Genomic DNA, 288,358 nt, shown 5'->3' with positions numbered 1-288,358 from the left:
TGTTTTGTTATGACTGAGCATACATAAGACCAAAGAAAAGGTACCTTCATTCCTGCTATCCATTATTAAAGCAACAGTTCACCCAAAATGACAATGCTGTCATCATTTATTCACCATCATGTCATTCTAAATCTGCCTGCTTTTCTTTCATAAAACACAAAATGAGATTTTAGACAGGCATGCACCATAAAACAGTCAATAATACCCATGCACAGTATTTCAAGTCTTCTGAAGTCATATAAAAGATCAATTATGCTGTAATTCACCAAATATATTGCCTTTTTTATTGTTGTTTTTGACATTAATCACCGTTCATTTCTAAAAAGAGCATCTTAGACATTCAGTCAAACATCATCTTTTGTGTTCTCTGGAAGAAAGATTTTGTGACATGAGTTAGTTATTAAATGAGCACTAGATGGTTAGGTGTATGTTAGTCATATATAATCTCTGGGTCAGTTTAATTAAGACTTGGAAACTGAATAAAAGAGAGTCACAGGATAGACTATAATATAGACTTCTTGACTGGGCGAGTCAACATTAATCAATGACTGTCAGTGTCACGATAGGTTGTGCATATCTAATTAAAAGCTAAAATAAACTCTCATTAGTAAACAGGAGGCACTGCTTTGACGTTGCTTGTGAAAACACACCTGGTGGCTCAGATAATCAGCCTCCTCATTGCTTTGCTTGTTGGGATTGAATTCTTTGACATTTTAATTCATCTTCAGTGTAATTCTACTGGGCTTATCAGTGTGCTTATTTCCCCATTGTCCTAAAGCAGGGCTGCTGTAGTAGCCACTGCATCATGTTCAAACCTCATGATATTTTCATCCAAATACCCAACTATGACAAATATATCTGAGAGATTATGATTATATGAAGTGGTATTATCTGATCGGCAGAGTACGCACATAAACTAAACCCTGGACGCACTTCAGCAAACACTATGCGCCAACTCTTTATGACAGTATGAAGCACTGTTATTATTATCATTAGCCTATTGAGGCGTAAGAACTGCAAAAACAATTAAAAGAGCTACAGTAAAACCTGAGTAACATTGTTGTTGTAATGAAGGCAATTTGAATTAGAGAACCAATGTGCAGTTTATTTAATGAATGTGATCCATATACAAAACAACTGAATTCTCAACATGAACTAAACAGACTTGAACATGGTAACATAAAGTAAACAGACTTGACATGCGGGTTACATGAACAAAGCTAGACTAGAGACAATGGGAACATGAGTGCTATATATACACGCATGTATACAATATAATGACTAATAAGATACACCTGTGAATAATCAAGATGATAAACCAATGATAAGACAGAACTGAGAATCACCTGTCAAGAACAAACCAATGAAAACATAACACATGAACAAAAGGAACCACATGACCAGATCACATGAGGGAACAGGGAATCACATGACAAAACAGGAAAGAATGACTGTGACAAATATCAAAACAAAAGACATGAAAGCATAAACAACCAAGACCTAACATACCGCCCCTCTATGGGTGGCTTTCAAAGTCCAAACACAACACCAAAACAAAAGTTCAAGAGGGTGGTGGAGCGGAGGCAAACAAGTGGGGGAGGGATGGAGGGCCAGGCCCATGATGTTGAAGTGGGCCTGGACCATGGCATGGTGGGCCTGGACCGCGGAGCGAAGGCAGGCCAGAGCTATGGAGCAGTGTACGAGGTCATTGAGAATCAGGTGGCCATGGAGGCGCCAATGGAGATGGAGAGCACCAAGGCGAAGCTGGCGGAAGAGAGGACCTCCACAGCAGAGCAGAAGACCACTGGAGATCGGGAGGCCATGGTGATGCAGAGACATGGACAGCCCTCCTGACCGTGACAGAGCAGATGGCCTCCATGGCCGTGACATGAAGCACAGAAAATTCGTAGGCAGCCTCCGTGGCATAGTTAGTTTGTAGATAGCCTCCGTGGCCGTGGCATGGCAAGCAGGGAGCTGTGGGGGAAGGCACCACCACCTCTAGGGAAGTGTGTGTGGCTCACAAACAGAATAGCAGTGGCCACTACCAGAAGCATCATGGACAGTGGGATGACCTCCGGGACCATTGGACTTGAGACCACTGAACTTAGAAGCTCTGAAACCAAAGGACTTGGGACCACTAGACTTGAGACCACCAGACATGAAGGAGCTGAGACCACCAGACTTGGGACTACCGAACTTGGGACCACAACGGCCATGGCTTGGGACGTGTAGTGGTCATCTACCAGAGCTTGGGACATATAGCCATGATGCGAGGAGACTCTGGTATGGCAGTCATGAAGTGACGAGATTTTGGTGTGGCGGCCATGACGTAACAAGGCACTGGCGTGAGGAGTACTGTGAAGTTGCGAGGTTCCTCATCCACAATTCCCACAGTGAAATTAGAACACCGAAGCCAATTTGAAGTATTGGGCATGTGAGGGGTATGGCGAGGCAACAAATTTGTAATGTCTTCCTCCAAACCAAAACAAAAAATGTCTTGAAGTGCTGAATTGTAAAAACTTACCTGGCTGAAAATGGAGACATGAAGTCGGACACTTTCTGCTTCCCAAAGTGATGCTCGTGCTGTGTATCCATACTTTATCACAGCTGAAGTAAAATAAATGCAATATTTGTCAAATACACAGATGTTTCAGAGACATTTTTCATTCAATACTATATGTACTGCTTAATACAGCGTCTTTTTGTACATGAATAAAGTTCAACAACATAAGCTTATACTATTTAACTACCAATGAAGTGGGGTCTACGTTTTTTTATCAGTTTCATATTGATAAACATGACACAACATAACATTGCGACTACACGAAAAGAGGTTTTACTGTTGACTCTGCCGACTTGAAATTATGCTTTATTAACAAAATTCGGGAGGAGCATGTTCAGATAGCTCGGAGCCCTCCCCTCGGACAGCACGCCAAATATGCATAACCTTTACTCTATTTAATTATATATAAGTGTGAACTCGTGAATCGCTCTCACGGTACTTTGAAGCCATACGTTACAGTCACATGCCGTTGGCGCTGTCTCAGGATGGACAAAATTTCTAACTGGCATGCACTGCTTCAAGTCAGATGCCGATCAGTCTGTGCAGCAGGGTTGCCAGGTTTTCAAAACAAAACCCACCCAATTGCTAAAATTGCTAAATTGCTAAAAATCTGCGTGTTTGGCGGGGTTCCCCTTGTAAAATTCGCATTCCAGGGGCTAAATATAATGTTATTTGGGGTCACTTCAACCTGTGGACATTAAAAAACAACCCACGGCAACAGTGTTAAAGAAGCTCAATTTGGCAGGAAAACCATGGAATTGAGAACTGCGCAGTGCTGCATGAAGTCGAACACACCTAATGACAAGACAGAACTAAGAATCACCAGACAAGAACAAACCAATGAAAACATAGAAACTATATGACCAGATCACATGAGGGAACAGGGAATCACATGACAAAACAGGAAACATAACTGTGACAAATACCAAAATAAAAGACATAAAAGCCAAAAACCTAAAACAGACATGACAATTGTTATTTAATGCAGTTAATTTCCACAGGTCACTTGTTGTTTAAAAATATTAAGTTAACTTTCATTAAATTTCATTAAAGAGGCCAAATTATGTCCTTTTTTAAAGTCTTGATTTTGTTTTTGGGGTCTACTAGTCTCTGTAGGCTTTCATGCTTAAATGTTGCAGCACCTCTCTTCCCAGTTTGTCAGTAACGCTTTGTTTAGTTCCTGTCTCTATGAAGCACAATGTGCTCTGATTGGTTGGCTGGATCCATGTGTTGTGATTGGTTAACCGCTTTGAGCGTGTTTTGGAAATGTCTCGCCCCTTACCATAACCGTGAGTTTTAACACAGTTCTAATGCCTTGTCTCTCCGCCCGCCCAGCCTTTTTGTATGTATACTTTGAGCGGGGATTATTTAAATGAGGAATAATGTAAAATGTATGACAACTGGAGGATCCTTGGAAGGCAGCCTTCCAATTTATGAACTAAAGAGGCAGAAAATGAGTCATCAATAAACTCACCCGGGTTCATTATAACATGCAAGGCAAGAAATGTTTTCAGAGACGAAGTCTTTCATTTTGTTTTGTTGTAAATTAATCACATAATGCTAAACTGCCTGCATTGCATTAATGGAAAGTCAGTTAATATTATTATAATTATATTATAATATTCTATAATATTTCTAAAATTACACCTATAATTACACTGTTGATCTTTCCTTTAACCCTTACGTTCATAAATCCTCTCCTATGGCCTCATGGGATAGTAAAGTTTCCATCGAATGTGCATCTTGAGGGGAGTAGTAGGTCAACCAGGTACTTTTCACCTACTGTTTTTCGAATGCTGTGTATTCGGACATACTACTCTGTTGGCGTACTGTTTTCCCACTTACTATATAATAGGGAAGTATTCAATTTCAGATGCAGTCTTCTGTTTGAGAAGCACCCAACGTTGCTGCTGTTGGATGGTCAGGATGCAACAAACAGAACAAAAAGAGCAATATTTTAATAGCACCACAGAGACACAGTGTTTACACTTTTCAAATCAATGTACAATATGAATATTGTCCCTAAATATTAAGCTGGAGAAAGCATTTTTATATCAAGAAAACACTTCTAACAAATCTATTCAGTGTTTTCTTTTGTTTGTCAAATGTTTTAAAATGACTTTCATTAGGTTTGTTTTTACTTTTTTCCAGCAGCTGAAACAATGAATTGATTTTCCAACGTCCAAAGAATTCTTTATATCAAAAACACTCAAACCATATTGCAGAGACTGCGTGCCGTCAGGAGGACAGTTTCTCAGCATATGCTCACAGACAAAATGTGTCCATTGTTCAGAGTTTGCATGATTTGCATGTATCTACTGCACTATGCAACAGTTCCCGAATAGTTTTTACAAAACTAAAGGCTTAGCAAAGATGAAAGGACCAACTTCAGAGGGAGAAAGTATTCCCCGAACTCTGGATCTGAAAATGCCTCAATACCTGACAAAAACAGTAAGGGAAAGAGAGATGATCAAAACGTATCTGCGGCTGGCTGCATAACACATGTTTCTGTATGAGCACTTGAATTTATTGAGACAGAGCCACCAGCAGGTGGCTTAAACATAGAAGAAACCCCCTTGATCAAAAACAGCCTGTTTTGTTGCAATATTATTAATTGAATTCAACAAATAGAATTGACTTAGAATTAATCAAATTAATTCCTTAAATGTCAACCATTTATAACGAGTACAATTTAAGTAAAATATAAACAAAAATATCTGAATAACAGACAGACGTCAAAGATGATTTAAGAACTCTTTATTTTTTATTGTCAACATTGAAGACACCTAATGATAACAAGCAGAATCACTGAACGAAAGAGAAACACAAAAATTAACAGAGGTTTTGATGCTGATGTTGATTTTATTGAAAATGTTTGGTCACCAGTATGGTGATCAGTGTTGCATTTAGTTTTGGTAGTTTGACTCTGCTTTTTATGTCAGTTTGTGGTTTTTGAAATGATGTTTGCTAATTTTAAACATTTCAAATGGTTGACTTTTAAGGAACTAATCTGATTAATTCTAACTCAATTCTTATATGTTGAATTTAATTCATAATATTGATTGTAATCTGTTGCCACAATTTTATCGAGTAGATAGAGCGTATTACTTTTGACAGTGTATAGGCCTACCTAATATGTTGAAAAGAACTATTCTGGTGTCATCACATTCAGTTATTAATGAATCACATAAATTATAGTCTATATTTTTAGTTCAAAACAATAGTAGTTTGCATCACTGGATTTTACTGCTGGTCATTTAATAGTTATATCATAAAACAGTCAAATATGAAATGTTTAGCTACTTACATCTTTCACCATTAAAGGATTAGTTCACTTTCAAAGGAAAATTAGCCCAAGCATCATTTCGCTTCAGAAGGCTGCACTATGCACTTTATTAACCCCCGGAGCCACGTGGAGTACATTTATGATGGATGGATGTGGATGGAGGCACTTTCTTCACCTCATACTCATTGGTATCGCTTACTGCCATTATAAAGCTTGGATGTGTCAGGATATTTATTAATATATCTCCAATTGTGTTCATCAGAAAGAAGAAAGTCATATACACCTGATGGCTTGAGGGTGAGTAAAGCTTGGGGTAATTTTCATTTGAAACTGAACTAATCCTTTAAAGCTGAAGTGCCCCGCTGGAATTCAGTGTTGTAGTGAGCTTGCATTAGAGTTGAGTATAGAGCAAAGGACAAACGATCATGGAGATGGCTGGGAACGCTAACTCAGGGAGACAAGGAGAGTGATTCTTTGGATGCTTTTGGAAGCTGCCCATTTAATTGGAGACATTTTACAGTTTACCACAAGCTAAAGAGGAGGATGAGACCAATTTACTCATGAAAAGGGCTTTACTGTTGCATGCAAAAAGAAAGTCAAAGGCCACTGACAGTGACAGTCTGACCTTTTCAGCATCTACTGCTCCACTAATTAAATTCCCAAACCTTCATTTTTTGCTTTTTCTCCATTTTCTAAAAGACACCTTGGCTGTTGAAACATGCTGCTTCTAGTTTACTCACATACTGTTTTCTATATACTCTAGTGGATGGAAACATATGCAATATATGTGCATATGTGAAAAGGAACTGTATTACTATGCATCATGCAAACCTTGCAAGTAAATTACAGCTCCTTTCATTGAAACACTTTCTTTTAACTGTTGTATTAAAAAATAAGTCACGTAACTATGGGAAACTAATGCACTTTATCCAGAAGCCACAAAGGCAACACACATGCATTTTTAAATATTAAATCATTCATTTAATTTCAAAGCATTCAATATAGAGGCAAACTTATCTTAACTTAAATAAAAAAAGTGATATCATGAGGGATTAATTTTTCCTTCATCTTTTGACATAAAAACCCCTTTTGTACTTTGGAAACACATTGTAACTTTCGGAACTCTTTAAATACAGAAACTTCTGGGAAAAAAAAAAAAAAAAAAAAACAGAAAAAATGATGACAAAATGTCCTCACAAGGATGGCAATATCAGAAATCTTTGGTCCCCTTGAGGAAAACAGCTTATAAAAATGCCCCTGTAAATAGAAGTATTTACAGTGAAGCTTACACTGGTGATGTGCTTGAAAGAAAATGGATTTCACTGTAAATGATCTAATATTCAGCAGTAAGAAAAAAAAGTGTTTTAAAGCTTGTTGTTTTGTAGAACATCACAGTTATATATGATATGAAAATAGTAAGGCCTGTAGATAGGGAGTATGTGTTATTTAAGGAAAATGTAATTATATTTTCAGAATGACATTTTTTTTTTTTTCAAACATAGTCTGTGGGGTAAAACACCCCCTTCCCACAATCATAATTACTGTCAAATCCTTTGTTTTTTTCAATCAAATGTAATCTAACTAGGTGGTTGAATAAAAATTTGGACTCTATATTTAAAAATTACCTCAAGTTAGCATCAGGTGGCTAGTTAGCTAGCCAGTTAGCATCAGCTAACAATATGTTTCAAATAAGATATTATAATTTTGTAAATCATAATTACGGATTATATTCTTTTCAAGTTTAAGCCAAAACTGTTTGTACTCTGATTTTGCTGTAAATGTATAAAGCAACTTGCTTGTCATGACTGGCGGCATTTTACCCCACCTGTGGTACCCCCTAATTTTTGTTAAAAATCTAATAACATGAAAACTCTGGACATTTTTCATACTTGGTTTATAATTTGCGTCACTGTCACTAAAACGGTGATAGCTATTCTGGACACATTTAACTTTTGTTTCACAGAAAAAAATGACACAGTTCTTAAGGGGGGCGTTTTCCCCCAGCCTACCCTAATAATAATGTGTGTGAATGTTTATACAATATTAAATTTTTTTTTTTTTTTTTTTTAAAGCACATACTATAGCAATTACCAATAAAGCCACATTGAATACTGAGAGAGAGAGAGAGAGAGAGAGAGAGAGAGAGCGCTTACATATGGTGTAATTGATGCATAATAGATCGCGATTACTAGATGACATGTATCAAGCACTCAGTCTTGCATCTCATTTACACAACTGTCCACGTGCATCGGAGATTGCGCGCACACGGAGCCTAGTCAATCCTGGTTCAATGTCAGTATGAGCACGAGTGCGCACCTGTGAAAGACATTCATCTGTCTCATGAAGAGAAACATCACATTCCAGCGCGAGCCTTCTTGTGGAATGCCTTCGTCTCAACACATCACAGTGTAAGCCATTATTTAATTTTATACTATTTTGGTGCTTAAACAAAAGGTTTATGGAAGTTGCTCTGATATTACGATGGTTTATTTGTGCGTTTAAAGTTACATCAAGTTTGCACTGTCGCCTGGTAATGGCTTGTTGCCAAGTGAGCAATGCTAGAATAAACTAGATTGTTGAGGCATGGTAGTTTTCGAACTCAAAATGGGCAAAAACGATGTGGTTAAAAACGATGTGGTTAACAGTGCTGATCATTTATCTTGCGGTAGCCTGTCATTTTTGTTTTTAGTCTCTGTCTCGTGTGAAAGGAAGAGTTTTATAAGACATGATTTTATCAGTTTAAATCAGACATTTACTAAATTCTTCATTTGAGTCATTGGAGTTTTTACAGTTTAAAGCATACATTACACACACGTGTGTGAAGGTGAATCTGTAATGAACAGGAGTGTGATGGTTATTATGAATGAATGATGTGTGGTCAACAGATACACAGAGAATTCCTATATGAATCTACACTGGACTACACTGCATTATTGATGCATTATTTGACCCTATAATTGTTTCAGCCTTATTCAAACTGATACTAACCTACATGTGGATGGCAACATAAAGCACTGATTACAGAAAAGGTGTCATTAGCAGTCTAGGTGCACAGAAAAAGAGACATATTAATTTAATTCATATAAAAATTAAGCTGTAAAAAGATTCACTATACTGCAACATGTATGTGTGCATATATACAATGATCAGTTTTATATCACTAATATTATTTCCACCCCTTTGCTGCATACTGTACATAACTGAAATGATTCTGACTGATGAGAGACAATAACAACACTAGACTGTGTAGTGAATAAAGAACATTGAGATCCATATTTGTGTGTTTTTGTGATCACGTGAGCATGTGTTATTTATAATCATGTCTAATTTTTACACAATATGTTTCATTAGCATATTGGCCGGTTATGGGCAAATATTGTTTGCATTCATTAGCATACTGGATGATCACTCGTACACATTGGTCTTAATGATACTTTTTTCCCTTTCCAAGACATGCAAATGATCAATGAAGATCAGAATCCAGAAGAACAGATAAGATCACAGTGTGCATCATTAGCATATTACCTGCTTACTTGATACTTTCGTTCTTTGTTCTTCCATGACATGCAAACGACTGATGAAATGCTACCTGAGAATCCTTTCTCACAGTTGTTTTGGAGAAATGTTAAAATCCTGGACTTCATCCAGTGACAGTGAGGCACAATAACATATGTTGTGCAAGAGTCATTTGTCAACAATAACAGGTACTGTGTAATGCACTGGCAACTTTCCACTCAGGAACATTTGTCAGCATAGGTTTAGAGTGTGAGAAACTTATAGACTTTGTCTTGTCATTTCACACACGTCTGAGTTTCTGTATTGAGAAGACTTGGATGCAGTCATGTGTTTAGACTACAGAAGTGTGTGGTGGACCATGGAATCATCTTGGCGTGTTTGTGTTTTGTTTTTCACATTGAACAATTTTGAAATTATCCATATAAATATTGCAGTTCTGAATTGAAGATCGGGTGCAGAAAAGAGTAAATGGGCTATAGGGGTTATACAGTATCTCCAAAGGGTTTTAAAGGATCCATAAATATAGGGGTTTTGCAGTGATCTTATAGAAGAACCATTTTGGGTTCCCAAAGAACCTTTCAGTCAACAGTTAAAAGAACCATTTTTTCTTAGTGTGAAGAACATTTTAATAATTGAAGAACATTTTGTGGAATGGAAAGGTTCCATGGATGTTAAAGGTTCTTCATGGAACCAAAGATGGCAACAAAGAACCTTTATTTTTAAGAGTACACACACACATAAGGACTATATAACTGTATAACTGAAGGTTTGGACGGTGTTCTCAGGATAATGGTTTTTTTTTTTCATACATGCCAGTTCAGGGCAAGTTGGCACATGTGTTTAAATATGTATACAATATATTACAAAGAATATCAAATAATGATTTGAAATCTTTGTACGTTATCTTTCAGATTTTTTCTTACCCCATATAGTGGGGCACGTTGTGACAAAAGGTGACAACTGAACATGTTTAGAACTGTATCTCTTTTTTTCCCTGAGCAATAATGGAGGAAACGTTCCAAAGCTTTCTTTTTGTTGTTGTTGTTTGGAATAGTTGAACCAAAAATGAAAATTTCATGTTTATGTACTCACCCCCAGGCCATCCAAGACATATGTGACTTTCTTTGTTCAGTCGACGAGAAATAAATGTTTTTGAGGAAAATATTCCAGGATATTTCCTCCATCTAATGCAAGTCAAATTTTTGATAGTCCAAAATCCATATTTAGGCAGCTTCAAAGGGCTCGACACGACCCCAGCCGATAAATAAGGGTCTTCGCTTGCGGAACGATCAGTCATTTGGCTAAAGAAAGAAAGTCATATACATCTTGGATGGCCCGTGGGTGAGTAAATAATCGGGACATTTTTATTTTTGCGTGGACTATTCCTTTTGTCATTAAGTTAAGTGACTGTAAAGACTTTTTAAACATAAATATTCACCATTTTAACATTCTAAATCAAAGTTTATAAAGGTTTAGTTAATTCATTCTCTATTGAAGAATTTTTAAATGCCAGTGAAGAAAATAAATGGGAAAATACTTTCAAGGCCAGTGAAAATATGGGTGCCCACTGTTGAACTCTAACGGAAATAAGATGAGACTAGAAATCGCTAACATTTCCTAAAGCCTTCACGTCAGCAAATACTTCTAATGTTAGGGTGTTATCTGATCTCATGGAATCTTATCCAATGTTATCTGATCTTTGAGAAGATAAAGATTGAACATCAGCAGGGATTAATGGCACTTTTGTCACGCTGCTCTGAGATGTTTCTGGGTTATGTGGTTTCACATCTCTAGGTGTAGGAATAAAATCAATGATGTGACTCCCCAGAGACATCTTGGAAACTGTGCTTTTATGTGTGCAACAGGACAAATTGTAGGCTGTGTTCTTAGATACAGTACCAAAGGTATTCCTGAAACAGCCATTGTGACAAGAGCGGGTAACAGCCATGTCCATTCTCTTAGTGCAAGGCATGTTTGCATAGAAAATGTAATGCCCTCTACCTGCTTTGCATCACTTTGATCCACATAAATGGGCCTGTTTAATATCTTTGTTATTGTCCGAGTACCTTCCCCATGGCTGGCATCATAAATGACAACAGGAAGCATATTTTTTTTCCATGAAGAGTCTTCTGAGAAACACAACGGATGTAACAGAAATAGCATACAATCTCCAGGCATCTCTTTGAGTAATGTTAATTGCGTTTTCAAGTGCCTCAGCTCAAGTTTTGACATCATACTAGTAAAGAAACAGGGACTTCTTTCAAGAAGAGACCCTTTAATGGTAATTTCTTTGACACAAAGAATGGCAGGTCTGCTATGCTGCATACCAGGGTAATGCAATCACTTCAATCAAAACACTGCTGAAGATGTGCAGCAGTCATTTAAAGGATGGTTCATCCAGAATGAAAATACTGTCATTTACTCACCCTCATGTCATTACAAACACTTATGACTTTCTTTTGTGCATCACAAAAGGAGAATATGTACAATATGCATATACCGCTGTATAATTATAATTATCATTTCACCCTTTCCCCAAACTAATCATAAACACTTTTCAACAATATAAAAAACAAAACAGAGAAATATACAATGACAATAATTTTAGTTACTATATACCATAAAATCCCTCAACTTTACCTAACCCAAACAATTTCTTAAAAATACATACAGCATAAAAAAAAGTTTAACAGACAGAGAAGTGTAATCTAAATCATTTATTCCAAAAATGGCAAAAAGCAGTACCAAAGTAGTCCAATTTGGTGGTTTATAATAGTTTTGTGTGAGGTACAGAGTAAAAAAAAAAAGCGCATACATCTCTTGAATGTCACACCGCATGTCACACTCTGTTTGTGTTTTGCACTGTTTCCCTTTCCTTGTTAGTTGTCATGGTTATACATTTGATTTCATCATTATGTTCAGGTGTGTGTGTCTCAGTATCTCCTCTATTTAAATTCAGTTCAGTTTGTGTGTCTTTGTCAGGTCTTGTCTCTGTGTAGTTGTGCTGGATGTAACGTTGGAATTACTCTGTGGATTAGAGCTGCACGATTCTGGATAAAATGAGAATCACGATTTTTTGGTTTCAAATAGAGATCACGATTCTCTCACGATTCTGAATATACAACCAAACAAAATAACATCTAATTTACTAGAGGTTCTGACAAAATATAAATTGCTGGCTGTAATTGCTGGAAAATGTTTGAATTAATTATTTAAAACATGGTTTTGATTTAATTCAATGACCCATTAATAAATACTTGTTTCATTACTGAATGAATCAGTGTTTTTGAACGAATCTTTTGAATGAATGATTCAATGACAAATAAATTTTTTTAACAGTCACTTGTCGCCACCTAGTGGAATAAGATGTAATTGATACAACTGTTATTTGACGTGCCAAGTTTGTTTCAAAAGGTAGTTTGCTCTATTTTGATCGCTATTGTAGACATCAGTGTTTAAAAACTAACTTAAAACTTATATCTACTTCTGTGATCATTTTAATATTTGTAACACAGAAATAACTAATGTGTGGTTCAAAACGGCTCTCTCTTGCTCTGGCAGCACAAACACATATTTGAATGTTCCGGTATGATTTTGTCAAAGGTTTAAAAGACGCGGGAAAATCGTTGTCATTGATAAAGTAAGATCGCGTGGGTGCTTGAATCGAGATCGCGATCTTTTTACGATTAATCATGCAGCTCTACTGTGGATTATTATTAATGCCTGTTTATCTTCATCTTCTTCGCACATTTTGTCTCTCACCTCACAATCTGTGACAGAAGACCCGACCTAAAAGTACAAATAAAACAATGAATCATATGTTTGTTTTTTTATATTCGCCCCTTCATCTCCAGTTCGTGTTTTGGTTTGATTCTTTTTTGTTATTCACGGACTCCCCTGCTGTAAAGCTGCTATGCCTTGAGCAGGGAGAACACTTCCTTGATCCACCTGGAGGAATTCTTGGATCTAGCTCATCAGACCACTTTCCCAGACGACTACCTCCGCATGTTTCTTTGCGTTGGCCTCAATACCACCACATGAGCGCAGTTGTCCAGGGAGCCTCCTCAAGGGAGCTTCTCCGTCTTTGTGGAGTGGGTTGCTGGCATCCTGTGGATCTTCCTTCACCATTGATGACCTCACCAGCCCCACTCCAAACCCAGTGCCCAGCCAGAACCCATTGATTGTGATAAAACAGTTTGAGCCCGCCACAGACGTCAAGCCCAACATCACCGAGGAGCCTGTGATTCGCGAGACTGACCAGGTACAGTACGCGTGCCGGCTGCACCATCCACCGCTGCCAACGTGGAATTGGAGGGCAAGGAGGAGAGCCCCGCCCACCCTCACGCCACTGAGAGCGAGACTCTGGCAGCACCAAGGACCTTCATTTAAGACAATCTTCATGTGTCCCGTCAGTCCCACCGAGCCTCCCTCTCCCACCACCTCTTCTAACCACCATAGAGGACTTATCCTTTATCATCTGACTATTTTTCATTCAGCCTTCCTCCTCCGGAACCTCCTCCAGTTTCCTCAACCGGCGTGCCTACCCTTTGCTATCCCTACACCATCCTTTCGCCATCTCCTGGCTCCTTGCCTGCGGTATTGTCTCGGCGACCTCCAAAGCCTCCTCCATCCCTCCCTGACTTCTTCTGTTACGGCGCGAGGATGCACCTTCCAGGAGGGGGCGTTCTGTCACACCGCATGGACTCTTTGTTTTGCACTGTTTCCCGCTCCTTGTTAGTCGCCATGGTTATTCATTTGATTTCATCTTTATGTTCAGGTGTGTGTGTGTCTCATATCTTCTCTATTTAAGTTCAGTTCAGTTTGTGTCTTTGTCGGGTCTCGTCTCTGTGTAGTTGTGTTGGATGTACCGTTGGAATTACCCTGTGGATTATTAAAGCCTGTTTACCTTTGTCTTCTTTGTGCGTTTTGTCTCTCACCTCACAACCCATGACACTGAAGCTATTGAGGCGGCAAATTTTGGATATTTAATGAGTACAGGATTTGATACAGTCACCACTGAGAATGGAGACAAAGATTGTTGAATAAAGACTTAAAAAATTTATATGGGTTCTGAATATTTAGATTATAATGCAAGAATAAAAAGGATCATTTTATGGTGTGTATAGGGTGTATTTTATAGTCGTATAGTCTGCTTTGTTCAATGGAAAACAAAATGAATATTACATGATAAGTGAGAGAAGGTTAGAGAATTTTAAAGTGTAGTTGTCACAATGATCTGCAGATGGTCCAAACAAAGATGATGCATGACGCAGAATGAACGAATAGAATACTTTTAATGAACATAAAGATTTATTAAACACACTACACATCATATAACATTAATGCGGAAATCAGAACTGAGAAAACTGGCTTAAATACACAGAGGGAATGATCAACAGAACAAGAAACAGGTGTGTAACTAATCAGAAACTGCAACTAATGAAGAACTAGAACACAGGCAAAACAGTGACAAAGAAAACCATGGCTGTGTTTGAAATTGGGCACTATTTGATGGAACAGCTATTTTTAGTGGTTTTTGAAAACAGTGGATGTTATTGAGTGCACTCATTCAATCCCAGAATGCACCGCAATAATGAGTGTACAACTGATGTTCACTCTGCAGCAAGAGAACACCCATAATGCACTGTGAGGGTCACACTGAATGAATTCCCGTGTCTCACCAGAAGATGGCGACCGCAGCTGAATCATCCATCTAGTAATTTTGGTCCAATGTGGGAACAGTGTAATATTATACAGGTAAAAATTAATTTTTAATTGATTATTACATTATTTAATTAAGGTTTATTCATAGTTTCCATGACAGAGTTCAAGATAAATCTTTTCATTACTACTGGAGCTGCCAGTTTCAGTGACAGTGCTTCCAACACACTGAGTGTTCGAATTCGCTCACTCGCTTTCATGCACTCCTATAATTGGACTATATTAGTGGAGTAATGTAGGGATATAGTGAATGAGAGAATAAGGAGCGATTTCAAGCACAGCCCATGACTAGAAATTAAAAAGAATAAGACAATGAAACTAAACATCACATGACTGTGACAGTAGTCTTGTATAAAATTATGTAATCCTTTGAAACCAGTTTGCACCGTAAATCACATGGAACAGAATTAAATGTTAAAATTTCAAAGTAAGTACAACCCGAATTCCGGAAAAGTTGGGACGTTTTTTAAAATTGAATAAAATGAAAACTAAAAGACTTTCAAATCACATGGGCCAATATTTTATTCACAGTAGAACATAGATAACAAATGTTTAAACTGAGAAATTTTACAATTTTATGCACAAAATGAGCTCATTTCAAATTTGATGCCTGCTACAGGTCTCAAAATAGATGGGACGGGGGCATGTTTACCATGGTGTAGCATCTCCTCTTCTTTTCAAAACAGTTTAAAGATGTCTGGGCATCGAGGTTATGAGTTTCTGGAGTTTTGGTGTTGGAATTTGGTCCCATTCTTGCCTGATATAGGTTTCCTATAGCTGCTGAAGAGTTTGTGGTTGTCTTTGACATATTTTTCATTTAATGTTGCTCTAAAAACGTTATATACCTTTCAGCATTCATAGTGCCTTCCAAAGCATTCAAGCTGCCCATACCGTATGCACTTATGCACTTTTGAACTGAACGCTGGAAGGTCTCCCTCCTCTTTAGCCCGGAGGACGTGGCGTCCGTGATTTCCAACAAGAATGTCAAATTTGGACTCATCTGACCATAGAACACTTTTCCACTTTGAAACAGTCCATTTTAAATGAGCCTTGGTCCACAGGACACGACTGCACTTCTGGACCATGTTCACATATGGCTTCCTTTTTGCATGATAGAGCTTTAGTTGGCATCTGCAGATGGCACGGCGGATTGTGTTTACCGACAGTGGTTTCTGGAAGTATTCCTGGGCCCATTTAGTAATGTCACTGACACAGTCATGCCGATAAGTGATGCAGTGTCGTCTGAGGGCCCAAAGACCACGGGCATCCAATAAAGGTCTTCGGCCTTGTCCCTTAAGCACAGAGATATCCCCAGTTTCTCTGAATCTTTTGATTATATTATGCACTATAGATGAGATTTGCTAAGCCTTTGCAATTTGACGTTGAGGAAAATTGTTTTTACAGTATTCCACAATCTTTTTACACTCTTTCGCAGCTCTGCCCATCTTTACTTCTGAGAAACTCTGCCTCTCTAAAGCCCGGGACACAGTGCATGATTTTTGGCTGTCCCAGACGAAAGATTGCCATCGTGAAACAATCGTGGCGATTTCTGTGATGGTGGCTCTTAATCGGTGGGAACTGATTGTCGTACAGTGAGAGAGGTTTAAAGACGGCCGTTTTCCTGGTCTTGCGACTAAAGGTAGCCTACGATCATTTTCTGACAGTGTCAGTAATTCAGCATGTTCATCACACAGTGTATCTGCTGCTACGACCTACGTCTACTGACCAGCCAATAAAAATGCGATATGAAATCAGCCAGCTAAAATTTAAAGCTGCTTACCTCAAGCTCTTTTCCCTTCTTCTTTCGCTGCTTCCTTTTTTTTCAGCACACATAAAAACTACAACTGCCAAAGTGTGATTCAGCATGGTCTTTTTGTTTACCACTTGCACATGCTGATGACGTTTTATTCTTCTATAGAAACTTGCATCTTAGCCTACGAGTCAACAGGTGTCATCATCGTACAGTCTACATGCATATCGTACCCAAGTTTAATAGATCCATGTTGCACAGTGTGATTTGTATTGATCTTATAGGAGTGCTAAAATCCTGCAGTGTATCCCGGGCTTAAGACATCCCTTTTATAGCTAATCATGTTACAGACCTGATATCAATTAACTTAAGTAGTTGCTACATGTTCTCCCAGCTGAATCTTTCCAAAATTTCTTGCTTTTTCAGCCATTTGTTGTCCCCGTGCCAACTTTTTTTAAGACCTGTACAGCTGGCATCAAATTTGAAATGAGCTCATTTTGTGCATAAAATTGTAAAATGTCTCCGTTTAAACATTTGTTATGTTATCTATGTTCTATTGTGAATAAAATATTGACTCATGTGATTTGAAAGTCTTTTTAGTTTTAATTTTATTCAAATTTAAAAAACGTCTTTTCTGGAATTCAGATTGTAAATGAGCCAACTGCACTAAATAAATGCTATTGAAAACATAATCTCAAAGATTATAAATACAAAAGAATTAACTGATTAATTCCATAGATTTAATATTCACATATTGAATAACTATTCGTAAACATTTGTACATCTGAAAAGTTGTTCATACGTAAATGATTTACATTTTAGGTGCTGTAAATATGCCAATATTGTGCATTTTAGTGTCTATACAAACGTAATGCGTGTATGCGTTGTGGAACCACTTTTTACATAAAATACAAATGAATACTCATTAAATAACTTGGCTTTCCACATACAGCCAAATACGGTACCTTGATATGCAACAAATGAGATTTGACATCAGCAGTGTAATGACCAGTGTTGGGGGTATTACAAGTAACAGGAGTTACGTAATCAGATTACTTTTTTCAAGTAACTAGTAAAGTAATGCATTACTTTTAAATTTATAACAAAATATCTGAGTTAATTTTTCAAATTAGTAACGCAAGTTTTTTTTTTTGACTGAGACCTTTCCTGTCCCCATGTTGAGAGAATTTGGCAGTAAATCGGGAGTAATGTTAAAAGTAATAATCATCATCATTGACGATTGTAGTGTCGCGATGCGATAATTTTGAACAAGTAGAGGTGTGAATGAGAGCTACATTTTGGTCTGTTCCTCACAGAAATCTATCATATGACTTCAGAAGTATTATACAGTGTTATTTATAGTACATGAGTCGTATAGACTGTTTATGATACTTTATTAGATTCTCATTTAATTGCGTTATATGGAAATGAGAGGCGAGTACATTATTCAGCATTTCAGTTCCACAGAAAAAAAAAAGTCATACAGGTTTGAGTAAATAATGACAGAATTATCTTTTTAATGAAGGACATGCTACTTTATCTCCCACAACAAAGTTATTCAAGAAAGAAAGTGCATGTTGTGAAGCAGCATTTTGTTCCCCTCAAGTGGTGGAGAAAATTATATAGCAACAGTACAATGCTCAGGGTTCTTCATATTTGTGCTGCTTCATACAGTATTTGTCCTTGAAACGCCTGGATCTTTGTGCTTGTAGAACAGTGTCAGTGGCATAATTCCCTTTTCATTCGAATAGATGACACATTCAGTTATCATCATGACTGCTGATTTTTGCCGTGCTCGTCATAGCAAGATATGCAGAATGTAGCTTGTAACTGAAAGCAGAAATGAAGCATGCAGTTGCTGGTATCCTAGCTTTCAAATCGTCTTTATAAGTTTCTTAGTTCATCATTCTCACATACACCCCTATTTTCTCACTCATCATTCATACACTTTAGGTAAGTATAATTATTCTCAATTCTGTCAGATTTGATACCGCCCTGGTTCTGATGACATCACTCGTTATCAAGCCAAGTGGCTCTGTTATCTTTTTTCATTAGTACCTGCTGTGAAGAGGAAGTATGTATTAAGCACTCTCATCAAGCATGTCATTTTGAAACCCAGTGCTGAGAGGCTCCTCACTCAAAATGCAATTAGAGCTCTTTCTGGATTGCTTAGACATCGACAGGTGCATCGTGTCATAGTGAGTTTCATTCATAGTTTAACATCTTTAGAGTTTAGAGTTTATACAGTTCATATCAAATATTGACGTATGTTGCATAAAAGTACTGCTTTGCTGAATCACTCAGAATAATACTAGACTGATTTGCCTGTGGGTATCGCCAGCTGTTTGTCATTGAAGCAGATATGATAAATATGTTTTTCAATTCTGTTTTCAAGTCTTCTGTTGCTATTTATCAGTTTTTTCCACCAAGTGACAGTTAGAGTGTTTGATATAAAGCCAGCTGAAAATTGTCATTTTATATTATTGGCAAACATTTTAACAATAAACTGTGCGTATTTTTTTTCTGTATTCCTTGTAGAATATTAGCAATAGATTTTTTTAAATTCATTCAACAGCTGTCAATGTCATTTTTAGAGGATGTATGAAGTCATTTCTCGTTATCACATTAACTATGGAAATGATCCACTAATATTTGACTGCCAGAAGCTTTCACAATAGCCTACTTTTATCTTCATTTTGAAGTGTATCTACTGATGTATAATTTAAAACTCTAAACTCTTAGTGAAATGTTTTGCTTGTGCTGTCTTTATTTGAAATAAATGACATTTAGTTTGATAGGCTGTAATCTAATGCAATGGCATCAGTGTTATTTTAGCATTATTTATAGTATTTAATAAATAGCTTCATTTTAATTTTAGTTTAAGTTTTAGTAATTTTATTTTATTTTTGTAATTTTTAATAGATTTTGTCTTTTTTTATATCTCTTTAATTTATTTTTATTTCAGTTTACTTTTAGTCATTTTAGTACTTCAACTCAATTATTTCAGTTAGCTGCCAAGGCAGCATTTCTGATTTTTGTCTATGTTTTTAAGTTTTAAGTTTTTCATTTAATATTTATATTTTATTTCTGCTTTATTACAACAAGTTTGAACAAGTTTTCTTAGTTTTAGTTTTAGTTAAAGTCCCCCTGTGGTGAAAATCAAGTTTTTAATGTTGTTCATATGTCTATGTGGTATTTTTAATGTTTTAACCCTTTAAGACCGGATGGAGCGCCCGCGCTCCCATTTGCGTGTCTCTCTTTAAGAGCCAATAAAAACTGAACCCATATAGGTAGCACAAAAATTCTTTTTGCATACAAAACCAGAGACTTTACTCGTTCAGATGAAGCCTCCCACATGCTCCTGTTGCATTGTTTTCACCCTCTAATGAGTCTGAGTAATATGCGTTTAAAACAAAAACAGCATAGCCGCTGAATACAAATATGTAGATTTCACGTGCTCATAACTTCATGAAAAATGCACAGATGAAAACTGCACTGTAGAAAATGGCACATCATTATTTAAAGCAAAATGAACCCAAAATCAACATAATATATTGTGTTGATCACAAGATATTACTCACAGAACGATGTAACATACTTGGCTAAAGACATGTCTCTCATTTTTCCGGTATGCAGTGTGTATCCAATGTTCCCAGACTCATCCATGTTCGTTTTCCAACGTGGAACAACACAAAATAGATATCATTTTAAAACTTAGAAACTCAGCTTTTTAATGCATCTAATCATTTTGAAAAACTCCTAACGAGTGCTGAGAAGTGCCTCTAAACCGGAGTTTACCGCCTGTGGGCGCCATCTGTCTGCGAAAAAATGAATAACACTTTATTTAACTATACTTAATGCTATCACCAACAGCTCACATATAGGAGAGCATCACCAAAAAAAATGTTTTTCTCCGATCTTATTGCCTTCCTGAGTTATTCCATGTCAAATAAAAAAAAAAAAAATTATAGATATTTTTTGTCTTTTATCAGCGGTTTCTCAGCATGAAAATGTCCAAATATAATGTAATTTATATTTTCTAAAAATTTAAAAAGTGTTCTATCAAATGATACCTACCTTTTGGCTCTCCTTGCTACAGTTTTGGAGTTATGAGTCTTTACTTTTGTGTATGTCGCTCAGAAAAAAAAGAAAAAAAAAACTCTAAAAAAGCCTTCAGGTCTTAAAGGGTTAAGACAAACCATGTGCAAATTCATAAGTCAACACCATTGCTGAGTATTTTCTCTTTAAAACTGCAGTGATTTAAAGACCGTTTAAAAAACGTTGTTTGAAATCACTGGTGTTTCTGACGTCACAAACTACCTTGTAACCAATCACGTCAACATGCTGGCGGGCTTTAGCATATCATTAACCATGACCGCTCTAAAGCAGGAGAGTCTCTAGTCTAGAGAATATATCCCGATATATTTTTCTGTTGATATAAAAAATCGGGTAGATTTGGAAATATAGTGGGTGTATGAAGTATAACGATGATATGATGAACTATATGTCTTTCTCCACTGATGTTAAAGTGTTCAAAGCATTTCTAAGGTTACTGATTGTTAGAAGACAGCTGTCTAACTTGTGATTGTGAACATGGTTTGTGTAGCATTAGCAACACATTATTAGCTGTTTGATAAGCATGATTTTTTTTCTCCAAACCAGTTCAGCGGAAATCCCACCCTGGAGCCGATTCTAAACATTGTATTGGCCATGTCAATCACAGTAACGATTGTCTACACCCAACCCTGATCCCTAAACCTACCCATCACTGTAACCTCAGCCAATGAAATTGGTTGGGAAAATAATGTAGTCAAGAAAAGGCTAATCATATTAATTACCATTATGTGTCTGGCATTGTAAAAAGCAATACCATTGTGCAGCGTTTACCTCAGTAAGTTGACCGAGTGGATCTCTTGAGCTCATGCGAGTGAGTGTAGGCGGGGCTAATTAGCATATTCATAGATCCGCGTATACTAAATGAAGCAAGGGTGAAGAGTTACATTCAAGCTATTTTAAGGCATGAAGAAATTTTTTTTCACAGGAAAAAATGTTTAAATATGTCATTTTGGTGATCAAAGATGAGTTTTAAGGCATAAAATTATTGACTACAGGGGGACTTTAATAAAAACACAATGACATATATTGTAGAAAATGGTTTGAGTTTGAAAAGCTGATAAATATGATAGACAAAAATTGCATTGGTTATATTTAATGAAAAAATCTAAAAGGCTATCCTAATATTCACAGACTGCAAATATTAGGCTAAATACAGTTGCAAGAAAAAGTATGTGAACCACTTGCAGAATTTGTGAAAATGTGAAAAATTTTAACAAAATAAGAGAGATCATACAAAATGCATGTTATTTTTCATTTAGTACTGTCCCGAGTAAGATATTTTACATAAAAGATGTTTACATATAATCCATAAGACAAAAAAAATAGCTGAATTTATTAAAATTACCCCATTCAAAAGTTTGCGAACCATTGATTCTTAATACTGTGTGTGGTTACCTGGATGATCTACGACTGTTTTTTTGTTTTGTGATGGTTGTTCATGAGTCCCTTGTTTGTTCTGAGCAGTTAAACTAAGCTCTGTTCTTCAGAAAAAATCCTCCAGGTCCTGCAGATTCTTCAGTTTTCGAAGATTTTTTGCATATTTGAACCCTTTCCAGCAGTGACTGTATGATTTTGAGATCCATCTTTTCACACTGAGGACAACTGAGGGACTCAAACACAACTAATAAAAAAGGTTCAGACATTCACTGATGCTCCAGAAGGAAACACAATGCATTAAGAGCCAGGGGTGAAAACTTTTTGAATTTGAAGATCAAGGTAAATTTTACTTAATTTGTCTTCTGGGAAACATGTAAGTATCTTCTGTTGCTTCCGAAGGGCAGTACTAAATAAAAAAAAAATTGATATTTAAACAAAATAAGAAAAATTTGGACCTCTTCATCCTGTTCAAAAGTTTTCACCCCCTGACTCTTAATGCATCGTGTTTCCTTCTGAAGCATCAGTGAATGTTTGAACCTTTTTTTATTAGTTGTGTTTGAGTCCCTCAGTCGTCCTCAGTGTGAAAAGATGGATCTCAAAATCATTCAGTCACTGCTGTAAAGGGTTCAAATATGCAAAAAATCCTTGAAAACTGAAGAATCTGCAGGACCTGGAGGATTTTTCTGAAGAACAGAGCTCAGTTTAACTGCTCAGAACAAACAAGGGACTCATGAACAACCATCACAAAACAAAAAAACAGTCGTGGATCATCCAGGTAACAACACAGTATTAAGAATCAATGGTTCACACACTTTTGAACTGGGTCATTTTAATAAATTCAGCTATTTTTTTGTCTTGTTGATTATATGTGAACATCTTTTATGTAAAATATCTTACTCAGGACAGTACTAATTAAAAAATAACATGCATTTTGTATGATCTCTCTTATTTTGTTAAAATTATTCACATTTTCACAGATTCTGCAAGTGGTTCACATACTTTTTCTTGCAACTGTATGTGTTCAGAAGAACTTACCTTCAAAGTCCAATGTTCCAATGTCTGTTACATTTAAATAAATTACATCCTGTTCACATTTTCTTATTACATTATTTGAGACAAAGTCTTTGTTAATCTTTTTTTGTGTTTTTATTATTCATACTCATGTGTGATTCTAACTAATCAAATGCTTTTTAATTCACATGCTCTCTTATCTAAAGATTTGTGCACTTGTTTCATAGCAATTAACAAGTGCTCCTCGATGAATATCTCTCTAGTACATCTTCTAAATAATCATGACAAGGCCACTGAGCAGTGTTTATTGAAAAAATGCCTCAGTAGATGGTAATGTTTCTAAGAACTTTGCTCTCAATATTAAAAGCGCTAAATGTTTGTGACCTGGTGCATCAAGTCTGATAATTGAATTAGAAATCTACGCAGTAAAAACTGCGGCAGTAAAAATGTATTAGATTTAACAGCACAATAAATGATTCAGCATGTCAAAAATGCTCATTTTGTGAATGAGATACACATTTCGTCCATGAAATGAGTTGAACGACTTGCATCTGCATCTGCATTTTGTGTATTTTGTGTAACTGCATTTTGGGTCACACAGTTCCTGAAATGAAGTTGTCAGTTTACACTCGGCAGCCCATAAAAGACACGGTGATAGTGTTTCGTGTTTGTGTGGGTGAAACTGTTGCTGTTTATACATTTTATTAGTCATGGAAAAACATATTATGATGAACTTTTGTTTTACCATCAGTATTATTATGATCATTAGCAGTGCATTTTAAAGTACAAAACAGACTTTAGTTTGTGTTAACATTATATGAACACTGAATTGCCATGCCATAATACATGAAACACTGTCACTGTACTTTTTTAAAGTGAATATTTGGTAACCACAGCTGCCAGGTTTTTTTTTTTTTCATCAGGAGTTTTTACAGTGCATCAGTTGATTTCAGGAATAAAATGCAAAATGTAAAAGTTATTTTCAGGAAGTTCCTCTACATTAATATTGCAACATTCTTCAATAAAGTTCTTATGTCTTTTTGTATTTTTCTGACAATGTCGGCGTACCCAAGAGAATCTCTAGAGAAGCGCGAGCAGAGCATGTGGGGTGAGACAGTGAACAGCAGACTGTAAAAGGAAGTCTGTTCTATAGAGAAACAACTACTGAAGTTAGAAAGCACAAAAGCAGAGATTTGCATTCATACAGATGAGGTAAAAATGCTTGAAGAGTTAGTTGGAATGGATTAAATTCTCAAAATGTTACCAAAAATATATAGACCTTCAGTATATATGAAAACAAATCTTTGCTTTGTATTTGTATACAATTCATATCGCCATCAAAAGTTTTTAGTCTTTATCTATTTGTTTTGACATCATCTATATACAGTAGTCAACATTTGAAGTGGATCAAAAACCTTTTTGATCCACTTCAAATGTTGACTACTATAGTAATGTTAGTGTTCATATGCACATTTACATTTTGCAGTCATTTTCTTTTGAGAAAGTCAAAAAGATGAATGACGCATCTTGCATTCAGAGGCGTTTTGTCAAATAAAATGCTGTTTAGTATGAGCATGTCTCTTCGTCTTATAGCTGGGGAAAATAGCTGGAGAGAGCAAACATTAGCATTCCCATTCATCTCAATGGCAGTTGCTTGGCTGGCACATGCACCACTCAGGAGTATATGAACTGAATTCATCTGCGTAAATATCAGGTGAATAATTACCTAGATGTGCCCAAATGTTTCAACAGGAAATGCTGTCCTTGAGCTGTGAACTGTGAAACAGAAAACTGTGCTTGCTTGGTGATGCCATGAGGTCTTTAAAGACTCAGTCAAACTTTTCTCATCAGTGAAGAATGTCATCTGATCAATATAAGCAATTTAACAATGTGGCAGTGTGTCAATGCGTTAAATAACTCCATTAGCCGGTAGAATCAACAAAATCCTTTTGTTGAGAGCCTGATGTGTGGTGCTTTAATACAGGGGTTTTCAATCTTTGAGATGCCACGGACCCCCAAGTATGATCATCCTTGTGCATTGGACCCCCATCCTAAAATTTAAAAGGCATCTATCTTTTTATAAACACCCAATTTATACACTAAAAAGACTGATATTATAAATCTAAAATTAGTTTCTATTAAGTTTCATTATTATATATTATTTTTACTATAGTAACGTGCAGTTAAATATATTATTTATTTATGTTTATTTAATTTTAATGTAATTTTTATTTAAATTAATCAAAATGTTTAATTGTTTGCTTTGGATTGAATTTGGAATTACTTTTTTTTATTTTAATCACATTTTTTTAATTTTAATCTAATTTATTTATTTAGGACAATTCTCTGGACCCCAGTTTAAAAACCACCGCTTTAAAAAATAATACAGGGGTTGAACAATGAAACTGAAACACTAGTCAATATAGTATTAGAGGTTTCACGCCTATATATGCGCGGCCTGGTAGCCAGTCTTCACTGATTTTACATTCCATCAGTAAGAGCAGAGTGTGAAGGTTGAATTAGCAGAGCAAAAGCACAGCTGTACATAAAATATTGCAATCCACACAACATAATGAGAGACATATCAGAGTTCAAAAGAGGACAAAATGTTGGTCTGTGACATCTGTGACCAGGACAGCAAGTCTTTGTGGTGTATTGAGAGCTATGGTATCCAGGGTAATGTCAGCATACCACCACATAGGATGAACCACATCCAACAGTAACTGTTGACACAAAAGGAAGCTGTCTGAAAGGGATGTCCAGGTACTATCCTTGCTGCAGAATTAAATGCGCACCTCGACTTTCCTGTTTCCACCAAAACTGTTCGTCAGGAGCTCCGCAGGGTCAATATTTATGGTTGGGCTGCTATAGCCAAAAGTTTGGTTACTCGTTTCAATGCCAAATGTTGGTTTCATTGGTGCCAACAATGCAAATCTTGGCCTGTGGACAATGTGAAACATGTATTGTTCTCTGATGAGTCCATCTTCACTGTCTTTCCCACATTCGTGGGAGTTACGGTGTGGAGAAGCCCCAAAGACACTTAGCACCCAGATTGTTGCTGCCCAGGGGTAGGTGGATCAGTGATGGTCTGGGCTGCAGTATCATGGCATTCCCTACTGTGCTTGATGGCCGCGTCACTGCCAAGGACTACTGAACCATTCTGGAGGACCATGTGCACCTAATGATTCAAACATTGTACTCTGAAGGGGGTGCCGTGTGTCAGCATGATAATGCACCAGTATACACAGCAAGACTTGTGCCAGAATGGTTTGATGAACATGAAAGTGAAGTTGAAGTGAAAATATCCTCCATACATTACACCTCCAGCAGCCTGAACTGTTGATACAAGGCAGGATGGATCCATGCTTTCATGTTGTTTATGCCAAAATTTTGACCCTACCATCTGAATGTCGCAGCAGAAATCAAGACTCATCGGACCAGGCAACATTTTTCCAATCTTATATTGTCCAATTTTGGTCAGCCGGTGTGAATTGTAGCCTCAGTTTCCTGTTCTTAGCTGACAGGTGTGGCACTGGTGTGATCTTCTGCTGCTGTAGCCCATCTGCTTCAAGGTTCGACATGTGCGTTCAAAGATGCTCTTCTGCAGACTTCAGTTGTAACGAGTGCTTATTTAAGTTACTGTTGTCTTTCTATCAGCTCAAACCAGTCTGGCCATTCTCTTCTGACCTCAACAAGGCATTTTCGCCCACAGAACTGCTGCTCACTGAAAATATTCTCTTTTTCAGACCATTCTCTGCAAACCCTAGAGATGGTTGTGCATGAAAATCCCAGTAGATCAGCAGTTTCTGAAATACTCAGACCAGCCCGTGTGGCACCAACAACCATGCCACGTTCAAAGTCACTTAAAAGGGAACCTATTATGCCCCTTTTTACAAGATATAATATAAGTTTACAAGATGTACAAGATGTAATATAAGTCTCAGGTGTCTCCAGAATGTGCCTGTGAAATTTCACAATTCTCTAAATGCCCCTATTTGGGTGGGAGCAAAAACATGCTGTTTACGTGTGTGTATCTTTAAATGCAAATGAGCTACTGCTCCCGGCCCCCTTTCCAGAAGAGGGCTGTGCCTTAGATTATTATCGGATTCGAAAGAAAGCACGTAGAGAACGCTGCTTTTGTTGTTGTTTTGATATGAGTCATTTGCTGTGATCCTGAAAAAAATCTTCAGTGAGCGACGACATCTGTTTTGTCATCAGTAACATTACAAGTTTCATTTTATTTAAAAACAACAATGCAAATGACAATGTATATACATTTTTCACATTTTTTTGAAAAGGATGAACTATAACTGTGGTAACTCCAAGTTCTTAAAATTTATTTGCCACAACCAAGACTTAAAACATATGTAACATGCATAAATGTTTCACATTGTTGGCAAAAGTTTTAAATATGCAAAAAGATATTTTTCAACATAGGAATTTTGGGGACGTTGAAAATTATTTTAATATGCAAAACTGTTACCCAGTCATAGCTGTGGGCATTTACTTCCAAGTCTTGAATGCAGCACACCCATCAAAACAGTGTGTTTCAAAGAGAGACTCAAAAACAGCATATAAAATGTGTGATACTTATATTGATCCATCTTTGAGAATCAACTTTTATAAAAAAACAAAAAAAAAAAACATTTGCAGAGCAGTCCGGTGTAAAATGATTTGCACAGCTATACACAAATTTACCCATTTTCTTGGGCTCATTCCCTTCTTAAATAAAAATTAATCTACTGCGTCCTCAGTGGCTCAGATGCTGGGAGTTTATGGAGATTCATTATTACAACCAACAACAGAACAGTTATAATGTGTTCGTAGCTGAGATCTTATATCACTTGCTGCTCTAGCAGGATATAAACATCTCATTTTGAGATACTTTTTCTGATTTATGGGGATTATAAAAAAAAGGAGTAGGTGGATTTTTACCATTATAGGGTGGTTGTTTACACACTGTTGGACAGACATTGTTCAAACACCATGTAAAAGTGAATTTTGCATAATAGGCCCCCTTTAAATTACCTTTCTTCCTCATTCTGATGCTCAATTTGAACTTCAGTAGATCGTCTTGACTATGTCTACGTGCCTAAATGCATTGAGTTGCTGCTATGTGATTGGCTGATTAGATATTTGCATTATTGAACAGGTGTATCTAATAAAGTTGCTGGTGAATGTATGAATAATTTATCTAACTTTTTCCTAATGAACCTACTTCGTTTTAGATTATGGGAGGCACTTCCTGTTTGGGGAAGTTCCACTCAAAAAGACTGAAACATATCATTTCAAATCATAGGGATGCGCTAGTAATCCTTATACGTCAGTTTGAGTAAATGAGCTGTATAATTTTCTTTATGTTATCTTGCGTTCTTTTCCTCCTGATTATTTTCTTTTATTTCCCTTTGTATTCCACTTTAACAGTATATGAAAAAAGACAAAATATACTGCGCATTTGTGGTCTGCTCCCCAGAGTTACTTTACGTTATATCCCATGAATAAATTACTGGAATGCACTAAGAATCTTGCATTTTTCTCCCCAGATCTTCACATCTCTTTCCAGGTTTGTTTTACATGGATGCTGTAAAATGTAATTGTCTCCCCTTTTCACTTATCACTTACGTCTGTTAGCAGTGTTTACTGGAATGCTTCTAAAACAGGTACATTCAATATGTATTGTCTGTCAAAATGGTGGAAAGCACTTTGAAATGTTGTCACTCAATGTTCCGGTTAGTGAACATTTTTGATTAAGGCAACATATACAGGCGCTGGTCATATAATTAGAATATCATCAAAAAGTTGATTTATTTCACTAATTCCATTCAAAAAGTGAAACTTGTATATTATATTCATTCATTACACACAGACTGATAAATTTCAAATGTTTATTTCTTTTAATTTTGATGATTATAACTGACAACTAAGGAAAATCCCAAATTCAGTATCTCAGAAAATTAGAATATTGTGAAAAGGTTCAATATTGAAGACACCTGGTGCCACACTCTAATCAGCTAATTAACTCAAAACACCTGCAAAGGCCTTTAAATGGTCTCTCAGTCTAGTTCTGTAGGCTACACAATCATGGGGAAGACTGCTGACTTGACAGTTGTCCAAAAGACGACCATTGACACCTTGCACAAGGAGGGCAAGACACAAAAGGTCATTGCAAAAGAGGCTGGCTGTTCACAGAGCTCTGTGTCCAAGCACATTAATAGAGAGGTGAAGGGAAGGAAAAGATGTGGTAGAAAAAAAGTGTACAAGCAATAGGGATAACCGCACCCTTGTGAAACAAAACCCATTCAAAAATGGAGATTCACAAAGAGTGGACTGCAGCTGGAGTCAGTGCTTCAAGAACCACTACGCACAGACATATGCAAGACATGGGTTTCAGCTGTCGCATTCCTTTTGTCAAGCCACTCTTGAACAACAGACAGCGTCAGAAGCGTCTCGCCTGGGCTAAAGACAAAAAGGACTGGACTGCTTTTGAGTGGTCCAAAGTTATGTTCTCTGATGAAAGTAAATTTTGCATTTCCTTTGGAAATCAGGGTCCCAGAGTCTGGAGGAAGAGAGGAGAGGCACACAATCCACGTTGCTTGAGGTCCAGTGTAAAGTTTCCACAGTCAGTGATGGTTTGGGGTGCCATGTCATCTGCTGGTGTTGGTCCACTGTGTTTTCTGAGGTCCAAGGTCAACGCAGCCGTATACCAGCAAGATTTAGAGCACTTCATGCTTCCTGCTGCTGACCAGCTTTATGGAGATGCAGATTTCATTTTCCAACAGGACTTGGCACCTGCACACAGTGCCAAAGCTACCAGTACCTGGTTTAAGGACCATGGTATCCCTGTTCTTAATTGGCCAGCAAACTCGCCTGACCTTAACCCCATAGAAAATCTATGGGGTATTGTGAAGAGGAAGATGCGATATGCCAGACCCAACAATGCAGAAGAGCTGAAGGCCACTATCAGAGCAACCTGGGCTCTTATAACACCTGAGCAGTGCCACAGACTGATCGACTCCATGCCACGCCGCATTGCTGCAGTAATTCAGGCAAAAGGAGCCCCAACTAAGTATTGAGTGCTGTACATGCTCATACTTTTCATGTTCATACTTTTCAGTTGGCCAAGATTTCTAAAAATCCTTTCTTTGTATTGGTCTTAAGTAATATTCTAATTTTCTGAGATACTGAATTTGGGATTTTCCTTAGTTGTCAGTTATAATCCTCAAAATTAAAAGAAATAAACATTTGAATGTGTGTAATGAATGAATATAATATACAAGTTTCACTTTTTGAATAGAATTAGTGAAATAAATCAACTTTTTGATGATATTCTAATTATATGACCAGCACCTGTATATGTTACATAATACAGACATATATTACAGTGCACGTCTCTAATTTTGCTGGGAAATAATCAAGCTATTGGGGTTATTCCTGGTCTGCTGTATAAATTTGTTAATGCTTTTACACTTTTAAATTTCCTTTTAATGTTTGATGGTTGAAGGTTGAGTAGAATAATGTCATCTCATTGTACCCAGATTTTGAAAATGCTTATTATTGCGTTCATAGAGCGAATCTTTCGCTGATTACAGTTTAACGGAAGTTACTCCCATAATTCGTACAAAGCATCATGGGGCGTAGGAAAAAGGTGGATACATTTTATACTATACAACCTACTAGACTAACATCATTGCGCTGACAGAGAAAGAGCTTGTAGAGCATTTAAAATCAATTTTTGTTCTATAGCTCTGGCCTTTCCTTCAGAAAGCCTGTCCCCTTGAGTCTCTATGACAACCATATTCTCACAGCCAGTGCTAATACACACGCAGACACACTGTGAGCATGTAATTAACTATGCTTTAGTAAGATCATTTTTATTACTCACTCTCACTCTTTTATCCTCATTGTATATATATCAGAATGTTAAAAAGACGTCAAACCCAACACAGGTTCAAAGGAGACATAAATATCTGATATCTATAATGAAAATGAGCTGGCAGGTCAAATTCTGGAGGAAAAAAAACATCCTGTGAGCTCTTTTGTCTGGGCTATGTGGCTTCTTCTCTAGCCCAATTTCTTTTAAAAAGAGAGTGCTTCAGATCTGCTTTAGAGAAAATTATATCCATCTTTTATCAATGGTCTCAGCGGCAGTCACAGCGCACCGTCTATTTCCTCCCCTGCTCTGCAAGGACAATCTGACAAACTTCTATTTGACATTAACACTCTTTTTGATCTTCATCCCTTTCAGATGCTTTGTGGAAAATGCTGGCATGTACCACCATGGTCAAGATCTCCAAACACAATGCTGTGATGACGTGCAGCTCCTTTAATGCACATAGATAGAAGCCGTCAGATGAATAAGAAGCACTTCTACAGGTAAGAACAGTGATGCATGATATTTCAATAGAGCAAACCGAGTGAATTCGATAGTGTTCCCCAGTGAAAAAAAAAAATGAACGTAAGAGGCCACAATCAGGAGATGTCCACTAGATTAAATGTTTCTTGTTATATGAGTCTCATAGCACTGTAACAGTTCTCAATTCATTTCTGATGACTTGGTGGTTCAATAAGTGAGTCAGACATTTGCTAAAATGATTCATAGGAGCTGGTGGGACATTAAAAGTCATTTGTTTGTGATTGCATGCAGAGCGAACACAATGCAAAAGAAAGATGTTGTCTTATTTCATGCTATCTGCCCCTCAATGCATTTGATTGCAAGCTTACAACATATAACAAAATATATTGTAAAATAAGGTAAAGCTACATCAATGCATTTCAAACTTGACAATTAGTTTGAAACCAACTCTGTACTAATTCGTTTAGTTGTCCCATTAGTTCATAATCATAAGGCAAGTTTTATCTAAACAGTTGTAAACCTGTAAAGTAATGTGATCTGTAAAGAAATCCTCCTTCATTGATCCAATAAGAGGCTTTCGTATTCACTAAAGGGTTAGTTCACCCAAAAATGAATTAATTACTCACACTCATGTCGTTCCACACCCGTAAGACCTTTGTTCATCTTCGGAACACAAATTAAGATATTTTTGATGAAATCTGAGTGTTTTTTTTTTTTTTTTTATCTCCCATAGAAAGCAATGAAATGACTATTTTCAAGGTCCAGAAAGATACTAAAGACATTGTTAAAATAGTCCATGTGACTACAGTGGTTCATCCTTAATGTTATGAAGCAACGAGAATATTTTTTGTGCGCAAAAACAAAACAAAAATAGCAATTTTTTTCAACAATTTCTTCTCTTCCCTGTCATTCTCCTACACTGTTTACACTGCTTCCGGGTGTTACGTCTGAACGCCGGCTCAGTATTGGCCGACGCTGTTCACGTGAGCACCACAACGCATGTGCGTGATGCTGATGCAGGAGTCGGCCAATACAGAGTCGGCATTCTGACGTAAATCACGGAAGCACTGCATTGTCATGACAAATTTCATTTTTGGGTAAACTAACCCTTTAACAGAAGTAGTTTTGAAAAGCAGTGCATGTCAGTTTATCTTGTTACAGTTTGTTTAAATGTTTCTTTGTTAACAGATAAAAATGTACATTTTATATATTACACATAAATCATGCAATCTAAACTCTCTAAAAACACAAATACAATCTAATAATTTATTATCAACATAAATCTAAATCATCAAATGTAAATACAAAATATTTAAAAATGGTGTCTAGTCAGGGAATAATTATTAATACACTCTACTTTTACACAATGTTATATTATATTAGTAATAAATTAATATTAACCCTCTACAGCACAGTGTTGCCCTCAGACAACAGAATATTTTCTTAAGCCCTATGTTTAGTAAATTTTTCTTTAAATGATTACAACCAATTAGAAATGTCGAGAAAGTACCAAAGAACAGTCCAGTAAGGTGTGGGAGTCACTATCAAGCACCATTTAAAGGATGGACATCCTGTTCTGTCACATGGTCACAGGAGCACATGGTGTGGGAAGAAGGCAAGATTATTTGCTTTAGTAATCTTATTTAAAATGACATGAACTGCACATAAAAAATGTGTGTGTGTGTGTGTGTGTGTGTGTGTGTGTGTGTGTGTGTGTATGAAAGTGTAGAGAAGACTTTTGTCAGGTTTTATGAATTTTTTTTATTTTGCATGTTCAGAAATTCAGTTTTTTTTTTCGTTGCCTCAGGGCAATGTTGTGTGATAAGGGGTACTTTTCAAGGATGTTTTGGACAATACCTCACATTGGCCATAATGTGTTAAAAGAAGTGAAGATGCAAGGTTCCTGGGTGTACAGGAACACCCAAAGTGATGTGCAAAAATTGTAACATACACCACTATTTCACAGCAAAGAACTGCTTTTTGAAGTTTTGTACGGAGTGAAATCTTATTACATGAAGTACATTATATGGCATGACACATTACATGATACAGACCTATGCATGTATCAAATTCAATATATATATGTCTTTGTGTTTTTCTCTTTTTATTTAATGATTTCTTGACATTTTTTTAAAAAAATTTGATTTTGATGATAATTTTCTCTATGATTCTGTACCATTGTTGCACAACGTTGAGGGAGGAGGACATTTTTATAATTTTTGCCCAGTGTAAAAACTAGTGTATAGTAAATTTCAACTTCACCTTATACACTACTTTACAAAAGTTTGGGGTCATCAGTTTTGTTTTTTGTTTTGTTTTTTTGGAAAGAAAATAATTTTATTCAGCAAGGATGCATTAAATCGATCCGAAGTGACAGTAAAGACATTTACATTGTTACAACAACATTTGCAACAATGACACTGTTATTGAACTTAATTTTTAATTAACACTGAACTAAATTGATTTGAATAATTACATTATTGTCGACACTATCTGAAATTGAAGTTGATTCATAAATGAAATGTTTTCACAATTAGTAATAATAATAAATGTTTCTTAAGCAGCAAATCAGCATATTAGAATGATTTCTGAAGGATCATGTGACACTGAAGACTGGAGTAATGATGCTGAAAATTCAGCTTTGATCACAGTAATAAATTAAAATAGAAAACAGTTATTTTAATTTGTAATAATATTTCACAATATCACTATCTACTGTTTTTTTTAGTCCAATAAAAGCAGCCATGACATAAGAGACTTCTTTTAAAACCATTAAAAAAAATGTACCTCAAACTTTTGAACGGTTGTGTAAGGGCATTTTTTTTAGACCTGTAGATTGTTTGCTTTGTTCTGAAACAGGGACTTGATTTGCTATTTTATTCTTGGTTCGGTTCGCTATGTTCACAAGGCAACATTTTAAAGTGTCCCTATTATGGCATTTGAAAGGTTCCTATTTTTGTTTTGGAAGTCCCCAACAACAGGTTTAAAAGCATGCAAGGTCAAAAAACACTTTCATTGTCTTATAATATGCATTTAATTTTTACCTTATTTGTGCCCAAACATTTCGCTCAACGATTCATTTTTCCGAACCCCTTGTTTGCGTGATGCTAATCTGAGGTGATTGGTCAGATGACTTCTGCTGGTTAACACGTAGTACAGTATATAGTGCTTGCATCACTTACATTGTATTATAATAATAATGGTGCTCCGCTCTGTTCTAAAAATAAAGACTCAGAGAGGAATTAAGTTGTTTCGTGTTTATGTTAGCGAACCTAGCCCAAAGCTCGGTGGTAAACACCCAAACAGTCATGGTATATGCGCTAGCACAACACAGAAACGTATTGATAAAGCACTGCAGTTGTACACCAACGGTTGTGATTCGGAGGAGGAAGAAGCTGGTCCAAATAAACTGGGTACTGACCCATCCTTCAATAACAACCAGCCTGCGAATCCCTCGTTGAACGCATTTAAGTTGAAGAAGCAGTCGTCAGTAAAATAACGGGAACACACAGCACAAGGTTCGGGTTTTAGGTTTTCCCTGGCGCCTGCGTGCGCAATAAGTGGGCGGGCAATATGCTAATGTTTCGTTGTGACGTCACAACGAAACGGCTTAAGATTCGTTTTACAAACGACTCTTACTTTTGAGAGACAATAACCTAATATACGGAGCACTTTCAGATTTAAAACTTTGCAGGATGATTTAATTCGCTTAGAGCTACTGTATGTTACACACTACATGAAAGGTAATTTTCAAAAATCCATAAAAGGGGCACTTTAAAGCTTACCAAAACGTGTTTATGCAAGTATGAGTAAAGCTGTCCTCTTATTGGTCAGAGTTTCCTCTACGTCATCCATCAAGATAGAGTGACACGTTCGCTCCACAAGCTTATTGTGGCTTTATTGCTTGACCGAATACATGCAAACGTTCCAGGTTGGAGACTTCCGCAAATATTTAGTTTATACATTGGATAATGTTTCATCTAAGAGTTATATATTTAGTAGTGCACAAGTAAGTTAGCACTCATTTATGCTACAACTATGCTAGCATACACACAGCTGGTGCAACCGGCCCCATGTGAACACATCAGCAGATGTTTTGTCCTGTCTGAGTGATTCTGCCTGTATTCTGTCCTAGGCATGGATACAAACCACACATATGGATCTACCCCTGCAGATGGGAACAGCAAAAACACATGGGACATGATTCTTCTCTCCCTCACGCTTTCGTTTCTGGCCATACTGACTACGGCGATGAACTGCTTGGTCATCACAGCCATCATCGTCACACGCAAGCTGCACCACCCCGCAAACTATCTCATCTGCTCTTTAGCTGTGACAGACCTTTTGGTGGCCATTTTAGTCATGCCCTTTAGCATTGTCTACATAGTAAAGGAGACGTGGGAAATCGGTCAAGTCATGTGCAACATCTGGTTAAGCGTGGACATAACCTGCTGCACATGCTCCATTCTGCACCTGGCAGCCATCGCTGTGGACCGTTACCGCTCCATCACAGACGCCGTGGAGTACTCGAGAAAGAGGACATCTCTACGGGCCTGCCATCATGATCAGCATAGTGTGGCTCCTCGCTATAGTCGTCTCTCTGCCGCCAATGCTGTTGAGACAACAAGACGAGGAAAATCACTGCATCATTAAGCACGACATCGTCTTTACGATTTACTCCACATTTGGGGCTTTTTACATCCCGCTAACACTCATTCTCATTCTCTACTACAAGATCTACCAAGCAGCAAAGACTCTTTACCAAAGGAGAGAGGCCAGTTGCCTCAAGCCAGAGATGAACGGACAAACGCTTCCCAAGTGCAGCGACAGGGAGCCGACAACCCCGGACACCCTGAGCCCTCCAGAGAAATCAGTGTCTGAACCCTCCACCGAAGGTGACAGAGTGCGCATTGCCACAAAAAGTCCAAAGTCTCAGTCTTGCAGACAGCGGTCTGTCAGGAGGCATCGCATCTCGAGTACGCGTGAAAAGAAGGCCGCCACCACTCTCGGACTCATTCTAGGGGCTTTTGTCATCTGCTGGCTGCCGTTCTTTATCCATGAGGTGATTGTTAATGTCTGTAAGTCCTGCGCTCGCTCTCTTGAAATGACCAACTTTCTGACTTGGCTGGGATATCTGAACTCTCTCATCAACCCCCTGATTTACACCATCTTTAATGAAGATTTCAAAAGGGCTTTTCAGAAGTTAATCAAGTGCAAGAATTGTTTCTAACACCAATGAAGGATTTACGTCAAGTGAGCTCAAACTATTACACTCAAAAAATAACTGAATTAAATTGAGGAATTTTTATGTGCAATTAAATTTTGTCTTTTAAATTAAATATATTTTGTTTGTTGTTGTTGAGACAATGAGGCCTTGTTTACACCTGGTATTAAGATGCATGTTTTGGTCAATCGGATCACAAGTGGACGGCGCTAAATACAGGTGTAAACGGGGTGTAAAACATTTTGAGCTTGTCCACTTTCGACCATTTCCAGAGGTAGTCGAAAACGCTTTAGACCGGATTGCTTTCATAGTGGAAACTCTCATGTGGTCGAATGTGTTTCGAACAGCCGCAAAAGACCGCCTACTGACCTAATGCGTAAACATTATGGGAAGCACGCTAGCCAGATGAGATTTAAACTTTGTCAGCTAAAAACCCAAGTTTGGTTTAAAGACAAAAAAATGTACCAAGCACAATGTTCTCTCAGCATTCCTGATTTCTAACACGCACTCAGAGCGTTCGGTGTGGTGTTGCGGCTGTCAGAGCAGAAAGGAAAGCTGATGCTCTCCATATGTTTTTCCGTCGTCTTCGTATCGGTTCATATGTGAATTCGAAATATCTGAAAAACCCATACATTTACCTGCCCATATACCCTCCCCTCGAAGAAATTAGGAAAGAAGTGGTTGAAAGTGGACAAAAGAGACGGATTAAAATACCAGGTGGAAATGGCTCTCACATCCACTTGTGATTCGACCAAAACACATCTTAATACCACAGGGCAACAGGGCCTCATATTAAGTCTCCAACAATAACAACGAAAAAATAGTTTGAATGAATTTGTTCTACACAGCAAAATCCCCAGAGTTAAATCAACTCTGCTCAGAGAACATATGGTCCTTCTCTACATAGAGTTAAAATAACACTGAAGCAGAGTTAAAGTTAATGAGATAATATGCTGTTTGTGGAGTTGTTTAATCAGATCTTGAGAGATTTAATCTTTTATCTTCAGTTGAGTTCATCTTAGGCTGTGGCTGGAAGTCAGTTGTAGTTCTTGTGTTTCTCTTCAGTGATTCTGCTTGTTAACAGCAGGTGTTCATCACTAATGCTCAATAATCACTTAATTATCTCAGTAACTCTGCTTCAGTGTTACTTTAACACTATATAGAGAGGGACCATATATACTCTGAGCAAAGCTGATTTAACTCTGGGGATTTTGCTGTTTAGTCTTGTCATACAAGTCATTTTGTTACTAGATGCAATGAAAATGAACATGCCTGGGGTGCATTTCTCAAAATCACTGTTAGCCAACTATGGTTGCAAGTTCTGTCGTTACCAACATAGTTGAATGATTTGGCTTTTCCCGAAACCATAGTTCCAACAAACATTCGCAAACAGCATTGCAAACTTAAGTGGTTGGAGCTACAGCTCTCAAGCTGTGGTTAGAAGCATAAGCCACCTTTCCACTGTCGGGCCAAACCGTTGCTTAACCATTCTATTCCGTGCCGATCCGGCTCAGCTGTTATAGATATGGTTTCATTTTCCACTGTGGGGCTGATAACAGAGCTTCTTTGGAATGTAATACAAATGTGTCAGTCGTTGCCTTGTTAAAGCAAGAGTTTACAAACAGTATGTGATCTAAATAGCAACCGCATTATGGAGGATAGTCAGATATTTCTTTTTAGTTTTATTAAACTTGTGTCTACTTCATTCAAATAGCGAGCTTGGCCAGCTACAGAGAAGCTGGCAATCAGTCAACGGACAAGTGGCCAATCCTGAGTGGCAACATCACTACACGCACTCTGCTAGCACGGTTAGCCAACCATGCTGAGAACTCCAGGCCAAGAATGGTTTGTAATCATGCTGTGCCAAAACCAAGCTCAAGTGGAAATATAACTAGAACCATTCCTTAACAATTCAGTTTCTTAGAACCGATTAAAAATGAATGGCTTTAATTCTGTCGTTTGTGTAAATTAACTATAATATAACATTAATTCCGATCTCGAATCGATTAATCAGCAGAAGTTATTACTCCACCACCTGCACGTGACGTCATAAACGACAGTCCTATATTGCTGAACCAACGTGGTTCAAACGACAGACGTGAGACTATGTTACTATGGTTTCAGGAAACAGTCGTGACTAGTTGGTTAGTTTCTCCAACGATGCATCGTACTATGGTGGTTAACCAGAGAGTTACGCCACTGTACGGGAAACCCCCGAGTGGGATTCAAATCTGGGTCGCTTACCATGCAACAAGTCAGAGCACATTCATTGTCTGAAGAATTAAAGGGTTAGTTCACCCAAAAATGAAATTTCTGTCATTATTTACTCACCCTCATATCACATCCATAAGACCTTTGTTCATCTTCGAAACACAAATTAAGATATTTTTCATGAAATCCGAGAGGTTTTTTATCACCCATAGAAAGCAACAAAATTACCACATTCAAGGTCCAGAAAAGTAGTAAAGACATCGTTAAAATAGTCAACGAGACTACAGTGGTTCAACCTTAATGTTATGAAGCGACGAGAATACTTTTTGTGTGCAAAAACAAAACAAACGACTTTATTCAACATTTTCTTCTCTACCCTGTCATTCTCTTACGCAGTTTAGATTGAAGACACATTGCAGAGCTTCCAGGTTCTACGTCAGAACGCCGGCTCATTATTGGGTGAACTAACCCCTTTAATACAATTTTACAAATATTACTGGTGTTATATTAATGCATTATAAAGTTACATTTTTACATTTTTTTAAAATATTTTTTTAAATATTCATCTTATCGAACATTGGCCATTGATTAATATCAGTAAACAATATCATTTATCTATTTTGATTTTTTGAGGGTTTTTTTTCCTAGCATAAAACAAGGAATAAAATATTCATATTTTATTTAATAGAGTATTGAACTACATGAACAGAGAGATTACAGATTAAAAAAAAAAGCCTAATTAGAATTATTCATGTAGTCCCAATTCAAATGGATTCCATTTAGCAAATTTAAATCGACTGAATAAAATTTGCACAAGACAGTTGAAATTAAATAATAATAATAGAAGTATTGAAGAATTGTGTTATATTAACTGATTTGAATTAACTAAATTTGAACAAAAGTAAAAAAATCATTTTTCAAGTGTAATATAAAATACCTTCAATAATTCTGTTGCGGCAGAAATTTGACTGTCACTTTTCGTACATTTTCACGAATGTCTTATATTTAGATAGAAATCTATATATGCAACTAGACTGAACTATATTTTTGTGGGTTTTAACATTATAGATTTCAACCAAACCTTAAAGTTGGTGTGTTAAAATCATGCTATTTTTCATACGAGGAATAAATGAAGGGTAATGCTTTACAATAATGTCCCATAGTTAACGTTAGTTAATGCTTTAACATTACCAAACAATGAGCATTTCATCTGTTACAAAATTTACTTTAATGTTAATAAAACTATTCATTGTTAGTTCATGCTAGCTCTTTAAATAATTTATGAACATGAAAGGTTAATAAATGCTTCAGAAGCATTTTAATTGTTAGTTCATGTTAACTAATAATACAGTTAACTACTGTTAACAAATGGACCCTTATTGTAAAAATGTTACCAAATTCAGTTTACAGTCCATCAACATAAATATTGAGCCATGAATTTGTGAAATGTAGCAAGGACAAAGTTTAGATAATAAATATGACATGTAATATATGTAGATGGGAATATAGCACATGCATACAATTAGAATTATACTACCAGCAAAACGTTTGGACACATTTGACTAAATTTATGCTTCTCACGATCTAAGAAAAACCCATGATATCATAGTTTTGATGACTTGAGAATGAGAATGTGTCCAGACTTTTCACTGGTACTGTACATTACACAAACAATGGAGTTGTTTATTATTAGACACTTTATGCGTTTGGGCATCTGCTGAGGTGAATTTGTTAGGCAAATATGTTGTGCATTTGTTTATTCTTTGTTAAGAATGTTACTGTATGTTTTATCTGATGAGACTTATGCGTGTTTCCAGAAGTTAGTGAGACCAAAGATGTGAACAGAGAACTTAGTTTCACTTAAGTAATTCATATATAATCTTATAGAAACTGATGATCTCATAAGGGCCCATGAGGTACTAAATATTTGTACTGATACTCATAGTGTACCTATCTGTTGTTCATGTTAATAAATGTTTTGCACAATATACAACATATGTTGATTGTACTGATTATTATATAATGCGACACAGCAGATCCTGAATTATAACAAATTATAATTATAAAAAAGCACAAATTGTAGCTCTTTATTTTAAGGTGACGCTGTTACAGTGTAATTACACAATAAGTACTGAGTAATATTAATTAACTACATGGGGTTAGTTACTTGTAATTATGCATCATTTACTGTTATTACTATAGTAAGTATATGTAACAGGTATGTCACCTTAAAAATGTGTTACCTTTGAGCCTAAAAATGGTTGACTCAAAACTTTAAACAAATGACAGGAAGTCGAAGAAGATTTTCAGCAAATGTTGTAGCATGAAATGTAAAATGATTTTATACATGTTTTTATACTCATATTTTTCTTGGATTCAATTAAATCTGATGCCATAACATCGTGTTGTCCTTTTTACCTCTGGATCTTCATGAAATCTTTATTTTTAAGAGCCATTTCATCTCAATGTAATAATTCCATTAAACATATAACACAATGCAAAGTACGCACATATAGTGCATTATATTCAGATCATGTTCAGAAATATTCAGAATCTAAATTGCTGTTTTTATGTCACACCAAATGACACCAATTCACTGCGAAGAGCTGCAAGTCAGAATCATTTTAGAGAATCGCTTTGTTTAGACAGTTAATTTCAACTGGTTCATTAAACTGATTCACTGTTTAGTTTGAGTCATCACTCAAAAATATTCCCAGAAGTCCTCACATCACATTTGACACCCTTATTTACATCCTAATTGTGTTTGTGCTTGTCAAACACCACTCTGTTTTGTTGGTGTTTTAATGTTTTCTAATAATAATGAAGTAAAAAAAAAAAAAAAAAACCTCTACAGTAAGTGCATCTAGCTACTTTATCAAAAAGCATTTTATGAAATACAGAACAGGGTTATTATCATTAACAAACTACAGCTAAAAACATTTTGGTTAACTGGCAAAGCTAAAATAAAATATAAATATTAGTTAAAAATTAAACTAGAGGAAAATGACAAATGTTGCTTTGGCAATAAACTTAAATTGAAGCACTAAAATTATTAACTGGAAATAAATAAACTATAACTAAAACTAACTAAAACTAGATGAGTAAAGTGTTACTTAGTTGATGACAAACTTTGATGATGGCTTGACAGTCTTATCTGAAAGTTTGAAATAAATTTGAAAAGCTTGAGGTTTGAAGATTTTACTCAGAGAAGTCGAATAAAATGTTAAGATGTCCTAACACATTGCTAACATGTTTTAGCAAGTTGCTAGCATAATTTGACGCATTGATAACATGTTTTAAGCTGCTAGCATGTTTTAACACATTGTTACCATGTTTTAGCAAGTTGCTAGCGTAACGTAACAAACATGATTTACTTTAGTACATTCAAAGTCCCTTTAAGACAAGTCATTTCACTCGGCGGCCATCTTGGAATCGCCTCTTGGGCATTCAAGTGCAGCTCCTATCTCTCTGAATGGGGAAACATCAAATTCTCCAAAGCTGTTTGCCAAGCTTTCGAATAAATTTCACATTTGAAATCACCAATGAAATCTGACAACAACTGTCTCATAAATTTTGTTTCTAAACGTTCGAATCATGACAAAAAAAACTGTATTTTTCAGGCTAGATCACGCGTCTCTTGTGCGTCATTTCAATTTAACATGTTTCTAACATGATTTATCATATTGCAAGCATGTTTCTATTATGATTTAACATGAATTAACACATTGCTAGCATGTTTTAACATGTTACTAACATGATTAAACACGTTGCATAATTTAACACATTGATAACATGTTCTAACATGTTGCTAGCATGATTTAAAACATGCTAGCATGTTTTAACATGTTGCTAACATGTTTCTAATAAAAGTTTTAGCATGCTTCTAACATCAATTACCATATTACTAGCATGTTTTAACATGTCGCTATTTAACACATTGCTAGCATGTGTCTTTTTAGCAAATTGCTAACATGTTTTAGCATGTTTGCTAACATGTTTCTACCATGGATTAACAACATTTTTTAATATTTTGCTATAACTTGATCTAACAATATATAAAACAATTCAAAATATTAATAAAACTCTAATAAAACTAAAATAACACAGAGTATCACTGAGTTCAAATTGTTTGTCACTTTCAAATAGTGCTCCAGTTCATCATTAAAACTGACATTTCCATTGCAGAACATCTGTTTGATCTCAAGCTACTCTAGTGCTCATTTCGTGTTCAGAACCAGTGTCTTGCTAAACAACTTCTTCATAAGCTTTGGTTTTCAGCAGAGTTCCTCTTGCAGCATTTCACTGTATTTTGCACCATCCATTTCCCTTGTATTTTAACAAGATGCCCAGTCCCTACTGATGAAAAGCAGCCCCACAGCATGACGCTGCCACCACCATACTTCACAATGAACTATGAGCTTTTTGAGGTGTAGGAAGTGTCAGATTTGCACATATGACTTTGAATTCGGGATTAACAAGCTCTATCTCAGTCACATCTGACCGTATATCTTTTCCCACATTGCACCTAGGTCACTATTAGTGTTTGTTCCACTTGGTTCTGTCAGAGAAATGGCTTTTTTTTGTGCCGCCCTCCCTTATAGCCCAGTGTTATTCAAAGCTCTTAATGTGCTCAGGCAGTTTTGATGTCCTTATAACTCCTGATAATAATACTGCCCACTGCGACATTCAGACATTAGGATATTGTTTTGTTGGCTACCTTGTCCAAAAATATATCAATTTTATTTGATTTTTTACGAGGAATGCTCTTCATTTTTATATTTTCATCCCTGAAAATATAATGAGCCCTTATCTGTGTGGTTTTTACGTAGAAACATGGTAGTTATTTTAATTATTCACAGGAGAGGAAAGTGTAAGGCAGCTGTGTCCTCATTAGGGCCATTTATTTTTCATATGTGTATGTGTGTGTGTGTGGAGCTGCTGTAACACTGGAATTGAATATTTTAACACTTCAAGTTTTTTTTTTTTTTTTTTTTTTTTAAGAAAAAAATGTTCTCCAATAAAACATCACATTGCAATAATTTGTGTTTCAGGGCTTAGAAATAACATCAGAGAGAGCTACAGGGTTTGTAATTGTATAACCTGATATGATTGGAGAATTGGAGAAAATATTGCAATATTTTATTGTGCACCAACCTGATCTCAGAGGAAAACATATTGTATGAATTTTGTATGATGTGAATTGCATGAAGGTCCACCCCTGAACATAACCGTCACTGGGGCGTAAGCAGATTGTACGAAAAACATACAAATGAGAATGTGTGAATTTATACCAATTAGCCAGCAATTCGGTAAAACGTAAAATACTTACGAATCGCCATGAGATTATGTTGGCACAGCACACATTCAACATGCATTACTGAGAATCCCTGCAGTACTTCTCAGAAAATGGAGACCTTGGTTCTTTGTTAACAAAAGACATAAACTTCATGACAATGAGCTGCTGATTCTCTATCACACCTCAGCATTCATTTTAAAACTTTTATATTTCTGAATTTTTGTTCTAATTTTTTGAAAATCAGCTCAAATAGGACAACAGCAATCACCCAGTCAAAATGCACTTACATTCAGGATTATTATAGTTAACTGAAACTATATCTATTGAACTATTGAAGAGCAAAGCCCCCAAGAAGAAAGAGTGCCCCAAGAAGGAATAGAAGCGACAGAGCAACAAACTTCTTTTACCCCTTCCTTGACCATGTTACTGAAACCCAAATGTGAGACATTCAAACTGGCCAATCAGAAGATTACAACTTCCCCTGCCAAACTAAAGGTGTGAATATTAGCAGACCCCCGATGTGGACACATCTTGGCCTACAGGCCTTGATCACAACACCTCTTGTGCCTTTAGGAATTCTAAATGGCCCTTGGAGGGGGTTTGAACAGGAAAGGAAATGTCTTTGTTTATTTTCATCCTTACAAGTAATTATTTTTAGTTTTATAAAACAAAATTACTGAAACTACACCTAAAAAAACTATACCTAAACCTAAAAACTATAGTAGTCTCAATATAATACAAAATTGTGGAAGCTTTATTTCACATTTTTTTTCTTGCAATTGCGAATTTACGTATTTTAAATCGCAGAATTGCATGATATAAACTCGCAATTCTATGGGAAAAAAAAGTTAAGTTTTTTTTTTCCCTCAGAATTGGACTTTATAACTCACAATTACAAGTTTATCTCATAATTCTGAGAAAAGAAGTCAGAATTGCAAGAACAAAAAAGCATTGCAAGATATAAACTTGTAACTGAGAAAATATCAGAATTGACATATAAACTCACAATTGCGAGAAAAAAAGTCAGAATAAAAAGATATAATAGATATAAAGATACAAACTCACAATTCTGAAAAAAAAGTCTCACAAGTCTCGATATATAAACTCGCAATTACGAGAAATAGTCAGAATTGTGATATAAACTCGCAATTCTGAGAAATAAAGCCAAAATTGTGAGATATAAACTTGCATTTGCAAGAAAAAAAAGTCATTATTGTGATATAAACTCGCAATTACGAGAAATAGTCAGAATTGTGAGATACAAACTCGCAATTGCAAGAAAAGTCAGAATTGTGATATAAACTCGCAATTCTGAGAAATAAAGCCAAAATTGTGAGATATAAACTTGCATTTGCAAGAAAAAAAAAGTCATTATTGTGATATAAACTCGCAATTGCAAGAAAAAGTCAGAACTGTGAGATAAAAACTTGCATTTGCAAGAAAAAAGTAATTATTGTGATATAAACTCGCAATTGCAAGAAAAAGTCAGAACTGTGAGATAAAAACTTGCATTTGCAAGAAAAAAGTAATTGTGATATAAACTTGCATTGCAAGAAAAAAGTCAGAATTGTAAGACAAACTTGCAATTGCGAGAAAAAAGTCAGAATTGTGAGATATAAACTCGCAATTGCAAGAAATAAAGTCAGAATTGCGAGATATAAACAATTCTGACTTTTTTCTCACAATTGCGAGTTTATATCACAATTCGGGGAAAAAAGTCAGAATTGTGTGATAAAAAGTTACAATTATCTATTATATAGTTTTATTCCATGGTGGAAACAAGCTTCCATATAAAATAACACTGATTATATTGTGAAAACGTTTTCATCAAGCTAGTCTGCTCTAAATGCAAATAGATATGCAAAGTCCAAGAACATAGTGCCACCTTTGTTTTTCTCAGATGGAGGTTAAACATAAATTGTGGCAACATAAATGGCATTTTACATTTTCAGATAGCTGTTCTCTACCCTCCTCCTCTCTCTTTGTGACACATCATACATTTCTTAACCCAAATACGGTTGAGCCTACTAAAAAAAAAAAAAAAAAAATCACCAGGGGAACTTCTGTTGAATGCAGATAAAAGCAAATATGTTTTTCTATAAGAACCAAAATAGTTGTTGTACACGTCTTGTTGTGCCTCAGGTCCGTCCACGTTGAACCGAATGACTTCCCAGTGTTAGACTCTTGGCATTTGGAAGAATGACATTTTGAGTGGTGCCTTTTTTGACTGAAAAGACAAAAGGTAAAGCTAAAAAGGTAAAGACAAAAAAAAAAGAGCATGCAATATATACGTATATACTATAGTTGTTTAGTTGAACATCACCTGAAATTACACTGGTTTAACATGCATTAATTGTAAAATTTTAATCCTATGTGGCTTTTAAAAGGCTTCCTTTATCTTCAGTATCTTGTTTAACATCACATTGCGCATCATGTCTGTGCACAATGTGGCAAGGCGAGCTCACCAACTGCGGTTAATAAGTTGTGCAATTGGACACATATCGTGAGAAACAGTGCTGCGGTTGGTGGGCTAAAGAATTAGCTTCTTGCTACTCTCACATTCATGAACCCAAATGATGCTCAAAGCAACAGTGTTGCAAAAAGCTTCTCAACAGGCTTATGATGTTCAAATCTACGACTGCAACATGGTGTAACAGTGGCATTTTCATTTCAGGCAGACTGTCTGAACTACTGCGTATGCATGACAGTCATGACTAATAACCAGAATAAAAAAAAAAAAAAAAAAAAAAAAAAACTTACGAGTATAAAAGTGCACTAAAAGTCACTAATCAAATCTGACTATGTGACTCTTGTACAGATGGACAGAAGTTCTTGCTTCCATTGAAGCTCAAGATGTTCTCTGGATCATCTCAAATCATGATGGAGAACATAATCATCAGGTTTTACACAAACTTGTGGAGTTCATGCAGTTTAAGTGTTGCTAATAAGAAAAAGAGGGACAAACTAAATACTAAGAAATTCATTTTTTCCAATTCTACTCTTTACTTGGTCTAGTGACGTTGAGCATAAAGCAACACTGCCTCCCTCTGAATATTACACACACTGCAACAGGTCTATTAGACCAGTCAGTGACTTTCAACTGGGTTTGCTTCAGAACCCAGATTGTACATTTGGAAATCAAGTGGAGACTCAAAATTATTTACTGTACAAAGTAAACAAACTAAATGTATTAATATTACCATGAACTGCATAGGAAAAATTGTTTTGCATATTGTTTGTTTTTAAAATGTCTTACATTTTAATAATTTCATGCTCTCGGCAGTCAATAATTTATTGCATAAAATGTGTGTATGGCACAATTTGTGTCAACACAATCTCTCCGTGTTGGCATCTGTCTAATTTGGCTGCTTCTACCAAGTGACAGATGAATTTGCAGCAAAATGCTGTACAGCTTCAAAGGACACGCAGTTTTTTTTCTTTCAAAAATGTCTCCTTCATTTAAAGATTGTTCTGCCTATTACTGTTAATATTTAAGTAAGTTCTTAAGCATCTTATTTACATTACTTACAACAACAAATCTGACATCAGTGTTGGGGAAAGTTACTTAAAAGCAATGCATTACTATATCCCGTTACTCCCTAAAAAAGTAACTAATTTCATTACTCAGGCCCTGTTTACACCAGGTATTAAGATGGGTTTTGGTGTAAACGGGGTGTAAAACGTTTAGAACTTGTCCACTTTCGACCACTTCCAGAGGTAGTCGAAAACACATTTGACCGGATTGCTTTCGTAGTGAAAACGCTCATGTGGTCGAATGTGTTCCAACAGCTAAAGACCGCCAACTCTCCGCCCATTGACACAATAAACATTATGGGAAGCGCGCTAGCCAGACGGGATTAAAACTTTGTAAGCTGAAAACCCAAGTTTGATTTGAAGACGAAAAATGTAACAAGTACAATGTTCTCTAAACATTTCTGTTTTCTATCATGCACTTACCGTGTTCAGCGTGGTCTCGCGGCTGTCAGAGCAGAAACGAAAGCTGCTCTCTGTATGTTTTCCTGTTGTCTCCGGTCACGTTCATATGTGGGTATTTCGCATATTAAATCAAAACTTCTGAAGAAGGCCATATATTTACTCGCTCACAGACCCTCCCCTCAAAGAAATCCGGACAGAGATGGTCGAAAGTGGACAAAAGAGACTCCCTCGTCTACTTGTGATCTGATCGACCAAAACGCATCTAGATACCAGGTGTAAACAGGGCCTTAGTTACATTGCATTTGCGTTATTTTTCATCACCTGGGCTGGGCTGCTTGTTTGTTTTTGTTTTTTTTATAACAGATTTTAGCACAAATAAATAAATAAACAAATGTGATGTTTATCTAAAGTCATAGTTAAATCTTATTAGCAATTTGATCAAATGTCAGCAGCAAAGACATTGGTTAATAAAGTGATATTAAATACATAAAGTATATTTGAGTTATTTAACATTTAATTATTGTAGTTTTGCATTTCACTGTTTTTATTCATTTTGAGGTATACTGAATCTGTTTTTATGCAAGTGAGATGACTAAATGTTCACATTTAGTCTAGAACTACAATAACCATCATGTTCACACAGCGCACACAACGCCTCTGTACTTACAATTTCTCTCAACATGGGGACAGGAGAGCTGTCAGTCAATAAATAGGAAAACAAAGTAACTTGCGTTACTTATTTGAAAAAGTAACTCAGATATTTCGTTATAAATTTAAAAGTAATGCTTTACTTTACTAGTTACCTGAAAAAACTAATCCGATTACGCAACTCGCGTTACTTGTAAACACTGCCTGCCATCTACTTTTCATTTCAACAAAAATAAGGGCACATGAAATGTCTATTGAATATACTTTATTTTATCATTGTAATTTATTTATAAAAGACAGTATTGCAGTATTGCTCTGGATTCAAATATAGAAGTCATTTCCATGCATATGAATGAGTCTAATCTTGACATTTTGTTCAGTGTAATTGCATTGCACTGATATCCTTCCTTACAGTGAAAGAGATAAGGATGAGGTAACTCTGGGACTTTTTCAGGGGTGAGCTATGATTCACCAATCTCTGCTTGCAGATGAAAGTTTCAAATGAACTGATTTCCTGAAGCAATGGGATGTGCAGTCAAGTGGAGTAATATGAGTATATCAGTCTCATGCAGAGGTGAAAAGGCACTGGCTGAACCTCATTTTACTCGTGCATCTGATAGTATCAGCCCTTGCAATACTATTCTATAGTATCACATGCAGTAAAGGATAAATCACATGCTTATAGTGCATCACAGTAAATCAACATCTATTAAAATGGCATTTTTCTATGTTGCTCACGGACTCAAAAAAAGCTTCCAACTTCAAGAGGATTTTCACTGCCTTAAGCAAGACAGATGGGGAATCGATTTTCAGAAAGTTTCAGTCTGGATCTCATTTTCTATAAAAATATTATGGGAATTCTTGTTAACCCTTGATCAAATCAGGCACTGAATCTCATCATACGAAACAGGCTCTGTTTATGAGAAACCAGTTATGAGATTCTATCAGCCCTGATGCCCTTTCAATAATTGATCAAATAACACATCATGCATTAGAAAAAGTACTCAATGCTACTGGCTGGTATCATTCTGATAAACTGATATGTGTGCGGCTCGTTCCTCTGCTGAAGACATCCATCATTTAGACAGAGTCAAAAGTACAACAAACAGCATGAAAGATTCAAAAACGAATCCATGCCTCAAAATCTTCCATGTCCTATGCATTTCCCTTCAGGTCTTTCAAGAAGAAACATATCCAGATATAAAACAGTGAACACTGAAACAGTGAACAGCACTCAATGTACAATAAATTAAAAATGCCAGTAAATAATTTTGATTTGATCATCATACAAATATCATATGGCTTTTTGAAAACTTGGAATATAGCTTACAATTCATATTGAACACTTTTATGATGTTTTTTTCCCTTTGTGATGTAGTATAAATCAAATTGCCATTCACTTTCCCTTTTGTTTCATAGAAAGAAAAGAAAATATGTTCTTTTCTGGGTGAAATTATTGGGGAAATTACTTGGTAAATATTTATATTTATTTGTGAATTTAGAGAGAAAACATTCCTAAAAGTATCCGTGCAAATCTTTCATACATTGAAATGTTTTTCGTAAAAATTGATGTAGGTAAATATTGCCGTTTCTTACTGTGTATTGTTAAATTGATGCATGTTTATAAAAATGATTAAATATTGTTCCTTGAGGTCATTTAGTGAAAAATTTGTATATTATAAGCAATGTGCACCATTTCTCAGTCTGTGCAAAGTTCTTTTATGTTTCATTATGATTCATGAGTTCTTTTTTACTTTTCATAGTGTTGCTAGAAACTCTAAATTAAATTAATATAAAAAATAAAATAAAAAATGTACATAGATGCAATTCATATGATAATATAGATAAATTAAATTAAATTATATTTGTTTAAAAATACATCCTTGTAGGAGAATATATAAAACATGTAACTGCATAATAATCAGTGCAAAATGCTGCAATACAATTTGGAAAATTATAGGTACAAAATTTTGTTAGAAATATTCGGCTACAGTAACGCATTGCCCTTTGGGAGGTGAAAGAACAAGGTAAAGGGATCTTAATGCATAGTTGTCATTTCAGGGTACAGTTTTGTTCTGAATCGTTCGTCTCCGCTGCCTGTGTTCAACAGAAACACAGTGCCCACAATGAGTCAGTGATAGAGTGATCATGTGCATGAGAATGTGGTTTAGTTCAGTCTGTGCTGTTTATAGACCAGTCATAGGGCAGATAGCTCACTTTGACCTTTCCTGCTGACAGCAGAGACTGTAGATTCTTCTTCTTCTCTGATGCTCCCATATGATCAAACACCCAGTTCAGCAGCTGAAAAGAAAAAACATCACAAGCTTATCTAGTGCATCTTTAAACAAGACCTATTAAGCTATTACATTTACATTAACCTATTTTACATTTTCTTTAGCGAGTAATGTTGCTGCTTGAGCATGAAAAAGGTCATGCTCTACAAAGCACAACAAAGGTCTACAAAGCACAATGTCACCCCAAAGGAAGTTATTCTCTATAGCTGTGTTTCCACTACAGGAACTTTCCACAGGAACAAGGGGCTTTGGGGTGGTACTCTGTGTGTTTTGACCGCAGGAGCCAGGGTCTAATTGAAGTTCTGAGTAAAAATTTTCCCCTCAGAAAGTCCCTGCTCACGAGGTAGTACTTTTTTAAAATTCAGTAACTTTTGGGGGTGAGACTTGGGTGCTGAACATGCTAATTGGTTACATTCACGCAGCATTTTATTTCAACCACCATTTTTAAGTCTGTTGCGGTGCATGCAGAAAGTTTGGTATTCAAATCAACAATGGAGTTTAAAAAATACGACCAATGAACCGACAACGAGGTTCAGGCTTTATTAAGCTTAAAGGGTTAGTTCACCCAAAAATTTAAATAATGTCATTTATTACTCACCCTCATGTTGTTCCACACCCGTAAGACCTTCATTCATCTTCGGAACACAAATTAAAATATTTTTGATTAAATCGGATGGCTCAGTGAGGCCTGCATTCACAGCAATGACATTTCCTCTCTCAAGATCCATAAAGGTACTAAAAACATATTTAAAACAGTTCATGCAAGTTTAGTAGTTCTACCTTAATATTATAAAGCGACAAGAATATTTTTGGTGCGCGAAAAAAAAAAAATAACGACTTTTCAACAATATAGTGATGGGCCGATTTCAAAACACTGCTTCGGAGCTTTGCGAATCGAATCAGTGACTCGGAGCGCCAAAGTCAGTAAGCCACGTGATTTCAGCAGTTTAGCCGTTTGATAGGAGATCCGAGTCACTGATTCGATTCGTAAAGCTCCGAAGCAGTGTTTTGAAATCGGCCCATCACTATATTGTTGAAAAGTCGTTATTTTGTTTTTTTGGCGCACAAAAATATTCTCATCGCTTTATAATATTAGGTAGAACTACTGAACTTGCATGAACTGTTTTAAATATGTTTTTAGTACCTTTATGGATCTTGAGAGAGGAAATGTCATTGCTTTGAATGCAGGCCTCACTGAGCCATTGGATTTCATCAAAAATATCTTAATTTGTGTTCTGAAGATGAAGGAAGGCCTTACGGATGTGGAATGACATGAGGGTGAGTAATAAATGACATTATTTTCATTTTTGGGTGAACTAACCATTTAAATGCAGAGGACGAAATCCAGTGGGAACTGGAAAGTCACATGCAATTCTACGTCACCGGACTTAATCTTCACCGTACTTTAGACCGCGATTGAAATGCAGACAACATCAGGTCTGGGGAAAAAATTTGCCTGGGACAAACTGTTCCAGGTAATTTCGGTGGAAAAGCAGCTTATATAAGTAAACACTGTTTCTTAAGTCCTTGAACACCTCGACATCTTGAGTTTTATTCTGGAAACTTAACGTATTTACTGAATCACAGTATTCCTCATTTAAATAATTCCCACTTAAGGTATGCACAAAAAAAGGTGAGGCCTGGTTGAGTTGCGTTAGTAGTGTGTTGAAACTCGTGGTTATTTTAAGGGGCGTGACATTTCCAAAACAGTCTTAATGTGGTTGACCAATCACAACACACTGTCCAGCCAACCAATCAGAGCGCATTGCGGTGGAACGAGGGGCTTCATAGAGACAGGAAATAAACAGAGCATTAGGCCGTGTGTCTACCAAAGCGTTTTTCCGAGGCTAGCGTATTTTTCCAATTATTTTCAATGCGAGCGCTAGGGGTTGCACAAACTAAACGACTAGTCGACTTTAATGAGTCGTCACCTATAGAGGGCACAACAGGTAAGAAATCTTTGAAGTCCACATTCACGCTCTGTATCCAACAGTAAATGACAAATAAATGCATACACCGAGAGCATCCCACAAGATATGTTTGATTATACCATCTGGATGCTCAATATTGATTGGGGAACGCATGTTTTAAACAGCTTATTGTACACGCGAGTTAAATGCCATTCTAAACTAATGTGCCCTGCATTACACACACACACACAGACAGTAGCGCGCACATCACAAGCAGACTGCACGCAAACAGAATCACAGGAGCGCAGAAATGTATTGTCAACACTGTTCTGTGATTTATCAATAAAAAGCTCAGAAAATGAAAAGTTCTAGCTTAGTAACTAAAGCCCACAGCTTCACCATTAATAGAGAGACGCTGGCAGGAATTAATTCACATGCATGCAATCGCTCTCTCACTATTGCATGCATATAAATGTTATCTTTACTGTGCTACTTTATCTGTATCTGATTTAGAACGAGCAGAAATCTGTGAGAAATATAACGACCCAAAGACAAAAGAACTGATAAAAATAAGCCGTTAACACTATGCTGCTTGTACAATGTCAACAGATGACAACAGCATAAAAATGGAACAAAATAATTTAAAACAAGTGCCAGAGCAAATAATTTTGTATCAACATTTTTATATAGAAACAATACAGAAACCACCTATCTGTGAAATGAGATACTAGTAGCACTCCCGCGGATAATCTGCATCATAGCAAGCAAAGCGTCTCAACTGAAAAAAAACAAAAACAAAAACACTGTGCTGCCGAAGTGCTCTCAAGCGCACACAGCTAGGCATTTTCAGCAGAGCGCCTGGCGTTTGTCAGCTGGCTAAAATCGCTTTGGTGGACACACAGCCTTACTGACAAACTGGGAAGACAGATGCTGCAACAATGTAAAATATGTGAAAAATAATGCTTTTGAACATTCAAGCACGAAAACTTATTATAGCAGACCCCAAAAACAAAGTTAAGACTTTATAAAAGGGCATAATTTGTCCTCTTTAAAGTATTAGTTCACTTTCAAATGAAAGCTTTACTCACCCTCAAGCTATCCTAGGTGTATATGACTTTCTTCTTTCTGATGAACACAATCGATGACATATTAATAAATATCCTGACACATCCGAGCTTTATAACGGCAGTGAGCGGCGAGTATGAGCTGAAGAAAGTGCATCCATCCATCATAGACATACTCCACATGGCTCCGGGGGGTTAATAAAGGCCTTCTGAAGCAAAGTGATGCATTTGTGTAAAAAAAATATCCATGTTTAACAAGTTATGAAGTAAAATATCTAGCTTCCGTCAGACTGCCTTCCATATTCAAGTTACGAAGAAAGTGTAATCTGGCGTCGGGTCAGTTAAGCATTTTCTGTAAGTTGAATAGGGAAGGTGTAGGACATAGTATAAGCTTTTTGAACTTCAAGAGTTTTACACTTTTTTTGTAAGTTGAGGTGACATTTTACGTCATAACTTGTTAAATATGGATATTTTTTTTGTACACAATCGCATCGCTTCACTTCAGAAGGCCTTTATTAAACCCCCGGAGCCGTGTGGAGTACGTTTATGATGGATGGATGCACTTTCTTCAGCTCATACTCATTGATCCTGCTCACTGCCATTATAAAGCTCGGATGCATCAGGATATTTATTAATATATCTCTGATTGTGTTCATCAGAAAGAAGAAAGTCATATACACCTAGCATGGCTTGAGGGTGAGTAAAGCTTGGTGTAATTTTCATTTGAAAGTGAACAAATCCTTTAAAGACAGACCCAAAATAACCCCTGCTCCCCAACCACTTGCATTGTATGGAAAAGAAAAGCTTGGAAATTATGCTAAATATCTCCTTTAGTGCTACACAGAAGAAAGAAAGTCATAACATTATGTGAGTAAAAGATTTATTTCCGTGTCAGTTATCGCTTTAGATGAAAAAACAGCATCATCTTCCATGTACATGAATTGAGAGTGATGATATATTTTAGTAATACCTTCTCATCAGTGCCTCCAAAGTCTGCCTTGTACCACTTAAAGATCTGGCTGAGTTTCACTTCCCGTCCCACGCTGTCAATCACGCAGCTGTCGTCATTCTCCAAGAACGCTTCTGCTGCAGCACGCAACTGACCATCAATGTCCTTATGTGAGACATGCATGGAAATTTAAACACAATATGCTTTTTACACCGTCAGAAAGAATGTGTAGACATTTATAGACCGTATTGTAAATGAGAATACTTTGGGTATTAACCTGTGCTGTGTATGTCTTAATTGGAGGGCAGCCCTTTGCACCACAGTTCAGTGCAAAATGAATGAGAGGCTCAACTTCAGGAAGCGCCACCTAAAGGATGAAGACACACATTACTACTGTTAATAACATTCACAGATATCTTTTACTCCAGTGTTTGCCAACAGTTTTTGTTTTAATGCTGCCTTCATGTACGGAATTATAGTAAATACAAGTTTTCTAGTTAAAATCTGGACATTAATGCCCTCTCAAGTCACATTTACCACTGGGAAGCTTGGGGATAATTTTGATACCCAAGTTCCTGAGTTGGGATTGTCTTATATTTTAAACATGGCGGAGGGGAGAACAATTGCTGCTGTGACTCTATTAGTTTTTTCCACAACAGCTACATCGTCTTGTCTTGTCGTTTAAAGAAGTGCATATTTACATATATGAATAATCATTTGAAGCATATTGTATGTTTTATACACAGCGAAAACAGCCCGTATTTGACCAAAATTCAAGAAATTTTAGCAAGCTGACTATCTAGATAGTGCAGTGAATATAAATAAAAATAAAAAAAGTCTCTTATGCTCACCAAGTCTACATTTATTTGATCAAAAATAGTGTGAAAACAGCAATATTGTGATATATTTATACAATTTACAATAACTGTTATCAATGTTAAAACAGTTGTGATACATTTTTCAGGATTTTTTGATGATTAGAAAGTTCAAAAGAACAGCATTTATTTGAATCTTTTGTAACATTATAAATGTCTTTACTGTCACTTTTGATCAATTTTATGCATCCTTGCTGAATAAAAATATTCATTTTTTTCATAAATAAATAAATAAAAATCTTACTGACACTTACTGAACATTTGAACTGTATGTATATACTAGTACCACTCACATAAATTAACAGGGTTAGACTTAAACTTCAAACACACATGGATGTGCAGAAGTCCGCAGCAGTTGTGTGCGGAGTCGCAAAAGAAAAATGAGCCAATGGCATTTGGCTGTGGTTTTGGGTGCAGACGTGGTCAGTATGGTGAGATTACAACAGGAGTTAGAGGTGAGTGGCGTTGTTTTATCGATGCTGATGAGTCAAATACTGAGGCTAATTTGTCACACGTGTTCTGTTAATTTACTTTTGTATTGTTATTGTATTTGTACTGTATTTTATTGCAACACTGGTAGATAGAGGCCAGCTTCGGTTTCAGTAGCGACGTGTCATACACTACGATATGTGTTCTAAAATCATCTCAAAATATCAAACATGTTTTGATATCCTCTGGCAGGATGGAATCATAGTCTGTGCCCATTATACACTACGTGATTTTCTGTGAAATTTGTCAACTCCGACTGCCCAAAATCTGCAGACTGGCGCAGACTTTTGGCAACTATTGTTGACTCATCCAGACTGCAAATCAGGGCAAAAATCAAAGCAAAAGTCGTGTAGTGTACTGCAGTCTTTACCAATGAGAATTTCATCATATTAAAAGTAATATTATATTGAGGAATGAGCTTATACTGAACAAACCGCTCATCCTCTTCCTGGGTTACCTGCAGTCGAGGGTCGTTCCTGGAAAAGGGCTTCAGGATTTGTGCCACACCTTTTCGATTTCCTCGAAGCACTCCATTTTCAATATCCTGCAGTGTGAACACCTCACCACCAATGAGGTAGCTCACATAGTTGAAGAACTGGAAAACAAGAGACCAAATGTTCAAGCACTGAAAGCATTTCATTTTTTTCCACTTCACAATCCAAATGTTCTCCACTTCTCTTACCCGATACCTTTGCCATATGTTTTTGGGAAAGCCCAGACGCAGGTTCCCATGGATGACGAGGGCGTTGTAGACGTTGATAAAGAAGGCCAGTTTCTCTTCACGACTCAAGGACAGCAGCTCCACGCGCTGAAGCTGGACAGCTAGATCACAGTACCGCTCGAAGTACGGGCTCCGGGACATGGTCTTGTAATCAACTGTCTGGTCAAAAGCAGAGACCCAGACGGTCACAAAGACATGTACCTTTCTTATTTAAAATATAATGTGGTGGAACACTCCTTAGGTTATTCATTCGCCACAAACATCAAATGTCTGACTGTTCATGTCTGTGGCGAATCCATTGAACACGGTCTTGCATCTATTTGATATGCAGCCTGTGATGAGATGGTGAAACGGTGTGTTACCTTGCCATCTTCAGAGAGGTGATCAGAGTAGAGTTTCAGGATCAGATTCCTCAGTGCCTCCGAGAGCTCCCACGCTGTTTAGGGCAAGTGGCACAAAAAATGAGAATAAAAATGACTGAAACAATCAAACACAAAAGGCCATAGGCCATAGCAAACTGGCTTTGATGCTGCATTTCATTTAGAATAAAACCTAAAGTTACCTACAGCTTTAACACTGTTCTTTTTGCTGCCTTACAAGCTCTGGTATTTCTTTCACACCGTTACATAATGTACAAAAAATAAAGTATACATTTACTATTGTGGCGGCACTCTGCGTGTGGTTAAATGATAAAAATATGCAAGAAAAACAAGACTAATCAATAAAAGTATGCAAATAGGATTTAAAAAAAGAGGACCTATTGAAATTCAGTATGCAAATATTACGAAGACGTCATTGCTCTCAGTGAAAGCTGAACATTAGGTCATAATCTGATTTCAAAGACTATTATTTCAATTGTAGATTTCTAAAAACATTTTATAAATGAAAACATTTTATAAATAGGGCTACACAATTATGACAAATCAATTTTTCAACAAGTTTAAGAAATTAAAAAGCTCAAAATATATTCAATAGAAAACAGTTATTTTTAAATTGTAATAATATTGATTCACACAAATCTGATTCACATTGTGTTTGTGCAGCAGGCATGTTAAAATGCTCAGCATCTGCAAAAATTATGTTCCACATTAAATTAGTTTCACATTTTGATTCCTTGTGCGTAAACTTAAATGGAACGCTGTAATTGACACTTGACATGATTAATTCATCGCCACACCTGTAACCGTAATCTTGATGATTCAATTTAAATAATCAAGGCCTAATTACAAAAACTAAAAATAGATAGCACACCTAAGACAGAGAGTATCAAATAATAATCGATAAATAATATTTTATCATATTTATAAATAATATTATTATAATATTAAAAATAATAAATAATAATGGAGTCTGTTAAAGGCTTAATTGACTGCAGTTTAATACTGAGTTGCTGAAATCAAACTGAAGGATTGAGGAACATCAATACACTTACAAACACTTTAATAATAACAAGCAGGCAACTAACATTCAACCAATGTCAAAAACAGTTCAGATGTTGCTAGACTGGAAATTAACAATACTCAGAAATGATTAAAGAATTACGGAGCTTCATGCTTTAGAAACCCATGCAGAACTTAAAATAGCACATTTTTAAGAGTACAGAAAGATAGCGTTCCCAAAGAGAAAGATGAAACCCTAGCAGCTAGAATAAGCTAAAAAAAAAAAAAAGCCTACGTATATGAGAGAAGGCACCATGCACCAGACTATAGATTGTGAGCCAGTGGCAACTGGCATCCCCTCATGGGGCCGAATGCTGCAGTTTCTCCAGTGCTGAGTGATGTGCTGGGAGCATGCCAGTCACAGAGTTCAAATGCTTCCTCATCATTAAACTCTGGGCAATTTTAGCTGTTTCCTTCCTGTCTACGAAGGTGACAAGTGCAAGTGAGTCGTGACAGAACATTCTAGGAGAGCCAACACCAATGGCAAACATGGTATAATAAACCATCCTTTCACTGTTTTTTACAGTATGTAAACACAAAAACATCTTTGTGTATGGGAACTCGCCATTACTATAAGAATAGACTAAGGCTGTGTCTGAAAGCTGAAAAATCCATGAACGTAAGCAAGGCATGTCTAAATCCGAGGTTTGACTAACATCCTGTCTACTAAGATTACAAAATGTCCATTTAAATTTTTTCCCCCTTTATACTAAGAAAAAAAAGCACTGTAGTCATTAGATAGAAGTGTTTTTAAGTATTATTTATATACTATTATAGGATTTTTTAATATTTTTCATTAGCTTTTATTTTTGGATTTGAGTTTAAGTTTTAGTAATTCTGATAGGTGCTGTTTTTATATTATTATTTAAATATTTATTTATATCTTTAAATTTTAATTTTAGTACTTAAACTTAGACCAAAATTAAAAAATGTTGCTTTGGCAACAAACTGAAATAAATAAGTTTAAGTTTTCGTCTAATATTTATATTTTATTTCATTAGCTTTATTTCAATTACTAAAAATTAGTTTTAATAGTGTTAGTTTTAGTTAGAAATAACACTGCTAGATAATAGCTTGGTTATCTCTATAGTTCACTTAAAATCCTTTGATGACATTATTGTGCCTCCGAAGCAAGTCACTCTACCAGTTTCTGTTTTCTACAGACATGCAATGCTGCCTGTTCAGTTAGCATTGACAGGGCAGCGAGGATTTACAGGTTCCACAGAAAGTCACAACTAGTCCCACACAGATGTGCTTCTGACATGTCCTAGTTATAACTAACCTGTTTGTGGCATGACAACAATTATTGTTACACCCACATAAATGAAACGTTGTTCTGAAAGGGCCTGTGCAATGTGACGTCAGAATCTGCCCAGAATCTGCAAACAGTTTGTTCTGAGATACTGCTTATGATTTATGGGGATTAAAAAGTGTGTGGATTTTTATCATTATAGGGTGGTCGTGTACACACAATGCCAACACACATTTATGTCCAAACACCGTTTAAAAGTGAATTTTTCACAATAGGTGCCTTTAAAATGAACACTAAAAGGTTTGTTTAGAAAAAGAATCAAAAAGGATATTGAGTTCCCATTAAGTCAGTCACGTTCAATACTCTGTCGATATTGACTTATTGGGGTCTCACCTGGGAGACATCAATTTTAATTGCTAAAAGAGTTTGCTTCTGAGGAGATCTCTACTGCCCCTTTGAGGGCGCATACAGCGGTGATTCACTTCCTGTAAGGGCTGTGCACAGTAAAGAGCATTTCACCCCTCGGAGCGTAAGAGCAGATTACCTAAAAGAGCAAGCAGAGGCGGTGAGCGTCTTTTTAAAGATGTCTTTCCGTCCGTGAGTTTCTGGATGCGGTAGTTTCCTGACTTCATCTGATGGCCACGATCGCGGTCTCACATGCTCTGCTATGAAAAGCAGTGGCGAGCTGGGTAACAGCAGAGGGGACTCGTACCTTTGTGAAGGAGAGTCGGGACTGCAATGCCATTATGGTCATGCAATGTCACTGCGAGAGCATGACCATATTGGCACTACAGTCGAGACTCTCCTTCTTCACAAAGGTACGAGTCCGGTACGAGTCACGGGTCTGGTTAACACTTTAGGATACCTGAGGGTTATAGTGGGAGCCATGGCCACTCCCACTCTTCTAGCATGCCATGTGCCATTGAGATTCCGAATGATGGCACGAGTCTCTCTCGTGGGCGACCCAGTGTGTGATTCAGCGCTACGGATGAAGATCAGATATCAATAGCTGCATCAGAGAATAGGCTACTGTCCTCTGGAGAGGAAGATTAAACTGAGCTTCCCCCCCCCACTCTGGGCGGGATGCTTGCGCTGAATCAGATTCAGAGTTGATGGCCATGCTTGCCAGGGTCTCCGTGGGCGTTGGACTCGAATGGAACCCTCCACCTTGTTCACAGCTGCATTCCACCTCAGTGCCTTTCTTCCCAGAAGTCGTGTAAGGCACCTTTTACTGCCCGAAGGTGCTTCGCAGCCTTCTCCACTCTCACTGCCCTCGATGGTGGGGCTCGCCAAGGGTTACGTGGAGATTCCCCAGGTAAAGCGTGCAATTGCGGTGCACTTGTGCCCGCAAAGTGCCGCCACCTGGAGGAATCGTCCCACGAAGCTCTGTGAAGCTCCCGTCCAGCACCTGTAAGATGACGGCAGCTCTGGCCCCACTGAGTTCCTCACTCGGCAAAACCTGAATCCAGTTCCTCCAGCATCCTTCGGCAGTCAGACGCGGCTGAGGCATCCAACGCTATGCCCAATACTCGTGTGCATGCTGGGCTGGGCTAGATGCCCATATGCTGTGATTCCCCCTTGGTAATCCCATATGTTTACTTCCACGGTACAGTTTCACTGTCGGTAAACCCATATCTTTCCCTTGGCAGATTCTGCTCTGCCCAATCTCTGCGTTTGTAGTAGTTCCATCCCTTCTTAGACAGGACCTACAGCAGAGATCTTCTATACATAGCACTGCCCCAGGGGTCAGTACATGTGTGTATCCACCACACGTTACCTCCCTTTCAGCAGGGTGTGGCCTCTGTAGCGTCCCTCTCCATCGGACTAGGCACACTTCCCGAGCGTTAACAACACTGGTCATGGCTGAAAAATATGGGAATTAAGAACTGAAGCACTCTTCCCCATGAAATATCATGATAAGAAGAACAGCAGCTATGAGTGTCTCAATGTAAGCCCTATCCCTTTCATCCCGGTGGTATGGAGGACTATTTTCTATGGGCTTACTTGGGGCACTGGGTAGGTTATGACTGTGTTGGCAGTTGCCAAAAGGGCACTCTACAGCTTTCCAGCATCTGCCATCTACCACTTGGAGGTGATTGGCCTCCCAGACAAGACCCCATTACGTCAGTATCGACATAACGTCTCGGTTCTCTCCTTCAGGGAATGAGGGTTACATCAGTAACTGAGACGATATCTTTAATGCTTCTCGAGTTACAGGCACACAAACTTTGGAAAAAAAACAATATTTTTGAAACTCAGACAGGTATGTTCTATGGCAATAATTTTCAACTCCAGTCCTCAGTACCCACTGCTCTGCACATTTTGTATGTCTCTCTCATGGTGCGTTCACACCAGACGCGAATGAAGCGTTAAGCGCGAGTGATTTACATGTTAAGTCAATGCAAAAACGCGAATAGACATCCTGCGGCGCGAATAGAGCTTTTCGGGCGTTTGACGCACATGACGTGTGATTCACGCGAATCGCGCAAGTTGAAAAATCTGAACTTCGGCGAAAATTTGCGCCGCGTTAACCAATCAGGAGCTTGCTCTAGTAGTGACGTGATTACGACATAGCGAGAGGAGGCAGAAATCCGAAACAACAATGGAGGACAAACTCATTGTCACTGTATGATACTTTTATAGAAACAGGAATAAAAAGGATCTTGCTTGGAAGAAGGTGAATGAGGAGGTCGGACAATCTGGTAAGTTGTAAAAAAAACGCTCTTTACTCAATGCAATGCAATGAGCTATATATATATATATATATATATATATATATATATATATATATATATATATATACACACATATACACACACACACACGTATATACATATTGAGACTACAAGCTAGCTAAAGCCGGCAAATTGAGCTTATTCGCCATATTTTACAACTACTTTCCTGCTGACGAGTTGATGTGTTTATTCAGAGGAAGTGTGCAGAAGCGAGACTGGAGCCGCCTGGCAGAAGCCCCTCTCATGACGCGAATTTGCGTGAATTTCACGCGTGAATGAAGCGAGTAAACTCAAAATGTTCAAGCGTCCAACTACACGTGAATAGCACGATTTGTTCGCGCAAGTCGCGTCTGGTGTGAACGTCCCATTAGGCCTGGGACACACTAGACAATTTTCAAATCTTAACCGATTTTAAAACTGTGGGAGACCACAGACATAATGACAGATTCAACTGATTTTTAGCATTATAATCCTCTGAATGCACACACTAGATGATTCGACCGGACTGCGAGACCACACACCTGTTGATTGCAGGAACAATTTCACAGTGATACTAGATCTCAGAGACTCGCAAGATCAAACGTGACTTGAGAAAAAAATGGAGGACAATCAACGTTGTCAGCAGGCTCTCCTGCCACGTTTTATGCTTTACAGTTAAAAACAAAATAGAAAAAAAAAGAATATGAGTGATCTTCTTTCTCAATACTCCTCTTTCGTGGCATGTTTGTGGCTGCCAAGTTTCAGCTAAAGAAGCACGTAACACCCAGCAGGTGACGCTTGCTCACTCTCATTGGCTATCGTGGGTATCACGTCAGAGGGAGCCCGTTCAAGAGTCATAAATATCAAACATGTTTTGATATTTATGAAACATGTTTGATGTTTGATATTTATTATTTTGATATTCATGTTTGATATTTACGATTTGAGATCGGGGAGATCTGGATGTTGTACGCTCCATCTCGATCGGCAGCAGTTTAATAATCATAATGACACCACACAATAGCTACACACCCCGATCGGTCGGGGGTGCAAATCGGGCTTAAAATCTGGCTTAAAATCTTCAAGTGTGTGGCCAGCCTTATCTGACACATTCAGTTTAGTTCATAGAGCTCTCCTAACAAGCTGATGATCTGAATCAGGTGCGTTATACAAAATGTGCAGAGCAGTGGGTCCTGAGGACTGTTGAGAACCACTATTCTATGCAATTGTTTGATAGAAGGAATCAAGATACATTTCTAGTTTCAACATTATTTGTTCTTCAGATATTCCTCTTTAAAAGAAAAATTTATCAGCTGTATGCGAAGTGACCCACATTTATTTTCTGACCACTGCAAATGTGTACAATTTAACAATTTACTCATGGAGCCAGATTGAGATCCCCATATCTCTGGCACTGAACCATACAGAGCTTTAAAAATAAAGATACAAAAAGATAGGTTTGTTAAGAATCAAAATCTGAAAGGATATTAAGATACCTGTAATTCTTCTTGAGCTACAGGCATGCAAACTTTTGACCCCCTCCACAAAATAGTAGATTACTCAGTTAATATTTATTTATCCATGGCATTTAATATTTTGGATTTCATCACTATTAATGTTTGTCTTTTTTCAGAAAAAATAGTAACAAAATTAAACATTTTAGCCAGGGAAGTTTTCAAAATTTGGTTGATTTTGACCCAATAATAAATGAACAACACAAATAGCAATCATTCCTTCAACACTCCAGCAACAAATATAAGGAAGTACTATAGAAAACCCTGGGGTAAACAGAATCCCACAGTTTTCCTATCAAACGCTGAAACGACAGTTTACATACAACATGTGGTGTTTCCATGACCGTAAAAAGCATGTGAATATGAGGCACACGATTGGTTGTCTGTCGCTAAGCATCTAGTCATAACATTCTAACACCACATCGTTTCACACTGCACACGTTTGGCACCACAATGCAGGGTTAAAAGTGGGTTTAGAACGACGATCACAAAGGGTCAAGCGCAGTGTGAAAAGCCCAATTCAGTACTAACCTCCATCAATCTCAGTGCCATTTTCCACAGGCACAGGTGGAGCGTCCAGCGGCACAGGTTCCTCTCTTAACGATAGGACAAGACGTTTCAGCTGCTCAGGATTCTAAGAACACACACAAAAACATATTTTTGTGAGGTTCAGTCTCATTTCCTATAGGCAAATATCAAGCCAGAGGTTAGTCAATAGTGAAATCACACATCAGTTACTGTTTCTTATCTCACCAGGTTCTGGAGGTCCTCATTGTTTCCAACATAAAGGTTATTGAAGAATATCTGGGGGACGGTACTGTGACCTGTGAGCTCCTTCACTCGCGCTCTTATTTCTCTATGTTTGTTCAAATCTACGTCACACACAGGCACACCTAATGTACGCAGAGTAGCTTTGGCCTGTATGCAGTGTGGACAGCCTGGCACTGAGTACACTGTTACCCGTCCCTTCATGATGGGCCTGTTCTCCACCATCACAGCACCTGAAAGGTCAGAGTAAAAGCAATGATCCCAAAATTTGAAAATTGTCACATATGACTTCCCTGAACATATCTAAAAAAAAAAAAAAAAAGAGTTGTTGTCTTTCTCACTTACATGATTAATTGCAAGTTGTAAATGACATTTTTTTTAAAGCATTATAGGCCAAAAAAGACAAACTATTATATAAAAAGAATTAGCCTAAATTTAATTGCAAAAATGTCACATTTGGCTGTCCATATTTTGTGTACATAGTTGCTAGAAAATTGTAAATTCACAAAAAGCAAGGTTTCAAGTGGTAATTTAATATATTTTTTTATGCTATTATAGTATTTAATCATACTTTGAATTACCTTTTATTTTTATAATTTCATATTGTGGACCTACTCAGGTTGACAGATATATTCTGAATAAGCCTATCCGTTTACTGCTTGTTTGTCGAAAAAAGAGAGACATTTAGTACCCAAATTGTAAAAAGTGGCAAAACGATCTTTATTTTACAAAAAATGACCATATTAAGCTTGCTTTCCACCTAAATACCTTAATGTCCCTCATTTATATAATAAATACACTTAATTTTTTTATTGAATTCCACGTACTTTTAAAATATTTCAACTTGACGACAGTGGTGGCTAATACCAACTATCACAAGCTGTGCATTTTGAACTGTGGTTAAACGTTTATACAGGAATGTAAAAACTGGAAATATCTAAGCATCACTAGCAATAACACCCAGCAGTTTAGTGCAGGAAGCGAATTCTGCACTGTCCCAGAACTAATAAGGGCCGACAATAATATTGCTAAAGCTAAAAATACAAACCTAACCACCCAGTGTAAACGGTTTTCTGGACGCGACGTACCTTTTCTATTCAGCCGCTTTTACTCGTGTCGGCCACCGTCAAGACTTTGACTTTGTACACAGCTTACAGGTAACCGGGTTTGCTGAGTAGGCTAATTTTGACTCGCTGTAGGAAGAAAACGGTTGAACATTGTTGCAATGTCGCTGCGCACTTCAATGCTATTCATAATGACCCACACAAATATATTCACCTACAGCTGCATGATTCTCAAATAACTGAGTAGAGAAGAAGATAACAGGAGGACAGCAGAGGGAGTATCATCCTTACAGCAATGTGAAGTCAGCAAACACAAGCCACAGAGCCTATCAACGAGTCTAATAATCATAATAATAATAGTTATTATTTTATTATTAATACTATTATTATTATTATTATTATTATTATTATTATTATTATTATACACACAATAATAGATTGTGTCCACTCTGAAATACATTTTCTTCTTTTCATTTTTTTTATTTATATTCATTAGCATTGGCTCATTATAGCTTGTAATGAACTTACGGACTCATTCAAAAAAAAAAAAAAAAATGTATTTAATTTTTAAAGTAACAAAATAAATGTAAATGTTTGACTTGTACTGCATGGATAGCGTCTTTTATTTTGAAATATTTTAGTTCCCTAAATCTAGACGTAAGACCGTCTCTCGTTATTTCGTTTTTCACGCTGATCATGTTGGCGTCATCAACGCACCGGACTGAACGAGGAAGTGAAAGAGACGGTCGCTAAAGACACCGCTGAACGGAGAGTCGGTTGATCGGTAAGACCTCCAGGGCTGTTTTAAATTAAATCAGTTATACGTGCTTTTATATCTTTGACAAATGGTCTCTCGGCATGTTATCCATCACATCCAATTAATAAAAGTGTACGAGCTATAGAGAATGTGAGGGATCACACGAAATTATAATGATAGTACATTTATTCAGACTCTTATTTGAATGTTATTGAATGTTTATGAGCTTGTTATAGTTCTAGTTTAGCACAGTATCAGACTGGCCCGGGAGGGTTTGTGCGGTCTCTCATAGACGCTGGTTCTGGTTGTACAGTAGCAACCACGTTATGAGTCATGTCACTTATGAGCTTTGACAGTTCAGACACTGTCATTTTCTAAAAGTTGATAAAAGGGCTGATAATGTGCTGTGACTGAGCAGTAGAATGAACATGTTATTGATTTACGAAGTGATCGTTTGTTCATTTCCCTTTCGGGAAAACTATTACAGTCTTTCATTCTTTCTTCATTTTTTTTTTAGGATATAAAGCTACGGACGCGACTCTTCATAATGGGCTCTTGTGACTTTCTGATCACATCACAAGGTCCTCTTGCTCAGAGATGGATCTTGTGACCATATATCTACAGGCTTTCTGCCTAACATCTTTATGAGATTTACTAAGCAGCTGTATTACACTCATACACACACATATACACAAGGATGGCACCAGTCCCACCTGGCATCCGCTTCCTGGCTTCCTTCAATAGGGACCAGTGGTGAGTTTGTCTCTTTTATCAATATTTGCATGTGTTTGGGATTGATGATCAACAGGGCCAATTTTTCTATAATTCTACACACGTTCCAGTCTTTGTGTGTTTTTATATTACACATGAAATGTAAGTTGCGATAGTCTTTTCTTCCCTATTGTGATGTATATCCGAGTGAAACGGCTTCTTGAACAAGACAAAATGTTTGGCTGGACTTGATTTTGTTCATTGGCAATTGATTGGATGGTTGAGGTTTGCTATTGGTCGATTTTTGTGTGAGTGACAGGTTCTCCCACCCTCACGCCTGTAAACTCGTCATCAGAGAAGAGATGTCAATAATCATCATAATAATAATCATTGATAATAAATAAGAATAGTCTAATTTGATTTCACGATGACTAAATATTTTGGCAAATTTGACTGATTTCATCTGTAAATAAAAGTATTTAAGTTTAACATGTTTTAGTATCCATTCTGCACATTTTTCCACAAAAATGTGAGAAGAATCTGTAGATCCTCTCTGGGCCTGCTAAGCAGACATTAATATAGCTGAAATGTGCTGGAGAATACAATAGAATAGAAAAGAACGTTAATGTATCCTGTATTTAATTATAATATATGTACATATATACATGCCTGTATTTGATCATGTCTTATCTGTGTTGTTCCATTGCATACCTGCGTCATCAACACCATTTCAGGATTGATTGTGAAAAATCCGGTTTAGTGAGTTCCATAAAAAGGGCCACACTAGGTGTGTTTAAATTCCTGTGTACTGTTTGTAATACTGTTTGTAAACTTATTAAAAAAGATCGAGATTATATTAACCTCATAGGGAAAGAGGGCCGCCAGGTTCATTAACAAGTAGAATTACAGGAAATTCAATTCAAACCAGATGGACTAAAACATGTTTGTATTTTATTACAGTAAAAACCTGTTAATAAAAGTTATGGTAAAAAAAACTTTAAGTGGTTTAATGTGGCATTATATGTCTTTTTACTGTAAAATACTGTCAAATGTATGGTTTTTGCAAGAAAAAAAACTGAATTACCATATAATTTACAGTGACAAAAAGTAAAAGGGCATTCAAAAAACTCCCTGCATGGCACATATGTTTATATTTTATATAAATAGTGCTGTTTCTTCTTGTTTTTGTTTTATCATGGTGATTATCAGTACATTTCAAGGTAAAAATAAGCTGATTTTGGTATAGGTAGATAGGTGTATTAATATTACATCATTTTAATATAATATATGGTTATATGTTTTAAAATATACAGGCATCCCCTAAAAACAGAAACATTGTCACAGTATTTTTTATGGTGAATATCTGACAATCACATCTGCCAGGTTTTTCTTTTTCTTTTTTTTATTTAGCAGGATATTTTTTACATTGTGTATTTAAAGTTCTAATTATCATCAAACCATTTTTATACCAGATATTCCACTAGATAGTCCACTTTAGACATTCTACTGACTATAAGTAACTTTGCAACTATATGTCAACTAACTCTCATTAGAGTATTAGTAGACTGCCTGCTTAATATCTGTCTGACTGTAAGTAACTTTGCAACTACATGTCAACTTATTCTACTAACCCTAATACCTAACAGTCTACTGATACTCTAATAAGAGTTAGTTGACATGTAGATGGGTCAATGACATGACAGGTAATTTTTTTCGTCCGAAGGCCTTAATAATAATAATAAAAAACAAAGATATGATCATCCAAAGTATGTAAGGCAGTACAACTAGATCTCTTGTATTGAATCCAAAAGGTTTTAATTATATTTTGCTACATATAAAGGTATTTTAAAGATTTTGAAGTGTCAAAAGGTCATTCGGTTTAACCATCCAAAGGCCAATACAGCCATTTCATTTGTGATTAAAATATCTTAAAATGTAATAAATGTAAATATTTTTTACTCTGGCATGATTTTATAATATCATTCATCAACATAGTGCAAAAAGGTTTTAAGATTATGTGTAGAAGTCGTCGCTTTATGAGAAAGAATGTCCGGAAAAATGAATTTCATTGATGTCATTTGGAGTAACCAATATAAAGGGACTATTTTGGATCAAGTCATGCGGTCAGTATCATGTGACAGAATGTGACATCATTCAGACACCTGCAAAGGACCACATGGTCATGAAGCAAAGTAACTAACTCTCTCTTAACTATTTGAAAAATTCATGTTTTCACTTGCTCATACGCATGTCCCAAAACATCAGGTCATTCGGTACAACCGCTATAAAACATGGAAAATGTTGTAATATTTTAAAAGCTTGTACTAAATATAAAATGTTTGATTGTCCTTTTGTTAGCTAGCTAGATATCAGCATGTTAGCATTGTTTGAAAATATCGTCATTCGGTATAACCAAAAGTGTCATTCGGTAAAACCAAAATTTTGGTTAAACCGAATGACTTTTTTGGTGACAAACTTTGTCCATCTTGTAAAAAATTACAAAAGCAGTGTTAATTGATTATAAAGCAACATAATCTCTTTCTTAACATGTAGTAAAACTTCAAAATTAATTATATCTCCATTTATGTTTTTTTACACTTTTAAAAACCTTATTCGTCAATGACCCAGTTGCAAATGAATGAGTTAGTTGACATATATTTGTAAAGTTACTTATAGTAGAATTAATGTCTAAAGCAGACTATTGAATTGAATTGTAACTGAAGAATCTCTTTTCCATACAACAACAGTTTATATATAACCACATCTGTCAAGGTCCAAAAATGACCAAAAAGCAAAATAAAAGCACCATATTTTGTGCTTTGAATCCATACAGTAGGCTTTCGTGATAAAAAGATCAATGAATAAAAGACTTCAGCTGCTGTAATTGTCTAAACCTGATCTAAGCAAATATTAATGTAGTTCCATCTGATAAAAGCCTTAGTTGCTTTGCCCCTCTTAGTTTGACATTAAGCAACAGTAAGACGGTCTCCCTTTAACTTCTGATTTGTTTGCTAGTTTAACAAAGTTGTTTGCGTAACTGAACAGTGGGTGGGAATGTCATTAGTCACTCACACAATTTAATGCTAGCTGCATGCGATCTGAATTCGTATGTCTGCTTGTTTTGGGATGCAGCCAGTCTCTTAAAAGGATGGTTCACCCAAAACTAAAAATTCTTCTAAAAAAGTTGTTCCAAACCTGTATGAATTTCTTTCTTCTGCTGAACACAAAAGAAGATATTTTGAAGAATGTTGGTAACCAAACAGTTGATGGACACCACTGGCTTTCATAGTATGAAAAAAAAATACTATGGAGTCAGTGGGGCCCATCAACTGTTTGGTTACCGACATTCTTCAAAATATCTTTTTAACAGAAGAAAGAAATTCATACAGGTTTGGAACAACTTGAGGGTGTGTAAATGATGACAGAATTTTCATTTTTGGGTGAACTATCCCTTTTAATCATCTGTGCTGTTACAGTGCACAACAAAGGGACATTTTACAGTGAAATTTCCTTCACCTTATTGACCTTTGCTGTGTTTGCTATACGCAGGTACAAGGCCTTCACGTTTGCTCTCACTTTCCTGCTCTATACAAGCTTTCATCTATCCAGGAAACCCATCAGCATTGTCAAGGTAGCACAACCCCTATCACATTGAACAAACCCTTTAAAAGAACACATACAATCATTTCCAGGAAATTAAATGTGAATCAAAACCAATGTGTTGTAAGCTTGCATTTTGAATTTGAATGCGAGAAGACAGAAAGACTAAGTGGTGCGAAATAATACAAAGGCAATGAATTGACATTTTTAAATTGCAACAAATAAAAACAAATAATTATATTATCGCCTGCCCCTTTTATATGTAAAGTTGGATGTATAAGTATGCCCAACGTTTTATATATATATATATATATATATATATATATATATATAACTATAGTGTATAGAATGAACAGAACTGGAATAACAACCAGAATTTTTTTTTTTTTTTTTTTTCGATTCCCATCTTTTATCATCTCTGCATAAGATAATATTCAGAGTTCAGATAATATTATATTGCTCAGAGGTGGCATAATCAAAATTTGGACAAGCTGTTATCGGCAGTCCTTGTGCTTACTGGAATTCAAAGGGCTTTTTTTGCCATTTGCCATTTTCTGTCACATATTAACTAATTTATCTGAGTGTAATACAGACGTGTATGGCACACAGCCATCTAACCGTATCGAACTTTCTGTAGTCAGCCTTAATAATATGCAGGCATGTCCTGTGTCAACTGAATGCACTGTCAGAGATGAGTTCATATTGTGTTGTGTATGTGTCTGTATAGAGTGAGCTGCATAAGAACTGCTCTCATGTCATGGAGGTTCCTACAGAGGGCAGCCAGCAGCCTAGACTTCACCCAGAACTAGACTGCAGCTGGAAACCATTCGGTAAGATTATATTAGATTATATATAAGCAGTATCATTTTCAGTCAGTGCATTAAATGTTTGGCATCTCTGTGTTTCTATAACTATAGACCGAAACAACTATAAGCAGTTGCTTGGAGCGATGGATTACTCTTTCCTGTGTGCTTATGCCATAGGCATGTATCTCAGGTAAGAACAGATACAAAACACTCAAATATTTATGTATTTGCACTAAAATGGCTTAAAAGGGGTTTTCCCCCTTCATTATGATATGTTCTTTTCATCTATCCACCTTATTCCTACGCCCCATGACGCTTTACGTAAATTATGGGTGTAACTTCCGTTAAGCTGTAAACAGTCAGTGAAAGTTTCGCTCTATGAACGTAATAATACTTTTTTTTTTTTTTAAAACTGGGTACAATGAGATGACATTATTCTACTCACCCTTTAACCAACGAACATTAAAAGGGCATTTAAAAGTGTAAAAGCATCAACAAGGTATTTTCAACAGACCACGAATAACACCAGAAGCGCGATTCTTTCCACAGCAATAACGGACGGGTTAAATATAAGTATAGTGATATATATCTGTATTATGTAATATATGTTGCCTTAATAAAAAATGTTCATGAACTTCAGCATTGCGTGATACTATTTCAGTATTCACTAGTTTTTTCGAACTAGTGATTTCCATCATTTTTACAGATAATACATTTTATTTACCTGTGAAAACAAACCTGGAAAGAGACGTGAGGATTTGAAGAGAAAAACGAGAGATTCTTCCTTCATTCCAGTGAATTATTAATGGGATATATCGTAAATTATATCAGGAGAACAGACCACAAAAGTGCAGTATATGTTGTCCTTTTTCATACTATTACAGCGGTATGCAAAGGGACAAAATTGCCAAAATTTTCACTGGCCCCACAATAAAAATTAATAAAAGAAAAGAAAAGAAAATGGGCCTATAAAATAAGCCGTTATTTTTTTTTGATACATGTAACCTTAATAAAAAAGGTTATGACACCAAAAGCTACTAGATTAACTCACTTAAATTTTAAATATTGTTAGACAAGTAAACAGTAAGTAATAAAATAGGAACAAATAATCTAATTACAAGTAATAGCACAAATAAATACAACAGAATAAACATAAATGAAATAAATGGTGCTTTTCAGGTTGTTTATGTAGGCTTATACAGGAGATTTACAGAAATTGTAATCTAATGTATAACTATAGATTAAACTTTATTAAAGTTAATCAGTCAAGAGTAGTTACAGATGCATAATGTTTTGAAATGTTGAAAATGTAAAACATTAAATACTGTTATTTGAAATTATTTATAAAATGAAAAGATACTGTAAATGTGAAATTAAACCCGTCAGGAGGTGGCAGTAAGTCCCTGTTAATAAGCGAGTCATTGAAATACAACCGATTCATTCAAACAGCTGATTCATTCAGGAAGTGTTGCTCAGAGATGCAAAACAATGCCGTGGACTTTGGAACTATTTTCGTTGGCGAAATAGAGCAAAACAGGCGATTTGGTGTCTAAAATGTAAGTCAATTAATATAAACTGTTTGTTTATTAAACTGTACGTTGTATAAAATCAGTATCACATTTGTAATCATGCTGATATTTTGAGAAAAATGGTGCTCTTCGTGTAAAATTGGTTAACTATTTTAAATTATATACATATAAAAGGCATACAGGGGCATTTTTGCCACTTATCTTGAATTGTAGGGCCATTCTAAATGCATTTTAATAGACTAAATCACACAGTGAAATTGTGCACTCTAAATATGCATGCGCACTAGTCTAACCTACTAGACCACGTCACGTAGTGCATACGTGCACTCAATGTGTGTATTTTTGTTTGGTTTTTGTAAAGTGGGGGACATACTCGATTATGTCAGATCGTTAAATCAACAATTACGATATCATAGATGATATATAACACACATCCCTACAACAGTGGCCCGATCGGGCAAGTGACAGTTCTGTCAAATCTAAAGATGCTATTATTTAAACATCTGACCTAATGCTCTTAACAGTTCTAATGATATTGGTCGTTGGTCTTGTCTTGAAGCATTTGAACTCATCTGACAACAGTGATATGTTTATTGTTTGCTGCTAACATTCTGTCTGCAATGACACTTAATACAATCTTTTCAGTGGAATCATTGGAGAGCGTTTGCCCATTCGTCTGTACCTGACTGTGGGCATGTTGACCAGTGGTCTTTTCACCTGTCTGTTTGGACTGGGGTATATCTATGACATCCATAGCCTTGGCTTCTATATATTTGTTCAGGTGGGTGTCATACATGAGAAGTCTCTTATGCTCACCAACGCTACATTTATTTGGTCAAAAATACAGTAAAAACAGTAATATTGTGATAATATTGTGTTTTATATTTTAACATATTTTAAAATGTTATTTATGCCTGTGACCAAAGCTGAATTTTCAGCATCATTACTCCAGTCTTCAGTGTCACATGAACCTTCAGAAATCATTCTAATATGCTGATTCACTGCTCAAAAAACATTTCTGTTTATTATAAATAATGAAAACAACTACTTGATATATTTGTGGAACTGTGATAAATTTTTTCAGGATTTTCTGATGAATAGAAAGTTCAAACGAACAGCATTTGTTTGAAATAGAAATATTTGTAACATTATAAATGTCTTTACGGTCACTTTTGATCAAATGAATGTGTCCTTGCTGAGTAAAAGTATTAATTTCTTTGAAAAAACAAAACAAAACAAATCTGACCCCAGACTTTGAATGGTAGTGTACGTAAACAACAAAATGACACTTAATTATTTATGTACGGATTCGTTCAGTTTTTATTCAGCATTCTCTCCTATTTTGTTTTGTCTCTAGGTGGCCAATGGATTGGTTCAGACCACTGGTTGGCCAAGTGTCGTGACTTGCATTGGTAACTGGTTTGGCAAGGGCAGGTAAGAGGCACTACTTTTTCCACTAACATAGCATTATAAACTCGATAAATCTGTCTAAACATGAGCATGCAGTGTTGTCATTTATCTCAGACTCTCGAGATGAGGAATGCTTATCCTCTTATCTGCTCTTTACACACTCTAAATTGTAAAAGATCTCGTGTTTGATTTTGTTGTGATATCAGGAGAGGCCTCATCATGGGTCTGTGGAACTCTCACACATCGGTGGGCAACATTCTGGGCTCTTTGATTGCTGGATATTATGTCTCCTCTAACTGGGGTCTGTCCTTCATCGTCCCTGGAGTTATCATCGCGGTCATGGGGGTCATCTGCTTCTTCTTTCTAATAGAGCGTAAGTGAATATGACCTCTATTTATGACCTCTATTTACCTCTTATTTATTTGTGAATGTGTGTCTGGGTGCAAATTTGACACAAAGCGCTGTTCGAGATGGTTGATGGGTTTTTGATGCGAACGCTTCTGTATCTCCAGACCCTAATGATCTGAAGACCGCCAGTGCCCAGAACTCAGCTCCAAGCAATCAGGTTAGTCCAACGTTTATTTAGTCATATTGCTCTTTGTGAATGTACTGTATGTACTGTATAACCATCGCAAAGTTTGGGGTCAGTGCGATTTATTTATTTATTTATTTATTTATTTATTTATTTATTTTTGATAGAAATTAAATACTTTTATTCAGCAGGGATGCATTAAACTGGTCAAAAATGACAATACAGACATTTTTATAATGTTACAGGAAATTTCTATTTCAAATACACGCTGTTCTTTTGAACTTTCTATTCATCAAACAATCCTGAAAAAAACATGATTTTCCACAAAAATATGAAGCAACACAACTGTTTTCAACATTGAGCATCAAATCATCATATTAGAATGATTTCTGAAGGATCATGTGACACTGAAGACTGGAGTAATGATGCTAAAAATTCAGCTTTGCATCACAGGAATAAATTACATTTTAAAATGTATTAAAATAGAAAACAGTTATTTTAAATAGTAATAATGTTTCACAGTATTAGACTTCTTACAAAAACATTAAATCTTACCAACCCCAAACTTTTAAACAGTAGTTTACTTCAAGGCTTTGTTCAAACAGTACTCAAATCCAATGTGGGTTTAAAATCCGGTCTCTCAGAGTCAGGAATTACAATTCCGCACTGTAATTTTGCAGGCAAGGGAATCTGTTCTGTTTTTTTGCAGTTTTATCAATATCTGGTGACTCATTCCAAAAAATCAGTGGATGTGGTTTGTATTGGGCTTGTAAATATCAGGTTCTGTATGTTTGTTGCGGTTCAGTTGACAGAAAATTTAATTTAAGTCTCAAAAATCAGATTTTTGCTACTGGTCTGAACAAAGCCTGACAGAGAATCAAACAGACAATGTCTGTGTCATCTTCCCATAAGTTAATGTCTTTTCCCAGCAGTCTGAGGTAGGGTTGGTTAGATAACATGACTCATTCATGCTCTACAGCAGTCACTATGGCAACGGCCCTGTGATGCGTACACCTGCGAGTCTCAGTAGAGCGTGAGGTGCTCTTCGACCATCGGAGAGTTCACATTTCTGAAATGCTTCATTAGATTGATTTTGATTCAGGAGGAGTGGCTAATCAGGAGTAACAGAGACATTAGGGTTAAAGGAAGGGGGTGACCGCAAAAGGAAATGTAGATTGACGCCTCTTTTCCTCAATTTGTCTGTGGAGGAGGAATTAATCAAATTCAAGAGCAACTTCAAACACTTTACAGCTTGCAGCTGCATAATTCTTGATTCTGTGTCATTGTTTACACTAATGCCTCTTGGATTCTTAAATATTCATAGCGATTAATTAATTGCAATTTAGGAGGTGTTAAACCAGAGTATCTTTCTCTAGCCCTCTAGAGTGGACAAAAACAAGAGGAAACATGCTGCAAGAGGGAATAATACTTACAGCAGATGTACTGAATGGAAATATATTCAAATGTTTAGCCTTTTGATATGCAGTATGTTGGTAGTTGACAAATGGAAACCTTTTTTTCAACATCAAGGTTTTAGGTGAAAACTGTTTGTGTAAGGAAAGTAAATGTGTTGTTTTTTTCATTCTGTAACTTGTCATCATTTCAGTTTTTTTAATCAACTTTGTGATTTCACTTTTTTTCAGGGTGTGACAAAAGTAAAAAGTAGAAATATTCATATTCTTCTATATATTAGGAACTTATCTATCAATATGCCTAATCAAATGTATAAATATCTTTATATTTAGACTCATATAACTACATTTTTGGAATTACATTTATATTTTAGACCTTACTTTCTAACTTTATATTCAGCATTTTTATATATTCAGATTTCATACAATTATTTCCTGTTGGGTCCTTTATAATCTATTTATATATATTTCATATTTTCATCCAAAAAAAAAAAAAAAAAATTAAAGGGATAGTTCACCCCAAAATTAAAATTCTGTCAACATTTACTCTCCCTCGTGTCGTTTCCAGCTTGTATGACTTACTTTATTCTGTGAAACATAGAAGATAATCTGAGAAATGTCTTAGTATTTTGTTTTTTTCCATACAGTGGAACTCAGTGGTAACCAAAACAGTTTGGTTGCCAACATTCTTCAAAATATCAAAATATACTTCAAAATAACATTTTTGGGGTGAACTGTCCCTTTAATCCCCATTTAAAACTCTAATTATGCAATTGTAATTGCAGTGTAAATGCATTCATGCCATCTCTGAGCTGCAATAAACGGTCTGTAAATATGTCTAAATAACAATTCAGATGCAGCATCTGGAAAAAAAATCATGGCCATTGTAGCCTAAAAAGTTTGTGTAATAAATTCTATGTTGAATAAAATAATATAATTCATTTTAAAGCTGCTTTTGTAATGTCTGTTTGATGCTTTTCTCATTTAGCACAATAATGACTTTAAAAGATCTTTTGGTGGGAATTTCTCAGCCAAATTTGTTGTGCAGTTAATTTGAGATTAATTAATTGGCACATTTAATAACATTTTAAGTGGTCCGCAAAATTCAACTACCCATGTGTCTTGCGTTATTATATAACACAAAATAATTAATATAATGAATATATTCTGAATACACCCAGTCTAGGTGTTGTTCCCTTTGTTGTGATTAGGTGTTGTTCTGTTTGTAAATATGACACTGAACTCATATTATTTTCGCTCAGAAGCCTCATAAAAGCTGGAATGGTGTTAACGGACATAAAGACCTTTACTTGCAGTACAAGCCAGGAGCTAAAGCACAGGTTAGTCCACCTCATTGTCTCAATGTATATTTTACTGTGCCAATCCTTTAGAAGTATTACTTGTGATATTTCATTGTCCGCTCCTCCTGTTTGTTAGAGCTGGGACACAGAGCTTCTGCTGGGACAGGAGAGCATTGGCGTGTGTGTCCCCGTGCAGCAGGTGGTGGTGGTGAAGAGTGAGGCAGAACCGTCAGCCATCAGCTTCATGGGAGCTTTACGCATTCCTGTGAGTGCTGCCCATTCGTCTGTCCATCAGTCAACGTGTGTTACAGCATCACTAAAGTTTCTCCTGCTGTGTGTTTGCAGGGAGTTGTGGAGTTCTCTCTTTGTCTGCTGTTTGCCAAGTTGGTCAGTTATACCTTCCTCTTCTGGCTGCCCCTCTACATCACTAAAGCAGGTAACTCACACTGACTTACAGCCATTGGATTCTTCTGTTGTGTTATATTTATTTATGTGGTTATGTGATGCCTTTTGTGTATATATTTGCACATTTTGAGATGGTGGTTAATAGAGTGCTGTAGTGATGACGTATTTTGGTGTGATGATGTTTAATGTCCCCGACAATCTCTGTATTTCCATTTAGCCACTTGTTAGTAACCACCTTTTTCAAGACAAGTAAAATATCTTGTGTTAATCACAGACCCTATTTCCAGCATTGATGGAATTGTAAGTGCTAAGATGCTAACTCATTTCCATGTTTTGGCACACTAATCATCCCTGCAGCACTCTCTATGGCACAGTGACTACAGTGTATTTCCTGTTTTTCAGCTCACCTAGATGCCAAGAAAGCTGGAGACCTTTCGACTCTATTTGATGTGGGTGGCATTGTTGGTAAGTAGAGTTGTTAGTCATTTTTTATGATTTGTATTTGGAGTGGGCATTAGTAGCAGATTTCACATCTGTGAGCACTCATCAGTTGCTTTCTTTATTCATGCAACAAATTGTGATGTGTCTAACAACACCCATAACAGACCTAACAAGGTCTTGCTCATCTTGACTAGTTTGGGACACATCCCGCTTTGTATTTTTGTTATTTCTTCATCACTCAAATATTTAAATGACGTGAAACAGTCCTGTTAACCATTCAAAAACTGCTAACCATTCAAATAAATCTACCATTATCAACGCTACCATTCAAAGGTTTGGGGTCAGTAAGAATTTTAACAATATTAATGTCTTTATAAAGTAATCAAAAGTGACAGTAAAGACATTTATAATGTTCCACAAGTTTTCTCTTTCAAATAAATGTTTTTGAACTTTCTATTCATCAAAGAATCCTGAAAAAATTTATCATGGTTTCCTCAAAAATATTAGAAATCACAACTGTTTTCTACATTAATAAAAAAAAGAATGTTTCTTGAGCAGTAAATCAGCATATTAGAATGATTTCTGAAGGATCATGTGACACTCAATACTGGAGTAATGATGCTGAAAATTCAGCTTTGCCATCACAGGAATAAATTACATTTTATAATATATTCAAATAGAAAACAGTTGTTTTAAATTGTAATAATATTTCACATTATTCCTGTTGACTGTATTTTTGATAATATACAGTATCTCACAGAAGTGAGTACACCCCTCACATTTTTGTAAATATTTTATTATATCTTTTCATGTGACAACACTGAAGAAATGACACTTTGCTACAATGTAAAGTAGTGAGTGTACAGCTTGTATAACAGTGCAAATTTGCTGTCCCCTCAAAATAACTCAACACACAGCCATTAATGTCTAAACCGCTGGCCACAAAAGTGAGTACACCCCTAAGTGAAAATGTCCAAATTGGGCCCAGTTAGCCATTTTCTCTCCCCGGTGTCATGTGACTCGTTAGTGTTACAAGGTCTCAGGTGTGAATGGGGAGCAGGTGTGTTAAATTTGGTGTTATCGCTCTCACTCTCTCATACTGGTCACTGGAAGTTCAACATGGCACCTCATGGCAAAGAACTCTCTGAGGATCTGAAAAAAAGAATTGTTGCTCTACATAAAGATGGCGTAGGCTACAAGAAGATTGCCAAGACCCTGAAACTGAGCTGCAGCACGGTGACCAAGACCATACAGTGGTTTAACAGGACAGGTTCCACTCAGAACAGGCCTCGCCATGGTCGACCAAAGAAGTTGAGTGCACGTGCTCAGCGTCATATCCAGAGGTTTAGTTTGGGAAATAGACGTATGAGTGCTGCCAGCATTGCTGCAGAGGTTGAAGGGGTGGGGGGTCAGCCTGTCAGTGCTCATACCATACGCCGCACACTGCATCAAATTGGTCTGCATGCCTGTTGTCCCAGAAGGAAGCCTCTTCTAAAGATGATGCACAAGAAAGCCCGCAAACAGTTTGCTGAAGACAAGCAGACAAAGGACATGGATTACTGGAACCATGTCCTGTGGTCTGATGAGACCAAGATAAACTTATTTGGTTCAGATGGTGTCAAGCGTGTGTGGCGGCAACCAGGTGAGGAGTACAAAGACAAGTGTGTCTTGCCTACAGTCAAGCATGGTGGTGGGAGTGTCATGGTCTGGGGCTGCATGAGTGCTGCCGGCACTGGGGAGCTACAGTTCATTGAGGGAACCATGAATGCCAACATGTACTGGACATACTGAAGCAGAGCATGATCCCCTCCGTTTGGGGACTGGGCCGCAGGGCAGTATTCCAACATGATAACGACCCCAAACACACCTCCAAGATGACCACTGCCTTGCTAAAGAAGCTGAGGGTAAAGGTGATGGACTGGCCAAGCATGTCTCCAGACCTAAACCCTATTGGAGGAGCGCAAGGTCTCTAACATCCACCAGCTCCGTGATGTCGTCATGGAGGATTGGAAGAGGACTCCAGTGGCAACCTGTGAAGCTCTGGTGAACTCCATGCCCAAGAGGGTTAAGGCAGTGCTGGAAAATAATGGTGGCCACACAAAATATTGACAATTTGGGCCCAATTTGGACATTTTCACTTAGGGGTGTACTCACTTTTGTGGCCAGCGGTTTAGACATTAATGGCTGTGTGTTGAGTTATTTTGAGGGGACAGCAAATTTACACTGTTATACAAGCTGTACACTCACTACTTTACATTGTAGCAAAGTGTCATTTCTTCAGTGTTGTCACATGAAAAGATATAATAAAATATTTACAAAAATGTGAGGGGTGTACTCACTTCTGTGAGATACTGTAAATGAAGCCTTGGTGAGCATAAGAGTCTTCTTTCAAAACATTTAAAAATATTCCCGACCCCAAACTTTTGCCATTGGCTATTCTCAACAAAGGTTAGTGAAATAAAAAAAAAAAAAATTTGTAGAAAAAAAAAAAAGAAAAAGTTTAATGGTGCAATTTTTTAACGTTGTGTCAGACGCTTTCGCAACAGTCAAATTCATTTCTCTACCTCAAGTTTACTCAGAAAAACTATGGAAAAGCAGTGCATAGGAATGCAAAAACATGTTGTGTATGAACAGCCCCTAAGTGTTTGTGTGTGTGTGTGTATAGGAGGGATCCTGGCTGGAGTGATCTCGGATAAGATGGAAAAGAGGGCCACCACTTGCGCTGTGATGCTTCTGCTGGCAGCGCCCACAGTATGTCATTCTGTTGATCAAATGCAGGGGAGCCTGTGTATTTAAAGCCTCTTTGTTGTATCACATTTCTCTCACCATTGACAGTGGTTTGTGTTTTTTTTTTTTTTTTTTTTTTTTTTTTTTTTTTTAAATTAGCTCTACGGCTTCTCTATGATCAGTCAGTTTGGCTTGGGACCCACTATTGGTAAGACATTAAATCCTTCAGAGTTACATAAGAGCATTTGGCCCCTGTTGCTTTGATTCAAATTAGAGAATTAATGAGTTTAACAGATGATACCTGATGCCAGCTTTGCTATGTGTTGTTATATTATATGAAGTAGTAAATATAAAACATTTCGATAAATGTGTTAAAAATGTTTTTGGAAGTCTCTTATGCTCACCAATGCTGCATTTATTTGATCAAAAATACAATGAAAATTGTAATATTCTGATATATTATTATGCTGGCTTGACAAAATGTAAAATAATGTTAAAACATGCTAGCAGCATGTTAAATCATGTCAGTAATGAACTAAAACATGTTAAACATGCTAAAACTGATAAAACTTGCTAACAACATGATAAAACATGCTAATAAGCTTATAAAACATTCCAACTTTCAGACAAGGCTTTGTCCCGATGAACTTTACTTTCTAGTTACAATTTAAAGTAACTTTTTTCTATTGTAATATATTTTAAAATGTAGTTTATTCCTGTGATGGCAAAAGTGTACTTTCAGCATCATTACTCCAGTCTTCAGTCACATGATCCTTCAGAAATCATTCTAATATGCTGATTTACTGCTCAAGAAACATTTCTGATTATAAGTATTGAACACTGAATAAAAAAAATTGTGGACATTTTATCAGGATTCTTTAATGAATAAAAAAGTGCAGAAAGAACAGCATTTATTTGAAATAGAAATCTTTTGTAACATAATAAATGCCTTAACTGTCACTTTTGATCAATTGCATCATTGCTGAATAAGTGTTAATTTCTTAAAAGAAAGTACTGACCCCGAAATTTTGAACAGTAGTATAAGTAAATAAAATACACAATAGTTTTATACATGACATTATGTAGTATTAAAAAGACAAAGTTATGCTTCCAGGTTTTGCACCAACTCTTTTGCCATCATTTACATATACTTTTATTCATTGGTTTATAATAACGTTAAAAATGTCAAAAACGTTTTTTTCAAAAAATCAGCAATAAATTCTCTTTTAACAAGCATGACCTTGAGCAGAAGCCTTATGTAATGATGCCTTAATGTAAACCCTGTTACTTTTATGAAAGCAGTTATATTCCAACATATATTAAAATGGATACACAATAAAAATTGTGAAATGTAATTTAAATGCATCTTTTCAAAATAAAAAAGCCATTTGCTCTGTAAAATGACTTTTTCTGGTGTGTTATTGCATGGTTTAGTGGTCTGATGTTTGAATGTTATTGGATATGGCAGGTATGCTGCTGGTGTGTGGTGGTTTAGTCAACGGACCGTACGCTCTCATCACAACAGCCGTCTCTGCTGACTTGGTGAGTGTGTGTGTAGATGGGAAATGCCTTTTATCACTTACATAATCTTGTGTTTATTCATGTGTCAGATGCTGTTTTTCATTGATGGATTGGTTTATTGGTTTATGGATTATGTGGATTAATTCTATAGGGAACACACAAGAGTCTGAAGGGCAATGCCAGGGCTCTCTCTACAGTTACAGCTATTATAGACGGCACTGGATCTGTTGGTAAGAGCCTTATAACTATCATATCTCCAGCTACTCAGTCCATATTCATGATTTATTGTGAAGCTGTGTCATGTAGGGCAGAGAGAGGTCACTCTTGCACCTTTCATCTTCTGCAGGTGCTGCTGTGGGCCCTTTGTTGGCAGGGCTGTTATCAGCACAAGGCTGGGATCAGGTCTTTTACATGCTCATGACCGCAGACTTTCTTGCACTTTTGGTGAGTCTAAATAAAAGCTAACTACATCTGCCAAATTTGTAAAAAGCATAGTTCTTTCATTGCTGATTTTTAGAGCAAAAGTTTTGAAGATCTCCATCCTGCATATTCAAATGACTTACATTTTGGTCAGTTTCTCACATAAAGTTATTATATGGTTTCAGAAGACTTTTAGGCCAGTGGTTCTTAACCATGGGACCTGAGGCCCACTAGGGCAGTGGTTCTCACCCTTTTTAAATCCAAGGCCCCCTCTTTATCCAAGACCATATTCAAAGGCCCTTCTATCTAAGATGATATGCATGTCATAAAAATAAATAAACTCAAAAATATGTCTAATTTTTTGCATCTATTTTATTTTATTTATTTATGTTAGCATTTTAATTAAAATTAAGTTATAACTAAATTTAACTAATTTTATTATTTACAGAGTCCCCCCTGGAAGTGTGTTTAGGCCCCCTGGTTCAGAACCACTGCACTAGGGAACCTTGGCAAACTTCCAAGGGGGACTCTTCCAAGATGGCTTAAAATGATTTAAAATAACACAAAACAAGCTTTAAAATAAGCTAAAATAGCTAAACATGTAGATGTAAGCTGACATATTACATATTTTAAAGGGGGTGGGGGTGGGGTATCACACACAGTTTCTGCCAATCTCATGTTAATCTTGAGAGTATCAAGATTAACATATCTCCGAAAAGTCTTTAGTTTTATCATATTTATAAAAGATGCATACGCTGTACTGAGTCTTTCCGAAAACAGCCGAGCACCTGGAGGTGTGCCGTGTGAGCGGAGCTAAAGAGTGACGAGCGCGCGCAGCTTTTGCGTAGCAAGCTATCAATGGTCTGCTAAACAAATGTATTTAAACACACACAATACACCATCGCATTATCCCTGGATAACTTTTGAATCACTATAATGAAAATAGCGTATAGTGAATGATGAATAATGAATTTATGAATTCACTACGTTCGTGTTGTTTACATTATATGCCTATTGCCAACAAAACAAACATTTGAAGCAGTTTTACTCACCATTATCATTATCGCTGTGACCGCTCCATCTTTCAGTTTCAAACGATCTGTAAATCCAGCGTGGAACTGGGCCTTGTTTATAAAACCATAAGCACCAATCCTGAGGGCTCGAGCAGCCACGGAAAACTCAAGATATTCTCCATTCATTTTAACCAATAAAAAAGTGATTGCAACTATCAGTTTCTATAGTTATTTTAATAACAAATATCGAGAGCGCATCAATGTAATGCGTGAGCACAAAACTCTCGGCTCTATTTAACGCTGGGTTCTTTGGGAAGCAAGGTTATCTTTCCCTCACAACCAAAAACACTCTTCTTTGGTGACATTGTTAATTTCGTGAAGTCCTGTGACCTGTGCAGCGCTACCGATGACTTCCGTAAAGCCGAACGCGCGTTGATGAGCGTGCTCTTGCTCTCTTGGTCTGGTCGACGTGTACGCGCACGCTCTTCTGGGAGAAGTGCCCGTACAAGGAATTCCGACCTTTATGATGTTACAAAGGCCCATACTCGGAAAAAAAGATTGCAAAGTTTATAAGGATTTGGAAGAGTATTTTTGGCACAGAAATACTCCGTCATACGTCCAACTCGTGTTTTGAAACTTTGGCCATGTTTAGCATGAGAATCCAACTCTTTAACAGTGTAAATAAGTCAGAATACATGAAATAGCTTTATACCCCCCCTTTAATCTCTTCATATATAAATTTTCTAATTATGTCAGGCTCTAAAATATTTTATCGGGTACAAATTGATATTTGTGAATTCAAATAAATTTTAAAAACCCACAAATCACTAACTACAAGGAAAGTCATATACATTCATTAATAATAAAACATGCAGCCTGAAGAACATTCAGGGATTTATTACTGCATTAAATTATATTAATTAATTATAATTATTTTATTGAATTCTTTTAATATATTGCAACTCCTACTTTCTGTAAATTTAAAAAAAACAAAACAAAACAAAAAAAAAAACATTTGAAAATGTGCAGCTTTGTCAATACAAGAGAAGTACCTGAAATATCTTAAATATCTTTAAAAAAAATCTCATTTTTTATATCAAATATATATTTTCCAAAACATGTTTTACTCTAAAACTGTGAGGAAAATCAAAGCAAGTTATATTCCAAATTTGAGGTTGATATCTCAAAAAATGAGCTTTCAGTAAGATTTTGTTTGGCCGCAATACCAAGCGCTTCCACTAGTAGAAATTTGTTTCCCATTCATTTTCGGCCATTTTTTTTTTACCAAGAGGAGCAAAAGTGTGTCTATTTTTTTCAGGACCATTTAACTTGTTTGAATCATGTTCATGAGCACCAGAGGGTTAAGACAAGTGATACATTAATCAAAGAATTCACACACAGTACTTTTAACAACCCTAATTGTTTGTATGTTTTTCAGCTTTTGCTGAGACTTGTGATGAAGGAGCTTCGCTCTCATAGGAGCCGGCCAGGAGTCGCTGTCGAGTGAGTGCTGTTTTGTGCTTGTTCTTTACAGTTACAGTGGCAAATCAATGACCAAAACAGACAGAGGACTTCCTATCTTTGATCATTTCAGTTTTGATAATACGTCTTATTTTTTCCTCCTGTGTATTTTAGACTGAAGGAACATTGAGTACTTTGCACTAACTGAGCGAGAGAGAGAGAAAGGCAGCACTGGATACAAATGTTCATCTCTCACCAGTTGTTATCTGACCACTTCCTACCCTGGACCAAAACTTGATTGAAACCTGTGCTCAGTCCTCTGTTTTAGAAAATGGACTATACAAAGTGACATTTTATAACCTTTTTAAGAAGAAAAATCATCGGTTTAGGGTGACAGCAAAGCAACTTTGAGGAAATATTTTCTTATAGAATATTTTCCCCTGTGGAGATCATCATGGCCATGCAGTCTGGACCTGCAGCTCTGCTTGCATTTGTCCCCAAACAAATGAACATGACTCAACGTGAAATCAAGCCTAAATATCCCTCCAGTCAAATAATGCACAATTGCACAACCAAAAGTAGCCTCTCTTTGTTGCTAACAAGGGGATTTTTTTTAAATAAATGCAGTATAATTTCTTCCTCTAGACCACTGCCGGGCACACAGCGCCTTCATTAAACACACACAACAAATGTCCCTGTAAACAGTTCATAAATCCATTCTTGCATGAATTGTCACATTGAATTGAACACGACAATTTATGTAAGAATGGTTTAAGAAATATTTACACCGAAATTTGTTTCATAAACTAGGCCCACAGAGCGTATAGCTGATCAGTTTATGTATGTGTGAAAGTGTGTATATATATGTATGCTAAATCGATAATATATTATTATTCTCATCTGCCTTTCTATGAACCAAAGCCAATCTTGTTAGTCATTGAAAAAAATTTTGTATTTGGACTGTTTTCTTCGGATCCCCTAAAATTACATGGTAGTGGAAAAAATATGGGATTGGAGGAAAAAAAATATTTCAATGCTTTTGCGTTCTCTCACAAAAGTTTTGCCTTCCTTCAAAAAAACTTTGCGTTCCCTCACAAAGAACTTTTGTGATGGTGAATGCAAAGTTTCTCGGAGGGGAACACAAAACATTTGTGAGAGAACGCAAAAACATTAACATAATTTTTCCTCCCATCTCATTTTTTTCATCATGTCCCTTAAGGGGGTTCTGTAGTTTTCTGTGTCTTACTGTGGTGACGTTAAGTTCTTCCTGTGTTTGTATATAGGGGACCCACTAGGTGATTCAGCCATATGACTAATTGTTTTCCTTTTATTTATTTTAAATTATTTATTTTTTGGTATTAGAGACTTCCACTGCTGGCCTGTGACTTAATGAATAATCATGTTTTGAATCATTATGAAGGAAGGTTAGCAATTATTTTTTATCTGACCGCTGATTACTATACATTCATATACAAACAAAATTCAAGCTGTTCTATATTAATAATACAGGATATATCAACATTTTGATTTGTTTTCTCTGTAGGATACAGTATTAGATTTTTAAAAAGCGTTTCTGTTGCCAGGTTCAAAATGTTCACATCAAGCTCAGTCTGTATGATATAAATCAGTGCGAGCGAATCAAGAGTCTCCTTGACTGTAATTGTATGTGCGCATTTAGGACCTGCACCTGCCTCTGCAGCTATAAATATTTAAAGTGTCTATTTGAATGTTCAGGTTACTGTGGGATTGTGTCGTTCTGCAGAGCTAGAGGCACATGTAGATGTTTGTTATAAAACTTGGACCTCTTACATAATCATGCGTTTAGCACGTGTGCATTTGCCCTTATAGGACGACATACTCTAGGTGATTGAATGTATCTGTATAATTTATGGGTAGAACATTGGTGTAATGAGATAAAAATACATTGTGCCTTTTTTCTATTTGCTTTTTTGTATAGAGATATGTCTTTGGAGTGTTCATTTTTAAGTTATTGTCAGCTGCTTTACAGAATCCTGTGGAACTAATAGAGATTTGGGAATTATCTGTATATGTTGCTGTGTGTACAAATAGGACATTTTGAATAAAGGAGACACAAAATGCAATAAATCTTTCTTTCTTTTTGACAGTGCAAAAAATACACCGACACTATATAGACACACACACACTCTGGCTGCGTCCGAAATCTTAGGCAGCTGACTTGTTGCCTTGTTTTCCTATCAGGCAATGACTTTGCAGGCAGCATTTGCTAATGTTCAAGATGTTGCTGAGGCACATGATGTGTAAAAGTCGCCTACTCTGCTGATTCCATAGCTGAAGAGTTCCAAACTTCCACTGGCGTTAATATCAGCACATAAACTGTGCGGCGGGAGCTTCATGGAATGGGTTTCTGTGGCCAAGCAGCTGCATGCGAGCTTCACATCACCAAGTACAATGCCAAGCGTCGGATGGAGTGGTGTAAAGCACACCGCCACTGGACTCTGGAGCAGTGGAAACGTGTTCTGTGGAGTGACGAATCACGCTTCTCTGATTGGCAGTCTGATGGGCAAGTCTCGGTTTGGCAGATACCAGTTGAACATGACCTGCCTGACTGCATTGTGCCAACTGTAAAGTTTGGTGGAGGAGAAATAATGGTTTGGGGCTGTTTTTCAGGGGTTGGGCTAGACCCCTTTCTTCCAGTGAAGGTAAATCTTCATCTTCTTCAGCATGCCAAGATGCTTACTTTGTGGGAACAGTTTGGGGAAGGCCTTTTTCTATTCCAAAAGGACTGTGCCCGAGTGCACAAAGCAAGGTAGTGTTGTCAAAAGTACCGACTTGATCGTCGGTACTGAAATTTTAAAAATATTATACTTTGAGTGCTGGTGAGCGGATTTGTAAACACCTCTGATTGGCCTTTGTGTTCATGCACTCATCAGATATGTCTGTGATTGGCTACAATGATCAACGCTTCAAAAACTTGTAAATAGACATCAATGATGCTCTTCACCGATCTCTTACACAGATACACACGGGAGCGTTTGAAAGCAGGCATCTATCCGCTATGGAAGGCTAAAAGGTTCAAAAGCATGTGAATTTTATCACGTCAACAACATGTAAAATGTGTATTTCACGGGTTAAATACGCGTTGTTTGCACATGAAAAATCAGCACGTTACATACGCGTATTCAACACGTATTTAAGACGTGAAATACGCATTAAATACAGGTGACATACACATATTTTACGTGTTTCTGATGTGTTAAAATTCACATGTTTTTGAACCTTTTGGCCTTCGATAATCAGCGAACCGGTCCGCTGAGAGACGCCTGCTTTCAAACGCTCCCGCTTTCAAATTCAAACACTTCCGTGAGCTTACCAATGACAACATTAAAGCGAGGTCCATAAAGTCATGGTTTGGATGAGTTTGGTGTGGAAGAACTTTACTGTTCGTTACAGAGCCCTGACTTCAACCCCATCGAACACCTTTGGAACGAACTGGAGACTATGAGCCAGGCCTTCTCGTCCAACATCAATGCCTAACCTCACAAATTCTCTTCTGAATGAATGGGCAAAAATTCACAGAGAAACACTCCAAAATCTTGTGGAAACACTTCCCAGAAGAGTGGAAGCTAGATAATAAGATATTATACAGACACCGGTCTCATCTTAAGTGGTCAGTGTGAGTCATCGAGTGCTTTGAGTGTCCATATGCAGGTGACACGTCATCAGTGCACACATACACAGACAGGTGGCAGTCAGTCAATGAAAACAAAACAGATACAGAGTCTATGTTGAAAGGATAAGTGTTCCATGGTGTGTGAATTCATACATGCATATAACTGAGAATAATGAGCGTGTTTCAGTGCTCGGGTCATTACAATGTAACAGATGATTCATTTGATTTGCCACAGGGAATCACACGCTTCCCCTGAATGACTCCAGAGCTGAACCCCGTCTGTTCATTTTGCCACCTCACCGCCCACATCCCAGACTCACCTTCATGAATTCATTATTCTGCCATCACGTGTATCGTAGTTCTCACATTATGTTAGGGTTATTCCTGTTATACCTTTTAAACTTAATAAAAAATGTATTGAGGACATAATTCATTTTGTGCTGTTTTTTTTTAAACTACAAATGATGTCACTTCCCGGAGGATGATGTCATTGAAGGTATAGTTAATAAAGAAAAACATATTTCTTCAGTAAAACACAAAATCGTACAATAAAGGGAAGGACTAACATGTTGGAAAGTTATACTGAGTACACAGAAATAAATCTGATTAATTGTTTTTTTTTTTTAAACATGTTTTGTTTGAAACAGATTACAGCTGCACTATATGCAACTTTTAGCACTCTTCTGTTGGAAAAAGAAAACTGCATGCATATTGCGGAAGAGCATTGTTTTGGTTGCGCTTGTATCCTCTGCTGATGAATGGTTTGTGGCAACGGTGAAGACGTATAGGTTACAGGACATCTTATCAGAGCAGATGGATATGTTTTGTTTTTACAAGGCGATTCCACGGATGCTTGGCGTTTTGAATGATCCAATGTCCGTTTTCTCGTTTGTTATTTATGACCAAAAGTTTCAGCAACCCACAGCCAGAGATACTTTTCGCACAGCAAATGACGTGGCTATGTATGCAATTTCCCGCGAAATCCGACCCGACAGAAAGTGCATTTTGTTAAAAGGCACATTTGGAAATTTATTTTTTTTGCACTCTCTCATTAAAATGTTAATTTAATAAATATTGTGGCAAAGTCTGCTAAAAGAAAAGAAGTGGAATTACTTTCACTATTAGAAAACGAACTAACATGACATCCTTTGCAATAAAAATTGCGAGTTTAATATTTCACCCAATTTAATAGGCACTGGAAAATGTATACTGCTGCATGACCCTTTTGGTTTCACACACTGCATCCTCGGGCGTCCTTGTAGGTCTCGGTTACTATGGAGATCATAAGGAGAGCGCGTGCGTTTCTTCTCTTCTCGCGCGTGCACTAGTGGGAGTGAAGGGGGGGCGATGAGTTGAGAGATCAGTGGCAATGAGCAACACAGTCTCTACGTTATTAAATCTGTTCCATTTCATAGAAACAGTCAGAACTTTACATTAGGTCGGTCACGGAAGCCGGTAGTCCAGGGCAGCGTACGGAGCGAGAGTGGAACGAGATGGGCAGCGCGTCTTCGGCGTATCGGATGATATACCTGGACGTGGATGGACGGATCCAGAAGGTAAAATGCTCGAGTGGCGCGCAAACTCTCACTACATACATCGCACTGTGTTGGGGAAAAGACAGCACAAATTAACGAATGAACTGTTTTCGGAAAGTTAAAAGCCTTTTTATTATCTGATCATGTTTATTATGGCTCTTTTTTGGTAACTGAATGATATACAAACAATAATTGCTTTAAAATCGGTTTGTTGTGTTAAGAATTTAGTTTTTGTTTTTTGTTTTGTTTTTTTGATATAGGGCCTATTATACATTAAGTTTTGTGCAGTTATTATAGGCCTACTATAATATCTATCTATCTATATATATATATATATATATATATAGAGAGAGAGAGAGAGAGAGAGTGTCTATATATAGTTATACATATATAAAACTATATATAGACACTCTCTGTCCTGTTATTAAAGTTATCTACAATTTCATAAAAAGTCAGAAAACAAATAGAATATATTTACGACACCACTTAATATAAACCTTTTAAGGTCAAATGTCTCTTTTTAATCACTTTATTTTTTATTTTGTTAGATTTAAATATTGAACTGTTACCATGATTTTTTACAGGGAACAACTGATTGTTGAAAATGGATATTTGAGAACTAGAGAAAATTAAATTTGAATTTAAAGAAGAATGTTAAATTCTCTTTTTAATTAACTTTTAGTGCCATGACCTTGAGGAGAAAGCTAAATGAACTGTGAAACTGTCAATGCTGTTATTTTAAAGTATCCTTACATATAATAAAATATTTACATTTAGCTTGAGAGGGCACGGTGCAATTTATTAGAGCTTAAAGACATTTGCTTTGTTTAAAATCTTTTAAAACTCACCTTTTCAAAATGGAAAACCCAGAATTTTGCAGATTGATTAGACTATATGGCTCTTACATTATAAGTTTTCTGTTTTTGTATTTACTGTCCATCTATACTAGAGTTTGAAGAGTTATAGAGTATATGAAAATTTTCACTCACTTCACTGATCTGCATTTGTGAACTGTACATTTCTTCTTCCACTGTTACTCACACCCTCTTTTTAATGTCTCCTGTTTGCCTTCATAAAACATTTTATTAGTTTTTACACGCCGAGTACATATGATGCTTAATTCCTCGCATTATAAAACTCAGCCAGTATATCATGTTTTCAGGAGTCTGTCTAAATTCTGTCGAGAGGTTGTAAGTGTCATCTTCTGACTGCTGTATGTTTGTTTCTCACACTTTATATTAAGTGTCTTAACTACTATTCGGTGTGCAATTGCACTATAAATTATCCAGTTAAAATAATGATAAATTGCTGTAGGTTGCCAGAAATTCACTGTAAAAATACAGTGACAATGTTTCATGTATTACAGGATGGCATATTGGCGCCTTTATATTTTTCTACAACGTATAACCGCATGTTTCATCAAGTCATGTAATGTACCAGTCTACTTGAACAATGGCTTTTTACCTTAAAATGTACTGATAACCACCAAACTCGGTCCTGAGGGCAGCTGTCCTGCAGAGTTTAGGCTCCAACTTGCCTCAACCCTCCTGCCTAGAAGTTTCTAGTATGCCAAATTAGACCTTGATTAGCTGGTTCAGGTGTGTTTAATTTGGGTTTGAGCTGAACTCTGCGGGAAAGTAGCCCTCCAGGAGCAGGACTGGACATTTTGATCAGTTAGGTGAAAAAAGGTAAGTACATAGAAGTTCAAAAAAATTAAAACAAACTTTGACCAAATAATTAATTGCAACAAATTAGTCTGTTTTGCATACATTAGCGTAATATCAGGCTTTTGTTCTATTAGTTACAAATGTGCATCTGCTTGCCATTGTTCAGCTTTGGCAATGGGACAAAAACAAAATAATCAGCATATAAAAGCCTAGAACACAATGAAAAACAAAAAGGACATTTTAATGAGCAGATCTGTGTGTATCCATACACTCACACCTTCTGCACACACACACTGTGTATATTACAGGAGAAACGGCAAAATATCATGTATTTTGTTTTAGTCTAGTGCAACCATATGTCTTCAGGCCTTTTTCTAAAATCTCACAAAGTCCCACGAAGGTACTAGAAACTTCTCTCCACTGCTGAAATTAAGCTGATTTATTTTTGCTCTATGGTTGGTGGTACATCATTTTATTGCGTCTATTCTCCAAGGCTGTTAGTTGTAGGTTTTATGTTTCATCATTGACAAAGTGCTCCATAAGAAGCTCTTTTTTAGACACTAATAAGCATTTTTCATATCTTTGAACTCAGAACCTGCAATTGTATTAGGGAACAATTCCCTTTTCTCTCTCTTTCTCCCACTCCTTTGCTCATTCTCATCTGTCTTTCGAGCTCTAATTCTTATTATCGTTCTCTCTCTCTTTTTTCCTCTTCTTTCTTTCGTCTGTCAGCTGCACCCCCCCCTCATTGTCTTTTTTTGTGTTTGTCACCTGTTTTTGCTGTCTTGTTGTGTCTGCTGCATGTGTTGTAAGTGGGTCAGAGTGCTCAGGGTCAGGACTGACACTACATGCAAATGATGGATGACAGCACTTGGCCTTGGCTTTGTGCAGAGTCTCAAATAATCAATAAACATTCATCTGTAATGGTCAGCATCATATATAGAAACCAGGAAGATAATCATAGTCACATTGATTCTGGCCCGTATAGGGTGATTTTAAAGAAAAAGGTGTTTAAAAAAAAAAAGGAATCAATGTAGTTTTTAAAAAAGAGATTACAAAAAAAGTGTTAAACTCTATAATTATTATTTGATGGAACGACAATGAAAAGTAACAAGGCAGCATTTTTCCGCCTGGTCAGCAGAGAGACCGTTTGAAAATAAGGAATGTTATTAATTTTATAATTTTGACATCACGGTCTGAAAATAGCTTTATTAGGTGTCATTACCGAACTATTCAGTATTTGATCATTTTAATTCAGAAACAAATTAGTTTTTAAATTCCATTTGAATTGACATGTAACTTGTGTTGGAAATCCAAAGGCTCCAAATTTTTCTCCAAAAAGTGAAAAATGTCAAACAATATACTGTATAAAAATCCACACCATCATACCAGATAAAGTCAAGTCACATTTACTTATATAGTGCTATATCAAGTTATCAAGTTAACAAACATAAAAATAACTGTTGATGATCAAATATGAAGTCAGTTCAGTGTTGATTCATTTCAGTACAGTAAAGGCATTTTACACAGAAAAAGCAGCATAGAACTATGAAAATGTGCATTTACACAGACTGTTTAATCCTTTTCTGAACCGGCATAAATGCATTTACACAGGAATTAAACTTGTGTGGAAAGTAACATTTGAAAATAACAACAAATTTACAATTTTATACGAAATTTAAAATTAATTTTTGAGGTAACAGGCGTGATTTTGGTTGGCCTTTGATACTATGGGCTGAGGTGGGTCAGACGCGGTATATTTTAGGTCTTCTTTTATGCGGCATTGCATATTTACACAGAATTTTGAGCAGGCACAGAGCCAGCTTAACTCGGCTGTGTAAAGATGCCTTAACAATATCAATTTTGCAGTGTTGAAGTTAGTGTCATTGTCTATCTCAATTAAGTCAAATTTTGTTCTCATCCCATCAAAATTGCAGTGTCAGTGCAGTTAAATCGATAATATTACTGAATATTCATTCAAACCCCATGATCAGATCTTTTTATCTTTAACGTAGCATGAAGAAGTTTAATTTTTCAAGATTTTAAGTAGTCAAAAGTGGCCCTAACTGAAGATGATCAGTTTGTTTTAGAGACACTGAACAGGCTTTGTGTTTCTTTTAGGTGGTTTTCAGCCGTTTTTGCAGCCCATGTGATATAAAGGAGTTATTCTGCACTGCCACAGGGCTCTCCAGGTACAGTATGATGTGTGTGTGTGTGTGTGTGTGTGTATGTGTGTGTGTGTGTGCAGTTAAAGTGTTTCCACTTTTGAAGTGCTCCCATATTTAGAGAATATGTCTGCTGCTGACAGGAACACAACCATTTCCCTTCTGGACTCAACAGGAGCAATGGTCTCCATCGACCCCACAATGCCAAACAACTCAGAGAGGTAATTTAGTCCTCCATCCCATTTGTAAACATAAATTCAATACTTTTTAACTTTAAAAGTGGCTTAAACACATGCAGTTGACTTCTGAATCAGTTTGACACACAAATGTCTAGGCCTAAACAACATTTCAATTAGTCAAAATCTCTTCAGACCTGATTTAAAGGATTTGTTCACTTCACAATTAAAATTTCCTGATAATTTACTCACCCCCATGTCATCCAAGATGTGTATGTCTTTCTTTCTTCAGTCGAAAAGAAATTAAGGTTTTTGAGGAAAACATTCCAGGATTTTTCTCCATATAGTGGACTTCAACAGGGTTCAACGGGTTGAAGGTCCAAATTGCAGTTTCAGTGCAGCTTCAAAGGGCTCTACACGATCCCAGCCAAGAATCAGTGTACGGAAACGATCGGTCATTTTCTAAGAAAAAAAAAAAAAATTATATACTTTTAAGCACAAATGGTTGTCTTGCACTAGCTCTGCGATTCACCACGGATGACATAATCACGTTGGAAAGGTCCGTGTGATGTAGGCGGAAGGGCGAAAAACTCTCCTCCAACTTAAAAATTGTCCAACATTGTTTTTTTGTAAAGGCCGTTTGACTTAGTCTTCGCACATTCGCTTTGTAGACACTAGATCGGTACTTTCACTTACGTCACGCGTGACCTTTCCAACGTGATTACGTCATGCGTGGCGCATCGCAGAGCAGTGCAAGACAACCATTTGTGGTTAAAAAGTATATAATTTATTTATTTTTTTTAGAAAATGACCGATCGTTTCCGTAGATAAGTTATTCCTCGGCAGGGATCATGTAGAGCCCTTTGAAGCTGCATTGAAACTGCAATTTGGACCTTCAACCCATTGAACCCTGTTGAAGTCCACTATATGGAGAAAAATCCTGGAATGTTTTCCTTACAAACCTTTATTTCTTTTCTACTGAAGAAAGAAAGACATAAACATATTGGATGACATGGGGGTGAGTAAATTATCAGGAAATTTTAATTCTGAAGGGAACTAATTCTTTAATAGCAAAGGGTCCACCATTTGGTTCATTTTATTTTCTGTACTTTCTACCTGTTTTTCTACAGGTTAGTAGGTTACAGGTTACAGGCCATACTTTTGGCAGTATTTGAACTGTCTTAGCATGCAGTCCCTTTTTTTGTTAACAGCAAATACCAAATGTTTGAGATTGTATAATTTGAAACCAATGATCCAGTCTAACACCAATTTGCAGACATACTCAGGGAAAAAATGGACACGCATAAAAAATAAAGACAACATTTAGAGGTGAGACGCTCAGAAAAGTAGCCTACTGTCTGTGCCTTATCTGTTGGTTATATGGAGATCTGCCCTACATGCTAGACAAACAATGGATAGCGGCCAGATAAAGATAAAGGGGAAGTTACTCTTTGAGAGTCTAAGTGTGTCCATTCACCAGTCACAATCACAATCGACTGCCAGGGGAGTAGACATCTTGGATAGTAATGCTACAGAAAACGGCATCTATTATGAGGAGATGACTGTCATTTAGGCAGAGGGGACGTGTTTTAGTGTGGCGCCAACCGCTTTGTAACTGCGTTTGTGTGTCCTGGTGTTTTTGAAGGTCGCCGTACAAAGTGGTGCCCATAACTGGCGGACAACTTGCAGGTAAATGTCAGATGTTCTGCATGTTATGTCATTTCACATACCCTAAATGTTTATGTATGTTTGAATCACGTTCAACACTGTGCTTTCACTGATAGTGTTTACATTCCGACTGAAATGGGAAAATGGAGTTTGTTTTATTATGAAGACTGAAAGAGCTCTAGAGTGATCACTCATATGTTCTCAAATCTCCATAAATGGAGTGTGTGGAAAGCTGCGTGTGAGCACAAGAGCGACTCCATTTATCATTGTGGGAACACTCCTGCAGCGGGGGTGGACTGCAGTCTTTTCAATCTATCTGTGTTATCATGAGCAGAGAAATTATTATAACTTTATATTGATTTCAAAGCAAACTCAGATATACAAATTCCTTTTTTTTTTTTGGACAGATTCTCTGATTCTTCTGCATTCCAAGGCTATTTCTTAGTAGATTTATTGTCAACATCATGTAGTTTTTCTGCTTTGTTTTTCAATATCCCATCAGTTATGCACAAATACTGTGGGTACTTTTTAAATAACATACTACTGTGATACTGTTTCTGCAGTATATGCATATTAGTATGCACATTTTCTATATGCATAGGCTATTTTGCGAAATTCTGCAGTATCAGAGCACACTTTTTCAAATGTCTATTATTGGTGAAGAAAAAACACATGAAAATAATATACTTAAGTGCAAACTGAATGTAATGTTTTTGGACACTTAATTGCATGTTAAATGCAATTTTGTTAAAGTCCCCCTGAAATCAAAATTTTATTGTTTTTAGCTTTTAGTATGAATATGTTAGCCTTAATGTTATGAATAAGCTGGTGTGTTCCAAAACAATGACAAAATTCACATTTAGGAAATATAAGCATTCAAAACTTAGTCTCTCACTTTCGCTGAAATGGATCACGGATTTTGATGACATCACCGTGGACTTCAGCTTCTCATCAAATCTTCTGTCCAATCAGATGCTCTCTAGAATCTGAAGTCCCGCCCCCTCCTACACTATAAACAGACACTGAAGCTGCGGCTAAAATCAGTCATTTGTTCACACGTTTACTAGTTTCTATATGGTGAATGGAACATAGTGCTCTATATAGGGGATAGGGAATGAAACAGAAGTCGTTTTTGCGTTAGTGTCATGTGAACCGCCGCAGCGCGAGCACAGTCTGCTCCGGTCCAAAAACATGAGAGCACAGAGCAGATCATACGATCGAGTCAGCACAGACCACAAAACGTTTGGACACATTTGAATTCTACAAACAATGCTATATTTTAAAGCAATATCGAGGAGAAACGGTTAGAGAATATGAAGGAAATTGGGATTTACGAGCTCAACGGCTCTGTGATCTATTGGCTATTTTGATAAAAGGGGAGAAGCTTCTATATATGTCCCACCCTGTCTTCCAGTTTCATTGGAAATTACGTCAACACGGTAAATAAAGCTGCACGTTCCAAGGCACTTTAATATGATGCATGTGTGCCGCACACACTTTCGATTGCCTCCTGGTGGCTGGCTGCAGTATAGGTCATAAACCCTGCCCTCTCAATGTAATCGAATGGGACGTGAGCCAAACTAAAAAATCCAATTACACTTAAAAAAAATTTTTTTTTTCCATAGATGGCTTCTGTCATATTAGTGCAAAAGAGAGAAAGAAATATGAAATTGCACATTTAATTCTGACCAAAATCACCCGAACACATCAAATCATAATTATGACTTCCAAGCATGCAAGTAGGAACTGTACTGGAGGACTTGAAGGCAGTAATAGCCTGTACATACTTGCTGTGAGCAGAGCTTATGCTAATGTGACCTCTGACCTCTGTAAAGTGATTTGAAGTTGGAAATGAGAGAGAGAGTGTGTGAAATGACAAAGATCTAACAACTTGAGAAAGCTATCTGTTAATCTCATAACCATTAAAGGGTTAGTTCACCCAAAAAATGAAAATATTGTCATTTATTACTCACCCTCATGTCGTTCCACACCCGTAAGACCTTTGTTCATCTTCAGTACACAAATTAAGATATTTTTGATTAAATCCGATGGCTCAGTGCGGCCTGTACTAAAAACATATTTAAATCAGTTCATGTGAGTACAGTGGTTCTACCTTAATATTATAAAGCGATGAGAATATTTTTTGTGCACCAAAAAAAACTAAATAACGACTTTTTAACAATATCTAGTGATGGCTGATTTCATAACACTGCTTCTTGAAGCTTCTTGAAGCTTGGAGCTTTACGAATCAAATCAGTGAATCGGAGCGCCAAAGTCACGTGATTTCAGCAGTTTGGCGGTTTGATATGCGATCTGAATCACTGATTCGACTCAAAAGATTCATAACGCTCTGAAGCAGCGTTATATTATAAGCTTAATATTATAAGGTAGAACCACTGAACTCACATGAACTGATTTAAATATGTTTTTAGTACCTTTATGGATCTTGAGAGAGGAAGTACCATTGCTGTCTGTGCAGGCCTCACTGAGCCATCAGATTTCATCAAAAATATCTTAATTTGTGTTCCAAAGATGAACGAAGGTCTTATGGGTGTTGAATGACATGAGCGTGAGTAATAAATGACATTATTTTCATTTTTGGGTGAACTAACCCTTTAATCTCAAAGGCTGTGGCTTGGCTGGTGTGAGACACTGAAAAACATACTGCAATAAGTCCATTTCATACATTTGAGAGCCCTCCAGAAAATAAATATCCAGACACTTGCAAAACATCTACTATAATCAGTATTGGGTTTTAGTTTACTCTAAAAAAAAAAAAAGTAATTCATTGCTAGCTATTAATTACATCTTCAACAGTGTAATTATATTGCTGTACTAATTACTCTCTCTAAAAAGTATTGCATTTCTCATTACTAATTACTTTCTAAATCCGATAAACTTAACCAGATGAACAATAGACATGAAACTTTTTTTTTTATTTCTTTCAAATAAATAATATAAAATTGCATAAATTGTTCTTGAAATTATTCTTCTGTCTTATTAAAGGGAGAATGTTATTAAAACATACATTTTAACATTAGACATTACATTTTTAATGTTAAATCCACACTTGTTTTTATATAGAATTGTTCTATGGTCTATACATAAAGGTAATATTGTGGAATATTATTACAATTTAATTTAATTTCTATTTTGATATAATTTAAAATGTAATTTATCCCTGTGATGGCAAATCTGAATTTTCAGCATCATTACTCTAGTGTCACTTCAGTGAGGAAGTCTTCAGTGTCACATGATCCTTCAGAAATCATTCTAATGAAATAATGAAAGAAAAACAACCAAGAGATCTGAACTACAAGTGTGAACACACCCTTAGTCTACAAGCAGCAGTTAACAGGCCATGCCAACCAGCCAAACCTTGAGCCCTTGGCAATGACAGCCAGCCAATAGGAAGTTTACCAGGTTCTTTTATTACTTGGCCCAGACAAAGAGTGGAGCTACATATGAAAGTGTGTATGTTTATCAAGTCTCACTCTGTATAATTGTAAGTGTCCAGCGTTGTGTAAGAAGTCACAGTTTCTCTGATACAAAAGCAGGTGAGATTGCCAGGACTGTTCTGACTATTTACTGTTACTATTTACTGAGCATTTACTGTTTGTTGCAGAATGCTTCATTCATTGTACATTTATTGCTTATTTTATTTAGGCTGACAGGAGGAAACAGATATATCAAACTGTGAAATACATCATACATCAGTGTTTGGCCATGATTATGGATATGGATTGTTTTCTCATCTCTCAGATAAAGAGGAGCTTTTCCAGAATGTTCTGACCCAGGTGGCAGAGCAGTTCTCCAGGTATTTTCACCATCTCTGCTTCTGTATTTTATGTTCAATTTCTCATCAAATTCATAATGACCTTCCTTTGATTGAATTTTGAATCGTTTTGGTATTTCAAGGATGAATGATCTTTGTATATTTCTCTCCATCTGGACCGGTCTGCCTCGCCATTCTCCCCAAGGGCATTTAAAATCAACGAACTGAAGACTGAGGTGACAAATCGCCTAGCCATGCTGGAGAAGAGAGTGGAGTGTGAGTTTTAAACCGTTTTCATCCAATATCTTGTCCAGTGTTTTGCTAATGGACAGAGGACATGCTAGAATGGAAGAGCTAAACCTGACAAACATGATAAAATCTGCTCACAGTCGTTATGTAGTGCTTTCAACAACAGCGGTGCATTATAGGTAATGTTCTGGTGTACCTAATGCAGGTATGAGGAAGTAGATATGTTTTTTGTTTGATTTATGTAAGAAGCCTTCCATACCACAACTGATATATAACTCAAATAGCCAATGATGGCTATTTATTGTGCACTATATCCTATAGATTAGGGTGACCATGTGTGCCATTTTCCCAGGACGCGTCCTGTCCAGGATTTCTAAGTTGCATAAAATGTCCCAGTTTTGGTTTTGCTTTCATATTTGCAGAAGGTAATGACTGAAAAATAATTTAACCAATAGTGTGCATTATACATAATCGACCAGTTGTGGCTTGGGAGAAGGCTGGATCTACAGAGAACGGTCAAAGCATTGCAAATACAACAACATTTTAATGCATTGCATGAAGACTGTCAATAAGAACAGTGGCTTGCACAGACCTCCGTGTAGTAATCGCGTTCCGGGGGCACATCGATATGACCACTTTCACGATTAAAGAGGCAAGGGCTCAAGCCATTTTAGGCAATTTAGAAATCCTGGACAGGACGTGTCCTGGGAAAATGGCACATATGGTCACCCTACTATAGATGTAACACTAGCAGATGATGCTCTAGTTGACACAGTTCACTTTCTATGCCATGAACTTGTCATTAACAGATGAACATGTTGTGTCTAGTGTTTTTGCTACATTATTGTCATTGTTGTTAATGGAGAACTTCAAGAAAGTCAACAGAATCCAGAACACTCTCTGCATCCGAAAACGCATACGAGTAGGTGGATTGTATGGAGCCCCGCACATGACATGCAAGAAAAAAAATTAAATTGTGCGCACAATTTACTAATTCGTTCCCTCGATTTGCTAAATCGTACGCACGATTTACTAAAACGTGCACACGATTTACTATTTTGTTCCCTCGATTTATAAATCATGCGCATGATTTATAAAAATCGAGGGAACGGAATAGTAAATCGTGCGCACGTTTTAGTATATCGAGGGAACGAATTAGTAAAACGTGCGCACGATTTAGCCTACTATTTTTTTTCCTGCATGTCATGTCCGGGGCTCCGTAGGATTGAAACTAACTTCACGACCGTTTACAACCCGAGTTCCGGAAATGTTGGGACGTTTTTTAAATTTGAATAAAATGAAAACTAAAAGACTTTCAAATCACATGAGCCAATATTTTATTCACAATAGAACATAGATAACATAACAAATGTTTAAACTGGGAAATTTTACAGTTTTATGCACAAAATGAGCTCATTTCAAATTTGATGCCTGATGGACATGTTCTTTACAGGTTTCATGAGATCCATCTCTTGGATTTTCTGTTAATGTGTTTTGTATCTCTAGCTCATCTGAAGTTTTCATTACACTACACTTACTTTTGTGGCAAACTCTTTTCATCCAAAGTGAGTGACCTGGGGTTAAAGCCTTGAAGAAGGCTAATAATTGTGATAGCACTGTATGGATATTATGGGACCTCTCCAGCTCATAGGTTACTTCTTCTGTTTCCAGCCCAATCATTTGCTTAGTTCTATTTAGTCACTTTGATAAGATTATATGTGGACAATATTTATTACTTTATATTATTTGGTGTAGATTTAATTTTATATTTTTGGTCACTCGCATATCTCACATTTACAAGGCACTTCTAGTTTCTTTACAACTGTATTTGGAAAGGAAAGTTATTCATTAGCCTTTCACACTGTAAATTTTAGAAGGCTCTGTACCCAGCTGAAGTGTCACGTGCAGAGAGCCGTGTACCATTAGACTATCAACAGAGCCTGTAAATTAACATATAAAACCAGGTCACAGTTTGTTATTCAGCTAACTGTTTGTTTGCTCCTTTTGTTCCTATAAGCACCCTTAGGTGCAAGGACGCTTATTTTTCTAAACAAAAAGATTTTCATAAAATTACTTGAGTTGATCGTTGTATTGATTTTATGATGACATCCATATTAATATACCACCATTCAAAGGTTTGGGGTCGTAAGATTTTTAAATGAATGAAGATTTTTATGCTGATTTGATCCTCAAGAAACATTTCTGATTTTTATCAATGCTGAAAACAGTATAAATGTCTTTACTCTCACTTTTGATTAATTTAATGCATTCTTTTTTAATTTAATTATTTCCTGATTACAAGCGGCAGTATTGTCCAGCACATGAAAAGCAAACATACTCCCTGTCATGAGTTCAAATTTGTTTAAACATTTGCATGTCTCCATGCATTTCTGTACAAAGCAAGTGGAGCTATTTTTTCCCCCCCAGTTTTCCTTTTCTTTCTTTCAGATGTTATATTTTGCTGCCTGTGCTAGATTTAAATCTAGAGGAAGGAGTGAAGGAGCTAATTTGCTAATAGCATCACTAAACTGAATTGCAACAATGCTGATTGTTTTTAAACGCTACCACTGGTTAGTAAAACAGCTACAAACTCACGCCATTGATTAAGTCAGTGTTGCTGTGTTGGGCTGAATGAAGTGATCAATCAAACAGCGCTGTTTCAATAATGCACGATTAACATTTCTACAAATGTAGAGTGTCTGTACATTGTGCTGGGACAGGAGAAAGTACTTTAACATTGAAAAAAATGTTACATTTTCATTTGGCAGATGCTTTTATCCAAAGTGACTTGCATTGTATTCAAGGTATACGTTATATCAGTTCTTGCTCATTGGTGTTGGTAGCGCCATGCTACTGTTTGAGCTACAATAAGGTTTTTGACCTGTAATCCAATAGACTGCTGCAGTAATGACATATTTTTGTAGGTCAGCCCGGAATTTAGCATTGGTTACAGACTGCTCTGAGACTTGGGTTGAAGATCCAAATACAGCTTTATTGGGACAATCCAGAATCGTAATCCATATATCGAGCAAAGGGTCAAACACACGGGCAAACAACTGAAATAAGCAGAAAAGACAGGCAAAAAGGGTAATCCAGAATACGGGCAGAGAATCGTCACACACACACACACAAAAAAAAAAAAAGGGAAACCAGGATAACTCAGAAATGCAGTGTAACAACATACAAGACTTTGCAAAGACTGACAGAAAACACAGGGCTTATATAGGCAGGGTTAACAAGGCTAATGAGACACATCTGAATGTAATGAAGCATAACTTCAGACAAAGGGTTATAGGAAGTGTAGTTCATGATGGGAAAGCAAAAGAGATGGGAGGAGTGCCCTCTGGTGGAGATTAAGGGCACTCCAGCTGGCGGATGTGACAGCTGCACACTGGTTCCCTCGACAAAAAAACAACAGGATTTTTCAATTGGCTTTTGGATTATTGCAGGAAATAAGGTGTGTGACTAACAAAAGCTTATGATTCGTACACGGTTTGTTCATTGTGATAATCTTTACAAATGATCACAACTTTTATGAATTTTGAAGCATAATTACAAAGTCAAAAGCTAAATGTAGGTAATAAACAAACTACACCATGATCGCATGACTTCAACATCACCATCATTTAGCTTCCAACAACTCTTTCAGTCTTTGTTTAAAAACATTTTCCCTGAAAGTTGAGCATGATTATAAACACAACGAGGTTGTGAAAGTGTAGATGAGTAGATGAGTTTACCAGTTCAATGTCCTCGACAAGCTCTGTAGTCCCATTTAGCCACTTGTTAGTAACCACTTTTTACAAGACAAATAAAAGCTTAAAAAAAAAAAATCACAAGAGGGGATCAATTATGTATTTTATGTCGTAGAATAAATAGTGAAAATATATTGAGCTTGTGTTCACCATAGACATTATTACAGGCAAAAACCCTTTCAAAAAACCCATTGACATCAGGACAATGGAACTGGAAGTGCTAACTACAAAAAATATGTCATCCCTCACCACTCTATTGTGGAATATGTACCCATGTTGAACAATGATTCAAAACAAAAGAGCACAGTGCATCATCTTTGACCGTGACGGTCTTTGCGCACTAGTTGTTTCAGTAATGATGCTCCATGTAACATCACCAGAGACCAGGACTCATTCCATTGCAGCACAGCTGTGTGTCCATAGAAATCCAAATACAGCCATGATGTAATGAGTCACCAAGGCGATGGACCCTGACCTCTTCATCAGTTTGAACACTTCACCGGCCTCATATAATTTGAGGTGATTTATTACTGTGCGCTTTCTATAAACAGAATAGTAGCAGGAAGTCCAGAGATTATATGATGTGTATGATTACACTAATTAAATTATACAATGTAAGTCCAGAGGTCGTGCATCTAATCAAACTGTACAGTACTTTTGCTGCAAATTGGTAGAAGCAACCAAATTAGACAGATGCCAACATGTTGTGTGGCATGTATGCTCATTCTCAAACCAAGGTTGTGATGAGTAAATAAAAACAGCTGTCAAATAGATGGCAAAGGTGAACTGCTTGTACTCTAGACCAGCGGCATTATTTTGGACAATGGAGGGAAACGTGCCAGACAGTGACAGGTGTCAGAAGCCCTTTTTATGTCTCAGCCGTCTGTGTATATGTAGGAAAAGCCCTGCCGTGCAGGCCATGACCATGTTCACTAGCTCATTTCCATATTTTCTCTGTTTGGCTCACTTTAAATATGTAAAACCATAATTTTCCTCTGTCTCTTCAGTGGAAGGAATGAAGGTGGTGGAGATCGAGAAATGTCGCAGTGACATCAAGAAGCTGCGGGAGGAGATGGCCTCCAGGAACAATAGGTTAGTGACCTTACTCCTTTTTCTGGAGATGATTACACGTCATTTCTGAACTGAACTGAAACGCTCGGATTAAACAGAAATATTAGTTGTGCTTTGTAACTAAATCGTACTTCATTACAAATGTGTAATTATAAATGTATTTAAAAAAATGACATACAAGTGATTGACATTAAAGTATATTTTAGTTTAACATAAATGCTTGTCAGTACTTTCAGTAGTACACTTAAACCATATTTCAAAGACAATAGAAACTACATCTGTAATTTGATGTTGTAAGTAAAATAGGATATTTAATAAGAAAAAAATGTAGGTTGAGACTGGACTTTCAGGAATTGAAATGATCGTGACGAAATGAAATCGGGTGGTTGGAAGGGTGACGGTGAAAAGATATCAGCCAAGCATGAAATAATTTTCTTCATAAATGGTGCACAATAAGACCAGGAACATGCATTAAAGGGGTCATGAACTGCATTGTTTTATTGTTTTAGAATGTTTTCTGTGGTGCACTTACACTGCTAGTATGATTTTTACATCAAAAATTGTCATAATTTAGAAATAAAATGCAATTTTCCTACCCTGATTTTAGCCCTCTGATTTGAACGCTCTGTTTTAAGGGGCTTGTCTGCTGTGAGATTTGCCAAGTTTTACATGTTTAACTCTCTCGAAAATTTTAGCACGTTTTTACTATTACAGCTCTCAAGGTTAACTAATCATGTAAAGTGTTGATTATATTTAGATCTATGGCATTATATTTAGATCGTGGCATGCAAGGTTGCAGTGATGAGCATGTAGCCGATCACAGACATGTTGTTCAGCACACAAATGCATCATTGCAACTCAATTTATGCACACTAACGAATGCTTTCATAACTAACAGTGCAAATACGCTGTAAATAAGAGATTCGTTGATTATTACGGGAGTTTTGGAGTGTGTCCAGAACTCAGTCACCGATAAACTCGCGCTGTTTGATTGACAGCTCCAGCGATTGCAAAGGGAGCGTTCTTTGATCGCTTAAATAACAGATTATTTTCATCCTACTAAGAGAAAAAATGTGAAGTTGACCGTTTAGTCTCTGGTTTGATTTAGTCACTTAGGGCCTGTTTACACCTAGTCTTTTCATGCGTTTTCTCTGATCGGATAGTTATCTGATTTATCAAAACAATTCCATTTACACTTGGCCACATAAATGTGTCTCCACAAAACGGATATAAATCCGATCTTTAATTCCTGCGCTATATGCAGATTTAATAGAGTTCACATCACCAAAAGCAACAGATATGAGCTGTATTTTATTGATCAAAAGCTAATTTCAAAATCAAAGACCGCAATGGGAGAGAGCGCCGCAACAGCACTGGTAGATCATTTAGTCTCATTACTTTTAATGAAGATAATTGTGTTTTGAGCGTCTGCGACTTACTTTCACTTTCATTAGTGGCAGTTTGTGCGTCTGCTTGCTGAAGAGATACTCAACTGCTCATATGCGGTGATGCATGATGCAGTAGCGACGGCAAATCTGGCTTTAACACGTTATTTAGCCTATAACATGCTCTCGCACGTTTATTTTTTAGCATTTTTGGGAGGAGTAAAATTTACATATGTGGTTTCAACAACCAGATGCATTTAGATTTGTCCAGTTTCTTCTGGAATGCGTCCCAGACCACCTCCTGAAGTGATTTGAGCGATCGGATTTAAATCCATCTCAAATGCGTTTTGAAGGGCATTTAGACCTGGTGTTTTCGCGATCGGTGACCAGGTGTAAACAGGCCCTTGATGAATCATTACATATCGGAAATCACTAGTCACAGATCAGGCATTAGAATTAACACAGTTACTTACATGTTGTCGCATTACTGTCGAGTCCATATCGTAAACGTCTGTTTGCAAAGCCTCATCCAAAATTGTGACTGATTTACCAAAGAATCCACAGTGAAATGTACCACATAAAAAATAAATAATTCCCAACTGAGACATTCACATTGTTGAAAATAAATAAAATAACCAAGTACAATGTGGAAGGTTTATTTTTAGTCCAGTGAGTGATCCTGTGCTCTTCTCTCTTCCTCATCTCACTAACGTCAGTGGGTGGGGCCAAAGTTGCAATGGTGAAGTGGGTGTTGATTTTCTTCTGCAGAGGCGGTGTTTCAACTATCTATTACGTCATATAGGCACATTCCAGGACGAGTCGTTCGCAGGGCTTGTTAACATTAAAAGCTGTTTTTGGACTAACAAAGAAGTTTTCAGTTCTGAAAGTTACAGGACCTCTTATATATCAAAAAATTTGATTTCTCAGTTCATGACCCCTTTAAAAAAATACGGTCAGTTTTGATTTTATGTTGAAGTGGACCAAATTCATTGCTTATAAAAAAGAAGTGCTCTAAATTGTATTGAATGTGCACTTCAAATCTTAAAAATATATTTTTAAATATTGCAGATAATATAATATTAATTACATAACAGGCACTTTAAGTGTACTTTAAGAGAGTACACTTTCATGACTGTTTCTTAACATACTTTTAACAAGTGCACTTTGTAATAATGTCAATTACTTTGAAGTACTTAATTAAATAATGTTTTAATAATCTTGTGTTGTGCTCTAAATACTAAAGTACAGAGTAACATACTAACATACTAAAGCACATGTAAAGAACTTGATTATAATTTTAACTGTAGTTTGTAATTCAATATAACACTAAAGTGAATCAAACATATTTTAAATGTAATAAATTGAAACTTCATCATTACAAATGTGTAATTACAAATACATTTAAAAGTATGACATACAAATTTCCACAGAAATTACTTAAATGTGTCAGAGTTTAGCTAATTGCATTTAATATAAATTTAAACCATAATATGTTTTCATTCAATTGCAATTAACATGCAATTAAGTGTCTGAAAACTTTACACTATATTATTACCATATTAACATATGCTCTTTTTAAAAGTATCCTAAAGTGTACTTGTTCACGAGGGTGTATATCTATAGCAGGCTATTCATAGCACTGTCCATACTGCTAACTTTAATGAAAGGAGAATTAAGAAGCAGCCCAGGAGTTGTCTTAGTCAGCTCTTGTTACTAACAGACGGGATCATGCCTATTCCCTTTTGAGTCTTAATGAGCTGACATGGCTCTCACGTGCTCTCTTATTAGTGAAGGATCAGATTCTAGGTGAATCAAAGACAGCTGTATATTCTCAAGATACTCCCTTTGAGAGATGTTGGCATGGTTGTTAAAAGTGAAAAACACAGCACGTTCTGGGGTGAGGTTCCCAAAGCGAACTATGGTCGCAAGTTCCATCGCTATCAATAGAGTTCAATGGGACTTACAACCATAGTTGACTAACGATGCTTTTGGGAAACACACCCCTGGTCTAAAGCAACTGAGCCCCTGTCTGCTTTTTTAACTTTACAGCAGTTTCCTAGATGACAACAAGAAGTTAACTCCTCGCAGAGATGTGCCTTCATACCCAAAGGTAAAATGGCAGATGTGAGCAAATATAAAAAAATATATATAAAAAGAAAATATATTATATAGCTGAATTTGCAGCATCATTACTCCAGTCTTCAGTGTCACATGATCCTTCAGAAATCATTTCTAATATGCCTAATATTTTTGTCAGTGATAAATTTTTTCAGGATTCATTGATGAATAGAAGTTGAAAAGAACAGCATTTATTTGAAATATAAATATTTTATAACAATGTAAATGTCTTTACTGTTAATCAGTTTAATGCACCCTTGCTAAATAAAGGTATTAACGTCTTTCAAAAAGCAAATAAATTTAACTGAACCCAAACTTTTGAATGGTAGTGTATATTTTTGAAAATATTAAAATATGTTTTAAAATTTGACAAGAATCTTCACATATCTCTTATCATAGTGACTATGTCTGGCAGACTTGATAACAACAACAACAACAAAAACAAAGAACTGTAAATATAGTCATTATTGAAATCTCACCAAATCTTATACGCATTTACTTATAGTTTTTTAATGTCATTATTATTGGGATATTACGGAGCCCTGCACATGGCATGCAGGCAAAAATATATATCGTGGCTACGAATTAAGAATTTGTTCTCTCATTTTACTAAATCGTGCACACAATATAATAATTTGTGCCCTCAATTTAGTAAATTGTGGCCATGTACTAATTCTAACCTCATTTTGATTTAACTAAAACAAGGGAATGAATTACAACGTGACCACAAGGGAATGAATTATTATTTTGTGCACATGATTTAGTAAAACGAGGGAAGGAATTATTATATTGTGCACATGATTTAGTAAAACAAGGGAACGAATTATATCATGCGCACGACTTAGCAAAATGAGGGAACGAATTATTATATTGTGCGCACAATTTAGTAAAACGAGGGAACGAATTATGTCATGCGCACGATTTAGTAAACCGAGGGAACGAATTATTATATTGTGCGCACAATTTAGTAAAACGAGGGAACGAATTATTATATTGTGCGCACAATTTAGTAAAACGAGGGAACGAATTATGTCATGCGCACGATTTAGTAAAACGAAGGAACGAATTATGTCATGCGCACGATTTAGTAAAACGAGGGAACGAATTATTATACTGTGCGCACAATTTAGTAAAACGAGGGAACGAATTATGTCATGCGCACAATTTAGTAAAACGAGGGAACGAATTATGTCATGCGCACAATTTAGTAAAACGAGGGAACGAATTATGTCCTGAGCATGATTTAGTAAATCGAGGGAACAAATTATTATATTGTGCACATGATTTAGTAAAATGAGGGAACGAATTATATCATGCGCACGACTTAGCAAAAAGAGGGAACGGATTATTATGTCATTGTGCACAATTTAGTAAAACGAGGGAACGAATTATGTCATGCGCACGATTTAGTAAACCGAGGGAACGAATTATTATATTGTGCGCACAATTTAGTAAAACGAGGGAATGAATTATGTCATGCGCACGATTTAGTAAAACGAGGGAACGAATTATTATACTGTGCGCACAATTTAGTAAAACGAGGGAACGAGTTATTATATTGTGCACACAATTTAGTAAAACGAGGGAACGAATTGTGTCATGCGCACAATTTAGTAAAACGAGGGAACGAATTATGTCCTGAGCACGATTTAGTAAATCGAGGGAACAAATTATTATATTGTGCACATGATTTAGTAAAACGAGGGAATGAATTATATCATGCGCACGACTTAGCAAAAAGAGGGAATGGATTATTATGTCATTGCACACAATTTAGTAAAACGAGGGAACGAATTATGTCATGCGCACGATTTAGTAAAACGAGGGAACGAATTATGTCCTGAGCATGATTTAGTAAAACGAGGGAACGAATTGTTATATTGTGCGCACAATTTAGTATAACGAGGGAAGGAATTATGTCATGCGCACGATTTAGTAAAACGAGGGAACGAATTATTATATTGTGCGCACAATTTAGTAAAACGAGGGAACGAATTATGTCCTGCGCCCGATTTAGTAAAACGAGGGAACAAATTAGTAAAACATGCTGACATATTAATAAATCGTGGAACTGAATTGTTAATTCATGGCCACGATATACATATTTTTTTGCGCATGTCATGTGCATGGCTCCATAGGATATGGAGGTTTCATGAGAAAAGAGCAGACAGGTTTGTAATGACATGAGAGTGAGTAAGTAATGACAGACTTTACATTTACATAAAGAATTCTTATTTGAGGTAAACAAGTATGATGTAAACAGATGTGAATATAATGTACGCAATGGCCACAGCCAGGCGTTGGTTATCGGGGGTTAACTGGGAGCTCTGTCGCCTGCAGTACATGCTCTCCCAGCAAACCATAGATGCCCTCAGAAAACCCGCCTTCGACGTCTGGCTGTGGGAGTCCAACGAGGTAAGAGTCTAACACTCCACTGTTCTGTCTTTCTCCTCTTTTCTCTCCCCCTGTTTCCTCTCTTCTGTGTCTGTTGCTTGTGTTTGTGTTTGTGGGGCTTGTGTAGTACCACCTCTCACAGGAGACAGTAGAAGCTTTGAGGCAGCCGGTCTTCGATGTGTGGCAATGGGAAGCTAACGAGGTGAGGATCGGCCAAATGAAAGATGCAGAGTATCGAAATTCCACAGAAGTTGGTGTACCAATGACAATGCACACAATGTATGATAGACGCATAGTCAAGATGACTGATATGCCAAACCTGTGACAGCCATATTTTTTGTACTGCAGAAGATGCTATCATCAGTGTTTTGTGCTTTAAGATGCTGAGTTGTCTGGAGCATATGTACCATGACCTCGGGCTGGTAAAGGACTTTAATATTAACCCCATCACGCTGAAAAGATGGCTGGTAAGAAGACTATACAGTGGAACAATTATAATTATTATATCTTTTTATCTGGAGTACTATTTCATATGTCTTTTTCCAAAGAAAATGTGATTTGTGGTCAAAAAAGCTCCTTCAATATACATTTATGGGATTTGTACAATATAATTCAAGTATAATTTATTTATATAGAGCTTTCAACAATACATATTGTTTCAAAGTTGCTTTACAGAAAATGTTATCTTCTTTGGATAATGTGTAATAATGAAAATAATAAAATAAAATAAGTTGTCTCTTTCCACTTTCAGCTTTGCATCCATGACAATTACAGGAACAATCCTTTTCATAATTTCCGCCACTGCTTCTGTGTCACTCAGATGATGTACAGCATGATCTACCTCTGCGACTTACAGGTATAGACAATTTGTAATTTTACATTATACAGGCATCTTATAATATATATTTTTGTAGTAATTGTCTAACTGTTTTGAAGACATCTTTTATGCTCCAGAGCCACCTGTTTCTTTTGCTCAGGAAAGTTCGGGCAGCAGATTAAAGAGAAGTAGGAGGTGAATGAAAGAGACTGAAAGATAAATGAGTGATGTATGGGGGTGTAAAAGCAATTCTGCTGCTATAAAGATGTTTTCAGCCTCTCACTCTTCTCTCTGTGCTGCTGTTGCCATGGATGTGTTTTAAGAGGCCATTGGATTAATTATCCAAGCTATTACAGGCTGAGCTATTAGAGGGCAAATTACTTACTCTAGTTTATGAGTGTAGGAGAGCTGGGATATATGTGCAGACCCGGCCTCATGAATCCTGATCACTGCCAGTCTTAGTCTGCTGTGGTTCTGTGTTTTTCAGGAAAAGTTCACACAAGTAGATATTCTTATTTTGATGACAGCAGCTGTGTGTCACGACCTGGATCATCCTGGGTACAACAACACGTAAGAGCCTCCATCATTTATAACTAATGACATTTGTTTAACCGTCCTAAAACATTTTTACCAGCCATGAAAATTAATACTTTTCTTCAGCAAGAATGCATTAAATTGATCAAAAGTGACAGTAAAGACATTTATAATGTTACAAAGATTTATATTTCAAATAATTGCTGTTCTTTGAAACTTTATATTCATCAAAGATTACTGAAAAAAAATGTTTACACAAAAATCTTAAGCAGCACAGCTGTTTTCAACATTAATAATAATAAATGTTTCTTGAGCAGCAAATCAGCATATTTGAAAAAAAAAAAACTGTACTTGATCAAATAAATGCTGCCTTGATGAGCATAAAGCAAAAACATTTATAAATCAATTCAAATTCAAATTTAAAGGGCTAAGTGAATAGCGAACAGCATAATGCTTTTTAAAAAGATGCGAGATGCAGAATGGTCCCATGTGACACATGTTGTATATTCTAAGTGTTCTGGGGGCATACAATATGGTTTGGTGAAAACAAACCAAAATTTAATGATTTAACGAAAGTCCTGACCTTGGCCGTTGGTCTTCTGTGCACAGCTGCACATTTGTGAGACTCTATTAGCGCTGAAGTTCACTCCAACTCGCCCAGAAAAAGCAAACAATTTTTGAGAAATCAATATTAATAAAAACATGAAAATACAATCCATGTACTTTCTACTCTGAGGTGAATATATCCATTGTGTTCGTCATAACAACAAGTTAGAGTTCTGGTCCCGAGATTAAAGAACTCATTAAACAAAGTACACGGATACTTTTTTTGGAATTTCTAGGCGTAACATGACATTCATGTCATGTTTTTATTAATCTTGATTTCTCAAAACTTGTTTTTTTTCTGGGTGAGTCGGAGTGAACTGCGGTGCTAATAGAATCTCAGGAACGCGCAGCTGTGCACAGACCACCAACAGCCAAGGTCAGGACTTTATTAATACATTAAATTTCAGTTTATTTTCTTACGGAATCGAATCGAATACTATCCTACTATATAGAATGCTAAAAAAACATTATGGAAAAATAGTAGTATATCCGAAAACATAGTATTTAAAAAAAAAAAGCAGGCGAAAAGTCCCCGGATGACCAGTGAGATCTGAAGTGCTCATGATGGACACTTTACTGTCCGTGAGGCCACGGGAGAGGATTTGTGAATGTAAGTTATTTTTGATGCTGGTAGGTCACATGACAGTAACAACATGGCAGATGGAGTATGTCCAAATTTCATTCATACATACTAGTACCCAGGGCTTGAGATTAACTTTTGTGCTCAGCAGCCACTGTGGCTAGTGGTTTTTCAAAGTTACTAGCCACTCAGCATTTTCACTGGCCACAATTTTGACATCAATACCATAGGGAAAGACTGCAATATAGATATTTTTAAAATTATCTCATAATTTGGCAGCAGGTATATTAGGCTGCTGTCACTTTAAGACCTAAAGCACGGACCCATTATACTATTATCCTGTTATACATGCGTTTTCTTTCTTAATCTTAACTGTTTACGTTCACTTAAAACACAACTGACTGTGTTTACAAGAATACTCACCAAGATCGTCATTTTGACATTATTTTGTGTGTATTTGAATGTTTAAGCGCAGTAAGCAGCGAAAAAACTCAATTTAGTACTGAGATGCGCCTTTATGTGCGCGCACTTTGGGTGTGAGCACAAAATCTGTGGAAATGAGTAAAATTATGCCCAATCCTACGCCAAAATTCAAGCCCTGTAACACCAACAATAGTCATCCAGAGCAAATGAAACAAGTGAGGGGAGGCGTGTTTGTGTGTCAGCTCGCTGTCGGAGAGATTGAGAGAGTGAGAAAGAGCAGCTGGTATTGGATCTATTCTGCAGAAAATGAGTAATGAGAAGCCTTTCAGATATTTCAGTATCAATATGTATTGAAAAATCAATATTTTTGACAACACTACATTGCACTTAGTTTATTATTTCAGATGCCTTTTTAAAAGACTACAATTGAAAATTGTATATATTATATTTAAAATTCAACCAGCCAAAGTGGCTAGTAGGAGTGACTGTGTTACACGCCACTGCTGAAATCCACCCGCATTTGTCGGGTTGGCGGTGTTAATGTCAAGCCCTGCTAGTACTCATTCATACTATATAGAGTGTACCTTTTTAACGGTTGCAAAGTAAATTCAAATTTAAATGTAGTACCTACTCAGACAGTACGCGATTTTGGACGCAGCGATGGAATATACGACACGTTTATTTTAGGGTGAACTGTCTCTTTAAGATATAAATCATTGTGTTCCACATTTTCCACATATGTGCTGCCACTTGGACACCAAATGCAGGTATAATTTGTGTTTGCATTTGGCACCTATCGAGTGTTTTTGGACCCTGTACATAACACCATCCTTTCTCTTTTCCAGATATCAGATTAATGCGCGCACAGAGCTGGCCGTGAGGTACAATGACATCTCTCCTCTGGAGAACCATCACTGCGCTGTGGCCTTCCAAATATTCTCTCAGCCAGACTGCAACATCTTTGCCAACTTTGATCCTGAAGCCTTCAAACAGATTCGTCAGGTGTGCCTCGGGGCCTTCAAACTGAGCTTTCAGCACACACATATGGTAATGCATTTGCCTTTGAGCAATTAATAATGATTTGGTATGTCATTTAATCTCTGACAGGGAACCATCACCCTGATACTGGCCACAGACATGGCCCGACATGGAGAGATTCTGGACTCTTTCAAACAGAAAGTGGATAACTTTGACTTCGCTAATGAGGAGCATGTTACTTGTGTGAGCTTTCTTAACCCACTTTACAGTATCATTGTTCATCTACAAAAAAATTCTGTGATGATCTTATTAATCTCTCTGACAGCTAAAGATGGTGCTGATCAAGTGCTGTGACATCTCTAATGAGGTCCGGCCGATGGAGGTCGCTGAGCCATGGGTGGACTGTTTGCTGGAGGAGTACTTCATGCAGGTAGATAAGCTAGCATTACAATAGGCTACAATAAAACAATAATAATAAAACATTTACTTTAAATCAGTATGTTGTATGTGACCCACTTTATATTAAGTATCTTTAACTACTATGTACCTACATAAAAGTAATCCTTTTATACAATGCACTTGTTTTTTGCATTGTACCTTTGGGTTACACTTTATTTTAAGGTGTCTTTGTTACACTATAATTATACATTTAAGTACTGAGTAATATTAATTAACTACATGTAGTTATTGTAGGGTTTGGATTGGTTTAGGGTTAGTTGCATGTAATTATGCATAATTTATAGTTATTACTATAGTAACTGCATGTAACATATGTAACAATGACACTGTAAAATAAAGTGTTACCTACTTTTGTTTACAAAAGGTTTATTATAAAAAAATATAAACGATAAAAAAATGAGGAGAATCAATGAATTGTGAACAACTTACTGCCATTGTGTAAATAATATGTAATCATGTAATCCATAAAAAAAACTAGTCTGATTACGAGTATTTTAAAAAGCAGTTTACTCTAATTACAAGTACTTGATATTTGGAATCTGATTACATAATCCAGATTACATGTAATCCATTACTACCCAGCTCTGCCTGTATCCCACCTCAATAGCAGCACAAGTGTTTTGCAATATAACATGAACACAATAAATACATTGTACCAATCCATTTTTTTTATGCAATAGTAGTAAAAGATACTTAATATAAAGTGTGACCTTAAAATCTTTATTTTGTAATTATTATTATTATTTTTTGCAAGAAAAAAATACTTTTATTCAGCAAGGATGCATTAAATTGATCAAAAGAGACAGGCTGTGTGTCCATCGAAGCGTTTTTTTTTTTTTTTTTTTTTCTGTTGGGACGCTTTGGTTGCTATGATATGGAATATCTGCGTAAGTGTTACTTGTATCTGATTTCACAGTTGGTTCGGAATATAAACTGTCGATAGAATGTAAAGTTTTTGCTCTGGCACTTGTTTTAAATGATTTTGTTCTTTTGTTGTGCTTGTTGTCGTCTGTTGCTGTTGTATAAGCAGGATGTGGCGGTTGGTCAGTGTGATATTTGGCCCGTCCTTCTTCCATTGTGATTGGATGGCTGGTTAAAATGTGACAGTGATAAGCTCTGCATTTTGCACAAAGTTGACCATTTTTTAACTCTTGGCATCCAGAAAAAAATGCTCAGCATGAAATAGACACTCCGTGCCAGGGTTGCCAGGTTTGCGTAACAAAACCCGCCCAATCATGGGCAAAACTAGCCTAATCATGTTCAGACGGGTTCGCTTCAACCCATGGACTAAATTTACATTTATTCATTTTGCAGATGCTTTTATCCAAAGCGACTTACAAGTGAGGGATACAGCAAGTGATTCATTGTGAAGAGGCAAATAAACACAATAAGTGTTCACAATACAAAGTTTCAGACATTGCTTAGAGTAGCATAAGCTAGAATAGGGAGGGATTAAAGGAAGTGAAAGCAAGAGCTCACGAAAGAGATGAGTTTTCAGCTGTCTTTTGAATGTTGCCAGGGATTCTGCATTCCGGATGAAGGTGGGGAGATCATTCCACCAGCAAGGTGCACATGATGGAAGTCCAGCCAGAAGAGCATTGCAGTAATCAAGCCTAGAAATGACCTGGATGAGAAGTTGTGTTGCATGCTTTGTTAGACAAGGCCTGATCGTCCTGATGCTGTGTAGTGCAAATCTGCATGACCGAGCTGTCTTTGCAATGTGGTCTTTGAAGGTCAGTTGGTCCTCAAAGATTACTCCCAGATTTCTGGCCAACCTTGATAGGGTAATTGATGATGTACCTAGCTGGATGGTGAAATCGTGCTGTAGAGTCGGTTTGGCAGGGAAGACCAGAAGCTCAGTCTTTGCCAGGTTGAGCTGCAGGTGATGTACTTTCATCCATGCTGAGATGTCTGCCAGACAGCTTGAGGTTCCTGCAGCTACTGTAGGATCATCTGGATGACATGAAAGGTAGAGCTGTGTGTCATCAGCATAGCAATGGTAGGAGAAACCATGTGCCTGTATGATGGGACCCAGTGATGTAGTGTATATGGAGAAGAGGACGGGTCCAAGCACTGAACCCTGAGGAATCCCCGTGATCAGTTGATGTGCTTTGGATACCTCCCCTCTCCATGCAATCCTGAAAGACCTACGTGTGAGATAGGATTCAAGCCAGTGAAGTGGAGTTCCTGTGATGAGAGGGTGGACAGAAGGATCTGATGATTCACAGTGTTGAAGGCAGCAGATAGATGCAAGAGAATGAGAACTGATGATTTGGAATCAGCTTTCCACAGGGCTTCAGTGACCGACAGCAATGCCGTCTCGGTTGAATGGCCATTCTTGAAACCAGATTGGTTGACGTCCAGCTGGTTATTCTGTGAGAGGAAAGATGATACCTGGTTGAAAACAACTCATTCAAGTGTTTTCACTATGAATGGTTGGAGAGAGACAGGTCTGTGACTGTCGTGACGTGTTTAATGTGTTTTTTTTTTTAAGCAGTGGGGCTATCTGAGCCTGGCAACAGTGTAAATGTTGCCCAATTCCACGGGAAAACCGCAGACTTCGCAACACTGCTCAGCTCATCACGCTCATACACGGCACTCCCATTGTAAACAATTGAAAAATACACTAGCCTCAAGGGAAAAAAAAAATGCTTTGGTGGACACATGGCCTAAAGATATTTAATATTTTTATTTCATATAAATTATTTATAAATACATTTGAACTTTCTATTCATAAAAGTCCTGAAAAATGTATCAATTTCCACACAAATATTGAGCAACAAAAGCATTGATAATAAGAAATGTTTCTTGAGCAGTAAATCAGCATATTAGAATGATTTCTGAAGGATCATGTGACACTGAAGACTGAATAATGCTGAAAATTCAGTTTTGATCACTTGAATTACATTAAAACATATTAAAATAGAAAACAGTTTAAGTTGTAATAATATTTAACAATATTACTGTTTTTGTTTTGCTGTATTTTTGATCAAATAAATGCAGCCTTGATGAGCATAAGAGACTTTTTAAAATGTTCATCAAAATTATCTTTTATAGACCATTTGTTTCTTCATCTGAATTATTCTCTCTCAAACAGAGTGATCGAGAGAAGGCAGAGGGTTTACCAGTCGCTCCTTTCATGGACAGAGAAAAAGTGACTAAGCCCACTGCTCAGATCGGCTTCATCAAGTTTGTCCTGATCCCCATGTTCGAGTCAGTGATGAAGGTGAATTGGTTAGGACCAGAAAATACAATGCGAGGCCTGCAGGCTGAAATCAAACTCCGGCTCAGATCAAACCAAGTGTGAAAACATCCTGAGATACTTAGTTGTGATATTGTTTGTCCTCTATGTGTTCCAGTTGTTTCCTCAGATTGAGGAGGTAATGGTACAGCCCTTACGCGAATCCCGGGACAGATATGAGGAGCTTAAACAGATAGATGACGCCATGAATGAGGTCAACAGTGAACATGATTACTCTGTGTGTGTGTGTTTTAAACTGGCATTAGCTATTTATATCTTATCATCCCTGTTTTTCTCCTTAGGTGCAGAAAAAGAAAAGTGAAAATTTAACAATGGGAGGAAAAAAGAAATGAGGAAGGTCAATGTCGAAATGTACCGCATGCTACCTAAATGTATCATTTATATTTGTTATTTGTGTTATCATTACAGCAAAACCTACCTTGTCTTTGTTTGTTTCAGCTGGAATCTTCCTCAGAGGCAGTAAAATGTGGGAAACGAGTGAAATCTTGGCCATCTGCTCAGAAAATCCAAAGCATTTTTCAGGGAATTGAATCGTGTACAGCTCAGCTATGAACTATGTGTTGTTTTTATTTGGTTTTGTAAAAGTATAAACATTATACAGGATGTACAGATTTTTAGTCACTTTTACTCAAAAAAATAAAAGTCTAACTTTTAAAAAACTGAAGCCACAAATCTCATTTCTGTTATAACAGTATGTTCATTCCTGTCCTCCTATGAAATTATACCAGGACCAGTGTGACAAGCGTAACTGAAAGTATAGTGCACTCTAGTGGACAAAGCATAACACAGCAACTTACCCTTCAGATAGAGACCAAGACTGAAAGGCTTTACTGAATGAATGAATGAATAAAAAAAAAAAAAGCATATAGTCATTGCGAATTAACAAAATGAACCTTTTATAATCACAAAAAGCACAAATTAAAAAAGAGGTTCTCTCAGCTGGTGTTTTGAGGCACAGCGTCGCTCTCAGTTTTACTTCTTTTATTGGGTTTAGAGCCGTTTGCTGCTGCTCTCTTCTTAGTCTCCTGTTCCAGCCTTTCCTGTTTCTTTTGCAAATATGACGCCATGTTGTCAAAGTTCACCTTATACAGATGCTTAAACTGACTCTCCAGTCCCACAGAACCTGTGAAGAGAGGATGAAGGAAAAAGATACATTAAACCTATAAAGCCTACTCCATCTTATTTGATGCTGAAAACCCTGTTGTACACAATCTACTACATGGCTTCTGTCGTGACTCGTGATTGATAGTTTATACTTTTTAGGCCTTTTTTTTGTAAAAATGTCCACCTTCAGGTTGTAGTACATGTTTCTTTTTGCTGTGAAATCTTTACTGATTTTTATAAAGTAAACAAAACTAAATTTTATACTATTAGTAATATTTCAAAATGAATACTTACTGGACTGGAGCAACTTAGGTTTACTTCATACATCACATTTTTTTAGAGAAATCATAAAATGTGCATCACAGCAGGCATTTGAGGAATGTTTATTTGTTCTCAATCATCATTGCATTATATGTTCTGAGCTTAAACATATAAATATAATCTTAAGACATTATTTGGAGATTTAGAGTGACAACTGATATTTATATGCATTTTATGCTAATGAAATATATATATATATATATATATATTAAAAAAAAAAAAATCATTTATTTGCATTACAAGCATTTAATATTACTTTTTGGCAATATAAATAACATCTGCACCAGATTGCATATTTTTGAACAACAGGAAAAAGTTTTTTCCTTCTTGATTATGAACTCCATATACATTTATTCACTATATAGTATCATATTATTTGGGCCATAAAATCCTGATGTATCAAATATGATATAAAACTCATACCAACTTTTTAAAAATATATTTTTAAAACTGTCTAAAGGTTCAAAAAGCTATTCAATTTAAAAAAAAAATAGATTTTTCTATTATTTGATTATTTCATTTTTCCGCCTAAGATCCACTTTGAGGAACTTTTACATATTTTACCCTTTATCAATCACCCTTCTGCTGTTAGAATAATAGCACTCATCTTCTTTCGTATGACTGACAGGACTTGTCAAGTTTATGAAAACCGAACTGGTGTCTATGAGACCATGTTTTTGCAGCTTCATTTCAAGAGACTTTTGATATTTGAAAGCTTGTCTTAATAGTTCTCAACTCTTGAACCTGAAAATATTAAGGATAAGGGTACGTTTACACGACAACAATGTACTAAAAACAAAAAAATTATTTGCGTACAGACGACAACGTTGTCAAAACAATCCCCCGTTCACACAGATCCATGAAAATGACTAAAACACTGTATTATTCATGCCAGGCCATTAGTTGGCGATGTCAAATTGTAAAGAAACACTACACGCCTATAGACTGAACACTTAATATGCATATGCATGCATGACTTCACCGTTTTCACAAATTCGTGTTTTTGTAGTTTACATGGAGACGATAACGGCCCCTAAAACGTAAACGAAAAACATTTTCCGTTTTTAGTTGAAATCGGTGTTGTGTAAATGGCCCCTGAATTTGCTTTCTCATGATATGACCCCTTCATTATGGATGGTAGTTTGTTTTATTTTTCATGATTATATTTGCTGGATTCCTACCTTGAAAGTCATTCCACTGAGTCTGCAATGCTTCAGTGACCCTCCTCAATTCAGGCGTCTCTGAGTGACACAGCTATAAACAAGCACAACCAGTTAGTAAGAGCAGAGTTAACTTCAGTACATGGACAGACAGTCACAGTAGAGCATGTGTGTACCTTCCAGTGCTGCTCTGAGTATCGATACAGCAGTACATTCAAGTCTTCACTCTCCAGTAAGACCCACAGCTGGCTTTGTGAATCAAAGGTCATGTCCCAGGGGGCAAGAGGAAGAGCGAGAGTCTCAGCAGGGTTCAAGCAGCCCTCTGTCCCAGAATCCACCATGAAGAGCTGAACTGAGGCGAATCTACACAGATGGATATGATATAACACCCGTTAGATGTATAATGTGTGTATAAAATGCATCTTAAGACCTGTGTGTTTCTATTTTTAAAAAGGAATACTGTTGTTGTCACTGAGTCTCTCCCAGAATCCAGTTAGAGAGATGATCACCACAGAAATCTGATTAAATAAAATGAACACACCTCTCACACTGGACAGCTACATGTTGCCCATCTGGTGAGCTGATGATTCTGCTGACAGCAAACCTCTAAAGACACAAAAATATACAGTACACATAGTCACAATGCCATTAGCTCTCTTTAAAAGAGATTGGCGACATTTACAAAATACACACCCCTGGATTTGAATGGAAATAAACACTTTATACCAGTGACTCTAAACCCGTTGAACTCAAATTGTCCCAAAAATCGAAGGCCCCCCATATTATAATATAGTTCTAAAATAGATCTAAAATACTTCTTCCAGTATTTTTGCAATTCAAATTTTTCATTACATTTTTAGCATTTTAATTCAGATTATTTTAATACATACAAAATGTAATTAATTAATTAATTCTAGGGTTTTATGGATGGCAATAAACAGGTCAAATTTAATTAACAAAAACATATTCAAATCATATCATTAACAAATATTATTACATTACAATGCTTTACATTGTTAATGTATCTTCATGTAGTTAAAATATCATAATTTAATTTATATATTTTCAAATATAAATGAATATATGATGCAATATTAATTAAATGACTAATTAAATTAGGATTTGTTTATGCATTTTCACTAAGTATAAAAGAATTTATAATAAATGTTTGCATCCCTTGAAAAATATGCAATGTGTCCTGCAAACACTTTTCTTTTCTTCAAACTTTATCCTACATATTGCTGTGATCCAGCATGTCACATCCATATTTGAATAAACTTTGCAATATTTCCCTGAATTTTTCTTTTACCTTGAGAATTCACCCCCTCGATTTTTAGCGCTGATTTAGCACCTTTAATTAATATAGCCATAACAATATTGTGAACTTTGCACATTAAAAAGTCAAGCTTTGTTAAATTTTGTAAATTATGTTTTTTTTTTTTTTTACAATAAAAACCAAATAAAGTTCTAGATTAGACCCCAGATTTCCATACACCAGTCAATATATAATGTGATTATTAACATGGGATTATAGTACACATTATGTGTGGCTTGAGTGTGATGCGTGTACGAATGGCTGATTGAAAACAAATAGATTGCACCTTTTCTGTGTCTGAGTTTTCTGAGTCAAGGCCGAGTTGCCTCAGGTCAACACTGTGTAACCGCCGGCCAGTCTCGTAATGCCAAACCTTCACTGTGCCATCCTGTGAATACAAACATGTCAGTCCTACTGTATTAAAACACTTATATCACCCTTACAATCACTATCCCAACAAAATATTACAGTAGAACAGTAAAGAAAAAGTAAACTGGAAACACCTACTCCTGAACCAGAGAGAAGCCAGTCAGGATGCCCTGCAGGCACAAGCAATGCACTCACAAATCTGCATGAGAAAACAAACATGTTCGAACAAGTGCGAACAACACATGAGGTGTAATATCACTTGCATCCCACGGTCCACACTTACTCTCTGTGCCCTAGACAGAAAGCCTGAATGTTGTAGGGTGACCGCCGGAAGCTCACTCTGATCTTCTCATCTCGGTCTGCTGTTATGATATATTTATCATCTGGAGAAAGAGTCTGTAGATGAATATACAAAAGGATAAAATATTAAACCCATAATTCTTTAGAGTTGGAAATCATATTAGTTAAAGGGTTAGTTCCCCCAAAAATGAAAATAATGTCATTAATTACTCACCCTCATGCCGTTCCACACCTGTAAGACCTTCGTTCATCTTCAGAACACAAATTAAGATATTTTTGTTGAAATCCGATGGCTCAGTGAGGCCTGCATAGCCAGCAATGACATTTCCTCTCTCAAGATCCATTAATGTACTAAAAACATATTTACATAGCGTTATGAATCAGTGTGTCGAATCATGATTCAGATCGCGTGTCAAACCGCCAAACTGCTGAAATCACATGACTTTGGCGCTCCAAACCGCTGATTCGACATGTTGATTCATAACGCTCCGAAGCTTCATGAAGCAGTGTTTTGAAATCGGCCATCACTAAATAAGTCGTTATTTTGTTTTTCTGGAGCACCAAAAATATTCTTGTCGCTTTATAATATTAATATTGAACCACTGTACTCACATTAACTGATTTAAATATGTTTTTAGTACATTAATGGATCTTAAGAGAGGAAATGTCATTGCTGGCTATGCAGGCTTCACTGAGCCATCGGATTTCAACAAAAATATCTTAATTTGCTTTCCAAAGTTTAACGAAGGTCTTACGGGTGTGGAACGGCATGAGGGTGAGTAATAAATGACATTATTTTAATTTTTGGGTGAACTAACCCTTTAATAAGATAACTTTATAATTAAGTGAAAAGAAAGGTGAATTTTAAATTTTTTGTTTGGGTGCTGCATAAACTGGCACTTTATTCAAGAAATATTTCAGGCATTAAATAGTTTTGCCTTCTGTGCAAAATGAATAAATTCACATTTTTAAAACCTGGGGATCACATTAGTTAATTAATTAAATAACATCACAATTAAGTAAAAATAAAAGTATTTTTTTAATATATATTTTTGTTTGGGAGTAAATGTAAGTGCATGAGGTAAAATATTTAAACTCACAATTTTTTACTTTTAAATAACATCACAATTATGTGAAAATATTTGTTTGGGTGCTCCACTAACTTCAGCAAATAAACTGGCACTTTATTAAAGAAATATTTCAGCCATTTAATATTTTCCCTTCTCTGATTGAACTGTTCTTATACCCGCTTGTAATAACTGTTGTGTTTGTGTACAGCATACCACATCCAGTAACATGGAGAGATGTCCCAGCTTCAGCTCTCCTGGTTTTTGTGGCTCCAGAACAGAGAATGAATATACATCCCCAGACTTATCAGCCACAAAGACTTCATCCTCAGCCTGAGTAAATACAAGAGACGTGCATCGCCGCACAACCCACCTACAATAAAACAATCATAAACTTACGTACATAGAGCCTTATAAAGAAACTAGCATTAAAGGAACAGTTCACCAAAAAAAAAAACCATTCCGTCATCATCCACTCATCCTCATGTTAGGGATGTGCGATATGTATCGTCTATGATAATATTGTAATTGTTGTTTTAACAATGTGGAAGCTGACATTATCGAGTATGTCACTCACTTTGCAAAATACAAGCATTGAGAGTGCAAGAATTCAATAAGCCTGTCTATCTCTCATTCATGAAACTTTTGTAAATTCGGAATAATTTGCGCATAAAATGGACATTCCCGAAAACTCTCCTCCAGATTCACAAATGCATCAGATTTGAACTTGTGTATGTTAATTAATTCCAATCATTCGTAAATAGAGCGTGCTTAGTCGCTCATTCACAATTGGGTCATTCCGTGTCAAATCAACCAAATTTTTGATTTTGTTAATTTTTTTTTCATCACATAAATAGTGATGAAAGCCAAAATATTAAATGTCACAGATGATTATTTACTGAGTAATCCACTATTTTGTAGAGGGGGTTCACTTGAGATTCGGAGCCAATTTACAGGGGTGTAAAAATTACTTTAGAAAGATGGCAGCATCATTATTTTCTTTTTACACAGAGATTGGTAGGTCTATTAGTAAAATCTTTAGCAATCTTTGTTTCATTATATGCCAACAGTGACAGTTTAAAAATGAAGTGCTTTTTGCCTCAAGTAACAAGAAGTATTAAAGATATCTTAAATTATTCATTTACCACCTCTAGAATGAGTGTGTGCTGTTACCGTGTACTAATGCACTGCCACGATGGCTCAGTACAGAAGAGAACAAGACGTTTGTGGTCATCTGTGAGCGCTACATGCTTCCCAGAGGCTGAGACAGCAAATGCAAGAATCCTGTCACTGTCCTTCTCCTCTGGCCCATCTCCGGCACTGCAATACACATATTCTGATAATGCAAAAATATCTTATATATATATATATATATATATATGAAGCTCAATAATGAACTTGCATAAAAAAAACATTACAGTTACCTTTTATCATCACCATCAGCTTCCTTTGGTTTTTTCTCAGCTTTGGCACAGTCAAACACAAACAGCTCTCTATAAGAAAAAAGTAAAAAGAAAACTAACATTACTATTATTATTAAAAATAAAACAAAAACAAGTACAAGGAGCAAATACACAATATAGATATAATAAAATATCAATAATGACGACGTCTTATATGATTAATATAAACATTTTATGATTTTTAATAGCACATAATCATGCTGCAGTACTGATATCAGTATGACTGTGATCACCTGATTAATTATATATTTTCTGATATGTATGGACTTTGAAAAAGTAACAAGATATCAGGCATTTGTAAATGTATTGTGACAGGTCTTCTATATCTTCAATTGAAGTATAACAGAATGATTTGAATTAAATATTAAGATAAGGGTATCTAAAAATATGTGAACACAAATATGATTATGCATACAAAATCCATAAAAATAGTGCAATATGATGATGCAAAACAGAATAAGAGACATCTTGGGAAAACTTTGCAGCACATTACTGATATATGCTAAATCAATCAATCATGTAATCATTTAGTGATGGTTTTTCTGAGTGTTTCAAATCTCAGAGTCTGACACTCCAGTTTTCACCATATCCAAAATAAAGAGCTGGAAATGAGTAGATAGCTGACATTCTGAAATACAGCTACTCACCTAGACTCTTTAAGGTTTATAGCAACTAAAGTAGAGGAACAGCTTGAAACAAACCAGTCTGCCTTTGAACACACTACGGCCATGATTGTCGCTCACGTGCGAAATGACAGTCGCGCGTTTAATACGTCATTAACACAAACGTGGCACGAAGAAACCGCCATTAAGAGTGTACCGTAAGAGAATTAATGTTAATGATACTTTCACTACTAATAATTCTTCTGTGTTATTCAAAATATAGTTATTAGTATTCTATTTTGCTTAACATTTCACATAGTTAGATTAAAAAAACAACACCTCTTTTGCACTTGACATTATTATAATAATTTTATTGGTAAGGTTTAAGAGGGGGTGTGTTTGTGGTATGCAAGGGCGGTACTTTAGTGTGCTTCAGTACATGCAGCATACTTCTTGTACTTAACTCTTTTTTACTTTACAGCGATATTTGAGTTAGTTGCTGTCGTTTGTGGAGATTCCTTAAACTGGAGCTTTGATTTGAATTTCTGTCACAGTCAGGTAACTTATATAGGATCCAGTGCCGCACTGACCTGCACAAAATACACAAAACATCTCATCTTAGTCATTCTCATGAATATCTTTTGTTTGTTGGGTAATCTGTTTATGATGTGCATAGCAAATATCGATCAATGTGAATGTGTGCATTTTCTATATCTGTGCTGTCTGCTCTATAAATAATTTCGTGCAAATTTTGAAGTAGCAATTTAATTTTTCTAAACAGCAGTTGACAGAACTTTAAATTAGCGATGTTAAATATTTACAATCACACGTTGTCAACATTACTGATTCATGCAGCTGTTTTTCTTCATAGGGTTTCTGCAGTAAAGATGGCAGCCTCTTTGCTTAGGGTAGGACGACTCGGATCTCTCAGGGTAACGTACCGTTTTTCGACACTTATTAAGAAATATGCATGTGTGTTTTAGTGCATTTACACATATCATAACCTGTATTTGTATGTGAAATTGTGAGAAATGTGCGGAGTTGGAGTCCTCTTGTGAATACAAGCTGATGCAGCTCGAATGTTAAATCACTGAAGCATTTAATCCACTCAGACTCGACGCATGAATGCTTTCTATTGTCCTTTATTTACATGCACGACGATATTTACACGAAGATATCCCTAGTATTAAAAAGTGCATTTACACGGTGTTGATTAAGATATAATGTATCAGAACCCTGCATCTAAAATAGTGTGAAATTTAGGGGTTTCAAATAATTGACGATTATTTTACGTCTCTTTTTGTATATTTTCGTTTTTAGAAAATTGCCAACATGTATTTGTTTGAATATCCGTTGGAAAAACTTAAGAGTGTTGGGCAACTTCACAGACTTTCCTTGAGAACACTATGTACTTTTTGCTGGCACATGTACTTTGACACTAAAGCAAAGATTTGTGAAAACGACGTACAGTTGTATGAATATAACTACAAAATAGTGGTTGTGATTATTCATAGGGAATCTCTTTGTGTTTTGAAATCTATGTTGTGTTTGTGTGTGTCTTGTTTCTAGTGTCTGCAGACGGAGGGCTGGAGTTCCATCAGAAGAGCTCCTGCTGTAACTCTTAGCTCAAAATCTGGGGACGGCAAGAAGTCCAAAAGGTCCAACAAAGGTAAATCTTTCTTAAATTTATGTGTCATCAGTTTTGTATATATCATTTTCCATTTATTTGGGGAAGGAGCGCTCTCTATTTCAGATCTCGATGCCATACATAGGAGAATTTGAGGTTCAAATGGCTCAGGGGACGTGTCCTCTGACCTCAGCTGTTGTTTCTGAACCTGCTGGAGTGTGTTTTGTTCCCCTCTCTAACCGTGTCATGTAGGACAAATACCATGCAAATACTTAAAAACATATGCGTATTAAAGTCATCGACAAAAGTGTTCAAACTCTTTGACATTGATATAATATTATTGTCCATACTCATTATTATTATTATTATTATTATTATTATTATTACTTCTGCACATTTTCTAATTTAAACAATTTGACTTTATTATCATACTTTATTATGCTACTTTATTATCAAGTTTCTGCATAATTCACAGTCTATTATCAGTTTAAAATTCACATAATAGTCACCCATTGCAAAATAAACCCTACCACAGGGTGATCAGGCCCAATGCAAATCTTGCTATTATGATGGATTAAATGCATAAACGGAAATTAATTATTCATTTGAAATCTTATTTGTTATAGGAGAAGAAAAAGAATGTAAATGACAGTCATTTATGCAGTTTAGTGGTCATTGTACAAAAATGTGTGACTGCAGAATGCAGTGACTGACCCATCCATATCAGATAGTTCGGAAAGACATGTAGTAAGCTTATATAATATTAATATGTTTGTCCAGAATACAGATATATAATAGTGTATTTGGAAAAGATGTTATTTAACCCTAATACCAAATAATATGTGACTAATTAAAATTTATATAATATATATATATATATATATATATATATATATATAAATAAACAGTATGTCATGTGTTTGTAAACTTGTTGTTTAATAAAATTTCGCTGTCATATCCAATTTGAAGTGTATCCAAGAAGGAAAAGGGATAATGACAATATTTCAGAAACGGATGTATTTGTTTTTACAGGATAAAAGTTACAGTTTACAGGATCAGCAACATCAACATTTAAGGTGTTTGTGAACTTTTGACTATATTTTCAAATAGCAAAGATGGACCAGAATATCCTATAAATCAGTCACAGATCAAAATGTGGTACCAGCATCATATTTTTTGTGCAAGCAGCACATATGTTTAGTACATACATGATTGGAGGCTTGAACTGACACCAGAAAATAAATGAATTTGACAGTGGGTTTGAAATGGAAATGAATTTGCATAGGCAGTGACAAATAGGTCTGCTGAAGACTGTTTTATGCAACTTCAGTTTGTTGAATGTGTGAGCTTTGCCATTAAACTGTTGCATGTCATTTCAAGTCTTATATTACCTGAAAACCTACAGACCCACAGCTATATTGTTAATAAACTTGTAGATATATTACACTTAAGAAAACACATATGATTTTGCAAGGCAGGGATTGTGATTATAATTTAAAGGAAACTCCTGGTCGTTCTCTTGCTTTGTTTTCTCTGTGGGCATTTTTAAACAAGTAAAACTGGTCACATGGAGTTCTTAAAGATAACCTTATGACCTATGATCCATAATTGTTACTGTACTCTATGTTCCTCTGACATTAGAGGTGGCAAAAGGCTTGAGAAAGGGCTTGCCATGTGTTGTACTGGCAGATATTCACATGCTATATGTGGACGTCCTAACTTCCTATAGAGTCACCTTGACATTTGAGGTAAAGAATGCACTGCATGAAAGCATTAATGAAGCCACTCCCTCTGAGCCACTCCCACTTCAGAGAATCTGGTGAAGCCAAAAATCCAACAAGTGATTTCTTGTTGGGGAAAAAAGCTTACAAAGCATGTTCTGTAATGAACATTGCATAAATAAAAAAAAAAAGCCTCTTTGAAAAAAGAAAAAAAAACCCTCAAATAACATTAATACTATTTTATTAATAGTATTTTATTATCATTAATTATTATTATGTGCTGGTACCATTATGTTTGACTACAAATTCCTATATATTTTATTAACAGTTATTTAATCTGATTCAGAACTGTTGCTTGGCGCTACTTTAAATAACGGTTACATGAGAATATTATGAATTTCATAATAATTATAATTGAAATTATTATTACCAGGATTTTCACACACATTTTATTAAGGGTTCTTTCACACTTGGTTCGATTGCCTGGTCCGAACCCGAGTTCGATTGCTCCTCCCTCCCCCCGCCCCCGCTGGATTGTGTTGACATCATATTATTTGGGTCCGATCCGTGGTGTGTTTGTGTCATCAAAGCAGCAGCTGTTTGCACAATGCGGGAGTCCACTTCTGCTGAAGGCGAGCAGAAATGAGATATTCTTTCTACTTGCAGTGCGTCAGTCACGCTTGTCAGGCTTGTGAGACGCACATAAACACACAGTTTCATCGAATCATGCATCATCAATAGCGGTTCACATCTGTGATTTAGTACGATTGCGTTCATATCAGCAGCAAACCATACCCCAGACCACCCTTTTTATGCAGACTTGGGTACAGTTCGCGGGTGCACACCGCAGTTCGGAAAACAGCGTTCACATCATCCAAAGTAACCGAACTGATGTCAGTCGAACCCGGGTCTGCACCGAAAGTGCTAGTGTGAAAGCATCCTGAAAGGTTTAATGAATATTTATTTACTGGCTTGTGAAACTGAATGTGAAATATTTAGGTTTCTTTTTCCATCAAAGGTCCCTTTTTTATTAGCCGTAGTTCAGATTTGATATATGAGTCGGGTTATAAGGTGTTCAAAGCTCCACCACCTCAGTGGATGCTCATCTGCCTCTATTGTTGAAAAAACTGGGTAAGTTATTTTGCTGAATGAATTTAGCGGTCTCCATTCATCCTGATAATGCACATGATGAATCAAATTATTACATTTTTATGTTTGCCCTCCTTCCCCCTCCATCCTAGAAAAATCAGCACCAAAAACGTACTTCGATATAGAAAAACTCGTCCAGCACAGATCATATGTGGAATTCCCCAAGAAGGAAGTTGCAGCTTCAGTTGCTGCTGCCTCTACAGAAGCTGCATCTACTGCTGCTGTTGCACCTGCAGCTGAAGCCTCTGCAGTTGACGCCGCTGCCTATGCAGCTGAAACAGTTGTACCTGTAGTTGAAGCCGCTGCCCCTGCAGCTGAAATGGTTACACCTGTAGTTGAAGCCGCTGCCCCTGCCACTGAAACGGTTGCACCTGTAGTTGAAGCCACTGCCCCTGCAGCTGAAACGGTTGCACCTGTAGTTGAAGCCACTGCCCCTGCAGCTGAAACGGTTACACCTGTAGTTGAAGCCGCTGCCCCTGCAGCTGAAACGGTTGCACCTGTAGTTGAAGTCACTGCCCCTGCAGCTGAAACGGTTACACCTGTAGTTGAAGCCGCTGCCCGTGTAGTTGAATCCGCTGCCTCTGCAGCTGAAACGGTTGCACCTGTAGTTGAAGCCGCTGCCCCTGCAGCTGAAACGGTTGCACCTGTAGTTGAAGCCGCTGCCTCTGCAGCTGAAGATGTTGCACCTGCTGAAGCCCCTGTAGTTGAAGCCGCTGCCCCTGCAGTTGAAGCCGCTGCCCCTGCAGTTGAAGCCGCTGCCCCTGCAGTTGAAGCCGCTGCCCCTGCAGTTGAAGCCGCTGCCCCTGCAGTTGAAGCCGCTGCCCCTGCAGTTGAAGCCGCTGCCCCTGCAGTTGAAGCCGCTGCCCCTGCAGTTGAAGCCGCTGCCCCTGCAGTTGAAGCCGCTGCTCCTGTAGCTGATGCCGCTGCCTCTGAAGTTGAAGCCGCTGCCCCTGTAGTTGAAGCCGTTGCCCCTGCAGCTGAAACCGTTGCACCTGCTGAAGACGTTGCCCCTGCAGCTGAAACCGTTGCACCTGCTGAAGACGCTGCTCCTGCAGCTGAAACCACTGCCTCTACAGTTGAAGCCGCTGCCCCTGCAGCTGAAGCTCCTGCTGCACCAGTATCTGAAGCTGCACCCACAGAAGAAGCCCCTGCCCAAGAAGCAATTGCTGAAGTTGTAGAAACAGTCAATGAAGTAGTTGCAGAAGCTGCCCCTATTGAGCCAGTTGCAGAGGCAGCTCCTGCTGAAGAGCTGGTAGATTCTGCCCCTGTGATCACAGATGCTACTGAAGTTCCAGCAGAAGTTGTGGAGACGCCTGAGGGTACACACCATATCCCCTTAACCCCCTTTCATATATTGGGATACAGCAATTTTTTACAGCAGTTTTCTTTTCTCAATTTTCGGTTATGGGCTTTACAAGTACACATTTGTAATGTTAATGGTAAAGATGTACAAAGATCACAATACAGTTTTTTACCTTTTTATTACAGTTACAATTAGATTACAGGTGTGTCATCATCTGTATTTGCATATGTGTTAGTGCATAGCATACATGCAAAGAGCATTTAGGGGTGAAACGGTTCATAAAACTCCTACAGTTCAGTATACATTTTGAATATTTTTGTATACATTACTCTTACCTGAAAATATAAACAATATATGTGAAATGCAATTAGGATTTACTTTACTTAAGATCCTATGGGGTAAGCAAATCATTGATTTGAATAATGAAATCTTGTACTGGATAATTAAACCTTCGTGGTATAGTACATGCTGTAGTACTTTGTGTGACACTAATACTAGTGTAGTAGTGTCATAGTCATTAGGAAACAAACTGTACCTTTAGAAACCGTTGCACCCCTAATGGCAACAACATCACAGCAGAAACATAGACTCAAGTTACTCATTCAGGGCTATATTCATTTGCTAAGCTGGGGCAGAGACAGCACACCATTTGTCCTGAAGACTTTTGATGGTGTATTTTAAGTCTATGCCCTGGTTTTCAGTTCATGAACATAGCCAGTCTCCCCATCCGTCATCCGTCTTTGCGCATGTATTCATTATATATGTTTGTTTGTAACTTTTTGCATCTTCGTGTTATGCAGTGCATGCTCTTCACTGCATAATTTCACTTATTGTTCCACGTTTTGACCTCTTGTTTCCTGCTCCTGTCTTCCATTGCTTCTCTCTTTGATATCTTTTGTCTTCATTTAGTCCTTGTATTTTAATTCCTTGTGTTTTTGACCTACTGCTCCTCAGAGATTAACTGTATTTACTAGGGCTAAATTTAACAGAAATTTAGTACATTTATTTGTAAAAAAACATGTGACATATTACATTTAATCAAGCCAGCTATCAATTTAACATTAATCTAGTACATTTAATACAGTTTTACTTGTGGAATAATAAATTTAAGTTGAAGACACTCATGGCGTAAGGTGCTAAAGAACAGCGAGACACGGCACAAGACACATCTGATTAGCACATTAACATAGACCAACAATTTAAAAAATGGCACATATGGTCCTGTGTTAATGGCCACCAAGTCTACAACAGGCAAACAGACAAAATAGATTGCTGCTGAATATAGGTTTAAGTTTAATTATATAGAAATTAACCAATATATTGACTTCTAAAGCCACATTATTCAGTACATAGTCTTACACAGTAATGTCATTAACTTGTTCATTAATCAGTGTATCATGCAATTCAATTAAAATGTTAATTGATGATTTAATTGACAGCCCTATTATTTACAAATAAATATTACCATTTTTTTTCTCATCTGTGCCCCATCCTAACCCCCCATCTGTAAAGATAAAGCTACATTTGTCATGCTTTATTAGTGTTAATGGAAAATGTCGCTTTGTCAAAACAAATGTTGTGTTTTTTCTTGTTAATGGTTCAAGTTATGTTAATGTTAAAGTTACCACAGCGGCACTGTCACCACATATGATGCACTTCTATGTTTTTGACTAGTTTTGGTTCTTTAACAGTTCGAGTATGGTAACATGTAAATGTACTTTGACCTCATCTTTCTTTCCCGTTGCTCTCTCCTCACCCAAACGCACTTTCTTTGTCAATGTCTCACTTTTCTTCCCAGGGGGTCGCATGATATCAGTAATCGGTTAATTGTCCTCTTATCTTTTCCTTGTACTGTGGTTTATATGTCAAAGTTAAATATGAAATGCCCACTGTTCCTTACCCACTTTCCCAATGTGGTGTATGGTGCATTGATTGAGTTTGCACTGTTTGCTGTATGTGGAATGGAAGCAACAGTTTATTACGAGATGCAAAATTAAGAATGTATGACAACTGTTTGAATTAATCAGTCTGTTTGATGGGCATTTGTTTATGGTTATTACACATTACTCATTACTCTTATGAGATGAAATGCTTCCGTTTCATTTCAGTAGATGCAACCTCTGTCCTAGTTATTCACCGCCTGACCTGCTCCTTCTATTGGTTCTCTTTAGTTCACTAGATCTAGCCTCCACACCGGGCACTCTTCTCATGCATGAGGGTTAAAGACTTATTTCTTCTTTAGTGTACAAGATATCAAGGATTCTGGCATCCATATACATGTCTGTAATTTTCAGATATAAGCATTCATTAATTGATGTGTTTCCTGTGATTGTCAGCTGGATTGGACCCCATTCAGAAACTTTTCCTAGATTCAATTCGTGCATACTCCACAAAAAGCGGGTACATGGTGTTTTACTATCATACTCTCTTGTTCGTCTTTTAAGAGTATTTTGCTGCTCTGATATTGTGGTTAATTTTACATTTATAATTAAGTGTATAATTACTTTTCTTGTTTTCTCAGTGCCGCTGGTGGTCTAGTTGATGCCGGTCCAGAGTATCAGAAGGCTCTTGCTGAGGAAATAGCCAAACTGCAGCGGTTGTATGGTGGTGGTGATCTGACTTCCTTCCCAGAATTCAAATTCCCAGGTGTGTTAACATTAAATCTATTTGCTTTAGAAATTGTGTCAATTTCAATACTCCATTAGAGTGGTTCACGCAATGCTATTTCATGACAGTTTGTAGTTGTAGCATTTGTTTTAGGTCTGAAATTTAGTTTTGTTTGATTACTACATTTGTCCTAAAGTTGAATTTTCTACAATGCATTTAACTAACATTATGCCTTTTTGTATTTATAGAGCCTAAATTTGATGAAGTGTCCTCCAAGTAAACGTCTGTTTTCCTCTCCTGTGCCTCAGCCCAATTTTGTGAAAGAGGTCTTTAAATGACTTGTCTTTCATCTGTGAAAGTGAACATTTCGTGAGATTTTTAATTTTGTGAGACTCTAAATACTAAATAACTATTTTTCAAAAATTCTTATGTCTAATGGAAAAAGCTACCTGTTACAGTACATGAAACGCACATGTGGAAGAGAACATTGCTTAGCTGTTAAATAAATGCTTGTTGCTTTCCATAATGTTTGTCAGTGAGTTTAAGTATTTGGGGAAAGAGCTGAATAAACTGAGCCAACACATGTTCTGTCTGGTCTGCATGTTTTTTTTGTTTGTTTATTTATTTTTTTGTTTGTTTGTTTGTTTTTTTTTTTTTTAAATTATTGGAATAATGTAAAATTGTGTGCAGGTATGAAATATGGTATATTTCATCATAGTTCTTGGATTCTTAATTTAAGTTACAATTATGTTACATTTACTGTAAAATGGTAAGTGGGGGGATAGGCCTACTGAATTAATTTGTAAGGCCCAAAATGGTGTATTTTAAGGAGGGATGCAATGGCTGTACAATAAAACGTGACAATTGTGACATGCGCTTAAAATCTAAATCAGTTTTGTACTTTTAAAATCTGTGAAGAGTACAGTTTATTTGTTTGCTTGCAAATGCTGTATGACAATATTCAGCAAACCATTTTAAGAAGGAAATGATGCACATATTTGGGTAATTCCTGGGATTTGGTGCCTTTTGTGTCCCCATTAAAGATCATGATCTTAGTGCTTTAAATTGTTGAACAATATCCATTTTAAAGCTGTCTTAATCAATAACACAATTTGAAAATTTGAACTCTTAGCATATTGAAGTTGATTAAAAAAAAATTGAAGTTGATTCAAAAAAAATAATTTGAGACATTTTACAGCATTTTAAACAACCAAATCACACCATGTCTCAAGGCTTGCGTATCCCATTTACACTTACTGTACATCGTTAGGTATATCAGTAATGATTCTCTCAAATATATTGTTTTTTGTTTTTTTTTCAATTATTACATATTTTTATTAATTTTTAAAATTGGTCTGTATAACAACATAAACCATATTTGTCATAATTTTGGCATATAATTATTCAAGAATAAAACATTAGAAGAACATGAAAATCACCACAGTGGTTCTTGGGGAGATGTAGAACAAGAATCAGGTGGAGTTTGCAGAAAACAATTTGATTTCATTTTTTTTTATTAATTTTTAAAATATGTCTGTATAGAGAGGTAAATAGTGTATGACTTTGACATATAATTATTAAAGAATAAAACAGTAAAACAACATGATAGTAGTTGGGAACATGTATAACAAGAATCAGGTGAAGTTTGCAGTAAACAGTTTGATTTTATTTATTTTTTAATGAATTTAAAAAAAAAATTCTACCGACACTAAACACCTACCACGCAACCGAGTAGACGCGCAATACATTTTAAGCATAGATGGCGTGACCGCGCTTCTTCTTTGGAGGGAAAACTTGGGCAAGTGAGTAAGATCCTCTATTATTTTAAATGTCTATTTTGACAAATTTTATCTTTCAAATTTGATGTGGTCAACCTCAACACGTCCAATCTGTTAAGGGAAATATGACAGAAGTTAGTAGGAAATTTTTAAAATTACAATTTAAAAACCGTGCAATTCTTTATTTGATAAACCTGTTATGTTAGCTTCTCACCGTATCATGATTGCTCAAAAATATTATTTTAAAAACTGAATTTGATTTTCTAAATTTTATGATGTAAAGGCACCGAATACCAGGAATGACCCATTAATGACAAAAGTACGCTAAATATTTTGTTAAAAGTATGAAATACTTTTATTATTATCACGCCTTTAAAATAAAAAGTAAGTCTCGTTTTGAAGAAACTATCGATGACGACCGAATCGTGAGTTTCATTTTCCACACGGACAATAATAACAGGAGAACAAAGATGGCGACGTCCCTGCTCAGGTTAGGTCGACTTGGATCTGTCAAGGTAATAATAGACTAATCTTACTGATATTTACGGAGATGATCTAGAGATACTATGTAATTGTGTTATTGTTCACGTGCCTTTCGAATAAGATTTTGATGAAGACACGATAAAAAGGGACTTATGTCCGTTTTAACCTCAGTAGTGAAATGCTATGCTGATGGATAGCTAAAATAGTCGTATATATAGTGCATTAAATTTCTACTCTTTCAGAATAAAATGTCTTTCTGTGTTCACACAGTGTCTCCTGCGTGAAGGCTGGACACCTAGGACCCCATTTGTTGCAGCACTGTGCACTAAAGGGGATGTCACACCCAAAACAGCAAAAAAGTCAAAGGCTTCAAGTAAGAGTAAGGGCATGCTTTCTCTTTCCATAAATCTCCCATCTCAAGTTTGAATCCTGAATGTCCTGTTTGTTTTCATGTTCACTTACGTTTGAACATGTGTTATATTATAATCCAGTCTCATACTATATGTCTACAGCATGATTATATGTGTTAAATCGCTATTTGCGCTTAGAGGTGCTGTAGGTGATTTTAGCTATTTTGCATCTTCCATAATTAGGGTCCGTACCAATACCCACACCTGCAGTCTTTACACTTGACCACTTGTCTACTTCCACTATGTATTTCCTGTATTATAAGTGTTCATGTGGGCATCAAGACTTCAAGACTGCCATGTCTTAGAACTTTTGATTAGCCGATGGGACACACTACATAATAGTGTTGTAAGGATACATTTTCAACATTTTAAAAAAGCTTTATTTACACATTTAGATTTTCAATATTTGCACTTTAAAATAAGCTTCTAAATGTCTGACAGTAGATACTATGTAACAGATGTAACAGTATTTAATTTATTAATTGTGATTCTTCTATTTAAGTGATAAAAATCAGAGCCTCATTTCATTTCAGTGATATATTAGTGATATATGATATATTATATGTGTGGTAATTAAAAAAAAAAAAAAAAAAAAAAAACTTGCAGCACCTTTAAGCACGTTATACAGCATCTGCCATGTCATTTTCATGTTCATTGCTGTGGAAGAGAATCAAAAGCACCATTTACTTTTGGCTGAACTGGTTGAGGACGTACAATTGTAAGCCCATGCAGTTATACTAACTGGTTTAAAAGTGTACACTATTTTATCCTAAAGATGTCTGCATGATTATCATTTGTCAAGGGATTCCTCAATTTTTTACTATTGAAGGTGACATTATTTCAATTTGTAATGTTTTTAATATTTTCAATTTGTACTTTTACTGTGCAAAGTAATGGTTTTAATGACATTGGGGCAGGACATATTTAAGGGCTTGGCCTGTTTTTTGTTTGGTTGTTATATATATATATATATCACACCCATGAGCCAAGATTTGTTGCTAGTATTTATAATTTAGGGAAGGGAACATTCTCATTCAGGAGAGCATTGTATCAGACATGCAAAATTTGGTTATGCCCTTGAAGATAATGTATCAGTATATTTCATGGGACAGAATTATTTGTACATTTCAAATGTGTATATTTGGTAAAAGATTTGTCATCTTTTAGTAGTACACTAGCATATACACTACTACCGTTAAAAAGTTTGGGGTCAGTAAGATTTAATGTTTTTGAAAAGAGTCTCTTATGCTCAACAAGGCTACATTTATTTGATCAAAAATACAGTATAAACAGTAATATTGTTGTGAAATATTATTACAATAATATTAAACTTTTTATTTTGAAATGTAATTTATTTCTGTGATCAAAGCTGTATTTTCAGCATCATTACTCCAGTCTTCAGTGTCACATGATCTTTCAAAAATCATTCTAATATGCTGATTGATCAATGTTGAAAACAGTTGTACTGCTTAATAATTTTGTAGAAACTGATACAATTTTTCATGATAATTTTTCATCATAAAAGAACAACATTTATTTGAAATTAAGAGTGCTACGATCAGGAATTTTGGGGCCTGTGGTATTATTTATTTATTTAGCTATTCTTGACAACAATGCATATTAAGCATTAAAATTAAGAGATGAGAAAGTATCATGAATTGACAATTCTTGGCAAGCAACATGTGCAACATATTCCATTCTGTCTTTTAGAGTGATTAAGAACAGCTTAGACCTTAACAAATATAGCATTCCTGTGAAATAAATAAATAATAATAAGTAATCAAACATTAATAACACAGAGAGCAGCAGGTTTATTAGGCTACTGTCACTTTAAGAGCTAATGCACGGGTCCAATATACTGAAACGCATTATTGTCCTTTTCAGACACCTGGTAGAACTGCCAGACCGGTCAATTTAGTGAAGCAATTTTAGCTCTGTGTAGAAAAACTGTCTAGCGAGTTTTGCGTCATCTGATTGGCTCTTCTGATCGACCTTTATAGAGACCACCGATCAAACTATATAAAAAAATTATCCACCGATACGATCAATGCACTATTGATTGGAACACCCTTAATAGAAATCTTTTGTAACATTATAAATGTCTTTTCTGTCACCTTCAATCAGTTTAATCAATTTTATACATCCCTGCTGAATAAACATGCTCATTTCTTAAAAAAAAAAAATAAATTACTGACCTCAGACTTTGAAAGGTAGAGTAGATGGCTTCAAGAATTACAGACATGGAGTTAAAGGCACAAATTTGGATTTCATGTGGTTTTTAAATTAAATTATTGCTCCAGAATGTGAATGCTCATTATCTAAACCCACCTGAAAATGCAGTTTTTAGCCTGATTTCAGCTAAAGAGACTCGGTTTGCATTTTGGTAAACCTTTTTTGGTGATTTGAACTAGTTTATTGAAGCTTAACAAACAGACTTTGGTCTTTCCACATTCAAATAGAGCTGTACTTGTATGCATGTTGCCTAGATAGAAAATAGTTACCTGGAAGGCGTTACCAAGATGGCTGCTGAGTGGACTTTCTTCACAAAGGCACTTTAATATGTTTTTTTTTTTTTTTTTTTTTTTTTAATATGTTTTTTTTAGGGTGTTTGCTGGGTTTAATATATACGTTGAACTAGAGGGTTTCTCAAATTAAATAAAAAAAAAAAAAGCAATCTGATATATTTTATCCCATTTGCCATTTCCTCAGCCATAGAGGCCGATGAGAGAGCCTCTCTTCTAGCCTACAAGCCCGCTGTGGCCTTCCCTTCTAAGCTGTCTGCCACAGGATTTCTTCTCAAAGACGTAGCTTTAGGTGAGTCTGAAACTGCTGAGGTGGTTTCCACAGCTGCTGCAAGCGAGACGACAACTGACAGTCCTGTTGCTGATACGGCAGCAGCTGACATTGCTGTAGAAGAGGCAAAGATCACTGAAGTCCCACCTACTGATGGAGCCACTACAGAAAGTGAAGGAAGTAAGACCTCAGATGTTAAGGCAGAAGTACAGAAAGATCAAGACGTTACCTCTTCCTCATCCTCCAGTGATTCTGATTCAGACTCTGATTCTGATGATGAGAAACCAAAGACTGAAACCCCGGTGCAGTCTGGAGACAAAGCAGCAGAGGAGAAGAAAGCTCCTAGTCTGACAATTGAAGAAGTAGGTGTTCCAGATAAAGAAGCAACGTCTGAAACTGCCTCATTTGAAGAAGCTCAAGAAAGTAATGAAACTGTGACTAAAGCAACACCAGAAGAGGTTCCTGTGCCAAGTGCTAAACCAGTTGGATCAGCGGAGACCCTTATTGATCCTGCCCCTGTAATATCCTCCACGACTGAAGCAATTCCTGAAGTTTCCGGTGAATCCATTACAGTTGCCACTCCTGACAAGATAGTGGACACTGCAACAGAAATTAAAACGGCTCCTACAGAGGAGATTGCTGTTGAAAAGGAACTGGAAATTAAAGTTGAAGAGGAACCAGAAATTAAAGTTGAAGATAAACCAGAAATTAAAGTTGAAGATAAACCAGAAATTAAAGTTGAAGAGGCTGCAAAAGTTTCTGCAGAAGTTGTCCCAAAAGTCACTACAGAAGCCGGGTCTGAAGAAGTAGCTGACACCGCTTTCGAATCTAGTCCTGAAGCATCTCCTGAGGCTCCTGGAGATGTTGCTGCACCAAAAGCAGAGGCAGGAACGCTGGCAGCCGTTTCAGAAGAGCTGGTAGACACTGCACCTGTGACCGCTGATGCTGTAGAGGCTCTGGCTGAGACGGACGTTGTGGAAACACCTGAGGGTACACCACACATCCTTACTCAGTTTCTTTTTCTGGATCGGTTACATCACAGAAACACATTTCTCTTACCATTTATTCAACACTAATATCTTTTCATGGCTACAGTGGGATTGCTATTACACTAAAGCTTTTGCTCAAATGGCTTTGCAACTTTTTGATCTTCATTGTGCTTTAATTAGTTATATAGGGCTGCACGATATATCGTTTTAGCATCAAAATCGCAATGTGAGCATCTTGACACATACATGCCAAAAAATTGTCAAAATGTATGGTCAAACATCAAAAAAACATCAAGTATGGTCGTAAACACAGTTGCTCATGGCTTAGGTGAAATAAACAATTGAGAAAGAAAACGGGATGTGTAACAATATTTTGGATCCATGCTGCGCATTTCGTCTTAAAGTGACAGAAGCCCCTGCTGTTTCTGTGTCATGAATGTTAATCAAACAACAAAAGACAAAGTTAGTTTTAACCTAGATTTAATTATATTTAATTTATACAGTGAAGACTGTGCAGTGTTATTTTACATTTGATGATTCAATTTCTGTAACTGAATACTGTTAGACTTACCGGAAAAATATGAAGCACTATTTAAATGTTTTTTTCTATTATATTTATCTATGCTTGTAATTTGTTCATTATTTTCTATGCGCATTCACTCACCTACAAAATCGCCCCAATCATTCTAGTATGATTAATTCTTTACTAATAGAGCTATTCAAATCATCTGGTGAATTTTTTTTCGTATCGCAATATATATCGCAGAAAAACAAAATATCGCAATGTCAGTTTTTTTCCAGTATCATGCAGCCCTAATTAGTTATTTTATTAACATTTGCATGACTTTGCATGACTTCTTTAGCAATTATTATTTCTACCTAAACTGAATGTTCCTATGTTGACGTTTGAAGTGGCTTCTATTTATAATTCACTACTCACTACTACTCTGTCTGCATTGTGAAAGTTCAATTAGTCATTTAGTCTAGCAGATCTAGAGCGAAATTAACTGAACATGTTTTCCAAAATTACCATGTCACTTATTGAAGCTGTGCTTTTCTGCATATAACTCTAGGGAGCCGTTCACACATACAGCAGTATTCAGCGACAAAGTAACCATTCATTGTTATTTTTTTGTTGATTAATTGTGAATCAATCTATCTATCGTCATTCATTATGTTGATGTTAAGATGCATTATCCATATGACCAGTTTTTCTAAAGAAATGACTCTTCAGTAACAGTAGGACTGTAGGAACACCTGCTTGAACCAACAAAACTAACAGCAGTGATAAAATTGCTGTATGTGTGAACACCATTTAAGGACACTGGAGGGGTAGAATAGTTGTGGCTCTCGGACTCTTTTGCTGTAATTTTTTTCCATTAAAAATACGCTACGCAACTCAACTCAATTAACAAATCAGTACCCAATAATTCATATGATCAACACCTTATTTACTTGTGTCCACTGGCACGGATTGACAAGAGCTAAATGGTTGAAGTTTTCAATGCGTTCTCTATGGAAACTGAGGTTCACATGGGGGATTGTGGGTTGGATATTAGAGCAAAGCTTTTGCTTCTGGTAGATTCAGTAGTTAATTCAGATTTGGCTGGGTTAATAAATGTTTATTAAGTTAAAACCTCATGTATACTAGTTTAGGCATTCAAAAACAAAGTTAGCATTCATAGATCATATTGATGACCACACTGCTGCATATATTACCAAAGCAGCGTATATACACCGATCAGGCATAACATTATGACCACATTCCTAATATTGTGTTGGTCCCTTTTTTGCTGCCAAAACAGCCCTGACCCGCCGAGGCATGGACTCCACTAGACCCCTGAAGGTGTGCTGTGGTATCTGGCACCAAGATGTTCGCAGCAGATCCTTTAAGTCCTGTAAGTTGCGAGGTGGGGCCTCCATGGATCGGACTTGTTTGTTCAGCACATCCCACAGATGCTCGATCGGATTGAGGTCTGGGGAATTTGGAGGCCAAGTCAACACCTCAAACTCGTTGTTGTGCTCCTCAAACCATTCCTGAACCATTTTTGCTTTGTGACAGGGTGCATTATCCTGCTAAAAGAGGCCACAGCCACCAGGGAATACTGTTTCCATGAATGGGTGTACATGGCCTTAGGTAGGTGGTACATGTCAAAGTAACATCCACATGGATGGCAGGACCCAAGGTTTCCCAGCACAACATTGCCCAAAGCACCACACTGCCTCCGCTGGCTTCCCTTCTTCCCATAGTGCATCCTGGTGCCATGTGTTCCCTAGGTAAGTGACGCACGTGCACCCGGCCATCCACGTGATGTAAAAGAAAACGTGATTCATCAGACCAGGCCTTCTTCCATTGCTCCGTGGTCCAGTTCTGATGCTCACGTGCCCAATGTTGGTGCTTTCGGCGGTGAACAGGGGTCAGCATGGGCACCCTGACTGGTCTGCGGATATGCAGCCCCATACGCAACTGCGATACACTGTGTATTCTGACACCTTTCTATCAGAACCAGCATTAACTTCTTGAGCAATTTGAGCTACAGTAGCTCGTCTGTTGGATCGCACCACACGGGCCAGCCTTCGCTCCCCACGTGAATCAATGAGCCTTTGGCCGCCCGTGACCCTGTCGCCGGTTCACCATTGTTCCTTCCTTGGACCACTTTTGATAGATACTGACCACTGCAGACCGGGAACACTCAAATCCTTATGCTTGCCCATTTCTCCTGCTTCTAACACAAACTTTGAGGACAAAATATTCACTTGCTGACTAATATATCCCACCCACTAACAGGTGCCGTGATGAAGAGATAATCAGTGTTATTCACTTCACCTGTCAGTGCTCATAATGTTATGCCTGATCGGTGTGTATATACACATATATAAACTGTAGTGTTTTGAGTGCTGTTGAACAGGTTTCTTCTGCACCAGTGGACATGTAAGGTAAAGCCAACTTTACACAATTTTACACTTTTCTTAAAACTTTTACTCCTCCATAAGTGTCAGATTAACTTTTGCTTTTTTTTTTTGTGCCCCTCTATTGTTTTATGTACATTTTATGAGCAATGCAAAGCACTATTTTCTCTCTCCTGTTTCTTTCACTCTTTCTGCCCCCATATGTATGAATATCTCCACTCCCAGATCTGATGTATATTTTGTGCCTGATGTACACACTTTCTTGTTTTTTGAATTAAATATTGTTTATGTGATTATGTTACGCTAAAGATAATATTAATGATTTTTACCATGTGAAGACTGAAATCCACTAATTCCCTATCGGTGTTTTTAAGCTGAGAGTGATTGAGATGAGACTGACACCATCAGTCATAACTTAATCTTGGATACTTTAAATGCATTGTTCTCTAAGTACTACAGAGCCCCGCACATGACATGTGGGGCACATATGTATATGTATATATAATATAGTGACCATTCTCTTGTTTTAATAAATTGTGGCCACATTGTAATAATTAATTCCCTTGATTTAATTAAATCAAAACAAGGGAACAAATGAGTTCAACGTGGCCACGATTTGCTAAAATGAGAGAATGAATTCTTAATTCATGGCCACGGCATGTGCGGGGCTCCATAAATGACAAATAAGTGGATATGTTGAGATTCATGAATGTGGGATGTTTTTATCAGTTTGTGCAGGTATGCTTTAGCTTGGTTGTTTATATAATATTGATGTTTCTGAGCACAATAACAGAGTAATGTGGAAAGATCCTCTCTTTATAAGCATCTGGTTTACTGTTCTTGTTGTTAAAGTTTGATTGAGCTGTAGTATGTGAAATGGAAAACTACAAAGTAATTAAGGTTATCGTGAGAGAAACTGTCAGACGCCCGTAGTGTAGGTAAAAAGCTAGAGGCCCCTCGCACCTTTTTGTGTAAAGGACCACCTGGGGATTGGAAGTGATTACTGTAACACCGTGAAAGGTGTGAGGATTCCACTCAGACATGCTTTTGAAGAGTAACAGGAATGCTCTTCCGTGATTTTTTTTTTTTTTTTTTTAGATGTAATTCCTTCTATGATCAGTTAAAATCTTTATTTAGCATGTTTAATTTTTACTTTGATTCATCCTTGTGCGAATATTTTCATTCAAGATTATCTTCTAATCTAAAACAAATGTTCAGTCAAACAAAATCATGGTTTTACTTGTTGTTCTTTGGGCTCGGTACTTACTATATGGGCTTTTCTTTCTAAAATGACTTTCCATTGCTGTCAGATGCACTTTTTGTGGTTGTTTTTTTTTTTTTTTTTTTTTTTTTTTTTCAGTTCCACTTGTCTTACATTTTATTCTCTTGCATTATTAATTTCCTCAGAAAAAGCCCCAGAGAAAGCCCCGGAGCCAGAGCCGGAGCCTGAACCCTTTGACAACACCACGTACAAGAACCTGCAACACCACCACTACAACACGTACACCTTTGCTGATATGGATGTAGAGATGTCGAAACACCGTCTGCCCCAGCCTTCCGCAGGCAGGCACTGAGTCTTCATCGCGTGGCCTGTATTATTGTCCACAACCCTGTTTCTTCCCCATGTTCCTTTGTTCTTCAGATAGTTTGCTGACAAATAGCAAGCTTTATGCTATAATTCTGAAATTAAAAAAAAGATGATTTAACTTAATCAAGTTGTTTTGATTGTTTTGTTGCCTTCTGTGTAGTATTTGAATAGTGTTTAGCTCACTTTACACATTCTAATGAGACTGAATGCTTTCACTTCATTACATTATTGAATAACTTTAAATTGGCAAATGGTTGATTCTATCTATCGCCTAATAGGCTTGCAAAGAAATTCCTTCAATTTATTCATTTATTTTGGAATTTATAGACATTTTTAGGCAGAACATCAAACACCTAAACTGCACAATGATGGCAGATTTTAAAACAAAATGTCCCGATCCTGGTACTCCCATAACGGGGAGTGTTTAAAATATTCGCTGAGGGCGAGAACTTCGCCTTGCCTCACGTAACTTCTCCTCCCTCTGCGTAAATATTCATGAGCTGAATGCCCTGCGTCCCCTTGCGTGATGACGTAGCGCGACAAATGCGGATCCCGATTGCTGCAGCCGCTTGTCAGTGTGACGAAGATTGGCACCCAGGTAAGCTGTCACTCAAACTCGTCTTTTTCCGTTCCCTATCAATCAAACAATCTGAGCTACACACAAAAATGCCCGGGGCTGAGTGAAAGAGAGGATATGCTGTTAGGGGCTCATGGGAGTTGCATGGGACAGTCGAGCCAATCTTGTCCAAAAAATCTCTAGAAGTAAAAAAAAAAAAAAAAAAAAAATGTCGGCTTTTTAAGGGACCGGAGGTTTCATTCTAGCAAGGGCGAGCGCTGAGTGAAGGCCCGTGTTTAGCAGCTCTGCGGCTCTCTGTCAGGCCAGATGAGCGCGAGACAACAGTCTCTGGCCTAGATTCATGCGCTTATAGTTAAACAGTAATTAAAATCGCATGTTAACGGCCTTTAAATTGCGTTCACATCGAAGACAGCGCTCATGTGCGAGAAACGTGAGGCAGTAGAATTAGGTGGCGTTGCGGACGGTTTGGCGCTCGCGGCACGCGACTCGCTCCCAGTGTTTGCTAGCGTGCTAATGCACGAGCTAACCGCTCTGTTCGTTTGTTACAGAGGAACACGGCGTTTTCTACTTTAGCGCCCGCTGCTACGTTTTCTAATGAGCCCAAACAATGTGAACGTTTATGCTAGACTGACGAGGGTTTTCTTGTTCCCTAAAGTTTGGTCAAGAGTCAGTGGCTAAACGAACAAGACCACCGCTGACTCAGTTTAGTGCTTCACGTCTCGTTTTTTACACCAACAAAGCTTTAGCTTGTTAGACTTGTTTATACACGAAATCCTCAAATGTATTCTGGTTAAGATTGATTCACATATCCTTGCCAATATATGAATTGAGCATAGTTTTGCACGGTATTGTGCTGGGAAATGGATATCATATGTAACGTTATATTGGTAAAGGGATTCCTTGAAAACACGCCAACTCAATGTCGCAAGACGTGAGATAAACAAAGTATTCGCGCCCATCAGAGCAGATGTGCTAGTGGGTGTGTGAATGTGTGTTGTAAAGCATGGAAATGTCGCTCTACAGCAGGGTTTTTCAATCTTGTAGAGATGCTACCAAATATGATCATTCTCATGTGAGGGGACCCCCATCCTAAAATTTAAAATGCAGCTACTGTATGTATTTTCATATATACAGACCTAGTTTACACTGTGAAAAATTTGTATTATAATAAATATGTAGAAAATATTTATTTTCTATTACATTATTTTGTCTTACTACAACACTGTTCGTTCTGTTAGGTTTATTTATTTAAATGTATTTTCATCTTTTTATTATCTTTATTTTGATTAATTTTATTATTATAGTGTTAGGTAAAGTTACTTTTAAAGTATTGCATTACAATATTGTGTTACTCTCTAAAAAGTAACTAATTGCATTACTTAGTTACATTCTATAGAAAGTAATGTGTTACATTACTTTTGCATTACTTTTTCTCATCTGGGCTAGGCTTGCTTGTTTGTTTTTAATAACTTAAAATATATATATATATTTATTTATTTATTTTTATTTTTTCTAAACCTTTCAGCTGTACTGCCATTCTGCATTGCATAAGAATAGGACACGGGAGAAGAAAGTTCAATATTTTTACTTACTTTAAATAAAAATTTTTTTTGAGTTGGTTACAATACTGCAATATCCATCATATTTACACAGTGCACATAACACCTCTGCCCTCATATATTCTTCGCTTTGGGATAAAAAGAACTGAAATATGTGAGCAGCAGTATACCATTAGCGAATGTGTTACTTGTAATGTGTTGCCCCCGACACTGATTATTTATTTTTACATTTTTTTTTTTTTTTTTTTTACAACTTAATCCACAGACCCCCTAGCACTCGTTTGTTGGCCCCTTTAAAAACCCTTGCTCTACAGTACAAAACATTGCGTTTCAGTATCAACTCATTTTGCAAGTTTTAGTTATGCATTCATGTTTAAATTAGCTGCATATAATAAGAAAGAAGAAAACACCTCGGTCAAATGTTTAAATAAACCAGTATTGGATTCCGATCAAAATTGTTTTACATATTCATTAACTACTCTAATGTTGTTTGTGTCTAGAACCTTTTTTAAAAGGTTGCATGTGGTTACTTTCAGGTTCTTTCCTGCTGCCCGCCCGTATAATGCCCCAGTGTTGGCAGTGGCCACTTTGAATATGATGGCTGCCCAGTCTGTGTCCATAGACAAATATCAAGAGGGAGACCAGCAGGTAAACAGCATGTATTCAAGTGTAAATCTAATGTTTTACTGTTTGGTGATTTCCATATGTACCATATACTTTGGTGTCCAGTTTTATTTTTTTAATTTTGACAATATTTGCACTCTTTCTACAGCATAACAGAAAAAATCGCAGCCCATTTTCTTTTTTCTTTTTTTCTCCCTCTTTTTTTTTTTTTCTTTTTTTTTTTTTTTTTACATAATATAGTCTTGACTAAGTTCAACCATTCAGCCAAAAAATATTTTATTTATATTTTATACATTTAATATTTAGTTGATTATTTTTTTCTAAAACATAAATTAGTCAAAAGCAGGGTTTTAATCTGTACAAAGGGTTTTAAATCTGTATAAAATTGCAAATCTCATATAAAGTTAATAGAAATTTAAATGTTTAGTTTGACATCCTGAGGTTGACAATCAACAAATCAGGGTTTTTAAACTCATAAAATTAATAGAAATTAAAGGACTATTATAATACTTAATTTGACCTGAAACTGGCAATCGACATTTAAAATAAATGTTGTTTTTTTTTAAATTCATTGCTGTCTGTGTCATTATTGGTACAAGTTTAACTGTTAAAGTGTACATCATCAAGCATTATAAAGTCATTGAGCTACAAATGCTAAAATACAACTGTCAAGCATATAGTTAGACCCAGTATATGAAATGAAATCATTATTTTGTGTTTCTCCTGGATTAGATGCAGGTAATGGAGCAGTCGGAAAGTGACCTTGAAAAGGGCTTTGCCAATGGAAACACCGGAAGCTCCAGCAGCCCTGTATCCACTGAACCACAAACACAAATGGATGTTGACAAAGCCTGTATATATAGGTGACATGATTATCCGAATTTCAAGTCAATTCTCAATTCACATCTTGTATATTCTATAAATATACACTAGCCTTAAAAATATATATTTTTGTAAAGAAATTAATACTTTTAATCAGCAAGGATGCATTAAATTGATCAAAAGAGACAGTAAAGATATAATGTTACAAAAAATGTTTCTTGAGCATCAATCAGCATATTAGATGTGACACTGAAGACTGGAGTAATGATGCTGAAAATTCAGCTTTGCATCACAGGATTAAATTACATTTTAAAATATATTAAAACAGAAAACAGTTATTTTAAATTGTAATAATATTTCACAATATTACAGTTTTTATTGTATGTGTTTTCAAAAAAAAAATGCAGCCTTGGTGAGCATAAGACTTATTTCAAACACATTCAAAATCTTGCCGACCCCAAACTTTTGAACAGTGTCGTCTCTTACACGTGATTCTTCTCAACTACAGACATCCCCTTTTCCCTCTCTTGGCTCTGCTGTTTGAGAAGTGTGAGCATTCGACTCAGGGCTCTGACTGTGTAACATCTGCCAGTTTTGATGTTGACATTGAGAACTTTGTACGCAGTCAGGAGAAAGAGGGCAAAGCCTTCTTTAGTGAAGACCCTGACCTCGACAACCTGGTAAGAGACAGATGGTGTCAAAATTGCTAATATTACTGTATACATTATAGATTTGATCTTGACTTCAAACACTGACAAGTGTTTCTTTGCTATCAGATGGTCAAGGCCATCCAGGTGCTGAGGATTCATCTGTTAGAGCTAGAGAAAGTTAGTGATCTGTGCAAGGACTTCTGCAGCCGTTACATTTCCTGCCTCAAGACCAAGATGAACAGTGAGACACTACTGAGTGGAGAACCAGGCAGCCCATACTCTCCAGTCCATGATCAGGTAAATGCCTTTCCCCTCTTATTTTAGACTCTCACACTAAAAACAAAGACATTGAGAAGATTTTTTTGTTGTTTTATTTATTTTATTTATTCTTTTGCAGTTGGCCAACTCTTTCTCAGGTGCCCTCAGCCCCCAGGGCATTGTGGTGCCCTCACCAGGTCTTCAACAAGGCAATGTTACAGTGACAGCAGTCAATCCATCACAAGTCGTCACAGGTACATAGTTCATTTGTTACAAACTTCAGTAGGAAAGCTACTTTTTCACTGTCTGTACATTCCACAGATCATTTGTTTCCAATGGAAAACAGTAAGGGAGCTGCACAGTGTTAAGATCATATGCATATGCAGCATTTGCAGATCCAAATTGACCTTTGGTTTACGTTAAAATATTTGAAGTTTTGTAGATAGATTGAAAGCAACCGCCTGACCGGATGTGATGTATTCTAAACAAACAATGAGCCCTAGGTGAAAATTATCAGTATTTCTACACTAAAATGATGTTCTTTAAACACTATTTTTGGGAAACGTTATGAATTATTGTCTGAAATAATTATTTTATAATTGTTGCAGTTTATTACAGTCATTTAGGTCACCTTTTTAGAACGTTTCACTCAGTGAGCACAACATAATTCCATGTGGGCTAAACTTTGGATTATTTGTCATTGCTTTGGCACAAAATGCATTTAATGACTACTTTCAATTTACACAGTATTTTTTTCTCACTCAGACACAATCACTGCCAAAACTCTATACCTACAGGCCAATTTGCACGTTTACATACTCTTTTCAAAACTGTTAAACTTAAGTTCAAAACCTAACATAATACAAAACTGAATAAGACCGCATATTGCTACATTTGTTTAGTAATGCCATATTAAAATATATTCCAAATTAATTAAATTAGTTGAAAGCCTTTGTTAGTGTTATGGAAGAATGACTCGATTTTAGACATGTATGAAGTGCTTTGGTCGTTTTAGTGCATTTTGGATGTGAAATTGACTGCTGTGCCAAGCTAAAAGTTGGTAGGGAGAACTGTGTGAAGTGTTTTTTAAAAAAGTAACCTAAAAAGTATTGAGAAATGTGTCCTAGTGGAAAAAAAAAAAAAAAACTGTAAAATGCACTGCCTGGCCAAAAAAGAAAAGTCGATTTTGTTTGGATTTAAATAGGCAAATACTTAAGTCTATGACTGGATCATTATTGCTGTGATTATATTGTTTTTAGCAGAGGTGTAAAGAGTACCTGAAAACCATACTTGAGTAAAAGTACAGATACCTTGCAGCGAAAATGACTCCATTTCAAGTTACAAGTCACCAATTCCAATACTACTTGCATAAAAGTCTTAATATCTGATTTTAACAATACTTAAAGGGTTAGTTCACCCAAAAATGAAAGTTCTGTCATTAATTATTCACCCTCATGTCGTTCCAGACCTGTAAGACCTTAGTTCATCTTCGGAACACAAATTAAGATATTTTTGATAAAATCCGATGGCTCAGTGAGGCCTCCATTGAGAGCAAGTTAACTTAGACTTTCAAACGCCCAGAAAGCTACTAAAAACATATTTAAAACCATTCATGTGACTACAGTGGTTCAACCTTAATGTTATGAAGCGTTATGAAACACTTATGAAGTAACAAAGCTTTGTTCACTGAAATCACGTGACTTTGGCAGTTTGAGATCGTTTGATACATGCTCCGAACCACTGATTCGAAACAAAAGATTCGTAAAGCTTCGAAACTTCATGAAGCAGTGTTTTGAAATCACCCATCACTAGATATTGTTGAACGAAGTCGTTATTTTGTTTTTTTGGTGCACGAACAGTATTCTCGTCGCTTCATAACATTAAGGTTGAACCACTGTAGTCACATGAACTGTTTTAAATATGTTTTTAGTAACTTTAAAGTCTAAGTTAACTTCCTCTTAATGCAGGCCTCACGAGCCATCGGATTTTATCAAAAATATCTTAATTTGTGTTCCGAAGATGAACGAAGGTCTTAGGGCTGTAGAACAACATGAGTGTGAGTAATTAAAGACAGAATTTTCATTTTTGGGTGAACTAACCCTTTAAGTATTTTACTCGTACTGAATGTAGGTTCAAAGATGCACTTGTCCTCGACACCTAAGAGACATGCCAGTGAAAATAAGAAACAGTTGATTTGTAAGATGAGAAATTACATTTATTTTCTAAATTCAAAATAAAACTGAACACCTCAATATTGTAATAAATCACGGTCGACAACAACAACAGCCTCTTAAATGTCTACAAACTCTCAAGTCTCAGTTAAGCTTAAGTGCACAAAAAGGCCATAAGTTAACCAGTATCCTTCAAAAAGGTCTTGTCAATATAGCGGATTAAAAAAAATAATATTAAAATTAAATATTCAAAGTCTACTTGCACTGGATGTGCTGGTTTCAGCCTCATCACCGGCTGCAGTCATGACCTCATCTCCTAAATCAAACACCTGCGATTCAGCAACTACCTGCTAATGCACTCATATTCATGTAAAGTAGCCTTTTGACAAGTTTTAGTGAGTAAAGGCAAAATGCACAAGATATAGTACCTTCAAAGCCCTTAGATGGCGATATCGCTTCTTTATAGCAGAAACAAACTGCTGCAGAAAAAGTTAGGTGCCATGCAAAATCTAATGTGTAATTGCATTACTCAACACAAATGTATTTGAGTAAAAATTACATTTACTTGCTCAAAAATGTAGTCAAGTAGAGAATAAAAGTTCCTAATATCTTTTATACTCAGTACAACTACAAAGTAGCCAAAAAGATACTTAAGTACAGTAACTAATTACATTTACTCAAATACTTTACACCACTGGTTTCTAGCATGTTACATGTTTGGGATCAGTGCTTTTAACCTCAAGATGATTAATGCCTCCTTGTAAATACATACTTGACTCCCACTAGGGGGCGTAATGCGACAATAGTTTGTGAACGTCAGAGATAGTGGGAAGGTGGCATTGTTTCATTTAAACAATTACACATTTAATTTTGGTGCATAAATTACATTGTTCATTTAATAAAAATATGCCTTCATTATTTATAACTAGATTTTTACTTGATTTTTTACTTGATAAATGATTGTTCCTTTGATTGAAAATAAATTCTCCTGTTTGTGCAGGTAATACAGTATATCAGCCAGTGACTGTAGTCACACCACAGGGACAAGTGGTGACACAAGCCATCTCACCTGGAACAATTCATATCCAGAACTCACAGGTTTGCATTACACTCCAGCTGAGCTCATTTACACACAGATCACAAGCAGACTCACTGATCATTTACTGCTTGTACTTACTGTAGCTCCAACTTCAGTTCAATCAGGACTTGAGTTTCTTCGGGGGAGACGACAACTCGCCTAAAAACAAGCGTGGCGTTCTCCCCAAACAGGCTACCAATGTCATGCGCTCCTGGCTCTTTCAGCACATTGCGGTTAGTAGGCAAATGAATATTTAAAGTCGACCTGTTCTGCTTTACCTTATATAAATTCTTAATCACTCCACTGTTCAAATTCTTTATCTAGCACCCCTATCCCACTGAAGAAGAGAAAAAGCAAATTGCAACTCAAACAAACCTGACTTTACTCCAAGTCAACAACTGGTAAGTTAATCTAGCAATCACACGAAGCAGAGTATACACACTATCAACAACAGTTGCCGGGACGTTAGCACCCTCTGCATGATAAGAAGTTATCCACATAATCATTCAAATACAATGTTTTTTAACAGTATTTTTCTTGCCTTTTTTGATACATTTTATATCCAATCATTTTTTTAATAAATAAACACTTTTGTTCTGTTCCCATGGCTCTCGGTCTTACCCTGCTTGCCACAACTTTATTTTTGATGCTTTTTTATCCAGTCATTATTTCTGCATTATTATGTACATATAAACCGATCAGGCATAACATTATGACCACTGATGGGTGAAGTGAGTAACACTGATCATCTCTTCATCACGGCACCTGTTAGTGGGTGGGATATATTAGGCAGCAAGTGAACATTTTATCCTCAAAGTCGATGTGTTAGAAGCAGGAAAAATGGGCAAGCGTAAGGATTTGAGCGAGTTTCGACAAGGGACAAACTGTGATGGCTAGATGACTGGATCAGAACATCTCTAAAACTGCAGCTCTTGTGGGGTGTTCCCGGTCTGCAGTGGTCAGTATCTATCAAAAGTGGTCCAAGGAAGAAACAGTGGTGAACCGGTGACAGGGTCATGGCTCATTGATTCACGTGGGGAGCGAAGGCTGGCCCGTGTGCTCCGATCCAACAGACGAGCTACTGTAGCTCAAATGGCTCAAGAAGTTAATGCTGGTTCTGATAGAAAGGTGTCAGAATACACAGTGCATCACAGTTTGTTGCGTATGGGGATGCACTGTCAGAGTGCCCATGCTGACCCCTGTCCACCGCCGAAAGTGCCAACAGTGGGCATGTGAGCATCAGAACTGGACCACGGAGCAATGGAAGAAGGCCTGAAGGCCTGGTCTGATGAATCATGTTTTCTTTTACATCATGTGGATGGCCAGGTGCATGTGCGTTGCTTACCTGGGGAACACATGGCACCAGGATGCACTATGGGAAGAAGGCAAGGCAGCAGAGGCAGTGTGATGCTTTGGGCAATGTTCTGCTGGGAAACCTTGGGTCCTGCCATCCATGTGGATGTTACTTTGACACATACCACCTACCTAAGCATTGTTGCAGACCATGTACACCCATTCATGGAAACAGTATTCCCTGGTGGCTGTGGCCTCTTTTAGCAGGATAATGCACCCTGCCACAAAGCAAAAATGGTTCAGGAATGGTTTGAGGAGCACAACAACGAGTTTGAGGTGTTGACTTGGCCTCCAAATTCCCCAGATCTCAATCCAATTGAGGATCTGTGGGATGTGCTGAACAAACAAGTCCGATCCATGGAGGCCACACCTCGCAACTTACAGGACTTAAAGGATCTGCTGCGAACATCTTGGTGCCAGATACCACAGCACACCTTCAGGGGTCTAGTGGAGTCCATGCCTCAACGGATCAGGGCTGTTTTGGCAGCAAAAGGGGGACCAACACAATATTAGGAAGGTGGTCATAATGTTATGCCTGATAGGTATATGAATTTTAAGGGTTTTTTAAAGAATATAAAATACTTTGTTAAAAATAAGCATTGTTCTTTTTTTCACGTTATTGTTCACTTTAATCTGTTTTATTTTACCTGCGTAAAATTAGTTTTCTTAATTAATCATCAAAATAGTCTGCCGATTACTTGATTATTAGAATGTGACAGCCCTGTTTTAAAGTTCCTAGTCTTATTGTATTTTTTACACTCCTTGTGTATTAAATGCACAGTGTTTACATTTAGTTTTCAAATGCTGTGCATTAATGTATTTTTTATTGCATTAATGTATTATTTTATTATCCAAATTATTGTAACGAATATGAAAAAAAGGTACTCTACCAATACAAGAGGAGGTGCAACCGAAAATCAAAATTCAATTGAGATGAGCAAAGGTGCAACACACTCTTAAGAGCTCAAACTTTATTACTTAAAAAACATGACGTTTCGGCAGTCCAAGGCCTTCATCAGATAACGAGTAACAATCTCCCAAAGCTATGTTCACTCAGATAATCACCAACAGGTGTGCAACTTCACTAACTGAGAGGTAGTTTCCTAATAAGATTAGGGGAGAAAAAGGCAAGGAAGCAGTTCAATGAATCAAACTTTAAAGAAAACAGAGAAACTCAATGAAACAAGCTATAGATCAGCTACTGTACTATTGTTTTTTAAGTAATAAAGTTTGAGCTCTTAAGAGTGAGTGTTGCACCTTTGTTCAGCTCAATTATCTAAATTATTGCCATCTTAAGTAGATATTGCCTTCATGTGCACCTGAAAAACTTATACCTCCAATTTGGGCATTCATTATTACGATGTAATTCATTTAAGTCTTAAACATAACAAGGAAGTAGCATAAGCAAAGTGAAATAATTATATTGTGAACAGTATACCCAAATAAATACAATTTCAATTCAAAATGAATTAATTTCTATCACTTACACTTATCAAAACGAAATTTTTGTGTTACCTAAAGTAAAGCTTGAAAATCAAGTGATTCCATTGTTTATGGGCTATTCTGTACATCACATGTAAAATTAAAATCACTTGCAAAATCATTTATTATAATTCACTACAGATTTGCTTTCCATTCACTGATCTCTATATATAGATTATAGATATTTAAATAATATTATCAGTATTATAGATCAGTGCTTCTGCAACATTTCAAATCGACACGTCACATGCCGCTTCCAAACTTACAACTCGGCAAGTCGTGTAATCCAAAATTTCCCACTTGTAAATACAACTTCGCTCTGTCATTCATGTGCTCTGAATTATATTTTCGACTCCACTTGAAGGGCACTTTATTTTTTCACTGTGCTTAACAAAATACCTTTTGGGATTGCTTTCTCCACTAAGATTATATGTGATACTACCTCTTTGGCCAAAATGAGGTACATTAAAAGGTATCAGTATCGCAAATATCATTCTCCATGTGTTGTTCATTCATTATATAACAATGTGTCTTTCATCCTGTATAACAATGTGTCTTTCATCCTGTATAACAATGTGTCTTTCATCCTGTATAACAATGTGTCTTTCATCCTGCATAGCAAGTGATATAAAATATTGACTGGGTCTGTCCTGCAGGTTTATTAATGCTCGAAGACGGATCTTGCAGCCGATGCTGGATGCCAACTCAACAGAGTCATCTAAATCCAAGAAGAAGACGGCTCCGAGCCGCCCACTACACCGCTTCTGGTCCGACTCCATTGCCTCGTCTGGAACCCAGCAGCAGCTCACAATGCCAGACGGTACTTCCTTCAAAATTGTTTTCTTACAACACTCATTGGCCCAACCATAAGCTCCTGACACACCAAGCCCAGTTTTTGTGGTATGTTCCGCACTAGTTTGACCCCATCGGGGGCTTTTTGGCCGATTGAGCATGATGAATATGCATGCGTCGACGGTGAGAGAGAACTCTGATTGGCTGTTCAGCTTAGCGAACGAGCAATGAAATAAAGCGCGAAAGTGATGTAAGTGAGCAAAGAATTCAAGAGGGCACAGAAGGCTGTTCTAATTTAACGTCATCTTACCTGAACGTTCCAGTGCGAGAATATTTTCATAACAACATGAGACGCCTGGAATGAAGAAAGTGATCAGCATGATTGATATTCAAAATGGTTAGCAAGCGCTGCTTTGTTTATGGGTTGTATATCTGCAGTCCTAGTTTCGGTTTCCTGAATATAGACTGAGACCTGCTGATATAGACAGTTATTTCCTTACACGCAGGTGCAGAATGCATGTGCTGACAGTCACCTGTAGTCTTTTTGGTGTGTTCAAGAGCAGCTTTTCTGCGGAGACAAAGCCGACGCGAGGCGACAACACAGTCAGCTTTCGTCGCCGCTAGTTCTTTTACATTGGCTTGGTGTGTCACGGCCTTTAAACTTTTAATCTTTATTTTCTTGGTTTCATATTACAGATTCCTACTGAATTTTGATAGGATGTGTATTGTCATTGTGTGCAGGTAGTCTGGTTACAGTGGGGATGAATGTAGACGGCTTCCAGGCACTTTCATCAGACGGAGCAACTCTTGCCATGCAGCAAGTCATGATGGGAAATCACAGCGAGGATGAAACGGATGAAAGTGGCAATGAAGACGACACAGATTTGTCATCTGCCAACATGACCGGGCTGGGTTTAGATGTTAGCGACTAAGCCACATGGATTGCAGGTCACAACACTGCATGCTTACATTTACATCGGAAAACTTGCACATGCCGCTTGTTGCAAGAGATCCAGTCCCTTCGTAGATTTTCAGCAAAGCTGATACTTGTGCACTACAAAAAAAAAAAAAGAGTACTGTATGTTGGCCTATACGTTACACACACACACGAACAGTTTACAGAGAGCACAGCGTTACTGAGAGGTGCAGTGTGCGAGGAGTTGCATTTCAGCACCTGTTTTTATTGCGTAGACGTGCAGGTGTGTGCACTTTTATACAGATACACTTCAAGAAGGTTGGAACACAGAGGAACGTTTTTAAGTGTCTTTAGTGAATGTTTGGTATTTTGTTTTCTATATTAACTCATTTGAATGCCAAGAATTTAAGAGTTTGTCGTTGTGCTGGTTTTATTCACACTGCATGTTCATGTTTTCTTCAGTATGCTCACGCTTGTAGAGAGGCTCCAAGACGAAGTTTAAGGAGAAAAGAGATTATTTTTATATATGAACGTTGTAAAATAAAAAAGTGTTGTTTTTTTTTTCCTTTTCTTTTTTAGTTTGTGTTTTATAGGGAATATTTATGTACAGAAACTATACTCCTATGCCCTGTTTTCAGGGGATGACAAATTTTTTTTAGAAAAAACAAAATGTGTTGGATTATAAACCATTTTTAAATATGTAAATTGGTTTTAACACTCACTTACAAAATGCCTTACGTATTCTTTTGTAAAACTATTACGCTGATAAGCACAGAAAGCCTGATACATTGACTAAATTGAGTAATATGAGTGAAATCAAAGTCTCTTCCAGTAATCTTTGTCCTTATGCTGAAGCTGTTCCTTCGTTTCAGAGGGACTCTTTGTTTTTGCTCTATAGGCGAACATAGTTTGATCTAAACGTGTACAAAGCTTCCCATATCAATCATGATTTATATAAGATGCTTTGGAAATTAAGATGGCATAAAATGTCCACATTAAAGTCAAATAAAGGTCAAGTGTGAATATGTTGTCACCATTTTATATTAAATGTTGTTAAATGTGTGCTGTTTTTTTAACAATTATTTAATGACTGTAAACACTACAATAGTATAACATTAAAGCTTTACAAAGGTTTGCAACTATGAAAATAATTTTCGCATGGATGGGGCCTTTGTCCTTTTTTCTCCCTATTTATTGCATTGTCACTTCTTTGTCTTTGGAAACATTTGTGTAATTACTCATTCATGACACACCAGAGGATTGTTTGACAGGTATTTCTTAAAATAGCAAGTACTGTATAAGACTACTTACACCAAATAAAACTTTTCCAGATTTGAGTGCATGCAATAAAACATTTCTTCCAGTGTGCCTCCTTGTGACATACAGTGGTGTGTGTGGCAGAGTTTAGTTTTTCTGTGGAGTCTCTGCCTGGATTCAGTGCCCTGATGCTGATTTCCCACAATTAAACTGTGAGGCTGTCAATAATCAGAGCTGACAGTAGAAGGATGCTGCATTTCTTCTCTCTACATGAAAAGAAAAGAGTATTATTGTCATTTTTTTGTTCTCGTTGAAACCATAAGAGGGCGCTGATTTATCAGAATTACTCATGATAGCGCATGAGAACACGTCCTGCATGACAAAAATAGCTATTTTCAAGTTATTTTCCTATAGAGTGCAACAATGACCATCCTTTAATCGGAAGGCAGTCAAAAGGTAGCTAAAGATAGTGAAACTGGCTTATACATATATACATATATATATATATATATATATATATATATATATATATATATATATATATATATATATATATGAAATTTGTAAAAATAAATAAGGCAGTTTCACTATGCAGCTACCTTTGACAAACCACATAAACTCCTGGTTTCAGAAGTTAACAGATACACAAGATCACAATCCTGACCTCCATCTGCAGATGTATCCAGGTGAGGGACTGTGTGATGCGTGTGTAAACCCCAGGTTTGTTCTTTTCAGCACAGCCTTGTCCCCAGCTTGTGGCCCCCACCAATTTCCAGACTGAGAAATCCTCACAAGCCAGTGGACCACCACTGTCACCCTGTTACCAGCATGGACAAAAAAAAAAAAAAAAAAAATAGCAGTTATTCCAATGTTAATCAGAATTTGCCTTATTCCAGTTATTTATGCATATTCATGTTGTTTATTCATGTAAAGGTGTTAACCCAACTACCATAATCAGGATTTTAGAAAAAAAATATTGAGATTATTGCAAGTGAAAAAGCACTTCAAAAAATGAAAGTATAAAAAACATAATAGAAGTTTCTTTACTGGAAAGCAAATATACTGTACTAAACATTTATTATTTTATACAAAATATATATTTTACAAAATATTTTTACTCTAAAATTACTATACAGTCAATGTCATATGTCTAACTAAGTTGTGTTCCAAATTTGAAATTGTTATCAGAAACTGTTACTATGACATTTTGTTTAGGGGTAATACCAAAATAGCTGTACCAATGCCCTGTCAAAATACCCACACTTGCGGCCTTGGCTACTTGAGAGCGCGTGCACGCGACAGGAAGTAAGTGCTCAAGACTGTCCCATGTCTTAAAAATGCTTAAGTGCAGTGCCCTTAATGCACACTAAACCCACACTATCGTGAATACCACCAAAGCCACTGAAAGGCAAGCCTGCAACCTTCAGCCAAAAAAGCGTAACGGCTAATGCTAACGCTAATGCTAATTTTGGCCGGATGAATTTTGAGTTTTTAAGTGAATGATAATTTATGATGATGGCTAAAATATGTGAAAGGGGAAAAGGCAATAAAGAAGAGCACCCTATTAAGTACAAATATATAAGTACACTTATTTTGATATGTTGACTATCATGCTAAAGCACATGAAAAAGTACTTGACTATAATTTTTACTGTAGTGTGTTATTTGATATTACATTTAAAGTTAATATATTTTAGATGTATAAATTGCAACTTAATTACAAGTGTGTAATAACAATATATTGAAATACACAAAACAAGTTTCAGTAGAATTTTAAATGGAATTTAATGCATATGTCTATGTTGTCACAGTAACACTATTTTAAAGTGTCCTTCTTACATATGTTACATATACAAATTATGCATAATTACATGCAACTAAACTAAACCCTAACCCTAATTATATAGTAAGTATGCTGTTAAGTAAGGGATAATGTACATCCAGCCGGTTGTTATCTCAGAATAAACACCGACAGGGTGATCAGGACCCCGACGCGAAGCAGAGGTACAGTCACACCACTTATTAAATGGCATTTCGCCACATAAATAATTATGGGGATAAGAGAAGCCGTTTTAAAATCTTACCTGTTTGTTATCTTATAATCTAACAATGTACAAAACAATAGTCGCAAAATGGCAGCAGCTGCGTTTGTATGAAACGTGAGAGCGAGTCCATAACACTAGATGACATAATTAAATAACTGTACGCAAAATAATGATTTGACTGAGTTTTAATATTTCATTAGCTCACCAAATGCAAAACTTCGACGAAGAAAAAATGTTTCTAGCAAGCGTATAGCGCTGCTGACTTCAGTAACTCAGATGAGCCTGTTTTATCTGTTTTCAGCCGTTGTTATCAGGGAATAAACATACCGCTGAATGGCGCGACTGACCAATCAGAATCAAGTATTCCACAGAGCCGTGTAATAATTAATATTACTCATCACTTAAATGCATAGTTACACTGTAACAAAGACACATTTGAGATGATATACCTGGCAGGAGTCTGTTCCCCCCTCCAGGTACCCTGCGCAGATCATGCCTGGTGATATATAGCCTTGGTAAACCTCCGGATGACTGCAGGCCTTGTTAGAAATGAGTGGGACTCGTGCTGAAAGCATTGACTTACTCCCTTCCCCTAAAACACAGAACACAGTAGGACATCTTATCACTTTACAAACCCTGCCTTTGGTGGACACATTCCAAGGTAGGAAGGCATCAAGGCATGTCTGAATCCAGTATTATCTTTACTTCCTGGGGCCGGTTGCATAAACCACTTGGACTAGTCTTAAAAGTTAAGACACTATTTTTTTTCTTGAAGAGTGGTCCTAATTTTTTAAAGTACATTACATAAAAAGGTAGATTGGTGTAATTGGAATTGGAAAAATAACATTGATTACCCCTTGTTTAACTGCAAGTTGGTCAAACTAGTTCTTAAGACACAGTCTTAATATAGTGACTAAGTTTATGCAACTGGCCCCTGAGATACCTCTTTCTGATCGATTTTTGAAGGTAGCATAGATGTATCCTTCACTGCCTTTGAATTGATACGATATCCCATAATCCTGTGCGTTCCATTCAGTGACAGTTAAGCTAAAAATAAAGACGCCATCTGAAAGTTGCGGTTGGTTGTCAGTTTGTGTGTAAATGTATGTTTTTGAAGAAGGTTTTCCACTTTTGATGTCATTTCTAGTGAGAAATGACTTTTGCTAAGTTCTCATCAAAGCTCTCTCTATTTTGCTGTAGACCATTAAACCATTTAAACCTCAGAAGTCTTTTCAGAAGTGCTTTTGTCTGCAAACTCTGCCTGCAAAGTCAGCTGTCTACACTTTTGGAGTGTTTGTAGTTTTTTTTGCAGCTAGCACAGCGTAATTCAGTTGACAAATCACATAATGATTTGTTACATTTAACGAATAAGCTTTAAAGGGTCATGAAAATGAAAGCTCTAGCGTAAGGTCTGCCAGGAAGACTCAATGTTACGTCACCTATTAGTTTAGATCTACCCAATCATTATCTTACACTTGGAGTATAAAAGATCGCTGACACATGTTTGAGTCCGCAGATGCTGACACCAACCTTCACCTCCATCCTCCCCACCCTGTCCATACCTCCCAGGGGGTCGGCTACGCCCCTGCCTTCATCTTCAGGCAGGAAATGCAGAGTCCGCAACCCTTTAGGATGTGAGCTACGGACGGGGGCCTACGCCAAAGAACTTTATCTTACAATATTTTGCTTGCTGATTGTTAATAAATATCGTTGTTACGTTATCTTGCCTCCCAAATCTTTCTGGTAGAACCCCGTTTCAGAAGCAGTCAGTTCTCACCACAGTTTTACCCACTCTTAGTAATGAACCATCCCCTGAAAAGAGCCACTAGAGCAGAAAAGGCCTCAATCACCAAGGCAACCATCAGATAAGTTTATCGAGAAAGTGGTCACGTCATGTGGAAAAGCAAAGGCCTTAAAAAACAGACTGAAAAACAGACTTAAAGCCTGAAAAACAGACTTTTCTGAGCACAAACTCACAATTGCTGGACAAGACAGGACTGGCGAAAAGTGACGAATCGACTGACGAATCGAGGTTTTGTTCCACCAGGGGTGATTATTGGACTCGTGTTTATTGTTGAAGGAATGAGCGTTACACCAAGGCCTGTACTCTGGAGCGGGATCTATTTGGAGGTGGAGGGTTTGTCATGGTCTGGGGAGGTTCAGGGTTAGTTCACCCAAAAATGAAAATTATCCCATGATTTACTCACCCTCAAACCATCCTAGGTGTATATGACTATCTTCTTTCAGACGAACACAATCGGAGATATATTTAAAATATCCTGGCTCTCCTAAGCTTTATAATGGTAGTGAATGTTTTGAAGATCAAAAAATGCATCCACCCATCATAAATATAATCCATATGGCTCCTGGGGGTTAATAAAGGCCTTTTGAAGCGAAGCGATGGGTTTTTGTAAGAAAATTATCCATATTTAAAACTTTATTAATTAAAATATCTAGCTTCCGCCAGACGACCGTACGCATACTGCGCAAGTCGATTTGCTCCAAATGAATAACCCCTGACGTGATGTATGAAGCAGGATGTAGGAGTATCGTAAGCTTAGACGCCTCTCGTGGTTTAAACAAATAGGGCTGTGCGAAAAAACTGAAGCTCCTCTTCTATTATATCAAAATCCACTACTTCGCACTGGGCCCCGCCGCATGCTTGGGACGGCTTTGTACAGCACCTTCAAAAATTAAATAAAATCATAAAAAAGGGAAAACACACCTGATGCGCATTCTTTGTTCGTCATTTTGTAGGAGTAGAGTTAAGAAATCTTTTCAGTATTTTTGCAGAAAATTTACACCACCATCTTCTCCAACCAAGGTTATCATTACAACTTCCCAGCTTGTAAATACAAACTTCCCAGGAGGACTTGAACACACTATTAGCCCTGGTTTGAGCCACCTGAGTCATATATAACAATATTGGCTTCCCAGACTTACCACCATCAAATATGGCGCCCCATCCTGAGATCCAGCACATTTTACCGTCCTCAAACTCCTCCCCAAAGTTCGGCAGACAGATAGGCTCCACAAAACCTGAGAGAAATGGCGACACCAATCTACACAAATCTAAGCCATTTGTCACAATGAATGTAAAACATGTTCATGGAAAGTTGTTGCAGGTCAAGATAAGATTAAGTGGCCATTTGCATAACCGCCAGCCATTAAAAAAGCTAGCTCAAAGAAACATCACCCCACGTGGTTCATCGAAAGAACCACTTTCCAGTTTAAAAGAGCTTCTTTTGCAGAAGGTACCATTAAAGATGAGGGGCTGCACCAGTTTCATCAGAGCAATATCATGGTCCAAGCCCTTGGGTCTGTAGCGTCTGTGAAAGATGATCTTCTCCACGCCGAGAGACTGCACTGCGTTCACCGGCAGTTCTATCAATCCCACATAGACGGTCCAAAGCATAGGGTATGCATACCTGCATGCAAATCAGACTATGATCATTTCCATGTGGCTAGATGAATATGATAATACTGGTTCATGAGAGCATTATAAACTCACTCGTACACACAATGTGCAGCAGTCAGTATCCAGCGAGATGATATGATGGAGCCTCCACACATGTGCACGTTCTGAAGGTGTAGGCTCACCTGCCAGGGGAACTGGCCCTCAACTGATAGGTTACCGCCAACTATACGAGCATTGAACTTAGGTCTGGATCCACAAGCTATGAAGAAATTGAATGAAATGTTTGCTGATGTAACATTGATATGCCATCTTTATTCACATCTGCACTTTATAGTTGAGAATGTGGCCATCATTTAAAATAAATACATTTCTGAAAAACATAAAAAGGTTTTTGCTTATGTTTAACTGACTCTCATTAGTTTCAGTGGCTTTGGACTCAATACTGTCAACTACTGGCCTGGATGTATGAAGTTTATTTTATTTCTTACTTTTAAAAAAAAAAAAAAAATGGTCGCCACTTCATACTGAAGAGATTTATTTTTTACTTTGTTCTTTGGACATTAAATAATTCATACAGCCTTTATGGCTCAGAAGACGTTACTCTTGATGTTACTCTTTTTGTCTCAAAAGAGTAACATCACATAGAAAGATGCTTATGTTTAAAGGGTTAGTTCACCCAAAAAAACCCTCATGTCGTTCCACACCCGTAAGACCTTTGTTCATCTTCAGAACACAAATTAAGATCTTTTTGATGAATTCTGAGATGTTTCTGTCTCTCCATAGAGATCCAATGCAACTACCACTCCAAGGTCCAGAAAGGTAGGAAAAAGATCTTAATTGGTGTTCTGAAGATGAATGAAGGCCTTACGGATGTGGAATGACATGAGGGTGACAGAAATGACAGAATTTTCATTTTTGGGTGAAATAACCCTTTAACTGGCTCTTATTTGTTTCATTAGTATCAGTGGCTTTGCACTCTACACTGACACCTATTGGCCTGGATGTGTGAAGTTCTCACTGTTGCCACTTCACACCAAAGTTGTTTGTTTTGTTTACCTATTATTTTGTTCTCTTAACAAAAACTTTTTATATTATTATTATGAGTAGACATCTTTGGTGATGTGACATCAACATGGGGCTTTTTTAGAGTACTGAATGCGTCTGGAGTCTTCATCTCATGTAAGTGAACCTCATTTTAATGTTCATTACATGTCAAACATTTTAAATTAGCAAAATATAAACAAATAAAATAAAATACTGAGTGCACCTTTAACAACTAACAAAACATAAAACTCCCATTAAGCTTTATCATTTTAACAGGATGAGTTTTAAACTTTAGAATTGTGAACAATCTGGAATATTGATATTCCAGCTATCTCCTCAGAAGGGAATGATGAGCATACAATAATATGTATTTAAGGAAGGCATTAAGATGTGGCCACATTTAGCATTGTTTGGCAAATTTTCTTGGACAAAATCCAGTAATTTCAATAGGAATCCTCGCTATCAGAAATTTCGTGTGAGGGCGGAAGATTTCCCTTTGCAGATTTCGCAACAAGTTTAAGTTCAAGAAAGCTGCTTAGTTTGAAAGTGATTTCTGTGTGAGCGGTGCTTCATCCGTTACACTACTGACAATTTCGCCTAAATTTTGTAAAATTTTGTTCATGTGACCAGACCTTTAGACTGAAAAAAGAGCTTTTCTTTTCCTTACCTATGCACTTAAGTGTTGTTACCTTCCCCAGACTGCACTGGGATTTACTGGGGAGAAAAAGACAAAGAAATGATATAGATGGTTAAGAAATGGTATGCCATTAATGGCTGTAACATGTGCTCTGGGTCTGTGTTCATCAATTTTGTTATATGGACTCCATTTCCCACAATTCCCCATCTAGGAATTAATTACACACTAACACCTGTTTCCAGTCAGTGACACTTTATAAGCTGCACTCAAACACACACGTTACTGAGTATTGTTTAGTCGTATACTTGTATTCTGTGTTTTCCTGTTTTTTTTTTTTGTTCTGCCCTGCCCTGCCCTGCCCTGCCTGTGTTTTTTGCCCATAACTGATTTTTTTGTTTTTAATCGTTTGCAGCCTACCTTGATTATTTCCTATGTTTTGTTGGATTACTCTTTTGCCTTGCCCTTCCTGTTACTGTTTGCTGGTGACTGACTTGACTTGACATTTGATATTCAACAGTGCTTTGATCTGCCTGCATTGACACTATTCTTTAAGAGCTGCTGTGCAGCCAAACAATGTACCAGTTATCAATGTAAAGCTGCTTTGACACAATCTACATTGTAAAAAGCGCTATATAAATAAAGGTGACTTGACTTGACTTGACTGACCTGCTGCCTATTCGACTACGCTTTTCTTGTTAATAAAGCCTGCACATGGATCTACAACTACGTTGTGTCACTCCCTTACGTTACAATGGGGTTAATTCACCCAAAACATTTTTTTTCCCTTGGAAAAAACAAGATAAGCCTATTTTGGAATAAGATGTGAAAGCTGCAGTGCAGGGCAATCATATTACATAAGGAACTATCGTATGATTTATGATGACCTGGAATATAATTTTTGTCTTTTTTGGAGTTTGATAGGCCTTGGTCACCATATGCTTTCATTTGATAGAAAAATAAATTGTGAACACATTCTTCTAAACATCTCCATTTGAGTTCCATTGTAAAATGGAAAATCAGATTGGTTTGTATTATTGGAGGTGAGTAAATGATGACAGAAATCAGACAAAATATGAATTATTTGACTTTGGGATTTAGTGGGATCAAACTATTCTACTTGTATGACTTTAAAAAGGAAAAAAAATTAAGAGCATAGCAGATGTGAGAGAGTAACGTTCAAAGAGTCTTGAATGGGGCATAAAGCGCTTTAAGCTGTTGGCTACAGAACAAAGTAAATGCAAAATCATCAAAAGTATGCATACTGTGTGGTCTACTGCACTTTTCAGAGAAAAGAAGGCAGGAGGTTTTTCTTATGGACTTTTTCTTATGCTCTGATTGGCAAAGTGAAATGAAAAATGGCTTGTAAACATAATCAAACATGATGAAAGAGATGGTGATGTGCAGTCAAGCATGGGATAGCAAAGTGTACATTATTTGCATAACCAAATTCATTTGGCACAGTATTGTTTCACATGAGAAAAGAAAAACAAAAAGTTTCACATGAGTATAGTTTTTAGTTCTACGTAAATTAAACTCAGATTCTGAGCTGCTCTGCTGTTGTCTCAACACTCAGCACATATCTTGCTTTCAATCAACACAAAATCAGTGTAAGATTGGCTATAAATGATTAAATGGATCAATTACAAGTCAGTTTGAAAATATTGTTTTGACGCCATTGCTGTATATTATTGTAATGATGGGTCGGCAGAGCGGGGATCCATTTGCAAGCTTTATTAAGAACAGTATTTACACAGGTAGACAGGGGCAAAGGCAGGAACATAAACAAGGACAGGCAATGGTCAAGGCAGGCGGCAGACAAACAGAATCAGGGTACAGGCAAGGATCAGGGTAGGCAGCAAACAATCACAGTCCAGGAAACAGGCAAAGATCAGGGCAGGCAGTAAGGGTCACAGAGAATAAACAATCCAAACGGAAACCAGGAAACAGTCCACAAGAAAACGCTCAGTAATGATCACAACAGCAAATCAAGACTTCGCCCTGAGGTGGTGTGTGTGTAAGTCCTTTATAGTCCAGGTAGTGTGCTAAGCTGTATGTGGCAACTGGTGATTGGTGTGGAGTGTGCATGTGATTGGCAAGGAGGATTATGGGAAATGGAGTCCAGGAACTGACAGGAACAGACAGTGATCGTGACATAACGCCCCCCTTCCGGAAGGCGCGTCCTCGCGGCGTAAATGGCACAGATAGGGAGGGGGGGTGGGTACATTGGAGACCTGTTGGCAGACGGGAACGGGGTCTCCAATGCAGGTCCAGGAACTCGGGCAGCCACGGCGGGTCAGGTGCCACGGGCGGCCACGGCGGGTCAGGTGCCACGGGCGGCCACGGCGGGTCAGGTGCCACGGGCGGCCACGGCGGGTCAGGTGCCACGGGCGGCCACGGCGGGTCAGGTGCCACGGGCGGCCACGGCGGGTCAGGTGTGTCGGGAGGCCACGGCGGGTCAGGTGGCTTGGGCGCCCACGGCGGGTCAGGTGGCTTGGGCGACCACGGCGGGTCAGGTGGCTTGGGCGACCACGGCGGGTCAGGGTCCGTAGCCGGCCACAGCAGTTCACAGGCGGTTGAAGGCCGTGGGCGTGTAAGGTCCCCACCCGCAAGCTCAAGCAGTTCGGAGGCCGCTGATGATCGCGGCCGTGCAGGGTCCCCACCCACAAGCTCCCCACCCTCAGGTATATAGCCCCCCCCCAAAAAGTTCTTGGGGATTTCTACGGTGGCCATGGTGGGTTCGTGGGCAAGGAGCTCGAGCGACGCCGGTAGGGCAGAAAGCTTGGGTGGCGCCGGCAGGGCAGAACAAGGGGGCTCCATGACCATGTCAGGGAGAGCGGGCTGCTCGGTGACGGCAGCGGGCTGCTCGGTGACGGCAGCGGGCTGCTCGGTGACGGCAGCGGGCTGCTCGGTGACGGCAGCGGGCTGCTCGGTGACGGCAGCGGGCTGCTCGGTGACGGCAGCGGGCTGCTCGGTGACGGCAGCGGGCTGCTCTGGGACGGCAGCGGGCTGACAGACTGGTCCAGGGTCACAAGAGCTCGAGTGCAACCTCCAGGCACGCAGGACCGCCAAAACATAGAAGGTAAAGACAGCCCTCTTGGCCATGACAGGACTGACAGGAAGGGCATGCAGGGTTGGAGCAGATTCCCGGGCTGGAGCGGGCTCTGGAGCGGACTCACTGGCTGGAACGACCCCTATGTTCCCCGACACTGGAGGGGCGGCCATCTTGTCCATAGCATCCAGAGAATTTGAGTGCGTCGCAACCGGCGAGCTTGAGGGCGTCGCAACCGGCGAGCTTGAGGGCGTAGCGGCCGGCGGGCTTGAGGGCGAAGCGGCCGGCGGAGGCTTAGGAATGCCAGCCGCTCGTGCTGAAGTCAGCGGTGGATCAGCCACACTGGAACGCAACCCCCTCCGTTCTCGAACAGGTCCAGAGACGGAACGTGACTCTAGAAGAACGGCGGGGACGTGACGTTGTTCTGGAAGATCAGAGGAGACGTGACTTGGCTCACGGAGGTCAACTGTGACTTGACTTGGTGTTGTAGTAGTGGTGGCCGCCAGTGGTCATCTGACGCGGCAGCCATTACACGACCAGACGAGGTGTCGCATTCCTCCGCGACACCCACAGTAAAGGGAGAGCCAACATTCAATAAAGCATAATCCAGAAACTGATTTAGAGATGAACGGGGTCCCTCACGAATGAGTTGTTTTTTAAGTGGCTGATTGATGCCCTCACAGAAAAAGTCTATGAGCACGCAGTCCGGCAGATCTGACCAATAAGCAATGTTCAAATATTCAGTGATATAATCCTCTATCGATCGTGTGCCCTGCGTGAGTCCTAATAACAATTGTGCGATGTTCCTACCGGGCCATTGTTCTTCAGGAAAGCCGCTGGATCCATGTGTTGGCGAAGTCTTCTGTGATGATGGGTCGGCAGAGCGGGGATCCATTTGCAAGCTTTATTAAGAACAGTATTTACACAGGTAGACAGGGGCAAAGGCAGGAACATAAACAAGGACAGGCAATGGTCGAGGCAGGCGGCAGACAAACAGAATCAGGGTACAGGCAAGGATCAGGGTAGGCAGCAAACAATCACAGTCCAGGAAACAGGCAAAGATCAGGGCAGGCAGTAAGGGTCACAGAGAATAAACAATCCAAACGGAAACCAGGAAACAGTCCACAAGAAAACGCTCAGTAATGATCACAACAGCAAATCAAGACTTCGCCCTGAGGTGGTGTGTGTGTAAGTCCTTAATAGTCCAGGTAGTGTGCTAAGCTGTATGTGGCAACTGGTGATTGGTGTGGAGTGTGCATGTGATTGGCAAGGAGGATTATGGGAAATGGAGTCCAGGAACTGACAGGAACAGACAGTGATCGTGACAATTATATTTTGAATGCTGGACATTCTATCAGTTTAAAGGCACGTTCACACCAAGAACGGTGACTATAGTTATCACATTTTCAATGATCACATTTTCCGTTGTTCTGTTAATTTTTCACAGGTGAAATCCAGTCATTTCAATAGAAATCCACACAATCTGGAATTTCGTTGATTTCGCATCAGGTTCAAGTTCACGTGAATTCGATGCGTTGACCAACAGAAAGCTTGGTTTAAAAGTGACTTCTGTGTGAGCTGTGCTTCATGCATCTCCACCTTATTTGTCTCATATTTTATATTGATTCTTATTTTCCTGTTTATTACTGTAAAGCGGCTTTGAAACAATCTGTGTTTTATAAAGCACTGCTATGAATAAATAAAGGTGACTTGACTAAGACTGGTAGATTGGGCCCTCGAATTTCCCATATCAGCTACTTATAGTTATTTTAGCAGTACAAAAAAAAGTATGTTATGTTACTTGATCTTGCAAACTGATTTTTTTTTCATATTATTTTACTTTACCATCATAATAATTTTCACTAATGTGACCACATGTTAAGTCAAGGGTGTTCACTCCCATTCTCCAACCCTAAACACACCCGAATTAATCTCCAGGAACACTTAATTACAGTCAGATGTTTTAAGGCAGGGTTGAAACTGAATTCTGCTTGGAAGGTAGAAACTATAACAAAATTTGAGACATATATCAGTTCAGTGCTGCCTTGCAAACACTGTAGATGAAGACACACCCATGAAGAGACTGTGTTTACCTGAAATTAGTTATGTTGTGTATCTTGATAGCTTGCTGGGAACTTGTGTGGTTCAAACTTATTGACACCAGGTTACTTTGGAAGTCCTGCTCAATAGACAACAGAGGAAGAGCTTTCGACTCCATAAATCTAACAGAAAGGGGGAAAAGAAAAGCAGCTTAAAATAATACCATAACTAATACCACAACCATGATGTTATTAGCATATTAGTACTGTGAAATCTACTTAAAACATGCAAACTAACTGCCTTAAAAAAACTAAGTAAAGTGAAATAGCAAGAGTATGTTTTACTGATAAATGCTTAATGTAATTCACATACATGAGAGTTCCAGTAACTAAAAAAGAACTGTAGAGAGTACTTGATCATTTGCTTTAGATTTAATCTTGACTTAGTAGCCTACTACTCAGAGTTAGTGACTCCCAGAGTCCATTGTGGCATGAATCAGCGAACATAAGCAGAAGCTCAACCGAACCTGAATAACACACAAGAACAAACCTCTTCCGGAAGCTCAAATGTGCTGTGTAACACACGAGAATGAACCTCATTGCTTACGCAGCACGTTTGAGCTTCCGGGAGAGGTTTGTTCTTGTGTGTTATTCAGGTTCGGTTGAGCTTCTGCTTATGTTCGCTGATCAATGTTTACATGCAAGTAAAAGCCTAAATTAAATCTGCTCATCATAACAAGCGATCGATTCTCTTCATAAAATTTGGACTAAACCGCTCGATTGATATGGATTATTTTTTCAATCTCTTTATGAAGTTTTTGAAGTGTCGAAGTTGTAGTTATAAAGGCAGTCTATTGAAGGAAATCTGACAGCATTCTGTCATCAAAAAAATCTTCATTTGTGTTCTGAAGATGAACGAAGGACTTATGGGTGTGAAACGACATGAGGGTGAGTAATTAATGACAGAATTTTCATTTTGGGGTGAACTAACCCTTTAAACAATTTCTTTGTTTTACTATTTTTAGCTTTATTTGCCAATTTTATTTGCTGTCTTGTGTCAGTAGTAGCACAACAAAGACAGATAAATAAAAAAGCAAATAAAATTGTTTTTGTTACAATTAATAAATGTGTTTTGTATGATAAATGTTGATTTCTGTGTGACTCAAGCAAGGTCAATTGCAAAATATTGTCAAAACTACAGGGGGATTATATCAACCCAATTATTACAATTTTAATAGATCATGAAAAGTAGACTAGTTAATGATCTAGTTTAAAGTTAGGTCATTTTTAAAAATAAACATATTTATCACTTCTCTTCCTTTGAAACCACAAATAGCTGTGATTTCTTGTTGCATGACTGCACCAACTGGAAGGTAATTATAGTAATATGAAGTTCCAAGTGCCCAATCAAAGGGAACACTAATCACCATAATGACGACTTCAAACAAAACCATTTTAGGAAATCAACATTAATTTATGAAGTCAACTTGATGTTCTCTCAAAATTTTCAGTTTCAACATTCAAAATGGCTTTGGAAAATGAATGAAATTAACTAGGAGAAAGATAACTGCAGGAGTGGAGGAAAAGTGAAAATTCTATTAAGAATTGTCCGACCTTAAAAACTCTTTTTTTTGCTTGACAAAGTGATACTCAAACCAATGAAATAATCTTAACTTAGGCTTTATGAGTAACCAAAGCATAGCATGTGAAAAGTACAGATTACTAGATTTTTTACAATAAAGTTCAACAAACGGTTGGACATTAAATAAAATTAACTAAAAAGTGTTAGTTAGATGAACTGTTAGATTTTACAGTGTAGTGTGTAGTGTAGCATCAAACATGCATGTGTCCCCAGGCCTTTATCAGATGTCTATGTCGTTATTAGAAAATTTTCAATTGATAAACTTCACAAAGTCTCGTCTGAAAATTTAAAGAGGACCTATTATGACCTTATGAAAAGTATTGTTTTTGGGGTCTATTGGAATAGGTTTTCATGCCAGAATGTTCAAAACCTATTATTTTTCACATATTATAAATTGTTGCAGCACCTTTCTTCCGAGTCTGTCAGTAATGCTCTGTTTAACTCCTGACTCCATGAAGCGCCTCCTTCTGAAAGTGCAATGTGCTCTGATTGGTCAGCTGGATCAGTGTGTTGTGATTAGTCAACCGCTTTGAGCGCATTTCGGAAATGTCACTCCATTTACCATAAACGCGTTAGATCCACGGTGGAAAAAACAGCGGCTGCGTCCGAAATTGCATACTTCCCTATATAGTAGGAGTAAAACAGTATGTGTAAATTCACTGAATTCCCTTTGGAGTGGACTTTGTGCTTTGTAACTTTGCAGACCTTTTTGATGCTCAAACAGCAACAGTACACATTAAAGAAAGTTGAAAATGTAAAAAATCATTATAGGTCCTCTTTAAAAAAAAAAAAGTGAAAAGATCTGAGTATTAAAAAAAGTTTGCATTAGGACGATTATGCTGTTTTCACATGTTGGGTATGTTATTAATTCTAAACCTGCTCCTGAAGATCCAATGTCCTATAGAGTTCAACTCCAACTTGCCAACACACCTGACTGGAAGCTTCTATTAACCTTAAGCCCTTGATTAGTTGTTTCTGGGGCCGGATTCACAAAAATCTTCTTAAGAAAAGAAGTTAAGAAAATTCTTAAGATAAATTCTAAGAAGTTCATAAGAATGTTCCTATAAGTGCAATTCTTGAAAAATTCTTAAGAAGTTCTCAAATATTTTCTTAAGAACATCTTATTTTTTTTCTTAAGACGAAAATGACATGCTTTGGTGTAATTTGATTGAAAGGCAGGTGAACACAAAAGAAGATATTTTGAAGAATGTGGGGAATTAAACATTTGATGGTCCCCATTGACTTCCATAGTATTTTATGGGGTCCATCAGCTGTTTGGTTATCAGCATTTGTCAAAATATCTTCTTTTGTATTCAACAGAAGAAAGAAATTCATACAGATTTGGAGCAACTTGAGGGTGAACTAGCATTTTTGGGTAAACTAGCCCTTTAAGAACAATCTTAAGAAAAAAGATAACATTCTTAAGAAAAGGTTTTGGGAATACAAAATCTTCTTATCTTTTTAGAAAATAAGAAGAAAATAGCAGTTAAGAATGTTTTGTGAATCCGGGCCCGATGTGTTTAATTTGGGTTAGGGAGATAAACTCTGCAGGACAGTGGCCCTCCTGGAGCAGGACTGGACACAGATTTAGAGGGTATGTAAAGGAGGGTGTTTCTGTATTCAGTACCTAGAATAGCCAAGCTGTTTGCAAGCAGAGAGGGAAAGGTCAGAGTCCCAGTTATCGGCACAAACAGTTCTCCAGACTCCATTAGTGAGCACCTGCAGTACAGAGCTCTTCCCACTCAGGCGCACTGCACAGACAGATGGACACATGACACAGCAACATTCAACGACAGTACTGAATATTAATATAAGTGTGCTGGTGCTCACCGCAACTGAGCTCATCTTCTCCGTGTTCACAGTCTAAATGTCCATCGCACTGTAGCAACATGCTAATACACCCAGAGGAGCCACATCGAAACTTCCCCGCACAGCTCATGCCAACTAAAGTGGTGGAAATATGAGAATAAGAATGAGTCTAGACCACTAATTGTGGGATAATTGGTAATTATAGGCCTATGTAATTATTTCATTATAAGCAGTAACACAATGCACTGCAAGTAAATCCTTTATCACTTCATTGCTCAGTGACTCATAAATTAATCGACTATTCCATAAACATCACCACTTAAAGGCTATATAGTAAGCTGATACTGTAATAAAGGGTCAACAGAGTGGGGATCCATTTGCAGCTTTTTATTAAGAGCAACCACAACAAGGCAAGGGCAGAGGCAGAGACGTGAACAGGAACAGGCAGAGGTCGAGGCAGGCGGCAGGCAGACAGAGTTCAGTATACAGGCAAGGGTCAGGGCAGGCAGCAAACAAACACAGTCCAATAAACAGGCAAGGGTCAGGGCAGGCAGCAGAGAATCACACAGGGATAAACAGTCCAATCAGCAACAGAAATAACAATCCACAAAAATGCTCAGAAATGATCACCGGGGCAAATCAAGACTTCGCGATGGATGTGTGTGTGTGTGTGTGTGTGTGTGTGTGTGTGTGTGTGTGTGTGTGTGCGTGTGCTGCTTAAATAACGTGCGAGTGTGATGTGGTTCAGGTGTGTGCGCAATCAGTCCCAGGAATGAGGGCCTATGAGGGCCTATGACTGGGACGTCGGTGACGATTGGCTTGTTCCTCCTGCCTTCTCGGCGCATTGCAAATGGATGTGCGCGTGGTTCCAGGTATCCTCACTCCATTGTAGCCACTCTGTTACAGATGGGAGGTTGGACGGTTCGCCAGACCAAAGGAAAAGTGGGGGTTGGTAACCCAGAATGCACTTGAAGGGAGTTTCTGTAGGGAATTCTGTGCATATTTGGCCCACATCAGGTATCTGCTCCAATCGGCTTGATTCTGCTGACAGTAGGTTCTCAGAAACCTCGTGAGTTCTTGGTTCATGCTTTCAGTTTGACCGTTGGATTCGGGGTGGTACCCAGACGTGAGACTGACATTGACATTCAGATGCTTGAAGAAAGCTGCCCATACACGAGACGTGAATTGTGGTCCATGATCCGATATGTCTTCGGGTAGGCCATAGAAGTGGAACATATTTACAGAGAGTTTCTGCAGTTTCGAAGGCCGTGGGCAATTTGGGTAGTGGAATGAGTCGACAGGACTTTGAGAATCGGTCAATGACTGTGAGGATGGTTGTATTACCACAAGACTCGGGAAGGTCAGTGACGAAATCAATGGCAATGTGGGACCATGGGCGTTGTGGTATGGGAAGTGACTGAAGAAGACCAGATGGTAGTTGACAGGATGGTTTGGAGGTTTGACAAGCTGCACAGTTATTAACAAACTGGGTGGTGTCTGCTAGCATTGTAGCCCACCAGAAATGGTTCTGTAGTAGATGGAATGTGGCGGTGATACCCGGATGACCAGAACTGAGAAGAGCGTGGACTTGGTGCAGGAGCTTGGTGCGTAGAGGAGCTGGAACAAACGTGCAATCTTGGGGACATTCTGGAGGTGGTAAGTTCTACTCATTGCTTTGTGTGATCTCGGTCATAATATCCCATTGTACTGGGGCAACTAGCAGGTTCTCGGAGAGAATGTGTTCCTCCGTGTCTGGCCTTTCGATCTCCTCCACTTGACGAAACAGTGCATCTGCCTTGGTATTTTTGGAACCTGGTCGATATGTAACAGTAAACTGGAATCTGGTAAAAAACATGGCCCATCTTGCCTGTCTGGGATTCAGTCGTTTAGCCAAACGTAAGTATTCCAAATTTTTGTGATCGGTGAGAATGGTGAATGGATGTTGCGCTCCCTCCAACCACTAACGCTGCCTTCACTGCCAGCAGTTCACGGTTGCCCACATCGTAATTTCTCTCTGCTGCTGATAATTTTCATGAGTAGAATGCACAGGGGAGCATTTTGGCAGGATTCCCATGGCGTTGTGAGAGGATGGCCCCGATGCCTGTGCTGGACGCGTTGACTTCCACAATGAACGGGAGTTCTGGGTCTGGATGGCCGAGAATGGGAGCAGAAGTGAACCGTTCTTTGAGTTCCTGGAAGGCCTGCAGAGCTTCATGGGACCAGGTGAGACGTGAGGAGGTTCGTTTAGTCATGGTAGTTAACGGAGCTGCAATGCCACTGAAGTTTCTAATGAACCGCCTGTAGAAGTTGGCGAACCCCAGAGATCACTGTAGTTCCTCCAGTGTTCGTGGTTGAGGCCACTCCAGCACCGCCCTTACTTTGCCCTTGTCCATAGCTACTCCCTCGTGACTGATTATGTAGCCCAAGAATGATGTGGATGTGCGATGGAACTCACATTTTTCAGCTTTGGCGTAGAGTTGATGTTGGATCAGACATTGTAACACAGCTCTGACATGTTGGATGTGTTCGTCAAAGATGTTGGAGTAGATGAGGATGTCATCTATGTATACAATGACCTAGCAGTTGAGCATGTCTCGGAAGATATGGTTGACGAATGACTGGAACACAGAGGGACTGTTGGCCAATCCGAACGGCATAACGAGGGTTTCATAGTGACCAGTGGCTGTGGAGAAGGCGGTCTTCCATTCATCACCCTCTCTGATGCGAATCAGGTTGTACGCACAATGAAGGTCCAGCTTGGTGAAATATTTGGCTTGTCTTAACTGTTCGAGGGCTGCGGGAACCAAAGGCAAAGGATAGCAAAACTTCACAGTTATATCATTGAGACTACGATAATCAATGCAGGGTCTGAGACTGCCATCTTTCTTCTTTACAAAAAAGAACCCAGATGCAGCTGGTGAAGTGGAGGGTCGAATGAAACCTTTGGCTAGTTCTTCCTCAATGTATGTCTTCATAGCAGCAGACTCAGGTTGAGATAATGGAAAGATTCTGCCCCTGGGAGGAGTGGTACCAGGTAACAGGTCGATGGCAGTCACTGGGTCGATGAGGAGGTAATTCTGAGGCTTTACTTTTACTGAAGGCGAGTGCTAAATCGGTGTATTCCGCAGGAATGTCGGAGTCATCGAGGCTGGATTCATGGAGAGAGGCGGATTGAACTGGTAATGGGGTGACTTGTTTCAAGCAGAGTTCGTGACAGGCTGGATCCCACTGAACAATTTGCCCTTCCTTCCAGGAGATGTGTGGGTTATGTCTAGTGAGCCATGGAAGACCGAGAATGACTGGATTGTGAGGTGAATGAATGACGTAGAACCTGATCTGCTCATGATGTAAGACTCCAACTTGCATGTGAACCACTTCTGTGATGTGCGCCACTCTCCCCTCTCCTGTGGGCCGACCATCTAGCGCCTCCACTGTCAATTGAGAGTTGCAGGAAGTTAGTGTGATATTGTGTTCTTGAATGAAGGTGTCTGACATGAAATTACCAGCTGCCCCAGAATCTAGCAGGGCGTGAGTGGATATGATGTGGCCATTTACTGTCATTCATACAGGTATTTTGAGGCTGGTGGATGAATAATTTGTAGTTGACTTGGAACTCACCGATTTGGAACTAGATGGGCTTGGACGGATGGGACAGGTGATCTTGAGATGGCCAGCTTGGCCACAGTAGAGACACAGGTGAAGTTGCACTCTTCTCTCTCTTTCCTCGGGGTTGATAGGAGTGTATCCGAGTTGCATGGGCTCTGGGCTGTGATGGACTGGCATTTGGTGAACTGGTAAACGAGCAGGGCGTAGTGAGTGGATCAGATTATCAATCTGGATAGCGAGCTCGATGAATTAATTGAGTGTTCTTCCCTCATCGCGGCAAGCTAGTTCAGCCTGAAGTTCTAAAGACAGTCCTTTTCTAAATAATAGCTTCAGAGTGTCATCAACCAAGTTCGTTTGTGCAGCTAGGGTGCGGAATGATAAGGCATATTCAGCGGCAGTTGTTCTGCCCTGGCACAGAGATAGTAATTGGTCCCCGGGGCTTTTACCTCCCGTGGGGTGTTCGAAAACCTCTCTGAAGCGTTGCAGGAACAAGGAGAAGGTGGGAAACACGGAACCATCCTCTCTCCAGATTGCAGTGGCCCAATCGAGCGCCCAACCAGTCAGCAATGAACAAACGAAAGAGATCCAACTCGAATCTGTGGGGTATAAGGAGGGCTGCTGATTAACGAAGAGAGAGCATTGAAGCAGGAATCCCTTACATTTGGCTGGATTGCCGTCGAACTTCTCGGGGAAGGCGAGTTGGGGGTTCACTGATGTGGCGGAAGTGAAGGCTTGGCTGGCGGGAACAGAGGGCTGAGCGGCGGCGGCTTCGGTGGGGCTGAATCGAAGGCTCTGCAGGGTTTTAACAAGCTCCTCGGTGAGAGGGGTCAGCCGATTTAGTTGATGCTGGTGAAAAGCGAGCTGGTTGGCTTGGGCAGACAGCTCGTTGGTGAGCTGCACAATGACTGCTGGATCGCTGTTCGGCGAAGTCTTCTGTAATGAAGGGTCAACAGAGTGGGGATCCATTTGCAGCTTTTTATTAAGAGCAACCACAACAAGGCAAGGGCAGATGCAGAGACGTGAACAGGAACAGGCAGAGGTCGAGGCAGGCGGCAGGCAGACAGAGTTCAGTATACAGGCAAGGGTCAGGGCAGGCAGCAGAGAATCACACAGGGGTAAACAGTCCAATCGGCAATAGAAATAACAATCCACAAAAACGCTCAGAAATGATCACCGGGGCAAATCAAGACTTCGCAATGTATGTATGTGTATGTGTATGTGTGTATGTGTATGTGTATGTGTGTGTGTGTGTGTGTGTGTGTGTGTGTGTGCTGCTTAAATAGCGTGTGAGTGTGATGTGATGTGATGTGGTGTGGTGTGGTGTGGTGTGGTGTAGGTGTAGGTGTAGGTGTGGGTGGGTGTGGGTGGGTGGGTGGGTGTGTGTGTGTGTGCTGCTTAAATAGCGTGTGAGTGTGATGTGATGCAGGTGTGGGTGGGTGGGTGGGGGTGTGTGTGGGTGTGTGTGTGGGTGTGATGTGGTGCAGGTGTGTGCGCAATCAGTCCCAGGAATGAGGGCCTATGGGAAATGCAGTCCGAATGGTAAAGAGTCAGTATTCCGGTGAGGGCTCCCTCCGGTGGTGCGAGGGAGGAAGTGCGGGAGCCTCACTTGTAACAGATACCATAATGCAAGGCTGCGGTCTGTATTAGATTGTGCAACCGGAGTTGGAGGCATCTTATTAATGTTTTTAGATCCTGGGTTGTGCAATCTAATCCAGTCTAATCTTTAAATTATTCATTGCAGTTGTGTTGGTTTAGTTTTGCTAAGGGTGTGTTCAGAGAAATTACACAGTGTCAAAAGAAATTACACTTTTTTTTTCTTTTAGAGCTGCTGTACAGCCGAAATGAACTCTGTTGGCCGAGAGAGCTCAACATGCTGCAACTGAAGAAAACACATTCAAATAGAAAAAAAAGACACCAGCAAACTGAGAAAACATCTTCATCAGTGTGACAAGACATGTGCTGCAAATAATCACAATGCAGCCAAATACAGAAACGCACTGTTCAAAAAGCTCAACATGCTGACACTGAAGTAAACACTTGCAAAAAAAAAAAAAAAAAAAAACACCAGCAAACTGAGAAAACATCTTCATCAGTTTGACAATGCATGTGCTGCAAAGGCAATATGCAACTGTATGCAACCACATACAGAAACGCTCTGCCAATAGCATAGACCACAATTCCATTGGAGAAGGGGACGAACCTGACTAGGACCACTTATTGTTCAATGTCTACTCATCAGTGGTGTTTTTGATGACCTGAAAGGTGAGTTTTTTTTTATTATTTTAACATCCTGATCGTATGTGCGTTTTGAGTATTTGCAGTGCCTTTCTGTATTTGGCTGCGTTGTGAGAATTTGGAGTGTGTTTCTGTATTTGGTTGCGTTGTGAACTTTTGCAGCACATGTGTTGTCAAACTGACAAAGATGTTTTCACGAGTTCACACTTACAAATGATTAGATAGAGTAAAAGAGTATGCATATTTGGCACGCTGTCCAGAGGAAGGCAGATTCAAAGTAACCGAATTGTTTATGTATCACACAAATGCACAAAAGAAAAATAAATAAATGCTAATATAAATATAAGCTGCAACTATATCGTCTAATTAAGGGAGACATTGTTTAATGTACCCCTGACAAAAAAGATACAGATTCAAAGATTGATCAAAAGATTGATCAAACCTTTTTTGTTGCGCTATTCGCAAACAACAACAAAAAAAAAGAATGTATATATTTTCAATCTTAAGTAAAGTGTAAATTTACCAAATCTGTATTTAAGTACAGTAACAAAGTATTTGTACTGTTACTATACACCACTGGATGTGTTGAGTTCAATCTGAAGACAATGAAGACTCACCGCCCAGTCCAATTCCAAACACAATAATGAGGGTAATCAGGACACAAGCTCCAATCAGTATCTCCATCCTGCGTGCAAACAGGCTCCCACGGAATGTTTTCTCCTCTGCTGGATTGTTATCAGTTGCATGAGATGATGATTAACATTAATTATCTAACATTAATTATCTCTTAAATTAATTCATATTTATGCATTTAGCAGACACTTTATCCAAAGCAATAATACATTTTATGGGTATGCACTTTTCCCTGGGGGTTGAACCCACAATCTTCATGTTGGCATCATATGTTATTAGCTAAACTACAGGAACAAAGTGTCCTTTTGTATATTTTACTATCTAGTGCACATGTCTGACTAAAAAACAATTAGAGTTTATGTTTTTGATGACTGAAATAGTTTTGGAAGAGTTTGGATCAATGCTGCTAACTGCATTTTTGGACGATAATGTAAAATTCAGTATAAATATAATTACACAGCCATAAAGTGTGCAGATTGAGCTTGGTTTTAAATAGTATAAATCAATATCAGGAAGAAAATAGTCTACATGACATTGTGTAGGCATTTTGATGATTTGACCATGATGGATGATGTATATCGGTACCTGTAACAAAGGGCTGGACTTTGGTAACTGGCATTGAAAGGCTGGGCTGAGCTGAGGGGGTTTCTGTTAGAGGGTCTTTGGAAGTGACTTCAAAAGTAGGTTTGACAGTGCTGTCATCTGGTGCAGGACTGGCACTTGAACTGTCCAGGGGACTGACTTTCAGCAGGGCCGGGGGATCCATAGCAGAAATGTCTTCCTCGGTTACAGAGACCACCTCTATTTTCTCTGGATATATCTGATCGGCTGCTCCCTGTGTAGAAGCATGAAATATAGTATAGTTTTTACAGATTTTTACTTAGATCCTATTTTATTTATTCTACAACAAACCACAGTTATTTTATTATTATTTATCATATGTATTAATACTTTAAATTAGCTTTTATGTTTATATTTTTTTAGTTTTCATTCTAATTTTAGTTTAACCCTAGAACAAAATAATAATAATAATAAAATAAAAATAAAAAATGCATAAAGAGGCCAAAAATAATCTGTATTGGAATTAATGGGTTTCTTCCAAAAATAGGTGTTCTGTTAATGAAATAATTAAAATAATTGATGATACAGAAATGTTTTAATATATCAGACATGTCCACAATATATTCTTTTTAAAAATGCTTTTGTACGTTTTCTAAACAAACTCTAATAACTAAACTAGATCTACAGTAAAGTATATTCTTGTCTGAACCTTCACTCCCCACATATTGCCAAAAGTTTTGGGATGCCTGCCTTTACGTGCATGTGAACTTTAATGACATCCCATTCTTAATCCGTAGGGTTTAATATGGAGTTGGCCCACCCTTTGCAACTATAACAGCCCCAACTCTTCTGGGAAGGCTTTCCACAAGGTTTAAAAGTGTGTTTATGGGAATTTTTGACCTTTCTTCTAGAAGCGCATTTGTGAGGTCAGGCAGTGATGTTGGCGAGAAGGCCTGGCTCACAGTCTCCGCTCTAATTCATCCCGAAGGTGTTCTATCGGGTTGAGGTCAGGACTCTGTGCAGGCCAGTGAAGTTCCTCCACACCAAACTCGCTCATCCATGTCTTTATGGACCTTGCTTTGTGCACTGGTGCGCAGGAAGGGGCCATCCCCAAACTGTTCCCACAAAGTTGGGTTTTGGTTCAAAATGTCTTGGTACACAACCCCACACCATAATCCCCCCTCCACCAAACTTTACACTTGGCACAATGCAGTCAGGCAAGTACCGTTCTCCTGACAACCATCAAACCCAGACTCGTCCATCGGATTGCCAGACAGAGAAGCGTGATTCGTCACTCCAGAGAACACGTCTCCACTGCTCTAGAGTCCAGTGGCGGTGTGCTTTACACCACTGCATCCGACGCTTTGCATTGCACTTGGTGATGTAAGGCTTGGATGCAGCTGCTCGGGCAATATTTTTACTTCAAAATTTCATGTTTAATGTGTTAGTTGTTGTTTCTCTGTAATCATTTGTGAAGTTCACTAGCAATTTCAAAGTGAAAATTGTTTCAAAGTAAATCTTGCACCATTTCCCCCCATGTATATGGACAATAAAATGATAACAGCCTCAGCAGCACATGTAAACATAAATGAGTTGCTCTGTGGTCTTACCTGACCATCTGTTTGTGAGCAGTCTTTACAGGGAACAGATTCTCCATTTCCATCAGCCTCAACATCTACACCTGCTGTAGACTCCAATTCCTCTGGATCAGCCATGACTTACTTCAAACACTCATATTAACAGCTCTCAAACATATACAGTTGATTTTAGATTTGCCTGGGGAAAGACATAACAGAAGAAGCAAATTATAATATAGTAATAGGCATATTATAATATAGCGCACTATAATACTGGACAGAACACTCAAGACACAAAAGTTCAACACGTCCAATTTACCTAACAGAGTTATAAAGTCCATATTGTCTTATTAGCTTGAAACTTTGTCTTTCCATTGTCCATCTGTTCATTTTTGGTTCTCTTCTTGTCTTCTTATACCTCTCTCAATAACACACTGACACAGACTCTTAGTGGTACAGAGGGACATCTGATCAGTGGAGTGTTGAGAGGTTGTGTCGCTGTGAGAGGGGATCGGATGACACAGCATCTCCCTCAATACAGCTCACCTTACAGAGAGGCCTGTGGCCCTGATCAAATGCAGAGGTGATAGAGGGGCTTTAAAAATGAAGGACAGAAATGGATATATAGAAAAGATAGACTTTTATAATTATTAATTCTGATGAAATGAAAATGTACATGAATGTAATATTGAGACTTTAGGGCCATTTGGTCAAGACAAGGATCAGGAAAAGCATAGGTTGGGTTCACTGAGAGTGAACAAAATATGTTGTTAGTTTGAGTTTATTTTTTTAGCATTTATTTGTGGGTTAAATCTCACTTACTGCATCTGCATAACACACTGAAAATCTGAGCGCAATGCTGATAGAAGAAACAAAGACAAACTCATGAAAACTTCTGTTTTGAAGTTTAACACAGTTTGAAGGCCTTATGTTGTTTGAGTAATTGAAGAGATATGAAGATATGTAGACTGAATGCTGCATAAACCCTACGCCCTTTGAATGCTTTGGTATTTTGAAGGGAAATTTGAAGAGAGAAGGGATGAAGGCCTCGTTAGGAGATGGCTAAAGTACTTTGGGTGGTTGCTAAGGTGTTGTCAGGAAGTTTTGGCTGGGCAACACTAGGTGGTTTATTAAAGGGTTAGTTCATCAAAAAATGAAAATTCAGTCATTAATTACTCACCCTCATGTCGTTCCACACCCGTAAGACCGTTGTTCATCTTCAGAACACAAATTAAGATATTTTTGATAAAATCCAATGGCTCAGTGAGGCCTGCATCGCCAGCAATAATACTCCCTTTTTCAGTGCCCATAAAAACATATTTAAAACAGTTCATGTGACTACAGTGGTTCAACCCTAATATTATAAAGCGACGAGAATACTTTTTGTGCGCCAAAAATAACAAGCAACTTTATTCAACAATATCTAGTGATGGGTGATTTCAAAACACTGCTTCATGAATCTTCAAAGCTTTACTAATCTTTTGTTTTGAATCAGTGGTTCAGAGCACCAAAATCACATGATTTCAGTAAACAAGGCTTCGTTACGTCATAAATGTTTTGAAACTTTCACGTGACTTTGGCAGTTTGCTCTGAACCACTGATTTGAAACAAAATATTCGTAAAGCTTTGAAATTTCATGAAGCAGTGTTTTGAAATCGCCCTTCACTAGATATTATTGAATAAAGTCGCTATTTTGTTATTTTTGGTGCACAAAAAGTATTCTAGTCGCTTTATAATATTAAGGATTGAACCACTGTATTCACATGAACTGTTTTAAATATGTTTTTAGTACCTTTCTGGGCATTGAAAAAGGGAGTTGCTGGTGATACAGGCCTTACTGAGCCATCGGATTTTAACAAAAATATCTTAATTTGTGTTCTGAAGGTGAATTAAGGTCTTAAGGGTGTGGAACGACACGAGGGTGAATAATAAATGACATTATTTTCATTTTTGGGTGAACTAACCCTTTAAGGTACAGGCTGATTTGCTATGTGGTTAGATGATGGATGGATGGATGGAAGGAAGGAAGGGAGGACAGATAGACAGACAGATGGATACTTGAATTGATGTGGTGTTAATGCATGATTACCCATTTAGGGGGAGTTTATGCTTGTAACCTATAACAGGTTAGATGTGTTTTTCGAGTTGTTGTCACTGGAGAGCTTTATGGGAGACAAGACTGTTTTTCCACCTATTTACTTGTCATGTCTAAGCCTTTAAACATCTCTTTAATTAATTTGGAGTTTAGAACTGTCAGGCAGATCAGGTTTATTTCGTACAATGAGATTATGAGGCCTTCACATGCACAGCAGTAAAGTACACAGCATCAAATATCAAACTTATGTATGACAAAATGATTGACAGAACACCCAGTCTGTATAACTGTTGTTGTTGTTATCAAAAATAGTGTTCATTCATTGAAATAAGGCTGAAATAAATCATAAATATTAGATGAAAAATGTAAACTTATAACTTAATTGAAAAGTTTAAGTACTAAAATGACTAAAACTAAACTGAAATAAAATAAATTAAATATAAAAATATAAAAAAAAATACTAAGAAATGACAACTAAAATGAACTCAAATAAAAATGAAAACTGAAAATATAAAAATAAAAGCTAATTCAAAATATTAATAAATACTAATAGTATACAAATAATACTAAAATAACTCTCATGTATTTAGATCTCATTTACACATTAGATAAATACAATAAATACATAAACATTTACACATACATTTCAAATTTTCATAATAAAGATGTCACATTCACAGGTCATTTATCAATTTAAATGTGGGATTGACCAATAATGTTGCATTATGTTAAACATAAATGACTGTTGCACGTAATTCACAGACTGCTTTCACCATTCACCAGATGAGTTCTATGCGAGCTTGGGGCGACATATATAAAAATATGCCTTGTTGACAGAATTTGGTTAACAAAAAACCCTAATGACCCACATGCACTGCTATTTATAATAGGTGCTGTCACAGTTTCAATTTCTCAGAAATAGTTTGAAATAAGCTCATGAACGCCCCACACACTGCCATTCATCAGAATCTGTAGGTGAAAACCGATCCCAACACGGCAATACAGGAGCTGATGTGATATGAGACCTTGAGCTGGATTAGACTCGTCTGCTGGGATATTCAAAGAGCAAAAATATTAGCATCTATGAAACTCAAAGAGTGACATTAAAAATGTACAGTAAGAGGTCATTTTTGCTAAAAAAAAAAAAAAAAATCATTTCTTTTTATTTAATTGTATATGTTTGTTATTATATTATTTAAATTTGTCATAATATATGTAAGCAATAAGGTACGAGAGGCTGTGCTGTATTGTGAATAAGTCACAGCTGAAGGGCGTTGTTAGGCACGATGTGAAGCAAAAATGACCTCTTACTGTACATTTTTAATGTCACTCTTTGAGTTTCACAGATGCTAATTTTTTTGCTTTGTTGACAGAATTTGGTTAACAAAAAAAACATGCTCTAAATAATTTCACTAGGTTTGCTAGTGCACACCAGCCTAGCCACTGAATTAGTCCCACCCTAATGACCCACATGCACTGCTATTTATAATAGGTGCTGTCATAGTTTCAATTTCTCAGAAATAGTTTGTAGTGGTCTGTCAAGTAGAAGGGACAATATATGCTCATCAAAATAAGCTTATAACACCCAGTGACAGTTTCAGGTTTAAATGTTGATGCTGCATGTAGTAGCTGGCGAGTTATAGATATGATGTGTTAGGTGATAGTTTAGTGTAATAAATAAAAATCAGCTATGGAGTTGATTTATTATTTATTTTTTTCCTCACAAAATTGTTTAATGCAGCATTCTATATGTATATATATATATATATATATATATATATATATATATATATGTGTTTGGGTTGTTTTAAATATTAAAATATATACATACACACACACACACACACACATATATATACATATATATATATATATATATCATAGAGTTGTTTGTGGTGGGGTAAATTAAACGCGATATGCGGTGATGTCACAATCGTGTTGCATTGTGGGTCATGGAGCTGCCTGAAGTGTATATACGATGTAGACTCGTTCCCTTGGTCAAAATCAAGGGAGCAAGGGTCTGTCCATATAAACTTCCCTCGTCCACTTCATGAAGTGGAATGCACTTCAAAATGGCGGCAAGGATTCCCCCGAGGGGAAGTGGAAGTTCGCGAGTGCGTGTCTATAAGTGGAGTGGAACGCAGCCCTGCGCTGTCAGTCATGGGAAAACCCCTTAGCTGTTAAAAGGACAAGATAACAGATTTTTTATTATGAAAATAGGACTGACCTGAAGGAAAATGCTAAATCTGAATGCAGGTAATAAACTCGCTCACTCGATCTTTTTCTCTCAACACTCTTCTACATAATACAGTAAGCTTCAATAAACAATATCAATTGAGAACATACAGTTTACGTTGCTAAGAGTCGTTGCTAAAGGTATTGTGTAGTGATACACAGAACTGTTGGGTGAAGTGGTCATAGTCGTGTTTTATCGTGAATAAAACACAGCTATTGACCAATCCGAGTCAAGGACTGGAACTAACCGTTTTATAATGAGAATCAATATATAATTATGGTCAAGAAACCAATAATGAATACATCTATATCATTTTGTACAAATAACTCCCCTGCCAACACAGCTCACATCATGGTTTTGCTATCAGCGAAATGTTATCAGTGTGCGTCATGGATCTGTCCTTGTGTCTTTGATTACTGTCAGCTAGACAGGACCTGATACATACTGCATACTGAACATCCAGTGCATGAATGTCACAGACTGTATGTGTGGTCACTGTCGCCATGCTGCTTACACACTAACACGTCATTAGTCTCTTAGAGATTATCAGTATGATTTTCAGCTTGATTTCAGGATGTTTTCATTGAGTAACCAAAACTAGAACTTTACATTGATGTCTGGCTATGTGTTGGATATCAGATGTTAAATATCCCAAGTTCGTCAGAGTTGTAGAAACTTGGTGGTGTGTCTGATTAAAACACTGGAAAATACACCAGTCCTTTGCAGTCTTTAATTTATTGAGTTCAGGATGCTTAAGTCTTGAATACTTCAAATGACCCAAAGCACATGGAGGTACATGGAGCAAATTCACATGATGCAAATGGACAGATGTTAAGAGAAGGACAGGATTAACAGGATGGGATGAACAAGTTGAACAGGATGATTAGGATAAACAGGATGAATAGGAAGTTCTTTAGTCATTAACGCATCCTAAGGAAAGGGCTCAAAGGACATGGTTGGGTGTCCATTCAAACACCCGCACCTCACCAATGCAGAAAGGAAACAAAGGAAGGAAATTAGGTCTAGACCTTGACCAGGGGGTTGTGGGTAATGTAGTGCACCATATAGGGTAGTGTAGTTTACCAGGAGTTGTGGGAAATGTTGTACAAATTAAAATAAGGGGGGGGGGATTTTGGTCCATATGGTCCAAAATCCTGATCATGTCAGCATCATGCCATTGCTGCAGATTTGTCAGCTGTACATCCAAGATGCGAATCTCCCATTTCACCACATCCCAAAGGTGCTCTATTGGACTGAGATCTGGTGACTGTGGAGGCCATTTGAGAATAGTGAACTCAATTTCATGTTCAAGAAATCAGTTTGAGATGACTTGAGTTTTGTAACATGTGTGTTATCCTGAAGTAGCCATCAGAAGATGGGTACACTGTGGTCATAAAGGGATAGGCATGGTCAGCAACAATACTTAGGGTGGCTGTGGCATTCAAATGATGCTTAATTGGTACTATGGGGACTAAAGTGTGTCAAGAAAAAATTCCTCACACCATTATACCACCAGCACCAGCAACTTAAAGGGATAGTTCACCCAAAAATGAAAATTTGATGTTTATCTGCTTACCCCCAGGGCATCCAAGATGTAGGTGATTTTGTTTCTTCAGTAGAACACAAATTATGATTTTTAACTCCAACCGTTGCTGTCTGTCAGTCATATAATGCATCTCAATGGTAACACAATCTGTAAGAGTCAAAAAAAACATGCACAGACAAATCCAAATTAAACCCTGCGGCTCATGATGACACATTGATGTCCTAAGACACAAAACGATCGGTTTGTGCGAGAAACCGAACAGTATTTATATCATTTTTTACCTCTAATACACCACTATGTCCGGTGCGTGAGGTGTGTACGCGTTGGGGTGTAGTTTACGCAAGCGCTGTAAGTGATCTCTCGCGTGTATACGTCGCTCATTGTTTACACAGTGCACAAACATTGTAGGTATGACAGCTTATCAAAATGGTACTTACTTGCGCTTATCCGGATTGTTCAAACCGACGTAAAACTAAAAGATTACGTTCTCTCGCGCGAACTCATTCGGGAGTGGTGACTTTCCACGTATTCCCTGTAACTTCTGAGCCTGCTCGCCTGAAGTTATGGTTGATTGCTTTTCGGCTGGATATCAACACACCCATTAATGTACTAAAGTTGTTGAGGGTCTGCAGCGATCATTTTTCCCCTGATGATTTTACATACCCAGGAGAGGATCGCGTACGACTTAAACCATCAGCTGTGCCTATGGTTTTTCCACATCCAACTGAGGTATGTGAACAAGATCTTTGTATGTGTCCTTTTTATTTGTAAAGCTACCCTTACGAAAAGTAACAAGTTTTGATGTAATAAAACCATGTTTTTTAGTGGTTTACTTCCATTTGTATAACACTGTTGCACTACAGACACCATGTTTAAACTACGCCAGAGCGCGTACACACCTCACGCACCGGATGCCGTGCGCGCGCTCAAGGCAGTTGGACATAGTGGTGTATTAGAGGTAAAAAATTATATGAATACTGTTCGGTTTCTCACACAAACCGATCGTTTTGTGTCTTAGGACATCAATGTGTCGTCACGAGCCGCAGGGTTTAATTTGGATTTGTCTGTGCATGTTTTTTTTTACTTTTATAGATTTTGTTACCATTGACACGCATTATATGACTGACAGACTGCAACGGTTGGAGTTAAAAATCATCATTTGTGTTCTACTGAAGAAACAAAGTCACCTACATCTTGGATGCCCTGGGGGTAAGCAGATAAACATCAAATTTTCATTTTTGGGTGAACTATCACTTTAATACATGGCAGGATGGATCCATGCTTTCCTGCAGTTTACACCAAATTCTGACCCTAAAATCTGAATGTTGCAGCAGAAATCGAGACCATCATCAGACCAGCAACGTTTTTTCGATCTTCAATTCGATTTTCTGTCAGATCAAACCTGTCTGGCCATTCTCCACTGACCTCTGGCACAAACAAAGCATTTTCGTCCACAGAACTGCCACTGGATATTTTCTCTTTTTCTGACCATTCTCTGTAAACCCTAGAGAGGGTTGTGTGTGAAAATCCCAGTAGATCAGCAGTTTCTGAAATACTTAGAACAGCCTGTCTGGCATCAACAACCATGCCACATTCAAAGTCATTTAAATCACCTTTCTTCCCTTTCTCAGTTTGAACTTCTTGACCATGTCTAGATCATCTTGACCACGTCTAGTTGCTGCCACTGTGTATGTTATGCATCCTGTGCATATAACAATTTCTGTAAGCATTAATACCTGGACGACCTACATTTTCCAATTCTTGCAACAGTGTAGCATTCTGTTTACTGTCAGTTTTGTGTTACCTATTTAAAAAAATAGTTATGTTGATTATAAATATGTTGACTATGGATTAAAATACATGATGTAGTACCAGCTATGATACAAAATGTGTTTTGACCATATCACCATAGTCATGGCTGAAGGTGTTGCACTCTGATTCCCTTTAACTGTGTCTGTATTCACAATATAGCACAGCACCTCATATACATTAACGTCTGAATTTAGACCAGTGGTTTTCCACCAGGGAGACAGGGCCCACTAGGGGCCCTCAGCAAACTTCCAAGAGGGCCTCAAGATGACTTAAAATGATTTCAAATAAGCCCAAACAACTAAAACTCACAATAATTCTTATTTTAATTCACATCCTCAACAACTGTCTTAAAAATCTGGATATATGAGAAAGCCTATATGAAGAAGTGATTTCTATACCTTGAAAAGTCACATAAATTAGTAAAATCAAATTGTAACTACAATTTTTTGTTAAATCCATAACATTAATCCTTATCCAGTAAAACAACTGGAAAAGTCATGCGGCATTTGAATATTGTTGTGGACAATGAGGGACCTTGGAGTTAAAATGTTTGAGAACCACTGCGGTATATTGCTGTATGTCACATGACACTTTATTTTGTGTCATAAATAATGTGTGTAAGTGTACAGGTCAGGCATCCCAGAACTTCATGAATTTTTTATTACTAATAGCAGGCTAACAGTAGGCCATCTTTATGATACTTTTTAACACAGAGCTGCACAGGTGACATATGTGGTGTTAAAGTGGAACAAAGGACAGCTGTCTACTAGACTTCATTACAGGCATGTCTATATATAACAAGATCAGTTGCTTAAAAACAGAACAAATGTACCAACAAATGTCCTCTTTCAGACTAGGAAGATCCAAAATAGACAGTTTATCTTTTTGCGTCTCTAGATTTCCATTGCAGTTCCTATCTTTAAAGGTCGTTTCCTCATGCACTGAGACAGAAATCTCCACTTCAGTAGCACTTACTTACATTCAACTTTACAGGTTTATTAATATCTATATAATGGTTTTAATTAATTTTTTTTTTTTCTGGGTGTTGTTAAAAAAAATCCAAAATGCAAAATAGTATTTGCATATGCAGTCATAACATTTCAGAAAACTTACACAACTGCAACTTGGGGAAGTATGCTGATATCTATTAGTTAATATATTAGCTACTCTATTCACCTATGGTGGCTTGCCTTCTGAATTTACAAAGAAAATGACTGTTATGTAATTATTTTAATTTTATATCTTTAATGTTTTTGGGATTTGCATTTCCGTGAATACTAAAAAGGTGTTTTGTTTAAACAAGCTGGTACAGATGTGATCTTACCTTTCTCTCTCCTCTTTGCATCCCTCATTGAGAGCAGCCACATGTGTCTCAAGCGGCCTGCCTGATCACCTGAGGTCTCGGCTTCTTCATCTGTGCAGTTACAGCTTACACAAAATGACACTATAACTGAAATAAAGCATAAAAGCATCAGTGGAAATTCATGACAAACGTATCAGGCCCACAAATACCCATATGGCCTCCAGGTCAAGCACTTTGAAATGTTATCTTGTGAGCACAGTGGCACCTGCGATAGCGTCTCTGAGGCCTAGTTTCCTTCCTGAATTCACCATTGCTGTGACTGACTGTTGCTGCTATATAGAGCCTTTTCCAATGTGAAGCTAGATGAACATTGTGTCCTCCACTCAGTGTAAACATACTTCACTCGTCCTATCGCCATCCTTTATACATATATCTTCTGCTCTGATACCTTCACTAAATGAACACACAAATGAACAAACCCACGCAGATACACTTTTGCGTACGTGTACATGACTACATAAGAAAATCTTCTGCATTATCAATAGAGTGATAATGCTCATTCATGCAGACTCATCTCACACTGTGATGTTGTAGGATGACACAGGGCAAGTGTTGGAATTGTATGAGGGCTCTCAAGGAGTGAGGCCTAAATTTGGTTTCTTTCACTTTAACTTTATTTTCTTGACCTCAAAGCAGTGATAAACTCCTTTTCTGTTTACTAAAAACTACTAAGGCACTATTAATATAACATAAAAATACCTGCTACAATGACATTAACATCACTGTTCAGCAAAGGTAAACGCTGAGAAAATGATTGCATCTCAAGTGAACAAGGGAGCGAGAACTCTTTGTTCTCTGAAAGCACAAAATGTCTAAAACATTGTGAAGAAAATGATATGCTTCATATCGGTTGTGTCAACATTAGCACTGACCATTTGCTACCATGGAAAGTGGAAGCTGTGGAATTGTGTAGTATTGTGGAAACTTGGTTATTGGTTAACAACAAGATTTTCGCAACATAAATTCCATAATCATACCTCAAATGTGAAACAGATATTTTCTTCTGTATTGTGACATATCTGAGTGTGACATATCATAACTTTTATGAAATGTTTATAATTCAGAAAACCACGTGAAATTCCAGAAAGAACCCACAGTGAACGAACACTTCAACTTGGCCTACAAATTGATATCATGACTGAACAGCTCTCTTCTGTAACTTTGAGTAATACCTTGTAATTGTTAGAAAATAGTCTAATTATTAATAGTGAAGCAACTGTGCTTTTATTTTCAAATGTGTCTTATTTTAAAATGGATACACATTTACAAAAGTGGTTGTTTTGAATTGATTTGAACTGTATGTAATTCAGTAAATTCTCTTCCTGTGGAGTGTGACCAACTCATTTTAAATTCACACTGAAGAAGTAGGCTAAGTGTGCCGATTTTTACATTCATAATTTTGGTCAACCCTGCTCAAATAACACTGACCTAAAAACAACGGCTTTATTTTATTTATTATATAAATGCTCCGAAGTTTATTTAGTCTATTAACAGTGTGATTATATATTGTCGTTGCAAAGCACATAGAACATACTAACTCAATTAAAACTTTTTAAAAGCAGTGCTTTAACATTAAACAGAGAGGCTTTGATCTTGGATCGCTGGCCATCCTTCTTTGACGCGATTGGTCCATTCTTGTACACAGAGATCTTGGGTGTCTTCGGCAAACGCCTGAAGAAAAAGCGTCCATTCATGTACTGCGCAGAGAAAGGTGTTGAATGTCTTTCATTACTGAAGTGTGTTTTTATTATATCTTCTACGGTTGATCACTTTCTCGTCTTTAAGGGTGGTGTGACATTTTAATGAGAACATTAAAAGCTAGTTGTGATTTGTTTTAAGCTAACGTCATAAGCATAAAGCATGGACTGCAGAGTTCTGTCAGTTCAGAGTCATGTTGTCAGAGGATATGTGGGAAACAAATCTGCATCGTTCCCTTTGCAGGTAAGAGGCAGTAGATGCATTAGATGCCTGCAGCGTCATTTACTGTTTAAACGTAGTTATTTTGCAACTAATTTGCAGCACATTTGCATCCACAGCCCTTACAATAATAAAATTAGCGTTAGTTTCCCACTACAATGCATGTCAGTATGTAAAACATGTCATATCATGTGTGTGTCACTGCTGTAATAGGTGCTGGGCTTTGAAGTGGACACTATAAACTCTGTGCAGTTCTCCAATCACACAGGTAAATAACTGCTGCTGTCATTAAAGCAAAAGAAGGTCAAACCAAATGCTAAGACATTCTGAAATTCATATTAATTTTTCAGTGTAAGTTTTAGCTCAAATTATATGCTAACATGACAAATGATGATTAAAATCATGTATAAAATAGTTTATGGTGAATAATAGATTGTCACAATGCAGGACACTGTCATGTCAACAACCCAGTCACAGTTGCATTGTTCCCTTCAAATCATTATGTAATCAAGGCTGAAGTCCAAATTAGTTGTTCAGAGTTTATTTTAATGAGGCATTACTGATTACTCCTCATAGACAGGTTTCTTTGAAAAACTTGTTGCAGCTAGGGTTTAAAATTTTGACTAGTATATACTTACATTGTAATGTTTAGAAGAAAGAGTTAGAAAATGTAATCAGTTTTATCTGGTTGAGTTTATCTTGGTATTGTTTAAACTTCTTGGTGTGGAAAGGTTTTCATCATGTCACTGGGTAAAGCTCAGCTTTTGTGTTTCGCAGCATGTGGCAATATTATTTTCCTTTCAGTGAAGCAATGCTGTAAGCTCAGTGTGACATTTTCCCTAGTTTTATCCAGTTATGTTGTCTGTAATCAGCAGTGCCAAACAGGTGGTGGTTTGCTCCTTTTTGGAAGAAAGAAATTTATTGAGATTTAAAGATACCACACAACCAGTACTTGGAAAAAAAATAAAAATAAAAATATATTTAAAAACTAAATAAACCATACAAACAATGTACTGTTAGCTTGTGGAGTAGTGGTGGGGATTTTTCAGCCACTCTTTCTGCAGATTATATCGTTACACCAGTAGGGGGCATCAAGTAATTATTTTTTATTTATTTATTTTTTTTATGAGTGAGACTATGAATCATTCAGTGATTCAACTGATTCATTCAATATACTGATTCAAGAATGTTTTTTACATTTATAATTTGTTCACCCAAAACTGAAAATTCTGTCATTAATAGGGTTGGGAATCGTGAGAAATTTTCCGGTTCCGATTCCGGTTCTGCCTAACGATTCCGGTTCCGGTTCCATTGAAATAATTAAACAACTAATAAAAAAATAGTAGTAAGGGAAAAATGCACAATACTGGACTCAAACAGTCCTTTTTGTGTTTATTATTCTTGTAAAATGACTGTTAGCCTAATCTCAACAAATTTGCTAACACTTTACAATAAGGCTCATTAGTTAACATAAGTTAACTACATTAACATATGAACTAATAATGAACTGCATTTCTACAGCATTTATTAATCTTTGTTAATGTTAATTTCAACATTTACTAATACATTATTAAAATCAAGAGTTGTATTTAACATTAGTTAATGCACTGTGAACTAACATGAACAAACTATGAAGGGCTGTATTTTTATTAACTAACATTAACAAGATTAACAAATATAGAAACAAATGTATTGCTCATGGTTAGTTCATAAATGAACCTTGTTGTAAAGTGTTACCACAAATTAGATAAGATGATTGAACACACATGTAAGATTCAGACAGGTGAAACAATATTTTTGTGAGTTGGATTCATAAAGACTTGTTTCTGAAAGAATAAGTAACTGGACTTCAAATAACGACCGTATCGATTGCATTGTTACGCCACTAGGTGGCAACAAATTTACTGTTAAAAATGTGTCTATCATGAGGAATAGGCCTATTTGTCACACAGAAATAATGATACTGTGCGTTTGAAAAGGTTGTTTGTGAAACTGTTTATATCTACACATGACAACTCTCTTTGGATCAACGGCAGCGCGAACGCAGATTTGAATGTCGCGATTTTATTTTGTTCAAATGTTTAATATACACGGGCGAATCGTTGTCATTTAAGAATTAGATCATGTGGGTGATGAAATCGAGAACGTGATCTTTTAAAGATTAATCGTGCAGCTTTGGGCACCTCTCTCTCTCTCTCTCTGCATTGTAATCTGACGTATATGAGTAACGCGAGGGCTTTTCAGTGCATTCATTGCTATAATAGGCCTATTCATGATGTGAGATGTCTCTATTAAAGGATACGCTCCCCGCACTTCACCCACCCATCACACCAGAACCGTTTTCGGAACCGAAACTTGCACGGTTCCGGTTCTTTAAAAAAACCCACTACCGGTTCCGGATGAGAACCGGTTCTCGGTTCCCAACCCTAGTCATTAATTACTCACCCTCATGTCGTTCCAAAGTAAAGTAAATAACCCTTTAAGTGTTGTGGGGTGGTGAAGTGCTTGCAAAAGAGGTTTTGCTTCAGCTGCTTCTTGAAAGTTGTGATAGCCTCATTACAGCAGAGGGGAGCAGACATGGTGAAAGTTTTGGATAGTGACTTTTTGCCTAATTTTGAAAGAACAACAAGGCATTGCTTTAACTGCCAGGAGGGAGCATATCTATAAAGCAGTGTGTACAGATGGAACATAGAGTGTCCGTTATTTTAATAGGATCTAGAATAGAGAAGTGGTTAGTGGGGGGATGGATCCAGAGACCACAGAGGACAAAGTGTGTAGGAGGTTATGGTAAAAGGTGACTGTTTTTTGAATTGTATTTATTCAACTGATTTCAAAATACTGATTAATTCAGGAACAAAACAAGTAACTGTTTTTTTTTTTTTGAGTAAGTCATTGAATTATTCATTTAACCAAGTTTTTTTTTTTCTTCAAAATACAAATTTATTCAATAATGAAAACACCAATGCTGTGTTTTAGTCTGTGAGAGATATGAGGTAGAGGTATGTTTAACTCAATCCCTACAGCACTGAAATCAACCCATTCATTAGGCTAGGTCAGTGAGAGGGTAGGCTAAAAAAGAAAAGAGGGCATTGATTGGTTTTAAAAACTTGTGTTCAATTCATGTGTATTCATGTGTTTTTTTTAGTAACTTTTTATTGAACTGGACATCCTGTTGACATTTTAACATGTTTGCACTGAATGGGTTAACCGTTGCTGTGATTTTATAGCCTACTGAGGGCCTGTTGCTTAGAGCCATAATGGCTTTGTAAGGGTCTTTGTTCACACACTGCTGCTCCCATTCTATCCACCCTGCTTCTGCTCTTTTTTTCTCACATTCTTGTGACAAGGAATGTAACAATACTCCCACTGCTTCGGGGTCTCATGGCGCTTTCTCATTGTTACTCCTCACAGTTTTCACTTAATTTCTCAGACAAAGCATTTTATGTTCTTTTCTTTGAAAAAGCCTTCCCTTTCTTCCCATAAATTGATGTCACACAGTGGTATCTGGTAGTTTGTACATTAATTTATGTCTGCAATGTGAAAAAAGGTGAGAATGAAGCTAAAAAAATACTATATAGTTACTAATCCCTTTATTTAGTGACTCTATGTAACGTGGGATACGACTTGAACACTGCAGCATTGAAATCATTTACTGAATGGGTCATTCACTGTAGGTGAAGTAAAAGAGGGTTTATTGTAGAGCATTCAGAATCAGATGATAATATCATTAGTTAGAGAGGCTGAAGAAGATTGCCTTCAAGGGGAATAGAGCTCTATTTTTGGGATTAGACAGTAAACAGGACAGTTATGCATGTAAAATAAAATGTTGTGCACTGTTACTGATTAAGTGATCACTAGTGTCACATGTATTCATGTGATTTTATGATTACAAGAAGTACACAGATGCAGAAACTTGTCCTAAACTATTCCATCATGACATCTTCCCCAGTTAATTTCACTAAAGCAAAATGAAACATAATAATCACTTGAGAAATCAGTTATTCCAGTGAGAAATCAATAAATCAACTGAGAAATGGATAAATTAATTAAATAATCTGTCATAAAATGTTTAAACACAGTGCTAAATAGATCAATTGATTTGTTTAGAATTAATTTGATAAAAAAATAAGAAAAAATATAATGTTCAATCTAATTGTTAATGTCGTAACCAAAACTATGGGTAGTGTAATAATACGTTTAATATGAAGTTATAATTGCATTTTTAATTTGTCTGCTGCATTTTTATATAATTATGTAATTTTAATTGATTTTTTTTTTTGTGTCAAATAAATTACTTAAAGGGTTAGTTCACCCAAAAATGAAAATAATGTCATTTATTACTCACCCTCAAAAATAATGTCATTAATTACTCACCCTCATGAGGGTGAGTAATAAATGACATTATTTTCATTTTTGGATGAACTAACCCTTTAATACAGCAGATATAAAGACTCGTCAGATGAGACAGTGCAGTCTTTATTTATTGTTTTAGTCATGTGCCCTTGTGCCAACATCCTGTTTTTAACTGACAATGGAAATATACCTCAGCTTTTTAAGTTTTAATGCGTATAAATGATGCATACTTTTTAAGAACAGTCATTTTAGCATCTGTTGTCATCTTTCACTCAGCTTGTTTAAATTTATCTGGATATTAATGAGATGTGCTGCTCAGTACACTTTATTTTATTTGTATTTATTTATTTGTTTGCTTATCATAAGTGGGAAAATACCACTTGAATTTGCACAGTGTAACACTGTTTGCTTAGTTATGGCGTCACATGATCTAACATTTGTTTAAGGGGCAGGTGTGAGAAGCCGTTGGGCTCATCCATGTTCTCAGCACCTGTTTCTCCTAGTTAAAGAGTTTAATATTGGACTGCTATACAGTTAATCTGTGAAGGTTTTGTTTCTGTGCTTGTCAGCGTGTGATCAAAGCATATAATTTACACTAAAAATCTGTTTTAAAACAAACATTTTTGTATTCCAGGGTGATATGTGGTTTTAGATTTAATGATATACATATTTTTTTTTATCTCATGGCTTCATCAGCATTTATTTGAAGTTAAAGGCAAAATATGGATGATCAAACTTGGAAAATTAAACTGAGATAGGCAGCTAAAATGGAATTATGTTTTCTAAGGGATAGCATTTCAATTTAAATGTCCTTGATATTTTTAATATGTAGTAACTGTTTTATAAGACAAGTAGAGTGTACTGTATTATGAATAGGCGTCATAGCCGACATATGAATGATGCCTCTATAAAGGTGTTTCTCTTGCCAGGATATGAGCATTGGAAAGGTCAAGTGATGACTGCGGATGAACTGCATGTCCTGTATGAAGGGATCAAGCTCAACAATGTGAACCATTACGACTATGTGCTCACAGGTACAGGTCTTTTCTTCCTGTTGTGTCTGCTGTTATTTAATTACGGATGCACATTATTCAGTTACTGTCAGACACAGGACAAGCAGATTAATAGGATTATGTATGTCCAAAATCATTAAAAGTGATGTGATTCAGTATGATGATTACATTTAGACGTGATTATTCATCAAAACCATTGATTTCTAAAACCCCACCCTTTAAAGCCATGTTTGCCAACCCTGCCTTATATAATTAACAGGGAGAGCGTGTTTCTGTTGGGCCAAAAACTGACAGGATACTTTCTGTTAAGGGCTACAACAGATTAATTTGATTGAATCTTCCACATCCAGCAAATACAGAGCTCAGAAATAAACAATGTACAAAAATGTGATTACATTCGATAAATACTGTATACTGTTCAATCTTATTGTTAATGTAGAAAACGTACTCGGTTACTAACGTAACCTCGGTTCCCTTAGATACGGAACGGAGTACTGCGTTGTCTGCCTTTTTTAGGCAAGACGCAACGGGGAAACTCCTGTTTTCACCGATTCTGAAGCCTTTTTTAATCACGCAGTGAAACTGCACGACCATTGACCAGCCCGCTCGAGCCTGCCAAAATGGGTGGGGTCTTGGGCTATATAAGCGGCCGTCTCGGCTTGGCAAACTGATTTAATTCGATGAAGCGACGGCATGAGGCGTCCTACGAATAGCATGGCAAATTACGCAGTACTCCGTTCCGTATCTAAGGGAACCGAGGTTACGTTAGTAACCGAGTACGTTCCCTTTCGATACTACACTATGTACTGCGTTGTCTGCCTTTTTAGGCAAGACGCAATGGGGATTATACAATCACGCCGTGCCATGAAGGGGGAACGACAGAGCATCCGAGTGGAGCACTGAGGAGGGCTCGCACGGATGCACATAGCATAACATATCCCGGAAGATAGGGGACTTGGGCACACTATGGTCGTCCTCCCGTTCCTATATATTTTAGGAGCTCCCTTGAGGCCTAGAGCATACATAGGGAAAGGGAAAAAATATGTTATTACCCAGACTTTGGTCAGGGCCCTAAACGAGTACTCATAAGCTGATCACATTAGTGAGGCTTATGCAGAGAGAACCTGCGTCTGTAATGCGGTGACGTCTAGATTATAAAATCTGATAAAGGTGGACAGCGAGGCCCAGCCGGCCGCCTCACAAATTTCCGCAATGGACACGCCAGTGGACCATGCCCAAGAAGAGGCCATGCCCCTCGTGGAGTGTGCTCTAACACCTATGGGGCATTGTAGGCCCAAAGATGAGTAAGCGAGCGCTATAGCATTGACTATCCATCTGGATAACCTGGGCTTTTTGTGACCGGAAGACCTTTCGTACGACCACCGAAGGAGACAAAGAGTTGTTCCGACTGACGAAAAGAGGCGGAACGATCGATGTAAGTCCTCAGGCCCTGACTGGACAGAGTAGGTTCAACTCCTGATCACATCCTGGGAAGGAGGAAGTGCAGAGAGAATGACCATTTGTGCCCTAAAGGGTGTGGGTAGGACTTTCGGGACATATCCATGTCTCGGTTTCAGGACAACTTTAGAGACGTTAGGCCCAAACTCAAGACAGGAGGGGCTAACGGAGAGCGCCTGTAAATCTCCGACTTGCTTTACCGATGCTAAGGCTAGCAATAAGGCGGTTTTTAGAGTTAGAGGACATAAGTCGACAGTCTGGAGCGGTTCAAAGGGAGGGCCCTTAAGGCCCCTGAGAACCACAGACAGGTCCCATGTGGGAACGGGGAGGGTTTAGCCTCCTACCCCTTTTAGGAAACGAACAACAAGGTTGTTTTTCCCTATCAACTGTCCCGCTACGGGAGCATGGGAGGCCGCTATGGCTGCGACATAGACTTTAAGGAGAGAGGGAGAACGGCCCCTATCCATTAAGTCCTGAAGGAAAGACAATATCAAAGATATGTCACAAGTAAATGGGTCCTTGTCCCGGGCTGTACACCAGGCAGCAAAGACTGACCATTTTAGGGAGTAGAGACGTCTCATTGACGGAGCTCTGGCTTGTGAGATAGTGTTCAGGACATCTTCAGGGAGGTCTGAAGGCTCCCGTCTAGAAGCCATACATGGAGATCCCACAGCTCGGGTTTGGGGTGCCAAATCGTCCCTCCCGCTTGGGAGAGGATGTCTCGTCTCAGGGGAATTGGCCATGGCTCCATGGATGCCAGCTGAGACAGGTCCGAGAACCATGGTTGGCTCCTCCATAGGGGAGCCACCAGGAGGACTTCCCTGATTCATCTGTTGACCTGGGGAATCAGAGCGACCGGGGGAAAAGCGTACAGGAGGAGGCTAGGCCAGTCGTGGGCCAGCGCATCCTTGGTCTTTGAAAAATAAATTGGGCAATGAAAGTTGTCTTCTGAGGCGAAGAGGTCGACCTCTGCCTTCCCAAAGACATCCCAAATTTGCTGAACTGCGAGGGGGTGGAGGGAAGGTTGCTCCAAGGGAAGGTTGCTCCGGGACAACATGTCCGCCCCTTTGTTCAGTATGCCCTGAATATGCACTGCTCTGAGTGAGAGCAGGCTGTGCTGGGCCCACTCTAAGGATGGATCTTGCTAGAGTGAAGAGGGGTTCGGATGAGAGCCCTCCCTGGTGATTTATGAAGGACACTGCTGTCATATTGTCTGATCTGACCAGGACGTGGTGTCCCGCCAAGAGAGGGAAGAAGGATTGGAGAGCTAGATACACCACCATCATTTTCAGGCGGTTGATATGAAGCTCGCTCTCTTAGCTCGTCCAAGCACCGAAGGCTGGGTGACCATTGCACAAAGCTCCCCAGCCCATTTTGGAAGCGTCTGTGAAAACAACTTTCCTCTTGCACATCGTCCCTATAGCCACGCCCTGTTCGAATCAGCAGGGGTTCATCCAAGGAGCCAGGGTTGCAACGCACGCCTGGTTCACTTTGAGTGAGCAGCAACCATGCTGCCAGGCTTGGGGCGGGACCCGCGGTTTCAGCCAGAACTGTAGTGGGCACATATGAAGCAGGCCCAACTGCAGGGCTGGTGATGCTGAGCCCATGAGACCTAGCATCCTCTGAAACGTTCTGAGCAGCAGAGAGGATCCAGGCGTGAAAGTTTTTGCGAGCTGCTGAATGGCCAGGGATCGCTCTGGCGAGACCACGGCCCTCATGCAGGTTGAGTCGAGAATAATCCCCAGGAACGAGATACGTTGGCTGGGAGATAAAGAGCTCTTTGGAAAACTGACCCTGAGCCCCAAGCACTCTAAGTGGCTGAGGAGAAGGGATCTGTGTGCCACTAGCTCCGCCTCCGACTGGGCCAGGATGAGCCAGTCGTCGAGATAGTTGAGTATGCGTATGCCCATCTGCCTCAGAGGGGAGAGGGCCGCGTCCATGCACTTCGTAAAAGTGCGGGGAGCCAAAGACAGCCTGAACAAAAGGACCGTGTATTGATACGCCACCCCTTCAAAGGCGAATCTCAAGAATCATCTGTGATGGGGGGCTATCTGGATGTGAAAGTAAGCATCCTTCAGATCCAGGGAAAAGAACCAGTCTCCTGGGTGAATTTGCGAGAAGATTTGTTACCAAGTTTTCATTTTGAACTGAACGGGACGATGGGAAACTGAATGAGGCATTTTGGTGGGTGGTTCGGCCGCGGTGGGACTTAGCCTCCTCCTCTTCCTTATCTGGGTATCAGGCCGACTTCTGAGGCGTGGGGTCCAGCACTATTTTGGGCCGGGTTCCCTGTCGCTTCGGAGGGGGACACAGGTGTACGGCCACAGCTTCATCCAGAGGCGGCAGTTTGTCATAACCCTTCTGCTCTGCGCCGTCAACCGAGGTGAGAGCGTGAGAGGCAGAAGAGCGAAGGCGGGCAGAGTATGGGGCACGCCACGATTTTGTGAGCTCCTCGTGTAGTTCAGGGAAGAATGGAGCTGCCCGCTGGGGAGGAGCCTGGCGACGTCTGGGCAAAAACCACTCGTCGAGGCGGCTGCGTGCTGGTTCTTCAGGCACAGACCACTCCAGGCCGAGCTCTTCGACGGCCTTAGAGAGCACGCGAACGAGCTCGGAGTCAATAGAAGCCCTGGTGTCGATCGGCTCAAGAGACAGCAAGGGGGCGGAGTTGAGATGTGAGTCCGGCCAATCCTCAGCGTCTGAGGCCGCTAGTGACATACTGTCATCCAGCGGCTCGTTGTCAGACCCCCCGAACAAGACCAGGTCACTCGCGATGGCAGAGGGGCGCTGGTCCGGGCGGGAGAAGTGGACGGGGGAAGGCTCTCTCTGTGGAGAAAGTGAGGCACACGGGACCTGAGCCGACGTAAGCTCACTTTCATCCGAGCACTGAGATCCTCTGCCCCGCTGTTTTTTTCCACACAGGCTCCTGGGAGGAAGAAAACGGGAGGGCGCGAGGGGCGGAGTAGCGTTCTGAAAAGAACGCTATCCACGAACGCAGAGAGGCGAGACTCATATTCTCGCAATGAGAGCAGATCGATCCAGTGAGCGCGGCTTCTGCGTGGGACTTGCCAAGACATCGGACGCACTCATTGTGCCCGTCTCTGCACGTGCCACAATCGCGGCGCGACATTTGTAACAACGCTGCAGGAAATTTGCTCAAAGAAAAACACTCTTTCAGCTTTCAACTGCGGCTGCAGAAGGAAGAACATTGTAAGCAAACGCTCGGCGCTGTGGGCGGCTCGGATGCGAATCGCTGACCAGGCTGCTTGAGAGCGGCGAACTGATCCAGCTGCTGACGAGGCGGCGCGCTGATCAGGGCTGCACAAGAGCGGTGAGCAGAGGAGAGGCGAGCTGATCTTGCTGCTGCAGAGGAGAGGCGAGCTGATCTTGCTGCTGCAGAGGAGAGGCGAGCTGATCTTGCTGCTGCAGAGGCGAGGCGAGCTGATCTTGCTGCTGCAGAGGAGAGGCGAGCTGATCTTGCTGCTGCAGAATGGCGAGCTGATCAGCGGCGAATTCCAGCTGCTTGCAGGAAGAAGGCGGCTTCAAGTCTCGGGATCAACGAAGAGATGTGATCTGCGTCGCTGAAGGAGAATGAATCACTTTGCCGAGGCGAGACGGCCACTTATATAGTCCGAGACCCCGCCCATTTTCGTCTGTAGTACAAGCCTGTAATGTACTTTTGTGTTTGGTGTTTTCCTTGTTTCCTGGATTATTATTAAAGTCTTCCTTTCTGCATTCCTCCTCATCGTGAGTGTTTATCCACCATGGCACCTGACACTTTGATTGTGAAGTTATAATTGCATTTTTAATCTGTCTGCTGCAGCTTAATTGTTTATTTCTCAATTGATTTATTGATTTATCAAATGACTGAGTGGCATAAATGGACCACTATGTTCATGCCGCTTAAATAGATAAAAACAGATAAAAAATTAAAGACTTGTCAGATCAGACAGTCTTTTTCCAGTTTATATTTGTCTCTGTGAATCATTTTAGGCAGGGTTGGCAGACATGGCTTTGAAGGGTGAGGTTTTAGAAATCAACAGTCTTTTATCAATAATCATGCCTATATCATGCCTTAGAAATAATGTACAAATGGAAATTACATTTCATAATTTAAATTATATTAATCACTTTTGGTGAGTTGGTGTAATGTTCACATTCACATTTCAATTGGTCTGTTCCATATTTTCTATATTTATATTTTTTTCTTCAGGATACACTAGGGATGATTCCTTTTTGGAAATGGTGGTGGATATTGTACAGGAGCTGAAGAGGGCAAAACCAGACCTGGTATATGGTATGTGTATATATGTGTGTGTGTGTGTGTGTGTGTATACACATACTTCTACAGTACCTTAATTTCAACATTTACAAATACATTGTTAAAATTAAAAAGTCATCAAAAGGTCCTTTACATGGAATCTTCTAGCAATCACATCATTTATTGTGTGGCACAAACTGATTGGCCTCTGCTGATTCTGCAGCCAATGAAATTGCTTGCGTAACATTTAAATAAAATAAAAAAATCTGGTTCAGTGTTCACTGTATGCTGGTCCTGCATCAGAGTTTATCTGAAACCCTCCACCTCCTCCAGCTCCACCTGTCTAGGTTTGCTACTGGATTTATGTATGTTTATTTATTCAGCAGCAGCATATCTTACATGCTCACAGCAGCATGTCTGTGTATCCGTTGGCAGTAGCAAGTCTGTACAGCAGCAGCATAGCAGATCTTGTCCACCAAGACCAAATACATTAACATTGTCATATACATAAACATAGCATGCTAAAACTATTCTGATGGTTGTCATTATTGAACTAGTTTGAACAAATTAGACCTTAATGTAAAGTGTTACCAATAAAGCTGTATCTGGGCTATATAATTAGGTCAGTATAGCTCACTCAGTAAGACTGCTGCTAGATTGCTAGGGATTTTTGTCATGTTATGTCTGAAGATGGAATTATGAGTGGTGATCCAAACATTCAGGAAGCCTGAAAGGCCTACACCTGTATTACAGTGTATTAGATTCATTGTGTTTATCTTTGCTGTTTTTCCCTTTTCCCTATCTTTTTCCCTGCCTACCAAGTGTGTGATCCGGTGCTGGGTGATAATGGGGCTATGGTGAGCATATTAAAAAATTTCCCTATAATATTTGCATTATACTTTCCTAGTCAAAAATGTAAAACCCTTTATTTAGCAGAACATCTGTGTCTTTGTGAAACACTTTAGATGTGGTTAAAGTTTCCAAAGAACTGATAATTTTCTGTTTCATTTCTAGTATGTTCCCGAGAACTTGCTGCCCATCTACAGGGACAAAGTAGTTCCGGCTGCTGACATAATCACTCCCAATCAGTTTGAAGCAGAGTGAGTGTCCTGTTATGCTGATTTCTTGTGTATGTGTACAGAAATCAACGGCCCTGTGTACTCCTAGATGCTGTGGTCTAATCAGATGGTATCAGTATGCGTCAAATGTGCCTCCTGTGATCATTTGTGATTGGCCCTCCCAAAACAAATGTTTATACATTTGTGCACCTGATCAGGACATAATGGCTCAATGGCATGTTCTAATCCAACTCACCCATCCATATTTGCTCATCTGTCTCTGCTATTCTATAAATAAAGGCAAAAAGTCCCCAGTTGTAGTTTTATTTTCATGCTTTATGCCTGTGATTCACCCACAAGACATGTGTGTGTCATAACACATGTAAATATTTTATTTCATTTTTCCCCTTAGGCTCCTCACTGGTAGAAGCATAAGTACAGAAAAAGATGCAGTTGAAGTAAGTTTCTATCAGCTGTTCTTTTTTTGCATCAGTTATTTCTGCTCCTCTAATCTGATCGGCCAAGTGACTTTCTTAGAATGCTGACTGTTATAACAGAACTGGGATCTTTCATAGTTGTATCTGCTGTCGTCACTCACAGCTTTATTACAGTCACTGTCGTATACAGTAATGACATTGCCTAAAGGAATATTTAATGTTCAAATGCCAGCATTATGGCATAATGTTGATTACCACAAAAAACAAAACAAACAAAAAAAGAAGCAAAAACATTTTTTTTTTTTTATGTCATAAAAATAGTTAATTCTTCTGTTAAAACTTGTTCTTTTGAACTGTAAACGCAAAGAAGAGCAAATAAGTCATCTTTCAAAAAAATTTTATCGAGTGCAACAGTCAGGTTCCGTAAACTTAAATTATGTTGTTTTTAAACATATAATCAACATTCATAAATGAGTAGTTTTATATTTCTCCATCATTTTTAATTTGATTATTCTGTTTGCAGTGCTTCATGGGATTGTAGTTCTTTGCCTCAATAAAACCGTTAAGTACACAGTCTTGTACTTGTGTCTTTTAGTCTGATTACTTTTTTTTATACTTTTTTGCTTCAAATCAAAATTTGTAGTGTTGCGATTAACCTCTTAACTGTCATGGCTTATAACTCTTTAACAAAGACAATTTTAAAATCCCTATGGGAAATATTTATGCAAAAAACAACTTCCAAAACAAGCGCTGCTGAAAAAAGGGTGCAGGCACTGTTGCACTCTATTGTCAATAGCATAGCAGTGTATAATCCACATAGATGTATAACTCACACAGAAGTAACTTTCAAAACAAGCAGCACGGAAAATTCATGTGACCAACTTGAAAATGAGTGAAATTTGCGTGGGAACTTTATCGCCTTCATGCGAAACAGCAGATCGCACAGATTCCTATTTTACTGAAATGGAAATTGAAATTGTTGTTTTGTATTTCAGGTGATGAACCTGCTGCATTTGATGGGTCCAGACACAGTGGTCATCACCAGCTCTGACCTGCCCTCTCCTCTGGGGGATCAGTATCTGGTCGCCCTGGGGAGCCAGAAAAGAGGTGATTTTGTCATTTTAATTTCCACCATACAATATAAAGCCCAATGCAGTGAAACTCTTGAAGCTCTTGCAATGCTTGCCTCATACATTTCATCATTAGTAACTGTCTGGGTGGAGTAAGTTGCAGTTACAGTATTTCAGAATTCTGTTGCCCTTATTTTACATATCTTGTTCAAAGGTCACGTCTGGCAGCTTGTCTCCGTTTACACAAGAGATAGTGGTATGGTTGGATGAGCCATTTTTAAAGCTGTAAGAGGAAGATAAACCCACACCTGTGATCACACTTGCTATAATAAAATACTATGTTAATGTTGCTATGTTGCTTGGAAACCATACACAAGGGGCTTTCGCACTGGAGGAACCTTTTCATAGTTCCTAGAACTATTGGCTGAAGTACCCGGATTTTGCAGTGTTCACAGCGCAGGAACTAGGAACGATCAGAGTAGGGTCTAAACCAGCACTATAGGAACCATCAGTGATGTGAATGTACGCTGATTGGACAAACGCATGTAAAACACAGACACCCGGCATTTTTAAAAAGCTGTGTAAACATATTTACTTCACAAACATGGAAAACAGCGATAACAGCATTTACCATGCTGTCTGCAGGGTTGTGTTCTTTTCTCCCCCTCGATACTGAAAGTTGTCATAGATTTCGTCTCTTAGCCCCACTTTTTGCTCTTTCAGTCGCATAGATTCTGCATTCATTCAATCTCCGTTATCACGAAACCCATGACACACAACAAACGGCTTCGATCACGGCATCCTATGTTCACCAGTTTTTATCATTTGTAAATGCCGCACTGTCGCTGTCGGCCGCTTCAGTTCCTATTCCCAGTGCGAAGGCAACCAGGGACATGGACCAGGGGAGAAATTAGTTAATCCTAGTGGCTAGTTCCTAGAACTGAGTTCCTAGAACTATTCGGTGTGAAAGCCCCAACAGTCAGGTTCTGGAAGTTCAATTTATTATTTATAGGGGAACTGATTTTTAACTAACTAATAAACGTTTACAGACAGACTTACTGTGAGCTACGAGGTTGTTAATCGAGGGTACATGCTATTGTTGAAGCCATCATCCTGTCCTATTTCATTTATTTTTTAAATAATTATGTTTAGCAGCAGAATTTCTGGTAAGTTTGACTCTGCAGCAAAATTTCCACCAATCAGAGAGTCGTGACAAGCAAATCAGCTTTTACTGTAGCGCCCGTCCACTACTCGAAGCACTGTCAATGACGTAGTAGTCAGTCTCCTTAGAATCTCAAACTATTTTTTATGTATGCATGTTTTGAAAAAAGCTTAAAATATATTGTTTATATATGGTTAATCAACATCTTTAAATCAATATCTCTATATTTCTCCATCAGTTTTCATTTGATTGTCATTTGCAGTGCTTCATGAGATTGTAGTTCTTTCCCTCATTAAAGGCATTAAGTAAGTACACAGTCTTGTGAATGTCTTGTCTGATTTTCAAAAAAATTTTTTTTGCTAAAAACCAGAACTTGTACTGTAGCTGGTTGGTTTGGTTCATGGTTGATAATGCCCTAATAAAGACTTTTTAAAAATTGATTGAGAAAAATACTTCTGAAACCATTGTCACTGAAAACGTGGACTGGCACTGTTGCACTCTATAAGAAATGCAAAATGGGGCGACTGAAATGTGGGGATGAGGAACCATCAAAAAAATGTGTAAATATACAAATACTTTATAATTAGTGGATTAATATCAGCACATTTAGTATGTGTTCATTCAAGAGTTATTTCAACTGCATCATTCTTAACTAGTGGCTTCTGTTAAAGAGATTCATCCCAGTTGTGAATATAATGATATACTCCTGTTGTTTCTCAGTGAGAGCAGATGGAACCATGGTGACCCAGCAGATACGTATGGACATCCCCAGGGTAGATGCTGTGTTTGTGGGAACAGGAGACTTGTTTGCTGCGATGCTGCTGGCGTGGACACACCACCACCCAAATGATCTCAAGGTAAACAACATGATATCACTAATTATAGTTGAGTTCTCAAGACTTAAAATAAAGCAGTTTGCTTCAGCAAATTATATACAGTGGCTGCTGCTTTGTATTGTTATAGTATCATCTTTTTCTTATTAAAAATGGAACACTACAGCAGTTTTCTTACCTGTATGTGACACAGTTTTGCTTCGGTGGTTGGGCAGAAGATGCTTCCTGTTACCTTTTTTTCTAATTAAGTGACGGAATGGCAGTTTCTTTCGTTTTTTTCCCCTCCGTTATGTTCTAAAATACCATGTTTGTAGTCATTGAAATGTTGGCTACAAACATGGAGATTTTTTTTTTTTAGATTTTCAGCTGAGTTCTCTCCATATTTATGATTCTTTGCAGCCTTTAGCCACTGCCTACAATGTGCTGGATCCTTCACTGGGAATCAAAAATAACTTGCTCATGCTAAATGTTTACTCTTTGAATTCTTCAATTGTTCCTGGGAACAATACAACTCAACAACTTTGCTTAGAAGTATTTTCTACTCAAGCAAAGTGGTATTTGACTCTGGTCAAGCCTATTCATTAGGAGCAGACTGGGAGTGGCTTTGGATGGCAACATGCCCAGTACATTATGGATGTTGAAGTTTTCCAACCTATTTAGCAAAAAGAAAGACAGCAGCCCTTTTTCTCTTTTTGTCCTAGTCAGGAAGCATAGATTTCCAATAACAAATAAGCCTTTCTACCGCATAGGCAGTAAAGTTTTATTTGGAAGCCCAGCGGTGAATAACCCCTTTTAAGCAACCCTTAAAAATACATTGATTACTGTAAGTGTGCAAATACTTCAAAGCCACTCTACAAAGGTCCTAAATAAGAGCTACTTTCCGATAAAAAAGTGTTCAAACTGCTGGTTGTTGAATTATAACCCAGAGCACTTGATGTATTTTTGACAGACGGCCTGTGAAAAGACGGTTTCCGTCATGCACCATGTCATTAAGAGGACTATTACTTACGCAAAAGGTAAGACTGTATGTACAAGACACCATTGACACCATTTGGTAGCTGATCTTTTGGGCATATAAGTTTGATATTCATACCCTATGATGTTCATGTAAGTCATCACTTACCTTCATTCATTTCTCAGAGGTGGCCGGTCCTGATCGGAAGCCCACTCCTGCTCAGCTTGAGTTACGGATGGTCCAGAGTAAAGCAGACATTGAGGATCCTGCCATAGTTTTAAATGCTGTTGTATTGTAGTGTTTTACCCTTACATCCTGTACTAGACAATATGAATGTCAGATATTTAACAGCTAGAGTTTACAGTCACACTGTGGATGCTGGAATGCTCATCTTTTATGCTGTAGTGTTATAAATTCTTTTATAACAATAATGTACTTAGAATTGAAACTGTGACTTCTGGTACTTTATAGTGCATTAATGCAGGTACTGCATCCAAAAACTAACATGTGACCTTATGTTATTATCTTCACATTCCAGCCATAATGTGCATGTGACTATCCATCCATTACTAGTATTTTACAATGATTTGATTATGCATGTGTCCATCTGAATGAAGCATTATAATGATTTTTTTTTTACATTAAGAAAATGTATTTAACATATCAGTGTTGTCTAACATTTGATTCAGTCTGTCATACTTAAACATATTTGATCTGTTAGTCCTATTATTTCATCAGAATGACTGTACAAGCCCAGTCAGGCCAAGTTTGAGAAAATTGTCTATTAAAAGTGTCTATTAAATAATAAAAAGGAATTGTCTGTACTAAGAAAGTGCCTTGAAATGCTGCTGTAGTAGATATTAAACTAAACATGTATTTATCTTTGTAATAGTTAGCAATAATTGCTCAGACAACTAACATTTTAACTATATTGTAATAAAATGATTCTAATTTTTATTCATCTTTTGTATGCAGGAATTTCATTTTAAGTGTATTTCAATGATTATGGTGAAATAGGAGACATTTTACTCTAGGGATTTATTCCCCCGGTTTCACAGACAAGCTTAGTTTAAGCTTAGTCCAAGACTAAAATGCATGATTGAGCTGTTTTAACTGAAAGCAATTGGACTGACATATCTTAAAATATATCTGTGCCATTGTTGCACATCAGTAATGTTTTTTTCTAAGGCACATTTATAAAAGCCACCTAAATGCTTTAATCGAACTAAGGCCTAATCCTGGCTTAATCTAAACCCTATCTCTGAAACGGCCGAGCGAAGTTCTAATTTTGTCTTTTAATTGATGGTTTTAATTTTTTTGTTTTTCTGAAGTGCTTTAGAATATATATATATATATATATATATACACACACACACATGGGAACATTGAATTAACGAAAACTTAACAAACAACTTAACATCGCAACAGTGTCTTGAGGTGTGGTAACCGTAGTATAAGCCGAATAATTGACTCCGGGCCGTTGAATTATTAGAAAATAATGCACACCTGAGGTGGTAATGCGGCCACGTCGCGAAGCGGACAGAACTTTGGGTTGTTGAGGGTTTTGTTTCTTTTGCGGCTGTAGGACCTATTGAAATAACTGAAATCATTTGGTGAAGTGATATGGAACTGTAATGCGGTCAAGACCTGTCTAAAACTACTTTAGCTGTGCATTTCCCTGAAAATAACTGCACACCTTAGAACGTTTGTCATCCAATCAGATTCGAGTATTCAACAGCCCCGTAGTTTAAACCATTTCTTTGCTTACATTTTACGAACAAAAACAAGAAAACAAACAACAACAAAAGAACATAAAACAGAAACACCAGCTCTGACCCTCCTCATGGACTTCCCTCTCCAGAACTATGCCAGGGGTCAAACCAAGTAACAGGGAACAGGAAGGCACATCCTTCTAAACCCCCCCAAACCATGCTGCAGCCATGAACCCAGAGACAAACAGTGAGAAAATGAAGTAGATATAAACTGTAAACAAATAAAAGTAAGAAAATTCCTGGTGTCTTTTTAATTCTGCCTAATGTGCACCTTAGACTAGAAAATAAAGTAACCAAAGTCATCTTCAAACAAACAATGGGAAACATAAGAGTGAGTAAATGTCTTTGGTTGAACTCCAGCCTTAAATCGGTTTTATTTAAATGTTTACATTACAAACAGTTTACTAGCAACAACCGGGTTGCTGAGTCAAGCTTTAATTGTTGTCAAACAGGCTAAGAGGTTTAACATTACAGATACACACAGCTGAAGTCATCAAAATAACATTTAGTTATAGGTTAAAATGTAAACTTACATTTATTAAAGTATTGCTAATACTTTTGGCTTTAAAGTACTAAGTACCTAGAAAAAATGGACAGAACAAAGGGAAAGGACTCTAAACTTCTCTTCAAACAACAAAATTATACTTCAACCAGAAGTTAAACAGTATTTGGTAAAGGAAAGGAAGGAATAGAACAGGTAGTCATAGCATTAAAAAAAAAAAAAACTGCCTTGTACACTGAGTAGTCATGTGTTAAGGACACATTCTTTCGCTGATATGAGGGAGAGCTTCTATCTGCTTGTGTTTCCATATCTATTAACGGCTGTTAATAAGCAGCTGCTTCCTTGTGGTCTGTGAATAATCACACTGACACAAGCTTGACTTACAGTGCTGTGAATATGTAAGTACACCCCATGAAACGTATCCTTTGTCAACATATGTGGACATGATACTTGAATTTGGACAGTATTGAAGGATGAAGGTGACAACAAATAGTGAAAATTTGACCAAAAATAAAAGATTATTTATGTGCTGAGTAAAACATGTCTCAAATGTCTTAAATCTGCTTCAATTTGGGTCTTGCAAAGTGAACTGAGCTGGATGATGACATCACTGTTTTCTCCAGAGCTGTTGTATAAATAAACTAAATTAATAACTAATGATTTTTACAACAGAATGAATCAATACTGAACTTACAGTACTTAAGCTGAACAATGACACTATTTCCTTTAGAGCTGCTGTACAGCCAAAATTATGTTCCCTCTATACTGTAACTGTAAAGCTGCTCTGACACAATCTGCATTGTAAAAAGCGCTATATAAATAAAGGTGACTTGACTTGACTTTTGCACCTTTCCCGCAGCAGCTCACTCTGTGGCCCTGTTCACAACTGGTACCAGTTATAATACGTATTAAAGGATTAGTTCACTTTAAAATTAAAATTACCCCAAGATTTACTCACCCTCAAGCCATCATATGATCACATTTCTTCTTTCTGATGAACACAATTGGAGTATTAATAAATATTCTGCATCCAAGCTTTATACTGGCAGTGAACGGGACCAACGAGTATGAAGCTCAAGAAAGTGCATCCATCCATCATAAACATACTCCACACGGCTCCAGGAGGTTAATAATGGCCTTCTGAAGTGAAGCGATATGTTTGTGTAAGAAAAATTATCCATATTTAACAAGTTATGAAGTAAAATATCTAGCTTCCGCCAGACTGCCTTCCGTATTCAACTTACGAAAAAGGCGTAACTGAGGCAACATCAGTTAGAGTGAAAATGGTGTCATTGTCCATCTTAACGCATTACAAGTAATGTGAGTTACGTAATCAGATTACTTTTTTCAAGTAACTAGTAAAGTAGCGCAATACTTTTACATTTACAACAAAATATCTGAGTTACTTTTAATATATAACGCAATATATACTTTTAATATAATTTTAAATATTAAAATACCTCTCTTGCCCTTGTATTGAGAAAAATCAGGAGTAAGTGCAGAGGTGTTGTGTGCACTGTGTGAACAATGAACATGATGGTTATTGTAGTTCTGGATTGTAGTTCAAATGTGAGCATGCATTTACTCATCTCCCTTGCAAAGAAACAGATTCAGTATTCCTTAAAATGAATAAAAACAGTGAAACTCAGAATATTACACAAATTTGCAATAATTAAATATGTTAACACAAATATTCATTATGTATTTAATCTCTTTATTAACCAATGTCTTTACTGCTTACCTTCAATGTTCAAATTCAACCATGATAATAAGCAAAAATGATTTTAGATGAACATTACATTTGTGTTTCTTTTTTCCTTTAATTACTAAAGTAAGAGTGGCCCTGTCCCAAATGGCACCCTAAACACTCTCGGTCTTCCTATGTGTCCGCAATTTTGAGACGTAATGCCGCTTTGACTGCATGCTGGATTGGCAAAAGTGCGCATCGAGGGCGCATATCAACATTACTGTTTGCATTTAGATTTTGCTTGTCTCTACTCTCCTTCCTCTGCCTGTCAACACCGTGACAACAATGAGAAATATTACATAAAAAAAAAAAAAAGAAAAAAGAAAAGAAAAGAAAATATAATAAACAAGTGCCAAAATACAACAACAAAAAGAATGTAAATAAAATTATTTTTATTGCACTTTGTGCAACACCATACTTGATTTTAATGTATAAGCTCTAATTTCCTTTTTACTTTTATATTTATGTAAAACATTATAATAAAGCTTGTAGTCATTTTTAAAATTGAGAAAAATTTGGTTTGGAATCAAAACTTTTCATTTTATAGATGTGAAATTTTCCAATTAATATAATCAATTATACAAGACATGCTTGATCTTTATCAGTTTTTATGGCTTTTGAAATGTGTAATTAAATTACAAATCAAATTCAATTCAAGAGGGATGGCATGAGGGTGAGTAAATGAATTTTCATTTTTGGAAAACTCCAAAACTCCTTTTTCTCCTTTTTGAAGCTCAAATTTAACAATGCAGTGCAACTGCACAAGCCACAAGCCAAGCAGGGCTGTGCGCAAGCTGATTGGCTTGGCAAGCTGCAACTGCATGAACCTATGGCAAAGCAGCGTAAGTGTACGAACCAATGGGTGCACTTCCCGCTGTGGTGGGCATGGTACCCGCCTGAATGGGCGTGGCATCTGCCTATATATGCGGCTCACAGGGTTGATTCTGAGTCCCAGGCATTGCAAATGGCTGAGGAGCACAGCCCCGTGAGCGGTCAATTCGGCCTCCGACTGGGCCAAAATGAGCCAGTCGTCGAGGTAATTCAGAATGCACACTCCTGCCTGTCTCAGGGGGGAGAGGGCCGCATCCATGCACTGTGTGAAAGTTACGAGGTGCCAGGGATAGACCGAATGGAAGGACGGTATATTGGTAGGCCACCCCCTCAAACGCAAATATCAAGAACAGTCTGTGATGGGGGGCTATTTGGATATGAAAGTACATCTTGGGTACATCTGCATGGCTTGTGACAACTTCTGGGCCTCAGTGAAGTGCTCAGTGAAACCGTCCACAGCTGGACCAAAGAGACCAGTGGGGGAGACCGACAAGTCGAGGAAGGCGGTTCTGTCCGTGTCCTTGACCTCGGGGAGGTCAAGCCACAAGTGGCGTTCTAGCACGATTAGGCTGGCCATTGATCTCCCAATGGCCTGGGCGGTGGCCTTCGTGGCACACAGGGCCGGGTCAGTTGCGCTGCGCAGGTCACGAAAAACGGCTGGGTCCGGTCCAGACTCGTCCATAGCACAGAGGAGTTTGGCCAGCAGACGAATAGGCATGGCCAGACAGGGCTGAGGTGGTCCTGCTGGGTTTACCTGTCCAAACCCTACTTTGGCTCTCCATCCTATAGCAGCGGGCGGGCAGAGATGCGTGGCCACAGCTTGGTCGAGAGGGAGCAGCTTTTCGTAGCCTTTTTCCTCTGCACCATCAATGGTGGTGAGGGTGCTCGAGATAGAGGTCTTGAGGTGGGCTGAATAGGGGGCGCGCCAGGATTTAGTAAGTTTGTCATGAACTTCGGGAAATAATGGAGCAGATGCCACGCCCATTCTGGCAGGCACAGTGTCCACCACGGCGGGAAGTGCACCCATTAGTTCATACACATTACATTGCATCACCATAGGTTCATACAGTTGCAGCTTGCCAAGCCAATCAGCTTGCGCACAGTGTGCACAGTGTGTACTTTGTTCACCACTGGTAAATTGAAACTTCCATTTCATGATGACTTTAAGCTATATACATTTTGTCAGTTTCCTGAAATCTGTGAGCTTGACAGTTTAGCCACAATATCTAAAGCGACATGTACCCTAAAGTGCTGTATTTGCATCAGATAGATCTTGTCAGTTTTGTGCGCATTTAAGTTTTGGTAGATCAGTGTGTAAACCCGTTGGCGTCTGTTGATGCTTTGTTTGACAGGGATAATGTGTATACCTAAATTTCTTATATTGCCTCTATCAGCCCAGTTATTTAACACATTTATTTAACAGTTATTTAACACTCTTATTTTAGGGTTACTATTAAACATTAAAACCCTTCAACACTTAAAGGAATACTGAGATAAAAGATAAAAAATAATAAAAATACAACCATGTTTTGCTGTGTTGGTTAGCACGTTTTATTGCAGTGAACCACCTCAGTCGGGACGTTTTTAAAACACTTAACGTGAAAAAGTTTAACGTGGCTTAATTTACTAAGACAGTGTTATTAACAAACCAAACTTAGTAAACACCATACTAATAAAGCATACTATGTACAGAAAAGCAGATGAGCCCAGAATATGAATGCAACACGTTTAATTAAACATTTTCCTCCCATTAAGAAAACACTTAAAGTGGCTGAATGTATTAAGACAGTGACATTAAAAGACCAAACTTAGTAAACACTATACTAATAAAGCGAAGAATACAGAAAAAATGGTTTGTGCAGAATTTGATCTTTTAATATCACTTAGTAGGCTACATTAAGCGATGTTAAAAGCTTTTTCTTTATAACGGTTTTCTATGGGAGGAAAACACAGCGTGTAATAAAACGAATTGCATTCATATTCTTGGCTCATCTGCTTTGCTGTACATAGTATGGTTTGTTAGTATGATGTTTACTGAGTTTGGTCTGTTAATATCACTGTCTTAGTACATTAAGCCACGTTATGCGTTTTTCACGTTAAGCGTTTTAGAATGTCCCTTTCAGGGCTCTATCGGGATCCTTAGGAATACGATAACATGATTTTCCCTTTGCTTTCCCCTGCCTGTTCTGGCATCCTGACGCACAGCAGCTGTCCACCATGTTGAAATAGTAAGGTTTGTAAGGTCTAAACAGTCTGGTTTTAAATTATTGTTCAACCACTATCAATACCAATGCTACAGCTGCTCTAGCGCTCTCCTGATGGCGTGACGTCAACCTCCGGAGCTCTATATTGTCTAGACAATTATTGGATGAGCCTTTTTAAAAGCTGTTGTAAGAGGAGGATAAACACACTCCTGATAATGTTACAAGCTGCTATGTTGCTTGGCAACCATAAACAGCCTAGAGTTAGACCAAAGTCTTTAGAAAGAAGGTGCACTCGTATTACTATGAATGGGTGAACGTGTAATGCAGAATATGGAGCAATACATCCCGCCTTCAAAATAAAAGAGCCAGTTGCCAATATTGGTAAGTCATTGAGTCACTGCAGCTGCTGTTAGAAGCCCCGGTTGCTATAGAAACAGTGATTTGAGACGTGTGCCAGAGATCCTCTTATAATAGAGAATACGAACCTACGTCACACCGCGTTGCATGCCGGGGTGGCGCCGCCATTTTAGCAGGATCGCCCTCTGTTATTTACACTTAAATTAATACGGATACTTGCTTACCTTTTGTTTTGATTCTGCCATTAAGTGGAATATTCACATTCTTCATGGTATCGTTTGCAGGGAATAGAAGCTATTTTACTGCATCGCATAATAATTAGATTTTTTCACTGAAGTTTTGTTGAATTTCATTTACAATGTTTATCTGTTTACCGTGTCGCACACTGGACGCTCGCTGCTGTTTCAGCCATCATATGGTAGAATATCCAAATAAATCTGCGTTCAACACGCTGAGAGAAGTCGATTCATTTATTTGTTGGAAACGTTTAAATGATGCTTGAAACGAGCACATTGAGTAGGCCTACAACTGTTGTCATTGTAAATATTCCCCTTTTCCACAATCACGGAGGAGCAGAATCAGAGATTATGGGTCAAATTCAGCGGACAGACAGACACGAACACTGTATTTTTATATTTCTTTCAACAAATGACAACCAAAACCCTAGGAGCTTGTGAACAGTTTAGTAGTGGCTCCCTGCAAGGGGACATTTTAAAAACGCTGGCTTATTGTACTAAGACAGTGATATTAAAAGATGTGCAGATGAGCCCTGAATGAACGCAGCATTTTCTTCCCTTTATAAAACCGTTATGAAGAAAATGCTTAAAATGGCTTATGCATTTTAAGTGATACCGAAAGTTCATATTTTGGTCTCATCCATTTTTCTGCACATATGTGCTTTATTAGTAAACCATGTACAGAATTTGGTCTCTTTAATATCACAGTGTCAGTGCATTATGCCACATTAAGCGTTTTCTTTACATGAGAGGGAACCGCTTAACATGTAAACATGTTGCGTTCATATTTTGGGCTCATATGCGTATTTCTACACAGTATGCTTTAATACAGTGGTGGTCAGAATTATTGGCACCCTTGGTAAATATGATCAAAGATGACTATAAAAATGAATCTGCATTGTTTATCCTTTTGATCTTTAATTCATTATAATTAGCAATAATCTAACCTTTCATTGAAGGAAAAGAATTGAAAGTGGGGGGGAAATCACATTATGAAATAAATGTTTTTCTCCAAAACACATTGGCCACAATTATTGGCACCCCTAGAGTAAAGTTATGAGTAAATATCTCTGAAGTATATTCCCATTCATATTTACATTTTTTTTTTTTTTTTTTTTTTAGCACACCAGGGTGATCATGAACATGAAATTGTCCAGCCATGACTTCCTGTTCAACAGGAGTATAAACATGAGGAAACACTAAAGCCAAATTCCCTTAATCATTCATCAAAATGAGTAAAACCAAAGAATGTAGTTCTGATGTGCAGCAAAAGATTGTTGAGCTTCACAAAATAGACAAGTGGCTGTAAGAAAATAGCTAAAGCATTGAAAATCCCCATTTCCACTATCAGGGCAATAATTAAGAAGTTACAATCAACTAAAGATGTTACAAATCTGTGTGGAAGAGGACCTATGTCTAAAGTTGTCAGACATGACTGGAACTTCAAACGGGACCGGCTTCTATGGTCAGATGAAACTAAAAAAAGAGCTTTTTGGCAGCAAACCCACCAGATGGGTTTGGTGCACACATGGATAAAAAGTACCCCATGCCAGTTAAATATACTGCTGGATCTTTATTGGTGTGGGCCTATTTTTCTGCTGGAGGTCCTGGACATCTTGTTCAGATACATGGTATCATGGATTCTATCAAATACCAACAGATAAAAAAACAAAACCTGACCGCTTCTGCTAGAAATCTTATAATGGGCCGTGGTTGGATCTTCCATCAGGACAATGATCCAAAACAAACATCAAAACCAACGCAAAAATGTGTCACTGAGCACAAAATGAAGCTTCTGCCATGGCCGTCCCAGTCCCCTGACCTGAACCCTAAAGAGAATTAGTGGAGTGAACTGAAGAGAAGAAGCACCCAGATGAGGCTAGGAATCAGAAGGATCTGTAGAGATTCTGCATGAAGGAATGGTCTCTGATCTCTTGTCAGGTGTTCTCCAAACTCATCAGGCATTATAGGTGAAGACTCAGAGCTGTTATTTTGGCAAAAGGAGGTTGCAAAAAGTATTGAATAAAAGGGTGCCAATAATTGTGGCCAATGTGTTTTGGAGAAAAACATTTGTTTCATAATATGATTTTCCCCCCACTTTCAATTCTTTTCCTTCAATGAAAGGTTAGTTTTTTGCTAATTTTATGAATTAAAGATCAAAAGGATAAACAATGCAGATTTATTTTTATAGTTATCTTTGATCATATTTACCAAGAGTGCCAATAATTCTGACCACCACTGTATATATATGTACAGAATTTTGTCTTTGTCTCGGTGCATTAAGTTACATGAAGTGTTTTTCTTGTTAAGCATTTTAGAATGTCCCCGTTCAAGTTCTGCTAATTCACAAGCGGAGTGAGAGTCATACTCGCAAAGGTAATGTTAATTATTAAATCAAACAAAATCAAAACTTTCAAAAACACTTATCAATGTGATTCTTTTATTGAGTGATAAGCAGTGGGTTCAATGCGGCGTGACATCAGATTCGCATTCTCTATAGAGTGGTACAGGTATGACGTCATTTTGTAGGCCAATCGGCAGTTAGCGTCACACTAGTTCCTTCGACAAAAACACAACAGGATTTTTCCAACTCAACTTCATTTTTTTTTTTTTTTAATCTAAAAACATTTGCCCAGAATGCTTGAGTTAGAATAGTTAGTTATAAGAGCACAATTATAGCATAATGCAGTCTCCAAATTGTAATGTTGACATGCATTCTCTGTAAAGCTGCTTTGAAACGATATGTATTGTGAAAAGCACTATACAAATAATTGTGAATTGAATTGAATTGAAATGAATAATGAGGCTGTACTGAGCTTACCTGTTCAGCGTGATGATGTTTAATGTGCGTGACAGTCTGTGTAGTCCCATTTAGCCACTCTTAACAACCGTCTTTTTCAAGACATGTAAAAGCATAAAAAAAAATCACAAGTGTGGTAATACTAATACATTTTATGTCATAGAATAAAACGTTAAAGTGTCTAGAACTTGTGTTCACCATAGACCTTATTTCAGCCATTTAACCAAAATGGAACCGGAAGTGCTAAAATGCTAACTCGTTTCTGCATTTTGGCCTACAAAGTCATGTCATACCTGCACCACTCTATTGGGGAGATGAGAGAGTCTGTAGTTCTTATCATTGGAGAAGGTGTTAAGGCTAACTTGGATCACGTGAGGAACTTCAGCCTATCATATAATGGCAGTGACGTCAATGCCCGCTGCTCAGTTTTATGACAGTCAGTTACAGTTTACGTTAAACAGTTTCTTGTGGATTGGTATGCTGGTCTTGTGAATAAGTGTTCTATATTTGGTGTTATATCACTAGTTTCATTTTATTTTCATTAAAGGGATCATAAATTGAGAAATCAACTTTTCCTTGAGCTTTTGATTTAAAAGAGGCAGAAGCGAACCGTGACTCTTGAACCTTGGCCCTCTCCCTTCCCTCGTCAGGGAAAAAGCAAACTCAGTCTAAAATCAACTTAGCTTACTTTGTCCTCTTCTATTATACTGCATGTTACCTTTGACAAGAAATGCTACAAGCAAACATCAGAGTGAGCGTGAGAGTTATCACCAAAATAAAAAAAAAAAGTAATAAAATGCCAATTGGAAATCGGTATAAATACGTGTTTAATACTGCAAACCGTAAAAAATGTTGCGCACCGGTTTGAGCTTGAACGTGCCCCTGAAGTGCGATGTGATATCATGAAAATCCATGATCCAGCAGATTTGAGAGCGGAAGTGAGAGACTGTAAGTTTTGAATGCTTATATCTCCTAAATGCGAATTTTGTCATTGTTTTGGAACGCGCCAGCTTATTCATAACCTTAAGGCTAACATATTCATACTAAAAGCTAAAAAACTTAAATTTTGATTTCAAGGGGACTTTAAGCCTTGTCTGTGAAACTGGGGGAATATTAACTTCTTAAAATTTAGATTTCTCTGAAATACATGTGTGCATTTTAAGATGTTTGAAGGCCAAAATTGAAGGACAAAAGCTTTAAAATATCTCCTTGTCATCTCCACTATCACCTTCTCTGTCTTTTTCCCCTCAGTCTCCTTATCTTTGTCTCTTCCCCTCCTAAAGCTGAGCTTAAAGCTGCAGTTCGTAAGTTTTGCCTCTTTGTCACCATCTCTGTTTGAAACATGCAATTGCAGTTATTTGCAGATTTATCATCTTAACCTGGGTTGTGCCTCGGCACGGCACCTCAGCGCAGATGAATCTAATGTTTGCTGTCAGTCTCCGCACTGATGTGGATACTGTACTTCGGAATCACAGATAATGTAATGTAATTTTTGATGTATGACCAAAGAATTTTTACCGGAAAATGTCATCAGAACAAGTAAGTAACATGTCTGCCACTTTTGTTCTGACCAACTGAGAAAAAAAAACTTTACAGTAAATCGTGGATCACGTCAAACCGTGCATATTATTATTATTGTTATACTTTGTTCTCAAATTGTTAATTGTGAACAACATCAGCATTGCATAACTATGTGTATTTAGTGTGTATTAACGTTACCTGTAGATTTCAATTTCTGTACAGTCTAATCTCCAACATTAATTTGTCATACCATACAATCCGCCATCCAAATGATAAGTTTAATTATTGCAGCTGCTGTGAGAAAAGGCTATAAATGATCCGCCTCACATGATATAGCCTCCTTCTTTATGTAAACAGACATGAAGTAATGATGCAAATACAAACAGCGACATGCTTGAATTCCCCGTGAAAATCCACCAGTACCACCCTAATTATAAAACATTATTACAAACTTACCATTGTGAATCAAGGTAAGGAGATAGTTTTGAACACTGGCTTGTTATGTACATGCGCAAAAACTGATTTTGGATATTTTTACCCAAAAAAGGGGTAAAAATTGACTGCAGCTTTAATTATAACTAATATTCAAAATGGCAAAGTTTATTAGTTTGCATACCTGATTATTTTGGTCGATCGTTTAACATTTGAAGCATAAAACAGTTATGAAGAAATGGATAGTTCAGCTACCTGTCTTATCTCTCACTTTATGACCGCTAACTTAAGCGTCGCGCTGGAATTCGTGCTCACCAGCTTCCGTGAACATAAAGCCCACGTAGTTTGATTTGAATGGTCATTTCACATATTTTAATATTGACAACCGGTGACAGACCGCTGACAGCTCAGATGAGAATGTCGGTTATCTTGGTGCTGTGCAATATCTTTGCAGCACTAGACTAGGTACTATATTAGGCAATTATTTAACAACCTTCATCATCAACTGTATGAAATGTCAGATGACCTATGTAAGTCTGGGGGCGGGGCAAGTGCGTTAAATGCGTTACAAATTGTATCACGTTATTTTTTCCCCATAATTAACTAAGCTAATTAACGCAATAAATCGACAGCCCTATTATTTTTATATATACAAATAAATAAAGCTCAACTTCACATTGTTGAAAATAAATAAAACCATATTCTTAGCATTAGGATCCTTTGAAAGGTAATGTTATTTTTAGTCTTGCATTGCTCTTCTCTCCTCCTCATGTGGGTGGGGTTAACGTTGGAATGATGAAGTAGGTGTTGATTTCTTCTGCGGAGGCAGGGTTTCACCTAGATAGGCACATTCCAGGATCAGTCGTTCGCTGGGCCTGGTGTCAATAAAAGCTTTTATTGGACAAACAAGGAAGTTTTCAGTTCTGAAACTTACAGGATAAAATTTGAGCATTTATAAACAAAATTGAGACAGTTGTCAGATTTCACTGGTGATTTCAAATATGTAATTTTATTGTAAACTTTGTGAACAACTTGGGAGAAATTTATGTTTCCCCATTCAAAGGGATATAGAGCTGCACTTGCATGACTGAAATAGTTGCCTAAGAGGCGTTTCGAAGATGGCTGCCAAATGAAATGACTTGTCTTAAAGGGACTTTGGTTAGACTAATAGTGTACAGCAATCCGATTCCCAGCAGTTAAAGTCCCCTTCAATGATAACTTATAAACATTTAGAGACTGACATACTGTGAGCCACAAGGTTGTTAACTGATGGTAAATGCTTTTATTAAAGACATCAGCCTGCATTATTTCAAATAATTTTTATGTTTAATCATGTTTAACATCAGAATTTGTAGTTACCCTACTTTACCCATGATTCTGCAAAGAAATATTCAGAGAATGGCGACAAGCAAATCACACTAGAAGAAACAAACTTCCATGACGTTATAGTCAGTCTCTCTACGGTCTCAAAATATTTTTGTATATATATGCATATTTCACAATAAAAGCAAAATATATTGTTTCTATAGACATAATCAACATATTTAAATCTATTCACATTATGTAGCAAAGTAAGCTATTTTCTGTGATTGTATGGGCATTTCCGATTCATTAGCCGTTATAGTAAACTGGAAGAAAAACAAAATGCAGTAAATAGTAAAATGTAATGCGCTACATAATATTAATTATAATAAAATCCTTCTAATATTTATTCATCCTTTGCATTTAGGAATTTCATTTGAAATGTTTTTCAGTGATTGCGATTGTGTATACTGTCAGGATAGAAAACTCAAGGTCCAATTGCGAGTATAACAATAAAGTTTATTCACAACATGCAGGGAAATAAAGACAAATGGTCAGATGTTGTCATGGAAATGAACAGCAGGCCCTAGTAACACAGAGACTGCAACAGGCTGAATTAAATAATAAATAATAATAATAAGGCAGGACACGGTGAGAACAAATGACAGGGCATAAGCAAACCATGATCTGACAGCAAACACAGAAAAACGTGAGTCAGATATAGGAGTGGTAATGCACTGCAGGTGCAGCTGCTCTGATTAGCTTGCCAGAACAGTGGTTGCTATCAAAGACTATAGAATAACACAAGACGCGTCACTCGTATTATTATGAATGGGAGAAAGTGCAACGGGCAATATGGCGGAATAAGTCCCGCCTTCTAAATAAGAGCCAATCGCCGATTGGTAAAGTCATCACGTTACTACAGCGGCCATTAGAAGCTCCGGTTCCTATAGAAACAATCAGACGCGCACCTCCGAAATAAGACACAAGAGACACGCATTTAGGACTGCGCATGCACATTAGCTTGATCCGGCCTGGAAAATACCATTTTTTTGTCATGAATCGAGCGTTTAGTAACAAAAAGTATGAGACAGTTGTTGTCAGATTTCATTGGTGATTTCAAATATGAAATTTATTCGTAAGATTGGCGAACAGTTTTGGAGAATTTGATGTTTCCCTATTCAAAGAGATAGAAGCTGCACTTGGATGCCCGAGAGGCGTTTCAAAGATGGCCGCTGAGTGAAATGACTTGTCTTAAAGGGACTTTGGTTGCTATGTAACGCTGATAAGCAATCGGATGGCGACAACAACACACAAACACGCAGAGATGAACACAGATGTGCACCAAAACTATTCTCTTCATTTGATACATTTACAGTGACCTGCAAGAGTCAGTACATGTCTATAGTTGAAATCCAGGCTACAACCATAAATTGGTTTTATTGTAATGTTTACATTACAAACAGTTTACAACAACCCAGGTTGCTGAATCAAGTTTTTATTGTCAAACAGGCTATAAGGTTTAGCATATACAGATACACACAGCTGAAGTCTAAAAGCATTCAAACAACCTTCAGTTATAGGCTAAAATGTAAACTTACATCTATTAAAGCATTTCCAATGTGCTTGGATTTCAAGTAGCCTATACTTCAACAGTATCTAGAGAAAAGAAAAAAAAAGGACAAAACAAAGGGAAAGGAGTCAGACTCTAAACTACTCTTTAAACAACAAAATTATCCTTCAACCAGGAGTCGAACATACAGTGTCTGGTAAAGTAACAAACAGAAGGAACAAAGGAACAAACAGAAGTGTCATACTATTTTAAAACAATGAAAAAAGAATAATAATAATAAGAAGAAGTAAAACGCTGCCTCGTCATATGAGTAGTCCTAAGCCGGGGTGGACTGGGACAAAATTTCAGGCCGGGAAATCTCACACTCATCCAGGCCATCCCACACACCCACAACAAATTTTGAAACCATAGACAACACTATTTTTTTGTAACATAAAAAAGGTTTAAATCCTTAGGCTGGGGCCATGCAAAATAATTAAAGGTTCTCTCTTGAACTGCACCTTCACTTCCATTTTCCCTGATATCTTTCTGTCTCTCACTTGTGTGTGTGTGTGTGTGTGTGTGTGTGTGTGTGTGTGTGTATACTTTATTCACCATTTTTCTTGTACTGGTCACTTTTTCATCAACAAGTCTCGACCTTGCTGCAAAACAACCACCATTGTAATTTGTTTGCACAATCTAAATTTATTTTAGTTAAATTTAAAGTATTACATTACGGCATTATGTGTTATTGTTTTATCTTAAAATGACTTAAATACTCAAGCTAAACTATATTTTCTAAATTGCCTAAATGTCAAAATTAGTATAAAAATAACTACAAAAGAAAGAAAAAAAAAAGAAAGAAAAGAAATTAGTTGTTGCAATTTCTTTGTATTATTTATGCAATTTAATAGCAAATGAATTGTTTCAAAGTAAATCCCACACCATTTTTGCGTGTATTTTCTTTCATTCAAAATGTTGCCCATTCTCAATTCATGTTCCTCATGACATTGAAATCTAAACTTTGACTTGGTTGTTCTAAACTCCTTGTCTTTATTCTGAGCCATTCCTCCACTCCTCAAGCACGCTTTGGTATAATATTATAATATTTAAGGATATTCTAATATGCACTTGATGTAGTAATAAATGAAGGGGTGTACTGACTGTTTCTATGCAAGAAATTTTTTTAGGCTGTAGAAATTATTACAAAATGTAGGCTACACATTGTTACAAACAAAATATGAATGTTCGTCTCATCTCAGCAATGTAAATACAAATAAATAAAAGCTTTTATAGCACCATTTCTTCAAGCCTTTGCATTTTCGGACTTCATATAAAATCACCTTGACACAAGAGGCCTGTGAAATGTAGTTGGCTACCCAATGGAGCAAACTACAGTTTTTTTGTGTCATAAAAAGAGCTTGCATTTTTTCAGTCCATGGTGTATCAGTGTACCGCTGTTCATCACCATATTAACTAACGCTACACAGCTCAGCTGCTCCGAGGCAGGTTTTGTTGATCAGATCATAGCCAGACACTTGATGCATTAGCTGTGAGCAAAGTGACATATCTGCAATGCAATGAAATCATTTCCCTGTATGTGCTACGGCACATGAAAAGAATGTTAGAAATAAAACTTCCCTACTTTAACTGATCATTTATATATATATATATATATATATATATATATATATTTTTTTTTTTTTTTTTTTTTTTTTTTTTTTTAGAAAGTGTTCATATTATATGTTGTTGGCATTTTAAACCAATGATTAGCATGATTGCTATTAGCATGTAGCTATTCACTGCTAGCATGTGTAGCATGTTGAAAGTCTAGTTTGCTAGCATGAGTCAAATGAGGCAACCCCCATGTCTCTGCGATGTTCTGAATTTGAATTTTTCAATGTAAATCTATGGGACTTTTTTGGCTGCTTTTTCATCTGCTGTGCGAACATTATTAGTCCGATCGCTTAGAAAAGTCAAAGCAAACCTCTCCTCAATGAGCCGGTCGATTTGACACCTCATTCATGGGTCTAGGACAAACAGTGCGGGACAAGTTACACGCCTAAGTTTTGTGTGGAAGAATATAATAAGTATGCAAGAGAACAATAATGATGCTTTGCCAGAGGCAAGCACCATTAATAATAATAAAGATATATTCATTAAACAGGCCTCATGTGTTGAAAACTGAAAATGTTAGTTCTAAGAAAACATCATCCATTTTCTTATCCATTTTAGTTATCTTGTTAATTAAATGGATACCTTTTTTTAGTGTGGGTTAAATTCTCAAATACATTTTGACTGAATATTTAATGGTAATTATAAATATAAAAATATAAATTATTGTGGTCCGAGCAGTTTGGTAGAAAAGAAAAAAAAAAATGGTCAAGATCTTACACTGCTGCTGCAGAGAAAGCACAAAGTACACATGGCTGTACAAAGACATGCTGTGGGGAGCATATAAAATCTGCACAGAAAAAAAAAAAGAAAAAAAAAAACTGAAGCTGCACAAAAACACAGCACAAGTCCCTGACAATGTCGCCAAGACTTTTGTGCTGCTGTTTTGTAGAGCCATGTTAAGCGCATGATGACTAGTTATGTATGCCAGGGCCAGATCGCTAGCTAGTGTCCTGAATCATAATGTGTAAGCTACCCAGAATAGGAAGGTTATTTAACTAGTGCCAAATCAGTTCATGCACACAGTTGGTATAGGCACACATTAGTTAAATAAACTTAAAGGTACTGTACATCAACCAGGTATACATAACTAGGCTAAGGCTTGCAGAGTTAAAAACATGCTTCTATATGCGTTGTAGTCGAAAGGCCAAAGCTTACCATCAGCAACAACAGAATGCTGAGCAGCAAACTAAAAGAGAGAAGAGAAAAACCCACTTAAGCAAATTACTTCTTTTTTTTTTTTTTAACAATAAGGGTTTTGTGGTTGACTAATGCAGTCAACATTTTTAAATACAGAAAAAGGAAATGAATAATTGACATTAACATAAAATCATTCAGTGCAGAAGGTATAAGAGAAATCTCTGAAAACCTGTGCTGCAGTAAGGCAGTGTACAGACAGTTCGTGCTACTAGCTCATAGATATATACACTAGATGTCGCCTTGGCTACGGCAGTTCATTGGAACGAATGCGTCAATAGAGCCACCATCTTGGAACAGGGGAGCCCCTCCTCTTTAATGCATCAGCGTCAATGTAGGCAAAGGTCTAACGGAAATAAAATCACCATAAATCGTCATGAATGCAATTTTCTAGTTTTTTTTTTGGTTCGTTCCAACGGTCAGACATGTATTTATCATTGAGTCCAGAGAAAATTTAAGGTTTTGATATTAAGATAATCTACTTTTTAAAAATATAATGCATAGTGCTAGCAAATCAACTGTCCACATTTCCAACATCTTACGATCATATTACATTGATATAAATACGTTCTGTTCATTGTCGGTTTTCCTAACTGTCAAAAACTAATGGGTAACTAGCATGGATTAGCTGCGGTCGTTAACCAAGGACTGAAACAAACCAACGTAACCAGAAATATAATTTCATAACATTCAATATCATAAAACACATTCTCATTTGTGAAATGTAATCCCTTGCTGTCTGGTTTTTAGATTTCTTTCGTTTGAACATCCATACGCAGCACAAAAGCATCGTCCATGAATTCAAAGTACAGGCGGAGATAGCAGCGTTACCTAGCTACTTCCTATGACAAGACCCCTGTTCCAAGATGGCGGCGGTTTTGACGCATGCTTAGAACCCCAAGGTGACATCTAGTGTATATATCTATGCTACTAGCTTAGGATGTGGTACCTGCAGTTAAGATACTGACTTTTCAAGCTAAAACATGGGTGTCAAGTTTCACACCAGCTTACAGTGAATTCATAAAGCATGATATTTAAACCAGGGGTATTCAATCCTACTCCTGGAGAGCTATACCTGAGTTCAGAATTCAGTTCTAACCCTGATCCAACATGTCCAAAACCTCTGAAATGGATATGTACTTTTCGGGGGTTTCCATGAACAAGAATGGAAACTACTGATATATACCATCTGCTATCATCAAAAACTGATAACAAGTGTCTTCAAAATATGGCATTGTTCATCACTCAAGTGTTAAAGTGAGAACTCAAAGGAAGAAAAAAGAACTACAGTTAGACAGTTGGTTTAAAAATCAACACCAATGTCAACACCGCGCCCAATCCCCCACCCCTATACCCACCCCGCTTTTTCAGGTTTAACAGACATCCGTTGATATAGGATATCCTGCTCTTTCTTTTTGTGCTAACGGTTCACTCACAACATATTAAATAACAGGGCATATCATCCCCTTGGAATTACAAGGTTCTGCATTCAGAGCAGTTTTGAGATATTGAGCTTCAAAGTTTTTGCATTCCATTCGACTTTGTAGACAGAACCTTTTTGTTTTCTAAATAAAAAGTCCCTAAATGTACTCAACATTACCAAAAACATCACATAATGTAAATAAGTTGTCACAGAATAAGAATATGTGAATAACTCAAGTTTGACAAAAAATGTCAGATAGAACATTATAATTCCAAGGGGACAAATTATGTCTAGATGTGGTGTGTAATCAAGCACACTTTCAGCAAAGAACTGATTCAGACGCACGAATGAGTGATGTTGTACAGCACAAGTAATACTTGCCAGATCTGCCTAATCTTCCACCGCCTAAAAAGCAGACCAGGCCTGCCAAATGTGAAACTGCAGCCTGCATATTGTGCTTTGCTCTAATTTTCTATTAATCAGGTGCTAATGCAAATGCAGATGTAGAGAACACAATATGAATGCAATTCTTCCCCATTTGAGTCAAGCTCTATAGATGTCAGGAAAAGGGAAGCTGTACAGAATGCTTAAAACATTGTACTGTTTTCAGAATGGACTTTTGCAGCTTGAAATATAATATCACTCCAGCTTCATATTGAAAGTAAGGTATTTTCCTGCACATTATATCTCTTTAATCTAGAGTCTTGTGTGATCTACAATATGCGATCTCCCATCATGTTAGCTGAAAACAGAAGCTGCAGAAAACCTCTGAAGTGATTTCACTCTGAATCCTCCCCTTACCAGTCCTTAAAAAAATTCTAAAAATGAACATCCGGCGATTTAAGTCATCCAGTTTATGATGAAGCACTGGCCCGCACACAGCTGTCACTGTCTCTAATCTGAAAGCTCTCCATTCCTGTGAAATCACAAAACAAAATATAAGCCAACAGAACACTGTTACAGATTTACATCTATGACATACTTATTTGTTATAAATATGACAAATGATAAAAGATCACCAGCCTGTTCATTCTGATCATCACAGCCATCGTCCCATCTTGCTTAGAGTCCTCCACTGTCCTACAGGAAAAGTTTAGACAAATTTTAGCTCATATAATCAAATAAAATTTAATCTATTTACAGTACACTAGTCAGAAGTTTGGGTCAAGGAGATATTTTTTTAAAGAAATTAAAACTTTTATTCAGCCATGATGCATTAAATTTATAATTGACAAATATAATGTACGTGTGCTTTGTGAAGAGCGCTCATGCATGCGGCTGTGTACGACTCTGTGTAAGTGGTTAAATGTAGCCTACTTGCATCTCAAAATGGTCTTATGACGCAAAATTAATGTAATCAGTCGAGTATTTAATTTAAAAAAGTACTTATAATTACATATGTAATTAAATAAATAAATAAAAAGTCTCTGAAGACTGGAGTAATGATGCTGAAAATTCAGCTTTGCCATCACAGGAATAAATTACATTTTAAAATATATTAAAATAGCAAACAGTTATTTTAAATTGTAATATTTTACAATTTTACTGTTTTTACTATATTTTTGATCAAATAAATGAAGCCTTGAGCATAAGAGACTTCTTCCAAAACCATCTTACCAAATCCAAACTTTTGAACAGTGTGTATACGTGTATACAGTGTGTATACAATGTGGTGTTTTAAAACAATAACAACAAAAACGCACCTGTGGTTCTTCATCATTGGAATCCTGTGATACTGGAGTCCTTGCCCTAAAATTAAAAAAAATTTATCATGGCAGCACCAGATCGACCAAATGTTAGTACAATCTGCTGTAATGTTTATAACCTATTTCTGGAGCCTCTAACACTGCACTTTTTTTTTTTTCTGACAGCCATTTCAGGTCTTTACTAATGAGCTGATGACCCGAATCAGGTGATTCGGGAGACATACAAAATGTGCACTATAAGCAATATACAACTTATATATTACGGACCCTTTTTACAGACTGATTTTGATTATGCATGATTATGCCTTTCCGCTAACATTAAAATTGCGATTTTAGCAATGTTTTTTTTTTTTTTATATATATATTTCCATACCCCCCCGCCCCCCCTCCACAGACTGTTATGACCTATCTCAGTGGTTTAAAATCCCACTTCTCATAACTGCACATTAAAAAACAAATATATTATAATTGGTTGTAATTGTGTCAAACAAATAGCTTATCGCTGAAAAAAGTGTTAATTCATGCTAGGTTTGGACAATATTAAAATATGACCAAAACAAACTAAAATTTAAGATACAAAAGATCCAAACCCTCAGGTCACACAGAGACAAATCAAGAGTTTAAACTTACGGCTTGATTTTGAGTATCACAACCCCAGCAACTGCAACAAGAAGAGCAAAGATGATGAAAAAACCAAACAGACCCCAACAGACGGTGCTGGATTCTAGTAAAGAAGTAAAGAGAGAGAAATAAAGAGAGAAGTAAAACATTGTCAAGTTCAAACTTCTACAACATTACTGTTACTCTTAAAAGGCAGACAAAGACTATCCGTTCATACAGACATGGGTTGTCACAGATTAGATTTGTCCATGATTGAGATTAATATGATAACAGTGATATCCAGTTAAAACAATTAATAGTAGGCTATCACATTTTTGAATCGCCACATAATGTAGATTTTAATCTTTTTCTATCTGATCAGTTATAGTATGCATAATTATATTTTTAATGCCATGCATACATGTCAATTTTCTGTTTGTTACCTCAATTGAAATTTAGCAATTCAGTTGGACATTAAACAGCATTCTTAATTCAGTTCTGAATGGTGCATCACCATAGCCGCTTTTCCACTGTCAGGCCAGTGTGAGCCAGGGCTAACAACATGCTGTGCTGGGCCAATAGCTTCAGACCTCAAGCACTGAGGCCAAAATCAAAACCTACCCTTAACACGCCTCCACAGAATGACATCACACAATCCCATCATTTCACCAGCCGACTGAAAACTAATTAGATCGCAAAATGAGCATGACAGAAGCGAACGTTTGGTCTTTACTAGACTCCAGCATCAATATTTGACAATAACAACGTACAATAATTTTTTTTTTTTTTATATTGACAGTAATTTATCCATTTGTGTCATGCTGAATAAAAATGGTATTTACCATTTCACATAAAAAGAGAACACATACTTAGAGCATATTCTTATACAATAATAGGAATGCACAAAACAGCTCCATTAAGGCTTTTAAGTCCAAAGGCTTACACATTTAGAAAAACATTGATAAAATATCATGTTTACATCACATTTCTTTAGAAATAGTGAACATTTCTATTAATTTTCCACAAAATTATGTGATCTGAGGAGGTTTGAGCATCTCACTATCCATTCAGTCAGAGCAACAGAGGGAGGTTTGTAAACAATTATTATACATGATTATAATATGATTTGTCTACATTCCTCAAGCAGTTTCTGGTATTTTCCATAGCTCATGTGTATTTATTATTACAATGGTTAGCATAAGTAGCCTTTAGCATCGCATATAAATATATTTCTGCCTCATACGTTGATCAGAATCCCCATCGGATTGCAAGGATGTTATTTCAAACACTCACTGATGTCTGAAAGTGAGTTTTGAGCTGAAAATTTTGTGAAATGTCTTAAATGTTTAAGTTAGCTGTTAGCTTGGTATGATAACACGGGAAATGAGCAGCTGTGTTGACTGTCTCCTGACTCAGATAAACTCCGCCTTTGTTCATAACCACCTCTCAAGCCCCAGTTGGCCCGCTTTGGACCAAAGTATTCGGTGATCCAAAAACCCCTGGCTGCTGGCCCCGAGGAAGCCCCTATGAGGCCCGATCAAGCCCTGGAAGTGACTGTGAAAACGTGGCTGGCCCTGGCATGCACTAGCATGCTTGCTTTTGGCCCGACAGTGGAAACACGACTCATGAGCAGCACACAACCATTTTCATAGATTAAGTGTTTCAAGAATTACAACCAACATGCATCATAACCTATAAAAAACAAAAATAGACTCACCAGTATGAACATTCACATAAAGAGAACCTGATGAGCTTCCATGCTGGTTTGAAGCTTGACAGATGTACAAGCCATTAAAGTCAATGAACTGTTTTGGGACAGGAAGTTTGTTGCCTTCATAATAGGGAACACTTTTATTCACTCTGTTAAAATAAAGATATATGAAAGATCACTGAACATGTTCTGGTAGTACAACAGTAGTAAAACATGTTCTGGTAAAGTTGGATAACATTCTCTGTGATATGACTCACTTGATGTCTATAACATACATATTCACATACATGCTGCAGTTAAGCCAATCACACTCAGATCTGCCTCCATTCCAGTATGCAGTGCTCACTTTTCACAATTCAATCAACAACTGATAGATAAAATAATGTTCTGTCCAATGTTTTTTTTTTCTTGTTCCCCAAGCAATTTCGCATAGAAATATGTCCCAATATGGTACTAAAGTCCTAGAACCTGTGTGAACTTGGCAGTTTAGCCACAATATGAAAAAGCAACTTGTCAGCTTTGTGCAAGCTTTAAAAATGGTTAGCTTAGAGAATATCTGTCACGGAACACAGACGGGGGTAGGTGATAGAGATGGTGACCGTGACAGTACTCTCCCCTCCTGGTAGGCGCTTCCTTGCGCTGTAGATAGAACAGCCAGGGAGGGAGTGTGGGTGTCCTGGAGTCTTGACAGGAGGGTGAGAGTGGCAGTGCAGGCAGGTATGAAGCCTCCAGGGCAAAGCCGGGAGCTCGGGAGACCAGGGCAAAGCTGGGAGTTCAGGAGACCAGGGCGGAGCTCGGGAGACCAGGGCAGATCCGGCAGTTCAAGGGGCCAGGGTGTTCAAGCAGACTCAGGGGCTGGAGCAGACACTGGAGTGGACTCAGAGACTGGAGCCATATCTGGGCTCCCAGACATCCCCTCATACTCCACCAATACTCCTAGGGACACATGCATGGCGGCCATGATGGGACGAGACTCTGAAATGGCGGCCATGATGGAACTAGGCTCTGGAATGGCAGCCATCTTGGCACGAGGCTCTGGAATGGCGGCCATGTCAGGACGAGACTCTGGAATGGTAGCGGCCATGTCGAGACGAGACTCTGGAATGGTGGCCATGACGGGACGAGACTCTGGAATGGTGGCCATGACGGGACGAGACTCTGGATGAGGGAACCTGAGAGGGGGAAATTTCTTCTGGGCCTTCCAGAGGGAAATGACCACAGGATCTGCCACTTTCGCTCCCAGGTCGGCGCTGTTAGAAACCATCTTCCGGGCTCAAGGGAATACTGGAGAATGGTTTGGAGATTCCACACACAGGAATGGACTTTGAGACTGGAGTGGGCTCGATGGAATAAACCGCTGGTACCAGGAGGGTTGGAGTGGGTTGGGGTGGCAGCAACAGAGTTGTGCTGGCGTCTTTATCGACCTCATCTACAGTGAAGGAAGAAACAACAAGCCATAGCACATGATCGATATATTGTGTCAGGCTACCTGGGGTTGTAGCTGCTGGTGCTTGGAGCAAGAGCTGATCATCATCCAGACCACTCCAGAAGACTGTCTTTAATGTCCCGTCATTCCATGGAACCAAGTGGGCAAGCTCAAGGAACTGTTCTACACAGTCTTCCATCGGGCGGCCATCTTGTGTCATGGAGAGGAGCAGGTTGGCAGGATCAAATGTAATGGTACTCATGCAGCTGTAAACTGTTTTGTTCTAGTCTTCTGTCACGGAACACAGACTAGAGAGATGATAAGTATAAATAAAGACAAGCTGTAGCTGACGCTGGTAGGTCACCTGTGGGTTACGTATGACATATTGGTGATCTCAGGGGTTAATGTTTATTTTTATTATTTTCATAATCTTATAATTTAAATATGTATTTCTGTGTATGAGTCAATTTGATAATTTTGTTGGTATTGTACTTTATTATTGTTGAACTCAGTTTGTCTAACAGCTGAATGTCATGTGACTCTTTCTAATTTACTTAACCTGGAAGTATTAGCGCCAACGGTATGGCGATACTTGAATTCAGACACACATGTTAGTGCTCCTGACCATTCTACTGCTGGTTACCAGGCAAACACGGTAAAAATTTTAATATTTTGTACATCCTTTATTTGTTTTGTGGTTTAGTGGTGTTGTGTGTAAAACTGTGGTTTGTTTTTGTTTGTGTCTAGTTTTCACGGTGTTCCATAACAAATACAACGCATGGACATCAGTACTTTGGAATCGTGGACTGTTTAAAAACCAGTGAGTAGTTACATTGAAAACATGGCCTAATTCCATCCTACTGAAGTCTGCTTTAGCTGTGATTCTCCGGCTTCAGTGTGCGGCCTGCCACTTCTGGGTATCTGCGCACAGGTTGACTACCTCCCGTGGTGGACTGTTACAGATTTCAGCGTGCCATTCAGCGTTTACCTCCCGTGGTGGACTGTTACAGATTTTACCATGCAGTTCTGTTACATTGCCTGTGGAGGATCTTCTTACATAGTCTTGATCCATCTGTGCATCAGGAGGTCAGATTGTATAATATTTAACCGGTATCTTTGGTAAACAAGTTAAAGTAAAAACAAGTTAAAGTAAGTTTTACAAGTTAAAGTAAAATTGCTATTCACGAGTTCACATTTACATATAATTAAATACAGTAAAAGTTATGCGTATTTGGCGTGCTGTCCAGGGGGAGGGCTCTGAGCTTGGAAATTTTGGCCTGAACCCTGAGTACTCCCCCCAGTTGTAGTAAAAGTAGATAGAACTGAAGTGAGGAGATGGGGTGGAGGAGGGATGCTGATAAACTGTCAGACGAACAGAGGTAAGTCTGCTGTATTTATACTTCTTGTCATTGGTTTGCGTTGATTAACTGAATGCTCTCCACTTGAGCTAATTAGGTTAATTATCTGAACCTGCTCCTCCTGAACTTTGTTAATAAAACATCATTAAGATAAAGGTGCCCAGGACAAGAGAATAAAGAAAGAATGAAATGCCCTGGTGCTAAGTGGTTTTTAATTGCTGTGATTTATAGTAGCATTTAAGATTATATATTTTAAGTGTTGGTAAAATTAAAATTTTATTTTTTGTCATTTAAGTAAATGTTTTCAGAGTGTTAAGGGCATTGATTTAAGTTAAGTGTGGTTACTCAGTCCAAGAGGGTTTACTGCTATCTACTGCAATTTCATTACATATTTTGTACTAATTTTTTAAAGTGAAAATGTCAGTTCAGGGTGACTTAGCTGAGCGAAATGATTCTCTATTACAAGAGCAAGCAGTCTTAATCACTGGGTTTGACACACCAGAAAATGAGACTACGAAGAGTCTTGTGAGAGATTGCCATGCATAATGTACATCATGCACAGCAGGCAACATGCACAACATCTGAGGCAAGATTTAAAGAGCTTAATTAAATTTATTGAAGACTAATCAAATTAGCCAGCAACAACTGGCTAAAAAAGAAAGGAAGTTCAAATCCGCATATGAGAATTGGAAGATTCAAGTCAGAGATGTTCGTTCAAGGTTAAAACATGAGTGCTCTGAAAGTGACTTGTATGACATGATGGATGCAGGAAGCAAGAGTTTGAATTGAAAGAGTTATATGATAACACGCGACTCCAAGCATCACCAAACCAAGAAATTAGGAGGATAATTGATGCATGTTCAACTGTAACGGCAGACTTGGTGAAATTAATGAGGGTATGCCTCGTGGAAGATGGCATGGAGTTTGATGCTGAGGGGGAGAAAGCAAGGTTACGCATGCTGTTGGACTGTGAGTATGCTAGGTCCATATATGGATCCACAGTTTCTAGAGCCACAGTTATTAGTAATCATTCTAAACCCCCATCAGAGTCTGAAAGCATTTCAGCTAAAAGAGCAGAGGCTGCTGCACTGTTAGCTGCAAAGAAAGCTGAAGTGGAAATGGAGGCTGACATTGATGCAAAAAGGCAGCAACTGAAGAACCTTGAAAATCGTGGAGACATTGAGGTTATGGAAGCAAGACTTCGAGTGTATACTGAAGAGGAGGCAAAAGTGAAAAGTCAGCAGTGTGGTTCAGCATGCAGTGACACAAGCGTCCCCAGACCCCTTGTTTCATGTTTGAATCAGCAAGTTAGAAAAAGTGAAGTATCCTTAGTACAGGCGTTACAAGGGTCAATGGCCCTACCTCAACTTCCTGCTCCAGAACCCTCTGTATTTTCTGGTGACCCACTGAAGTTTATAAAGTGGTGCACATCCTTTAAGGCTCTTATATAGGGATGGTGCTCAAATCCAGCAGATAGGCTGTTCTATTTACAGAATTATATTGATGGTGAGGCAAGATCAGCTCTGGGAGGCAGCTTCTATAGAAAAGACAAACAGACGTATCAGCAAGTGTGGGAGAAGTTGAATGCCAGATACAGTCACTCCTTTGTGGTGCAACGTGCCTTTAGAGAGAAACCTAATAGGTGGCCTAAGATTGGTGGATCAGAGTATGTCAAGCTAAGAGAGTTCAGTGACTTTCTGCAATCATGTAGTGATGCTATGCCGCATATCAAGGGTCTTCAGGTGCTGAATGACTGCAAGGAGAATCAGAGGATGCTGGCCAATCTTCCTAACTGGGTGATGAGCAGGAGGAATCGTTATGTCACAGAACAGCTAGACCAAGACAAAGACTATCCAAGCTTTAGTGAGTTTGCTTCATTTGTCACAAAGGAGGCACGCATAGCGTGCAATCCAGTGTCATCAATGTATGCATTAAAGATCTTTGAAGAGAAGCCATCGAAGGAAATAAAGCATCCAAGAGTAAACATGTTGGCAACCACTGCGAAGGATTTAGATGCAGCATGTATTACGGCCAAATCCAGCAATGTTATCGATAGCAAGATTAAAGATTACACTAGTGCATGGCACACATTCATTTAAATGTATGTTCTGTGATGAGGGTCATTCTATCCATGAATGTCAAAAATTAATGGAAAGAGCCATGGAGGAAAAAAGAAAGTTTGTCCTGGAGAACAAGTTGTGCTTTGCAAGTTGAGAAGGGGACATGGCTCCAAAGACTGTAGAAATAGAGCCATGTGTGCTGTATGCAAGAAGCATCACCCAAATCCATTGCATAAAGATTGTCAGCCAGGAGACAAGTCACCTTCACAGAGATTTTTGCAGGCTGAAGAGAATACATCTTCTCTATCATGCTGTGTGAATGGTGGAGAAGTTGGTATAACATCTATGATTGTTCTAGTATGGCTGTCTTTATCTTACTCAGAGTCTGAAGTCTGTGTATATGGCTTTTTTGACACTCAGAGTAGTCACACATTTGTTAAACAAGAAGTGTGTGAAAGCTTGCAGGCATTAATGGAACCAGTAAAACTAAAGCTTTCCACTATGATGGGAAAAGACTCCATTGTGGATAGTCAAAGAGTCGGAGGACTTAGAGTTAGAGGGTCTATCTGCCTGCCTCCCATTTACACAAGGAACTTCATTCCTTTTGAGAGCACACACATTCCCACCTGTGAAACAGCTAAAAAGTGGAGACATCTAAAAGTGATTGCCGATGAAATGCCTGCACGGATGGATTGTGGAGTAGGTCTTTTGATCGGCTATGATTGCTCCAGAGCACTGGCATCTCGACAGGTCATCACTGGCGGTGATGAAGAGCCTTATGCCATCAAGACTGATCTGGGTTGGAGCATCATAGGAGGAACTCCACAGAGTGTGAACTTCAAGAATGTTATGAGTTTAGGCCTATATCACCATATATCAGTCAAGGAGCTTTCCCCTGGTGACACCTACTGCTGTTATTAAAGCACTTGAGCTGGATTTTGTAGATACTCAGTCAGGAGAATAGAGCATATCACAGGACGGTGTTCAGTTCCTGCAAATTGTAAAGGAAGGTGTCCATCAGAATGAATGTTGTCCTCTTGAGATGCCCCTTCCTTTCAAAACACGTTCCCACCTTCCAAATAATAAGATCTTTATGCGAAGGAATGGAGGAGGCAGGTGCAGTATTTGGGTTTTGGATTAGATGGAGGATAGAATATCTCGCTAACATCTCCCTTAGGCAAAGATGGCACAAACTAAAACAGAATGTGCAAGTTGGTAGTTCTTGTAGCCAAAAGTTGAAAAATAAAATTGCCCTATCACTTTATTAGAATCTCAGTCACATTGGCATGAGTTGGTATCTTGATCACGTGTTGATTTTGTGCTATGTTTTACATTGGTTAATATTAAAATATGTGATTATATGGTGAACAATTCCCTTTCGAAAGGGAACTCGTGCTGCGTCAGAGCGCTAGGGGAACAGCCTCTGCAGGAACCGGTGTCTGAAACACATATCCAATCTCAGCAATCATTTTGACCGGTGACAGCCCATGACGTCATAACCATTCAACCCGAAAGTATGTAAGGAGTGCCCAGATAACATGTCATCCTCTTTTCGTCTTCAGGAGCTGTCATGTTTGAAGCACTATCCGGCAAAATGAAACGTGCAGAAAAATCCAAGAGATTTGTTAAGTGTCTGGATCCGTGTCCATGTTATCTGACACCAGATGACACACACGACCTGTGCGTTTTCTGTCTGGGCAAAGAGCATGCACGGGAGGTTCTTGAGGGAGCTTCCTGTGCAAATTGTGAGCATTTTCCTCTGAGAATGCTCAGGTCTCATTTGGACCTCTTCTCGAGGGAAGAGAGTGCAGCATCTGTGCCTGGTGGTTCTGGTCATGGAACTCAGACTCAGGTCATGGGGTTCTCAGATGGACCTCGCCGAACAATTTGAGAGGGGTGTGGACCTCTCGGGTGGTTTGGCGGCTCACGAGACAGAGCTGCTGGAGGAGGATGTGCTTTCATCGGCATCCTCAGGTGTTCTTCCTGCAGAGCAGGAGATGGCTGAGGAGGATAAAGAAGGTGAGATCGCTGAGTCCTCTCAGTCACCCTGCCCTGCGTATGCAGAGCTTTTGGAGGTTATTGAATGTGCCACCAGATCAGAGTTGCCATGGCAGTGCGTTAGGAGAGAGGCCGCACACGGCAGACTTGATGATCAGTTTCTCTCTGGCCATAAACCCCCACCTGCATACTGAGGTTGGAAAAGTCCGTATTCAGGGTGAATCCATCTAAATCAGCGTGCTAATTTGTGTCGAGAGATTGGCAGAACACGGGTATGTGTCGATGCCTCCCATTGATGAGACATTTGCGAATTATCTCGTATCTGGTAGGACATCGACACTGAAGGCTCCAACACTGCCATCTAAACCTCTTAAACTTACATCGCGTTTAAATGGCAGGTCATACACAGCGGCAGGTCAAGGGTGGTGCGGCTCTGCACACAATGGCTGTGTTGCAGGCATACCAGGCTGGTCTGCTGAGGGACCTGGACCAGGGGCAGGGTCTCTCCCTTGAGGTGGTTGTAGAGCTGCACCGCACCACTTGCACTGCTCCACCAATGAGACTGCTGCCGCGATTGGCCGATCGATGGCGGCAACGGTGGCCATGGAGCGCCATCTGTGGGTGAACTTGTCTGACATTGGGGAGAAAGAAAAAGCCTTTCTCCTCGATGCACCAGTCTCGCCTTCTGAACTTTTCGGGACTTCCGTCGAGGTGGTGGTCGGAAAGTTCAGAGAGACAAGCTTTCAAAATGTGTATACCGCTCTGCTGCTTTCAAAATGTGTATACCGCTAAGGTCCGAGTCCTCACCCAGACAGTTCGCTGGCCTGTCCCGGCTCGAGGGCCACAGACAGGGCCAGAAGGCGAGTGTTGCCTCTCGTTCGCCTCCTCCATGGAGAAGTAGGACACAGAAGAGGTGAGACTCAAGAAAGAAGAAGGATTTGAGGGAGGTGATTCATCAGAAATGCGGTCAGTGTCGCTGATGGATCTTCTCTCTCTGAGGGTTATAAAATCTGCCGTCTCCTTCTTCAGTCCTGGAGCTTCTTACATCAGGCCTGTGGCTGGGCCGATGATGAGTATTTTGATTCTGATGGTCTGCCAATGGCTTTGATGGTGAGAAGACCCTTTCAAGCTTGTAAGGATGGTAACCTCATGTTTCATGGTGTTAGGTCGCCACCCTGTGGCCGCAGGTTGAACTGTTATTCAGGTCATTTATAGGCTGGCCCTCACCAGGGTTGCCTTGATAGCTAGCCTATGCTTAGTGCTAGGGTTTGAGGCAGCCTGCTATGCATTTCTGCCTTTAGCCCCTCTTCAGTGAGTGTAGGTCCCCTTTGTTTTTGTATCCCTAGTGCTGGCCTCCTCTTAATAGAGAGTCGTTCGGCCAAGGCCCGCCTCCTCCTGCATTGGGGTTTTAATGCAGGCTGGTGTAGAGGCAGAATAGGCGGTTTAGGCCCTTTTCACTTTGTTTCTAGGAAATAGGCCCCCATTCCCCTAGGGCTGTGCGCAGATACTGTTTCTGTCATGTTTGAGTCGCTATGGTATGCCTTTACCCTGTAGCATTCTCAGGGTCATGCACACCATACTTCCTTGTTAAATACAAGGTTTTATATGATTCCTTCACTTATAGCTCTGGTTTTTGTCTGCCCTTTACCACTGTGGCTCAGGTCAAGCAGTATTTTGACCTTCACTTCGGGCTGGTCATTTAGTACGTTCCCTTGTAGCCCATGTTCGGTTGGAGTAGTAGGCCCAAACAGGCCTTCTCCAGGGCATGTGGCGTATGTTTGTACTCCCCTTGCTTAAAGGGTAAAAGATGCTTTTACTGAGTACATTGCTTGTCGGCGATGTGATAGGTCCCAGGCTTAGGCGCTGTTTATTCAGTCTATTTTTGCTACTAGACTTGCTATAGGGTAGTGGGCTTAACAGACCTTCCTTCAGTGTGAGTCTCCACCATGCTGGGCTCCTAGCAGCCAGCATATGCGCTGTCAGGTAGCTGGCCTTAGAAAGCCTCCCTGTGTACAGCCCCATTAAATTGGTTTCTGGTAGCTATGGGGTATTTTTGTCAGATAGTAGGCCTTAGCAGGCCTCTCTGTGGTGAGCCCTCATTAGTGTGGATGTGGTAGCAATAAGATATGCTCCAAATAGTTGGCCTTGGACAGGCCTTCTTGTGAGTAGTCACCAGCACTTTGGGTTCTGTGACAGCTAGTAGATGTTTTTGGCAGGTAGTCAGACCCTGGTAGGTCTTCCTGTTAGCTAGCCCTCAGTTTTTTGGGGGAGTTTTAGCAGCTAGCTAGACTTGCTGTTAGACAAGTAGGCCTTAGCAGGCCTCTTGCGAGTGAGTACCCAATAGTGCGCTAACAGCAAGACTTAGGTTGTGGCCTAAACAGGCCTCTCTGGAGACGTGCCCCATCAGTGGGGTTGCTGCATTTGCCATGTTGAACTGGCTACCAGGTAGCTGGCCCTAGCTGGCCGCCCTGGAGGCTAGTCCCCAGCAGTATAAGTTCTCTGGTAGATGCGCATAGATTTGCTATCAGATTTGCTCTAAGGGCAAGTCCCCAGCAATGTGAGTAACTGGCAGCTATTTATGTATTGGTCAGCTAGCGAGTTTTGCTATTAGGTGGATGGCCTTAGCAGGCCCCCCTGTGTATTAGCAGGCCTCCCTGTGGGTGAACTCCAGTGCTGCAGGCTCTTGGACAGCTAGCTAGTCTTGCTATCAGGTAGTTGGCCCTAACAGGCCTCCCTATGTATTAGCAGGCCTCCCTGTGGGCGAGCCCCAGTGTTGCAGGCCTTACACAGCTAGCTAGCAGGTAGTTGGCCTTTACAGGCTTCCCTGAGGGCCAGCCCCCATTATATGGGTGCATGGCAGCTAGCAACGACTATTTTTAGCCAGTACGTTAAAGGTGTTTGGCCTTAGGGGCCCCCTGGAAGCGAATTCCCCACAATGCGAGTATTTTCTCTGCCAGTTAAGACTCGATACCAGGTAGCTGGCCACTGTAGGCCGCCCTGACGCGAGTCCCCTGTGGTTGGGTATTGGTCAGCAAGGTCTTATTGTTAAATGGGTGCCAGAAGCTGATGCCCGTGTTCATCTGGAGTACTAGGCCCAAATGGGCCTCTTCAAGGGCGTGCTGCCGCATGTTTGTACTCCCCTTGCTTTAAGGGTAAAAGGTGCTTTTACTGAGTACACTGCTTGCTGGCGATATGATGATTGGCCTTTTAATCCGGCCTTCCTGAGACTGCACATTACTACGTATCGCTGACTTGGCTAATCCTGTTCACCTTGGTTTCCTAGCCTATAGCCTGGTTGACCTCATAGGTTGAGTTTGGGACTCCTCTCATTCTGGGAGAAGATTTGAATACTTAGCTCCCTAAGTCTGGTCAGAGGTCGAGGCCTCCCAGTTAGATCAGCCCCTAGTCTGTGAGCATTCCCCTCACGAGGGTCCCCTTTTTTAGAGTGCACAGCCTCCTTAGCACCTTGAAACATAGGTGCTTTGCAGATATACTCCCCTCGATTGCAAGGGTCGGTAACACTTTTGCTTAGTCCTGCTCTCCAGGATGCCCGTCTCTAAGATCCGGTCTAAGTTGGTTATGACCCTTTCGCAGTCCCTCTTTCTGTATGTTTCTTCATGAGACTTCTTGTATCAGAGACTTTGTTTCTGTAGAAACAGACAGGTTGTAGGCAGACTAGGTTGCTAGTACAGCTAGGAACCTGGTCAGCCTCCCTGGTGGCATTCAGGGTCGACAGTGTTCCCCTGAGAAGTGACTGGCTGGGGGTCCTTTGGGCCCCTAGCCACGCTCCCTTATAGGAACCCCTTCTGTATTAAGTAAAATATTTATGAAAAAAGGGGCACGTGCTGAGTGCTTTGTGCCCTTCCTAAAATCCATGTGCATGGTAGAATGAGTGCTTGTGCCCTTCCTAATATCCATGTGTGTGGTAAGAGCATGCACCGAGTGTTTCGTGCCCTTTCTAAAATCCATGTGTATGGTAAGAGCACGCACTGAATGCTTCGTGCCCTTTCTAATCTGTTGATTCCAGGCCTCTGTGGGGCCTTGGCAGGCCTTCATATGTAAAATATGGTGGCCGCTTTTGAGGCCTATAGCTGAGGCTTTTACCGCTGGGAGCGCTGTCACTGACAGCCCAGTTGTGGCCCGTAGGGTGAGTGGGTTTGGCGTTTCATTTGAATTTGCCTGATTCTGACAGTTGTCACTGCCATACGTTGGCATGCACTCCCCTCAACATGGCAGTGTGAGTATATCATCGAAAATGGATGAAAATGGAAATGCAAAATTCAGTGCTGAAATATAATACAAGTGAGAATAAAAGGAAGAAATGTTGCAGTCCTTACAGACAGCATTGTGCACTAAAATAGAAAATTATCGTAAAAAACTGACAAATAAACAAACTCTAAATTTAGCTGAAATGACCAAGGGAATCTTCAATCAAAAGTTTATTTAGAAATGAGTGTTGATTTTATTTGCAGTTTTATATTACCTTGTCCAGGTATAGTTGGTTGGTTCTGGGTTACTATCCACTTTACAGTTGAATTCTTTAGCATTTGTTGGACTGTCAGGAATTATAACCACTGACCCTGGAGGATCTAGAAAAAGAAATTAAGTAGCAAAAAATAACTATATATCCATAAACAATATTTACTGTATGTGAAACTGAAACCTTTCATTAAGTAAGGGTTCACAGGAAGAAAAATGGCAATCTAAGCCATAATTTTTAAGCTGTGGTTTACAGAATAAGCTCAAACTTGTGTAAAAATATAAGTTCTCAAATTTAATTAACAAGTGATAAGTTCTTTAAGCATTAATGTCCCAATGATAACAAGTCCTCATTTTCACGTCCTGCACCCTGTTGTTTAAATAGCAAATGCATTTGCGCCTATTTATGTGCCCATGGCCGTGCTGGTCTGAAAACCAGGTGTTTTCAGGCGCATTGTTGGTGCGTTGCTATTTCGAGGCAACTGAAATAGACTGCGGCATTGACCAAATGAAACCTGTCAGTGGCGCAATATTTGTTTTGTTATTTAAAGAGCGCGCTAGTAATATGCGCCTATAGGTGGGTGCACAGCGCGCGTACCCTCTGCTTATTACACACACAGGGACGCGCAGCAACACACAAACATGCCAAATATTAAAAATAAAAGGATTACAATGTAAAAGATTATTATTGTGTGCATAAAGATAAAATGCTTTGGTAGAATCTGGCTTGTCCTGTAGATGGTCTGCGCTTTAACATCACGCACGAGCAGATCCGTTTCCTCACTAGAGAAGTGTTCAGTTTTTCTGCTTGCAAATTCCGCCATGTAAATAGTGAATCTGCTATGCCATGAGCACAACTGGCTTTTAAAGGGAATGGGAGATGAGACTCTGATTGGTTTATTGCACGTTATGCCCAAAACACACCCATGACTCATTAAGAGAACAGGGACAACCCTTTTAGACCATGCACCGGGTGCGCAGACCATTTTTCCCATCGTTAAACTAGCAAAAGTGGATTCAGACATGCCCTAAGTGCACTTGCGCTGTGCTCTTTAGACCATGCGCTTAGATCGTTAAAATAGGGCCCTTAAACTTAGGAGTTTACCAGTTTGAACCAATCTGACAAACCCTTAATGATCTCAGAGAATCTATCAGAGCAGCTACTGAATGACTCATTTACCAAAATGGTAGCACTTTCTATGAAGACCATGCTTATAATGATTTATAGCCCCATTTATACTTATTTATAAGTATTACTATTCTATAAATATATTTATAAAGACTCATTAAGACCTATACTGCATTATAAGAACAGTTATAGATACATTTATATTATCTTCATAATTACCTATAAGCCATGCATTTGCTTTTTCAATGCACATGCTCATAATCCATTATACACTGATTTAAATATGATCGAATATAAAATAGTTCCATAGACTCTTTGTAGGAGCCGTATTATTGTTTTTTCAAATTTATCCATAATAATATTTTTAAGTATTGCCTCGAATTGTTTTGCATGTTTGTGTGTACGAGTCCTCTATAGGAGGTGGGGACTAGGTGGCGCCATTGGCATATATTGGCGTTATGTTGTAGTGCCGGTGGGAAGCGTTGTGAGCGGATCTTTGACCGCGCTCACAGGAGTTGGCGTGCACACAAGAAAGAGCAGAGGCCATGAAGTTTGTTTGTTTATTTACTGATTTGTTTTGAATTTTAAAAGTAAAATAAAGAAGAAATGCACTTTCGACAACTTTGTGGATTTTATTTAAGAGGAAGCACGAGTCAAACACTGGTCAATGGCGTTTCCCATGTGGTAAATAAGTTTTTGCCGCTACACTCTTGTTTGCTGTACCAATTAGTTATCAATTATGTCTTTAATGGCTAATGTTTGCATTAGAGGTCATGAATGGTAATTTTGATTTGTTAAAATCTATATCTCCTCAGCCATATGCATAGTAATGCTTATAGCAGTTTGGAATTATACTTTAATAATATAGTTGCTGTGTTTTGCTAGTATGTAACATTAAAAAAGATTTTCAAAAAAATGTCAACTGTTTGTATTAATGACTTCTGTTTTTTATTTTATTACAGGAATTGTTCATTAGTTACATTTACAAGTAAGCAACTTAAAATGTATAATGAGCACATCTTCACGATTTCTTAACATTTGATTTAGGAAAATTGCATCACAATATTTTTACTTTACTTAAAGCAATCAATGATGCATTTATAGAGATTAGTAACTGTATTATTACTCACAATAAGTATTTATAAGAACACAACATGGCTATTAATAACAACTTATTCACTAATTTGACAGAAATAAATCTGAATAAAAAGTAATTGTAACTATAATATAATAACATTATAGCAATTGTAACGAGGTGGGACTCAGGGTAAGATCCATTAGCAAGCTTTGATTAAACAGAGTTCTTAGTCAAACAGGCAATGGTGGAATAACAGCAAACTGGTATGGCAGAGAGCAGTTAGAATTGTAGACGAGGAACAGGCAAAGGGTCAGGGCTGGCAGATAACAATCGTAAATCCAAAACAGAGCAAGTAGTCCAAAGGGCAGGCAGCAGAGAATCGTACACGGGGAACAGACAGGATCAGGATCAGGGGCAGGGGCAGGGGCAGGGGCAGGCAGGCAAGATAACAAACACTCAGAAATGCAACAAGTGTAAACAAGACCTCGCAAAGTGTGTGTGGATGTGAGTGGCTTAAATAGTCCGGGTAATGAGCTGCAGCTGGGTGTGGTGATTATTGATTGGTGGAGTGAGTGCAGGTGATAGGCAGGGAGGATTGTGGGAAATGAAGTCCGGGAATGACTGGAACTGTGACAGCAATGCAGGCTGCATCTTTATAAATACATGGAACCATACGACTGACTAATTAATACTTATAAATCAGTGTATAATGGATTATGAACATGTGCATTGAAAAGGAAAATGCATGACTTATAAGTAATTATAAAAATAATATAAATGTAACTATAACTGTTCTTATAATGCGGTATAGGTCTTAATAAGTCTTTATAAATATGTTTATAAAATAGTAATACTTGCTTATAAGTAAGTATAAATGGAGCTATAATTAATTATAAGCATGGTCTTCATAGAAAGTGTTACCAATATGTTCTCTCATGTCTTTATCTTCATTCCCTATTTTTTAGCTGTAATACCTGAAGATTTTTTTCACAATCCAAAACAAACAACAATCAATCTTCAATAAAAAGTCTTTGTTTTACATATAGAACTGCATTTAGAACATGAAGTTTTAATTTTATATGAAAAGTATATAACAGTGATTTGTGTGCAAGCTGTTGGTTGATACACCACATACTTACAATGGATGTTTATTGTGTAGTTCAGTACGAGGTCTTGTCTTAGGGTGTTGTGTTTCACCACACACTGGACATTCTTTTTGTTTAAATGTTTGACTGGGACACCAAATAGGTAGGACACAAGAGTAATGGTCCCATTGGGGTGCACTGTGTGGTTGGTTTCAGTCCTCAGAGAGTTTTCCAGATCTCCTAACCTCCATGTCACTGCTGCTGCAGGCCAGCCATTAGAGGCAAAGCATGATGCTAATGTAGCCTTTAAATAACCAGCAACTGGTGCTTCCCCTTTCACATTAACCACAGGACGAACTAAATTTGAAATGGAAAAAAGGAAGGAAAAAAAGACAATTATTCATTGTGGACATCGAAAAATGTGGCTAAAATAGCTTAGTCTGCTTTCGGTCTTCTCATAACCACTAAAAGCATGAATTTTTTTTTTTTTTACTTTTACAAATTTTGCTAGCACAAACAATTTTCATGTAAGCAAAGACAATTTTAAATAATTGAGTTGTTTGGAAATCAAAACACAGAGATATGCATATACTGTATGTAGGCATTATGTCATTGCTGTAAATCAGAGATAAAAACATGAACAAGCCATCATACCAAAAACTGTGGCATTGATGTCAGTCTCATATGTCCCACTTGGAAATAGATTGAAAACACAGGTGTAGATCCCATCATCCAGAAGCCTCATTCTAAGCAGCTGAATTGATCCATTTTTCTTTGCAAAGTTTCCAATGAATTGTACTCTGTCTCTCAATCCATTTTGATGTTGAGTTGTGCCATCTGGAAGAATGGCAAAGAAGTTCTTCTCTACTGGGTTTTCTTGTGTCTTTTTCTTCCATATAATACGAGTTACACTATCATCAGTCTCAGTCAGCTGACACAACAAAGTGGCGTTCTCTCCATATATGGTTGTTGTATCATGACCAATAACCTTTACACCTTTATAAAAAAAAAATGCAACACAGTACATGAATTAGCAAACACTGTACATGGAGATGCAGATGCAGGAAGCAGAGGACTTTCTTTCTTCTGCACAACTAAAGAAGATATTTTAAAGAATGTTGATAGCTAAACAGTTTTGGTTACCATTGACTTCCATTGTGAGGACAAAAAAAGTTCCCTTTCAGTCAGTCACGTTAGATGTATGTCGGAACTGACCGACGAATTGGGGATCGCTTTGAGAGACCAATCTACTTAGAATGAAACAAAAACGAGCCAATTCACATTGGCATGTGATAATTGCATCAGCTGCTCCACGCTGCAGCGCGAGTATATAATGAGAAGCAGGTGCATCGCATATTTGCTTTTCGCTTCTTTGGGCTATAGGCACACTGAGGTGGCATTCATGGATGGTTCACATTCTCACTGCGGGACATGAGAATTGCGGTTTTAAGGTCGAGACTCCAATACCTCAAACGAGGTGGAGCCCCTTTGCATATTCCCTGGCCTAGTCCTTCTTTTGGGCCAGCTCTGATGCCTACTTCGGTTAATAGCCTTGATGACCTAAGGATCACAGTGAGGAATACCCCGCCGAGTCGACCTCCTCGGGCTCCTTACTCCTGTTCAACACTGCAAGCCGTGGAGCTTCCAAGAGAGCATGCTGATCCGCCTCATGCGGTACCAGTTGTTACTTTTGAGGCTCCGTTGGATGACCAGATGTTGGTCGCTGCATCAGAAGGTGAGCTTATGTCCTCCGGGGATGATTCGGCTGTGCTGCCCTCTTCGGGTGTGGCAACGTTGCCCGAGTCAGACCCAGAGCTGATCGCTATGTTTTCCTGGCCGCCACGAGCGTTGGGCTCAAGTGGAACCCACCACCGTGTCCCAAATCCTCGCAGCTGGACGATTGGTTTCTTGGGGTGGCCCGTGCTGGTTCTCAGCACCCCGCCCCAGTACCTTTCTTTCTGGAAGTGCATGAAGAGGTGACTAGATCTTAAATGGCACCTTTTTCTGCCCGAAGCCAGTCTGGTCCCTCTTCCTCCCTCACTACCCTCGATGGCGGGGTGGCTAAGGAGTACATGGAACCATGGTTCTCCTGCAAGTCTACCAGGCCAAAGCGCTCCAGGAACTCTACGAGGGTAGTTCCGACCCAGGGGTTATGCAGGAACTGCGTACAGTGACGGACCTCGCCCTATGGGCGACGAAAGTCACTGCACACTCCCTGGGTCGGGCGATGTCCACATTAGGGCCACATTAGCACCACCTGTGGCTGAACTTGGCAGATATGTGTGAGCCCCACAAAGTTCGGTTCCTCAATGCCCGTATGTCAGGCCGGCCTCTTTGGCGACGCTGTTGAAAACTTTGCCCAGCAGTTTTCAGTGGCACAGAAGCAGATGGAGGCGATTAAGCATATCCTGCCTCGGCGACCAGCTGCTGCCTCCACCCAGTCGTCGGCTGCAGCGCCTGCACCTGCTGGCCGCAAGAGGAGCGCACAGCCCGCCCAGGCCCCTGCCAAACCAGGCGGCAGGCGTAAGGGCAAGCGGTCCTGAGACGGGCGACCCAGAGATGGGAGGATCTGCTCTCCAGGAGATGATGTCCGCACCGCTCCCTCCCCCGGAGGAGGGCTGGGTGGAGAATCTTGTGTTTCCTTTTGTTTTTGTTCTGCATTTTCAAGAAAAGAGCAATTTCCTCTATCTCTGGGTCACAAGAGTGCACAGTTGGCAGTGTACGACTTGCAATAAATGCCTTGCCACTCCCTTCCCCCTCTTTCTTTGCCAGCGGGCAGCAGTGTGCGGATCGAGGACACCACCAGGCCTTCTCACGCACCCTCTGCCCCACCCTGCAACCAGGTAAATGTTGCACAGCGCACTCAGATTCCTCTTCAGCCCACCTCAGTGCCTCCTGAATCAAGTCCCTGTGCTCCACCTCGCTCCCCCACCCCAGGTACATCAGTGGTTCCGTTGGTCCCGCTTACACGGTATCTGGAAGCCTGGCTAGCGCTCCCCAGTCTGTCTTGCTGACTCATCCGTACCATCAGACTTGCCTATGCGATTCAGTTTGCCCGGCGTCCACTTCACCTCTGTGCGGAGCTGCGATGCCCCTGTCTTACGGACAGAGATCGACGTCCTACTGGTGAAGGACACGATCGAGCTGGTCCCTCCAGCCGATATAAAGACAGGCCTTACTATATAAACAGCCCTTACTTCATTGTGCCCAAGAAAGGCGGTGGGTTACGTTATCTTGGACCTGCGAACTTTGAACCGGGCCCTGCACAAGCTCCCGTTCAAGATGTTAATGCAGAATCGCATTTTCAAATGCATCCGTCCCTGAGATTGGTTTGCAGCGATCAACCCAAAGGACACGGACTTTCATGTCTCGATTCTCCCTCGACACAGACCGTTCCTACGTTTTGAATTCAAGGGTCGAGCATATCAGTACAAAGTCCTACCCTTCGGGCTGTCCCTGTCACCTCGTGTCTTTACAAAGGTCGCGGAGTCAGCCATTGTTCCGCTCAGAGAACGTGGTGTTCACATTCTAAACTATCTCGATGACTGGTTGATACTGGCACAGTCTCGGGACCAGTTGTGCGAACACAGGGACATGGTGCTCCGTCACCTCAGCTTGTTGGGACTTCGGGTCAACTGGGAAAAGAGCAAACTCTCCCCTGTGCAGAGGATCTCTTTTCTCGGTATGGAGTTGGACTCGGTCAACCAGACAGCGCGACTCACAGAGGACTGTGAGCCTCATTTATCAAAAGATCGTATGCCAGAAAACTGTGCGTATGCTCGTTTTCCTCGCAAAATTTGCCATTTATCAATATGAGCGTGAGCGGTGTATAGGTGAATAGACAACCAGCGCGTTTTCTTTCAGAATCGCCATAAGGGAAATGTTCCGTATAAAGAGGACAAAGAGGGCTTTTTTTACTATTCCGTGAAGAAAAGTTAGTTTAGGATTAGTTGGAAAAGTGCATGATATTCTAAGGTAGTCTCTCCATGTAAGCATTACAGTAGTATGTTTAATGTACCTGGAACACTTTAATAAGGTTGTGTAGCCTTTAACACTATCCTGCACTATAGTTAACTATGAAGTAGGCCTAACAACACTTTTAAAGCCTTTTAAAATTTTGGCTTATGTAAATTTTCTACAAATGCCAATTTGTATAGGCTATCAAAATAAAGTTATGTAGTATCATTAAGAACTAACATGAACTAACATTAATAATGGACAAAAGGGTTTTTTTTTTTTTTTTTTTTGCTTTTTGACCCCACTCTCTAACCGCCTGAAGGGTCGCTGTGTAGTTCTCATCCTGACTAAGACGCATTGGGAGAAGCATTTCAGTAACCCTATGAATGCATATTAAAATGGAGAATTGAATCGAATGAATCGAATTGCATCGAATTTTAATGTGAATCGTGTCATTCTGAATTTGCAAAAAATTCGTTCTTGAATCGAATCGAACACCCATGAATAGGGAATCGAATCGATTCACTGTATACCCAAAGATTCACAGCCCTACCAATAACACAATACTAAAATTAGATTAAAATGCCTGGGAGAAAAGATTTTCAGCCTCTTCTTAAGAATGGTAATAGAAGGTGCAAGGCGAATATCCAGTGGCAACTGATTCCATAAGTGAGGGGCAGCAACTGAAAAAGCTCTGTTGCCCTTGGTTTTTAAACGTGATCGAGGGACATACAAGAGATACCGATCAGAAGACCTTAAGCATCTGCTGGATGAATGTGGAATAAGAAGATCTTTTAGATAAGAGGGGGCTTGATTATTAAGAGCTTTAAAAACAAACAACAGAATTTTAAACTAGATCCTTAAATGTACTGGGAGTCAATGGAGCGATACTAAGTTTGGGGTGACATGGTCAAATTTCTTTGTTCTGGTTAACATCCTTGCAGCTGCATTTTGACCCATCTGGAGGCAAGCAATGGATGACTGAGGAAGACCCAAATACAATGAGTTGCAATAATCTAAACGCGATGTGATAAAAGCATGCATGACCTTCTCCAAATCTTGAAAAGACAAAAATGATTTAAGCTTAGAAATAATCCGTAATTGATAAAAACTATTCTTAACAACCAAATTTATTTGCTTGGTTAAGCATAATTCTGAGTCCAAGATAACACCAAGGTACCTAACCTGAGAAGAAATTGTGGGGAAATAATTGCCAAGTTCATTAATGAGCCCTTTTCTCAATCTCGGGGGACCAAAAACAATAATTTCAGTTTTGTCTTCATTTATTTGGAGAAAGTTATTTTTTAACCATTTCTTGACATCATCAAGACAGTCCAAAAATGGTTGAATGGAATCGGCAGCTTTCAATGGTATATACAACTCGGTATCATCAGCATATAAATGAAACTAAACATTGTGCCCTCTAATAATATTCCCTAATGGAGGGTAGGGGACCTACAAGTATTTTCGGTCGAGAATCTTGCCTAGAATTTGGGCTAGCCAACTGTTGTCCTGAGACCCTGGCCTGGATATGTGCACAAGGTTCCTACCACTCCCTTCAGGGACCAGGTAGTGAACCTGCAAGCGCTGCCCTCGGAGGAGGCAGACCCAGCCCTGGCTTTTCTCTGTCCCGTCCGTACTCTGCGGCTGTACGTGGACAGGACACAAAGCTTCAGGACCTCAGACCAGCTCTTTGTCTATTACAGAGGCCAGCAAAAGGGAAAGGCTGTCTCCCAGCAGAGGTTAGCCCACTGGATAGTGGATGCTATTGTCTTGGCGTACCAATCTCAAGACATGCCTTGCCTGTTTGGGTTGTGAGCACACTCAACTAGAAGTGTTGCTTTCTTCTGGGCACTCAAGGCGCCTCGCTGACAGATATTTGTAAAGGCTGCAAGCTGATCAACACCTAACACGTTCGATAGATTCTATAGCCTTCGTGTAGAGCCAGTATCTTCTTGTATACTCGCCCCCAGTGGCCAGTAGCACGAAGGAACTGTTCTAAGTGTCGGCTTGCAACTCCACTCCCGCCTGCTGGGCCAGATACTTGCAACTGTTGCTCCAGTAGTGTTCCCCAGAAATGGCTAACCCTGTTGAGTTCCTACGTCACCCTCGGCAGTCAGACGTGGCAGAGCTTCTGACCCCAAGCCTACACTCGTATGCTTTGTGGAACCTGTGTTAGGCTGGGTGTCCATATGTAGTGATCCCTGCGGCGATCCCATATGTGTTTTTTTCCTTTTCCTTCAAGGGCATGCTTCCCAGCGTTATCCAATAGTCACACTGAGTGGGTCTTGCGGAACAGCAGTGACTGACCTTCTCTGCTTAGAGCCCTAAGCAGGGGGTGGACCAGGAGTCTCTAGCAGAGCGCTGGAAGGGCCAGTGACAGTGGCGTGTTGGTAGATGTCCCCAATTCGTCGGTCAGTTTGCCACAGTTGCTGTACCTCCGCTGTATGGCTATGAGTCACTAGCTCGGCTCCTCAGCGGAAAAAGCAAATATGCAACGCACCTGCTGATCATTATATACTCGCACTGCAGCGCGGAGCAGCTGATGAAATTATCGCATGCCAATGTGCATTGGCTCTTTTTTCTTACACTCGAAGTAGATTGGTCCCTCAAAGCGATCCCCAATTCGTCTGTCAGTTTCGACGTATATCTCCATTCCCTCCTTCAGGGAACGAGGGTTACATACATAACCGAGACGTTATGTTCCACAAAATAAAGTCATACAGGCTCAGAATGACATGAGAGTGTGTAAATGATGACAGAATTTTCATTTGTGTGAACTCATTAACAGCCACAGCCACTCAATTTCCAGCTCATGGTCTTGCTGATAAAATTCCTTTAAGGGGTCATGAAACCCTAAAACATATTTTTTAAGATGTTAACATATACACACTGTATGTTGCACATGTTTGAAAAGGACATTATACATTCTTTTTTAATGTAAAGGGGGAAGTGGATAATTTTTTAGCCATTTAATTCTTCTGGTTAAAGCAAACTAAAGTTTAAGCAATGCTACAGAATGTGACATTTTAGTGTAAAATCTGAATTGTAATTGGTAACCAAGAAGCCATGAAGAACAGTATTGCTTTGTTAGATTCTCCATATTATTCACAAGAGGCACTGACTTCCAAATTATTTAGATCCAATCCCTGCACTGCCTGATACATAGAACACAGAATAGTGTAAAATTCAAAAAAAAAAAAAAAAAAATGCATGACAGCAGTTTCTCCATAGCAAGGAAATGCACAGTAAGCTTAACGTCATTCACAAATCAGATCATGATGCATATCCTGAATGAAGTGAGCAAGCTCAAGATTTTTCAGGACCATTTTTCATCTACTTCAGCAAACATGAACCAGCATCATTTATATGCATATATATTCAATTTATTCCAATCATGGACATGATCGATTATTCAAATTATTAGGAAACTGATGCTGGTTCCAGAAAATACAGTACACGTAACATTTAATCAGGCTCCAGTCCACCAGAGGGAGCCCTCACCTGAATATTGAACTCTGCCACTTCCTGTTCCTGCCACATCAGTTCCTGTCTTGTCATTTCCTGTCACCCTGTATTTAAGCCATGTGTTTGCACTGCCACATTGTGAAATATTGCCAGTTCACTGCCTTAATAAGCGTTTTTCCATGCCGCCGTTATTGATTATTGTTATGACCATTGCTTTTGCTCTTTAGACTCATGTTTTTGGATTACTGTTATGGATTTGTCTGCCATTGGATTGTTTTGCCTGTGTTTCGACCAAAGTCTGTGACCTGACTACGAGTTGTGACTATTGTTTGGATTTTATGCTTCAGACCCGCTTATGGAATCCACTTGGCCTAAATCCTCCTTACAGAATACTTCGCTGGGTGCGGATCCAGCGGAAGTCTCTCAACTCCTCCCTACCATTGAGTATCAAAAGGATTTGCTGAACGGTTTTCAACACCAGTTATTGACGCTGCAAGCCACCAACGAGCATTTGACACGGTACATTCAGTCTCTCTCTGCCCCACGTCCTGACCTGGTAAGATTTGCTTTACCTAAGTAAGCTCTCCTGAAAACTGCACTGATTTCCTACGACAGTGTTCTATTTTTCAAACCAGCCTAAAACTTTTCGCTAAGACCATACAAAGTGTTCTTTTATCATGACTTTGCTTACCGGGAAGGCATTAGAGTGGGCTACAGCTGTTTGGGATCATGACACACATCCTGCAGTCATACAGTTACTTCACTCAATTGATTCATAATGTCTTTCAATATCCTGCTGGAGCCATGGACGCAGCAACTCAATTATCTCAGTTACGTCAAGGCAACAGACCTGCTTCTGACTATGCTATCCAGTTTCGCACTCTTGCAGCACAAAGTGGGTTTAATGATGTTGCTTTGAAGCACATTTTTTGTTCAAGTTACAAGCAGAATTACTATGCAAAGATGACTCCCTCAACTTCTCCCAGTTTGTCAATTTTGATAGCAAGGGTAACAATCTCTTACGAACACAACCAAGTCCCAGTCTAACTTCGCTTATCATGTGTCTACTACTACTACTGCTCAAATACCATGTCAGTCTAGTCCTACTGAAGCCAAGCAAATAGGGTAAACTCATTTACTGCCTGATGAATGGAGAAGATTTCTCAAACAGCTCTGCTTCTACTGTGATGAATCAGGTCATTGCTGTTCCAACTGTCCTGTTAAACCTGCTGCCAACACTTCTCCAAGTTATCGAGTGAGTCACATTTTCAATGCTTTAGAAATCAGTTTATGCTTGTCACTTCCCATCATTTTGTCAGTTGCTAATCAAGACCACCATTTCTCAGCGTTAACAGATTCTGGAGCTGCTGCAAATGTGATTTCATCAAGATTTAGTGAAGCAGTTGAACATTCCTGCAACCAAATGTGAACCACCTATTGCTGTTACTGCCGTTGATGATGGTCCCATCGGTAAAGGTCATATTACTCATCAAACACTCCCCATAAAACTCAGAGAGTGATTTCTTCAGTGTGAAGCAGGCCAACTCTGTCTCATCATCATCATCATCATCATCATCATCACCACGAAACCAAGTTATCCTAGGATATCCTTGGTTATCTACGCACGACCCACAGTTTTCATGGAGGGAAAAAGAATTGGTCACCTCATTGTCACACTCACTGTCTGGAACTGCCTACCAAACTTACAGTCTGCACTACCCATCTAGCCAAGAATCCCTTTTCATTACCAAATAACGTCCTCAATGAGTATGCTGACTTAGCCAAGGTATTTAGTAAAGACAAGGCCACCTAGTTGCCACCTCATCGCCCCTGGGACTGTGCCATCAACCTCCTTCCTAACACCTCTCCAACTAAGAGCCGTGTTTACCCACTGTCCATTCCTGAAACCAAGGCCATGGAAGAATACATTGAAGAAGCCTTATCTTATGGATTTATTACACCATCCACCTCTCCTGCAGCATCTGGGATCATTTTTGTTGACAAGAAAGATGGGAGCACTCATTTTGTTCAACCAAGTATTTAGGATTTATGGACTACCTGATGATATTGTTACTGATCGAGGGCCACAGTTCACATCACGAGTTTGGAGAGCCTTTTGCAAACATTTAAACATCAATGTCAGTCTCACATCTGGCTATCATCCTCAAGCTAATGGACAAGTGGAGCGTCTTAATCAGGAAATTGGTAGATACTTGAGATCATACTGTAGCCAGGAACAGGAAAAATAGAGCATATTCCTCCCATGAGCAGAGTATGCCCAAAATTCCCACACACACTCTTCAACTGGTCTTACACCCTTCCAATGTGTTCTAGGATATCAGCCTCTATTCCCCTGGTCTGGGGAGCCATCTAAAGTGCCTGCTGTGGATGATTGCATTAGAAGAAGTGAACAGATCTGGGACAATGCTCATGTCCGTCTCCAGCAGGCTATTCGATCTCAAAAAAATCCAAGCTGATTGACACAGACGTCCTCATCCTGAGTATCAGCCAGGTCAAATGGTGTAGCTTTCCACTCGTGACCTACACCTGAAACTCCCTTGCGAGAAATTAAGTCCAAGGTATGTTGGCCCTTTTAAGATTATACGTCAAGTTAATCCTGTCACGTACCGTTTAGAGTTGCCTGCTAATTACCACATCACTCCTTTTCATGTGTCCCTCCTGAAACCGGCCTACAGCCCATCGAGCCCTGAAGCCATTGACAAAGAACCTCCTCCACCACTCGAGATCGATGGAGCTCCTGCCTACCTAGTCCGGGAGATCCTAGATTCTCACAGGAGGAGGGGTCAGATGCAATACCTTGTAGATTGGGAGGGATACGGACCAGAGGAGAGATTGTGGGTAGCAACTAAGGACATCTTGGATTCATCACTCATCTGAGACTTTCACCAAGCTCACCCAGATCGTCTAGCACCCAGACCAAGGGGTCGTCCTAGGAGAAGAACACCTGGAGATGTTCCTAGGGGGAGGGAATCTGTAATGTTTGATCAGGCTCCAGTCCACCAGAGGGAGCCCTCACCTGAATATTGAACTCTGCCACATCAGTTCCTGTCTTGTCATTTCCTGTCACCCTGTATTTAAGCCATGTGTTTGCACTGCCACATTGCGAAATATTGCCAGGTCACTGCATTACTAAGCGTTCTTCCATGCCTCCGTTATTGATTATTATGACCGTTGCTTTTGCTCCTTTGACTCACATTTTTGGATTACTGTTTTGGATTTATCTGCCATTGGATTGTTTTGCCTGTGTTTTGACCAAAGCCTGTGACTTGACTATGAGTTGTGACTGTTGTTTGGATTTTATGTTTGGATTTTATCCTTTAAAGACCTGCTTATGGAATCCACTTGGTCTAAATCCTCCTTACTGTAGCGTCTGGATAGATCTGGCGTAGTCAATCAACTTTGGAAATTTCAGAATGCTTTTAGCCTCCTGAACTGTGCATGTAAATCACGAATCGGCTCCGGCAAGTCCGGGACCAATTGCCCCATTGGCACCTTTGTTACCCCAGTAAAGAAAAACAGAACATATTCTCACCAGCTCCAGAGACTTCAAAGAGTCACCCTGGTGGGACTAAAGGTCATATGGTCACAGACACTGGCCACAACCCCAATACACACACACATACAGACACTCACAAACACGCATGGAGATTGTGAATGTACATTTATCCTCCAAATATGACTGTGCCAAAGTGTACCCGTCGCTGTATTTAAAGGTGCATGTATTTATCCCTAGTATATAAGCTTAGCTATGACTGTAGTTGTATTAGTTTTCTTCTAAACGATAAAACTCAAGTATAAACTGTATCTCCCCCTTTCTGTCTTTGCCATCTGACAAGTTTGGTCTCATTGTAAAGCTTTCGTTATGCTCTAATTGAAAATGTATGTCACATGACTGTAAAATGCATTCTTCTATTTTTAATGGTACTTTGAAGAAAATGTACTCAGATCGGACACTTCATAAACCATGCAAATTGGGTCATAAATGGAGACAAAGAAAGAGTTTGCCCGCCAAAATCGCACCCTCATCATTGGCTGATGTATACCAGGAGGCGTTCTGGCCTGTTGTCCTTAAAACACAATGACACGCATCTCTCATTTGTCTCTCGATTGGCCCTCGCCATTTAACACACGTCTCTCCCGGACGTCTCGGCGACCGCGCTTCCCCCCTCTCTTCGGGACGACCATCTTTTGGCAACAAGTTTCTTTGTCAAATCCTCTTCATCCGTCGCCCTAAGTCTTCACTCTTCATCGCCTAGGAGACAGACCCCTTTTCTTTATTTTCCAGTTATCTTACTCTTAAGTTAAACCCTTGTTTGAAAATCCCGCCGAAGAACACCTTCTCGGAAAAGGACCAATCGCTTCAGCCGCACGCACCGAAACTCCTGCAGAAACACGAAGCGACCACAGCACCTGAACCTATGCAAGTATAGAACCATTCTTTCCAAAGCGTTTTAAGCTCGATGTGTAAACTGAGTTTCCTTGCTGGATCTCAAAGGTTTTAACTGTTCGTAAGTTGCCATTCCTTTGATCACCTCTGTTTTCTTGACTTTACTTTCGCTTTCTATATATGTGTATTGTTTGTGTATGTTTAGTAGTATAGTCTCTGTATCCATAGTTTCATATATTAAATACATTATATTCATGCTCGATTGTTTTTTTTGCTCATGCAACAAACCCAGGTCACTTTAACGTTTCGATCCAGTATCCTTGCTTTACGCATTGATGCTAGAATAGGAAGTCTTTCTCGTGGCCAGAGAAAAACCTTCCTTTTATAATCGGCTATGAAGAGCTAACGGTTTGCTGGACAAACTAGTTTCTCTAAATTATTATTAAACCAGAACTAATCATATATGTAATTGATTATAATTCGTTGTAATTAATTCACAATATATGTATAATTCCCTCTCGGGTCGGTATATGCATTATAATTAATCATAAAGCTTTATGATTTATTATATTCATATATTTCACCCATAAATTAATTAAATACCTGTACAGATTCGCTACATTACAGTACAGATTATCACAACTAATTTGACTGTTTATTTATGTGTGTGTGTATGTATATATATATATATATCAAATAATAAAGATGCTTGGGAGTTTGTGGTCTTTGGTCATATTTTAAAATACAGTAGCTAAACACATTAGACATTAATGACCTAGCCAGTAATGTCAGACACAGGAGGCACTGTAGCACTCTGAGTGGTGCTGCTGTGTTGCTCCCCCCACATATGTTTGAATGAAATATAATGAAATATAATTTGAATAACATTAATGATACAGACTGCAGCAGGTAAATTAGGACTCTGTCACTTTAAGACCTAATTCACAGATACTGACACACATCCAATTTTCACCCAGCTGTTTACGTTCACTTACAACATACCACCCAGTGCTACACTAGAAAAAAATGAAATGTATTGATAAAATCTGAAAACACACTTGCTTCAGTTTTGCCAACTCATGTATGAGCCAGCACAGCAATGGGAATACCTCTCATGAATAAATGTAGAAACCTAATGACATGTTTGACAACTTTGTACCAATAACAATTTCAGATTAGGCACTAAAACATTACATTTTGTGATATTAATTCAACTTTGGTTTTCAACCCAGGAGAACGAAATAGGGAAAAGTTGTTCAGGTAACAATTCAGGTTGATTTTGTTCAATCACTCTGCCAGTGTTTCCATGCGTACTGTTTTTGTTCATTCACATCCACAAACTTTCTCCTCATTTCCCTGGTCAGTAGAGTGCTACACAGGACGACATATTTTTGTAGGCCAAAACCCAGAAACAAGTTAGCATTTTAACACTTCCGGTTCCATCGTCCTGAAGTCAATGGGTTTTTTGAATGGGTTTTTGGTTAAATGATTTTTTAGATCTTGTGACTTAAGTTAATAAATGGGACTACAGAGGTTGTCGAGGACATTAAACATCATCAGCTGAACAGGTAAACTCATCTACTCACTAGTCCACTTTTATAACCTCATGCTGTAAAATAATCATGCTCTTGCAAACTATTATAACTTTCAGGGAAGATGTTTTTAAACAAAGACTGAAATAGTTGTTGGAAGCATAGTGATGGTGATGTTGAAGTCATGCGATCATGGTGTAGTTTGTTTATAGCATATGTTTAGCTTTTTACTTCTGCCAATTTTATTTATGCTTCAAAATTCATAAAATTTCTGTTCATTTGTGAAAATTATAACGATGAACAAAACGTGCAAGAATCATAAGCTTTTGTTAGCACCAGACCTTATTTTCAGCAATAATCCAAAAGCCACTGGAAAACCCCTATTGGGTTTTTGTCAAGGGAACCAGGGTGATGCTAACTTCCGGGCTGGCCTAAAAAAATATGTAATTACTGCAGAACTCTATAGCTGCATGATAGTTTACGTCATCGTTACAACACACAGGCTACCCTGTGGTTTGAGGGATGGGGTTTAAGTTAAGCTTTAGGCATAGGTACTAAATGGGTCGCAGCCTCACAGGGGTGCAGGGGCCAAAATTTGGCACAACACTGGCTCTGATTTAGAAGGCCCTCTGGCAAATTTATAGGTATTTTCCAGAATCCTATTTACTCGAGGATGGAAGTCCAACATTTAACTTGTTTATTGAGCTTAAATTGTTGATTCGACTACATTTCAAATCACCAATACAATCATACAAATACGGTTCTTTTTCTTCAATTGTTAAAGGGGGGTATAATGCTATTTCATGTATTCTGACTTATTTACACTGTTAAAGATTTGGATTCTCATGCTAAACATGGCCAAAGTTTCAAAACACGAGTTGGACGTATGACAGAGTATTTCTGTGCCAAAATCCTCATAAATTTAGCATTTTTTTTTTCAAGTATGGGGCTGTGTGGCGTCATAACGGTCGGAATTCCTTGTACGGGCACTTCTCCCAGAAGAGCACGCGCACACGTCGACCAGAGCGAGAGAGCTAGAGCATGCCCATAAACGCGTGTTCAGCTTTACGGAAGTCGTCAGCAGCGCTGCACAGGTCACAGGACTTCACGAAATCAACAATGTCACCAAAGAAGTGTGTTTTTGATTGTGAGGGAAAGATAACCTTGCTTCCCAAAGAACCCAGAGTTAAGTGGAGCTGAGAGTTTTGTGCTCACGCATTACATTGATGCGCTCTCGATATTTGTTATTAAAATCACTATAGAAACTGATAGTTGCAATCACTTTTTTATTGGTTAAAATGAATGGAGAATATGTTGTGTTTTTCTGTGGCTGAACGAGCCCTCGGATCGGCGCTTATGGTTTCATAAACAAGGCCCAGTTCTACACTGGATTTACAGATCGTTTGAAACTGAAAGATGGAGCGGTCACAGCGGTATTGATCCGCAGGTGGTGAGTAAAACTGCTTCAAATGTCTGTTTTGTTGGCAATAGGCATCTAAGTGCATATAATGTAAACAACACAAATGTAGTGAATTCATAAATTCATTATTCATCATTCACTATGCGCTATATTCATTATAGTGATTCAAAAGCTATCCAGGGATAATGCAATGGTGTATTGTGTGTGTTTAAATACATTTGTTGACCATTGATAGCTTGCAGACGATCGTTACGCAAAAGCTGCGCGTGCTCGTCACTCTTTAGCTCCGCTCACACGGCATACCTCCAGGCGCTCGGCTGTTTTTGGGAAAGACTTGGTACAGCGTATGTATCTTTTATAAATGTGATCAAACTAAAGACTTTTTGGAGATATGAAGGATGCACTACTATTCTATAGGTACTCAAGATTAACATGAGATTGGCAGAAACTGTGTGTGATACGGGAGTTTTGATCATACACATTCTAGACCAAAAGACAAATCAGATTATTTCCAAAAATGTGATTGGCTTTTTGAACTGAAAGCTGGGTAAAGAAAATTACCTCCAGTCTGATCTGATATAGTGCAATCCCAATTCCAGAAATGTTGGGACATTTTTTAAAACACAATAAAATCAAGAATCTGTGATTTGTAAATTCTGCTGAATCTTTATTTAACTGACAAAAGTACAAAGAAAAAAAGTTTCAATGTTTTCACTGGCTAAATTAATTATATTTTGTAAATATAAACAAATTTTGATTTTGATGGCTGCAACACACTCCCCAAAAAAGTTGGGACAGAGGCAAAATAAAAGTGAAAAGATTACAGAAATATCCAAGTTAAACTGTTTTGAAACAGTCCACAATTATCAGGTGGATTGGAAATAAGTAAGGGTAACGTGTTTGGTTATAAAAGGAGCATCCACCAAAGGCTCAGTCTTTGCAAGCAAAGATGGGTCATGGCTCACCACTTTGTGCCAAATTTCATGAGAGAATTGTTAAACAATTCAAAAATCACATTTCTCAAGGCAAGATTACAAAGTATTAAAGTATTAAAGTCTTTCATTATCTAGCATACATAATAAATAGTCACATGGGCTTGGGAATATTTTGGAAAAACATTGACAATTAACAGTCTGTTGCTGCATCAAGAAATGCAACTTGAATCTCTGGAGAAAGGAGAATGCAAGGAGCAATCTATACATCGATTCTCTGCAGTTCTCTGGGCCTGAGCTCATCTCAAATGATCCAAAAGACTGTGCTGTGCTGTGGTCAGATGAGTCCACGCTTCAGCTTGTTTTTGGGAAAAACAGACATTGAATTTTCAGTCCCAAAGGCAAAAGGGACCAATCAGACTTTCATCAGCGACAGGTGCAAAAGCACACATCTGTCAAGGTATGGAGGTGCATCAGTGCAAACGGCATGGGTGACTTATAAATGTGTGAAGGTACAGTTGACATAGAGGCGTATATTGAGATTGTACAGAGACATATACTGCCATCAAGATGACATGCCCGGCCTCATTCTGCACTTGATATGACAGAGTGGCTTCTAAGGCTACATTCACACTGTCAGTCCAAGTCTAATTATTTGTGTATTCAATTGAAATCTGATCTAAAATTATTGACTGTCCACATTGTGTATCGCAACTATTCAGATCCAGTTTGTGTGTCCATGCCGCTCTTTCATTTTCCGGAATATTTGCATTGATTTCTATGGCAATGATGTTGCATTGGTAGATATATGCCAAAAACAACAAGAACAACTGCAACATGGAGGGGTTTGCAATACAGATGTTGTCTTCTTTACAACATGACAATGTGTAGCTGCTATGCTGGACTACGGGTTTATTACTCACCCTCGTGTCGTTCCACATCCGTAATACCTTCGTTCATCTTCGGAACACAAATTAAGATCATTTTGATGAAGTCTAAGAGGTTTCTGTCTCTCCATAGAGATCCAACGCAACTACCAATCCAAGGTCTAGAAAAGTAGGAAAAAGACATCAATAAAGTACACCATGTGACCCCAGTGGCTCAATTTTATGAAGCGACGTGAGTGATTTGTTTGCGCAAAAAAAATAATTTACCACTTTATTCACAAAATATTATTATCCAAAGCATGTTCACGCAACAATGCCACACAAAACACATGCGTTACGATGCTCTCATGAACACTTGCGCATGTGCGTTGTGTTGACGCGCGAGTCTGAACACAACACACATACGTCGTGAACCTCTTGTGAACGCGCATTGCAGATCAATATTTTTGTAAGTAAATTATGTTTTTTGCGCAAACAAAGCACTCACGTTGTGTCATAAAATTGAGTTTAAGCCACTGGAGTCACATGGAGTACTTTAATGATATTTTTCCTACCTTTCTGGACCTTGGAGCGGTAGTTGCGTTGGATCTCTTTGGAGGGACAGAAACCTCTCAGACTTCATCAAAAAGATCTTCATTTGTGTTCAAATCACTTGTGTTCGTCTTACGGACGTGGAACAACACGAGGGTGAGTAATAAATTAAAGAATTTTCATTTTTGGGTGAACTAACCTTAAAGTCTGATTTATAATTTCACCTGGAAAAAAATTCCACTTGCAAAACTGCAACAATTAGTATTCTCAATTCCCAAATGATTAAAATGTGTAATTAAAAGGAAAGGTGATTTGATTGGTAAACATGCCTCTGTCCCAACTTTTTTGGAATGTGTTGCATCAAAATCAAACGTATTTACAAAATACACTTAAGTTGGACAGTGAAAACATTGAAAATCTTTTCCTTGAACTTGTGTCAGTTAAATAAAGGTTAAAGTGAGTTAACAAATCACAGATTCTTGATTTTATTGTATTTTACAAAATGTCCCAGCTTAATGGGGCATGGAAATGGGGTTGTAATTTATTGATATAATTTTATTTATTTATTTTGGAAATTCTGTAATTTAAAATACTCTATAAATAATTAAATATTCCATATAAATGTGTGTACTTTGTCAATTTAGTTGAATAGAGTAACTGATTCCCAGACAAATCGAATCCCAGACAAATAGATACATCTGAATTATGGTTCACCATATAATGCTATGCATAATACAGGCCTATATTTTTAATTGAAGGGACATCATAATAGCAATAGATTATGAATTCAGATTTATTATTTCAACTCACCTGGCATAGTTATATAGGTTATGATGATGAATAATAAAGATGTTTGAAATGGAAGATATTTGAATTGGAATGATTCATATAATTAATAAACGTTGAAATAATAATTATAATAATACAATTAAATTTAACTTTAACGTTTCACTTCTGAATAAAAACAGCATGACAGCGTATATTACAGTACAAATTTAATCCTTATCAAATCTTCAGATGGGACATTCTACCAGAAATGTACATTATCTGCCCTTGAATTGTTACAGTGACTAAAAAGTATTTCATCCAAAAAATGTCTAAAACTGACTGATGGTTGATTTCTGTGAGTTGTTCTGTAAAGGAATATGTCATTCATTAGGTTCTCAGATATTTTTTTCTTTATTAAAAACACTTTTGAAAATTACACTTTAAAAAGTTTGTGTGAAAGATTGTTTAGGTGGTTTCTATGGAAATGTTCAGTGACATCAGAGTATGGAGGAAATTTTAAATTTTCATCAAAAACAAATGAAGAAAAATCAAGGTAAATATTGCTAGATCAGTTAATATATTTGTTCTACGTCATTTCCAAACATGCTGTACCTTCAAGGGTGTTTTTTTAAAAAGCTAAAAATTTTATAAGAAATTAAATAAGAGTATTTTGCATACATGAAATGCTAAGTATTAATTCAAAGCTAATCAGTGAAGCTATCTTCCATTTTTTCACAAAAAACTACAGAAATGTCATTTCCACCAGTCATTTCCACCACACTGCCCTCTGTGGTGGAAATGACATTTATGGTTACAAAGTACAATTGATATGGATTGCGAGAGTAGAGTTGTGTAATACTTTTTATATAATACACTATATTGCCAAAGTATTAGGACACCGCTCCAAATCATTGAATTCAGGTGTTCCAATCACTTCCATGGCCACAGGTGTATAAAATCAAGCACCTAGGCATGCAGACTGCTTCAACAAACATTTGTGAAAGAATAGGTCGCTCTCAGGAGCTCAGTGAATTCAAGTGTGGTACCCTGATAGGTTGGCAACTGTGCAATAAGTCCATTCATGAAATTTCCTCACTACTATATATTCCACGGTCAACTGTTAGTGGTATCATAACAAAGTAGAAGCAATTGGGAACAACAGCAACTCGAAGTGGTAGGCCACGTAAAATCACAGAGCAGGGTCAGCGTATGCTGAGGCACACAGTCCGCAGAAGTCGCCAACTTTCTGCAGAGTCAATAGCTACAGACCTCCAAACTTCGTGTGGCCTTCAGATTAGCTCAAGAACAGTGCGTAGAGAGCTTCATGGAATGGGTTTACATGGCCGAGCAGCTACATCCAAGCCTTACATCACCAAGTGCAATGCAAAGCGTCGGATGCACTGGTGTAAAGCACGCTGCCACTGGAATCTAGAGAATCACGCTTCTCTGTCTGGCAATGAGATGGATGAGTCTGGGTTTGGCGGTTGCCAGGAGAACGGTACTTGCCTGACTGCATTGTGCCAAGTGTAAAGTTTGGTGGAGGGGGGATTATGGTGTGGGGTTGTTTTTCAGGGGTTGGGCTTGGCCCCTTAGTTCCAGTGAAAGAAACTCTTAATGCTTCAGCATACCAAGACATTTTGGACAATTTCATGCTCCCAACTTGCTCCCCACCAGTGCACAAAGCAAGGTCCATAAAGACATGGATGAGTGAGTTTGGTGTGGAGGAACTTGACTGGCCTGCACAGAGTCCTGACCTCAACCCGATAGAACACCTTTGGGATGAATTAGAGTGGAGACTGCGAGCCAGGCTTTCTCGCCAACATCACTGCCTGACCTCACAAATGCGCTTCTAGAAGAATGGTCAAAAATTCCCATAAACACACTCCTAAACCTTGTGGAGCACGTTAAGGCAGGCGTCCCAAAACTTTTGGCAATATAGTGTATGTTACAATACTTTTTATATTTATAATTATATTATGATATTTTTTATTTCTAAATTATATTACTTTTATATTAATTTATTAATTTTTTTTCTATTTTTAAGATGCTACCTAAAACAACAAAAGAAAGATCACAGGCCTATAGGGACAAAATAAAAGCTGACCCTATAAAATATGAAAAGAGACTTAAAAGAGACAGGGAGAGATAGCTGAGGAAAAAAGAAAAAGGAGTAGTAAAAGCAGTTGCAGATCTGTCAAACTCTCTCTCTCTCTCTCTCTCTCTCTCTCACACAAACACACATGCGCACATACATACACTCACACATTCAAGGTGCTCAAAATTTTCCACATTCTCTGTTTAAATGATACAGTTTCAGGTGTTCTTTACAGTGTTCATTTAAGAGACCAATGAGAACATTTCAGTATCAAACCCACAATTATATAGCCTCATAATTATCTCCCAATGTTCCCAATGTTGAAATTTTGATGCATCATTTATTGCTTATATTTTTGCCTCGCCATCAGTTGATAGTTATTTATAGCACTGTAACCGTTCATCTGTGAGACAAATCAGTTTTATACATCAAACTCAGCACTACACTAAAAACAGGTGTGGTTATGTTTAATGACTTTGTGAATTGAGTTTAATTAGTGTGATGAGTTTAAGAATTTTTCTAATAAATATCTCTACTGTTTCTCTACATTCACGTTAATTCATTGTCATTTCCACCACCACCCTGTCATTTCCATCACCACACACATTTTTAAAAAATATTTAAAAAGTTCTCATCACACATAAAAATGTATCCACAATTTATGAGATCATGCTCTACTTAATATAAAAATTCAAGTTATTTATTTTCTAATAAGCTCTTACCCAAACCAATATTAAATTTCAGAGTGTGACAGGTGTACAGTTCAGCATTTGGTCCTTAGGGCAGTTAATTTATCTCATTGACAAATGTATAATTATTGTACATTGTGGAAAAACTGGTAAAACTAGTTACAAAAATGATCTTAGACAATTCTTGGGTGGCATAAGTTATTCTATTTTTAAATAATAGCTGCATATTGAGATGTGGTGGAAATGACATTTGTTCAGTGCAGGTCGGAAAAAAAGTAAAATATTAACAGTTTCTCTTGTAATCTAAGTTTGTCCTCTTACAGACCTTAAAACTAGAGAAATTATTTAAACTTTTATGAGACTGTGTTACGTGACTTTTGAACAAGTTTTTTTTATTCAACTTCACAAGGCTAAAAGTGCCCCTAGTTGAAGAAACGCCCTTACAGAAAACTCTACATAAACTGTTTGCAATAGGCCTTTAAGGGTATGACTCAGAGGAAGTGACATCATTTGACTGAGGTGAAGCTGACACTGATCAAGGGTGAGTTCTTTCATTGAATTTTATGATTTTAAGCTTGTTTTTGTATTTTTTTTTTTTTTTTTTTTGAGGAGGACGAGCTAAAGGGTCAGGCCCAGTCACAGTAAAACATCCCAGAAAATAATGAAAATGTTTTAAATCCAAAACATGTCTAAAAAGGTTACTGAAATTCCTTGCTTGCATGTTAACAGTTTTTTTTTGCTAGCATGCTAGCAGCCTGAGTAATGGCAGTTTAACATGGCTGACTGTCAGGCCCTGTCACATCAGTCCCATCACATTCCTGTGACAGGGCCTGACAGTCCTGTCACATGGCCTTACAAATGAATGGCATTGTTCTTTTTTATTACCTTTATTGTATATAATATGTACTTAACGGATGCCATAGTAATACATTATTTGAATAAATAGACAGAGAGAAATAGAAATAACGTTTTTATGCTCATTGACAATTTTTTTTTTAATTTTGACTTTTACCTAGGCCTATGTAGCACTGCTTTTAAGGTTGCACTTTATATATTAATGATATTTCACTTCATATTACAGCATGGTAATAACAGGTTGATACCATGGTAATTTCTACATTATTACCTAGGAAATGACATGCAATTTCCGTTATTTCCATGTAATTTCCTAAGTAATAATGTAGACATTACCATAGAATTACCCTGTTATTACTGAGCGGTAATAAGATGTGGTACCACAGTTACTTTACATTGTGCTATTCAGTTAAATGTCTATTGATTACATTTGCTGTATCATAGTAAAATGTATATATTATGAAGTTATATTTGCATAGAACTATACAGTAACTGAATAGAGTTTAACCTTTAAATGACTGTTAAATGGTTGTGTGACAGTATGTGTGATGTATGTTGCAGGTAAAAGAGGGAGGGGCGAAAGTGTTCTAAGAAAGAGAAGCTCCAGCACAAAGTGAAAGAGCTACAAGAGGCCTCAGTAGTACCATTACAATTTTGTTCTCTTTCATAGGTTCACTCGATGCTGCGTAGCTATGACGCAATGGGAACGCCCTCTGGGTGTGCCTATTGTCTGAAGCCCGTATAGAATCACGCCAATTCATTGGCTGATGGCGTGGGCGCCGCCCTGACGCTCTTACGTTGCCATCCTATACTGACGAACGCACCATCTGCTCCTCAGATTTCTCTGCCTTCACGAAGCGGCCATTTTAGCCCTTCTGCTATGGTTTATCTGACCCGAATTTTGGATTATTATTCGAGTGTTTCTTCATCTGCACTTCAGCGACTGCGATAGTGGAACTCAGTTCTCCTTGTGGTGAAGTGCCATGGAGTTTCGTCGTTGTATTCCGCCGTGTTCTCGCTTCATTGTGAGCGACGACCCACACAGTAAGTGTGTTAAATGTTTGGGTTTTTCGCACTCGCGGGAGGCTGTTCATGGCGCTTCTGCTTGTAAATTCTGTGAAAATCTCCTTCTCAAAACTCTCCGTTCTAGACTCGCGGTTTTTGAGAAGGAGTCATCCATTTTTTTCCGTTGCGCTCCCGAAGCCGCTGAGGCCTCACATGAATTCACGACCTGGGGTTCGGATGTAGAGCTCAAGGACATGGAGAGCGAGCAGACGGGCGTCTCCCTTTCTCTCCCTCCCTCCCTCCCCTGAGCACACGCGCAGGGTTTTGCCGGTTGAATTCTCGCATGATTATCTAGCCCGGAGGCGCGCAAGACGGTTTCCTTCGGGCTAGACGATGTTATTTACACCGCAGCGCCCGACTCTGAGGATTTTGGGCCTGCTTCAGCTGACGCTCTCCCGCTTGGCGGCCAGGAAGCACGGCCTTCCGCGGCCTATTCAGAGCTTATCGACGTGCTTTCACGCGCTACAGAGAAGCTCGTTATTGATTGGCCCGACGGGCCCCGTGAATCTCAGTTGTTTAAACTAGATGAGAGGTTTTTGAGCGGCCCCAATTCTAGGCCAGTGCGGAGAAAGCTGCCCTTTTTCAGTGATCTGCATAGTGAGATTTCCAGATCCTGGAAGCAGCCGTTTTCCGCCCACTTGACTAATGCAGCAGCTGCTGACTTCACCAACCTTGTTGGTTCTGTGGAGCAGGGCTATACTGCCATTCCAGCGATTGAAGACACGCTGGCTACACACCTCTCTCCATCTTCGGCTCCTTCGTGGAAGTCCTGCCCCCTCCTTCCATCTAAACCGTGCAGGACTACTTCCGCCCTTGTCGGAAAGTCCTACATGGCAGCTGGTCAGGCTGGCATGGCCCTTCATACAATGGCCATTCTCCAAGCTTACCAGGCGGATATATTGAAAGAAATGGACGAGGGCAATGGTCTGACGCCAGAAGCGGTCAAGGAGCTCCGCAGAGCCACAGATTTGGCCTTAAGAGCCACCAAACACACTACGCGTGCTATAGGGCGCTCCATGGCGGGCTAGGTGGCTGCAGAGCGCCACCTATGGCTCAATCTTACGGAAATCCGTGATAAGGAGAAGGTGTTCCTCGTGGATGCCCCTATCTCTCAGTCTGGTTTGTTCGGGGAGGCGGTCACGGTGGTTGACAAATTTCGGGCCACCAAGTCCCAGTCGGCTGCTCTCAGGCAGGTTATGCCCAGGAGAGTTAGGGACTCTTCTATTCCCTCCTCTTCTCTACCCAGAGAGTGCTCCTCGCATAGGAAGGAGTCCGCCAGTAGGAGAAGTGACCCGGTTTGGGGAGCCCGTGGCCGCCCATTGCCCCACCAGCAACCCCATAGGCGTCTTGAGCTGAAGCGGCCCAGCAAGCCCTCCGCTCCAGCTCCTTCGAGTCGCTCCTGACCCTCACGTCAGAAAGGTTGGGTCAGACCGTGCAAGCGTTTCTGCCCACCTCTCACTCGCTCTCCTCATCCAGCTCTGTCACATTCGCCGCCCAGCGCGTTTCGGTGTACAGTGTTTGATCAGCCTCACCCCTTTTCGTCATGGGAGATAGGAGACGCACTAAGCTTTCTCCCCTCACCGCCGATTTGTGCGTCGCCTGCTGCTCGCATAATCGGAGACACATGCAGTTTTCTCCAGGAGCCGGCAGACCCCATATTGGTCACACAAGCTGTGGGCCCTCTTGTCGCGCGTCAGGACGCCGGGCATTCTCCTTCGCGGTCAAACATGCTACCCTGCAAAGACCAGTTTGACACTCTATTGCAGGTATGTCCTCTACATTGCGACACACTGCTTCCTCTATCTCATTTCTTTCACGAATGGAGGCGTCTGCCAGGGGTATCACCTTGGATTCTAAGAACAGTGCAGTTTGGTTACACACTCCAGTCGCCTAGATTTCCAGTCTTGTTACATGTTTGGCCCGCTTCAGGCTAGGCCATCATGTCTCTGTAAGCACCTGTCGCAGACTCCTGGGCCTCATGGCCACAGCATCCCCTGTGCTGCCCCTAGGATTGCTTCACATGAGACTGTTTCTTTGGTGGATGAAGCTCTTAGGGGTCCGATCGACAGGACCGGCCTTTCACCTGTTGAAAGTGTCACGCGTTTGTTTCCGCGCCCTTGCGATGTGGTGGGACCCACTCTTTCTTCAAAAAGGAGTCAACATGGGTGCTGTGATCACAGCGGACGCCTCTCTGACCGGCTGGGGTGCAGTCTTCGAGGGCAGGCCAGCGTGTGGAGTGTGGACGGGAGAGTTCCTGTCTTGGCACATAAACAGCTTGGAGCTCAGGGCTGTATCCCTGGCCCTGCTGCACTTTCTCCCCTTCCTCAGGGGACGACATGTCATTGTCAGGACGGACAACATGGCGGTGGTATCTCATATAAATCGTCAAGGGTGCTCACGATCACGCACCCTGGACAGGCATGCGCGTTGTCTCCTCCTTTGGGCTCAGAACAAACTCCTCTCCCTGAGAGCAGTTCATGTACCCGGGACCCTGAACCTCGTGGCAGATTTTCTGTCGAGGCAGAAACACAGATCGGGAGAATGGATGCTAAACCCTCAAACAGTAGCCCAGATTTGGGAAGTGTTTGGCAGAGCAGAAGTAGACCTCTTTACATCGCAGGAGTCATCTCAGTGCCCGCTTTGGTTCTCCCTGAGCTCCCCAGCGCCTCTGGGCATAGATGCGTTCACTCACCCCTGACCAAGATTGAAACTCTATGCGTTCCCGCCTGTCAAGCTGATCCCGGCTGTTCTGTGCAGGGTGAGGGAGAGCAGGATCCGTCTCCTACTTGTAGCCCCATTCTGGCCATCCCAGACATGGTTCTCGGAGCTGATTCTTCTTCTGGAATCCCCTCCATGGGAGATCCCGATCAGACAAGACCTGCTGTCTCAGCTTCAGGGCAAGATATGGCATCCTCGTCCCGAGATTTGGAAGCTGTGGGTATGGCCCATCAAAGGCCGCCAGCTTTAATCTCTAGTCTTCCTGTCGACATCCAGGAGACCATCGCGAGTGCGAGAGCTTTTTCCACAAGAAGGCTGTATTCCTCCAAGTGGAGGGTTTTTGAATCTTGGTGTTCAGCTCATGCTGTGGATCCAGTCAACTGCCCTGTGGGTTCAGTGCTGAAGTTCTTACAAGAAAAATTTGCTGCAGGGGCAGCTGCAACTACTCTGAGAGTTTATGTCGCAGCCGTTGCTGCTCGAAGGGAGTCAGATGAAATTCCCCTGGGCAAACATAGACTGGTCTCGGCATTTATGCATGGGGTTCGGCGCCTGAACCCAGCACCCCCCCCGGAATTCCCTCTTGGGATCTGTCAGTCGTCCTGAAGGGCTTAATGGAGGCTCCTTTTGAGCCCTTGGAGTCAGCTCTAGTACGGATTCTGACTCTTAAGGTTGCTCTTTTGTTGGCTCTAACATCTTTAAAGCGAGTGGGGGATTTCCAAGCTCTCTCTGTTAGCGAGGCGTGTATGGACTTCGCCCCTGGTCTAGTTAAGGTAACCTTAAGACCCAGGCCAGGATATGTGCCCAAAGTCTTGTCTACACCATTTCACTCTCAAGTTATCACCCTTCACTCATCCCATCCTCCTCCTTTCACCTCTGACGAGGATGAAAAACTTCACTTGCTCTGCCCTGTCCGAGCTCTGAAGTCTTACGTAGATCGCTCTAGTGGTTGGAGAAGAACGAATCAGCTTTTGGTATGTTTTGGTGCTGGCCGCCGCGGGCTTGCCACATCAAAGCAGAGAATTTCTCACTGGGTTACGGAGGCTATTTCACTGGCATATGAGGTGCGTGATCTGTCTTTACCTCTCAGCGTTCGGGCACATTCCACTAGAAGTGTGGCTTCCTCTCAAGCTCTTTTTAGAGGGGTCCTCCTGGAGGACATCTGTGTAGCGGCAGGATGGTCCTCCCTGCACACGTTTGTTAAATTTTATAGTTTGGATCTCGACACGGCTCCGGGTTCCCAGGTTCTGCCTGTTTGAACCAGCCATGGTTGCTATCTGGTTTTTCATTGTGCCAGATACGGCAGCGCTTTAGCTTGGCGTGTTTGGTATATCGTTCCCATTGCATCATAGCTACGCAGCGTCGAGTGAACCTATGAAAGAGAACGTCTCGGGTTACTGGCGTAACCTATGTTCTCTAAAAAGGGAACGAGACGCTCCTCGCGCTGCCTGAAGAGCAGATGGCGCGTTCGTCAGTATAGGATGGCGATGTAAGAGCGTCGGGGCGGCACCCGTGCCATCAGCCAATGGATTGGCGTGATTCTATACGGGCTTCAGACAATCGGCACACCCAGAGGGCATTTCTATTGCGTCATAGCTACGCAGCGTCTCGTTCCCTATTCAGAGAACATAGGTAACCCGAGACGTTTTCACTCCTGTCTGTGTTTGTGCCATTCTAGTTGTTTATTGTTATTGTATCTGGCCATGTTATTGTTAAATGGAATTTTAATGAATTTTTAAATTAATTGTTAAATGAAATATGTTTTTTATATTGAAATAAAATGAAATTAGTTTAATTAAAAAAATGTTTGGACAATAGCAGTTGTCAACCAAATCCAGAAAGTCAGTCCTGTCACGCCACGGTCAGTCCTGTCACACAGGAAATTATGATACAAAAATGTAGTATTTGAGGAAATATTGATGAATTCATCTCTTTAACTGTGTAGATGACTGTGGTGGTATATATCCACTACCATGTTTTTGTAAAAATCTCCTATGTAAAGGTAGTTCTTTTAAAAATATATGAGTGCCTGGCAGGTATTCTGTGATTTTGTGTACTACAGTTGACCGAAAACTTGCTTATATTTCTTATAGGAATTACAAAACCATGTTAGATACAATCAGGGACATGTGGCCAATAAGAAAATGCTATTTGTATCAAAGAAATTCATTAGGAAATCATTCTAACATATACAAATTTGTCTGTGACGGGGCCTGACATTTTAGGGGTGAAATGCGTATAAAAATTTATTTTATTCAATCATAAAAACATGCTGAGATGGCATGATATGTGTTTCTCATAGTTTAACATGTCCTCTATATGACTCAATGTTCAGATTTAAGAATAAGATATTTTTTTCCCCAAATTTTTTTATAAGTGAAAATGTACCTATGGGATCAGATTCCCGCCTAATGTATTGCGGTCACGCATCAAAAAATAATAAGCGTGAATGAAAAATTTAAAAACACGTAAAAATATATAGCACAAACTTAAAAAAATAATGCAAAATGATCGGAATGGCAAAAAACGTGGTCACAGATCAAAATATAATAAGCGTGAATCGAAAAAATCGAAAGCGCATTTAAACAAATAACAAGCATAAATCAAAACTTTAAACACATTAAAAATTATATTGCACAAATCTTAAACTTGTGTTTATGTGTTCTTAAAAATTGTTTTCCTTCTTTTATTACTCTGTTCTTTCTACTCTCTTACATTTTCTGCTCATATTTTACTTTTGTGCGCTTGTGCTGTTTTTCTCTTTGCTCTTCTTTCTATGTTTTGCTCTTGCGTTTCCAAATGTTGCAGTTCAAGTTTCAAGTAAATTAGGGCGGGCTTAAGCGTCACCATACGTCTACTAGTTCTAGATTGACAGCTCCTCCTCTAGCCAATCAATCAAAGAGAGGGAGATGACATCACTTCAATGCAACTCATGCTGATGCTGACACTCATGCAGGGGAAGATAACAGTTTAATTTGAAACTTTACAAGGACTTTCAAGCTGTAAAGTTATCTGAACTATGGACAAATAATTCCTTTTTTTGAGATACTCTTTTTAATGTGCAGTCTTGTTATGATTTTTAATCTTTATGTTCATAATATATGGTATTTGGTGTTAAAATATTACTTGGTTCATGATGCTAATATGCTAAGGCTAGCTAATATACTTCTTAATTGTTGTTAAACGATCATACTGTTACAATATGTACCAGTCGGAGGCAGAAGATAACAGGAAAGGTGGTTTATTGGACACAAGCAGAGGTAACAGTGACAACAGATGAGTAAATAGTGGTTGTAGAGGTGAGTGATGAATGAATGGGTGATAATACTGTCCTTTTGTGGTTGCAGGTTGGTAGCGGTAGCAGACTGGAGACAATGCTGGCGGACGACACTCACACACAGACTTGGAGCACACGAGGTAGCACGGAGACACAGGAGACAGGTAAGTAGCTATGAGAGTCCTTGAGGTAAGCATAGAGGTAAGTTCCTAGATGCGAACGAGACCGGACAATGTGACTGTGTGTGTGAGTGTCTTAAGTAGTGCTGGTGATGAGTGAGGTCTGCTGCCATCCTGCGCCTACGGAGAGCACGTTGCAGCTGGTGATGGGCTGAGTCCCAGACCCTCTCGCTCTCTCGGAATCAGTAGTCCACAGATGGCACGTCCGATGGTTCCCCGATCCAGGGGAACAGTGGGGGTTGGTAACCGAGTATGCACTGGAAGGGTGTAAGTCCGGTGGTCGGTTGGCGAAGGGAGTTCTGCGCGTACTTGGTCCAACCCAGGTACTGGTTCCAAGAGTCCTGGTGGCCATGACAGAAGGTACGGAGGAAGCGACCAATCTCTTGGATCTTCCGTTCCGTCTGCTCGTTCGACTGTGGATGGTATCCCGATGAGAGGCTGACGGTCACACCTAGGAGCGAGAGGAAAGCCTTCCACACTTGGGAGATGAACTGCGGTCCTCTATCAGACACGATGTCTTCGGGGATACCGTAGTATCGGAACACATGGTTAAACATGATTTCAGCAGTTTCCATGGCAGTGGGGAGTCCTTTCAGAGGGATGAGACGACAGGATTTAGAGAACCTGTCCACCACAACAAGTATGCAGGTACATCCATTGGAGGCTGGGAGGTCAGTGACGAAATCAACTCCTAGGTGTGACCAGGGTCGATTAGGAACGGGCAGAGGAAGAAGCTTGCCGGATGGTAGATGGCGTGGGCTCTTCGAGATGGCGCATTCCCTGCATCCCTGCACGTACCTTCTGACATTGGCTGCCATGTTGGGCCACCAGAAGCGCTCCTTCAGCAGCGAGAGGGTTTCATTGACCCCCGGGTGGCCAGTGCCGAGTGAAGAGTGGGCAGAGTGAATCAGTGAAGTGCGCCGTGTCCTGGTGATATACTGCAAGCCCGGTGGGCAACCCGGCAGAGTGTTGGTGGAGACATTGGAGGAGGGAAGGGTCTCAGTGGACCAGGTGATAGGGCTGACAATCATTTGCTCAGGGAGAATGGGTTCAGGTTCTTCTGTGTTTTCTTCTAGAGCATGAAGTCTTGATAAGGCATCAGCTTTGATGTTTCTGGAGCCAGGTCGGTAGGATATGGTGAAGTTAAAGCGTGTGAAGAACAGTGCCCAACGGGCCTGTCTGGGGTTGAGTCTTTTAGCAGCTCGGAGGTACTCCAGGTTTTTATGGTCAGTTAGTACCATGAACGGGTGTCTGGCTCCCTCCAACCAATGTCTCCACTCCTCGAGGGCCAACGTGACAGCAAGAAGTTCTCGGTTGCCGATATCATAGTTAACTTCCGCCGGGTTGAGCTTGCGGGAGAAGAAGGCACATGGATGGAGGCAGCTCAGATTCCCCTGCTGCTGTGAGAGCACCGCTCCTACTCCTGTGGTGGAGGTGTCCACCTCCACAATGAAGGGTTTGTCTGGATAAGGATGGACAAGGAGTGGAGCGGTGGTGAAGGCCTCCTTAAGCATGTCGAATGCTTCTGTGGCAGCTGGAGTCCAGGACAGAGACTTGGGTTTATTGCGGAGGAGGCTTGTGAGTGGGCTGGTGATGGAGCTGTAGTTCTGGATGAAGCGTCTGTAAAAATTGGCGAAGCCAAGGAAATGTTGGAGTTCCTTCACTGTGGTGGGTGTGGGCCAGTTCTTAATAGCTGCCACCTTCCCCTCGTCCATCCGGATGCCACTGTGATCGATGTTATATCCAAGGAACTTCACTGAGGATTGGTGGAAGGAACATTTCTCGGCTTTGAGGAAGAGCTGGTATTCTCTCAGGTGTTGCAGGACCTCTGCAACGTGACGGCGATGGTCAGCCATGCTCCGGGAGTAGATCAAGATGTCGTCGATGTAGACCAGCACAAACTTGTGGAGGAACTCCCGGAGCACCTCATGGATGAAGTCCTGGAATATGGAGGGGGTATTGACCAGGCCGTAAGGCATGACCAGGTATTCGTATTGGCTGGTAGGCGTGACGAAGACGGTCTTCCACTCATCCCCTTCGCGTATCCGGATAAGGTTGTATGCGCTGCGGAGGTCCAACTTGGTGAACACAGTGGCACCACGGAGATGTTCCAGGGCCGCTGGGATGAGAGGAAGGGGGTACCTGAACTTGACTGTGATGGAGTTGAGTGCCCCGTAATCGATACATGGCCGCAAGCCTCCGTCCTTTTTTGCCACAAAGAAGAAGCTAGAAGCAGCAGGGGAAGTAGATGGTCGGATATAGCCTTGAGCCAGAGCCTCCTCGATGTAATCCACCATGGCCTTCTCCTCCGGGATGGATAGGGGATAGATCTTACCCCTTGGCACTGACGCACCCGGAAGCAGGTCGATGGCACAATCCCATGGCCGGTGTGGAGGCAGCTTGGAGGCTGTCTTGGGGCAGAAAACGTTGCTGAAGGGGGCGTAACATGCTGGAATGTCCACAGAGCGTTTCTCGAGGAAGTGGAAGTGGCGCAGACAGGGAGAAACTTGGAACTTGGAGATCGTGGAACTGGCAGTGCAGAGAAACAGTTGGGAAAACAGGTGTCGCCCCACTTCAGGACTTCTCCCGTCTTCCAAGAGAGGATGGGGTTGTGCTGCTCCAACCACGGGCGCCCTAGTATCACGTCAGCGGCTGCAGCCGCTGTCCTGCAGAGTTTAGCTCCAACCCCGATAAAATAAAATAAAAACTCATCCATCTATACTAACGATTCTGAAGACACTGATTAACTGGTTAAGGTGTATTTGATTAGGGTTAAAGCTAAACTCTGCACTTGCCCATCCATGTTATAGAAATATGAATTTAAATGGCCAGTAGGTGGCGGAAAGTTACTGTCTTTATAAGTGAGTCTTTCATTCAAACGTCTAATTTAAATCAGGAATTAATTAAGGAAACACTGCTGTGTTGCTCAGAGACAAGCGGCACTGTTCTGCTGTGGCTTTGTTTGATAGACTACTCCTTTCATCAAAATAGCGCAAAAACACACTCAAAATTAACTTATTGCTATATTGATTATACAACAGCTCAATAAACATTTGCGATCGCTCTAATATCGGGGAAAACACTCTTGCTGGTGTGAAGGCTATTGCTTAACTTTATAATTTTATAATCTCAGTGTTAAAATGTGATAAAATTCATAAACCAACACCCTTGTCAATGACATACTGTACATGGAAGACAAAATCTATAAATCTGTTTACAGGAAAACAATACATAACAAAATATGCAGACAGTTTACAATTATGAGCAATATAAAATGACCTAAACCAGTGGTTCCCAAACTTTTTAGAGTGGAGTACCCCCTGAGACATTTACCATCCTTCTGCGTACCCCCTCTCTTCCACTTAGATTGTACATTTTCCATTAAGGGACAATATTTGCCCCCTAAATTGACTTTCTAGTGCATTTTTTTTTTTTAATCTTTATGAATAGGCTACCTTTACAATATTAATAATATTTTAAATAAAAAATAAAATAAAAAATCAATAGAGAAATATGCAATGCTAAAAACGTATTTAGTATTTTAAATACTAAAACCGGCAGTAGATGGCGGTAAGTCACTGTCTTAATGCGTGAGTCATCGAGTCATTCCTTCAAAGAAGCAAGTGGCTGCATTATGAATGAATCACTGAATCATGACTTTCACGAATGATTCGTTCAAAGTTGCAGATTCGTTCTCGAAACACCGCTGTGTTGTAATCCTGCTGTTGCTTTCGTTGCAAAATAGAGCAAATACTGACAATACTGTGAAGAATAACACTTAATATTACCCTTTTGTTTGTTGAACTGTTGTGTGGATATTTGGATTTGCATTAAGCTCGTATATTATCAACATTAAAAACAAGAACTCACAAAAGGTAGGCTGTTTTGTATCAAGAGTTTGAATCTTAAATTGATATTTATGCACGTTTTGTGCCAGGCTATTGTTCTTCATGCTAGTAAGTGCTAAATCTGCAGGTACAGAACGGCAGTAATGTAGCGCGATTTGCTCAGCAGACTCCGCATGCAACCTAGAGCTACGCACCCATATGCGCGCTGCTTATGTGGAAACGGACGCTGTCAGATTTGTCCGCAAAAGATGTGGTATTTTGATTGGATGTCATGTGGCATTGTGCCTGTTAGAACATACATGATCGGTTTTAATGCTATTTTAAGGTAGGGAAGAACTAAATGAACGAAAAAATTCGGCATTTTGTTCGCGTACCCCCTCTGTCACCTCACGTACCCCAGTTTGGGAACAACAACTGCGATGGCATATCTTACTTTAAATGTAATTCAAGAGAAAATATATTAGTAAGGTAGGTTTCATATGTTATATTCTCTTGTGCAAAAGACAGGAATAAAAGAGACAACAAGCAAGCATATTATTATTATTATTATTATTGTATGAATACTAAAAATATATAACAGTAACATAACAGGTATAGACGAGCCAGACACACGTAAGAGTGACTTTGTGAGGCCGCCGCATAGTGGCAGTTGCGTTTCACGGTGCCAGGCCCAGTGGTAGGTGCAATAAAGGTGAATATAACAGTGATTGATCGTCAGACAGGCACAACTGTGACAGATTGTCGTTAGGATGGTGAATTTAACAATAAAAGATTGTCCAGGTAGACGTATATACCGGTGACAGGTCGAGTTGCAGGGAAATATAGCCTACAGTATAACGGTGTCCTGCCACAGAAAGATTTTACCCCATCTCGGAAATTGCTAGCTGTGACGGTTATCTTCCCCTGTATGAGTGTTAGCATCAGTAGCCATGAGTTGCATTGAAGTGATGTCATCTCCCTCTCTTCGATTGATTGGCTAGAGGAGGAGCTGTCAATCTAGAACTAGTGGACCAATGGTGACGCTTAAGCCCGCCCTAATTTAAACGTGGAAAGAAGAGCAAGAGAAACAGTACAAGCATACAAAAGAGTAAAATATGAGCAGAAAATGTAAGAGAGCAGAAAGAATAGAGTAATAAAAGCAAGGAAAACAACTTTTAAGAACACATTTAACACAAGTTTAAGATTTGTGCAATATCATTTTATGTGTTTAAAGTTTTGATTCATGCTTGTTATTTTTTTAAATGCGTTTTAATTTTTCGATTCACGCTTATTATATTTTGATCCATGACCACGTTCTTTGCATTTCTGATCATATTGCATATATTTTTTTTTAAGTTTGTGCTATATTTTTACATGTGTTTTTATTTTTTTCATTCACGCTTATTATTTTTTGATTCGTGACCGCAATACTATTGGCGGGAATTTAATCCCATAATGTACGTTTCTGGTAGAATGTCCCATATATAAAACATTTTAATAGACAAAAATAATTCATAGATCACTATTAACCGATAACAAATCATCAACGCTTATTACAAGATCAAGGCTTCATGCGCTTGTAAACAGCAGGCGGTGGAAATGCGCTAAACCCTCCAACCTAGAGAAAATGTCGTCTTTGTCACAATTATATAGGCTAGTAGCTTGCAGACAACAGCGCATTATGTCCATTTATGTAGCCTACTCACCTCCAGTTCTTACGTAGATGAATGAAAATAAAATAAAATCAAACAGCAGTATCACGGGAACACTTTTCCAACAAAAGGAAATGAGCATTTCGTTAAATTAAAGAAAGTCCATCCATCCATTCTCGATCAGATACCCTTCATTCGTTGTAGTAGTAATCTTCCACCGTAATTTCAGCTGCATGCTGGGTTTGCCTTTTGATAGGCTATGTAACGTTAGTTTTCTATTTAACAAGAATTTACTGTGTAAACAGTGAGGAAGATGGACGAAGACATCATGCGCAAACTGTTAGCTCTGTGTTTGAGGTCGCTGTTTTCCCTTGTGCTATAATGGAAATGCAGACGTGGGCAAAAAAAAAAGCAAAACCAAACCAAAAAAAAAAAAAAAAAAAACAGACCCGCGGGGTTTTTTGGGCTAGCTACTTATATAATGTACCGCGGCCGCCAAATATTTATTTGTAGACAAAGAAAAATTAAAATACATCCTTTTACTAATGTGTGTTGATCCTCGGAATGAATACCTGGCAACCTAGACTGCCGAAAGAGCGAGTGAGGTGAGGCGGTGTGAGGGGCACGTTTGATGTCACTTCACAACCTAAAAGTGTGTAGACAAAACAAGAATGGGTATGTAAAGAGTATGTAGGCTATTAATAACAGTCTGACTGAGATCAGAAAGCCTGTTTTTCAGTTATTGTATGAAGATGTAAGGCTGTTGTATAGACATACTCACTCAAAGTCCACTAACGCCAACGCGCGGCCAAAAGAGCTAACTGCACTAGGACTATGGTAAGTCGTTTAAACCTGTTACCGTCAACCCTGTTACTTTTCAGAGTAACAGGTCTTGACATGTGGGTAACACGGATGACAAATTAGGTGTCAGACTTAGCCACACTGATTTTAACATTTATCTGTGTAAAATGCAAACATTTTAAAAGGTCGTCCCAGGTGTATTATTGATGTCTCATTCAGTGTGGGTGGAATATGAGCATCAGTTACATTTTTAGTAAGTATTTTTAGTATTGTTAGTATTAGTATTATCAAGCATTAACTATTTAAATATATTATATAAACTTAATATATAATATATTTTAACCCTAACAGATGGAGTGTGTAGCTTTTCATTTCTTAAACAACCATGTTGGAATATGTATCATGGCCAATATTCATCAGGGTTAAAGAATGGTTCAGAGAGCACAAAGAATCATTTTCACACATGAATGGGCACCTCTGAGTCCTGACTTTAACCTCAGTGTAAGACTAATCTCTTGATGGAAATAAATGTTCTGATGTCATTTCCATCAGGAGGTGCATACATTTTTGGTCAAGATCTTGTATTGACAATGCAAGAGGTGAGCAATCTGTAAAGTCTCCTCCAGCACATCCCAAAGACTTACACTGAGTTTAAAATCAGGACTCAGAAGTGCCTATTCATGTGTGAAAATGATTCTTTGTGCTCTGTGAACTATTCTTTCACAGTTTTAACCCTGATGAATATTGGCATTGTTACTCTGGACAGTCCTGTTACCATTATGTCAATCCTGTTACTGTCATTAATTTCATAAATAATGTAAAAAACAATATTTTAAAATAATATAATAATATTTTATATAAAAAAGGGACAAAAATACTGCTCATATATGTGAAAACTATTACATAGTTCTAATTAAAACTGTAGTATATAGTGATGATTATGTCTGTAACAAGGATGACAAAAATATCAAAACATGAGGAAGAAAAGTGGTAATAAAATAAAAAATTATATAGCCTGAGATGGCACAATACAATTTCTTGTCATATTTCATAGATAGAATTTTTTTTTTAAAATTAAACTTATTTTATACTTTAATTTTTCAAAGTTGAAAAGGCACCGATTTTGTGGAATGACCCGCATGCAAATCCCCAAAATTGTATTACTAATCCTTCCTTGGAATCAGTTTGCTGTCTACCATTTTGTCTCATTAAAGGTGCTGTGTGTGATTTCTCAAATTCGTTGTGGAACACTGTTGATATTTGAAATCAATTCCCAAACAAACCCCTCTCTTCATTGTTCCGCCTCCAAAAATCACACTCCAATCGTAACCTCCCTGCTCCGAGTCGGACTTGAACCCCGGCCCGATTGCTGCTGGCATCTGTGCGGGAGCCGAAAATGGTTAAGCTTAAATTCGCTTAAAGGATTAGTTCACTTTCATATAAAATTTTCCTGATAATTTACTCACCCCAATGTCATCCAAGATGTTCATGTTTTTCTTTCTTCAGTCGAAAAGAAATTAAGGTTTTTGATGAAAACATTCCAGGATTATTCTCCTTATAATGGACTTCAATGGCCTCCAAACGGTTGAAGGTCAAAATGATAGTTTCAGTGCAGCTTCAAAGGGCTTTAAACAATACCAGACGAGGAATAAGGGTCTTATCTAGCGAAACGATCTGTCATTATCGAAAAAAATGTAAATGTATATGCTTTATATAAACAAATGATCGCCTTCCAAGTGCTTCTGCCAAAACCGTACTTTCGTATTCTTCAAAAATAGGGATGGGCAGATCGCTATGAAGTATCGATACATCGATACTGACGTTGAGTATTGAAAGTAGAGATACTCAAATTAAAATATCGATACTAAGGTGTGTTTTTGTTTACCAGTTATTTTGTTTATTTAACAATAAATTTAATGCATACAATATGCATTGAATTGGACAAATAACCTATGTTAGCGAATAATTTGTAGTAAAAGTATTTTCCTGCTCATCTGAACACGCTAATGCTGCAAGTCAGAACCAGTCAATCACAGAGAGTGTTCGCTCACTGCCGACACTACATTCAAACAGGGCTGCGTTTAGTATCGTAAAAAAAACCATTGATGCTTTTGGGAAACACAGCCCAGAACAATGCTTAACAGAAGGCAGTATTATTATTATTAGTTATTTCACAATAAATAAAATGAAAGAGTAGCCTACATAGTTTGTGCAATTACAGTTATTTAAATTGAACGTTAAAAGTTCATATTGATGTTCTGTCAGAATACAAATGTTTCATTTTATGGGTGCAACAGCCTGTCACTGGCAGTCCCTTATGAAAATGAACCATTACTACAGTGACCATAGTTCAGCTAGGAATGTAGTAGGCTTATTTGTAGATTTCCCATGGTTTACCAAGTAACCAAAAATATAATCTAATAAACTGCAATTAAGGCATATTGAATGTTAAAATGGCTTTCAAATATAATGTTAAGTGGGTATCATAACCCATTTTACTCTTAGTAATTCAATAATTGAATAAATGTTAAAATCTTCATATTAAGTTCATATTAGAGGTATCGTATCGATATTGGCGATATTGGCCTTGAAAGTATGGGCATCATATCGAAAACAAAATAAGTGGTATCGCCCATCCCTATTCAAAAAGCTTGCGCTGTATGTCCTACGCCTTCCCTATTCTACTTACGGAAAAAATGTAACTGGCGCTGCGTTCGTTCTGTAAGTAGAATAGGGAAGGCGTAGGACATACAGCGTAAGCTTTTTGAAGAATACGAAAGTACAGTTTTGGCGGAAGCACTTGGAAGGTGATCATTTGTTTATATAAAGCATATACATTTACATTTTTTTCGAAAATGACCGATCGTTTCGCTAGATAAGACCCTTATTCCTTATTCGTCTGGTATCGTTTAAAGCCCTTTGAAGCTGCACTGAAACTATAATTTTGACCTTCAACCGTTTGGATGCCATTGAAGTCCATTATAAGGAGAATAATCCTGGAATGTTTTCATCAAAAACCTTAATTTCTTTTCGACTGAAGAAAGAAAGACATGAACATCTTGGATGACATGGGAGTGAGAAAATTTTCCTGATAATTTAATATGAAAGTGAACTAATCCTTTAACTTTTCCCATTCATTCTCTATGGTAGTGCTTAACACTACGGATGCAATATATTTTTGACCACAGGTAGCTTTCATGGCGCTGTTTCATACAGAGCCCCTAAAGTAGTTTTTCTCAACGGGGGTGGTACCGCCCCCCAGGGGGCGTTCAGAGAACAACGGGGGGCG

The 288,358-nt window shown here is 38.4% G+C and overlaps 10 protein-coding genes across 28 annotated transcripts; 6 read left to right on the top strand and 4 right to left on the bottom strand.

Moving 5' to 3' along the window:
* Positions 1–7,774: 7,774 nt before the first annotated feature.
* On the top strand, positions 7,775–38,914 carry htr1fa (5-hydroxytryptamine (serotonin) receptor 1Fa). The gene is given in 4 exon segments (XM_051906954.1): positions 7,775–8,257; positions 31,586–31,713; positions 35,829–36,247; positions 36,249–38,914. Coding segments are annotated over 2 exon segments (1,092 nt in total). The 5' UTR covers positions 7,775–8,257; positions 31,586–31,713; positions 35,829–35,830; the 3' UTR covers positions 36,924–38,914.
* Positions 38,915–49,256: 10,342 nt separating this feature from the next.
* On the bottom strand, positions 49,257–66,398 carry zgc:152951 (uncharacterized protein LOC569013 homolog). Of its 4 annotated transcripts, none has more exons than XM_051905333.1 (10): positions 66,280–66,398; positions 66,046–66,190; positions 64,983–65,230; positions 64,761–64,863; positions 57,673–57,746; positions 57,272–57,469; positions 57,047–57,184; positions 55,503–55,592; positions 55,247–55,390; positions 49,257–51,309 (listed from the first exon to the last, which is right to left on the bottom strand). In XM_051905333.1, the coding sequence occupies exons 3-10, from the start codon at positions 65,220–65,222 to the stop codon at positions 51,181–51,183; spliced, it is 1,116 nt and encodes a 371-aa protein (XP_051761293.1). In that variant the 5' UTR covers positions 65,223–65,230; positions 66,046–66,190; positions 66,280–66,398; the 3' UTR covers positions 49,257–51,180. The 4 variants fall into 4 exon arrangements, with proteins under 4 accessions (XP_051761293.1, XP_051761291.1, XP_051761292.1 ...); XM_051905331.1 differs by having other exon boundaries at positions 66,086–66,190; XM_051905332.1 differs by having other exon boundaries at positions 66,086–66,190; positions 66,276–66,380.
* Positions 66,399–66,702: 304 nt separating this feature from the next.
* slc37a1 (solute carrier family 37 member 1) lies at positions 66,703–88,213 on the top strand. Its single transcript, XM_051905330.1, has 20 exons — positions 66,703–66,845; positions 67,336–67,571; positions 71,079–71,160; positions 71,857–71,959; positions 72,047–72,125; positions 74,110–74,245; positions 74,822–74,898; positions 75,081–75,247; positions 75,387–75,439; positions 78,081–78,158; positions 78,256–78,384; positions 78,465–78,555; positions 78,927–78,989; positions 81,631–81,716; positions 81,852–81,900; positions 83,161–83,234; positions 83,365–83,443; positions 83,560–83,657; positions 86,085–86,149; positions 86,282–88,213. The coding sequence occupies exons 2-20, from the start codon at positions 67,516–67,518 to the stop codon at positions 86,295–86,297; spliced, it is 1,581 nt and encodes a 526-aa protein (XP_051761290.1). The 5' UTR covers positions 66,703–66,845; positions 67,336–67,515; the 3' UTR covers positions 86,298–88,213.
* A 2,882-nt stretch (positions 88,214–91,095) lies between these two features.
* pde9aa (phosphodiesterase 9aa) lies at positions 91,096–120,037 on the top strand. 4 transcript variants are annotated; one of them, XM_051905709.1, is made up of 19 exons: positions 91,096–91,315; positions 95,083–95,153; positions 95,270–95,347; positions 96,948–96,991; positions 100,733–100,787; positions 100,951–101,021; positions 105,754–105,838; positions 109,252–109,312; positions 111,661–111,735; positions 112,095–112,181; positions 112,466–112,570; positions 113,019–113,101; positions 115,520–115,676; positions 115,782–115,895; positions 115,978–116,082; positions 119,209–119,337; positions 119,471–119,566; positions 119,655–119,710; positions 119,812–120,037. In XM_051905709.1, exons 1-18 carry the CDS (start codon positions 91,253–91,255, stop codon positions 119,703–119,705), a joined length of 1,530 nt encoding a protein of 509 aa, XP_051761669.1. In that variant the 5' UTR covers positions 91,096–91,252; the 3' UTR covers positions 119,706–119,710; positions 119,812–120,037. The 4 variants fall into 4 exon arrangements, with proteins under 4 accessions (XP_051761669.1, XP_051761670.1, XP_051761668.1 ...); XM_051905708.1 differs by lacking the exon at positions 111,661–111,735 and adding an exon at positions 111,842–111,916 and having other exon boundaries at positions 91,097–91,315; XM_051905711.1 differs by lacking the exons at positions 91,096–91,315; positions 111,661–111,735 and adding exons at positions 92,907–92,982; positions 111,842–111,916.
* Positions 119,921–127,263, bottom strand: wdr4 (WD repeat domain 4). 2 transcript variants are annotated; one of them, XM_051905714.1, is made up of 11 exons: positions 127,120–127,263; positions 126,434–126,502; positions 126,183–126,329; positions 125,226–125,382; positions 123,926–124,038; positions 123,781–123,841; positions 123,560–123,661; positions 122,500–122,564; positions 122,135–122,321; positions 121,980–122,052; positions 119,921–120,496 (listed from the first exon to the last, which is right to left on the bottom strand). In XM_051905714.1, the coding sequence occupies exons 1-11, from the start codon at positions 127,200–127,202 to the stop codon at positions 120,309–120,311; spliced, it is 1,245 nt and encodes a 414-aa protein (XP_051761674.1). In that variant the 5' UTR covers positions 127,203–127,263; the 3' UTR covers positions 119,921–120,308. The 2 variants fall into 2 exon arrangements, with proteins under 2 accessions (XP_051761674.1, XP_051761675.1); XM_051905715.1 differs by having other exon boundaries at positions 126,183–126,345; positions 127,120–127,199.
* Positions 127,229–146,555, top strand: si:ch211-140m22.7 (uncharacterized protein LOC570370 homolog). 5 transcript variants are annotated; one of them, XM_051905704.1, is made up of 9 exons: positions 127,229–127,292; positions 127,556–127,632; positions 127,946–128,006; positions 128,644–128,743; positions 131,664–132,890; positions 135,211–135,274; positions 135,396–135,520; positions 135,730–137,283; positions 138,013–138,121. In XM_051905704.1, the coding sequence occupies exons 3-8, from the start codon at positions 127,962–127,964 to the stop codon at positions 135,759–135,761; spliced, it is 1,593 nt and encodes a 530-aa protein (XP_051761664.1). In that variant the 5' UTR covers positions 127,229–127,292; positions 127,556–127,632; positions 127,946–127,961; the 3' UTR covers positions 135,762–137,283; positions 138,013–138,121. The 5 variants fall into 5 exon arrangements, with proteins under 5 accessions (XP_051761664.1, XP_051761663.1, XP_051761666.1 ...); XM_051905703.1 differs by lacking the exon at positions 127,229–127,292 and having other exon boundaries at positions 127,464–127,632; XM_051905706.1 differs by lacking the exons at positions 127,229–127,292; positions 127,556–127,632; positions 127,946–128,006; ... (3 more) ...; positions 135,396–135,520; positions 135,730–137,283 and adding exons at positions 137,662–137,774; positions 140,862–141,935; positions 146,252–146,555 and having other exon boundaries at positions 138,013–138,115.
* Positions 146,556–149,104: 2,549 nt separating this feature from the next.
* Positions 149,105–159,737, top strand: pknox1.1 (pbx/knotted 1 homeobox 1.1). Of its 2 annotated transcripts, none has more exons than XM_051905713.1 (10): positions 149,105–149,216; positions 149,925–150,055; positions 150,523–150,694; positions 150,791–150,961; positions 151,062–151,176; positions 154,094–154,191; positions 154,288–154,404; positions 154,496–154,572; positions 157,663–157,826; positions 158,540–159,737. In XM_051905713.1, the coding sequence occupies exons 1-10, from the start codon at positions 149,163–149,165 to the stop codon at positions 158,728–158,730; spliced, it is 1,290 nt and encodes a 429-aa protein (XP_051761673.1). In that variant the 5' UTR covers positions 149,105–149,162; the 3' UTR covers positions 158,731–159,737. The 2 variants fall into 2 exon arrangements, with proteins under 2 accessions (XP_051761673.1, XP_051761672.1); XM_051905712.1 differs by having other exon boundaries at positions 154,276–154,404.
* On the bottom strand, positions 159,738–194,068 carry tmprss3a (transmembrane serine protease 3a). Its single transcript, XM_051905701.1, has 14 exons — positions 193,279–194,068; positions 184,299–184,464; positions 182,713–182,962; positions 182,112–182,219; positions 175,675–175,788; positions 175,472–175,595; positions 172,257–172,385; positions 167,145–167,191; positions 165,527–165,692; positions 165,274–165,443; positions 164,959–165,054; positions 162,465–162,607; positions 160,636–160,788; positions 159,738–160,237 (listed from the first exon to the last, which is right to left on the bottom strand). The coding sequence occupies exons 2-14, from the start codon at positions 184,401–184,403 to the stop codon at positions 160,193–160,195; spliced, it is 1,650 nt and encodes a 549-aa protein (XP_051761661.1). The 5' UTR covers positions 184,404–184,464; positions 193,279–194,068; the 3' UTR covers positions 159,738–160,192.
* Positions 172,901–212,792, top strand: pdxka (pyridoxal (pyridoxine, vitamin B6) kinase a). Of its 4 annotated transcripts, XM_051905724.1 has the most exons (11): positions 194,969–195,258; positions 195,448–195,502; positions 200,517–200,621; positions 206,269–206,352; positions 207,139–207,173; positions 207,331–207,416; positions 207,787–207,832; positions 208,807–208,918; positions 210,764–210,900; positions 211,826–211,892; positions 212,017–212,792. In XM_051905724.1, exons 1-11 carry the CDS (start codon positions 195,178–195,180, stop codon positions 212,127–212,129), a joined length of 921 nt encoding a protein of 306 aa, XP_051761684.1. In that variant the 5' UTR covers positions 194,969–195,177; the 3' UTR covers positions 212,130–212,792. The 4 variants fall into 4 exon arrangements, with proteins under 4 accessions (XP_051761686.1, XP_051761687.1, XP_051761685.1 ...); XM_051905726.1 differs by lacking the exons at positions 194,969–195,258; positions 195,448–195,502 and adding an exon at positions 172,901–173,150; XM_051905727.1 differs by lacking the exons at positions 194,969–195,258; positions 195,448–195,502 and adding an exon at positions 181,313–181,521.
* A 13,241-nt stretch (positions 212,793–226,033) lies between these two features.
* si:ch211-141e20.2 (nectin-1) lies at positions 226,034–284,928 on the bottom strand. Of its 4 annotated transcripts, XR_007931613.1 has the most exons (10): positions 284,323–284,917; positions 250,666–251,007; positions 250,066–250,368; positions 246,724–246,829; positions 235,405–235,547; positions 233,718–233,811; positions 233,085–233,130; positions 232,405–232,461; positions 232,183–232,297; positions 226,034–229,950 (listed from the first exon to the last, which is right to left on the bottom strand). XR_007931613.1 is itself a non-coding variant. In XM_051905718.1 (9 exons), the coding sequence occupies exons 1-8, from the start codon at positions 284,408–284,410 to the stop codon at positions 232,444–232,446; spliced, it is 1,077 nt and encodes a 358-aa protein (XP_051761678.1). In that variant the 5' UTR covers positions 284,411–284,928; the 3' UTR covers positions 226,034–232,297; positions 232,405–232,443. The 4 variants fall into 4 exon arrangements, 2 of the variants coding, with proteins under 2 accessions (XP_051761678.1, XP_051761677.1); XM_051905718.1 differs by having other exon boundaries at positions 226,034–232,297; positions 233,718–233,748; positions 284,323–284,928; XM_051905717.1 differs by having other exon boundaries at positions 226,034–232,297.
* Positions 284,929–288,358: the final 3,430 nt, after the last annotated feature.

Source organism: Ctenopharyngodon idella, chromosome 9, assembly GCF_019924925.1.
Source record: "Ctenopharyngodon idella isolate HZGC_01 chromosome 9, HZGC01, whole genome shotgun sequence".
NCBI lineage: Eukaryota > Metazoa > Chordata > Actinopteri > Cypriniformes > Xenocyprididae > Ctenopharyngodon > Ctenopharyngodon idella.
The sequence above is the reverse complement of the archived record's forward strand: the minus strand, read 5'-3'. Positions and strand labels throughout refer to the sequence as shown.

Bases quoted from the DNA above. Each gene is read 5' to 3' on its own strand.
- si:ch211-140m22.7 (XM_051905704.1), top strand. From the start codon at position 127,962: ATGGCAGCCTCTTTGCTTAGGGTAGGACGACTCGGATCTCTCAGG. The intron at 128,744-131,663 runs GTAAATCTTTCT...CCTCCATCCTAG, and splicing joins GTCCAAAAGGTCCAACAAAG to AAAAATCAGCACCAAAAACG. The intron at 135,275-135,395 runs GTACATGGTGTT...TTGTTTTCTCAG, and splicing joins GCATACTCCACAAAAAGCGG to TGCCGCTGGTGGTCTAGTTG.
- slc37a1 (XM_051905330.1), top strand. From the start codon at position 67,516: ATGGCACCAGTCCCACCTGGCATCCGCTTCCTGGCTTCCTTCAATAGG. The intron at 78,556-78,926 runs GTAACTCACACT...CCTGTTTTTCAG, and splicing joins CCTCTACATCACTAAAGCAG to CTCACCTAGATGCCAAGAAA. The intron at 83,444-83,559 runs GTAAGAGCCTTA...CATCTTCTGCAG, and splicing joins AGACGGCACTGGATCTGTTG to GTGCTGCTGTGGGCCCTTTG.
- si:ch211-141e20.2 (XM_051905717.1), bottom strand. From the start codon at position 284,410: ATGCTCATTTCCTTTTGTTGGAAAAGTGTTCCCGTGATACTGCTGTTT. The intron at 251,008-284,322 runs GTGAGTAGGCTA...TTTTTTATAAAG, and splicing joins CATCTACGTAAGAACTGGAG to GTGTAAAGGTTATTGGTCAT. The intron at 233,812-235,404 runs GTGAGTCTATTT...CTTCTTTACTAG, and splicing joins TTATGTGAATGTTCATACTG to AATCCAGCACCGTCTGTTGG.
- tmprss3a (XM_051905701.1), bottom strand. From the start codon at position 184,403: ATGGCTGATCCAGAGGAATTGGAGTCTACAGCAGGTGTAGATGTTGAG. The intron at 182,220-182,712 runs GTACCGATATAC...ATAACAATCCAG, and splicing joins AGTCCAGCCCTTTGTTACAG to CAGAGGAGAAAACATTCCGT. The intron at 165,055-165,273 runs GTACCTTCTGCA...CATTTCTCTCAG, and splicing joins GCAGCCCCTCATCTTTAATG to GTTTTGTGGAGCCTATCTGT.
- zgc:152951 (XM_051905333.1), bottom strand. From the start codon at position 65,222: ATGGTGGAGAACAGGCCCATCATGAAGGGACGGGTAACAGTGTACTCA. The intron at 64,864-64,982 runs GTGAGATAAGAA...GTGTGTTCTTAG, and splicing joins ATGAGGACCTCCAGAACCTG to AATCCTGAGCAGCTGAAACG. The intron at 55,391-55,502 runs GTTAATACCCAA...GTCTCACATAAG, and splicing joins TTAAGACATACACAGCACAG to GACATTGATGGTCAGTTGCG.
- wdr4 (XM_051905714.1), bottom strand. From the start codon at position 127,202: ATGGCCGTAGTGTGTTCAAAGGCAGACTGGTTTGTTTCAAGCTGTTCC. The intron at 125,383-126,182 runs GTAACAGCACAC...GTTTTATTGTAG, and splicing joins TGGCAGTGCATTAGTACACG to GTGGGTTGTGCGGCGATGCA. The intron at 122,322-122,499 runs GTGTGTTCATTT...CCATCTGTGTAG, and splicing joins GTAGCTGTCCAGTGTGAGAG to ATTCGCCTCAGTTCAGCTCT.
- pknox1.1 (XM_051905712.1), top strand. From the start codon at position 149,163: ATGATGGCTGCCCAGTCTGTGTCCATAGACAAATATCAAGAGGGAGAC. The intron at 150,056-150,522 runs GTGACATGATTA...TCTCAACTACAG, and splicing joins GACAAAGCCTGTATATATAG to ACATCCCCTTTTCCCTCTCT. The intron at 150,695-150,790 runs GTAAGAGACAGA...CTTTGCTATCAG, and splicing joins ACCCTGACCTCGACAACCTG to ATGGTCAAGGCCATCCAGGT.
- pdxka (XM_051905724.1), top strand. From the start codon at position 195,178: ATGGACTGCAGAGTTCTGTCAGTTCAGAGTCATGTTGTCAGAGGATAT. The intron at 206,353-207,138 runs GTATGTGTATAT...CTGCCTACCAAG, and splicing joins AAAACCAGACCTGGTATATG to TGTGTGATCCGGTGCTGGGT. The intron at 207,174-207,330 runs GTGAGCATATTA...TTTCATTTCTAG, and splicing joins TGGGTGATAATGGGGCTATG to TATGTTCCCGAGAACTTGCT.
- pde9aa (XM_051905710.1), top strand. From the start codon at position 91,253: ATGGGCAGCGCGTCTTCGGCGTATCGGATGATATACCTGGACGTGGAT. The intron at 111,917-112,094 runs GTGAGGATCGGC...TTGTGCTTTAAG, and splicing joins GGCAATGGGAAGCTAACGAG to ATGCTGAGTTGTCTGGAGCA. The intron at 112,182-112,465 runs GTAAGAAGACTA...TTCCACTTTCAG, and splicing joins TCACGCTGAAAAGATGGCTG to CTTTGCATCCATGACAATTA.